At 37.1% G+C, this 250,046-nt stretch overlaps 3 long non-coding RNA genes across 8 annotated transcripts; 1 reads left to right on the forward strand and 2 right to left on the reverse strand.

Annotated features, from left to right (window-relative positions):
- Window positions 1-12,630: 12,630 nt before the first annotated feature.
- Window positions 12,631-44,993, reverse strand: LOC125753057 (uncharacterized). The gene is made up of 3 exons (XR_007403965.1): window positions 44,775-44,993; window positions 13,730-13,815; window positions 12,631-12,843 (listed from the first exon to the last, which is right to left on the reverse strand). It is a non-coding gene; the product is annotated as an uncharacterized LOC125753057 (long non-coding RNA).
- Window positions 44,994-45,058: 65 nt separating this feature from the next.
- On the forward strand, window positions 45,059-239,104 carry LOC118351516 (uncharacterized). Of its 6 annotated transcripts, XR_007403897.1 has the most exons (6): window positions 45,059-45,259; window positions 65,416-65,556; window positions 85,642-85,923; window positions 174,116-174,224; window positions 235,320-235,433; window positions 238,805-239,104. It is a non-coding gene; the product is annotated as an uncharacterized LOC118351516 (long non-coding RNA). The 6 variants fall into 6 exon arrangements; XR_004807064.2 differs by lacking the exons at window positions 235,320-235,433; window positions 238,805-239,104 and adding an exon at window positions 176,067-179,115; XR_007403896.1 differs by lacking the exons at window positions 235,320-235,433; window positions 238,805-239,104 and adding an exon at window positions 174,655-174,969.
- Window positions 120,493-166,776, reverse strand: LOC112649333 (uncharacterized). The gene is made up of 6 exons (XR_003129545.3): window positions 166,642-166,776; window positions 138,858-138,940; window positions 135,710-135,815; window positions 133,643-133,790; window positions 131,645-131,784; window positions 120,493-121,111 (listed from the first exon to the last, which is right to left on the reverse strand). It is a non-coding gene; the product is annotated as an uncharacterized LOC112649333 (long non-coding RNA).
- Window positions 239,105-250,046: the final 10,942 nt, after the last annotated feature.

Consider the following 250,046-nt stretch of genomic DNA (forward strand, 5'->3'; position numbering starts at 1 on the left):
CTTGTAAAGTAGATGGTGTTTTTATCCTCATTATACACATTAGGAAACGAAGCCACAGGTAGGTTAAGAAGGTCATGATGCAGAGCTAAAATGTGTACTCAGGTCACCTGGCTTCCGAGAGTATATCTCAATCACTACACTATCCTCCCTCTCATGTATAAAAAAGTTTTATTCTGGAGGGAATGTAGGTAACTTTGACTATTCAGAAAAGGCAGCATTTCCCCCGATGCATAATAGTATTCTGACACTGCTAAAGATATATAGGAGATGAAAATAACTCAACTTATTTGTTTATAGATTTCAAAAGTGAATAAGATTGCCTCTCCCTTGGCTCTTCCATTTCTTTTTCTGTAAGCAGAGAGTACTCACTGACTTGAACGCTCTTCACTCTTCCCTTCTCCTTATGTTAACGTGCGCTCTGACCCGCCACTAATTCCAAAGTCCAAGACCAAAGACACAACACTGCCTCTTCTTGCGTAAATAAGAATGGTAAGCTTGTTTTTGTGCTGGTCATCACTGACCTTGCTTTGTTAAGACTCTAACAATCTGTGTTGATATCAAAGGTCCTACAGAATGTTTAATCATCTCTGGATGATCTGCCTACCTCCAAACAGAAGACAGGGAGGCAGTACATTATAAATAAACCACAAGCCACGCCAGGCTCCATGCCCAGAAAAGAGCTACATATAAATAAGTGTTATAGATGAAGGAAGAAAGAGAGGGAGGGAGGGAAGATGGAAAAAAAGAAAGGAAGGCAAGAGGGAGGCAAGGAAGGAGAAAATGTCCACTTAACCTGCAGACACTGTGGAAAAATGGCTAAATAGCCATAAGATGAAAAATCCGATCTGTTCCTAGAGCCAGCCTCAAGCCTGTTAGAAAGCCTGAATAGGATTCTTATACATGGAGCTCTCAATGAAAGATAATCCTGCTTCTTGGCTGTATTCAAGGAGGAAGCAAAAGACAGGAGCCAGATGCTGTTTCCTTAGAAGGGTCCCTGGGGAAAGTCAATTCCCTAAGGGCCTCAGACGTAAATGATCATGGATATCCCAAGAAAATGATTTTCCACTGGCCTATTGGCAAACAGCGCAGATGGCAAATGATGAGTCTTTGTAATTGTCCTACCCACTGTAAGAGTTGTAGTTGGTCCTCCAAGTACATTTTAAAGGAACCCTAATTAGAATATACAACCCGCCTAAGGGTGGTAATTCTATCAATGGCCTGGGAGGAGTCTGTGTGAGGAAGGACCAGACTTTCTAAGTATTCTGATAAACATCATCAACAGTAAGGTGACAGCAGTGCTAAGGCTTGCCATTGTTAACACCCTTTTTCCTTTACAACCTTTTAGGTGCAAAGATTGCAAAAAAGAGGCCCATAAAAATCTCCTTAATAGGCCCCAGGTATATTGCATATCACCAACAGTAATTACTATAACTGCTGTAATCTGAGTTCACAGAAATGGCAGGAGCATTTTTAAAAAATTACTTTATTAAGGATTTCTGAGAGTTTATTCTAGTGCCGATACCAATTTCAATAGAGAGGAAGTTTCCATGCTTGCTAGATCTGCAAGACACAGCAACATCTGATGCAGCCGTCCAAAAATTATTCTCTCGTGCAGCCATGTTTAATAGGGAGAAATGTAGCCCAAAGAGTTAATGACATCACTGCTTATCAGGTTAATAACTGTGACTTCACCCAATTTAAACACACCGAAGACACTAGTTGTAGAGGAGAGGTGTTTTGTAGCACATCTAATTGTCTATTGACAGATTGAAGAGCTTGAAGTACTATTCTAACATGCCCTTAAATAAAGTGGGTAGAGCAGCTCTTCTCAAATTATTGTAATCCTGAAGAGTTCTGAACCTATCTGATACTTTCCTAGGGAGAAACACAGTCCACTTCCATTTTTAGCCTATTAACTGCTACAATGTTTCTTCCTATTGAAAGAGTGAAGATTGTTGTGTTTATCATATAAAAGATGAAATGGAAATATACACAACTCTTCTTCTTGAGTACTGCGTTTGCTGAGAAGGGTGATGTTCCTCTTGAATCTTTTATCATGAAGGTTTTAGTGTTACATTAACATTTCAAAGGGTAGGGGTATCAGGAGAAGAGGGAAAGGGTTGAGAGAAAGAGAAACTAGGCTTATGTGCATAATGATGAAACATGGAGTAATCAAAACTAATATTTTTGTGGTGTATGGTTGTGTATTTACTGAAATAATCTAACTCTGCTTAAGTACCTGACTGATTTCATCTAAAATTGTTGTCTGAACACTTCTGAAATTATAAGTATGCCTATATAATCAAAGCATAAATGGGAGATTACCTAACAGCACGATACACTCCATATCTATAATTAAATTTTACATATAGCTTTTATGAAATTCTAACTGTATCATCCTCATCATTCCCTATCATGACCAAGTAGAGAATAAACAAAGAGTTAGATGGAATTAAAACTGAAGATAACTTCAGTTACATTCAGAAAATGTTTAAGAAATAGTAGAAAAGAGAAAAAGAAAAGCAAATAGCAAAAACAGCACTTTCAAAAGATTTTGTAAAGCCATTTCTTCTTTGAGAATATATTGTATGGTATCAGAACACAAACAGAGAGCAAGCATTTCTTTTTTAATGTTTGCCCTAAGGAAAATATCATATAATATCTTTTTTTTTCACCAGTGTTTGTAAGATGTTTGAGATTGTTGGGTAGAAAACTGAGATATAATATAATTTTTTAACATCACATTTTTCATCTTTAATCTAATTTTCTTGAGCTTGGTCATGGTAGTCCCCTCTAGGATATAAATAAATAAATAAACAAACAAACAAACAAATAAATTCCTGAATCTCCTTAGAAATATTCCTGAACAGGAAATCATATGCCAGAAAAGCAATGCCTTCAGGGACATTAGACATAATGTTAAGAAGTCTCTTTACCATATTCTTTCTTGCAAGTTCACATCCAGTTAACATTTCAAGAAGGGAGAGCTAGGTATTGAGCATCCACAGATAATAGATCATGCATTCTAAGTTTCCTGAATTAGAACCAAGAACAATCAGGCAAATATAACTTATTCAATTTCTCTGGTTAAACAATTATTTTTCTAAATCTGTTAAGAAGATTTCTATGCATTGGTTACCTATAGAGCAAAGTAAAAAGAAAGCTATTTTTAAAAAGCGTATTTTATAATGAAGAAAAGAAAATGAGAAGACAAGCCACAGGCGACAATAAAATTTTTGCAAAGGACATATCTCATAAACAACCATTATCTAAAATATATAAAGAGCTCTTAGAAATCAACAATAAGAAAACATATAACCCAGTTTAAAAAAAAAATAGGCAAAGACCTCAACAGACACCTCATCAAGGAAAATATACATAACCAAAGTAAGCACATGAAAAAATGTTCAACATCTTATATAATTAGGGAATTGCAAGTTAATATGAGATATTACTACATAATGACCAATATCCAAAACACTGACAACACCAGCTACTGAAAAGGATGTGGAGCAACAGGAACTCTCATTCATTGCTGGCGTAAATGCAAAGTGGTACGGCCACTTTGGAAGACGAGATTAAGCATACTCTAACAGTGCAATCGAGCAGTTACATTCTTTGATTTACTGAAGTGAGTTGAAAACGTAAGACCAAACATAAACTTGCACACGGATGTGTATAACAACTTTGTCTCTCATTGTCTAAATTTGAAATCAACCAAGACGTCCTTCAGTAGTTACAAGACGTCCTTCAGTAGTTAAGCGGATAAATTGTGGTACATCCAGACAATGGAATATTATTTAATGCTAAAAAGAAATGAGCTATCAAGCCATGAAAAGACATAGAGGAAACTCAGATGCATATTACTCAAGTGAAAGAAGCCAACCTGAAAAGGCTACATAACTGTATGATGATTCCAACATTCTGAAAGAGGAAAAACTATAGAGACAGTAAGAGGATTAGAGCTTGATGAGGGTTGGGGGGGAGGGAAGGATGAATATGCGGAGCACTGAGGATTTTTAGCACAGTGAAAGTGTTCTGAACCATACCATAATGGTGAGTGTAGATGGACCTGCCAAAACCCATGCAACATGTAACCCTTAGAGTGAACTGGGATGTAAACTATGGACTTGGGGCATAATGATGTGTCGATGTAGCCTCATCAGTGCAAAAATGTACTTCTCTGGCGTTGTTGATTGGGGAAGAGGCTGTGGGTGTGAGGGCAAGAGTATATAGGAATTCTTTGGACTTTCTTCTCATTTTTGCTGTGACTCTAAAACTGCTCTAAAACAGAGTTTAATCAGAAAAAAGAAATGCATGTTCATGTTCTCTGCTCTTTTTATTATCCTATTTAAGTGTAAACAAATGCATTTCTTCAAGTCAGTTTTGATTTTGTAATGTTTTGTTTCTTGCCTTGAAGACAGAAGAAGAGTGAGGAGACCCCTCCCACATCAAGGCTGACCCTTTGCAGGAGCTAAAAACAGACCTGTCCATAGATTGTCCTTTCGGCTTGGGATATTATTCAACCTCACCAGCTTCTGTGAGCTAGAAGGGTTAGTAAGGAATAGGATAGCATCAGGGCTGGTGATCTTGAGCACTCCTTTGGCATGCAGTCTTGATTTCGAGCCCATTCCTTCAAGGAGCTGGAAAGCTCACAGAGAAGAGTATACACGACTTGACGTCATATGGCCAGAAAAGAGGCAAGATGGACAGATGAATTATTGACAAAAGCAAAATATATTTGGGGTAAAATGCTCCCCCAAATGCCTTCCTAAGAGAATAATTTTTATAAATGTAGTTGCTTCTCAAACATCTACAGTATCTTCTCTTACATTTTAATTAGGTATAAAATAATTCAGTCATGATGGTAACATATGAGATAAAAGAGACTGGAGAGAAATTCAGAGGTTATTGTGACTTAGTTGAAATTTATGGTCAAATAGTTTTGATCATCAAAAAGACAATTTATGATGTCCCAGGTACTAGGAATTTAGTAGCTGAGAATAACTTAACATTTCATTACCATTTTTATTGCCGTTTTGGAAAACACATCATGAACCCAAACAGACAGTCAACCTCATTTATTGAGCGTCACAGCATAAAGAGCCTAGCATTGTATGGTGTGGAGAGAATACAGGAGGAACTTCTGTTCATATATCCAAAATCTGCTTTGCAGATGCTTGTAATCTCGTAATGATTTGAGACCTCAACAAAGTTGTGAGGATGATCGCCTCCAAAAGGAGGCTGTCAGTATTCAAAAGGGCCGAAATAGCTAATGACATGTTGCTAAGAGGAAGAGCAAGCTATGGAACCATGCACGCAGAAAGATATAAATAACACATTCGGGTGACACCATAATGTTAATGGTAACTATCTGTTGTGGTTGAACTGTGAGTGATGTTTGCGCGCTCTCTGCCTTTCAGTTCCAAGTTCTCAATATTGAGCATGTACAACGTACGGATAAGGAAGACAGATTTCATGCTTAAAATTAAAGAGGAATAAGAGCTCCTATTGTTACAAATCTAAGACACACACATCTAACCAGTTTCAGGGATTTGATAAATCCAAGAAAAATACTTATTTAGTGAAAGAATAGTGGGAAAAAAAATAAGAACATGTGGAGAGAGTTGTAGGGGACAGAGAGGAGACAAAAGGGGAGAATTATCTTTCCTTCCCTCCAAGTTGGCAAGGATATAGGATTGACTTGGGGGTGGATCTCATGCCCAGGTTGGACTCTCAGCGCTTGGTCTGCAAACTGACGAGTCAATTACAATTGCAGCCAGAAGGGGGCAGCAAGGAGCTGTTCATGGGGAAAAAAAAAAAAATACAAACCCAAAAATACTCCAGAGGCCTGGAGGCTGCAAAGGTGAGGTAGTGGATCCAAACCGATGGAGGTGAGGCAAAGGGAAAGAGGGCCAGCTGGGAAATGCATGAGTGGAGGCCAGGCTAAGCACAGCCCCGAAAGAGACCTGATGAGGAAAAACATCATCCAGAAGGTTGAGGCCTGAGTAAGGCGAGGGCAGCAGAGGCCAAAGCTGAATTCTGTGGCAGGTTTAGGTACCAAGAGAGAAACGTCTAAAAAACAAAGAAAGAAAAGAAAAGAAAAGGAGAGGAGAGGAGAGGAGAGGAGAGGAGAGGAGAGGAGAGGAGAGGAGAAGGAAAGGAAAGGAAAGGAAAGGAAAGGAAAGGAAAGGAAAGGAAAGGAAAGGAAAGGAAAGGAAAGGGAAAGGAACATGTAAAAACATTGCTCCATGGAGTGGACTCTGGAAGGATTTCTAGAAATCTTTGTCGTTTTCAAGCGTCAGGAACCCATGGGGTCCCATCTAAACTGCAGGTCAACAGAGCTGGACTCAGACACAAGCCTCCAGTCCCCATCCTCTCTGGCCTGCACGCCCAGGGAACCACGTGATTTCCCTATAAGAGGAGAACCTGGGATCTGCAGGTCCATGTGATCAAATCTGAAGAGACCACCCATGCCCGGGCACACCCAGCCACACTCACAAATTAAACCTGCACCATGGGACAGATTTCTAAATCCGGTTTAATTCTATCCCTTTCTCTGATGCTTAATGGTTTTTTTTTTTTTTGGGAACTAGCAATACGACAGGCTGGGATTAGATAACGTGGGCACATTCATCCTCTGCTGCCCCTCCCTGGAGAGGAGTTGGCCTCTTTCTATTCCTTTCCCCTTCCGGCTGAGTCAAGAGGGAGGCTTGTCTGCAGGCCCGGAGCATAGAGCTAGGGCTTTCTTAGAAAACAAAATCCACCTGAGTGAATCTTAAAGATCTTATTGGGTTTATTCAACAAGTCATGAATTAGGCATCATCCCAGCAGAGAGAAAGGGTCTCTGGAGAACTGTACAAAATGACAGACTTTCGTAGGCAGGAGAGGGCAGCTCGAGGAAGTGACCAGCGATGAGTGGACAGTTGTAGGGAAGGTCCTTCTGGGGAACAGCAGGAGTCTGTCAACCAGGTACCTCACTAGTGCTGAGCGGGTAATTTGAGCCTGACCGGGTTAGGAGATTGAAACTGTGTTTAAGTTAGGCATTAAGGCTTGCTTTGGTGACAACTTAGCATGAGTGACTCTGTTTGGGGCCTGTTGCCTCTTTTTCAACCGAGTCAAGTCAAAGTATGTCCAGGGGCAAAGCCTGACCTTCCTGATGTCTAACCTCCCTGAGTCTCGGTTAGCCCGTCTTAAAAAAAATCCAGACATCAAGGATTCGTAATGGAAAAAATGGTATCATCGATTTATACAAAGCACTTTGTTTTTTTTTTTTTATTTTTATTTTTTATTTTTTATTTTTTTTGGGTATACAAAGCATTTTGTAAGATGCCCGGAACAGTGTGGGTGCTCGGTTTGTTTTTCATCCTTTGCTACATTCCCTAATAAACCTATAAAACCCCAAACACAGTGTCTTTCCATGGGGCTCATTAGATGACCGGCCACCACACATTCCTTTCACCCCTCTTCCCCCCCCCCCCCCCCGCCCGGGACATATTTTAAGTATTTATAATTGCTACTGAGATTGGTGACAATTTCCAGCTCACAAATTGGCTTCTCTTACATCTTATGTCTGAAGTCCTCTCTAAATGGTTCTCAAATATATTAATTATGCATAATTTCCCAACTGACATATGAAAAGGCTAAATTTCAAATGATTTCAGGATAAATGGAGTGCCAACTCTGGAAGACACAGCCTTCCCTCAACCATTGATAGCAGTGTGTTTGTTTGAAATCGGGTCACGAACTTGCCTAAAGAAGGGAGGGCCCTGAAGTGTCTCTGAGCAAGTGGGCAGGTGTTTCTGCATGCAGAAAGGCAAAGTCCACCGGGCTGAGTGGAAGACGGAGAAAGGCACCCTGAAACTGTATTTTCTCGCCTTTGAAAAAATTACTGACTTTACCCCTCGAGGTCCTTTGGCTATATGAATTTGACGCTGCTGACAAGAATATCAAGCCAGTTTGCATAGGGACTGTGAGTGTAGGATGATGTGGATATAGCACTTTGGAAATGAGAAGTGTTAACTCCCTCCAGTATGTTCTTCAATCAAGAATGAAAATGCCCCGTTTAAAAGCTCACTTAAGTTTTCCCCTGTGAAAATAAAGCCTCTGGGTCAATTTAATATTACCGACAAAACTACGACTGTAATATGAGTGCTTGAAAGAATAATTTGGGCCGACTCAAATTTGTGTCCTTAAAGGAAATAAATAACTTTATCATTCTGACAGGTAAGATCACCCGAAGTGCTTTGAACAGAAATGGGACTCCGTCTTTCGGAGTGAATGCTTTCATCTGAGGACTCCTCCTCATATACTCACAATACTGCCTTCAATTCAAATTACATTTATTTTCTTAAAATACGAATGAACTTCCATTTTCCTGCCGTTGCTTGCAGTGATGTCCAAGGAGTTTGTCCTACAAGAGGTGGCAGGACCAATTAGTCTCCATAAATTATCGCAACTGGGTAAGAAGCAAAAGTAGGGGCACGAACCTCAAATTCACCATCAAGATCCATCGAAAACTACAGTAATGCATTCACAGTTTTGCTAAGAAATGGAGACCTCTTTCCTCACCACTCCATCTTTTCAGCTTCATGAAGGCCGGCCCAAGGAGCACCACGCCAACATGACTTGAGGACGCCAGGAACCATAGAATGAACACAAAAGAGAACCACTGGCATTTCTGACCTGCTTTATATACCTTCCAAAGCAGTTTCACACGTATTATCACATCGAATGTTATTTTCCACTTTTGCAGTCGAGGAAACTGAGGGATACAGAAGTTAAATGTCTAGTTCTCAGTTACGATATCATGTTTTTTCGTGTAAACGCATGGATAGAAACAGCCACTCAATGGCCACAGGCGTCATGCATAAGTTATTTGCAGATTGGAAATAGAAAACTTGAAAATAATTGAAACTGGACGGTGTTCTCGTGCCTCCAGGGGTTCAGAGGGACCGTTATATTTAAGAGCAAGGCCAAAGATCGAATGACACTTAACTAGGCAACAATGTGTTTGTGAAACCTTGACCTGACTCTATTTCTGGATTTTCTGGGCTAGGACAGCTTTCTCCGTTTTTATTCCTCTGAGTTCTTCCTCTAGTAAAGTGGGCATGTTTGATGACAGCAAAATTGATGATTGAGAAAATAAGAAATGGACTCTACATGGTATTTTTGTAAATATTTATGTCACTTCATTCCTACCCAGAAATAACCCATGTCTTTTGCACAGAACCTCAAATTTGATACAGAAAACAGGTGGCCAAAAACAAGATGGTTAGGAGGATTCCAGGGGAACACCAGGCACCTAGAAATTCAGGAGCGTTAGCTGCCAGTGACCACAGTTGTGCCAAAATTAGTATTTTAAGTATTCGTTTCTCCCTCACACATGTCAAATATCTGACATGATTTGCATTGTGTGATGTTAGCTACTTAAATCGTAAGCTCAAAAGCATCATGACGACAAGAACTAAAAAGAGGCTTTGTAGGGCAACAATACGGTAAAACTTGCCACAGAGACAGTTCGCTCATGAACCCACTTTGACGGAGGCCTCTTTAGTCACAATCTATCAATCTAAATAAAAAGCTCTGAAAGGAGGCATTCCAGAAAATATTCAAATTGAATATTTATTTAGACGTGGTACCTCGAAGCTCCTTTAAAATAGTCTCTCAGATAATCTGTTAATGGCGTTTTTCTTGTACACAACACATAGCAACTTTAGGTTGAGTGTGGAAACAACTCTATTTAGTGCACTCACGGGCACGGAAATGCAAAGGGATGACGAGGTGTCATCTGTAATGATCGAGTGACGGGGCCGAGGGGAGGAAGTCACTTTAGAATTCTCGATGTGACGTGCGACACAGCTGTTGGAAAAAATCACTCATAGAAAAGCATCTTTGCTTAGGGTTGGTGTTCCACAGGACTAAGGCCTGCCAGAGAAGGCCTCGGAGTTTGCTCTCCCTTCCACCTGAAGTAAAGGTGTCTGTGGAGCAGATTCCTCCTTCTTTGGTCACCCATTAAATATCTGTCTTAACAAGTTCTGCTTTGTTTTTCTTTCTTGGATACCAATTCGTTGATCTCTGAAGGTTCCTCCAGGCCTACCCCACCCACCTGGACCTCTCCAGCCTCCAACCAAAACAAGTGGGGGTCTCGTAAGCTCCACAGGGGCCTTACTAAGGGGTGCACAAGGGGACGATCCCTGGAGGTGGAGGTCGAGGAGGAGGTTTATCACAAGGGCAGTCCTATCAGGGGCATACATTTACTTGTAAATCTCTTGGCTGTTATCTAGGGCAGTCGTGTGAGGGCCTGTGAGCTTCATAACCCCTTCCCCATTGGCCACTTGATCAAACAAATGGATGCATTTCCATTTGGATGCATCTCCAATGGATGCATCTCCAGGCTGGAGAGAGAACCTCTCCAGCTATCAGCCATGTGGTAGGGAGGGTCCCATTTTTCTCTCCACCAGAGAGAGACCTCACCTGAGAACTTCTGTCTCCGTATCTATCACAAGATGTGGCGACCTGAATGTTATTCATAAGTACCTCAAAATCTCACCGTAACAGTGAACTCACAACTTCCACTCTACTACTTCAATGTTTCTAGTATTCTCTAACTCAGTAAATGATACCACCGTCCACTCAGTTATTTTAGAAATCTGAAGGTCACCTTGACCCTTCTCTCTGCCTGGAGTCATTAATCTCTACCATTAGCTAGTTGAGATTCTGATGGATTTCTTTACCTATGACATTTTACCCCTGAGGTGCCTGCTTCACAGTCAACGGCATGCTCCTTGAAAAATGGAAATGATGACCAACTTACTCCTCTGCTTTAAAACCTTCAGTAGCTCACCAGCTCCTATATGATGCTGTCAAAGTCCCTCAAGTTTAATTATAAGCCTCCTGAAGCCCTGATGTATGTTGACCTCACCATCTAGCTTCATCTTCTGTTTCAGCTCCAAGACACGGGAAATCGTTGAGGCGCTTACACGTACCACACCACTGTTACTAGTCTGTCTGTGTTGAGAGTTTAGCTAAGCTACTCTATGATATTGTTGCTTTGACATCCATTTGTTTGATCTAGTGGCCAGAGGGGAGGGGGTTTCTGAAGCTCACAGGCCCTCACACAAGTGCCCTAGGTAACAGCCAAGAGATTTACAAGTAAATGTATACCCCTGATAGGACTTGCCTTGTGATAAACCTCCTCCTCTACCCCCCAGGATCTTCCCCTTGTGTACCCCTTAGATAAGACCCCTGTGGAACTTATGAGAACCTCACTTGTTTTGGTTTAAATTGACCAATCTGGCCTTAGCATTGAAACACCAACGCACTCCTTCTATGGACCCTAATAAAAGCATGTGCCCCAAGGCTTGCTGGTTTCTCCACCTGCACCCTGCCTTGACCTCCCTGTGGTGGCTGTGTACGTCCCCCTGCACCTATGAGTAATAATCTTTTCTATTTCAATTCCCTTGTGGTCTCTTTTTGAATGGTGGCTAACCATCTGACACCAGTCTCTACTTAACAAATGTTACTTTAACGAAATTATTCTTGTCTTAGCTAATCTGTTCTTTTTGCCAGAAAGGTCTTTTATCTGTTTTCTCCTGCATTCTTTATCTTCAGTAATAATGTTGCCTGAGAACAGTCTGAGATGGAGAGTTGTGAGAAAAGACATGTACTGGGAAGTATCCCTGCAGGGAAGTTGAGACAGTGGGGTTGGGCAGGGAGGGATAGAAATGCATAACAAAAGGCTCAGATGATCCCAAGGGGAGCTCAGCAGCTATGATGGACCCTCAATACTTTCCTGCCTTGAGGCTAGACAGCTGGGCTTTTAATTATCCTCCTTCCCCAATAACAAGTCACTGGATACCAATGTCTCCCTGAAGGGGCATGACCTTGACCAAGGCAGTTTTCTGCTGATGAAGACGATTCCTTCTAAGGCTCCTTGCATCTAAGGGCAAGAGTGTCTAAATCCTAAAGGCAAATCTACATGATTCACTATACCTGACAACTTATTACTTATCCTTTAAGGCTGTCAGCCATTGTCTCCTTCAAAAAATCAAGAAGGTTTTGCAGATATTCCCCAGGCCCTTGATAAGGCAAGTATCCCTGAGCAATCCTATAAACCTTCTTCCTATTTCCACCACTGATACTCTGCAGATTTCTCTGTCTCCCTTGCTAGAATGTGAGCTTTGAGATCCAGGACCTTTGCTTATTCATCTCAGTATCTCAGAGTCCCCAGCACAGAGCTTAACACAAAGCAAGAGCTCCAAACATGGTTGAATAAATGAACAAATATATGCTTGACCCCACTCTATAAATTCTTTGATTGTCTAATGAAATTGTAGTTTTGAGACACAAGTTGGTTATCCAGTGGGTTGTGAGATGCATTAAAATAGAATGCTAAGAAAAGTACTAAAATATGCCGATATTTACTCTTTTAAAAAACAAATCGAAACACATTCAAGGTGATCCCTATACTAACATGACTGTCAATCATTTGCATTTCAGTATGTTCATTTGAATGGGAGAAAAGGGGTGAGGTTACATCCACCTACAGAAGTGGGGTGCAGATAACACCGAATCTTAGCCCACCTATTATACAGCCATAAGGAACAACTTCTAATAGTTGTTGTGACAGCAATTTATTCGAGAAGCTTTAGTTTTTCATAAAATTCTATGGCAGTGAACTGTGCACATAAACATCAGCTTTCTCTCCTACCACAGTGAAAAATCCAGAAATGTGAAGAATGCTGCAAAAGCACTTTGATTCTAGCCAATAGTTTGAACATTCTGTTGTTTCAAGGCCTTCATGGAAACACAGAAGTTTTCATTCATTTTCCTTGCCACCACCTGATAGAAAGGTTATCAAGGAAGAAAACAATGTTAAGATGTGATCATAAGGGGAAGAGGGAGGAGCTATTCCAGGGCTCAATCATCTCATCCTTACCCATTTTTCCAAAGAAACATAGGCATGGCGGAGGAAGGATAAAACAAAGTTGTACTCTTGAGTCCAAAACAAATACTGAAAGCTATACTTCTTATAGGAAATGTAGCCCGGAGGGAAAATGAACTTTGAGGAAAAGAGTGCTTTTGTTTGAAATGTATTGCAAGCTCTCTCCTTGTCTGAGCCTCCCGCTGCTTCTGGGTCATTTGGCTAATGGCATATACCTCATCTCCCGCTAAGTGGGCAATGACAATCCTAGTTAGTTTTTCTTCAACTGACTAACCATGTTTAGAGCAAAGAAGAAACAGAATGATCTAATTATAAATGTTTAAAGGCATTATTAAGTACTTTGCTTTTCCAAGAAAACAAACGGAGTAGAGGGTTCTTCAGTGGGGCTAATGAAATCAGGGTTTTGTTTCTGCCTTTGTGGCTAACTTACTGTGGTCTACAAGCTCACTTTCATCTCTCTGAGCTTCAGGTAGAGGGCTGGACTGCTCGAAGCTTAACATGCCTTTCAGGTTCTATGACTCAAGAGGGATTTTTATGAAGCGGTGGCACTCTGAAGCCAAACTGCCTGAGCTCAAATCCAAAGGTAACCTTCAAGCTGTGTGAACTTGGGCAAGTCATCCCAACTGTGGGCCTAATCTTTACATTGCAAAATATGATAATACCTATCTTATTGATGTATTGAATACATTAATATATATAGAAAGAATATTCAATAGTCTTTAGCTTATTATAACTGCTGTGTAGTAGTTTGCCTATTATAATCTATAAAGAACATTGCAATACCTTGGATTTGGTTCCACTGTAGATCAAATCAGGATTTTTTTTTCCCCACTATAATCTAAAAAAGTCAGCAAATGGTATCCTTTTTCCTGTATACACAAATTGTGAAAGAGAAGTCACCAAATGCGGATTTTACCTATATTCTCTAATGAGTCTGCTTGGAATCTCCAAAATTATGTTAACTTATGGATTCCACAAACTTCCTCTTCTGACACATTCTAGGTTCTCCTTTCAGGTTGATAACTTAAGAAATTGCCTTCTCTGCTTGCCTTTTCTAAAAAATGGCACATTTCCACTCGAAACATTCCAAATCTGTTAATCAATTTTTATAGGTTGCTTGATTACTTGTAAAATATCAAACTATATATTTTTAACTCTTTTTTTAATCTAGTTCCCCCCCAAAAAAGATGGAGAATAGTCAAAAATTGCCAGAAGATGTCTCACATTCCTGGATTATATCCTTTAACTATAATAGACCCAGCATATAGAAAAATCTTATTACTGGAAGAATTGCACAATCTACAGTAGCCAATTGTTAGCAGGGCTGCCAGAAAGCAATGTGTTCCCTTCTGAAATTACATACTTATTGCTCATGTTGTTTTATTTGTTCTAAAGGTTAAACTTTTTGCTGCCCTTAAAATGTTATATGTCATTCTTTGAAAATCATATTTGAAAAATGCTGAATTCAGGGTTTTATTTCCATATAACTTACTAGTGGAAAAAGAGTCATTCTTTACATTCTGTTCTCTCTGTGAAAAGAGATCATTTAGAAACAATAGCATCTACTTTTCTAAACAAGGGAATTTTTTCCCAACCTGAGGCTTATATGTTTGAGAATAAGCCAGAAATTTCTTTTCTTTTCTTTTTATTGAGCCAAGAACCATTTAAAGTGTAGTCTAAAACCAAAGGACAGGAGAAAGGAGTAAAAGAGTTTCTGCAATTGACTTTAACCAGAAATAAAAAAATAAAAATGCTCACACTGTGGTCTTTTGAAAGTTATTTCAAATCTACCCAAACAACAAATGTTTTCCAGGTGACATGTAAGAACCTGTTGAATTCAGAATTTATCCAAATAGCCTTCTGGGCTGAAACAAACAGGTAGACTCGTTTCAACTCGTTCTTCTGGTGAGCATTTCTGAAAACATACCTTCAGAAATAATGACATATTTTAGCAAGCACCATCCTTTCCTTTTCTGAAACTATTAAGTTATTATAAGCTAAGTACATATTCTCTGAATTAATAATATGCTATTTTCAAAGTCAACAGTCTTGTTAATTTGCATGAGTTTCTGTTTCCCTTTGGAATAAACATATCCTGGATGTTTCCCAGCACTCTCTTGCAAACATATCTCCTTCTAATTACCCTTCCCATAGAACTGGTGGTTCAGCAGACTCAATGCAAGGAAAAGAAAGCTGCTATTATTCCAGAGGTGGGATGGTAGGGAACTATTGCAGTTGGCCTCAGGATATTTCTGTTTTGTGAATACTAATTTTCAGCTGGGGCACAGTTCTTTTATCTCCCTATCTCCTCTCCAGAAAACTAGGAATGACAATATTTTATATCAAGATTATGTAAGCCTCACCATTATAATATTGAATCATAGAATATTAATACTTGAAGGAATCTCTAATGGTCTAGTCAGTTTGTCTAATTTGACAAAAAAAAAGAAAGCTGATTTATAAATAGATTAAATATTTTATGGCTTACTAAAGAATAAGTATAGAACTTAGGTCTCCTGACTTTCTCTCCTATGTTGTCTTCATTGTGACATCTTGCCGCTCTTCCCATGGTATTTGATACACAGTTTAATTAGGTGTCATATCTAATTTTGGCTCCATTTTTCCAGGGACAACCAACTTTATATGCCTAATATCATTAATCCCTTAGTTACGGTTATCCTGTTTCCCTAATGGACAGAATGAGAGAAGAGAGAGTTGTACGATATATTTCAATTATTTAATTTAAATGTGACTCTACCAGTCGGTATCATGATCTGGCAATTCAGAATGTCAATAGAGGATTAACATCATTTTGGACAACTTTTAGCTTCAGGATTTGGTCAAGTGGACACAGGAACTATTTGGGGAGAGGGAGGGGTAAAACAGAACCTCCAGTAACCACAGGTTTATCAAAATGGAACAACCACATGAATCAGAAAATAGAGGTCCAGATGTGTATCAGAAACTGGCAACAGGCATCAAAATAATAAAGCAGATAAAAATGAAAGTACTGTTTTTCTCAATTCTTTTCTCCTTAGGAGGAAGATGCTGGCCAGTCCCTAGCTCCATGCAAGTCCCTGCTCTTATTCAGCTTTTCTCTCTTTTTTTCCTTAAGATTTTATTTATTTATTCATAAGAGACACAGAGAGAGGTGAGACACAGGCAGAGAGATAAGCAAGCTCCCTGAGGGGGGAGCCTGGTGTGAGACTTGATCCAGGACCATGGGATCAAGACCTGAGCCAAAGGCAGATGCTCAACCACTAACCCAGGTGCCCCCAGCTTTTCTTAATATAACATCCTCTGGTCATATATAGCACCCCCACCCCAAATTCAGAAATATTGGTCCAAGAAGGGTGTAAAGAGCTGTCAGGAGCTTCATAGATCAACTTGCTGGAGGTGAAAATAGCAATTGCATCTTAATAAAACACTCAGGTGATGAAATGGGAGCAGCAGGACTTAGATAGAGGAATCCAGCAGTCTGTCTCTCTCTTATGGCCAGGGCTACTGGGAACCTGGAAAATCTTGTTGCCGCTTAGGTGCCTGATACTTTAGTACCTGAAATTAAGAGGAGCCTTGTTTTCCTCTGTAAATGTGAATCTGAGACTTACTTTCTGCCATAAGTCTATCTCACCATCTTCCTTATATACCCATCCTCCCTGCTCTTATCATCTTGGAGACTGACATTTATGATGGACTTGACTTCGTGAACTCCTGTTATCCAGCTTCTACTTGTCCTTCAGTTGAACTAGAATGCCATTCTCTGTTTGAAATTGAGTTCCATGGGATCCCTGGGTGGCGCAGCGGTTTGGCGCCTGCCTTTGGCCCAGGGCGCGATCCTGGAGACCTGGGATCGAATCCCACATCGGGCTCCCGGTGCATGGAGCCTGCTTCTCCCTCTGCCTATGTCTCTGCCTCTCTCTCTCTCTCTGTGACTATCATAAATAAATAAATAAAAAATAATAATAATAAAAATATATAAAAAAAAAAGAAATTGAGTTCTAATAATCAAATTCCCCTTAAAACTGCTGTTCCCATGTCCACATTTACCCCAAACTCCTTCTCTCTCCATTATCTTTCACACTCAGCATGCTGTGGAGACAGTTAACACCTGGTGAGCGTCCAAGAATGGAAAACTGGCTTAACTTCAGCTTGTCCAGATGTGGTTTATACTCTTCAGAAATGATGATCATTAAAAAAGAAAGAAGAAAGAAAGAAAAGAAGAAAGAAAGAAAGAAAGAAAGAAAGAAAGAAAGAAAGAAAGAAAGAAAGAAAGAATCATAGCTTCCTTTGAAAAAGCTGGCCATCGTATATAACTCTACCTTTTTCAACCTGTTGAGAGCCATCCAATACCTTTAGAACAACGGTCTTCAAAATGAAGTGCAAAACCATAGCAGATGTGAAAGCTGATCCATTGGACCAGATGTGGAAGGAAATATCAAGACTGACATTTGTGTATCATTTTTATGTCTTCTTTTCTATTTTATACTCTTACAAACACAGAGAAATGTACATAAGATATTAGTATAATAGTTTTGATTTACTATGTATAAATAGATAGCATATATTAGAGGGAAAGGCAAAAAAATATTTTTATTGAAAGAAGTACATGACCAAAGCCTTGGCAGACTATTGCCTTACTATAAAAAGCCCTAGGAACCCAGAGTAAGTAGTCAATAAATCCTATTTGAGTAATTGGCTAATTTATTGATAAACAAAGCAAGTGAAACTATTACTGCATGCTATGGTGCACTCTTAGAGTCTTTCTTCATCATTGTGCCACTTGTCTCCAATTCAATTTTTAGTATCATTCATTCCTAAAAGTGTTCAGGAAAGAGGAATTTTCAAGAACAAGTTGTGTCAGTAGGTTGGCAACTCACAGGATTACAAAGTAACGTAGATGAAACTAACGAAAAAGTCAAGATTGGAAAAAAGTCTCAACCAAGGTCTGAGGTGAGCCTGAGAATGTATTTTCCTTGATTCCCCAGATTTTCTCATCAAAGAATTATCGAGAGAGCCAATATCTTAACACTCAGTCACCTCGTTGGTAAAGAAGAAAGCTCATCAGAATAGCTTATTCCCTGCCATGATATTTTGAAATATTCAGCTTGATTTAGAACTATCCATATGTATTCAGGGGTAAACAATGAAATTCTGAATCCAGAATTTAAATGAAGCCTAAAATGACAGATTGGTGTAGTTACAGGTTAGAATGTTTGAAGTTGTCATATGTGTGTTCTATACTCAGTGCAGATTATCATGAAACTCAAAAATGTAAATGACGATTTTGACAATTTATTATAAACCAAGGATAATGCAAAATAATTAATGTCATGTAAAATACCTTGTAAAATATAAATAATATAATATAAATGTAAAATAATTTGGAATTTGGCTGAGGACTATATTTGAAACACAAAGGCTATGGGACTGAGTGAAAAAACCCTAGATGATCAGCCAAGTCTCCTTACAACCATGTGAAACTGTTGCTTTCTTTTCACCATTTTAATAAGAATAACTCTAATTTTGTTTTGAGAAACAATCATCTAGTTAGAAATAAAACTTATTAAATTTTATCCACAGATACCTATAGAAAACTCATGCATTTTCATAGAAATCAGATTATGGAGAAACACAGGTTTCTGTGGCAATATACTGAACATGAGGATTTGGGAACCCATATAGGTCTCCGGAAATACCTCACTTTCAGAGCTAATAGCAATAATCTTAGTATGGAGTGCCTACTATGTGTTAGGCTTTGTACTAGGTACTTCAATTAATTTTCTCATTAAATCTTCACAATAATCCAATGGGATTGGAAACTTAGATTTTGAGAGATTAAGGGCTTGTTAAAAGTCACAAAACATGGAAATGGTGTTGCTAGGTTTTAAGGGTAGATTTATCTCATTCTAAATCATCTGTTCTTTAAAATTAAATTATGTTTACTGACAATTTTTAAATCATTGAACACCCAAGAACTACTACAGTAATGTATGTACTTTGTCCCATACGTCTGTCATAAATCTAGGCATTTCCAGAGGGGAAAAAGAGGAGGGGAGTGGGTTAAGCGTGAAGAGATGTAACACTGCACTAATATCCTCCTTCCATCTGTAGCATGAAATTGCTTCTTGACATAATAAAATATACAAAGTGAAGCTCTTTCCAAGGTATTTGGTGGTAACAGGACATTTAGAGGTAATGCCAAGAATTGAATGATAGATATGAAAACATCTAGGGAAATGAAAATAATCCTAAATCTCACATGAAGAGTGATCTTTGGGGGTAGGGACAGGAGGGGATTCTATGCCTTTATAATAGCAAGTGAAGGAGCCCAAGCTATCAGTGCCTGAGAAAAGAATCTAAGTAACCAAAGCTGTGGGAGAGAAGCTATTCCATGACTTCAAGTGAAGAGTAAAGGCCCAGAGAAGGTAAAAGGAAAGGAGTCCTTGTTGAGAAGGATGGTGAGGATTTGAGGAGAACAGCAAGCTCTGAGAAGATGGGACAAAAGTCCTCAAAACACAGTCAGTCTTCTAAAGAGAAGACCACCTGTTACTTGTGATCCTACTTAGTGAACATACAAAGATCCTTCCTATTTGAGGGAAATCTCATCCTAGGTGGGAGGTAAGGCTGATATCCTGTCCTCTGCCTGCTAGCCACCTCTGTATGGCTAGTCAGAAGCTCTTGCTGGACTTCAAACCTATAGAGAGTGAAAAAAAAGAGTGGAATCAGTTAGAGATTACTTACAGTAGTTGTGAGGTAATGCATTTTCCAAAGGCAATGAAACCATTGGTGGCTCCTTCAACAGACCAGCTTTGTGGCAGAGATAGATCTATAACTGCCTCCTTTGGCTCCTGCCAATCCTGGATCTATAGCCTTTCTGCTGATACCCTTCCAATAAATCCCTTAACCAGGATTTGTTTCTGTTTTTGTAACATGAACCACGATTATTACACACTGAAATGGTTGTTTATAGTGAAAAAGATGCCTAGGAGATATAAAATTAAAGCTTCTATTATTTCTAGAGAAATATTTGGAATAACTTGGATAAAGAATGAGTCATATCCCAAAGCACTATTTGGACAAAGGCTACCCAGGGTCTACAAAGGGGAAAAGAAATGGACAGGACAGGACCCAATCAAATGTCCCACTGAGGGGCACCTGGGTGGCTCAGTGGGTGAGCATCTGCCTTTGGCTCAGGTTGTGATCCCAGGGTCTTGGGATTGAGCCCCACATCAGGCTCCCCACAGAGACCTTCCTTCTCTCTCTGCCCATGTCTCTGCCTCTCTCTCTGTGTCTCTCCTGAATAAATAAATGAAATCTTTTAAATAAAAAAAAGTCCCACTGAAACTAAAAAAATATGGAGTAATTATTGTGTGTGCACAAGAGGTCTATACTGATGATATATATGGAAATCATAGGAGCCCCTTCTCTCTGTGGCTCCAAGTGAGCCTTTGGGGTCATCACTGGTGGCTCATTCAATACGTCATTGTACTCTTCTATTCTTTGATATGTGGACAGTCTCAAGCTCCTTAGAGTGACTGACGTCTACACAGATCTAGAGAGATGGAGACTGAAACAGACCCAAAGTCAATCCTGCTACTACTTTCTAAGCATCATTCACAACACGATCCAGCGAACACTGTCTTGGGAAATTACCATAGTCATATTGACTCTGTAGAAATCCATAACTCAGCTCCCCAAAATAAGAACACACAACTGAATTCTATAATTAATCCACGTTGTGGCAGTTTGTGAATTATAAGTTATAAACTCAATATTGAGTACAGTAGTCCTGCTGTTCTCAGAATGTTAATTTTCATGGCTCAATCCCTATAGCAACCTTTCCATTGCTAAATGCCCGTATTCCTCACAACCAAGCCTTGTTTGGCAGTGTAAAACTTTGCAAACCAGTATGTCATTTGATCCTCAGAATAACTCTGTGGGGTTAAAATGATTCTCGTTTGAAGATCAGGAAACTGGAGTTCAGGGTGACTAAGTGCCTTATTCAACCACGGAACTTATACATGGCAATTCCAGGAGAGAAATTCACCATGTTTTTAAACAGAATGTAATGATATTGTTAGATGATGTTTGCTTTTCTATGGATCCCTGTGTTAAGACTATTATCTTTTTAAGGCAAGTACGGGGCATTGTTTTGGTAGGTGGATTGTTAGAAAGTCGTGCTGTCTAAAAATACCTCTCTTACAGAGGACTACAAGACCACACTTAGAAATGCATTGCTTTGTGTTAAGCCTCCTTCTCTCTCTCTCTCTCTCTCTCTCTCTCTCTCTCTCTGCCTATCTTCTTTTAAAATGCAAAGGCCCCAGGAGGGTAGGGGCAGCTTTCAATGCTCTTTATCAGAATGTTCCTTCCAATGCCTTGTTAGTCAATAATAGCAAAAACAAAAGAACAAACAACAACCAAAAACAACAACAATGTCTAAGGCTGTAAGAGGATGCTTAAAAGATGGAAAAAGATCAGAAGACAAGCATCTGCTCTTCACAACTCCCAGGACCCTGAGGGGCTCTATACTCTCCGCTTCCTGACCGAAGTGCCTAGTCTCACGCCCAGAAATAGCAATGGAGATGCTAGGAACCTCCAGGTTCCAGAAGTCATCTTCACCCATAAAGCTACAAGTTCTGGGACAGATAAAAATAAAGGCAGATGATCAGGCCTATAAATGTTTGCCCCACACTGTTTTCCTTATATTGTTTACATAAAGGTATGGGGTGGTCCCATCCATCTCAGAATACATGGAAACCCCTAGAACTACCACAGAAGACCAGATGCTACTGACTCAAAGGTATTATTCTCAGAAAATTCTTCATGAATAACCTACCAAGACACAGTTCCCTGTTTTACAAAACAATGAATGCACAGAGCCTACAGGAGTCCTTACTCTCCTGCAAACCTGAAACCTAGAGGTGAAAGTATTTTCAAAGGAACTTTTAAAGATTTCAGCTTCTTAGTGGGATCTCGGAACATTAGTCTTTCTGAGTTCCACAATTGTATATTTCAAACATCCAAATGAATCCCCCTTTAGACAACCCACAACAAGTGCATAAAATGGGTTAAGACTTGTATGCTACTACGATAACTTTTCTGACATAGAGGTCTCAGGTATTAGTTTGTTAAAATATTAGATATTAGGACACTTCGTAAATTTTATAAATTCATCTATTTTTCTCTCTTTGTCTTGTATATTAAAGGGAATAAGGATTTTTGGTTTCAGGTTTTTAGGTAATCCTGAAAAAAAAGAATTTTTTTAAAAAGGAAAAAAAATCTGGACTTTGATTGAAATCATCAGAAAATGTAAATTTTACTTAACAGCATATTTTCAATTAAGTTAGGCAAAAATTATGAGCAAGGTACATTCCCAAATATAATTAATGAAAGTATAAAAAAAAACAGTCAAACAGACTGAGCAGCCAAAAAATAAAACACGTCTAATATTTTTTATTAAGGCAAATTAACAAACAATATCTTAGGTGGAAGTGTTTTTGTAAAATTGTTCAATCAAGAATCTGAGACTCTAGTGTTGTTGGCTAGTAGAATTAGACCACCACCTCCCAACATCTGTCTGCATTGTAGCTGGATCCTTGACTTATCCTGCTGAGTATTGATTTTCAACCACGGATTTACACAGAAGACTCAGAGCCCTCCTAAGGAGAAAGGACTCCATGGAGATATGTATGTGCAGAATTACATGTCTGATGAAGATGGCTGTCAACGGAGGTGAGAGTGCAGAAAAAAGTCATGAACTCCTAAAAAGAAGCAAACCTTAAAGGGGAAGGAATGGGAACTAGTGAATTAAAAATAGCCCCCCAGAATGAGGGAGGTGGAAGGGTAAAGGTTTTGAGTGCCGCCATGTGGCTTTAAAGGAACCCACCACAATGAATGAGAGAGAGGAGAGAGAGAGAACTGAAGAGCAGAAAAGCTATATAGCATATGTACTCCAGGCAAGGTTGCTAGGGGATACTCCTTAATAAAAAAAGGTAGAAATAAAAAATAGTCCCTTACTTTGTAAAAACATTAAAAAATCAGCAAGCTTTTGGAATATCTCTCATAAAACCTGTATCACAATGGCAAGAAATAATCCCAAGTGAATTACCGCTCTATCGAGCTGTCAGGAAGAGGCAGTCTTGGTTCCTACTAGGAGCAGAAGACTTTGATGGTTAACAGGTTTTGGCCATTCAAGTTCTGGCAACTCTACGTGGCTATCACAGTTCAGTCTTCAGGACTACAGTTCCACTTCCACTTGCCAGGTTTTTAGGTAAAGTGGAAAAAAGATAAGTGAGACAATAGAGAGCCATTTTGTAGACACAAGTTGAAAGTCCTAGAGTTTTTGAAAAATTTGCAGAGAAAAACTAACAAAATAGAACTGGAGATTTATTAGTAATGCAGGTGAGGGCTGAACCATTATCATTATTTAGAGATAAATATACATGTGGTCTCATTATACATGCACTCTTTTGGACCGACTACATAGTAGCTACTCAATATTACTTTCTACTAGCAAGTAGCCCTAATGCCATACTATAAGGAACGTCAAAGACTGAATGATACAACTGAGTCACACAAATTATCTGTTGTCCAAGACAGCTTGTCTTTTTCAATAACTATTCTCCACAAATGGGTCCTATTTTTTGCATTCTGAAAATGTTCCATTTGCTTTGCCAGTGTTTCTATGGAAAGGCTGTACCTCCTAGAAGTTCTTCGAGATCAGAATGTTTAATGTGACTGAGTATATATTAATAGTTCTTAACACTTTTGGATCATTAGACCCTTTGAAAATGTGATAAAAATATGGATATTCTCCCTAGAAAAAGGCAAATGGATGTGCAACCCTAAAATATCCCCATTTGTAATTGCTTCCAACACTTTCTCTCCTCCAACATCTCTCTCACACCTACGGTCTCTCACTTGAACCCTCAAAAGACCTTCTTGGCACTCAGCCTCCTCAGCTCTCTCTGTTTCTCACCAGAGCCCATCCTTCTCACGCTGCTCAGGCTTTCTGTAGCTTTCTACACTCCTCTTGAAGTGACCCTTCACCTGGATTCTCCATAACAATGAAGAGCCCAGCAACTGACTTAGCAAGCAAGAATCCTTCTTTTCCTTCAACCTGTTCAGCCTTGTCTTTCTCATTATATTTGTCTAATTCTGCATCCTAAGATAAAGTACCAGGGCGAAAAAGACCTCTCCTGAAAGAGTAGAAGAGGAAAAGAATCCAAGCAGGCAAATGCTCAATTCCCTTTTGGGAGTGGAGAAACACCTTGCCACTCCCAGATGTCAACACAGTATTCCTTGTTTTATTTCCATGCAAATAAAGCTTTATTTATTTATTTATTTATTTATTTATTTAGCAAATAAAGCTTTAAAACAAAATTGAAGATGATGTCCCTTCTGGGAGTATGGTTGGGGGAGAATTCAAGGAATTTGGACTAATGAACCCTCAGGTGAAGATTGAGATTTTGCTTGAGTCTTTAATTTTCTCTGATTGTCTGTCAGGCAAAAGATTGATCTTATTCAAGAAAAAAAATTAGAAAATTGTCCATAGTCAAACATCCCAAGTAATCACATCTGCAGTTTGCTTTGAAACTCTAGAAACACTGCAAAGTTATCTTCTAGACTCCTGGGATATGACCTGTGAATATTAAGAACGATCGATAATATAATAATCTGTATCTCAAAGGCCAATATAAAACCAGAAAATGCTCTACAGCCCTAGCAGTCTGGCCTGATGTCACAGAGAGCAAACGTTGAAGAACTAAAAGTGTCTTTCTAACAATGGAGCCAGATATCTTACATCTTCTCTTTGTTCTCTTCTCCCTGGTTGAAATTATTTAGCTGAATTAGGATTCCAGAGGAACATTTTCCCCTTGGAGGTTTAGATTGCCAACTGTTCTATTTGACTTAGAAATACTACATACTATTCATTATATATGTTTTCTTTAGCAGGTACTTATTAATCATCTTTAGGCACCATGGTAGCTATTCTAGCCATAAGTATAAACATGATTTGGTCTCTGTCCTCAAGTGGCATGATACTCTACTCAGAGTTATATCCAGTAAAAAGGCAATCATGTTAAACCTTAAGAGGTGCCCCTAACCCTACATTGAAATAGCAGAAAAGGCTTTCTGGAAGAAGTATATCTATGTTGAGATCTATAGGATGATTGGGAGTTAGTTGGCTGAAGGTTAGGAGAGTGAGGATGACAGACTTATTTTCTAGAAAGGTGAGTTTCAAGTGGAGAATATTGGATAAAAATGTGTAGCCTCAAATCTAGCCTGTGAAGCAAGACTATACAGGATGGCGAAGAGGAAAACAGAGCTGGATCAAATCAAGGTGCCTTAATCAGGGGCTAATATTTTGTATCTTAAATTTAAAGCTTGTTATGGTCATAAAATTGGCTCAGTGTGTGGGACAGATGATAGCATAGACATCTAGAACACCTTTGTTGAACTGATATAAGAAGGGATGCAGAAAGATTTCTTTTAGGATAGTTGGTTTCCAAGCAGTTTTGGGTAGTGTGCCGTAATGGGAAAATTACCAATTCTTATGGATTATCTTCTTTGTAAAGCATTATTATTTTGCTTGGAATATTATAAGTTCCATGATTCAAATTATAAGTATTAATTTAGATTCTGATGCCAAGGATAAGCTATATCTAAATTACATACAGCCTTGGGTTATCCATTCTGTTCTTTCAATCTCCTACCTCCATTAATGAGTATAATTAGAAGATGATAATGAGAGTCATCTGTAGGATTAAAAAGTCTCTTGGAGAAATAGATTCATTCCAAAAAAACCCTCAAAATATTAAACCACAGCATCTTCCAGAAAGATCATCAAGGGCATATTGCCTACTGGAGAACTTAATGTCCAGTATTCAAGACTCGGGTGATCTATGATTGTTTTGCTGCTTAGCCTCAAGAAAATTATCTGTATCTTATGGTTTGGAGAAAACACTTCTCTCTTCTATCAACTTATTTTCTCTTAATACTAAAAGAATTTACAGTCTTTAGAATTACGTAGCTTCCAAAACTGGAGTCTCTCAGCTATTGCCTTCTTTTTTATGCTGAGATCATTACGGGAAAACTAAGAAGACATGTAAGCTTTATTAATTTATTCCAAAGCTGGAATCTTTCTAAGCAGGTAAACACTAATATTGCAGGATTTCTTTTTCCCTATTCTCATAGGGTGGAGAATTATCGGTCTGAAAAAAACTTTGGTAAGTAAAAGGTCCCCATAGTAAGAATGAATGATGTTTCTCTATACTTGAGAAAGATGCTTGAATTATTTCACAACTTGTAATGTGAAGTGTGTCCCGACACAATCCAGACCTTTATTTCTTATATCATCATGCCAGCACAAAGCCTTTTCTCAAAGGCTATGTTCTGTTTTAAGAGCTCATTATGGGGAGTATTTACAGTCAATGTGTTGCCTAAATCAGAGTGGAATATACTGCTAAACCCTTAGATTGGGACCCAGAAGTACATAATTTTCCACTTTTCTTAAACTCGGTGTCCTTATCTAGAAAACATTGTGGAATTTCAGGGGGAAAAAAAAAACCCTTAAATTTAGAAAACTCATTTTGAGCCTTTGTTCTGCCACTTACCAACTGTGTATTCTTAAAAACTCATTTAAAATAAGTCTTATTATCCTGATTTTACTGATGGGGAAGCTAACACCTACCTCAGAGTTGTAGGAATTAATGAGATAAAATAAAACAGTCCTTCACAAAGTAGCCACATATAGTTTCATCAGATAGTTCCCTTTACCAAAGCTGGAACATATAAACACGCTTTCATTATGAGCAATGAGAGGCTTGACATTATTAAATTAGTTCTTTAATTTTCTAACACAGACATATTTTTATTCTTTCATTTAACAAATATGAATTAACTGTGTATTTCTAAACCTTAATCACCAGGGAGAGTTTTAGGTGTTGAGAATAGCGTAGCACTTAAGCCACAGAGACCACACATTACTGGGGATAAGCCGTGGCTCCTCAGATACAGAGTGAACCAATGTTATCAGGACATCGAGGCTCAATTTGTACATATAATGTTCATTAGTTTAAGCCTTTCAAACCACACATTGAGCTCAAATTCTGAATTAACTGAACTGTCAGAACTGTATGCCATCCTAAGAATGCTTTGTAGAGTAGCACTGTTCTGTAAAAATAACTTTGTCTTATATTAAAAAAAAAAAAAAAACCTGAAAGATTCTGGAATGCCATTTCTTTCCAAAAGAGTAGCCATATTTGAATTTTCTTAGCAGCTTGCTGAGAGAGTGCAAAGCTAACAAGAATCAAAACAGACTCTTTACATAGTTTGTTTGGGTCTAGAGGAAATCTGTCCATGAGCTTTTGTGAAGGGGCCAACATGTCAGCATATGCCTGACTACAGTGAGTTTATCTTTCAATTGATTTAGTCCATTCTGGGGAACCAAGATGATGCAAGAGTGTGGCACATAATCAAGCTCTTTCTCTTTTCATTGACAGAGATGATACAAATGTTCTTATTCTTTTAGATCACTTGATCAGAAATAATAGAGTAAGAGACTATGCTTAAATTCCTACTACAGTTATTTTGTTCATGCTTTAGGATGTTATTAACATGTGGTACAATTTTTGCAAAGTAATGGTGATCTTTAGTCAAGAGATGGGACAGATCCATAATTCTGCTGCCTTGGGGTTTATACACAATTTCCTGGAACCTATGTTCTATTAACAGTCTGAAATAAGGCTTTGGCCTTCTAGAAACGCTTGAAATTGAGCTGCAAACATGGTGGGCATACTTCTATGGCATTCTTACAAACAACTCTTAATCTTGGATATTCCAAGGAAATGTCATCCCCTATTCAACGCTCCCATTTCTTTGAAGTCAACTAGTACACATATATTGCAAGGATATGAACTGAGACTAAGTTGAAATTATGTCGCTGAGTAGAAGACACTTTAGTTTTTTTTTTCTCCAGGTTTTTTGGACATTTTCTCTAGGCAATTTGTACAAGCCACAGCCACAGAACTCTGGAGAATATAAGAGCAGGTGCCAGAGAGGTAGAGCTGACACCTGACAAAAGAGTGGCTGTGGCCAGCAGTGTCCTCATATGGAAACACGTGAAGTGCTGTCAGAACTATCAAAACACAAGGGTTTGGGGGAAAGGTGGAGGCAGCCAAGGTCTCGCAGGAACAGTAGAAACACGTTAAGTACTGAAATGCCAATGCAAGGTGGAATAATTGTCATTTGCAATGTTACTCCTATCCACAGGCTGGTGAAAACTGGTGGCATATAGAAAATCAACTAGTATTATTTGAAAAGCAAATATGCCAAGGTATGTGCGCACACGCACACACGCTATAGTGTAGAAGATACTTATATAACAAGGTTTAATGATAGAAAAAGAATTTTAAAATGAGAGGAGCTAAGGGTCTCATAAATTTATGCAGGCTAATCTTGTTTCTGAATGACGTGGGGTCTCGGAATAAAACCCATAAAAAACCCCGGTATTAATTCTGGCTTTTGAAAACTTTTCTTAGATATGATTGTTTTCCTATTCACATCTGATACATTCCTCAGCTATAGACTACAGGAAGGCTGGAAGATGAAGTCTGAAGGAAACCTGTCCAGCCTGATCCTGAATGTCAGGAAACAAAATATATGCCAGGCTCATCACTATCAACATAGTTCCCTTTGTGTCGCTCCTCTGTTGCCCCCAGCTGTTTCTCTTTAAACATCATGCCTGGTCTTAAAGACCAAGCAATTCAATGATCAATTGTCAGAATTTCCACTGACTGTTCTCCCTTTAGCTTTTGGAAATTCTGGTCTCTCCCCCATGTCCTTTGCTTACCTGCCCCCACAGGTGTTCCTCCCACATTTCCTTTATTCCTCAGCCACCTTTGCGCTCAGCCAGAGATGCCGCCCTCCCTAACTTCCCTCTGCTTCCTTCACCTTCATATCCCAGTGGTCTTTTCTTTTTCTGATACTCAAATGAGTAGAGTCTTGTGCCAAAGTTATGAGATGGAAAGCAACATTATGCGTTCAAAACCTCTAAGCAGCCAAATGTAGCTGGTGCATGGCCATGCAGAGATTTACACAGGATAAATTAGAGGAATAGGGTTCAGTTAGATAAAATCTTATAGTTCACTGTGAAAAAAAAATGTGAATTTTTATCCAAAGCACAATACCACTTCATTGTAAAATGAGAAGCATAAACAATATATGCTGAACATTTATGAAGGAAAGAGATCATTATGAGTTTTAGGGAAGATTTTGCAGAGAAAAGAGCCTTTAAGTGTGGGTAAAATATGCATTGCCAAAAAGGAGGCAGGAGTGTCATGAATGTAAAAGTCATGTTTGGATGATGCCAAATTAGTATTTCTGGCTGGAAAGATGTGTTTAGGGAGAGTAGTAAAGGATAGGTGTGGAAAACCAGAGTGGAGCCATACTATGAGAGGCTTCAAGCTCAGACTGATAAATTTGTACTTTATCCTTCAGAACCAGCCTTCTCCCATGCCTTTTACTTATTTGTCTCCCAGAATCAGCTTTGGGTTCTATTTGCTCTCTTTATCCATCTGCCTCATGGTGAAGGGGTGCCTGCATCTGTTCTGAGTCTCTTGTCAATTTCTCCATGAGGCAGATGGTCTATTTCTATTTCCAGACTTTGCCAGATCCCCCTGAGTTTTTCATCCTCTATCCCTGAGGATTTATTGCCAGTGCAGCAACAGATACCATGTGGCAGATGAGTTTAGAGGATAAGTTTTAATAGATGTATTCACCAAGGAGCTATTCCAGCACATTATCTAATGTCCTTTTCAATAGGAAGCATCTTCTGATCATAAGAAAAAATGGCAAAGAGGAAAGTCAACACCATTTAGGTTGGGATTAAGTTAAACTATTTTTATTGGTTTTCCTTTGAGTTTGTTTTTCTCCCCAGCAATGATTTTATTGTAACATTTATCCTATTGGATGAACCAAGAGACAAAGAAAGTTATTAGATATGTCCCATCTTTGAAATTGAGTCCTTTTACTTTGTTCCATATTCCCAACAGATCTGTATCAAATATCATTGACATCAGGCCCCAAATGTTCTGGTCTGCCTCAGCAATCCCTACCAAAGCAGTGTGAGAGTTCTTGGTTTTGGTTCAGCTAACCAGAATCTCCTCTTGCGTATCCACATTGTTAACTCTAACTAGATCTCCTCTATGTCTATGTGGCAGATTATGTCTTTTCTAAGAGTATCATATATTCATCATATAAACCAGTCATGGCATTTCCTTGAGTTCCATAGCAACGAACTGCTTCTGGGTCTCTTACCAGCCATCACAAACTGCATGCCAAGAGTCACCAGCCAAGGGGAACCAAACAAAACTGGACTGAATCAGTATAAATTCATTATTCATTTGAAAACCCTGAGTGCTTTCCCTAGAGATGATAAACCCATGAAAGTTCTATGTGCAAATGAGTTGTTGATGCAATTAGGACCCCAAAGTAGATATCTCCAGCTATAGGCAGCCACATGGCTTGACTGCCAAGCACAACATCAACCTCTCACTTTGCATTTCGATGTCTACCATTACCACAAATCACTTAATTACATGCATTCAGACCTGAAAGACTGAGCTCTCGCTGATGTGACATGATAGATTTCTCTGCAGGTGAAATGGGATTTTTACTGGCAACCAGGTACAGGGGGTTTTAAGAGTTGTAGCTGAATCAAGAACAAAAGATGTTCCTACTGTTTTTTTTCCAGGATACCCCAAACTTTGGCCTTTCCTTCACTAATGGGTTCAGTTGGAAAGCAGACCTAAGAAAGGCTAGAGGTAAAGTAGGGAATGGGGAGGAGAGGAGTATTATAGTTAGAAATCAAATCTGTTCTCATTTACAACAGAGAATATAATCTTTGGGGAAAGATGAAAACTTATTCTTTTCTTTCTTAAAGCTTAGAATCTTTTCTCTTTTCAGAGTTCGGCAAGATATCCACTAGTTTCTTCTAAAGCTTTTGAGAACTTTGCCTCAAACATAGCACTAAAGACCCAAATATTCTCTTTAAATATCATAATACTATTTTAAAACCTAAGAAAATTGTTTTTTATTTGAGGATAATATTTTTAAAGCAGATCAAAAGATTGGCCTAGAGCCCTGACAGCTCACCTTTATAATACTTATTTTTCAGAGCTGATCTTCATCTCATTTCACATTTATTATTAGAATCTTGCCTTTTTCATTTAAAAAAATATTGGTGGAATGCGTACAGACTTACAGTTAAAAGGGAAGGAAAAAAGGATGTCAAAACAGTGACATAGTTCTTCCTTTGTCATTTTAATATTTGTTTAAAAAGGGATCAGAGAGCTACACATGAGTGTGCACATGTGCACAGATCATGTACTTTGCCTTTTGTGTCCTCAACACTCATAATCTATGGAAGTTTATTTAACATTTACAGAGCTCAAGAGTTAATCTTTTCTCAGTATCTGGATTCTACTGAGAAGGACATAATGACAGAAGCTAAAGGACAAAGTGGAAAGACATAACTGCAAAAAAGGTGAATTAATAAACTCTAGTTTAAAAATGTACATGTGACTGTGAGTTTTGAATAAAAATGGTAGCTACATTTTGAATGACTTAGCTTAGCCAAATTTCTTGGTTACCCCAAATCTGGCAAAGTGTCTCCTAGAAATATTTCTAATCAGTTAATCATCCAGGACAACCTTTATCGGTGTCTAGACAAAACCTCTAGAGAGAGGAAAAAGAGGCCTTCTCTTACCAGAAGTGGAGAAATTTTGGTCTCACTTTTGCCAAACTCCAGTATTTCTCTCATGTGTCTCCATTCTGGCTTCAACCAGATTGTTTGAGAAGTGGATCCTGGTTTAATTCTGAAGTCTTATTTTTCTATTTTTTTTTTCTGAGACTGGAAATGAAGGGTATACTTTGGTTTGATATTTTTCTGTCCATGGAAAAGACAAAATCCACATTGGAAGAGTGGACTGAGGCTAGCATGAACTTCCACAGAAATGTGCTTTTGATTTAATCTTAACATATATGAGCCCAGGATATATTTGGAGGGAAGATGCCTTGGGCTTCCGGGCAACTGGCGTCTAAGTAGTTTATGATACTATTGCTTCGCAATGTCTTAGACTCTTTTATCTTAAAAGAATCCTTGCCCCTGCAGAATAGGTTACTGATACTGAGTACTGAAACCCAGAGTATTATAGCGCCCAAGAAACAAAACCAGCAGAGAGAAAATGTCCTTGCTCTTGTCACAGTACATTTTTAGAACTAAGCAGCTGATTTTATTTTCTAATGGAAAAATCTGTGAGTAAATTTTAATTGTGCTGTGAGGGAAAAAAAAAACCCATTTGCAATTGAATCCAATTACAACTCATTTGTGATTAAGATTTTGTATTTAATATTGATGGGCTTATATTGTTTGCTTATTACTGTCTATGGAGAATTCAATATGAACAATATATTGAACACAAAATACAGAAATGCCTATTGTTTCTTTATAAATATTGGATTGGATTTATAGTATATATATAAAAGGATCATTTGTTAAGAGTATTTTAAAATAAAAACGTACATATGCATAAATGAATAGCACCAGAGTTCTGGTCTAATGAAACTCTGTAAGAAGACGTTACACAATGTTTAACACAGACCCTGAATATGAAATATTGGGTTAAGTTCAGATAATAAACCTTTTCAATTCCCACATTTCCTTTTGGTAAAATATGTAAAGATGATTTTTCTCAGTGACGTATCAGACATTATTAGACTTGATTTAATAGCTAAGCAGTTCATTGTCCAACTTTGAACTATATCATGGACAGGCAAAAATTTGTTGTTCCAATTCCCCCTGAATCATTTTCATTCCAAGTTAATGACCTCACAGGATGGGAGAGTCTACCTTTAGATTTAGTAATTATACTTCATTTATTTGAGGAAGAGAAAATAAAGCATAATCTCAAATAATCACAACCACAGTGGGTAACAAAGGAGGATGGCGAAGTAAATTATGGTCTATTTATATAAGCAAAATCCTAAGGACATAGATACATTCAAAATATGCTCAAAAAGCATTTTTAAATGAATAAAAGAACATTTTAAATGAATTTTTAAATAGTAAAAGACAGGATGGCATGATTATAAATAATTAAAGATACATAAAGTACTGACAAGAAACATAGCAAAAAATTAACAATTGTTTTATCTAATTTGTGAATTATAATTTTCTTCTTTATACTTTTGAAATTTCCCAATTAGTATAATGGGCATATATTATTTTTAAAACTGAGAAAATACACAGTGTTAATATGATAATAAATGTGAGTTAATAATTAATCCTCTGCGCAAAAGAGGATGCCATCAAACCCTGAAGAGGAAAGAATGGTTTTCCGGTACTCATATGTTATAATCCTTTTCCTTGCAAATCTAAAAGACAGTGAAAGCCAAAGGGAGAGAATCATGTTAATTAAGATTTTGCTGCAACAAAGCTGAAGCCATAGATATTGCGGTCCCTCTGTCCAACATCAATGTGCTTTCCTGGCCAAGGCTCATTCCATAGGAATTGCTTCATTCTACTGACATGTTCTTAGCCAATCCCTAGTGCTCATGATTCAGCTGAGATAAATGGCCTTTTCTGGTTCTCTTGCCATCAACCCCTGCTACTTATGCCTTCAAACCAGATTGTTAACTCTTGGGAACAATGTTCCCATAATATTTTGGCATTTAAAATATATTAGAGTGAATGGATTTTATAAATCTAAAATTTGCTGAATTCCCAACATTGAACTGCCTAGGGTTCCTTGCACAAAACAAGATGACAGTTTTCCAAGCTTCATAATTTTTTTTTCATTCTATTAACAGGGTGGAACAAAAAAGCTCTTTCATGTGACTGTTTCTTAGTCCAGGAATAGTAGCTGGGTCTCACAGGGCTGAAGGTGGTGGGGAGGAGAATAGATTGGGCCTTAAAAAACTAGGAACAATTAAAAAAAAAAAAACTGGGGACATTTAGGATATAATGGGATAGGCTTGTATGGAGAAAATGAATATTTCAGATTCAAATGTTGAAGAACTTAATAACGCTGGGAAAAGGCAAAAACAGAACCTGAATTTAGGGTCAGTAGATCCAAGACTCTGGAAGAAGGTGAAGTTGAGATTAAAGCAAGGATATTTCATAGAGGGAATAGTGAATCATCATTACTAGGTCATAGTTTCAGAGAATATCTGGTGTGCTGAGCCTCATTTATGAGATAGCAAAAGTAAGAAGTCAGATAAGATTAAAGGACTAGAGTGTACAATGTGTCATTTATGGACCATTTAGAGAATTCTCAGTAGCTCGTACCTTGAAGATATCCATTTCTAAATATAATTTTGTTTTAAAATCTACTCAAATTTCTTAGTTAAGTATTAAAGAAGAAAGTTAACGATTTAATTTTATCTAAGCTTCTTAACTATCTAACCCCAATTCAGTATGCCACCGAGGAGGCAATAGTAAGTCTCACAAAATGGTCAACAAAGCATCAAAATTATTTTATCTGGTAAATATTAACTCATTATCTCTATACCTTATTGAGATTGCAGTGCATTGCCATCAGTGAATCCTAACTTCCATAAAGGAGAATTAATATCAATGTACAACAGATAAACTGCTGTTTGCAAATACGTTGTTAACCGTCTGAAATCCCAAAGATAATATTTATAATGAAACAAAAATAATTGGTATCTTACTCATGTATTTATTTGTCATTCATTTTTTGAAAACCTATTACATGTATGACTGGATGTTAAGGTAGACCAGAAGATTGCAAAGGAAAAGAGACATAGCTCTTGCTTTTAAGAAACTTGAAAAGTGACGGACAAGAAATGAATGTGAAATATTTTTGAAATATTTTAATAATGATAATAGTAGTGATCAGACTAGTCCCTTCAGCTGGAATTATCTCACCACCATCCTTTCTTCCTGCTTCACTGCTGATGAAGTTCTCCCTCCACCTCCATCCCACAAAACACCAGACACAGGTACACTATGCAAAAGGGAACGCACAGGAAGGAGATTCAACTCTTGCTAAGCTTTTTTGTCACCATAGAATCCCTACTTGCTTCTTATAAAGTAAAAAGGAGCATCTCTTCTGGCAGGCCCTGGAGGAGAATAATGATTATCTATGTTGTATATGCCCACTGCTGTGCTAAGTCCTTAACGTGCATTGTACTATGAGTGTTTCCTGAACTCAGGATCCAGTTGTGGAACAGAACAACTGACCAGTGGAGAGGCAGGTTAATACTGGCTACCAAGATGGGACATTTTGATCTATAAGATGCTAATCTGCTGTCAAAGGTACCGTTAGAAAGTATGTGGATTGGGCATTCACCTGCCCCAACACTGATAAAAGAAGTCCCTCCAGGCACTATGAGTCTATGAGAGAGGGAAAAAGACATTCTATTTAAAGGGACTTTGTCTTCAGAAATAATTCAAAATAGTGAGGTAGCAAGCAACAGAGTCTGGAAAGTAGAGGGTAAGGATTGAAAAACAAACAAACCCTCAAATCTAAAACATTTTTAGGGAGAAAACGTATCTTTGGTTGGGTTCATTCATTTTAACACCTCATATCTTTTATTGTTCTTTATATTCTCTACATGTTTGAATTTTAGTTAATTGCTAGTCACTTCCTTTACATTTTTTTGCCCAAGATATATAAAAGTATATTGATGATTACATGAAAACACCTTTCAAATGCTGAAATCCACTTTTCATTCATTTGTGTGTGCTTGTCTCCAATTCAAGGGCTGGGACTAATAGAAACTGTGGTTTGACAAAATTGGACAGCTGCCTTTTATCCCAGGACTGTACAGGCGACAGTCTGGCTATGGATGTAGTGCATTTTAGACTTAGATCTACTTGGCCAAGAATAATAGAAGGATTGTACAATATGTGTGATTTGATACTCTCCATCACCGTGTAGAGTTAAGACAAATCTATGCATATTAATTAAAATATAAGAGCACTTATTTCTCAAAGGATTTGCAACCCAAGTGATTCCGGTAACCGGGACTTATAACTATATTCTCATTATGTTACCTTGGATTATGGTAAACCAGCAACCACAAATGGTGGGTCTTAGTTCTAGGTCATATCTGGACCACAGATGCATTTGGTGTGAACAAGTGTTTAAAAACTAAGGAAATATACATAAGATTACAGATTTCTGACTTCTGTTGGACGTTGTCACTGGACGACAATCACCTGTTGCTGAGTAGCACTCATTCCCTTCAGAGAGTATGATTTCACTTTTCCAAGACCCCATACTTAACTGCACCATACCCTCTTCACTTTCTTCACTTTTAATTTAAATTACGTCCTTAGCTCTGTTTGCATTAGAGTTTACAATTCTTGGTGTAGACTCTGGCGTGCCATTCATGAAATTCACGGTTTTTGAAAGTGATAAACACCTTGAAAATTAAATGACATTGTACTTGTAGCATAGATGTGAAAAAGAAATACAGCACTAACTTGCAAATGAATGCTCTAAGAAAAAAAATAAAACCTGGAATCTTCTGGATCTTGGTTTGGCAAATCATGTGAGTTAAACCCCATTGTCTGCTATGAATGGATACAGTATATTTTAATTTGTTTGCATGTTGAAATCATACTACCCTGGGCAAGTTTGAATTGTGTACACTATAAAACTGAGGGCCAACACCCCCAAGCCATTACATTTAGCGGCTGGTATTTGATCTGTTAAGTTTCTATAGCTTCCATCTACTCTGTATTGATCTGTGCTGAAGAACTGGAGAGTATTGACCACCAAAGTAAGCTGCAGTTTGCATTGTTTCCATTAGATGGCGCAGAAGATTTTTGAGGTCCCAAACAAACCCGGAGCATGGGAGAGCTCCATGTATGATCAGCTATGGGGAAACACCAGCAATTTCAGTTCCACCACACCTCTGTAGCTTGTAGCAGGAATCTAATTTGAAGCGTTTCTAGGGAGGAGTTATTTGGTAACTGATGAACCATTTTTTTTTCCCCTAACTACACTAGTAAGGTGTAAAACCATTTCCTTTGAATTGAACTCTCTTGTTCCTTGGTTTATAGCCTTATTCCTTATCAAACTTGAGGAAAATAAATAGTTATACCAAGTATTGCAAAAGATATGGGAGAGAAAAAAAAAAAACGGACACTTTTAACGCATCAGGAAGCAAGTGTCAAAGCTAAAAAAGCCCATGAGATACCAATCAAAATTTCTAAAAACTTTGCAGCTCTGTATAATTACCAGAGCTTGCTATCATTCCATTTATAGTCATTTTTGTCCAAATGCCCTTTGAGTCTTTTCACTCCCACTAACACTGTTTTTTTTCCTTTTCATAATTTAGGATAGGAAATGGTTTTCAATATTTTGGATAAACTTGAACTTAGTCATATCCCAGTTCTTATTATCCTAAGCGTCAATCATTCCTGATCATTACACACCCTCATTTGTGACTTTCAGGGTTTCTCGGGGTTCTGGAGGACTTTCGGCATCTCTTTTAATTCAAAGCAAAGTGCCTTATGCAAATTTAATTGGAAATTTAAAAACTCAACTAAGCCCTGCACTTGGTTTTGGTCCATATGTTGATATGGAGAAGGAATTTGAGCCTGAACCACTAAAATGTCTGTTGACCTGGCTTGCATATCTCTAATTCTTCACTTTGCATGTGTTGAAAGACTTAGAGAAGTCCCACAAGACTTCATTTGCTGGCCAAAATGCAAGCTCAGTGTTTTAAATAAATAAGAAGAAACTTTTCTATCAGATAAGAGATCTCAGCATACTTGAACCAAAATCTATTGAGCTGGTAACACAAAGTACACAATATTGATAAATGGTCCTTTTTGACCTCTAATTAGTCCAATCTCTTCCTCAAGTGACTCATTCCCATTATCCTCTTCTATTCAGTAGACTACATGTTGATGTTTCGAAGGCAGGCCCTCTCATAGCTCAAACTTACACAGAGCCATGGTGATAGTACTGAAAGCTGGACTGCTTCAACCATCTCTCAATGGAGAAGTGAGCATACAAAGCAAAGGTTATGAGGAAATAATGGCAGAAAGGGTACATTTAATTCTGGGTCCTTTCCATCCTCCGTAATGTAGCTTGTCAGTAATGAAGGGTGTGAAATTATTATTTATATAATATGTAGTCCCATTTCAATAGAAATGAAATGGTTCTAAGGGGAATTAAGGACATAAAATCTGCAACTTTGGAAAAATAGTACAGTGAACAATGAGTCATTGTTTCAGAGGACGTCTTGGGTACAGAACAATTAGAACTAAGAGGATTGCAAGCTTAACTGAGGTGCCTCACTTAAAACTGGTAAAATAGAAGGAATGAATTCCATGAGGTCTTTATTAGTGTAAACCTGTGGATATTAGGACTTTTTTATAATGATGTTAATGGCACAATTAGCATAGATGACCAATTTGAAAGAACTAAAAATTTAACATTAAAGATATAAAAATAGAGATTAGGAGAACATTATGACTTTCTTCTTGAGCATGGAGACAAGGCATCAGAGAATCCAGGTGCAGGCTTTATTCTTACTTAGACTGAGTTACAATTCATCTCATAAGTCTTCCTTTTATTGATTCTGCTTATAGTCACATATAAAGCTTTAAGAATACAGGATGGTGCTTTTTATGTCCTTTAGGATGCAAGCAGGATTTTCTTTTCTTTTTTTTTTTTTTTTGTGGTCATATTGAATCCTTCAGATCCACCTCACACACACACAAACACACACACACACACACACACACACACATTTTTTTAATCCTAAGCTTTCTGAGAAACCATTCGTCTTGTATAGCATGATATTCTGGGTTCCTCTTCCTAAAATTCTTTGATCTTTTAATTTTTTATTTCATAGATGCTTGATCATTATAATTGCATACTTTTGACCACATGCATTTTTTTTCAAATCTGAATAAACATGTGCACTTAGAAATGCACATGTAATCTTGATGATATGACAATAGTATTAATATCATTCCAATACAATAATATCTAAAAAATAAAAATATGATTTTTAAAGAAGTGAGCAAGAGCAAAAAGACAGGAATATCAATACACTAAGATAAGAATGGGAAAGTTTGAAAATAAATGATTATTTGGCAATTGGAACCAACACTCTAATTTCACTTTTAGTAGTCTTGTTCTTCTTTGTTCAAACCTGAAAAGAAGGCATTTGGTTGTATCAACAACATCAGATATCATTACATGTCTTCCACTCTAAATTCTTTAGCAGATTCTGAGAAGAGAAAAAAATTGTGGAAGGAGAAATCTGGGAGAAGAGCTAACCTTTCTCTAGAATGGTAGAAGTCAGCCTTTTGAATGTAACAGGTACTGTTATTAACTTAAATTGAAATAGATTTATACTGTAGATTGTCTTCTCTAATACTAGGATAAGTTTGGACTAATGGTGATGGCACCATCACTTTCAACCTCACTTATGAGCCTGGTAGAAAGGTGGAAAGGAGGTAGACAAAAGCTCAAGTATTGAGGAAAAGCAAAATTAACTGGTCCAGATAAGGACTGAGAAACTGACCTTGGACTAATGATAACAGCACAGTTTTCCTTTTACATCTATCTATCTATCTATCTATCTATCTATCTATCTATCTATCTATCTAGGTTTTCTGAGAAATACTTGTGTCATATGAGGTATACATGGGTGTTCTGGAAGAAAACAAAAAGATACCATGAGATTGAAAATCGTTATCCCTCTTAGAAATTCAGAATGTACTTTAAAGTAGTAAAGATCCTGAGAAAAGATGCTCCAAAGAACCCTGGTTATGAGAATGTTTCAGATTTAATTGACCAATATCAACATGTAACATGAGGTTTTAGCAAACTGGCTTGAGGAAGAAATAGAAGATGTTAAAATGATAGTGTTAAAAGTTAATAATACAAAGAAAGATTTTCAGCCCCCAAATATAAACAATTCTAAAGAAAGTCCACTTTCTTTCCATCAGTTCTAATCTTCTATTAGGCAATACCTAAGGATATAGAGCAATTAAAACAAAATAGGGGAAGCTGATTTGGTTATTTTCTCAGGTCTTTGACAAATAATCTTAGTTAGGAAAAGTAGTCGCAGGTAAATTTGCTATCACAGGCTAAAGTTTAAAACATAATTTTATTATGAAAATTGCAATTTGTTTCCAACTTCTTAAACTCCTTTTTCCAACTTTTATACTTCTTTCTCTGGGTCTCTACTATTGTATCCACTATTAAACCTTTTCACAGGAAAGTTTAACTGACATTTAACTTTAGTATGAAAAAAATTATACTTGTACATTAAGCCTTTCACCAATTATTTTAAGATAACAAAAATTTTATCCATATTAAAGGAATTTTAGGCAGCCATTAAAACTTAGAGAAGAGTCTTGAAGTAGGAACTTGAAATATGCATGAGTTTCTTTAGAAGTAAAACTCACTATTTGCAGGTGATATGATAGTCTATATACAAAATCCAAGACTCTACCAAAATACTGCTAGAACTGATACATGAATTCAGTAAAATTGCAAGATATAAAATCAACTTACAGAAATGTGTTGCCTTTCTATACAGTAATAATAAAGCAGCAGAAAGAGAAATTGAGGAATCAATCTCACTTACAATTGCACCAAAAATAAGATAACCTAGGAATAAACCTAATCAAGAAGTGAAAGACATATACTCTGAAAACTCTAAAACACTGATAAAAGAAACTGAAGAGGACATAAAGAAATGGAAAGATACCATGCTCATGGATTTGAAGAACAATTATTGTTAAAAATGTCTATACTTACCCAAAACAACCTAGACATTTAATGCAATCCGTATCAAAATATCAACAGCATTTTTCACAGAACTAGAACAAACAATCCCAAAATTTGTATGGAAATACAGAAGACCCCAAATAGCCAAAGAAATCTTGAAAAAGCAAAGCAAAGCTGAGGCATTACAGTTCCAAACTTAAGTTATATTACAATGCTACAGTGATCAAAACAGCATGGTACTGGTACAAAAATAAACACACGATTAATAGAACAGAATAGAAAACCCAGACGTGAACTCATAACTATATGGTCAATTAATCTTTGGCAAAGCAGGAAAAAAATATCCAGTAGGAAAAAGAGAGTCTTTCCAACAAATATTGAAGGAAAAACTGGATGGCAACATGCAAAAGAATGAAACTGGTCCACTTTCTTACACTCAACACAAAAATAAATCTAAAATGGATTAAAGACCTAAATGTGAGACCTGAAGCCATAAAAAATCCTAGTGGAAAACACAGGCAGTAAGCTTTCTGACATCTGCCATACCCACTTTTTTCTACATATGTCTTCTGAGGCAAAGAAAACAAAAGCAAAAATAAACTATTGGGACTCCATCAAAATAAAAAGCTCTGCACAGTGAAGGAAACAATCAAGAAAACTAAAAGGCAACATACAGAATGGGAGAAGATATTTGCAAATGACATGCCTAATAAAGGGTTAATAGCCAAAATATACAAGAACTTATAAAACTCAACGTCCAAGGCAAAAGGACCCACAGTGACCACCGAGCTGAATGCAGACAGTCTCATTAAGGCACCCACCTTGAAATAGCCAAAAGCCGTAAGTGACAAATTACCACCAGGTACACTTCCTAAGATTACCAAAAAAGGGAAAATTCCATATGTCTCCATCTTCCCTTACTCCTCCCTATAACTATGGCCCCTCACCACTCCCTCAGCACAGACAGTCTCTCCTTTGCTGTCCTGGCCACTGCTCCTTTGTAGTGCATTTAATAAAGTTCTGTCACTTTAAAAAACAGCAACAAAGCTTAATACCCCCCAAACGAATAATCCAGTTAAAAAATAGGCAAAAGAGGGGTGCCTGGGTGGCTCAGTTGGTTGAGCATGAGTCTCTTGGTTTTGGCCCAGGTCATGATCTCACAAGTCATGAGATTAAGCCCCATGTCAGGCTCCACACTTAGTGCGGAGTCTGCTTGAAAATTCTCTATTCCTCTCCTCCTGCCCCTCCTCCCATTCACATGCTCTCTCAGGTGTGTCCCCCCAAAATAAAGAAATAGATCCTTAAAAAAATAAGCAGAAAACATGAATATACATTTTCCAAATAAGACATACAAATGACCAACAGACACATGAAAAAGATGCTCAACATTACTCAACATCAGGGAAATACAAATTAAAACTACAATGAGATATCGTCTCCTACCTGTCAGAATGGCTAAAATCAACAACACAAGAAACAACAGGTATTGGCAAGGATGTGAAAAAAGGGGAACCCTCTCGCACTCTCGGTGAGAATGCAAACTAGTGCAGCTATTCTGGAAAACAGTATGGAGATTCCCAGAAAGTTAAAAATAGAACAACCCTACAATCCAGCAATCTCACTACTAGATATTTACCCAAAGAATGCAAAAACACAAATTCAAAGGGATACATATGCCCCAATATTTACAGCAGCATTATCTTCAGTAGCCAAACTATGGAAACAACACAAATGTCCATCTACTGATGAACACAGCCATAAAAAAGAATGCAATCTTGCCATTTACAAAACCAGTGAGTTATTATGCTAAGCAAAATTATTCGGTCAGAGAAAGAAACAAAACAAAAAAGCAAAGGGGAAAAAGAGAGATAGGCAAACCAGGAAACAGATTAACTATAAAGAACAAACTAGTGGTTACCAGAGGGACATGGTGGGAAGATGAGTTAAATCAGGTGATGAGAATTAAGGAGTGCGCTTATGAGGAGACCCGGAAGATGTATGGAAGTGTTATAATATTGTATACCTGAAATGAGTAACACTGTATGATAAGTGGAATTAAAATAAAAACTTAAAAAAAAAAACCCATACCAAAATTGGACTAATACATGAAAAAAAAAAAAAACTATATATGGGTTTACTACTAATCTTACCTATTTTTCTTTTACAATTTTAAAAAAGATTTTATGTATTTCTTCATGAGAGACACAGAGGGGGCAGAGACACAGGCAGAGGGAGAAGCAGGCTCCCTGCGGGGAGCCCAATGCAGACCCGATCCCAGGATCCTGGGATTACGACCTAAGCTGAAGGCAGACGCTCAACCACTGAGCCACCCAGGTGGCCCTCTTTTACAATTTTCTCTTAGTATAAAGCTCAGCTAGATCTTCTTATAATTTATAACCTAAAAGAAATAGATTTATCTCATGATTAAGGATTTTCAGTATAGGGTATGTAATGTTCATATGTGTAAATATACATATTACCATAACGTAATATTGAAAATAAATGAATAAGGATTTGTCATAAATGGATTTTGCCTAGTGAGAAAACTTGTCTGGACAAGCTTTGGCAGTTCTGTTCAAATATGTGTATAAGTGACACAGATTTCTCAATTTGCCTCAATGGATTACTTCAGGGCAAATTGTCAGGTGGATAATGCAAAAGAGGCCAAGATTATCTTTTGTTTTTCCTTTCACTAGCACTAATATATTTTGAGATTTTTCACTCATCATTTTTGCAAAATCTGCTCAGAATGTGATGGGAAGAAATATATCGAGTGAAGAGATGGACGTAAGACAAATGCAAGGACAGTGGATGAATTAAATGGCCTGGAACACAAAAGTCCCCAAATAGAAATATAGCCCCCAAATAAGAAGTCTCCCAACAGTTCATTGCCTCTAATGATTATTTGCTTTCATCTTTCATCAACTTTTCCCGAATAATCACATGAGAACTCCCACGTAAAGAAAAAGGTAGGTTACTTAGAGAAAAAAATCACAACCAAAGGTGAAGGAATGTACTGAAGAGAATAAGCAAAAGAAACCTGTGAGATGCTTACTATCCCATGGCCTTGCGTATTCTGGGAGAGCTGCACTCAGGAAATTATGACCTAGACTCACACCTGAGAGAAGCAAGGTGGTCAAGGCTAACCGCAGGCCTAACTAGCCTTGAACAACATTGCGAGGTATGAGTTTGTCTTCTCTACTCTTCACTTTCCCTTCACTTTCTGCAATTTAGGGATGTTTTAACTGCAAGAAACAGAAAACCCAACCAAGACTGGCTCTATTTAAAAAAGGAAATTTACTGGCTCATCTAACTGGAGTCTAGGAGCAGAAGAGAATTCACTGGGGCCTAACAGCATTTGTGAGGCTATTTCTGTATTTTTGTTGTCTCTATTCCACTTCCTTAATGTTGGTTTTAATCTCAAGTAGGTTCTCATTTTGCAGCTCTAAGACTGCTTCCAGCAACAACTGGGGTTTCATGCTTTCTTGTTTGTGCCCGCCAAGGAAGGAAGGATTCTATGTCCTGGCATTCTTAGCAAAATCCTTTAGGTTCATTTTGATTGGCCTAACCTAGGCCACAAACCAATATCCTTGGACCAGGGGGATGTAACAAAATGAGCCGATTGGATTATGTCTGAATAAAGTACCCATTCTTAAACCATCTACCATGGTCATAAGGATGGTGAATTCAGATTAGCCTAATGCAATCAGGGTCCACCTCTGGAAGTTGAAGGGGGTTTAGTTCTACCCAAACGAGATGCTAACAGTGAGGGCAAGAGTGTGTGTGTGTGTGTGTGTGTGTTTGGGTGTTGTGCAGAGAAACATTGTCTCTGTACCATGAAGGAGGAGAAACAGTGTCAGGCAGCAAACCATAGATGCCCATTATAGCACTTCCTTCCTAGATCCATAGTCCTTGATCTCAAATATCTAGCCACAACCCTATTTAATAAGACCTTAAATGTATATATATTAGCCTCTTGATTCATGTAAATTAGTTCAATTAGAAAATAGCTTGTAATTCACTTGAAGACTTACCTGAAGAAACATTTTTGAGGGAGAAAACTTCTTTAGAAAGTGATCTGCGTAGATATGTGTATGTGTATATACAACATGTATATTGTATATTCAGTGGTGTTTATCAAGAATGTGTACAATATCTTTAAAAAAAGACAAATTATAACATTATCACTTAAATGTAAGACAATATCTTGGTTAACATCCAGACATGTTACTTTTCTATTGCTGCCTTGACAAATCATCACAATCTTAGCAACTTAGAACACTACCCACTTATTAGCTCATAGTCTCTGTAGGTCGGAATTCTTGCGCAGCTTGGCTGTATTATCTAGGATCCCACCATCATAAAATCAAAGTGTCAGTCAAGGTGATAGTTTTCACTTGGAACTTAGGATATTCTTTCAAGCTTACCTGTTGTTGACAGAATTCAGTTCCTTTCTGTTGTAGGACTGAAGTTCCCATTTCCTTGCCATGTGACCCCTTTCATCACGAAGCTAACAGAGGTATGTTGAATTCATCTTATGCTTTGAACGTCTGCGCTTTCCTTTTCTGATCTTAAGGGCTCATGATGATATTGGGTCCACCTGAATAATCTAGGATACTCTCCTTAAAGTATACTTAGTTGCATTTGCAAACTTCCTTTTGCCATGTAATATAACCAGATGGAACATCATGGAGTAAAAATCGGTGGGGCTGGGGTGCAAAACTCTGCTTCCCACAATGGATAGTTCATTTTCTACCCTGGTGAAAAGAAGTGGAAGTGAAGGAAGCACACATAGGGAAGAACCCAAGTGTGGGTTCTTCAGCTTTCACATCTTGGTGAATAACATCCTTATATCTATTGATATATGTATATACATATGTAAATTACAGAAAGATAAAAGATGCTGAGACTTTTCATTTGTTCTGATTTAGGCTTTAAAACGTCTGTTCTGCAGACTAGGAATCAGTAATAAGAAAAACTTTGAAAGAATCTGCCTGCATTTATCTTCTGTTTCTCTTTTGTCAGACAGTACAAAGAAAATTAAGGTTTTTCTTCTTTGCCATACATATAATACTCAGAAGTGAAAGCTTAATTAACTTGTCAGAATAGTGGCATCTCCTTTCTTGAACTGCTGTATCCACCTTCCCAAAAGATTTGAAAAGGAATGAACGTCCCCAACACCTTAGATGGAGGAACTGCACATCCACAGCAATCTTGCCCTCTAACACAGCTTCCTGTCATTCCACACGGTGTTTTCATCCGTCTGGGTGAGCACACGCTTTCACCATTTGTTAAGAAATGTCTACAGTGCGGAACGACGATTGTTTCATAAGGTAGGGCCCATCAGGTTGCAAAGAGGAAGCAAAGCAGAGCAGCTAATTACCATGTACCAAATTCATCTTTTTCAGGAAGACAAAAAAAATTAAAAGAAGTAGTTGACAATTCCAGTGTTGCTTCTAAGTTAATTTTCACTTTCTCACAGTTGACTTCTTAGTATTCTGCTGTTTCAGAAAGTGATGCTCTCAGAAGCATCTCGAATATCAGACCAGATCCTCTCAATGTGTACTCTTTCCTCTGGGTCTAAATTATTTGGAAGCCGCATAAACGCCTTCCACGGGCCAGAAGACTGAGCATAAATTGTTTTTTTAGGTTACTGTGGGTGATTCTAGGGATTTGAGTTAGTTTCATAGTGAAAAAGATTGACAACCTTGTTTTTAATCTTCGACTTTCATTTTCTTATGCCCTCCCTGGACTCACACCAGATCTTAGGTTTTCTAGAAACTGCTCCCTGATACCATCCCATACTGAAAATTCCTTTAATCTAGAATCTCACGGATTTGATTTTCTTAGGATTTACGTACTTGTGTTGCTGAGTTATTTAATCAAGTTTTTCATCTCACCTGTGCCAGTGGGTTCCATCTTCCCAACTGAATCACAATATGCACAGAAACAGAGACCACACTTTATATTCCTAATGACTGCTGATTAATATAATTGGCTTGATCATGATCCTACCATCTTTTTAAAAAATTCCCAGTCTGATAACTCCAACATCTTTGCCATGTCTCACTCCGGTTCTAATGCTTGCCCTATCTGTTCAAACTGTGTTTTTTGCCTTTTCGATTTGTCTTGTAATTTTTTTTCTTGATAGACAGACATGATGCACTGGATGAAAGGAAATGCTATAAATAGGCCCTTAGTAATGTGGTGGTAATGTGGTGGGAGGCAAAGTTTTCTATAGTCCTATGAGTAGCTTCAGTCTTTTAATGACTCTCTATCTCTGGAATGTGAACTTCACATGTGCTTCTCGGTCTGCCCACCCCCCGCCCCAAGATGGAGCAGGATGGCTGGAGTGAGCCAAAGTTGGGTATTTCCCTTCCCTGCAGTCAATTAGGCTCTGATAAAACTCCAGCACATTGCATATTGGGCTCTAATTAATTAGTTTCTCCTGAAGGCAGACCTTTTAAGAAGAACAGATGCACTGGAATATTTCAAAATGGCTTCTTTCACCTCAACCCTACAAGAAGCAGGATGGGTTTTTCCTCCAATGTATACTGTGAGAACTTGATGAAACTTCTAAAGGTAAAATTCACAAAAGTGTGAGAGCTCCCCCATTACTGAGTTCCCTGAAGCTTTTAGCTCTCAGATTTGTCTATTCCGAGCCCCTTGCAATTCGTTATTGCAGTTTCTGTTTTCCTGCCCTGCCACTGGTTCCCCTGGGGTGGTATGCTGCTGGATTTCTGCCCCCATAACTTGTGATTTTTCTGTATTCGCTTGTCTGTCTCTCCAATTTCGGGGACAGGCAGTGGTTTGCCCTCTGATCTCACTTCTCTGATGAACTTAAAAAGGATTGTTGATTTTTTTAATTTCAGCTTTTTATTTGTTAGGCTCAAGTGATGACTTCTAGCTAATTTGCCAGGTTAGAAACTGAAGTCTTCAGCTTCTAGTTTGTAATTTTTCATTTAACACATATTTGCCACATGTCAGGCACTGTTTTTACGAATATTCATTCACTTAATCCTCTTCCAACCCTGTGAGGCAGGTATTATTATCCCCATTTTACAGGTGAGGAAATTGAGTCAAGTAATAGTTCTAATAAAGTTGAACCTGGGATTTTGCATCCTTTATAAGACAAGATCATCAAATTATGATTTCCAGTGTTCTCTGCAATGACTTAGAGAACTCAAGAGAAGTACTTATTATGAACTCCTATCTTTCGAATTTCCACGAGATGTGAGTTATTCCTCTGCACTCCTTTGGCTTCTGCTTTTTCCAGGTGAACCATGGTCCAGTCCTGTTTGATTAGTTTCCTCACTTTCAGATTACTCAGTAAGACTTCACTTTCCTCTAGAAACCAAACTCTCCTATAAAAATGGCTTACTTGTTGTCTATCTGGCTTTGCAATAGAAAGAACCTTATGGTTTATCAGATGTATTAGATACCCCTTTCCAAAAGACAGTGCCTTAAAGCAAAGTTATATTCCAGATGTAGGCAGATAAAATATGCCTTAGAGAAAAAAAGTGAATGTCACAAAAACTGGACAGAGGAAACAGCAGGAAAAACATCAGCAAATTAGAAATTAACTTGGGTTACAGTTCAACCATGAAAAAAACGAACCTAAGAAAGACCGCCCCTCCTCAGCATGTGTGCTGCCGAAGCAAGCACAAGACCACCCCCTCTGCAGAAGGTTCTCCACTGACAAATTAGGCTGTGAAAGGCTACTTGTAAGTGCGTGTGTTGGTAGATCCAGAGACCTACCCATACCATCTTTTGGTAGAAAGCAAAGTTGATGCTTTTTTTTTTCTTTTTGAAAGTAGCATTTTGCTTAACCTGTACATTTTTAAGTGAAAGTTTCAGAACTAGAGGGGCTTTGGTATGATTGGAAGTGTCAAGGTAAGTAAATATTTACCAACTTTATCATTTATCTTTGCCACAACAATGTTGCATAATAAGCAAATCCAAAATTTGGGGGCATCCTACGGGATTCAGTTTGTTCAGGTGTTTGAGTTACCTGGGTGCTTCTAAATTGGCTTATCTGAGCTAAGTTTGTTCATGTGTCAGTAATCATCTGCAATTTGGCCAGGAGTTGGCCAGTCTACGAAGACCTTAGCTGGGTTAATTTAGCTTTGTTCCACTTGGTCTCTTGTCCTAAAACAGGCTGGACTGAGCTGACTTTTGTAGTGTATGCAAACGCCCAGGAGAAAGAACAGACACAAACAAGGCATTTTGAGACCTAAGAACAGAACTGGCACATAATTATCTATGCCATATCCTATTAGCCAAAGCAAATTTCCGGCCATCCCAGGTTCAAGGAGCAGAGGAAGAGATTACATCTTCTTCTGAAGGGAGGAGCTGTAGAGTCACATTGAAAAAGGTAAAGAGTTGTGGGTGAGGGGAACAGTTGAGGCCCCTTTTTGAAATCCATCTCTCACACCAATCTTGTGAGTGATAGTACAACACTCTTGAAGCAATTCAAACATATTTTTCTTTATCATATCAAATAAAGATTTAATTCAAACAAATTTGTGGAAACTAAAGAGAAAACACAATGACTATATCAGTGGGTCCTTTTTCATAGAAAATGCTAGCCCAATCTTCTCTCTTCTTCAAATATAAATATATCCCAAAAGCTCATGATGTTCAACTAAGTTAGATTTTTTCTTTTTTTTTCTTTTTGCTTAGGAGAAAAATACATCTATTTGTGGCTTGATTATTTGTTTTTGAAGCTATTGTAGCAATGTTGTCATGTAGGGATAAGAAAAATGTTTTCTTAGAAGGTATTTTTTTTCTGAGCAAATCTCACAATGCCTAAGCCCATCTCAGCTTTCAGTGAGCCCTGGAACTCACTACATAGTCCTATCTGCTTGTAAACTCTGTGGCTACTCTCTGTAATTGCTGGATCAAAGACCCCTACTCCTTCTTGTGCCCTACTGAGAAAGTCTATTCCCTATTCTCATTATGAAACGTGCATGAAAATCTTAAAATTACTGAGTCCTACATATGCAACTAATTAGATTTGGCTTTTTGGCTTTAAAAAAAAAACTATCAGGACAAAAGACTAGAAATATTTTATCCCTGACATTTGCTAAGCTGTATGAATATTTGGAATCAAGATAGTATTGAGAAAGCATCATTTGTTGCTAACAAACATGCTCCCTGACAAGAAAATCTTTCACTGGGGACTAGGAATAGAGTATCTCACTTACATTGTAATTGAGAAAGACCTATCTTTCAAATCATTGTGGCTCCTATTTAGTAAACTACAGAGTAACCTATGAAACACGTGTTGCCTTTAAAATGTCCACATGGTGCCATATGGGCTTACACAGATCCCTCTTCTTGTAAACAAGAATGAAATGTGATCTATCCACATTGGGTGTGTTCCTTAAGAATAGTGTTTTATCCCAGATTCCCAATAAAATATTCCTTTAGGGAAATAAGTGTTAACAGAAAGTACCTTTCTTTAAGATATACTATAGTAAAAAGCTTTTTTATGCATGGCAAGCAAATAGCTATGCCAGATAGACAAAGACTCTGATTGAGAGAGAGAATTCACAATGCCCCAGGTGGTCTCCTTCTTCCAGCTTCCCTACTTTTAACTCCTGAAACATATATGTGGGAAAAGGACAGTGATAAATCACCCACATTAGTGGAATCCCTCTAGGGAGAGTTCTAACTTTTTTTTTTTCTTCTAAAACTGCAGGAGGAATAAATAATAGCTCAAGCAGTGACCAGCATAGTCTAAACTGGTTTCTTCCTGTTGTTTTGATAACCATGTCAAATAGCTAACAATATGACAGGGTGGTCTGGTAGCAAAGCATAAGCACCAGTGAGAGGATCTTTCAATGACTGGTTTTGAGACTTTGAACAATGCACTAACTGCTTCAATTCAGGAATCTCTAAAAGGAGGCAATGAGGCCCCCTTGACCTACTTCAGGTGAATGATAAAAGCATGAAATAAGCGAACAGGTGTTTGAATGTTATTAAAGGTGCTACAGAATCTAAAAGATTACTGTAATCATTGGACGGGATGCAGAACAGAAAATCATTGGATTCAAAGTCAGGTGACCTCGTTCTGCTGTAATCAGCTCTGCTCCCAACTAGCTGGATATCTTTGGGAAAGCCATTTTAACCTTCTGGGCCATTGTGCCCTCATTGGGCAACCACATGAGATCGTGGCAAGAACAGACTGAGGTACTGGGATAAAAGAGTGAATAAGACAGTCTTTGCCCTGGAGGAGTCCACCTCCAGTGGGAGAGATGGAGGTGTAAAGAGATGAAGATGATGTAATGTGTTGGATGGTAAAGGACACTAGGCACTCTGCTTGGAGAGCATGGAGGAGGAGTGATTCATGTTGCCTAAGGGAGTAGGTGCATTCCACAGAGAAGGTGACATTTTAGCTGGGTCTTGAAGGATGTGTAGGTGTTTCCCAGACAGCAAGGAGGGAAGAGAAAGGAGATGGGACTGGGAAGGTTGAGCTGTGAAGAACATTTCATGTCCTGCTGAGGAGTTTGGACACAAAGGGATAGGTGACAGCACAGCTGTCTTGTGATTGCATGGCAGCCAGCTACAGATTTGATATTGTCCATGGATCCTTCCCAAGTTTGCCTTTCCATCAACACATGTGAAGGGTAGAGGCTGCCTTTTGGGGCCAGTCTGGCTATCAAGTTCTGGAGCTCTCTCCAGTGGCTCTCTCCAGTGGATCACCTGCCTTCTATTTGCAATGTCTCCATGTGCTGATAGCAAGTGTTCTAAGGCCAATAATTACCAACAGTCTGCATATGTGGAGGTTGGGGGAGGTGAGGAGAAAGACATGCTCTCAAAAGCTCCAACTGCATGTTCAGCGTCTTGTGGTTCGTCTTACTAAATCAGCTCTACTCTCAGTTCCAGTAATGTCTGTGATAAAATCTTATCCTCCCTGTCTTGACTCTTTGAATCTGATTTCTTCTGCCCAGATTCTCATTCTATCTGCCTGTAGTTTGCACTTCATAGCCCCTAGGAATTTGGGAGTCTTAGTGCTTAAGCCATTCAGACCCAAAAACTTGTTTTCTGCTAATCAATATCCTTGAAAATTGCCACTGAGTCATTTAATTAAGTGCCAAATATTGACCTAAGATTTCTGCTACTGATACTGATCATTACTATGTTCCACCAACTTACCAAAGCCATCTTGTACTTCCTGTTGGGCTTCTGTGATCTGGGCTGCTTACCGAGTCTTTTGCTAAGCATCTCAAATATTGTTCTACCCTCTAGACTTTATTCCAGTACCTTAAGGTGGGTTTATCCCCATAACTTGCTACACTCCATCAAGTAGGTCTAGTTCCAGGTCTTTGACTCTCTAGTGTCCCTTTCCTCTTTTTCAGCTGGTCATGCTGTGTGCCAGGGCACAAGATATGATACACACTCCAAGACAAATACAAACAAAAGTCTCTCAAAATGAATGAGAAATCTTCCAGACTCAGGCACTCAAGGTACCTAATAAAATTGAAAATATTTCCCAGCAGGAAAATTGGTATGAATAATTATTAATCAAAAATATATCTTCCAATATCTACATACCACTTTGGTTTTTCTGTTACACTTAGTCTATCACATACCAAGGCCTTGAGGGCAAGAAACACAAAATAATATCTATTGAGGGCCTCCAATAATCTTGCAAGATAAATAGCATTCTATCAATTTTACAAAGGTGGGTAAATTAGATTCTGTCTCCGTTCCCAAGTAAAACAACTAGTTAGTAAGTGAATAAGCCTTAATCCATCTTCCCTCCTTTCATTCTTTGTTTTGTGTGTCTAACAACTTTTAGTGATTGCGATGTGAATCATTGCTATAATGCAGAAAAATAAACAACTTCGTGTGAGACCTCGCTGTTACATGAAGAATGTCTTTCTGACCTTTCTGACCTTGTCCTTCCATTTCTAGTTCCCTGTTTCTTAGGCCGCCTTGTTCTCTAAACTCTTCCTCATGCAGTCTCCTTTTTTCAGAGTAGCTGACCCCTCAACCCAATGATATTTGATAAATATGTTGATTTCAGTAGCAATGTCAGAAGATGTGAGAAGAAACTGAGAAATGCCTACAGCATGGGGCATGCTGAGATGATAGGCCATGTAGGCATCCTCAGCTGTGAATACCTGTGCATTCTGAGGTTGGGGTAGAGGGAAAGGTAGAGTAAACAAACTGCACATGTTTCACGACAATGCTGAGAATCCGTGCCCTGCCATCGGTGGGTAGGTGGGTAATTGACTAACAAAACTGACTGTGAGAACCACACACAGGGAAGGACAGGGCTCTAAATTAGACACTCACTAGAATAATCTAGGTGAATAGAACTAGAGAATAGTGTCCTTGTCTTTCAGCGCATCTGCCTGGTTAACCCTAGATCAACCTAATTTCTGGCTTTTGAACTGTTCTTTGCCTGCCTGGTATCCCTGAAGAAAATTACTAGGTCAGCTTGGTTGGAGTTGTTAGGATTATGTGACTCTCCCCTTCAGTGGCTTCTTTTCCTTTCGCTCAGTCCTGCATTACTACACGCAGGCTTTACTGCCACTCCCCACCGGTGCCCTTCTGCACTCCTGCCTCATCAGCCTTGGCAGGTCTTGCTTCCTACAGCCAGTGGTGCAGTGTCATGCATGAGCTGTGTAGTAGTCCCTCCTATTCACCCCATGCCACTCATCTGCATATTTGCTGCTTCTAGCTCAGAGAAAGTCTTGTCTGCTGCTTTCCAAGGCTGATCCTTCTGTCTGTATTCAAGATTCCAAGCCCTGCATATCCTCTGAAAACTCAGGTTTCAATAATTCCCTTTTTTGTAGTTTCAATAGTTTCAATCTTTCCTTCTCCTCCGCCAACAAACATATTAAGGTATGTCTCACCCCCAGAACATTTATTCATTTGTTTCCCTTTAAGCAGTCAGGCTCTCCTTGAATCTTTTTTCTTTTCTTTTGAGTATTTTTTGAAGGGGTAATTTTATATTCTCAGGCTTTAATTCATTATTTTTCATTTATTCCTCAGCTTGGTTTCTGTTCCCACATTACTGCTATTAAAGTTGCTCTTGATAATATCAATAGTTTAAGACCAGCTGGGATCTCAGGCCCGCTTGGTCCTCAGAAATACAAAGCTGAAGAAGACCGGGAACCCCATTTCTGGGATTGTACTAGAAAGATTAACAAGGTAGCCCAGACAGAAATGTAGACACTGGGTAATAACTAGAAGAATACATATAGATATTTAAAATGTGACATATCTCTAAGGTGGGATATATTCAAATCTTAATTTTAAAAATACATGTGACCTGTTGAGTAAGAAAGATGCAGTATACACTACAGATGAAGTTTAAGCCTATATACTTATTTAATAGAAAAACTACACCTCTAGAATAAAGACTGAGAGATCATTCACCAAAATGTTAGCTCTGTCTTTTTGAATGTGAAACTATAGGTAACCTTGTTTGCAAGTTTTGTACTTCGACATTTTTATTATTTTTAAGTTACTTCAAGTATTTTCCAATTTATATTAAACTTATTTTCAGAAATACATTTTGTAAAGGAAATACAGTTCTTAAACTGTTCGACCTACTGTGTTTGTAAATAAGTTTCTATTGTACATTTCCTTGTTTTAAATCTGTGGCTTGCAAACAAGAATGTGCATGAGAATCATCATGTTGCTTATTTAAAAAAAAAAAAAAGTGGGGGGAACTGAGTCTGGACTTTACCCTCTAGAGATTGATTTTTTGGATCTTCCAGCCCAGGGATCTGCATTTTTTTGTCAAGCTGTCCTACTGGTTCTGATGCAGGACAGGACCCATGTATCAAACTAGGAACATCATGGGAGTTCAGTTATACTCAATATAGAGTAATAGCTTTTGTTTCCTTACAGGTAAAAGTCTAGCAAAAATGTGAGATAGGAGCAAGAAAATAGCTCTCCTGTTTTGTGGAAATTGGCGCCATTGAGCAGGTTCTAAGAACAGAAATTTAAGATCAAACAAGGTCCAATTTGGGTGGAGTGATGGGGGAGGGTTTACACTCAAAAGACTAGGTTTGTAAGTCCAAGAAGTAAGCAAAGAATTGCAACTAATACACCAAGTAGCTAATGCAAAAGCTGCTGTGCAGGTTCAGGATGGAAGATTATCATCCAGATATCTTCCATACGAAACTAGAGGCGCATGAGTAGCCGAGACAACTAATGAATAAAAAACGAAGGATGTCAGTAGTCAGCGTTGATCTAGTGAAATTCTGAAACTTCATAATGAGCCCTTACAGTGGTTTTATTAAGCTCCCATGGATGCCAGGAGAAATGTAAATGGAAAATTCCTGAACTCTTTCTCTGAGCTCTAGATCCGTATTTCCAACTGCCAATTAAACCCTGCCACTTGATTATCACCTAGGCATGGTGAACTCCAGTTTTGCAAATCTGAACTCCTTACCTTCCGTGCTCATCAGATATCTACTCTTGTAATCTCAGTCTCTGTTGAAAATAACAGTCTCCATCCATTTGCCCCAACAAGAAGCCTTAATCCTACAGTCCTTTGATTGTGTAGCCTCATGTCTGCCTTCACCATAATTAGGGTGACACGGGTTATATGATGCAGCAAATGGAAAAGCTCCAGTTTAATGCCTGGACAGAGTGTGTGTTCTAGTAAATGTTAGTGGTGGCTCCTCCACCCCACTCATCCTGAGCTACTAGCTCTCTCAGGTCCACATCCCTTTGCATTTATGGGTCTACTTGTCCAAGGATTTTTTCCTAATTGCCTTCTAGCTAACTTTTTTTGGAAGACCCAAGTCAAACACCGTATTCTCTGGTGTACATTCAAGGCCTCACAACATAATTCTGTTTTAGCAATTAAACTTGATTAAATTACAGCTTCTTTCTACCCTTTGGACCAAGCAAAACAGTATACTGTAAGGACCTAGGTGACCTTCATCTCTGTGAATAGGTACATAGAGACACTTTAGCTTGAGGCCATGTGCAAACAGTCCAATAATCACAAATCTAACTTTGTACCTCGAGTTCCCTGGAAACTTCAGGCCTTGTCCAAGTCACTCTGATTCTACTGTGAGCCCGTGATCTCAGAAGCAGCCCATACAAAGCAGACAATGACTATCTGGAGCCAGCTTCTTGGCCTGCCCGGCTGCTGAGGTATTGCCCAACGATGCCAGTGATGTTGCGTTTTCAGTGCTGCTGCTGCTGCTGCTGCCGCCCAGATGCCACGTTCATTGGTCTATCTTCTGCTGATGCTGCTTCTCAACCACTGCTTCACCGAAACCAACATCTGTTGTTAAATTGTCCAGAACCTTGTCTACTATTCTGGTAACAGAAACCTTTTTTTCCAGCTCAAAACTCATTCCTGTGGTGACCCAGATTTGGTAATCAAAATTCTCTAATCTCCTCTCATCTTCAGGAAGTGCTTCAGAAATGACTAACGAACCATACCAAACAAATCAGAGCCCTTGCTTTTAAACTGGAAGGCTAGGATTCTGGGGCTGGCCACCATCTTACATCAAGCATAGAAATAGTATGTTTGCAAAGTGAAGTTCCACAGATCAACAGAGCTTAGAGATCGAGCCCCTGGAAACTTAGAGCCAGTAAGTTTCCTTGTGGTTTAAATTTGAGTAGGATTTCTGTCACCTGTAACCATAAGAGTCTTAGTAACTTCCAATACAATTTTGGCATAGAACCTGGATTATTTGTCACTTGAGCCAGTGACATGCATGAATTGCCAGGACTGACCCCTTGGAATGCTTCATCTCCTCTCCTTCTATTGCCAGACTTGCCATTTCCCTTTCGTCCCTTCTTACCACCTAAACCCCAATCTACAACTCTTGAGCCTTAGCTACCAGTCATCTACCACATTCTGGTGCACTGTGCTGGTGGTTTCATTTCAGTTCCTAGAGAATGAATGGGAAATTCCACTGTCAAGCATTCTTCAGAGGCTAGAATCAGAAAATTTACACTACGAAGGGCAAGATAATATTTTAATGCTTAGCAGGTCACAACTGTCTGACACAGCTACCCTAGCGATATGGGTATAGGTGATATGCAATGAATGAGCTTCACTGTCTTCCAATAAAACTTTATTAACGGATTCTGAAATTTGAATTTAATATAATTTTCATGTCACAAAATGTTTTCGTCACTTTGATTTTTTTTTTTTCTTTTCCCCAGCAATTAAAAAATGCCAAACACTTCATTTTTCTATTACTGGAGTACAGTTGACATATACTATATCAGTTTCAGATGTACAACATAATGCAGCAGTTCTATACGTTACTCCGTACTCATCCCAATAAGACACCATCTGTCACCATATAGCCTTGTTACAATATTATTGACTGTATTCCCTATGCTGCACTTTTCATCCCCATGACTTCTTTATTTTATAGTTGAAAGTTCGTAACTCTTAATCACCTTCATCTATTTAGCCCATCCCCTCACCAGCCTGCCCTCTGGCAACTACCAGCTTGTTCTTTGTATTTATGAGTCTGTGTCTGTTTTTGTGTGTTCGTTTATTTTGTTTATAGATTCCACATACAAGTGAAATCATAGGGTATTTGTGTTTCTCTGAATTATTTCACCTAGCATAATACACCCTAGGTCCATCTGTATTATTAAAATGGCAAGATCTGATTTTTTATGGCTAAGTAATATTCCATTGTGTGTATATATACACCACATCTTTATCCATTCATCTATGGATGGACACTTAGCAACTTAGGTTGCTTCTGTATCTTGGCTATTGTAAGTAATGCTGCAATAAACCTAGATCTTCTCAAATTAATGTTTTCATTTTCTTTGGGTAAATACTCAGTAGTGGAATTACTGGATCCTATGCTATTTCTATTTTTAGTTTGCTGAGGAACCACATACTCTTTTCCACAGTGACTGCACCAATTCCTACACCCTGTGTCAGTGCATAAGCATTCTTATTTCTCCACATTCTCAGCAACAGTTGTTATTTCTTTTTGATTCTAGACATTTTGAGTAGTGTGAAGTGGTATTTCATTGTGGCTTTGATTTGCCTTTCTCTGATTAGTGATGCTGGGCATCTTTAAATGTGTCCATTGGCTATCTGTGTGACTCCTTTGACGAAATGTTTATTTCGTCTATGGTCCTCTGCCCATTTTTAAAGCCAGTGACTAGTTTTTTTGGTGGTGAGTTGTAGAAGTGTTTTATGTAGTTTGGATATTAACCCCTTATTGGATATATCATTTGCAAATATCTTCCCTCATTTGGTAGTTTGTCTTTTTGTTTTCCTGATGGTTTCCTTTGCTATGCAAAAGCTTTTTTTTTTTTTTTTTTTTTTTAGATTTATTTATTTGAGAGAGCACACAAGCAGGAGGGAAGGGGAGTGGGGACAGAGGGAGAAGCAGAATCTCACCTGGGAAGGGAGCCCGACGTGGGGCACAATCCCAGGACCATGGGATCATAGTCTGAGCCAAAGGTAGACACTTAAACACACAGGTGACAGGTGGCATAAAATGTTTTTATTTTGGTGCAGTCTCAATATTTTTGCTTTTGTTTTCCTTCCCTGAAGAGCTGTATCCATAAATTTGTTGCTAAGGGCAGTGTCTAAGAGTGTCTACTTCTTTTAGTAGTTTTATGGTTTTAAGTCTCACATTTAATTCTTCATCTTGAGTCTATTTTTGTGTATGATGTAAGCAAGTGGTAGAGTTTCACTCTTTTGCATGTAGCTGTCCAGTTTTCCCAACACCATTTTTGAAGAGCTTATTTTCCCCATTATATATTCTTTCCTCCTTTGTCATTGATTAATCGATCATGTAAGAATGGGTTTACTTCTGGCCTCTCTATACTGTTCTACTAATCTATGTATATTTTTGTGCCAATACCATGCTGTTTTCATTGCTATACTTTTGCAGGATATCTTGAAGTCTGAAATTGTGATGCTTATAGCCTTGTTCTTAAGATTGCTTTGGCTATTCAGGGTCTTTCCTGGTTCCACACAAATTTAGGATTATTCTAGTTCTGTGTTAAAAAAAAAAAAAAATTAGTACCTCAATAGGGATTGCATTGAATCTGTAGATTGCTTTGGATAATATGGACATTTTAGCAGTATCTTTTCAGTCCATGACTATGGTATATTTTTTCTTTTGATTATGTCATCTTCAATTCCTTTCCTCAGTGTTTTATCATCTTCAGAGTGCAGGTCTTTAACTTCCTTTGTTGAATTTATTCCTAAGTATTCTTTCTGGTGCAATTTTAAGCAAAATTGTTTTCTTAATTTCTCTGTTACTTCATTGTTAGTGTAGAGAAACACAATTCTGTGTATTTAGTATCCTTGAACTGTACTGAATTCATTTATTCTAATAGGTTTTAGGAGTCTTTAAGGCTTCCCATATATAGTATCATGTCACCCGCAGATAGCAAAAGTTTTACTTTTTCCTTGCCAGTTTGGATATATTTTCTTGTCTGAGAGCTGTGGCTAGGCTTTCCAGTAATATATTGAATAAAAGTGGTGAGAGTATGTCCCTGTCTTTAAAAACAAACAAACAAACAAAACCTGTTTTCTACCACTTAGTATGCTGTGGGTTTATCATATATGGCCTTTATTATGTTGAGGAGCATTCCCTCTAAACACACTTTGTTGAGAGTTTTATCATGAACAGATATTGAATTTCTGTCAAATGCTTTTTCCACATCAATTGGGATGATTGTATGGTTTTTATTCCTCTTTTTCATGTAATGTATCATGTTGATTGATTTGCAAATATTGACACATCCTTATCACTGAAATGAGTCACACTTGATCTTAGTGAATGAACTTTTAATGTGTAGCTGAATTGTTTGCTAATGTTCTGTTTAGGATTTTTGAATGTAGGTTTATCTGGGAGATTGGCCTACAGTCCATCCATCCTTCCTCCTTCCATCCCTCCCTCCCTCCCTCTCATATCTGATTTTGGCATCAGAGTAGCCCTGGCTTCAGAATAAATTTTGAATTTTTCTTTTTCATTTTTTTAGAATAGTTTGATAAGAATAGGTATTACTTTTTCTTTAGATGTCTGATAGAATTCACCTGTGAAACCATCTGATCCTGGACTTTAGTTGATTGAGAGTTTTTTGATTGCTGACTTTGATTACTAGTAATGGGTTGTTCATATTTTTTGTCCTTCTTGATTTAATTTTGGAAGATTGTAGGTTTCTAGGAATTTATCCATTTCTTCTAGATTGTTCAATTTGTTAGCATATAATTTTTATTTGTATTTATTTTTAAAGAATTGTATTTATTTATTCATGAGAGACACGGAGAAGAGAGGGCGGGGAGAGAGGCAGAGACATAGGCAGAGGGAGAAGCAGGCTCCATGCAGGGAGCCCGATGTGGGACTCGATCCCAGGACTCCAGGATCACACCCTGGGCCAAAGGCAGGCACTTAAACCACTGAGCCACCCAGGCATCCTAGTATATTATTTTTAAGAGTATTTTCTTATCCTTTATATTTCTGTGGTGTCCATTGTTATTTCTCCTCTATTTCTGATTTTATTTAATCCTTTGTTCTCTTGATCAGTCTAAAAGTTTATCAATTTTATATTTCTGAAGAACTAGTTCTTGATTTCATCAGTCTATTGCTTTTTATAATCTCAACTTTATTTCCACTTTAATCTTACTGTTTCCTTCCTTCTGTTAACTTTGGATTTTATTCTTTTTGTTTCCTTTAAGTATAAAATTGGATTGAGATTTTTCTAGCTTCTTGAGATATTCATATATACTGCCCCCATAGAATTGCTTTTGATGCTTTCCAGAGATTTTGGACTGTTCTCATTTTCATTGGTCTCCATATATTTTTAAATTTCCTCTTTGATTTCTTCATTGACCCATTGGTTGTTTAAGAGCATGTGTTTGTGGCTTTCTCCATGCTTTTTCCTATAACTGATTTCTAGTTTCATACTGTTGTGGTTGGAAAACATGATATGATTTCAATTTTCTAAAATTTTGAGACTTATTTTGTGGTTTAACGTGCTTTATTCTGGAGAATGTTCCACGTGCAGTTGAAAAGCATGCATATTCTGCTATTTTTGGATGGACTGTCCTATACATGTTAAGTCCATTTGGCCTAATATGTTGTTCAGGCCACTGTTTTTTGCTTTTTTGTTTTACTTTTTGCCTGGGTGATCTATCCGTTGATGTAAGTAGGATGTAATGTCCCCTACTATTACTGTAGTACAGACGATTTCTCCCCTTAATGTCTACTAGTGTTTTCTTTACGTATTTAGTTGTTCCTATGTTAGGTGCATGGATATTTACAACTGTTATATCTTCTTGTTGGATTGATCCCTTTGTCATTACATCCCTTGTATCTTGCTGCAGTCTTTGTTTTAAAGTCTATTATAAAAGTACAACTACCTTGTTTTTTATTGTTTTTAGTTCCATTTGTATGATTTTTTTTTAATCTCTTCACTTTAAGTCTGTAAATGACTTTAGGACTGAGATGAGTCTTTTATAGGCAGCATATATATTTTTTAATCCATTCTGCCATCCTACATCAAAATAATTATTGATGGATCTGAACATATTGCCATTTCAGTAATTGTTTTCTTGTTTTTGTTTTGTAGCTCTTTTTCTTTCTTCCTCTGCTCTCTTCCTTGGTTCGATGGCTTTTAGTATTCTTAAATTCCTTTTGTGTGTTATGTATTACAAGTTTTTGATTTGTGGTTTTCATGGAAATTCATATATAACTTCCTGCGTGTATAGCAGCTTAATATAAAGTTGATGGTCACCAAAGTTTGATGGTCACCAAAGTTTGAACACCTTCTAAAGGCACTAAATTTTTACACCCTTCCAATGTTTTATGTACATGATATATTTTACATCTCTTTATTTTGTGTATCTCTTGAACTAGTTTTTGTAGATAGGATTTTGCTACTTTTGTATTTTAACCTCCATACTGGATTATAAATGATTAATCTGGTACCTTTACTATGTTTACTTTTCCACAGAAATTTTTTTTTCATAATCTTCCTCTAGTTACGATCTTTTCAATTCCATGTGTGGAATCCCCTTTAACATTTCTTGTAAGGCTGCTTTAGTGGATGAACTCCTTTAGCTTTTGTCTAGAAAGCTCTTTATTTCTCCAATTGAAAATCTTTTTAAGAATATTCTCGTACGTTTTTTGTTTCTTTCAACACTTTAAATATATGCTGTTACTTTCTTCTCTGTAAAATTTCTACTAGAAAAGCAGCTTCTAGCCTTATGGGATTTCCTTTGTATGCACTGTTTGCTTTTCTCTTACTGCTCTTAGACTCTCTCTATATCTTTAATCCTTGTTATTTTAATGTATGTGTCTTAGTGTGGACTTCCTTGGATTTATCTTGTTTGGAGCTCTCTGTGCTTCCTAGACATAGCTATTTCCTTCTTCAGATTAGGGAATTTTTCAGATAGGTTTTTAAAAGTTTTCTGCCCCCTTCTCTCTCTTCTTCTAGGATCCCTATAATGTGAATGTTATGCTTGATGATGTCATAAAGGTCTCTTAATATAATATTTTTATTTTTTATCTTATTTTTAAAATATTTTTATTTATGAGAGAGAGAAACAGACATAGAGTGAGAAGCAGGCTTCTTGCCAGGAGTCTGATGTGGGACTTGATCCCCAGACCCGGGATCACACCCTGAGCTGAAGGCAGATGCTAAGCCACTGAGTCACCCAGGTGTCCCTATAATTTCATTTTAAAATTATTTTTTCTTTTAGCTATTTAGCTTGATTATTTTCCATTTTCCTTTCTTATAGATCACTTATCTGTTCTTTTTCATCCTGTAATATGCCATTGATTCCTTCTAGTTTATTTTTCATTTCACTTACTGTATTCTACAGCTCTAACTAGTTATTTTTATATTTTCTTTATTGTAATTCTTACTGAATTAATCCATTCTTATATCAAGATTAGTATCTTTATGACGATTACTTTGAAACCTTTATCAGGTATATTGCTTATCTTCATTTCATACAGGTCTTTTTTTGTATAATTTTTATCTTCCTTCATTTGGGACATACTCCTCTGTCTTCTCAGTTGTCTTTTGTTTCTATATATTAGAGAGGTCAGCTTTGTTTCCTGATCTTGAAAATAGTGGCCTTGCACAGAAGAGGTACTATGGCATCCTGTAACCCAATCCAATTCTGTCACCAGCGTACAGTGCTCCAGGTGTGTCCCCTGTATGAGCTATATGCATCCTCTTGTTGTGGCTAAGGCACAATTGCTGTGGACACACTGGGCAGTGTGGGTTGGAGCCAGCCCTCAACCTGGCTATCTGCATTTAACTACTGGGATAGCTTTGGACACATGAAAGCTAAGAAGCCCAGCTGCAAAAACTATAGGTGCTTTGGTGTGTGGAGTTATTTTCCCCACCCTTGCCCCTCAGGGAATGAATCACTTTGGAAGTCAGCCTAAGGCAGGTATGTTTTATTGGTAGGTCCACAGAGGAATACTGGGGTGAGACATGTAGTTCTAGCAAGGTAGATGAAAAATGTTGGCTTTCCTGAGCATGTGGCTATCTTGGTTGGGGAAGGGCAAGAAAATGGCACCTACCACTTTTGTTCCTGGAAAATTCTCTTGCAGATTTCTGTCCCTCTAGCACATGTTCTAAAATTAATTGATAAATCTCCATATATACCCCAGGCACTTTCAAACTGCTGCTTCTGCTTCTGTGCTTTGTCAAGTTACTTAGCATGCTGGCTCTTTAAAGACAGATTTGGTTTCCTATAGCCCTCTGGCTTTCCTAGCATTAAGCCTTGCTGATTTTCAAAGCCAGATGTTATGGGGACTTGTCTTCCCAGTGTGGGTACTCAGGGCTGGGGGTGCCCAGTGTGGAGTCTGATCCCCTTGCTCTTCCCTGAATGCAAGGTCTTTTTCATTTGGTTAGTCATGCTGAGGGTTTTGTTACCCACCATGTCTCCATGCCTCCTACCTTTTCTGATATGTCCTTCTCTCTGTGACCAGCTGTGGAAGATCACTTGTGCCAGTCTTCATGTCATTTTCAGAGTGAGTGCGATATCTCTAGTTGTTGCCTCAGAGCATCCACAGGACGAGTGAGCTCAGGATCCCCCTACTTTACCATCTTCCCAGATTCTCAATGCAAAACCCATTCCTAACTTGCAGCCTATATACAGGCTATAGTTTGCCCTCTCCTCCTGGAAGTCACAGAATTTCCCCCACTATCTCCCAAAATCATTCTTTCTCCCTCCCATACTCCACTAATTCTCCATCAGAATTCAGTCAATGAATTCAAACTATTTGAACCCATTCCCAATTCCTGCCTTTCTGATACATAGACCATGTCTATCATGTAAGAGAATATTCAACACAGGTTTGTTGTATGACTGAATGAGGAAGGGCTAGTAGAAGAAATGACAAAAGTAGAAGGAACATTTTTTATTCTTTAAGCGATTTTTTTTTTCTACCATAGTTTTTCTCCTGGCATAATTTCCTTGGAAAGTAAGAGGGCCATGCAGCATGGTACTTCTAAACAGCACCTAAAGCTGTCATCTCAGTCAGGGAAAGGATTCTACTAGTCAGCCAATTGAAAGAGCTAAGTATGGATAGTAAAGGAAAAGATTGGCCAGCTGGACCCCTATACTTTGAATGTGAACTCTGGGAGTTCACTCAGGGAAAAAAAAAAAAAATAGAAAAAGAAAAATTCTAAATTAGCAGCATATTCATGGTTGAGTGAAGCCAGACATAAGGCTGAAAAGTGACTAATTTATCATTCTTAATTAATCTAAACTTTTCTGATATTCAAACATTATCATAATTACCAAATCAATTTCCCTATGGAGTTTAAGCATTCATGTAGGAAATGAAGTAACTTCTCATATTTAAGTTCAAATATCTTATGTTTTAATATAATAAAGATAAAATGGTAATATGTTACTGCTAAGGAGAAAAAGCCATGAATTTCATCCCAAGCCTCCCAGTACCTGGCCACGCTTGTGGACTTGCTGCATCTACCAGAATTCCTATTACAGGCAGAATGTGTCTGTAGGTACAAGCAAACCTCTAAGGGTATCTGGTTTGTTAAACAATTACAGTTCTAAGAGCCTGGAAAAACACATCTGGCACACAAGAGTGAGAGTCTTAAAACTGACAATATTAACAAAGGTGAAAAATCTCTATTTTCCGTTTGTGTGAAACAGAAAAGTCAGAGGCTCCCATGCACATGGCCTTGGGCATTCTCTTATTCTGTCCCAACCTTGATCCTTTCAATTTACCATTTTTCCTCTCTCATTTCCTGATTTTTTTTTTCTTCCTCAAAGACCAAAACAAACATAAGTGATTTTTCACATTCCAATACATCCAAATTGGAAGGATTCAGAAGCTTTTCTTCCAAATGCAATAGGCAAAACTCAACTTTCTGCAAATAAGATCTCTAATTCAGGTGTCTGCTGCCACATAATCATTTATCTGTACTACATGCCAGGAAGGAATAGTTTTGGGTGCTTGGGTATTGTAGGCAGAATTTTGGCCATCACCTATATTCCCTATGGATTTCATGAATATGTTACATTACATGGTGAAAGGGACTTTACAGATCCATTTAAGATTACTAGTCAATTGACCTTAAAACGGGGATTATTTTAGATTGTTCCGCTGGGCTCGTGAGCTCTTAAAATCAGAGGCGAGGGCAGAGGGGAAGTCAGAGGGACTTGAAGTATAATAAGGATGCACTATGCCATTGCAGGTTAGAAGATTGAGGGCCATGTGTGAAAAAGATTTCAGGAGGTCTTTTGGATGTTTAGGAACTGAAAACAAGGATGCTGGCTGACAGCCAGTGAAGAATGGAGACCTCAGCTCTACAACTGCAAAGAATTCCGCCCACAAGGTGAATGAGCTTGGAAGTGAATTCTTCCCTAGGGCCTCCAGACAAGAGCCCAGTCTGGCTAGCACCTTAATGTCAGCCTTGTGAGACCCTAAGCAGAGAACTCAGCTAAACTGTGCCAGACTTCTGACCTATAGAGAACCGTGAGCTAATAAATTCACTGTTTTAAGTCGCTATATTTGTTAGTAATTTGTTACTCAGCAATACAGAACTAATAAAGGAAGTGTCAGGGAATAAGATGGAGAGAGGACTCTGCCTATAGATTGCAGTGGGTTTCATAGGTGGTCAGGGCCTTGTTGAGAAAGTAGTATTTCAGCAAAGAGCTGGAGGAGGTAAGACACTGAGTCAAAAACTACTTGGTGTGGGGCAGCCCGGGTGGCTCAGTGGCTGAGTGCCACCATCGGCCCAGGGTGTGATCCTGGGATCCCAGGATCGAGTCCCACCTCAGGCTTCCTGCATGCAGCCTGCTTCTCCCCCTGCCTGTGTCTCTGCCTCTCTCTCTCTCTCTCTCTCTGTGTGTGTGTGTGTGTGTGTGTGTGTGTGTGTGTGTGTGTGTGTGTCTTTCATGAATAAATAACATAAAAAAATACTTGGAGTAAGAACATGAAAGGCAGAAAGAATAGCACAAATACGTTCCTCAAGCAGGACAGGGCTGGTCAGGCTCCAGGAACGTCAAGGAAGCCATGCTCTTGAGCAGACTGGTCAAGTGGCCAGACAGGTGACAGGACGCCAAATCACATAAGGCCTTCTAGGCCACTCTGAGCCTTTGTTTTTGTTCTGAGAGAAATGAGACAGCAGTGTTTGGAGCAGAGCAATGACTTGAGGATTACCAATAATCTCAAGGTAAAAGAAGGATAAAAGACTTCAAGCCAGTAGAAGGCAAATACAATATCCAGATGAAAAATGATGACAGCTTGGACTCGAATAGTAATAATTAAGATAGGTGAGAAGTGATCTGTGTATATTATGAAGGTAGAGCCAACAGGATTTCACGTTGGACTGGATGTGTGGTTATGAAAGAAAAGATTTTAGAATGACTTCCAAGGTTTTTGGGCTGAGCAACTGAAAGGATGAGTTGCCATGAACTGAGTTGAGAAAGGCTATTTATAGATTTTTTTTTTTTTTATGGGAAAGAAGACAATTTCAGTCTTAGACATGTTAAGTTTGAGGGTATATTAGACCTAGAAGTAGAGATTTTGATTAAGCAGTTGTATAAATTCAGTCTTCTAGCTCATGTAAGAGTGCTCTGGGCTGAAGAGTTAATTGGGGAGTAACCAGCATATAGATCATTATTAATGACACTGGGATAAATGGGATCATCAAAGCTGTAATTCAGTTTTTTAAAAAAAGAGCTAGCATTAAAGTAGGAAATACCCCAACATTAATAGGCTCATGAGAAGAAGAACCCACAAGGGACCTAGAAGGAGCTACAAGTGTGGTCACCAACCTCATAGATTTCCCTCAAATCTTTGACATGAATTCTTCCTTTTAACTTTACTCCCCCCTTTATCCCTTCCCAGCACCCAAATGCAAATGATGGAAAAGCAACATTTCAAAATCCCCAATATGCAAATTGCATGAGTAAGGGACATCTGGAAAAGGTCTTTCTTAATTAAGCCCTATTGGCTAAATCAATCAATTTAGTGCTTGCCAGAACATATGTTTTTGACGATATTGTGTCCACGTTAACATTGATCCTGCTTTCTTGACCATCTTGATTTTCCATTTCCCAAACTCCAAAAGTGTTTTCTTATACAAACTTCACAGACATTTACAGATTCCCTGTACTCTTTACTCATCCAGGCTTTTCTTGCCACTAGATTAACTTTCCTTGAGAATGGAGACTGTTCTCTACTTGTGTTTGATAACAAGAATTTCATCATATTTACTGACAATATAAGTAAGATTTTTCTTTGTTTTTCCGCATATCTCATTTGTAGAAATTTATTGGATCAAAGGGTAAACTGCCAAGTGACAGGTTAGAATGATAAAAGTGATTGTGTTTTTCTTGCATTAGATTTGAAAACTGAGCTTCCATTTGAGCCAAGTGTTTTCTTTCTTTATTCAGGTATAATTAACATATGTTTGTTAGTTTCAGGTGTACAACATGATTCAAAACTTGTATACATTTCTCAGTGCTCATCAAGATAACTATTCTCTTAATCCTCTTTATTTTACCCATCCCTCTACCCCTGCCCACCTCCCTTCCGGAAAGCATGTTTGTTCTCTCTATTTAAGAATCTTTTTGATTGTCTCTTTTCTTTCTTTGTTCATTTGTTTTATTTTTTCCACATAGGAGTGAAATCATATGGTATTCGTCTTTTTCTGAATTATTTTTCACTTAGCATTGTGGTCCATCCATGTTATTGCAATGGCAAGATTTCGTTCTCTTATGGTTGAGTAGTATTCCATTGTGTGAGAGGTGTGTGTGTGTGTGTGTGTGTGTGTGTGTGTGTACCTTTATCCATTCATTATTGATGGACACTTGAGTTTCCATATCTTGGTTATTGTAAATAAAATAGGGGGGCATATATCTTTTCAAATTAGTGTTTCATATTCACCCAGTAGTGGAATTACTGGATCATATGGTAATTCTTTTTTTTTTTTTTTTTTTTTTTTTTTTTTTTTTTTACGGAAATTCCATACTCTTCTATAGTGGCTGTACCAACGTGCATTCCCACCAATAGTGCATGAGGGTTCCTTTTGCTCTAGATCCTCACCAACACTTGTTATTTCTTTGTGTGTGTGTGTGTGTGTGTGTGTGTGTGTGTGTGTGTGTGTTTGTTTTAGCCATTCTGACAGGTGTAAAGTATAGATCTCATTGTGGTTTGAATTTGCATTTCCCTGATGATTAGTGGTATTGAACATCTTTTCGTGTGTTTGTTGGCTTTCTTGGAAAAATGTTAACTCATGTATTCTACCCATGTTTAAAAATTGGATTGCTTAGCATATTTTTTGTGTTGTAGTTCTTGTTAAGTTGTAGAAGTTCTTCATATATTTTGGATATTAACCCCTTATTGGGTATATCATTGGCAAATGTCTTCTCCCATTCAGTAGGTTGTCATTTAATTTTGTTGATGGTTTTCTTCTCTGTGCAGAGAAGTATTTTAGAAGTATTTAGTGTCACCCTAATAGTTTATTTTTGCTTTTGTTTCCCTTGCCTCAGAGGACCTACATAGAAAATTATTTCTACAGCTGATGTTAAAGAAATTAATGCCTGTTTTCTTCTAGGAATTTCATGGTTTCAGGCCTCATATTTATGTCTTTAATGCATTTTGAGCTTAGTTTTGTTGATGGTGTAAGAAAGTGGTCCAGTTTTCCCAATACCATTTGTTGGAGACTTTTTCCCATTCTTTCCTCCTCAGTCATAGATTAATTTTAACCATGTAAGTGTGGATTTATTTCTGGACTCTGTTCTATTGATCCACATGTCTGTTTTTGTGCTAATAGTATACTATTTTGATTATTACAGCTTTGTGGTATATCTTGAAATCTCCACCTTTGTTCTTTATAAAGTGTTTTAAAGCCTGATTTAAAATTGTTTCATAAATCTTACATACCCTTAGCATGACAGAAAAGGAAGAAATTTTCAATCAGAAGGAAAGGTAAAAGGGAAAAAAAGTATTACTGTCCCCCACTTGCATCCCATCTAATGTATTCTCAGCCATTATGTTCACTCATCTAGATTTTTTTTAATTCGTATATCATAGATAAAATAAGCATCCCAATGTAACTATTCAGTCTTCATGAGATTAATTGCCATGAGAAAATTCTACCCAGAAAAGTTTGGAAATGACTAGAGATTTCCTACTAGATTTTTTGGAGTGGTGATGAAGACTGGATTCCCCCCAAAAGCAGACCCCAACATCAGGAGGTATGCATAAATAATGTAGAAGCTTATCTTAGGGAGAAGAAAAATGGAAAGGTGAGCCAGGGAAGGAAAAAGAAGCCAATAAATGGCATGTTACCAAATAGGTTACTACTAGGGCAACTAGTATCCAGTCTTACTAGGGAATTCTGAGAGATAGTGAAAACCATGCCTCCAAAATATCTTGACAGAGAAGAGAGGATGCTGAGGTCTATATCTACCCCCTCTTCCTGAGTCATTGGTTGAAGGATGTTCCCCTGGACAACCCCCCTCACTGCCTTCTTGCCCTGTAGGTTGGCCAGGCCAAAAGAAAAACCTTGGGTGGAGGTAAAGGTAAGGGCTACAAGATGCTGTTAGCATGTTTTTGGAACAGTGGACCCTGAAAGAATAGGAGTGAAGCACCAAGAATATGTGTCACACCAGTCCTAGAATGCTTGGGTTCATTCTAGATTTCTTTTCTTTGGACAGAGTATCATTGTTCCCCACCCCACCCCCATGTCTGTCCCATATCCATTCTCTTCTGGAACTGATGAGACTGTCGGCTGCTTCTACCAAACCCTGGGCCAGTAAGCAATTAGGGTGACCTAACATACTAGACACAGCTCTTTTTTTCTAGGGTGGGGCATGTAACTTAATAAAGGCCAGTAAGAACCTTTTAGCACTAAGGAATTGAGACATATGCTAATTGAGAAGCTCCCATCTTAAGGATATTAGTTAAAAAGGCAGGTAGGTCAGGTGCTGCTTATGAAGACAAACTGCCTAAGAATAAAGTTAACACGAGGGAAAGAGATGGAGAGAAACAGAGGTCTGGTGACGTTACCTATGCATCCTAAAGTGGGCTATGTCTGAACCAAATTCTAACCCTGGGACTTTGTAGTTTCTTGAGACCATAAATATTCATACTCTTTCTCTCAATTTTAGGATTTCTTTTTCTTATAGTAGTTTGAGTTGGTATTCAGTCGCATGCATCCAATCCAAAAATCCTAATATAAATTTTATGAGCTTTTGGGCAAATGGATACTTTGTTGAATATTATTTATCCGAATAATACCTGAATTATATGCAAGAGTATGTAACAATTAGAAGTCAAGCTTAAAATAATATGTCAGTCTTTTCTGCACATTTTTTTATTCGGAAAATATTGGAGGTAGAAACATAAAGCACTAATGTGTATTGACTCTCTGTAAGATACTATATTCATGTTAAATTCACAAGTTCTATAATCTTCAAAGAGGCTCAAATTTTGTTCTGTGTCCCAAAACTAGTGAGCAGGTGGTGGGATTTGAACCTAGTCTTTTTACTTATTTAATACCTTCTATTAGGTTCCTGTGTTTAAGTCAAGTGCTGTGGGGAAGAGAGCTATAAGGATAATAAGTGAGGAAGTCCCAGATAATGAGGTAAATAAAATGCAACAAACACATGAATAAATATCCCCCCAAAACATACTCCACTCAGTGCCACGTCACTGTATGGCTGCAGATCTTCAGAAGGTCAGGTCAGCTGAGGAATGTGTGTGAAGGGAATACATTTAAACAGGATATTAGCAAGGAGACCTAAGGCAAAGTGAACATTTTAGAGAAGGTAGCACAGAAGCACAGAGATCAAATTAATATTGTATGGAGATTCACAGAGAGTAGTTGGCAGAACTAGAAAGTATATAGTCATCTAGTATTTCCTTAACTTTATTTAGTTCATACCCACATCTGTAGGGTACCTGTACTATCCATTAATAATTTTTGTGAAAACAAATTTGAATCACCCCACTTGTTTTTGTTAAATTAAGCAATAGTATCTGTAAAATCATGTGTGTTGTACTCTATTTTAAATGTCTATTACAATGAATATATAATTACCAAAATATTTAAAAGCTTAACTATCACCTAAAATTACCTCATACTAGTTTGGTAGCAATGACAAAGCTTCAGAGGTAGCCTGACCTGGTCCATCTCTGAGCTATGCTGCTTAATTTTGGTGTTGGGTACTGAACCTTTATGATGCCCCATTTGGTGTGTTGTGAAGATTAGATGAAATATGCATGTGTGACTCACAGTGAAATAAATTGGTCTCACTACTCTTACCCCCATCTCCACCCAGCACAGATGCTGAGGCAGATGCTTTGTTTTGCTGAGCCAGAGTAAGAAGTGGGGATGCAATGGGAGAAGAGATAAAGTTTTGTAAATAAGGAGCAGATGAGGTGTAGTGCCTGGGAGAAGAGGAACTTCAGAAGAAGAGCAGACGTGTTTAGAGGGCATTTGGGGGCCATTTGACTATGTGTATACTCTAACTTTATACTCTCTCTCTCTCCATGAAAAGCTTCTGTAAAATCTGATTTGCTAATATTTTTAGAGTCAGTGTATGGGGTGAAGGAAGCATAAGAATCAGCTGATATTGGCCTAAGAACAAGAACAGACAACTGGAGGCTGCTGGTGGCATTTTCAAAGAAGATCAATATGGAAAGAAAAATACGTGGACAGGAGAAATGAGGATGGGTAGGAAGTACAAATACTGGAGGCAGGAAAGTATGAAATCTGTTAGTCTAGGCAGGGGAAATAGAATTTTAGCTATGGAGGAGGGAATAGGTTTTTTTTTTAAAAGGGGGCGGGCATGTGAGAACAAGTGAGAATAATAATTTGTTGCCAAGCTTTGTTTTGTTGATTATTTTCCTCCAGGCTTAGATCCAAAAAGGAAGAAGAAGAAAAAAAAAAAGACTTGCAGTGCTTTCCTGAAAGTTATGAACAGTATTGACCAAACAATCTACAAATTGAGTTTCTGTACTTTTTAAAAAGAGCTTATTTTATCTTACGCTTGAAAAGTTAAAACCAACCCCATAAGACCTTCCATTTCTTTCATCTGAACTATTATGGATCCATATTTCCTACTGGTGATATAGACATGCCTAGGGGCTAAATGAAAAATAAGAGTAAAAAATAAATAAACCAACATACACCAGCTTTCCATTCTTCCAGACCTATCCATACGAGGTGATGTAGCCAGTGCTACCCTTAGGATTATTCTTTGAAAAGTAGTTTAGATTGAGACAAGACACTTTGGAATCTGAGTTCCATTTGGCTCTCCTGTATGAATGAGCCAACTATAGTTAATTATAATAGAAATCTAGCAACATGTGTTAGTGAAACTTTGAAAAATTATTCCTAAAATCTTGGTGATTAATAACAAATGCTAAGCTTGACCAGCTCCTTTGACATGGTGTGACTCATTATGGATAATGCTAAAGTGAGGTATGTCATGTTAGGCCACAAGATAGATCAATGCTAGTCTGATTAAATTATTGTAAGTGATGACTAGACTTAACTAAGCTGTCTGACTCATAGATGCTAATGGGTGACATGGCTTCCCACACCAGTGGTCATCAAATACGTACTGCTTCCTCAGTTGCAGTGTGTATTCATTGGGCACATGGTAATCTACAGAGTCATGGGAGGAAAGTGATTTCCTCAGTCCTATCTTTCCACCATTATGAAGGAAGTGTTTAGCATTCAGCAGTTTACTAGCTGTTTACTTGCAGAGTCAAGTGGAGAGATTTTCGTATACTCTGAGCATTTATAACCATCCAGCTTTCAGATGTGAAAATGCTTTCATGTTCAGACTCCAGGCATTCACCTCACAGAGGACAAGGAACTGGCATTAGTCTGGAGTATTAGCTTGAATTTTTTGAAACTTGGTTGAGTGTAATGAATTGATTGCATATTCACATTTTCTTTGAAGAAAAAGACCATGAGAATAAAAGGAAACTCAGATACCACTGAAACTCAGGGATTCAAATAAATGCCTATAAGTAATGCATTTCAATAATTAGTGACGATTCTCTGGTTTCATGGCATAAAAATAGATGTTTTTATGCCAGATAATTGTTATACATAGTGGTAAAAACAGATAGGAACTCACAATAAGCCAGTGACCATTCCATGAGATCTAGAAATTTAGTTAGAAAGTAAAGCACTGTTAAGTGTGTACTGTACACCATGCCCTGTGCCATTCCCTTCATCATGTGATGTTGATCATTGCAACAACACTTTCATAAGGTATTTTTTATTCCCTTTTTCAAAATAGAGAAAACTGAGGTTCGGAAAACTAAGGATCTACTAGATTGTAGCAAAGCCAGGATTCAAGCTCAAGTCTCTCTAAAATTAATACTAATTCTAGAATTCTCAAACTAGAAAAAGCAAATCCCGTAATAAGCAAGACGAGGCAAGTTCATGGGCAAAATTATTTCAGTAGACAAACACTCCTTTACCACATACATTCTAATATACACGAAATACCTTCTAATTAATGTGTTTCTTCCAAGTATGCTTTTTAAAACCATTTCATTTTAAATGTGCAATTAGAAATTCAGATCACCAGTGAGCAAAGAATGACATCTTATGGATATGTATATCCGGTGTAATTGATGTTTGAGATGTCACAGAATGACATAATCCAGTCTAGAACATCTTTGTCTTAATTTTGGTTTTTCAAAGGCAAACCTCAATTTTTCTTAACCTCAAGTTTTATTTAAAGGACAATTAGCCTTTGATAATGTTCAGCTCCATGCTAAGTAGCATTTTTTTTAAGCGTCCATTCACAAGGAAGACTAAAATCCAAGTACTTCTGTGGAAGAGATGAATAACATTTCCCCTTTGGAGAAGGTTAAAAAAAATTATAATCCACGCAGAGTCTATGGAAAGACTTATTGTTTCTAACTGAAAACCTGGTCTGTTATGCACCTCAGGACAAATTCTAAAAGGCATATGAAGAACAGGTGAAGCTTTTTAAGTTCATTATTTACTATGAGCCCTTAAAGAAATGTGCAGTTCACAAGGGGTTATTGGAGCCAGTTACAGAAACGAAGCTCTACCAACAGCTTTCTAATTGAATCTCAAAAGACTGTAATTGTGTTCCACTCTGTAGTCAGCCTCCATTCCATGCGGCTACAGTCGGTTGTAGGTAATCAGATTACTCATGGGTTACTGCCTGCAGCCTGCAGGAGAGTGCCAAGAGTAAGAAGGCAACGTGTTGTAGGGTTAATGAAGCTTAATATGGTGCCAATATCACACTGAGCCATTGCCTACAGAGTGAGAAAGGATTATATCCCATGTTAATATGCCATTTGACCCGTGCCAGAGAAGCAGTCTAAATCACTGAATAAGTATGTAAGTCACCACTGAGAAGTGTTTGCCATGCCAGCTCTCATTGCTGTGAAAACAAGTTGTTCCTTAGCTTGTGAATTTTAACTTTGGTGCTCTTTAAAGTACAGTTTCAACATTGGCGCCTAACATCCCTGGAAAGGCCATATCGACAGGAGTCTCTAAATTGGAGCCAATGCGAAGAAACTCACGTGCTCTTCTTCAGTTTGATCAAAACTTCTCTGGAGAATAAATCCAAGGTCAACGTACTGCAATTTCTTAACATCCATCAATGATTTCAGTTCTCCAAACTTGCCTTTTACAAAGATGTTTAGGCTCTCTTAAACTTCGGGATTCTATTCTGCTACTTCAGTTTTTGGCCAAATGATGTCCCAAATTATACTTCCGCAAGATGTGAAGAGAGCTCAAAGAATTGATAGAAAAGCAAAAGTTATTACAGTTTGTACCAGAAAAGCTGTCTCGGAACAATAGAACAATAGAACCTACAGTCTCCCTATTTCCCTGCAATGTTCTTGACATTTTAGGATGAGAAAAAAGGAACTCAACGGCGTAATTAATTCATTGAGAAACAGTTCTATTTGAAAATCTTGATTATGTTCTTAAATTCATGAATATTGAGGATTAAAAGCCAGAATTTAGGATTCTAATTCTAAGCCAAATTCTGTACAATTTTCTGCATATATATATTTAGGTCACTTAAAAATATTTCTAGACATTGTTTCCCTAGGTTGTAGAACCAACACATTAATACGAGTTAAACAGACTCCAGAGCAGAAGCAAAATATTTTCTCAATGTTTTCTTCCACTACCTTTATTAATTGTTTAGAATAGGAAATACATGTAGAAGGTACAAATTCCAAAAGATACAAAATAATAGGAAAAGCAAGTATTGCTCCCATTCCTTACTGTGATTAGTTGCTTGTGTATCTTTTCAGAAATATTCTATTAGGGTGCCTGCGTGTATCCATCTATTTACTATCTACGAGTCTGTGGATGCTTTTTACATAAATATGTATCTAAATTGTTTTTGGTTTACATTTGTAAGGATTTACACTTAATCAGTTTTTTTAATACAACTTAAAGGGCAAAAAACGTGTACAATTTCATATTTTACATAACAGTCAAGTAACTAGATTATTTCCAGGACTTCAGAAGGTTCCTTTGGTAGCCTCCTAATGAGTTTTTTGTAGCCCTATTCCTTCATTCAACATTATGCCCATGGATTTATCCATGCTGTTGTGTAAACAGTAGTTCATTTTTTTAAACCTTTCTTAAGAGTTGTTTTAGGTTCACAACAAAATTGAAAGGAAGGTAGAGATTTCCCATATACCTCTGCCCCCCCCCCCCCACGCCCCGTAGCCTCCCTCCTTATCAACAGTTACACTGATAGGTCACTGTAGATATATCAGTTGTAACAACTATCAATCATAAACACCCCAAATTCATACCTAATGTTAGAGAATTCATTCATTTTTCTTATGGCCCGTGTCTTTCTGAAACTAATTGGTATTTAGTTATTTCCAAACTAGGGCTATAACTAATAAAATTATGAACATTACTTTACAGGTCTCTTGTTCGACATTAGCACTCATTTCTATTGCTTAATATTCCAGATTGATCAAGTGTACTCTTAATCCCCATCACCTATTTAGCCCACCTTGGTTTCCCTCTGGTAACCATCAGTTTGTTCTATATAGTTAAAAAGTCTATTTCTTGGTTTCTTTTTCTCTCTCTCTCCCTTCCTCAGATTTCTATACATTGATTTTTATATCCTTAGACTTTACAGAATTCATTTATCAGTTCTGGTAGCTTTCTGGTGGAGTCTTTAGGGTTTCTGATGTATAGTATCATGTCATCTGCAAATAGTAAAAGTTTTAGTTCTTCCTTACCAATTCTGATGCCTTTTATTTCATTTTATTGTCTTATTGCTGTGGAGAGGACTTCTAGTACTCTGTTGAATGAAAGTGAGACTGGACGCCTTGTCTCCTTCTTGATCTTAAGGGAAAAGCTCTCAGTTTTTCCTCATTGAGTATGTCGTTTTCTGTGGGTTTTTCATATAAGGCCTTTATTATGTTGAGGTGTGTTCCCTCTAATCCCACTTTCCTGAGGGCTTCTATCATGAATAGATTTTTGTATTCTGACAAATGATATTTTCTGCATCTACTGAAATGGTTACATGGCTTTTGCCCTTTCTCTTATTGACGTGATATAGGATGTTGATTAAGATTTTTGACCACCCTTGCATCCCAGGATAAATCCCACTTGATGGTGGTGAATGATTTTTTTAAATGTATTAAATTTGGTTTGTTTTCCTTGAGCATTTTTACATGTATGTTCATCAGAGATATTGGCGTGTAGTTCTTTTTTTGTGATGTCTTTTATCTGGCCTTGGTATCAGGGTAATACTGGCCTCATAGAATAAATTTGGAAATTTTCCTTCCTCTTCTAATTTTTGGAATCGTTTGAGAATAAGTGTTAACTCTTCTTTAAGTGTTTGGTAGAATGTGACTGTGAGCTGTCTGGTCCTGGACTTTTGTTTGCTGGGTTTTGTTTTATTTTTATTTTTTTAAAGATTTCATTTATTTATTCATGAGAGACACAGAGACAGAGAGGCAGAGACACAGGCAGAGGGAGAAGCAGGCTCCATGCAGAGAGCTTGAAGTGGGACTCGATTCCGGGTCTCCAGGATCATGCCTTGGGCTGAAGGTGGCACTAAACCACTGAGCCACCCGGGCTGCCCAACTGGATGTTTTTTAACTACTGATTCAATTTCATGGCTGATAATCCATCTGTTCAAATTTTCTATTCTTCCTGCTTCAGTTTTGGTAAGTTACATATTTCTAGGAATTTACCCATTTCTTCTTTATTGTCCAATTTTCATATAATTTTTCATAATCTCTTACAGTTGTTTGTATGTCTTTTGTGATTTTGAGCCTTCCTTTTCTTCTTTTTCTTTTTTTCTTTCGTGAGTCTGGTTAGTGGTTTATCAATTTTGTGGATCTTTTCAAAGGAACAGTTCCTGTCCTATTATTGATCCTGTCCTATTGATCCTGTCCTATTATTTTGTTTTTATGTCATTTATTTCTGCTCTAATCTTTATTGTTCCCTTTGATCTCCTGGTTTTGAGTTTCATTTGTCCATTTGTTCTAGCTCCTTTAGGTTTTTTATTTGAAATATTTCTTGCATCTTGTGGCTTCTATTACTGTAAATTGCCCTCTTTGAGCACCCTTTGCTATACCCTAGAGTTTGGATAGTTGTTTTCATTTTCATTTGTCTCTCTGTAATTTTGGGATTCTTTTTTGATTTCTTGGTTGATCCATTCATTGTTTAGTAGCATGTTATTTAATTTCCATGGACTCTTGCTCTTTATGGATATTTACTTGTAATTGATTTCTAGTTTCATAGCATTGTGGTCAGAAAAGATACAGGTATAACTTCAGTGGTTTTGAATTGTTGAGACTTGTTTTGTGGCCCAATGTGCGGCCTATTCTGGAGAATATTTCATGTGCACTTGAAAGTGTATTGTGCTGTTTTAAGATGTTCTGAATATCTGTTGAGTCCATCTGGTCCAGTATGTCATTCCAAGCCACTGTTTCTCATTGATTTTTCTGTTTGAATAATCTGCCCATTGATTTAAGTGGGATATTAAAGTCCCCTACTATTATTTTATTACTATGGATTAGTTCCTTTGTGTTTACTATTAACTGTTTTATTTATTTGGGTGATCCCATGTTGGGTGCATAAATATTTACAATTTTTATCTTGTTGGGTTGTCCTTTCATTATTATATAGTTTTCTCCTTTGTCTCTTATTATAGTCTTTGTTTTAAATATTTTATTTACATATTCATGAGAGAGAGAGAGGCAGCAACAAGGGCAGAGGAAGAAGCAGGCTCCTTACAGGGAGACCGATGTGGGACTCAATCCTGGGACTCTGGGACCACGACCTCTGAGCCAAAGGCAAATGCTCAACTACCGAGCCACCCAGGCATCCCTACAGTCTTTGTTTTAAAGTCCATTTTGTCTGATATAAGTACTGCTACCTTAGCTTTCTTTTAATATCCATTTGTATGATAAATATTTCTTCATCCCCTAATTTATATTCTGTAGGTGTCTTTAGGTCTGAAACAAATCTCTCATAGGCAGCATATAGATGGCTCTTGGGTTTTTGGGTCTACTCTGTCACCTTATGTCTTTTGATTGGAGGGTTTGGTCTGTTCACATTCGAAGTATTAATATGTATTATCCATGTATTCATTGCCATTTTTTTTTTTACTTGTAGTTGTTTCTGTAGTTTTTCTCTGGTACTTCTCTTGCTCTTTCATAGGTTGTTTGCTTTCTTTAGTGATATACTTGGATTCTTTTCTCTTTATTCCCTAAGTTCTTTGCTCTTATCCCCACCCCATAGTTTAGGCATATGGTATCCTATTTTACATCCTTTTATTTTGTGAATCCCTTAACTGATCTTTACAGATAAACTTATTTTTATGGTTTTTGTGCTTATAGATTTTTATACTCTCACTTTTGGTCATTCCTCTGCACTCAAAAAGTCCCCTTTAATATTTCTTATATGGCTGGATTAGTGGTCATAAACTCCTTTAGTTTTTGTTTGCCTGAGACCCTCTTTATCACTCGTTTTCTGAATGATAGCCCTGCTGGATATTCTTGGTTGCAGACTTCTCCCTTTCAGCATTTCGAATATGTCTTGGAATACCCTGCAAAGTTTCTCCTGAATAATATGTTTGTAGCCTTATGGGCTTTCCCTTGTATGTAACTGTCTTCTTTTCCCTTGCTTTCAATTTTTTTTTCTCTTTTTTTCCTAGGTTATAGAAGTATTCAGCTATTTCTTCAAATTTTTCAGCTGCTTTCTCTCTCTTCTTCTGAGATCCATGTAATGTAAATGTTATTACACTTGTTGGAGTCACTGAGTTCCCTAAGTCTATTCTCATTTTGCATAATTCTTTTTTCTCTCATTTGGTCAGCTTGATTACTTTCTATTACTCCATTTTTCAGGCCATTAATTCATTTTCCTGCTTCTTCTAGTCTGCTGTTTATCAAGTGTATTTTTAATTTCATTTATTGTATTCTTCATCTGATTGGCTCTTTTTTAAAAAAAAATCTCTTTAAGGGTCTCATTAGTGTCTTCCACTCTTGTCTCAAGTCTAGTGGGTATCTTTATGATCATTACTTTAAAATCTCCATCTGACATTATTACTTACATTAATTTCACTCGGTCTCTTGCTGCATGTATTCCTCTGTCTCCTCAGTTTGTCTGTTTCTCTGTGTTAGGAAAGCCAGCCATGTCTCCTGCTCTCAAAAGTGTAATAGCTTTATGAAGAAGAGGTTCTATAGTGCCCTGCAGTGCAGTGTCTCCTGTTTTGTGTGTTGCATGTGCCCTGCTGTCAAGTCCTGGCTGCTGCTGTTTTCAGCCCAGTTGTTTGCAGAGGTTCTCTTTGCCTGTTGTGGGCAGTATTGATCCCCTACTATGTGGGGCACTTTTTAACAAGGTGTAAGCTGGTCTATTTGCAAAACATTACCTGCCACCACTGCCACTGGAACCAGGGCCCCACCAAAGTTGTGGGTACAGATGCAGCATTGGTAAGGTTTGTGTTGGTCTTCTGGGGATGGAAGGCCACAGCACTGGAACTGAGGCAAACATGACTGGGAAGGTGGATCTACCAAAGCATAGGGATTCAGAACTTGGTATAATCAAGTCAGATCACCAGTGTTGGTACTATACTGGTTCCTGCAGGTGCTGTGTGTTTATGCTGAGACATAGGTGAGAGAAATGGTGCTCCTTTATTTCTGGAGGGGTCTCCCTGTGATCTCTACCTCTCTGGACCATGCTCTGAGATGAGTAAGTCACTTTCTCCTGTCTGCTTCTGGTGTTTTCCAACTGATACTTGCATGCTGTATCTCTGCTGGCTGTTTGTCATGTTGTCTCCTCAAGAGAGTGAGGAGTCTGATTCCTAATGTCTTCTGGCTTTGCCCAGAGCTGAGGCTGCCAATTTTCAAAATTCCAAGCTTTAAGTTCCACTGATTGCAAGAACTCATGAGATTCAGCCCCTTTTGCTTTCAAAGCCAAACATTATGGGGCTTCATCTTCCCTTTGCAGGCTCCCGAGGTGATAATCTGCTTTTTGCCCTTCTCCATAGCACCACTAGATCCTGCCTGGCTACAGATGGCCAAGGTCTGTTTTGCTCTCAAATAGTCTTCACTCTTCTACCTCCTTCAATGTAGAGTTTCTTCTGCCAGTCTTTGGGCCACTTTTTTTTTTTTTTTTCAAGATTTTATTTATTTATTCATGAGAGACACAGAGAGAGGGACAGACAGAGACATAGGAAGACAGAGAAGCAGACTCCTCACAGGAAGCCCCATGTGGGACTCAGTCCTGGGGCTTTGGGATCATGCCCTGAGCCAAAGACAGATGCTCAACTGCTGAGCCACCCTAGAGTCCCTTTGGGCCACTTTCCAGGTTATTTTTGCTGATGCAACTAGATAACACTCCTATCAGTGGGACAATATGGGCACAGAGTCCTCCTACACTGCCATTTCCCAGCCAGTTAGTTCCCCACAACAGTAGCATTAGAAGAGTGTAAGCCTTCTCCTTCTGAAGAGCAATTTCTTGATTTTATTCTTTAATTGTTCATACTTTAAAGGTCTTATTTAAGAAACCCTTGCCAAATCCAAAGTTTCTAAGATAACACCCAATGTTTTCTACTAGAAATTTTATAAACTTAGCTCTTGAATTTAGGCATACGATCCATTTCAAAGTAATCACAATTATGGTATATCATGTAATGTAAGTAAAGGTCAAGGTTTTATTTATGTAAGTATTTGTTATTCTTACCAAATTGTTCCAGTTTGTTGAAAATAGTAATTTCCCCAATTAAATTACCTTGACATTTTTGTAAAAAAAAAAAAAAAATCAATTGACTGTATATATGTCTATTTTGGCCATCCTACACAGTTCCATAGTTAGTTACTATAGCTTATAAATCTTGAAATTAGATAGTATAAATTATCTTACTTCATTCTTCAAAGTTTTTTTTTATTTTGAGTCTTTTGTGTTTATATTCATGTTTTATCATTTTTCTGCTTTCTACAAAAAAGACTTGTATTTTCACTGTATTTGTATTGAATCTGCAGATTAGTTTGGGTAAAATTGCCATGTTAACAGTATTGAGTCCTCTCATCAATGAAGTTATATCTCCTTACTAATTTAAAACATCTTTAAACTCAAACATTTTGTACTCCTTAGTGTAGAAATTTTTCACATCTTTGTCAAATTTATACCTAATTATTTCCTATTCTTAATGCTACTATCAGTTTTTTTATAATGTCAATTTATAATTGCTTGTCACTACTATACAGAAAAATGATAGATTTATCTATAGTGGCCTAATTTTGTGTTTTTAACTTTATTCTATTAGCATTTTTGGTACATTATGGAGATTTTCTTTGTAGACTATTATGTAATCCAAGAATAAAGATGGCTTTATTCCTTTTCAATCTGGATTTTTTTTTTCTTGCCTTATTACATTGAATAAATCCTCCATCACAGTATTGAAAAGAAGTGTTGAGAGTGGGTATCCTGCCTTGGTCCTGACCTTAGGGGAAAAACATTTATGTTTCAACACCATGATGTTACTATGGAGTTTTCATAAATAACGTTTGTCAGATTGAGGGAGTTCCTTACTGTTCTTACTTTTAGGACTTTTTTCATGAGTGTATGCTGCGTTTTCTGAAATGCTTTTCTGCAACATTTAGATGACTATTTTTCCTTTTTAGTCTATTAATATGAATTACACTGATTTTTTTTTTCAAATATTAAATGAACCTTGCATTCATGGAATAAACCCCATTTGGTCATGATGTATTCTCATATTTATATACTGTTGGATTTGATTTGCTAAAATTTTGTTGAGAATACATTCATTGGGAGTGCCTGGATGACTCAGTCGGTTAAGTGTCTGATTCTTGATTTCCACTCAGGTCGTGATCTCAGGGTGGTGGGATAGAGAGTCACATCAGGCTCCGTGCTCAGCAAGGAATCTTCTTGCAATTCTCTCCCTCTCCCTTTGCCCCTCCTGCCACTCATGATAGTGCTCTAGCGCTCTCTCAAAATAATTTATTTATTACCTTAAAAATTTTTTTAAAGATTTTATTTATTCATGAGAGACACAGATATTGGCAGAGACCTAGGCAGAGGAAGAAGCAGGCTCCATGCAGGAAGCCTGATGTGGGACTTGATCCTGGGACTCCAGGTTGACGTGCTGAGCCACCCAGGCATCCCTTATTATTCTTAAAAGATTTCATTTGAAAGAGAGATAGTGAGAGAGCACAAGCAGGAGGGATGAGCACACTCCCCCACTGAGCAGGGAGCCTGATGTGGGACTGGATCCCAGGACCTTGGGATTAAGACCCTCTGAGCCAAAGGCAGTCACTTAACTGACTGAGCCACCAGGTGCCTAAAATATTTTTTTAAAAATTTATTCATCTGTGCTTATAAAGTATATTCTGTACTTATATGTTATTTTTGTTTTTTTTTTTTTGTTTTTTAAGTCAAGATAATGCTAGACTCATAGCTAGGAAGAATTTCTTCCTCTTCAGTTTTCTAAAGTGTTTATATAGAATTGGTATTATTTCTAAAAAAAAAAAAAAAAAAAAAAAAAAAAAAAAAAAAAAAAAAAGAATTGGTATTATTTCTTAAGTGTTTAGTATTATTCACTAATGAAGTCATCTAGGCGTGGAATACTATTTGCAGAAATATTTTTACCAAAAATTTAATTTTAATAGGTATAGGGCTATTCAGATTTCCTGTTTCATTCTAAGTGAGCTTTGGTGATATGTGACCTTCAAAATACATGTCTATTCATCTAAGTTACCAAATTTATGAGCATAAAGTTGTCTCCGATATTTTTTAAATTTCTGTAGAATGTATAGAGACTCACTATCACTATCTGATTTCCTTTCTTATTAATTCCTTTTTATTTCCTGTTAGTCTGGGTAGGGGGCTTATTAATTTTTAGGTTCTCTCAGAAAACTAGCTTGTGATATTATTTTGTTTTTGTTTTCCATTTTCCTGATTTGTCACATAAAAATTCCCTTTATTATATTTACTTAGGGTCATATTAATTTTTCTAGTTTCTTTTGGTATAAGCTTAGGTTTTTGAGTTAACAAGTTTCTTCTTTTCTAATGTAGGCATATAATGCTATAAAAATTTCCTCTACTGTTTTATATACAACCTATACATTTTTGTATGTCATATTTTCACTTTTAGTTTAAAATAGTTTCTGATTTTACTTTCATTGCTTCTTCTCTATTTTGAGGGCTTATTTAGAAGTGTGGTGTTTAGTTCCCAAACACTTAGAGAGTTTTCTAGATGTCTCTCACTGATTTATAATTCTATTGTGACCAGAAAGTATACTGTGGACTATTTTAATGCATTTTTTAAACCTTTACCTTTACTTTAAAGCTATTTTAAAGCATTTGTTTTATGGCCCAAAACATGGCATATCTATTTAAAAAAAAAAAAAAAGGAATTGCATTTGGAAAAAAAAAAAAAAAGTGTATTCTGCTACTGGGTGGAGTGTCCTATAAATGTCAATTAGATCAGGTTGATAGTGCTGCACATATTTTCAATATCTTTACATATTTCCTGTCTATATATTCTATCAAATGTTCAGAGAAAGATTCCTATATCTCCAACTGTAATTGCAGATTTGCCTATTTTTCTTTATAGTTCTATCAGGTTTTCATATATTTTGGAACTCTGTTATACACATAACCTATTAGGATTTTTATGCACTCTTGATAAATTGACTCTCTTATCATTATTAAATGATCCTTCTTGTCCTTGGCAGTATTCTTTGGAAACATACTTTGTCTGATATTAATACAGCCATTCAAGTTTTCTTTTTGTTACTGTTGGCAGAGTTATATCAATTTTTTGACCGAATCTCACAACCTTTTTCTGTTAAGGACCAATAATAAATATTTGGGGCTCTTACTGTTTCTCCAGTTTCAGTGGCTAAGTCCTCTGTATGGGAAACGCATTTGCCAATGGTGTTTTTGGGGTGTGTGTGTGTGCACGCACATGTTGGGGGACATAGGTTGCATGTTCTACAAGTAGAACTGGCAATATTTCACCACTTTCACAATGTGGATATTGCCTCAATATGAATTTTTACATATTTCCTTTACTACTCATCTTACACTATATCGTATTATATCTCATTTGTTTAGTACTGGAGTTCCTGCCTTCAGTGATGGGGATACAACAAGATGGTTAAACCTCCCTCGTGTCCATATAACCCGCAGGATATTTACACATCCTTGCCAAAATAAAGATTGATATACTGTCCTCTCTTTTCCCTGTCCTCTGCTCCTCTCTAAAATGCTTACATTCTTGTTGAACTAGGTAAAGAAGAAAGGTCATAAACTCCATTGCAAAAGCAGATTGCCCAGTTTGAGGAAAAATGCCAGTTGTCCCTTCTTGCTAGCCACTCACCATTTACAAGTAAATCTCTTTGAGCCCTTCTTACTTGGATTGGGAAAGAGATTTGAGAAGAGACCCTCTCAATTCTCCTCTAAGCAGGGAGGAAAAAGGTCCAATATTCCATTTCTAACTTTATGATCTAGGACTCAGATAACTTTTGGATACCTGCCCAAATCCTCCCAATCACTGACATATAAGGAAGAGGTGGCTAGCTTAGCAGAGCCATCAGCTGTTCCTACATAAGCCCTAGAAGGGTATGACACCCCAGTTGTTTTCAGCTCTATTCTGAATGTGAAATAATTAAATCCCCTTTTTGTTCTTCAGCTTTATATCCTAGTCACCAAATCTGAAACAAAAATCCCCAACAACATACTTAGAAAATAAAAGACAACAATAGTTACATACTATGCATTCCTGCTGTTTTTATTTTTAATACGCATTGGAGACTGTTATAGATAAGTGTGTGTGTGTATGTGTGTGTCCTCCTGTCCAGTTACTTAAAGCCACAAGAAAGTTACACTACACTTAATGGCGTAAAAAAACAGTAATTTTATTACTTTTATCTCATTCAGTTCTGGAAGTTGACCGAGATTAGCTCTTTGGTCCTCCTATGTTGCTGTCACGTAGTAACCATGAGTCACCTTGAAAGCTTCTCACACGTGTAGTGGTTGATACTGATTGTTACCTGAGATCTTAGGTGTGGCGGTCAGCTTAAACACCTACAACTGACTTCTGTTGGCTTTGGATCACCTCACAGCCTGGCAGCTGGATTCCAAAAGCTGAGAGTTGGAACTAAGAAGTGACTTATCCTTGGAAATCATCCAGCTCACCCTGCCAGATTCTATTTGCTAAAGGTGAGTCATCAAGGCTACAACTATTTAAGGACGGGAATTAGGTTACACCTCTTGATAGAAGGATTTTAGGTTCATTCTTTGGGCCTAAATTATTTACTTTTCACGTGCAACACAAACTTGCTCACTTCTGCAGAACCTCCTAAAATCTTACCTAGTAGACCTTCAGTCTCAGGTTGAATATCTAGGATACTATCATCTAAATGAAATCCAATTGATTTTGGGTATGTTTTCCAGGAATAGCATCTTGAGTGCTCTCTAGATCTGAATACATGGGACTTAAAGAAGTGAAGGATCTACCTCCCATCCAAAATACAGTGATTGGAGAAACATAAGTTAGATATTCTTACAGAAGAGAGAGGGGGGGAAAAAGGAAAGAACAGAAAATAAAAATAGGAGATATAGAAGGTAACTAATCTGTTATAAATCTGAAATCCACACAAGCATATGTTAACATTTCTTTGACTAGGGCACACTTCTATGACAATTGTCCATGGTTCTTATTCTTCTCTTTGAATTTTATTTCCTTTGCCTAAAATGTAACCCACATCTATAGCTGAATACTCTTCTCTGCTTACTTTCTTCCTGTAGAAGTTTGGGTATATCAAGGATACTTTTCTTTTCACACCATTGCTATTCCTTTTAGTCCAATCTGGTAGTGTTTCTGTTAGTATGATTATCTTAAAATTTTTATGGATTTCTTTCAAGAAATCTTTTTTGGGTTTCACTCTGTTACAGAAAAGCCACTCCCATAAAGAGTTTGAGGTGAAGTCTTTACCTTCAGCTCCCACTAAAGTTTGCCCTAAAACATTATTAGAAGCCCTATTTTTTAAAATATTTCATTTATTTATCTGAGAGACCTCACAAACGGGGGGAGGGGGGGAGCAGCAGGCAGAGGCAGAGGGAGAAACAGGCTCTCAGCTGAGCAGGGAAGCCCGGTGCAGGGCTCAACCCCAGGACCCTGAGCCCAAGGTAGATGCATAACTGACTGAGCCACCTAGTGCACCAGAAGCCCTAATTTTTTATTGAGAGATAATGTGAAGTATGCTCTTAAGATTCCTAGATAGCTTTCTATCTGCTTGAAAAGGTATATGAGGCACAACCGTAAACCCTTCTGACGTCGTACATACTGCTTTAAAGGTCATTTTTAGACCACGTTTTCCTGGCAGTGTCCCGGATCTGATCTTTGCCTGAAAGCTATTTCCTGATTTGACCATAGATTACCATCTAGGAATTGGGTTCAAAAATAAAATGTTTTCTCATTTCCAAGTCCTGAATTCTTTATTTAATTACTTTTTAAGAATTCTGATTTCCTTAGTTCTTCTCTCCTATTATTACAAGCAGCTAGAGAAATCGGGTGGAATGTTGAGAACTATGCCTGGAAACTTCCTTAGGCAGATTATCCGGTTCATTAAGTATATTTATTTTCCAAATTTCAATGGCTGATGGTGTTTTGCTAAACTTCACACAACTGCATAACAAGGGTTTCATTTCCTCCAACTTCTGACAACTATTTACTCCCTTTTATTTGAGTTCTCATTTACCAACTCATCATGACCACAAACTATCTTACTTTCTTACTTTCTTTTTTTCCTTTATTCCCTTCTTTCCTAATAAACTAGCCTCGTGCACTACTGCTCACATCTTAGTTCTAGAGTGACAGACCTACACTTTAGGTTTGGCTATGGCATCAAATATTTTCTCATTCTCTATGTGGCATTAAAATATTTTTAGGTCCACAGTATCAAATCGTCTCAGATTTAGCACAAATAAATTGCTTTTCTATGATACTCTCTGGGTTCTGAGGATTGACTGGTCTCAGCTAGTTTGTTTTCACCCAGATGTTTCTCAAAAGGTTGCAGTCAAATGGTGCCCAGAGTTGGTACCATCTAGAGTATGGTATGTCTTGTGGTTAATTTTGGTTGCTGCCTAGCACCTCAATTGGCAACGATGTCTCAGAACCCCCTACATGACACTTCAGTGTATAGGGTCAGGAATGCAACAGCTAATGTCCCAAGAGAAAGCTAAGTTGAAGTACCGCTGCCTTTTTTAGGACCTGGTCTCAGACTTTGTGGAGGTTCACTTCCACTGCATTCTACGTCCATTCAAAGAAACGGAAATTAGATGCCACATCTTAATGAGAACGGTATCAAAGACTTTGTGGAAGTGCTTTGAAACTTCCACAGTCCTCTTTTCTTTAATGGGTGTGTAGATGTATCACAATCCTAGCACTACATTTAAACTTTTTATTAATTTAATAAAATGGAACAAAAAGAGGAAAACTGGAATGTTTTCCTTTAAATATTTTAGAATAATCTTCTCAGCAAAGCATTATTAAAACACCAAGGGAATGTGTCTACATTTACACAACTGCAACAGAACACTAATTAGGAGATAGGATGTCACTGACCTAAAAATGTGAAAACACAAGAAAATGTCATTTCATATTACTATATATAAAAAGATCCAAACAGGGTGATGATATTTTATGAAATTTCAGAGACCAAGAAGGGGGTTATCACTTGGTTCTCTGCCATGCTTACCGTAGCAAGTTACATATTATTCTTAACGTTTTTAGAAGGAAATAAAAAAAAAAAAAGTATGCTGCATTTGCATGACTTCAGAGAGGAAGACAAGGTGTGCAGACTACAGAGAGACCAATTTGGGCTCCAAAAAGCTGATTAATGTTAAAACGGCTTTTCCATCACTTAAAGTGTTCTGAATCTAGAGAAAGCGATCAGGAGAGGTTCATTCATTGGGGAAACTTTATTTCTAATTCAGAGATTCCATAATAATGTTATATTAGGACAAAGGGAAAAGGCAAGGAATTCACATGTTTTTAATTGAAGTAGGTTGACATACAATATTGGTTATAGCGTGTGTTATTAGTTATATTAGTTTCAGGTTTGCACTATAGTGATTCGACAATTCTGTACATTATCCTATGCTTACCACAATGAATGTAGTCACCCTCTGTCACCATAAAAAGTTGTTACAATAGTATTGACTATATTCCCTCTGCTGAACTTTTCATCCCTGTGAATTATTTTATAACCGGAATCTTGCAGCTCTTAATCACCTTCACCTGTCTTGCCCTCCCCCCCACCCCAACCACCTCCCCTCTGGGAACCACAGATTTATTCTCTGTATTTATGATTTTGTTTCTGTTCTGTTATTTGCTCATTTGTTTGACTTCCCATATAAGTGAAATCCTGTAGTATTTGTCTTTCTCTGATCTTTCACTTAGCCTAATACCCTCTATGTTCAGATCTCCTCCTTTTTTATAGCTGAGTAATACTGCAGCATGTGTGTGCATCTACTATATCCTTTTTCTTTAAAATTCTGAGTAGACAACATTTTTAAGACCCACAATGTCATGTTATTTTTAGGTGTACAGCATAGTGGTTCAACATCTCTATATATTTTACTATGGGCACCATAAGTGTAGCTGCTTCCATATGACACTATTACAGTACCATTGACCATATTCCCTATTCTGTACCTTTTATTTCTGCGACTTACTCCCTAATTGGAAGTCTGTATCTCCCACTCCCCTTCCCCCATTTTGCATTTTGCCAATCCCTCATTCTGCTTCCCTCTGGCAACTGTCCGTTCACTGTACTTATAGGTCTGATTCAGCATTTTATCTATACATATTTTTTTAGTTTGTGTATAGGAGTTCAAATCACATGGTGTTTGCCATTCTGTCTGTTATTTCACTTAGCATGATACCTTCTAGGTCCATCCATGTTGTCATAAATGGGCAAAATCTCATCTTTTTTTATGACTGTGTTATATTCCATTGTATATATGTACCACATCTTTTTACAGTCCTCTCAGTGGACACTTGGGCTGCTTCCGTATCTTGGCTACTGTAAATAACGCTGCAATAAATATAGGGGTGCACAGATCTTTTCAAATTAGTGTTCTTATTTTCTTTGGGTGAACATTAGTAGTGGAAAAATTGGATCATATGCTATTGCTATTGTTGCTTATTTAAGGTAACTCCATACTGTTTTCCACAGTGGCTGCAATAATTTATATTCTCCCTGCATCCACACTAACACTTGTTATTTCTTGTCTTTTTAATACTAGTCTTCCTGCCGGATATAAGGTGATATCTCACCGTGTTTTTTTGTTTTTTAAGATTTTATTCATGAGAGACAGAGGGAGGCAGAGACACAGGTAGAGAGAGGAGCAGGCTCCATGCAGGGAGCCCGACGTGGAACTCGATCCCAGGACCCCGGGGTCACACCTTGGGCCAAAGGCAGGCACTGAACCACCCAGAGATCCCTATTACCGTGTTTTTGATTTACATTTCTCTGATTAGTGATATTGGGCATCTTTCCATGTGTCTGTTGGCCATCGGGATGTCTTTTCTGGTAAAAATGTCTATGTCCTCTGCTTATATGTTAATCAGATTACTTAAGAGGTCTTTTGTTGTTTTTGGTGTTCAGTTATAGAAGTTTTTTTAAATAATTTATTTATTGAATATCACTTGCTAATATCTTCTCCCGTTCAGTAGATTATGTTCTCATTTTGTGATGGTCGTATTTTCTGTGCAAAAGCATTTTATATAGTCTCAATAATTTATTTTTGCTTTTGCTCCCCTTGACTGAAGAGACCTATCTATGAATACGTTGCTAAGGCCAATGTGCAAGAGGTTACTGCCTATGTTTCCTTTAGGAGTTGTGTAGTTTCGTGTCTTACATTCAGGTCTAATCCGTTTTGAGGTTACTTTTTGTGTGATGTAAGACAGTGGTCCAGTTTCATTCTTTGGCATGAAGCTGTCCAATTTTCCCGACACCATCTGTTGAAGAGACTGTCTTTCCCTGATGTATATGCTTCCTTCCTTCTGAACATAGAAGTATGGCCTCATTCTGGTCTCTGTCCTTTCCATCGTTCTATGTGTCTGTTTTTATGCCAGAACCATACTACTTTGATTATTCTAGCTTTGTAGTATATTTTGAAATCTGGGATTATAATACCTCAAGCTTTGTTTTTCTTTCTCAAGATTTCATTGGCTACTCAGGCTCTTTTCTGATTGCATACAATTTTAGGACTATTTGTTCTAGTTCTGTGAAAAATACTATTGTATTTAGATAGGGATTGTATTGAATCTATAGATTGCCTTGCGTAGTGTGGGCATCTTAACAGTATTCTTCCAATATATGACCAAGGTATATTTTTCCATTGGTTTGTGCCACCTTCAATTTTTTTCATTAATGCCTTATAATATTCAGAGTACAGTTCTTTACCCTCGGTTGAAATTTTTCCTAAGTATTTTCTTTTTGACAAAATTGTGAGTAGCATTTTTTATTTCTTTTTTGCTATTTTGTCATTAGTGCATAGAATGCAACAGATTTCTATATTGTTTGTGTCCTGAAACTTAATCCACGTATCAATTCTAATAGTATTTTTGGTGAAGTGTTTAGGGTTTCCTATAATAGTATCACGTAATCTGCAAACAGTGACATTTTTACTTTTTTACCAATTTGGTTTTTTTTAAGACTTTATTTATTCATGAGAGACAGAGAGTGGCAGAGACACAAGCAGAGGGAGAAGCAGGCTCCTCACAGGGAGCCCGATGCAGGTCTCCATCCTGGAACTCCGGGATCACACCCCGAGTTGAAGGCAGATGCTCAACCACTGAGCCACTCAGGCATCTGAACTTTATCAATTTGGATGCTAAAATTTTTCTTTTTCTTTTTCTTTTCTGATTACTGCAGATAGGATTTGCAGCTGTTGAATAAAAAGGCAAAAGTGGACATCTTTGTTTCTGATCTTAGAGGAAAAAAATAAGGTTTTTACCATTTAGTATGTTAGCTGTGGATTTGTCCTATATGGCCCTTATATGTTGAGGCATATTCCCCCTAAACACACTTCCTTGAGAGTTTTTATCATGCATCAATGTTATAATTTTTCAAATGTCTTTTCTGCTGCATTGAGATGATCATATGGCTTTTATCCTTCCTCTTTTAAGGTGTTATGTGGGGGGAGGGGCAAGATGGCGGAAGAGGAGGGTCCCCAAATCACCTGTCTCCACCAAATTACCTAGACAACCTTCAAATTACCCTGAACATCTATGAATTCAGCCTGAGATTTAAAGAGAGACCAGCTGGAATGCTACAGTGAGAAGAGTTCGCGCTTCTATCAAGGTAGGAAGACGGGGAGAAAGAAAGAAAGACACAAAAGGCCTCCAAGGAGGAGGGGCCCCGCGAGGAGCCGAGCTGAGGCCGGGGCGAGTGTCCCCAGGACAGGAGAGCCCCGTCCCGGAGACGCAGGAGCTGCACCGACCTTCCCGGGGGAAAGGGGCTCGCAGGGAGGTGGAGCAGGACCCAGGAGGGCGGAGATGCCCTCGGGCTCCCGGGGACACTAACAGACACCTGCGACCCGGGACAGTGCGCCGAGCTCCCTAAGGGCTGCAGCGCGCACGGGGGACCCGGAGCAGCTCGGGGGGCTCGGGGGCGGCTCCGCGGAGGGGGCTGCGGGGCGGGAGCAGCGCGGGCGGGCTCGGGCGGAGGAAGAGGCTCTGCAGAGGGGGCTGCGGGGCGGGAGCAGCTCGGGGAGGCTCGGGGGCGGCTCCGTGGAGGGGGCTGCGGGGCGGGAGCAGCGCGGGGGGGGGGCTCGGGCGGAGGAAGAGGCTCTGCAGAGGGGGCTGCGGGGCGGGAGCAGCTCGGGGAGGCTCGGGGGCGGCTCCGTGGAGGGGGCTGCGGGGCGGGAGCAGCGCGGGGGGGGGGGGCTCGGGCGGAGGAAGAGGCTCCGCGGAGGGGGCTGCGGGGCAGGAGCCGAATCGAACAGCGCAGGCCCCAGAGCACAGGGCGCCGGGACACAGCCCAGGATCCCGCCTCCCCCGGGACAGGCAGAGGCCGGGAAGGCCCAGGACAGCGAGGACGCTCCTGCCCCAGCTGAGCAGATCAGCGGCCCCGCCCGGAGCCTCCAGGCCCTGCAGACAGAGAGCTCCGGAGCTACTGAGGGGGCTGACTCCAGGGCTGCAGAGCTGGCCCCGCCACTGGGGCTGTTGCTCCTGGGGCCTCGCGGGGTAAACACCCCCCACTGAGCCCTGCACCAGGCAGGGGCAGAGCAGCTCCCCCAAGGGCTAACACCTGAGAATCAGCACAACAGGCCCCTCCCCCAGAACACCAGCTGGACGGACAAGTTCCAGGGGAAGTCAAGGGACTTAAAGTACACAGAAGCAGAAGATACTCCCCCGTGGTTCTTTTTTGTTTTGTTTTGTTTTGTTTTGTTTTTGTTTTGCTTTTTGATTTGTTTCCTTACCCACCCCTTTTTTTCCTTTTTCTTTCTTTTTCTTCTTTTTTTTCTTTTTTTCCTTCCTTTTTTTTTCTTTCTCTTTTCTTTCCTTCTTTCTCTCCTCTCTTTTTCTCCTTTTCCCAGTACAACTTGCTTTTGGCCACTCTGCACTGAGCAAAATGACTAGAAGGAAAACCTCACCTCAAAAGAAAGAATCAGAAACAGTCTTCTCTCCCACAGACTTAGAAAATCTGGATTACACTTCAATGTCAGAAAGCCAATTCAGAAGCACTATTATACAGCTACTGGTGGCTCTAGAAAAAAGCATAAAGGACTCAAGAGACTTCATGACTGCAGAATTTAGAGCTAATCAGGCAGAAATTAATAATCAATTGAATGAGATGCAATCCAAACTAGAAGTCCTAACGACGAGGGTTAACAAGGTGGAAGAATGAGTGAGTGACATAGAAGACAAGTTGATACCAAAGAGGGAAACTGAGGAAAAAAGAGACAAACAATTAAAAGACCATGAAGATAGATTAAGGGAAATAAATGACAGCCTGAGGAAGAAAAACCTACGTTTAATTGGTGTTCCCAAGGGTGCCGAAAGGGCCAGAGGGCCAGAATATGTATTTGAACAAATTCTCGCTGAACTTTCCTAATCTGGGAAGGGAAACAGGCATTCAGATCCAGGAAATAGAGAGATCCCCCCCCCAAAAAATCAATAAAAACCATTCAATACCTCGACATTTAATAGTGAAGCTTGCAAATTCCAAAGATAAAGAGAAGATCCTTAAAGCAGCAAGAGACAAGAAATCCCTGACTTTTATGGGGAGGAGTATTAGGGTAACAGCAGACCTCTCCACAGAGACCTGGCAGGCCAGAAAGGGCTGGCAGGATATATTCAGGGTCCTAAATGAGAAGAACATGCAACCAAGAATACTTTATCCAGCAAGGCTCTCATTCAGAATGGAAGGAGAGAGAAAGAGCTTCCAAGACAGGCAGCAACTAAAAGAATATGTGACCTCCAAACCAGCTCTGCAAGAAATTTTAAGGGGGACTCTTAAAATTCCCCTTTAAGAAGAAGTTTAGTGGAACAATCCACAAAAACAAGGACTGAATAGATATCATGATGACACTAAACTCATATCTCTCAATAGTAACTCTGAACGTGAACTGGCTTAATGACCCCATCAAAAGGCGCAGGGTGTCAGACTGGATAAAAAAGCAGGACCCATCTATTTGCTGTCTACAAGAGACTCATTTTAGACAGAAGGACTCCTACAGCCTGAAAATAAAAGGTTGGAGAACCATTTACCATTCGAATGGTCCTCAAAAGAAAGCAGGGGTAGCCATCCTTATATCAGATAAACTAAAATTTACCCCAAAGACTGTAGTGAGAGATGAAGAGGGACACTATATCATACTTAAAGGATCTATTCAACAAGAGGACTTAACAATCCTCAATATATATGCCCCGAATGTGGGAGCTGCTAAATATATCAATCAATTATTAACCAAAGTGAAGAAATACTTAGATAATAATACACTTAGTGACTTCAATCTAGCTCTTTCTATACTCGATAGGTCTTCTAAGCACAACATCTCCAAAGAAACGAGAACTTTAAATGATACACTGGACCAGATGGATTTCACAGATATCTACAGAACTTTACATCCAAACTCAACTGAATACACATTCTTCTCAAGTGCACATGGAACTTTCTCCAGAATAGACCACATACTGGATCACAAATCGGGTCTGAACCGATACCAAAAGATTGGGATCGTCCCCTGCATATTCTCAGACCATAATGCCTTGAAATTAGAACTAAATCACAACAAGAAGTTTGGAAGGACCTCAAACACGTGGAGGTTAAGGACCATCCTGCTAAAAGATGAAAGGGTCAACCAGGAAATTAAGGAAGAATTAAAAAGATTCATGGAAACTAATGAGAATGAAGATACAACCGTTCAAAATCTTTGGGATGCAGCAAAAGCAGTCCTAAGGGGGAAATACATCGCAATACAAGCATCCATTCAAAAACTGGAAAGAACTCAAATACAAAAGCTAACCTTACACATAAAGGAGCTAGAGAAAAAACAGCAAATAGATCCTACACCCAGCAGAAGAAGAGAGTTAATAAAGATTCGAGCAGAACTCAATGAAATCGAGACCAGAAGAACTGTGGAACAGATCAACAGAACCAGGAGTTGGTTCTTTGAAAGAATTAATAAGATAGATAAACCATTAACCAGCCTTATTAAAAAGAAGAGAGAGAAGACTCAAATTAATAAAATCCTGAATGAGAAAGGAGAGATCACTACCAACACCAAGGAAATACAAACGACTTTAAAAACATATTATGAACAGCTATACGCCAATAAATTAGGCAATCTAGAAGAAATGGACGCATTCCTGGAAAGCCCCAAACTACCAAAACTGGAACAGGAAGAAATAGAAAACCTGAACAGGCCAATAACCAGGGAGGAAATTGAAGCAGTCATCAAAAACCTCCCAAGACCCAAGAGTCCAGGGCCAGATGGCTTCCCAGGGGAATTCTATCAAATGTTTAAAGAAGAAACCATACCTATTCTCCTAAAGCTGTTTGGAAAGCTAGAAAGAGATGGAGTACTTCCAAATTTGTTCTATGAGGCCAGCATCACCTTAATTCCAAAACCAAAGACCCCACCAAAAAGGAGAATTACAGACCAATATCCCTGATGAACATGGATGCAAAAATTCTCAACAAGATACTGGCCAATAGGATCCAACAATACATTAAGAAAATTATTTACCACGACCAAATAGGATTTATCCCTGGGACACAAGGCTGGTTCAACACCCGTAAAACAATCAATGTGATTCATCATATCAGCAAGAGAAAAACCAAGAACCATATGATCCTCTCATTAGATGCAGAGAAAGCATTTGACAAAATACAGCATCCATTCCTGATCAAAACTCTTCAGAGTGTAGGGATAGAGGGAACATTCCTCGACATCTTAAAAGCCATCTATGAAAAGCCCACAGCAAATATCATTCTCAAAGGGGAAGCACTGGGAGCCTTTCCCCTAAGATCAAGAACAAGACAGGGATGTCCACTCTCACCACTGCTGTTCAACATAGTACTGGAAGTCCTAGGCTCAGCAATCAGACAACAAAAAGACATTAAAGGCATTCAAATTGGCAAAGAAGAAGTCAAACTCTCCCTCTTCACCAATGACATGATACTCTACATAGAAAACCCAAAAGTCTCCACCCCAAGATTGCTAGAACTCATACAACAATTTGGCAGCATGGCAGGATACAAAATCAATGTCCAGAAGTCAGTGGCATTTCTATACACTAACAATGAGACTGAAGAAAGAGAAATTAAGGAGTCGATCCCATTTACAATTGCACCCAAAACCATAAGATACCTAGGAATAAACCTAACCAAAGAGATAAAGGATCTATACCCTCAAAACTATAGAACACTTCTGAAAGAAATTGAGGAAGACACAAAGAGATGGAAAAATATTCCATGCTCATGGATTGGCAGAATTAATATTGTGAAAATGTCAATGTTACCCAGGGCAATGTACACGTTTAATGCAATCCCTATCAAAATACCATGGACTTTCTTCAGAGAGTTAGAACAAATTATTTTAAGATTTGTGTGGAATCAGAAAAGACACCGAATATCCAGGGGAATTTTAAAAGAGAAAACCTTATCTGGGGGCATCACAATGCCAGATTTCAGGTTGTACTACAAAGCTGTGGTCATCAAGACAGTGTGGTACTGGCACAAACAGACACATAGATCAGTGGAACAGAATAGAGAACCCAGAAGTGGACCCTGAACTTTATGGGCAACTAATATTCGATAAAGGAGGAAAGACTATCCATTGGAAGAAAGACAGTCTCTTCAATAAATGGTGCTGGGAAAATTGGACATCCACATGCAGAAGAATGAAACTAGACCACTCTCTTTCACCAGACACAAAGATAAACTCAAAATGGATGAAAGATCTAAATGTGAGACAAGATTCCATCAAAATCCTAGAGGAGAACACAGGCAACACCCTTTTTGAACTCGGCCACAGTAACTTCTTGCAAGATACATCCACGAAGACAAAAGAAACAAAAGCAAAAAGGAACTATTGGGACTTCATCACGATAAGAAGCTTTTGCACAGCAAAGGATACAGTCAACAAAACTCAAAGACAACCTACAGAATGGGAGAAGATATTTGCAAATGACGTATCAGATAAAGGGCTAGTTTCCAAGATCTATAAAGAACTTATTAAACTCCACACCAAAGAAACAAACAATCCAATCATGAAATGGGCAAAAGACATGAACAGAAATCTCACAGAGGAAGACATAGACATGGCCAACAAGCACATGAGAAAATGCTCTGCATCACTTGCCATCAGGGAAATACAAATCAAAACCACAATGAGATACCACCTCACACCAGTGAGAATGGGGCAAATTAACAAGGCAGGAAACAACAAATGTTGGAGAGGATGCGGAGAAAAGGGAACCCTCTTGCACTGTTGGTGGGAATGTGAACTGTGGCAGCCACTCTGGAAAACTGTGTGGTGGTTCCTCAAAGAGTTAAAAATAGACCTGCCCTACGACCCAGCAATCGCACTGTTGGGGATTTACCCCAAAGATTCAGATGCAATGAAAGGCCGGGACACCTGCACCCCGATGTTTCTAGCAGCAATGTCCACAATAGCTAAACTGTGGAAGGAGCCTTGGTGTCCATCGAAAGATGATGGATAAAGAAGATGTGGTTTATGTATACAATGGAATATTCCTCAGCTGTTAGAAACCACAAATACCCACCATTTGCTTCAACGTGGATGGAACTGGAGGGTATGATGCTGAGTGAAGTAAGTCAATCGGAGAAGGACAAACATTATATGTTCTCATTCATTTGGGGAATATAAATAATAGTGAAAGGGAATATACGGGAAGGGAGAAGAAATGGGTAGGAAATATCAGAAAGGGAGACAGAACATAAAGACTGCTAACTCTGGGAAACAAACTAGGGGTGGTAGAAGGGGAGGAGGGCGGGGGGTGGGAGTGAATGGGTGACGGGCACTGGGGATTATTCTGTATGTTGGTAAATTGAACACCAATAAAAAATAAATAAAAAAAATAAGGTGTTATGTTGATTGATATGTGGATATTGACCCATTCTTACATCCCTGGAATAAATCCTAATTGATTGTAATGAATGATCCTTTTAATATATTGTTAAATTCAGCTTTCTATATTTTGTTGAAAAGTTTTGCAGCTGTGTTCATCAGGGATATTTACCTATAGTATTCTTCTTTTGTTGTGACTGTGGTTTTGGTATTAGGGTAATGCTGGCCTCAAAGAATATATTTAGAAGCTTTCTTCCATCTTCTATTTGGTGGAATATTTAGAAAAGAATAGACACTAATCTTTAAAAGTTTGGTGGAATTCACCTATGAAGCCATTTGATGCTGGACTTTTGGGGGAGTTTTTTTGATTACTGGTTCAACTTTATTACTAGGAATGAGTTCAGATTTTCTGTTTCTTCCTGATTCAGTTTGGAGTATTGTATGTTTCTAGGTTGTCCAATTTTTTTAGTATAAATTTTCATAAGTTTTTTATAGTCCCTTATATTTCTGTGGTCTTGGTTCTCTTTCATTTCTGCTTTTATATGACTCAGTTCTCTTTTTTTCTTGAAGAATTTGGCTAAAAGTTTTTCAATTTTGTTATCTTCTCAAAGAACCAGGTGTTGACTTCATTGATCTTTTCTATTTTGTTTTTTGTTTTTGTTTTTGTTTGTTTGATTGTTTTAGTCTTGACTTTATTTCCACTGTGATCTTTATTTCTTTCCTTCTAACTTTGGGCTTTGTTCTTTTTCTTCTTCCTTTGGGTATAACGTTAAATTGGGATTTTTCTTGTTGCCTGAAGTAGACCTGTAATTCTGTAAACTTTCCACTTAGAACTCTTTTGCTGCCTCCCAAAGATTTAGGATTGATCATTTTTCATTTGTTTCCATGTTTTTAAAAAATTATTTCTTCAACGATCCAATGGCTACTTAATATCTTATTGTTTAGCCTCCAAGTGTTTGTGTTTTTTTTTTTGTTTTTGTTTGTTTGTTTTTTTTTTTTGGTTGCTGCTGTAATTTTTACTTTCTTTTTTTTTTTTTTTTTTTTTTTTTTTTAATTTTTACTTTCATATCATTGTCAGATGCTTGACAATTTCACTCTTCTTAATATATATGTATATATGTATATATATGTGTGTATATATATAGTCAATCTTTCCCTTTATGTCTGCTAATATTTGCTTTTGTATTTAGGTGTTCCTATGTTAGGTACATAGATATTTGCTATTGTTAGTCTCTTGCTAGATCGATCCTTTTATCACTACATAATACCTTTCTTTCTCTCTTGTTACAGTCTTTAAGATCTAGTTTGTCTGATACATGTATTACTATCTGGCTTTTTGTTTGTGTTTTTTTTGCTTTCATTTGCATGGGATATTTTTTTTCCATCCCTTTAAGTCTCTTTGTGTCTTTAGATCTGAAGTGAGTCTCTTGTAGGCAGCATATAGATGGGTTGTGTAAGTTTATCCATTCAGCAATCCTGTGCATTTTAATTGGAGCATTTGGTCCATGACATTTAAAGTAATTATGGGGCAGCTCTAGTTGCTCAGTGGTTTAGCGCCACCTGGGGCCCAGATCATGACCCTGGGGTCCCGGGATCGAGTCCTGCCTTGGGCTCCCTGCATGGAGCCTGCGGCCTGTGTCTCTGCGCGCCTCTCTCTCTCTCTCTCTCTCTGTGTGTCTTGTGAATAAAATAAAAATCTTTAAGAAAAAAAAAAAGAAGGATAAGTGTGTACCTGTTGCCATTTTGTTCATTGTTTTTTTTCATTGTTTTTACGGTTCTCTGCTCCTCTTATGCATCTTTGTGATTAATGCCTTTCTTTAGTTTTGTGCTTGTATTCTTCTAACTTTTCTGCTGATCCAACTTGTATTTTGGCTTGTGGTTACCAGGAGATTCCTATATAACATCCAAGTATTTGATATTTTATACTTAGTTAATGGTTGCTTAAATTTAAACATATTCTAAAAACACAAAATTTTTACTTTGCTGCTCCATAGTTTATTTGATGTCATAGCTTATTTTTAAATTTGGTGAGTCTCCCAATTTTTTAGATATAATCAATTGTACCATTTTTATCCGTTAACTCTCATTTTAGCTTTATAATCTATCTTTGCTTTTATTCATGAATTTTTTTTTATTTCCTAGTTGTGACTTTTCCTTTTCTACTTATATAAATCCCATTAATATTTCCTGAAAAGCCTCTTCAGTGGTGATGAACTACTTTAGCTTTTTCTGGGGGAAATCTATCCTTTATTTAGTTCCGAATGATAACTTTACTAGGTAGGCTATCTTGGTTGTAGATATTTTCCTTTTAGCACCTTGAATATATCCTGTCACTACCTTTTGGGCCTGCAACAGTTTTGCTGAAAATCAGCTGATAACCTTATGAGGTTTCCTTTGTTCATAACTAGTTGTTTGTCTCCTATTGCTTTTAGGATTCTCTTTGTCTCTAATCTTTGTTACTTTATTATCATGTGCTGTGGTATGGACCTTCTTGAATTCATCTTATTTGGGGCTTTCTTTCTGTGCTTCCTGGACGTGGATGTCTGTTTCCTTCCCCAAATTAAAGTTTTTAGCTATTATTTCTTCAAATAAAGTTTCTCCCCTTTCTCTCTCTTCTTCTGGAACCCCAATAATGTAAATGTTAATATGCTTGCTATCCTAGGGATCCCTTAACTTATCTTCATTTGTAAAATTCTTTTTTCTTTTTGCTGTTCAGCTTGGTTGCTTTCCATTATTGTCTTCCAGACTGCTGATCCAACCTTCTGTATCTTGTAATATGCTGTTGATTCACTCTACTGTGTTTTTTTTTTAATTTCAGTTATTGCATTTTTCAACTCTCATTGGTTCTTTTTAATATCTTTGTTGAAGTTCTCACTGAGCTTGTCTATTCTTCAGTCATGTGAGCATTTTTTTGAACATGACTTTTTGAACTCTCTATAAGGTAGATTGCTCATTTCTCTTATACTTAATTCTTAGGTTTTGCCTTTCTGTTTTGTTTCTATCTCCTCATTTTGTCTGACATTTTGTCTGTGTTTGTCTCGAAGAATTAGGAAGAACAGTTAATTCTTCTAGACTTTAAGAAATGGCCTTGTGTAGAAACATATACTGTGTCCACTGTGTGCCTGGTAGTATTGGCTGGCTGGAGCTATAGCAGCCATGGGCTGGTTTGTGGGTCCCGGGGCACTCTGAGCTGGTATTACTCTGATGGAATGACCAGAGCTGAAATGGGCAGGTACCAGGCAGTCCTGAGGCTCTATGCATACAGGCCATCTATGTGGGACAGCAGAAGCTGAGGTAGGTACAGGGTGGGTGTCCTAGGACGCTCTGTGGTGGGATAGCTGGACCTGAAGCAAATGCAAGCCAAGGGTCGGTGGGGCGCTCCTTGTAGGGAGGTACCCTGGTGGGACCACTGGAGCCAAAGCTGGCATAAGCAGAGGTGTTTCTGGAGTGCCTCATGCAGGAAGGACCTGGGCAAGATATCAAGAGCTAAAGCAGGCATGGTCTGGGTGGGCTCTGGGCTGTTCCATGCAATGTGAGTCCTTTGGGTGGAACCCCCAAAGTAGGTATGGGCTAAGTGATCCTGAGGTGCTCTACAAAGAGGATTCCCTGACAAGTCAGGTATAATTAAAATCAGTATGGGCCTGGCATTTCTCAGGGTTTTTTGCATCTGTTGCCATAGCAAGATGGCTGAGCTGATAGTAAGCACTATCCAGAAGTGATCCATTGTGTGTCAGATTCATGGCACTTTGGGGGGATAGCTGGGGCTGCTATGAGCCAGGTACTTGCTGAGATGGCAAGCTGGCTAGGGCATCTAGCTCTGCTTATGTCTGTGCTATCAAAGTTGAAGGGAAACAATAAATAATACTCATGGGACTCTCCAATCCCAGAGATTGTTCCAGCAACCCCTCAGTAGTTTAGTAAAATTTAAGGGCTGGTTCCTTTATTCTACTTGGTCTTTTACTGTGGTTTTTGTTTTTGTTTTCTGTGCTCCAGGTTATCTGGGGCTGGTGTGGGATGGGGTCCTGTGGCTCAGTAAGGTAACAGGCTACTAGGGCACCCAGATCCTGCTCCCATCATTATCAAGGTGGAGGGGAAACATGAACCACAGCACTTGCCTATCCCTCTAACCCCAGAGAGCATTGCAGAAGGCTCCCTGTCACTTGGCAGAGAGTTCCTTTATATTCTAATTGACCTTTCAAACTGGCTTTTTTTGTGCCCTTTGTCAAACCAGTCTGCTTATGGTCCATCAGTACTATCTCCCCTCACTGCAGTTAACAGCATTAGGGGCGAGTTTTTTGTCATTACTGTGTCCCCATCTATCCTGCCATTCTCTAGTGGTCCCCCTATCCTGTGTTGTGCAGCAACTGTTCAATCGGCCCTCAGTTCTTTTTCAGGAGGAATTGCTCTGTATGTAGGTACAGATTCAGTGTGTCAGTAGAGGAAGTGAGTTCAGGGTCTTCCTACATCACCCTCTTGATCTGTCCCCTGGTCAAAATTATGTAAGCTTGTGACAAAATATGTGTGCTTTTACTCTACATGGACTGTCTTCAAAATATGTCTGATAAGGATTCAAAAAAGCCTAGAAATTCCTACTACCCACCTTTTGTTTTTGAAGATTTATTTATTTATCGAAGAGCAAGAGAGAGAGAGAGAGCACAGAGGGAGGAGGAGAAAAGACTCCCTGCTGAGCAGAGAGCCCGATGCAAGGCTTGATCTCAGGACCCTAAGATCAGGACACCAGCCAAAGGCACACATTTTCACCAGCTGAGTCACCCAGGCACCTCCCCCCACCACATACACACACACTACCCACTTTGAAGCCAATTTAGGAATTTAATTTTGTAGTTAAAAATGACATAAGTACTATGGTCCAAAGGTACAGAAATTCTAGAATTAAGTTTGAGGAAAGAGATAAAGACAGAAGTGTCAATGATTTAAATGAACTTGCTTTGCCAATCCTGTAGTATATATCTCTATCAGAAATATAGCCAGGAAATCGAAGAGAAAGATGGGCCTATTGAATACATTCTGGAATAGTTTATCTTTTATACTAATAAATTGACATGACAGTTTTAAACACTATGATGAACTTGATTTCAAAATGCTACATTTTTCATCTTCCTCAGTGTTAGACCTTGGCTAGTTCTTTGGCTAGTCCTCCATTTTTCAACACAAATTTACTAAATATGTAAATGACTTTTTGGATCACCTCATCTGAATTTCAGACAATTGTTCCCATTTGCAAAGAGGAGTACGAGAAGTTAGAGAATATGAAATGCAAAATATGTATATTGACAACAAACTATGATACAAAGTAGAAAAGTAGTGTCATCTGACATAAGTAACTATGTTGTTATAATACAGGTTATAAAGTGACATTATGATGGGCAACACTTCCAATTTTTTAATAGTGGTTTTTGTAGTTTATTTTAGTAGGTTTTTTTTAGTTTATTTTCTCTACTATTGTAGCTTATTTACATACTTTCTCTAACTAAAATCAAGTACCACAATCCCCCAAATGCATTTTTTTAGGAGAGAGTTGCAAGAGCTTCTAGAAGTTAGAGTTTAGATGCTCATAGAATGGAATTGTTATGATGGTCTGTTATCTTAGCAGAAAATGAGAATGGCTATTCAAAAATGGGAACAATTGTCTGAAATTCAGATGAAGTGATCCAAAAAGTCTAATATCCTATAGTACCCACAACCAGATAAATGAAGTATATTAGAGAAGATATTCATATTGAGGGTACAAACATCCTTTATTGAATGTCTAAAAGGTGCTAGGAGCTATACTACTTTCTATCGCATTATACAAATTAGCTTTCACAATAGTGTGAGGCAGGTCTTATAAATGGAACCAAGAATTTGGAAAAAAAAATCATTTCTTAGGACTAACTTTTAAACTATTTTAGAGTAAAAATAGGCAAAACCATGTTTTTAAAAAAGGAAGAAATGGTTTGAAAATGACTAAAATTCGAATAAATGCTTTATCACAGCAAAACAGTCAAGTTAAAGAGGATGGGAAGCCATTGAATTTTGAAACTGAAGATTCACATGGCGTATCAGACTTATTACCGAGAGAGGATAACCTAAAACCCAGCCATAGCTCTGTCCTACTGATGAAGCCATCCTTAATATAGAAGTAACCAGCAATGGATTGTGACCAGTGTATCTGAAACATTTCTGTCCTAATGATAAAGCAATCAATATTTTGAGATGGATTTATCAGGTCGTCTTACAGTTATGCCATTAAATTTTCACATCATTCAATTCTCCTTACTTCGATCTTAATCTCCTTAAGCAATTTTCTTATAATAAGTTCCCTCTATTACTCTTGAACTTCAGGGAAAAAAATGGATGGCAGGTATTCCTATTCTTGTAACAGTTTTTCTCATTAGGAATCAACATCCCTAATACACATACATCAACGTTCCTTATTCATAGAATACATGGGTTTCGGTTAACTGCCACTCAGAGAGATGGACACGCTTTCCCTTTGTCAAAACCAATCAGACTCCTGGGCCTCATACAGCAAACCCTGCATTGTGTGTTTGCGTGTTGACTGGCTTGTCCCTGGGTGAACACATAACCCAGTGTCTTATGACAAGAGTATGTAGATGCAAGCATGAATTGTCCTGTGTTGCACTTCTGTGATAACCACCATTATTGCCATTTTACAAATGAGAAATGGAGGTTTATTTATTTATTTTTTCTTGTAGAAATGGAGGTTTAGAGAGATTGCATTGCTTTTGAAGGTCACATAGCAAGTAGAAGCAAAAGATTTGAAAATTTCTACAAGAACATTCAAAGGATTCCTTCCATCCAGCTAGTAGTATCACAGATGTTTCGAATAGAAGTCCTAAATTTCCTAGAAACCACTACATTTACTAGTAACTAATAGTTCACTAGCGACACCTGGGTGGCTCAGCAGTTGGGCAGCTGCCTTTGGCTCAGGTCATGATCCCAGGATCCAGTCCTGCATTGGACACCTGAGAAGAGCCTGCTTATCCCTCTGCCTGTCTCTACCCCCTCACCCCCTGTGTCATGAATAAATAAATAAATCTTTAAAAAAAAAAACAGTTCACTAAACGTTCATAATTATAGTTAAATTAAGGGTATGACTCCTTTTTCACAACTCCTCATCAAAAGAAAATATTCCATAAGTGATGACCGGGTTAATTCAGGAAGGACCCAAAGTGGAAACTATATCATGTAGTTTGTTACATTTTTTAAATTGAAGTAGAGTTGACAACAGTGCTGTATTTGTTCAGAGGTACAACATCATGATGGACAATTCTATACATCAGACGGTGCTTACCATGATAACTACAGGTACCATCTGTCGTCATAGTGACTATATTGTGTGTGCTGTACTTTTCACCTCCCCAATCTACAGACTTAATAAGTTTCTACCTCTTCATCCCTTAGACAATGTTGTCCATGCTCCCACTCTCCTCCCTTCTTGAAAACACCATTTTGTTCTCCGTATTTGAGTCTGCTTCTGTTTGTTAGATGTCACATGCAAGTGAAATCTTACAGTGTTTTTCCTTCTCTGTTTGACTAATTTCACTTAGCATAATACCATCTAGGTCCATCCATGTTGTTGTAAATGGCAAGATCTCCATTTTTTTGTGGATGAATAATATTACACTGTGTGTACATACCACTACTTCTTTATCCATTCGTTTATTGGTGGACACTTAGGTTACTTCCACATTTGGCTACTATAAATAATACTGTCATAAACATAGGAGTGCTTTTAGCTTCTTGAATTAATGTTTTCAATTTCTGGGGTTAAAATTCAGTAGTGATATTACTGGATCATATGGTATTTCTATTTAAACTTTTTAAGGAATGCCCATATTCATTTCCACAGTCGTTGTACCAATTTACGTTTCCACCAACAGCATATGAGGGTTCCCTTTACTGTACATGGTTGCCAACACTTGTTATTTCTTGTCTTTTTTGATACTAGCCATTCTGACTGGTGAGAAGTGGTATCTAATTGTGTGGATTGTTTTTTTCTTGCATTAGATTTTAATATTTCCATGATGATTAGTGATGCCAAGCATCACTTCATATGTCTGTTGGCCATTGCATGTCTTAGGAAAAATGTTAACTCGGGTCTTCTACCCATTTTTACATTGGATCGTTTTATTGATGTTGAGTCATCTAAGTTCTTTATATATTTTGGATATCAACCCCTTCTTGGATATAACATTTGCAAATACCTTTTGTTCTGTAGGCTGCCTTTTTTCCTGCTGTTTAAAAGCTTTTGTGTGTATATGTGTATATGTAGTCCCAGTGGTTTATTTTGCCCACCATCACCACCACCTTTCCTGAGGAGACCTATCCATAAACATATTACTTAGACTCTTGCCCAAAGACTCATATTCATGTTCTCTTTAAGAAATCTAATAGTGTGGGGTCTCAATTTAGGTCTTTAATTCATTTTGAGTTTTTGTGTATATTGAAAAAGTGGTCCAGTTTTCCCAATACTATTTGTTGAAGTACTATTTATCTTTTCCCCATTGTATGTTTGTGCTTCCTTTGTTGTAGACTGAGCATATAAGTATGGGTTGATTTTTGGGCTCTCTATCCTGTTCTATTGATTTATATGTTCATTTTTGTGCCAGTAACATACTGTTTCACTAACAGCTTTTTACTATATCCTGTAACCTGAGATTATGATACCAGAGATTTGTTGTTCTTTCTTAAGGTTATTTTGGTTCTTTGGGGTCTTTTGTGGTTACATACAAATTTTAGGATTAGTCCGGATTCAAGAAAATGCAATTGATATTTTGATAGGTTTGTACTGAATCTGTAAATTGCTTAGGTAGAATGGACATTTTAACTATTTTTCCAATCTATGAGCAGGGTATATTTTTCTATTCATTTGTGTTGTCCTCAATTTCTTTTATCCAGTATCTTTTAGTTTTTAGAGTACCGGTCTTTTACTTCCTTGGTTAAATTTATTCCCAGGTGTTTTATACTTATTGGTATAATTGTAAATGGAATTGTTTCCATAATTTCTTTTTTTGCTACTTTGTTATTAGTATATAGTAATGCAACAGACTACTCTGTATTAATTTTGTGTCTTGCAAGTTTACTGAATTCATTTATTCTATTACTTTTTTTGGTGGAGTGTTTAGTCTCCTATATTATCATGTCATCTGCAAATAGTGGCAATTTTACTTTACCAATTTAGATGCATTTCAGTTCTTTTTATTTTCTAAATTCTGTGGCTTTGACTTCAGTACTACTTCAAATAATAATGATGAGTGGATATATTTGTTCATGATCTTACAGGTAAAGCTCTCTATTTTTCCCCATCGAGTGAGATGTTAGATCTGGAATTTTCATATGCAACCTTTATTTTGTTGAGAGATATTCCCCCTAAACCCACTGTATTGAGAATTTTTATCATGAATAGATGGGAAAAAAAGCATTTAACAAAATTCAACATTTATTGAAATGATCATATGTTTTTTTCCTTTCTCTTGTTAACACCATGTGTCATGTTGATTTATTTGCTTATATTGAAATATCTTTGCATCTGTACAATAAATCCCACTTGACTATGCTGAATGATTCTTTTGATGTATTGTCAAAATCAGTTTGCTAATAGTTTGTTAAAGATCTTGAACTTTTGATCATTAAGGATACATTGGTCTGTAGTTTTCTTTGCATGTTTATTTTTCTGGTTTGGTATTAAAATAATGCTGGACTCAAAGAATAAATTTGAAAGCTTTCTTTCCTCTTCTATTTATTGGGATAGTTTGAGGAGGGTAGGTATTAAATCTTCTTAAAATAAGTACTTGGTAAAATTCACCTATGAATCTATATGGTCCTGGATTTTACTTGTTGAGAATTTTTTGCTTACTGATTCAATTCTGTGGCTAGTAATCTCTTCAGATTTTCTGTCTTTCTGAGTCTATTTTGGAACATTGTGTATTTCTAGGAATTTTACATATCTTCTAGCTTGTCTAATTTATTGCCCTATAATTTTTCATATTTTATAATCTTTATTTCTGTGGTATGGGTTGTTACTTCTTACATTTCTAATTTTATTTGGTCCTCTCATTTTTTTATGAGTCTGGTTAAGGGTTTATCAATTTTGTTTATCATTTCAAAGAACCAGTTTTTGGTTACATTATTTTTTTTTCATTTAGTATCATTTAGTTCCACTGTGATCTTTATTTCCTTCTTTCTAGAAGTTTAGGCTTTCTTTGTTATTCTTTTTCTAGTCTCTTTAGGTGTAAAATTAGATTGAGATTTTTTTATTGTTTCTTGAGATAGGTCTGTAATGCATTAAGTTTCTCTCATAGAGCTTCTTTAACTACATTCCTCTTTGGGTTCACAGATAATTACAATTTTTAGACCCTCCTGTTGGATCAGTCATTATCCTTATGTAATGCCCTCCCTGTATCTTGTTACAACCTTTGTTTTCAAGTCTACCTTGTATGATGTAAATATTGCTACAATGCCTTTTTTACTTCCATTCAAGTGGAATATCTTTTTCCATCCCTCCATTTTCAGTGTATAGATGTTTCTAGGTCTGAATTGAATCTCTTGTAGGCAGCATATAGGTGGATACTATTTTTATCCCTTTCAGCAATGCTAGGTCTTTTAACTCAAGTATCTACTCCATATACATTTAATTATTGATTGGTATATCCTTATAACCATATTACTAATGTTGTCTAGTTGTTTTTATAGTTTTCCTCTGTTCCTTTTTTTTTTTTTAATCTCTCATTCTCCTTATTTTCTGTGGTGATTCTCTTTAGTGTTATGCTTGGCTTCCTTTGTCTGTATTTTTCCAAGTTTTTATTTAAACTACCAAAACTAAAACAGGAAGAAATAGAAAACTTGAACAAATTGATAACCAGCAAATAAATTGAATTAGTAATCAAAAATCTAACAAACAGAAGTCTAGGGCCAGATGGTTTCACAGGGGGAATTCTACTAAACATTTGAGAAAGAATTAATACCTATTCTCAAACTGTTCTAAAAAATAGAAATGGAAGGAAAACTTCTAGATTCGTTCCATGAGGCCAACAGTATTCTGATATCAAAACCAAAGACTGCACTAAGAAAGAGAACTATAGGCCATATCCCAGAGGAACATGGATACAAAAATTCTCAATAAAATACTAGCAAATTGAATCCAACAGAACATTAAAAGAATCATTCACCACATCAGGTGGTATTTATTTCTGGGCTCCTGGGAGGTTTAATATTCACAAATCAATCAATGTGATACTCTACATTAATAAAAGAATGGATAAGATCCATAGGATTCTTTTGATCGATCCTTTAGTATACCAGCTATTTAGCATGACAGCTAAAGTAGTTATAAACCTGGGCTTCTTGAAGGTTTATGGGGGTGACCTGACAAGAGGGCTAGAGCTGAAGTGGGCATGAGTTAGAAGGAGCCTGGGCTCTTCCATGGAGTGGTTGCCCTCATGGGATGGCTGGAGATAAAAGGGGTACTGGCTGGGAGGTCTGAGGGTACCCTCACAAGGGGAAGACCTGGGACACAACTGGAGATAAAGCAAGTGTGGACTGGAAGATCCAGAGATACATCATCCAGAGGTGAAGCTGTGCAGGCTATCGTATTTCAGGTTGCTTTATGCCTGTGTCACCTTGGCCAGGTGGCTGTAACTGTAGGGGATGCTGTCCAGGTATGTCCCAGTGTATGTTCCACTAGGGCTGCCTCGGGTGGATGACTGGTGCTTGCTGAGGCAGAATTTGAACTAAGGCACCTGGATCTTGTTCCATCTGCACTATCAAGGTAAAAGGGAGATGGCTCTAGCCAGCACCTCCAACTCTGAAGAATGTTCTATGGCTCTTCCACCATTTGGTAGAGTCCTAAAGCTATTCCTTTATATTCTAATTGATCTTTTAAAATACAATTTTCTTTTTCCCTATGTCCCAGAGCACCTGACATTGGTATGGATTAAGGGCCCAGTGGTGCTGAAGAGGCAGGCCAGTGTACTTCATCCCTGCCCTCGTGTGTGCTATCAAAGTGGAGAGGGAATGTAAACTGTGGTGTTTGCCAGCCCCTCTGACACCAGAAAGAGTTCCAGCAGGCCCCCCACTGTTTGGCAGAGGGATACTTTGTTATGGTTGTCCTTTCAAGCCACAACTTTTATCCGTGACTAAAAATATGGATGAATTTGCTCACAGTCACACGGTACTATCCCTCCCCACTGCAGTTCAGAATGTTGGGAAGGGGATTCACGGTCATTACTGTATTTCCATTTCTCTTACGGACTATGTGGTACCTCTATCTTCATGGTATAGAAGTTGTTTAGTCAACCCCCAGGGTTTTGTGTGTGTGTGTGTGTGTGTGTGTGTGTGTGTGTGTTTCGTTTCCAAGAGGAATTCTTATTGGAGATTTGGTATGTCCATGGAGGAGGTATGTTCAGGGTCTTCCTATGTCACTATCTTGGGCACTCTTTCTCTACGCCCTTATTTTTTCTTTTATGTCTAATTTTATTGATTTGAATCTTTTTTTTTTTTTTTGGTCATTCTGACAAAAAGTTTATCAATTTTACTTTTCCAAAGAACAAGCTCTTGGTTTCATTTTTTTCTATTATTAGTCTCTATTTCATTCATTTCTACCTTGATCTTACTATTTCCTTCATTCTACTGACTTTAGGCTTTGTTTCTCCTTTTTCTACTTCCTCTTAGTATAAAGTTAGATTATTAGAGAGTTCTCATCTTTCGAGGTAGCCCTGTTTTGATATAAATGTCCTTCATCTGCTTTTGCTGCACTCCAAAGACTTTAAACAGTTGAATTTCCATTTTCATTGGTCTTTTTATTTTTGGATTTCCCCTTCCATTTTTTGGGTGACCCATTGGTTGGTAAAGTAATTACGTTCTTTAGCTTCCATGTGTTTGTGTTTTGTCCAAAATCATTTCTAGTTTCATACCATTGGTCAGAAAAGTTGCTCAATAGGACTTCAATCTTCTTAAACTTGAGAGCTATTGGGATCCCTGGGTGGCTCAGTGGTTTAGCACCTGCCTTCAACCCACGGCATGATCCTGGGATGGAGTTCCACGTCGGGCTCCCTACATGGGGTCTGCTTCTCCTTCTGCCTGTGTCTCTGCCCCTCTCTCTCAATCTCTCATGAATAAATAAAATCTTAACTCAATTTTTTTTTGTTTGTTTGATCACTAAAATGTGATCTATCCTGGAGAATATCCATGTGCACTTGAAAAGACTGTGTATTCTGTTTCTGGACGGAGTGTTCTGTGCTTACCTATTAAATCCATCTGTTCTAATGTGTTGTTCAAAGTCACTGTTTCCTTATAGACTTTTAAATTTGTCTAGATGATCTATTCACTGATATGAGTGAGTGTTAAGGTTCCCCACTACTATTGTTTTACTGACCATTTCTCCATTTATGTCTGTTGGTATTTGCTTTATGTATTTAGGTGCTCATATGTTGGGTACATAGATATTTATAATTTTATATCCTTTTGTCGGATTGATCTCTTTATCATTATGTAATGACCTTTATGTCTCTTGTTACAGTTTTTGTTTTCAAGTCTATTTTGTCTGGAAAAAAAGTATTACTTCTCCAGCTTTCTTTTTTAACCTCTCATTTGCATGGCATATCTTTTCTCATCCCTTCACTTTCAGTCTGTATGTGTCTTTAGGTCTGAAGTGAGTCTCTTGCAGGCAGCGTATGATGTTCATGTTTATCTATGCAGTTATCCTATGTCTTTTGATAACATTTGGTTGATTTACATTTAAAGTAATTATTAACAGGTATGTATTTTTTGCCATTGTGTATATTGTTTTGTGTGTGTGTGTGTGTGTGTGTGTGTGTGTGTGTGTGTTATGCTTGGGTAACTCTATTCTTTTGTGTATCAACCACAAATCAAAAACCACTAGGTTCATGTAAAACATCCTATGTGTACATCAATCTATACTTAGTTGATGGTCACTTAAGTGTAGACACATTCTAAAAGTATCAAAAATTATTCTCTCTTCCGTGTTTTATGTATAAACATAAAATGTCCTATTTCACATCTTTTTATTTTATGTATCCTTGACTAATTATAGATATATTTGATTCTACTACTTTTATGTTATAATTTCCATACTGGCTTTATAATGATTAATTTACTTTTTTGTGTTTGTTTTTAACAGTGAAATACTTCTTGCAGAATTTTATTCTTTCTAGTTATGTCCTATTCTTTCCACTTAAAGCATTCCTTTTAACTTTTTATTATTTTATTATTATTTTTTATATGGTAAGGCTTGCTTGTGATGATGAACTCCTGTATTTTTTTTCAATTCTGAATGATTACTTTGGCAGGTAGATCATTCATGGTTGTGGATTTTCTCCTTTCAGCAATTTGTATTTCTCTAAACTGAAATATAATGAACATATAGATATATATTAGTTTTAGTTGTACAACATATTGATTCAACAATTCTCAGTGCTCACTATGATAATTACCATCTGTGACCCAAGATATTACAAAATATTGTAATATTATACTTATATTACTATATTACTTATATTGTACTTTTCATCTGTGTTTTATAACTGGAAATTTGTACCTTTTACTCCCCTTTGTTAATTTCACCAGTCACCCCATCCACTTCCCCTCTGGCAACCACCAATTTGTTTGTTGTATTTAAGAATCTGTTTTTTGCTTTTTAATTTTCCACATATATGTGACAACATATGGCATTTGTCTTTAACTTATTCTACTTAGCATAATATACTTTACATCCATAGATGATGTGACAAATGGGAAAAAATCTTTTTAGGGCTGAGTAATATTCCATTAAAAATCTTCTTAGGGCTGAGTAATATTCCATTTTGTGTGTGTGTGTGTGTGTGTGTGTGTGTGTATATATATATATATACACACACACACACATATACATATATACATTTAAAAATTAAAAAAATATTTCAATAAAACTGCCTGGCTGGCTCTGGGCTGCCCTTATCCACTCAGTCCATGTGTCTTCCTCCACCCTCCCTGCAAGTCCACAATGGGAAATTCCTTGGGAGGCCAAAATCTCTTCTGGAGACTTGTTCACCCAGTCTCCAAAGCACTCCAGTTTCTGGGATGGGATTTCTTTCTTTTTTTTTTTTTTTAAAAGATTTTATTTATTTATTCATGATAGACACAGAGAGAGAGAGAGAGAGAGGCAGAGACACAGGCAGAGGGAGAAGCAGGCTCCATTCAGGGAGCCTGATGTGGGACTCGATCCCTGGTCTCCAGGATCGTGCCCTGGGCCAAAGGCAGACGCTAAACCACTGCGCTACCCAGGGATCCCCTGGGATGGGATTTCAAGCAAACAGCAGGCTGGCTAGGAGTGTTGGGCATGGATCAGCCCTTGGCTGGGCACTGTCAGGCAGAGTGGGGGCACGCTGGAGGGAGATGATCTTAGGGTGTGCAGATGGCAGTTGGGTGAGGACCACAGGCTCTTGTTGGCATAAGTACCTGTAAGAGTAAAGCATCAGTGAGCTCCACGGTTGTTGCTAAGGACACTCATCCAGCTCATCCCACCTCCCTGGACAGCCACATTGGAAGCCTCCCAGTGGTTCTAAACCTTCTCTGCCCAACCTCCCCCCGCCCCCCACCACCAAACAGACCAAGATTCTGAAGGCTGTAGAGGTGACCAGCTCTCTTGGGCATAAATCTTACCCCTGCTCTGAGTCCCTTTCCCTGCCTGCTCCCCAACTCCCATGACTCAGTGGATCCCTCATGCTTACCCAACTCAGGTCAAAATGTGGTCCTCATCTGGATGCTTGAAAGCTGTCATCTCACAGATGCAGGAAAGAAGAGAAGTACAGACCTCTGGCTGTATTTTTAGCCAACTACTTTGTACCTTGTAACATCTTGAGACTTGACCATAATACCTAAAGAGTGGTGAGGTAGAACTGGGATAAACTCTGCCCACCCCCCCAGCCCACCCTCCCTTTTCTCCCCTTGCCCTGCGTTAAACACCACAAAGTCCTAACGCCTTGCCTGCCTAAGGCCTCATTTGAGTGTAAAAAAAATAAATAAAATAAATAAATAAAATAAATAAATAAAACAAGTCACGATCCCAGGGGCCTGGGATTGAACCCTGAGTTGGGGTCTCTGATATATATATATAAATATATATAAAAATACACACACACGCCACATCTTTGTCCACTCATCTATCAATGGACATTTGGGTTGCTTCCATATTTTGACTATTGCAAATAATGCTACAATAAACATAGTGCACATGTCTTTTTGAATTAGTGTTTTGATTTTTATTTGGTAAATACTAGTGGTAGAATTACTGGATCATGTATTTATAAATTAATTTTTTGGAGGAATATCCATACTGTTTTTTGCAGTGGCTAATACCAATTTATATTCCTAGTAACAGTGCATTAGGGTTCCATTTTCTCACTGACTGGTAAAAGTGATACCTCACTGTAGTTTTGATTTCCATTTTCCTGATTAGTAATGTTGAGCATCTTCTCATATGTCTGTAGGCTGTCTTCTTTGGAAAAAATGTCTATGTGGGTTGTTTGCACATCATTAAATTAGATTTTTGTTGTATGTTAATTGTATACTTAGGATATTAACCTCTTACCAGATGTATCATTCTCCCATTCACTAGGCTGCCTTTTTGTTTCAATGTTGGTATCCAGTGCTTTGCAAAGCTTTTTGTTTTGTTATAGTCCAAATACTTTATTTTTGCTTTTGTTCCTCTTGTTTAAGGAGACATATCTGTAAATAAGTTGCTAATGGTGATGCCCAAGAAATTATGCTATGTTTTCTCTTGGGAATTTTGTAGTTTCAGGGCTAACATTTACATCTTTAATCTATTTTGTGGTTTTTTTTTGTGTGTGTGTATGGTCTAAGAAAGTAGTATAGTTTTATTCTTTTACATGCAGCTGTTAATTTTCCCCAACATTAGTTATTGAAAAGATTTTTTCCCCACTGTATATTCTTGCCTTTTTTATTGTAGATCAATTAACCTTGTGGAGTTTATCTCTCAGCTTTCTATCATGTTCTATTGATCTACATGTCTATGCTAGTACCTTATTGTTTTTATTACTATAGCTTTGTAGTATATCTTGCAATCTGGGATTGTATTAATTCAAGCTTTGCTCTTCTTTCTCAAGATTACTTTGGCTCTTTGAAGTCTTTAGTTCCATACAAATTTTAGTATTTTTTCTAGTTCTGTGAAAAAATGTTATGGTATTTTCACAGGGATTGAACTGAATCTGTAGATTACTTTGCATATTATGAACATTTTAATGACCTGAAATCTTCCAATCCATGAGTAGGGTATATTTTTCCATTTGTTTGTGCCACCCTTCATCCTCTATTTCTTTCATTAATTTTAAGAATATAAATCTTTTACCTGCCTGATTAAATTTATTCCATGGTATTTTACACTTTTTGGTGCAATTATAAATCAGACGTTCTTAATTTCTTGGATCATTTGTATCGTGTAGAAGAAATGCAACATTTCTGTATATTAGTTTTGCATTCTGAAACTATACTGAATTCTAAGCTTTTTTGTGAAGTCGTTAGGGTTTTGTATATTGTAGTATACATACAATATACTGTGTCATCTGGAAATTATGACAGTTTACTTCTTCTTACCAATTTGGATGCCTTTTATTTCTTTTACGTGTAGGATTGTTGCAGTTAGGAATTCCAGTGCTAATGTTGAATAAAAGAAGTCAATGGTGGACATTACTCTTAGTCTTGATCTAGAGGAAAAGCTCTGTTTTTGATCTGTTTATGATGTGTTAGCTGTGAGTTTGTCACAAATGGCCTTTATTATGTAAGGTTTGTTTCCTCTAAGCCCACTTTGTTTTTTATCATGAATGGATGTTTTAGTTTGTGAAATGCTCTTTTTGCATCTATTGAGATGATCATATAGGTTTTATCCTTCCTTTTGTTAATGTGATATATATAGCACATTGATTTTTGTGAATATTGAACCACCTTTGCATCTCTGGAATAAGTCCTACTTGATAATGATGAAAAATTGCTTTAATGTTTGCTCATATTTTGTTGAGGATTTCTGCATGTGTGTTAATCAGAGATATTGGCCTGTAGGTTTCTCTGTAGTATTTTTGTCTGGTTTTGGTATCAGGGTACTATAGGCCTCATTGAATGAATTTGGGAGTTTTCTTTCCTCTTCTACTTTTTGGAATAGTTTGAGAAAAAGAAGTATTAACTCTTCTTTAAGTGTTTCATAAAATTCACCTCTGAACCCATCTGCTCTGTACTTTTGTCTGTTGGGAATTTTTTTTCTTACTAATTCAAATTCATTACCAGTAGTCAGTCTATTCAAGGTTTCTATTTCTTCCTGATTCAGATTTGGAAGATTGTATATTTCTAGGAATTTATCTGTTTCTTCTAGGTTGTTTCATCTCTTTCACTTCTAATTTTATTTATTTTTGTCCTCTATCTTTTCAAAGAGCCAGTTCTTAGTTTTATTGGTCTTTTATATTTTTCTAGTCTCAATTTCATTTATTTCTGCTCTGGTCTTTATTCCTTCCTTTTGCTCACTTTTAAATAAACCTCTTTTGGGTGTTAATTAGGTGGAGATTTTTTTTCTCCCTTTTGAGGTAGCCCTTTAATACTATAAACATCCCTCTTAGAATTGTTTTTGCTTCATTCCAAACATTTTGGACCATTGTGATTTCATTTTAATTTGTCTCCATGTTTTCTTAAAAATTTCACTTATTTCTTGGATGACCCATTTGTTTAGTAGTATGTTATTTAGTCTCAATATATTTTTGTTGTTTTCCAGATTTTTTTTCTTGTCATTTCTAATTTCATAGTGTTATTTTCAGAAAAGTTGCTTAATAGGATTTTAATCTTCTATTTAGTGAGAATTGTTTTGTGTCTTAACATGTGATCTATCCTGGAGAGTATCCATGTGCATATGAAAATATGTATTCTGTTTTTGGATGGAATGTTCTACCTAAATGTACATATCTATTAGGTCCTTCTGGTCCAATGTGTCATTCAAAGCCAGTTTTCTTATTGATTTTCTGCCTAAACCAGCCGTTGAAGTAAGTAGGGTGTTAATGTCCCCTACTGTTACTGTGAGTTTGTCACTGTTTATGTTAATATTTGCTTTACATATTTAAGTCTTCATAGGTTGGGAGCACAGATATTTACAATAGTTATATCCTCTAGTTGGATTGATCCTTGAAGGATATTGTGTCCTTCATTGTCTTTTTTTTTTTTTTTTTTAAGATTTTAATATTCATGAGAGACACACACACACACACACACACACACACACACACACACACACAGAGAGGCAGAGACACAGGCAGAGGGAGAAGCAGGCTCCATACAGGGAGTCCGACGGGGGATTCGATCCTAGGACCCCAGGGTCGTGCCCTGGGCTGAAGGAGGTGCTAAACTGCTGAACCACCCAGGCTGCCCTCTTCTTTGTCTTTTGCTATAGCTTTTGAAGTCTATTTTGTCTGATCAAAATATTGCTACCCTGATTGTTTTTAAATGTTTGCATAGTATATTTTTTTCTTCCCTTTACTCTCAGTCTGTATCTTTAGATGTGTAGATTCTCTTACATAGAAGCACATAGATGGGTCTTTAAAAAATCCATTTAGTTATTAGCCTATGTCTTTTGATTAGAGCTTTTAGTCCATTTATATTTAAAGGAATTATTGATAGGAACATACTACTTGCCATTTTGTTCTTTTTGTTTTTGTAGTTCTTTTGTTCTTGCAGCTTTTTTTAAGATTTTATTTATTTGAGAGAGAGAGAGAGAGAGAGAGAGAATGAGAGAGCACAAGCAAGGGGAGAAGGAGAAGCAGACTACCTGCTGAGCAGGGAGCCCTACGGCAGGTTCAATCCCAGGACTCCAGGAACATGATCCAAGTTGAAGGCAAATGATTAACTGACTGAGCCACCCAGGCATCCTTCTTCTTGCAGTTTGATAGTTTCTTTAGAATTATGCTTGGATTCCTTTCTCTTGTGTTTCAAAAATTTTTGATTTATAGTTACCATACTAGCTTTATATTTTGCTTACTACTTTGACTATGTTTTTATGTGTGAACTTTTTTTTTCCTTTCATAATTTTCTTCTAGCTATTGGCTTTACTTTCCATTTAAATCACCTTAACATTTCCTGTGAGGCCAATTTAGTGGTGATGAACTCATTTTTGTATGTTTGGGAAAGTTTCTCCATCTATTCTGAATGATAGTCTTGCTTGGTAATCTTGGTTGTAGGCTTTTTTCTTCCCGTACTTTATGTAATGCTGCTTCCTTTGGACTGTAATGTTTCTGCTGGAATATCAGCTGATATACCATAGGGCTTCCCTTCTGTGTAACTGTTTTCTTTTCCCTTGGTGCTTTAAAAGCTCTCTTTATCAGTACTTTGCCATGTCAATTCTTATGTATCTTGGTGTGGTTCTCCTTGGGTTCATCTTGTTTGGGGCTGTTTGTGAATCTGGGACATGTAGGTCTATTTCTTCCCCAGATTAGGGAAATTTCTGGCTGTTCTGTCTTCAACTAAATTTTCTGCCCTCTTTTCTCTCTTCCTTTTAACATCCCTATAATGTGAATGTTATTATGCTTGATACTGTAGAGGCCCCTGAACTTTTTTTTTCTTTTTTCTTTCCATTCCATAGATTCTTGATCACTGATCCAATATTCTGCATCTTCCAATTGGCTGTTGATTCCCTCTAGTGTATTTTTCAGCTCTGAAGCTTTTTTTATATTTTTAATCTCTTGAAGTTCTTACTGAGTTGACCCAGTATTCTCTCAAATCTGGTGAGAATCTTTATTATCATTACTTTGAACTGTTTATTAGGCATATTGCTCATTTCCTTTAGGCTCTTATTTGTATGATTTTTATTAGGTTATAATTCCTGTCTCTTCATTTAGTCTCTTTATATTATCCTACGTATTAGGTAGATCAGCTACATCTACTGATCTTGAAAGTAGTGGAAATTGTAGAAATTGTCCTCTAGTGCATTCCCCCCTTTTCACCAGAACCAGGTGCTCCAGGGGATATCTCCTGTGTGGGCTACATGTACCCTCCTTTTGTGGTTAAGCTGTGTGATTGCTCTGGGCGGTAGGGCTGGCCCTTAGCCTTGCTGGCTACAATGAGCCAGTATGCTAGCTATGGCTGCACCAAAAAGCAGGATTTATTATCTGTGCAGCCAGCTGACAGTCCCTGCATAGGAACTGCAGGTATGCTGATGTGTGGAGTTAGCCTTCCTAATTTCCACTTTGGAGGGGCACCTATAAGAGTTTGTGAAGTCTATCTGTGAGAAAATATTGAGGTAGGACAGTTGGTGCTAGCACGGTAGATGGGGAGAGGGTTAGTGCTGGCTCTCCAAGCATCCATTTCTAGAGAAATCTCCTGAAGGTCCCTGACCCTCTAGCATATATAATAAAATTAATAATCTCCTTTATGTATACCCCAGGCACATTTCACAGTGTTCTTCTATGCTAGGTCTCAGGCTGAGTTATTAAGTGTGCTGGTTCATTAAGGGTGCAGTCTCCATTTCCTATAGCTCTCCCTGAATTAAATTGTACCAACTTTTGAAGCCAGACATTGGGGGGGGGGGGCTCCTGTTCCCTGTATTCATCCCCTTGGCTAGGAGGTGCCAAGGGTGAGATCTGATCTGTGATGTCTGATCCTGTCCACAAAGGATTTGTTTTCTGTGTTTCTACCTCTCTTCCCTTTATAATACAGTCGAATATCTGTTGTGCTGGTCTTCAGGGAGTTTTCAGAGTTAGTTGCAGTACATGTAGCTATTCCTTCAGTGTGTCTGTTGGATAAGCAGAACTCAAGATCCTGACACTCTGCTATCTTCCCTCTCCACAGCAGGCTCCTAACTCATGGTTCCAAGCCTTAATTTTGGCTGAGTCTTCCTCAAATTTAGTAAGGTTCAAAGCAGGAACTGGTGGGTTATATAGAAAGTGGAGACAAAGGAAAAGTAGGCAAAGGAGGGTAATAGTACCTCATTTTCTATTTCTTAAGTAATCAAGGCTTAGAAGAATTCCATTTGAGCTAGAGAAGGGACACTTTTGAGGCAACCCGTGCTATAATGCACTAGTAAAGAGCATGCTTAAAGGCAGCAGCATTGGAGCCAGACACTGAGTTCAGATTCTTGATTTAACACATTATCTTTGTGACCATGGGGAATTTACTTAACCTAAATTTTATTTTTCTAAATAAAGTTTGTAAAAACACCTAGGACATTAAAAGTATCCAATAATTGTAGCTACTGCATTACCATTATTAATTCTCCTCTTCCTCAGAGAGATCCATAAGAGATCCAGGAGGCAATGTGCCCTAAGTTCTTATTCTAGCCAGGGAATTTCTCAGTCTCTTAGAAGAATAAAATTTCCCATAAAATTTAGGAAGAAAACGTTTTTAGCTACCACTAAAATTATTTTTTAAAATGCTCTTCCTGAAGACTAATCTCTTATTTTAGATTTTTTTTTGTCCCTTTCCTTCTATTCCTCATTAAAAAGAGACACTGATCTTATTTGAAAATCAGAAGGTCCACATACAAATCCATGAGAAAAAAATCTAGATTACCATGTACAATCTAAGAAAAATGGCTCTTGTAGTGTTCCTGCCTCCTGCAGAGTTCCAGGTCAGGCTAGAGTTTAAGTCCCATATTAGAAAATTTCAGTCTTGACATCCTCTCCATGCCATGTGTCTGTATGGGATATTTTAAATGTAAGCAGTAGAAGAGTTTTCATACCAACTGCTGTTTTCCAAATAAAACTTCAGCCATCCGCATCATTGACAACAGCTGTTTGTTAAGAAAAAAAAAAGTAATTTTTTGCATGAATTCATGAATCTTATAATTCTATTCAATCTAGTTGATCAATCATGGCCTTCAGAGTTAAAAAACAAAATAAAATAAATGGAGTCAATCCTGTGGTCTGTAAAACTTGACCATCCACAAGAAACATTTACACACAGCCTGAGGAAGCCTCAAGGTATTTTGTAAAACTAGGTGAACCAAAGAGTAATCAATCAAAACATATTTAAGAAGCACTGATAGGCCCCGGGGGAAAACAAAAAGTGTCTACAAGCAGATTCCCTGTGTGAATAGTTTATAATTAACATTTACTTGTCTTTTTTGTTGTTGTTGGCAAATATGCCATGTTATTGTGGGAAACACTCAGTCTCCCCACAAAACCCATTTTAACCAATTCCATATCTGAATTAGAAAACCGATAATATAAAAGGAACGAATACTGACATAGCAAAATGTTTCTATGTAGAAACTGATTCCCACCATGACCTAAGAATGGCAGAACCAGCTCCACAAATTAGTGACTCCCACATACTTCCCGTCCCTTCTTCCTCAACCATTCAACAGGAGCTGAGCCCACCTTGCCCCAACACAGCAGGCTCATGAATTTTGGGGATTTGAGGGCTATCAGGTACTAAGAACATAGCACCAAATCCAGAGGAGAAAAGGCTTCAGGAAGATCCAGAAGTTCCTAGCTATCTTGTTGCATGTAGAAGTGACCCACCACCAAGTTCATATGGATAGGTCCTATTCCAATATGCCTAATGTCCTTACAAAAAAAGATTAGGATGTAAACAGACCAACAAATGGCCATATGAGTTTACAGTGAGAAGATGGCCATCTGCAAACCAAGGAGAGAGGTCGTAAAAGAAACAAAACCTGTGAACACTTTGGTTTTAGTCTTGTCATCTCCAGAACAGGGGAAAAAATAAATTTTTGTTATTTAAGCCACCCCAGCCTGAGTATTTTGTTATGGCAGCTCTAGCAAAATATACCTGGCTACCTGTCACCTCTTTCCGTTCCTCCAAAGCTTGAAAAACTAGTAAATTCCCAGTGATTATTTTAAGTACAATTTCTCCATTCCCTGGGCATGAAATGCACTTAGACCTTTTCCTAATGACTTACCTGGATGAAGCAAAGCCATTTTTTTGATGAAGAGGTTTGAGGAGTAGGAATAAGAGGGAGAGCTTATATAATGTCTAAGATAATTTTCTTCCTCTTAATTCAGTAATTTTTTGGAAGAATAGGAATTCCTTTTTTATAACAATTTCCCAAACTCCCACGTGGCATCTGCCACTTAATAAAATACAAAATGTCAAAAAGACTATGTATTCAGTAAAGCATTTGAATATTGGGTGTCCATATACAAGTAGTATTACACACTTTATATATAGTGAACTCTGATTTTTTCAATTAGCATCAAATTTCTATAGGCTTCTATTTGGAAAACTCTCCTGAACCTTACTAAATAATCCTGGGGCTCACTTGGAAAAAAAAGATACCAATTCAGTCTTCTAAACACCAGGTAGAGAAATGTAAAATCCTATCAGTTCAGGCTACTGCCATATTGCTATTAAGTGGCTGCTGTTGAACAATGACACTTTAATACAAGGAACACTAACGCACTGTGCAGTGATGGCCTGTTTCTTGTCTCAGAGGGTCCAGTACCTACAGATACATCCTCGCTCAGAAACCAGTTCTGCCAGTGCTAATCTCATAAAAACACCTGTATCTGTATTGCAATTCAGTCGGCAGCCGTTTCTCTCAGAGTGAAAATTCCTCTAGGGCTTTTGGTATCCTTTATCATAAACTAGCTTTGGATTCTGCTAGAGACTGAACATAAATGTCCTCTAAAATGCCTGTGTTAAAATCTAATCCCCAAAATTATAGTATTTGAAGGTGGGGCCTTGGGAGGTCATTAATTGATGAGAGCTGCCATTAAAAACGATTAGTGCTGAGAGAGAGGGTCCCAGCTAGTGACACAGGAAGGCCCTGAACTCAGTACCTCCTTGGACATACAGAATCTACCTATTTATAGAGCAATTCTTCTGGAATTAAAACTGAGGGTTGAATAGCTTCTGCACAACAAAAGATCACCTAGAGAACAGTGAGAGAGGGAGCCAAGGTAACAAAGGGAATCCCCACACCAGCACTGCTAACTGCAGTTGGGACAATGAACAGATTTGTCTGCCCTGGGGCACTAGAAAAAAAGCCATAGTTTTTTAAGGCAACTAGAATATAAAAGAATTAGCCCTAGAATCCAAATGGCTATAGAGCTATTGGAACTCCCTCTGGGTCAGAAGGCCAGGTAAGCCCCACTATTTATGTTGCCCCTCCACCTTGATAGTGCAGAAAGAAGCAGGATCCTGATACCAGGCTGCCCTGTTGTCTCGGTGAGCCCCAGGCCTCTAGGCCGCACCAACCTTGGGTGTCCTGGAGCATAAGAAGAAAACAGTTTAAAACAGCAACTGGAACATTAATCCCAGCCCTAGAATTCTGCCAAATGGCTAGGAGACTGCTGAAGCTTTCTCTGGGTTGAAGGGACTACAGTTTATACTCCCCTTCCACTTGGATAGCATGGACAGGAGCACCGTCTGGCCTACCCAAGCGCTGGCCTATTCCTGCTGTGAAATTTCTAGTCCTCAGTAACCCCAGCCATTCCTCCTAGGCTGTTGCAGTGTGGCATACATTTGGCCACCCCTCATCAGTGCTCGCTGTAGCTCCAGCGCCTTGTGGTGGTGGTGGGGGGGAGGGGGGACATAGATCTAGAGTAATCTAGAATCCTCCAGACTCATGCCACTTTGACTCCAGACAACTTGCCAGTGAACCCTTGGGGAAGAGCACCCTAGGAGCTTTTTGCCCACACACATTTCACCTCTAGACTATTAACCTGGGTGACCCAGTCCAGAGTACCCTGAGGACCCCTGGCCTGTACCCAGTGTGCTCCAGCCTCTCCCTAGGGGCATCCCCTAAACAAAGTACCCTAGGAACCTCCAACTCATGTTGCCAGGGTACTCCTTGCACAGAGGACTCCAGGACCACCCGGTGCATACCCACATAAGCATCAGCAGACCTGCCAGGGCATCCTCTGGATGGAGAGCCCCTGGACTCTCCCCAGCTTGTGTCTACTTTAGTATCAGCTGTCCTGCCAGGTCTACTATATACAGAGAGCTATAGGACTACCCCAGCCTGTGACCACTTAAGCCTCAGCTATTATGCTAATGGGACTTTTGTACCAAGAGCCCTGGGACTTCCCTGGCCCAGGCTCCCTTCAGCTTTGGCTCATGACAGGTGGATGTCCAGTCAGCTGAAGTCACCAGGCCCAAGAAAGTCACACATACACAAGTGATGACTATGCATAAGATTATTACTTCACTTTTAAGAGAAGTAGCTGTTAACATAATTCATAGAACCAAGCACAGACAGTCAAATATGGGAGACAGGGAAATATGCTCAAATGAAAGAACAGAATGAAATGGATATAATCTATCTGGAAAAAATGTCAAAGTAATGGTCATAAAGATCTTCACCAGAATGCAGAGAAAAGTAGATGAACCCAGAACTTCAATAAGAAGAAAGAAAATACATAAAAGAACCAATCAGAATTGAAGATTACAATAAATTAAAAAAGCACTAAAGGGAATAAATAATGCATTTGAGTATGCCAAAGAATGGATCAGCAGTCTAGAAGAGTAATGTAAAATATCCAAGCTGAACAAGAAAAAAAATTAAAAAGTGAGGATATATTAAGGGATTTCTTGAACATCAAGTGAACAAATATTTACATTATAGCATTCCCAGAAGAATAGAGAGAATGAAGCAGAAAGCATATTTTAAGAAATAATAGTTAAAAACTTTCCTAACCTGGGAAAGGAAATGAACATTCAGGTTCAATTCCTTGAACATTCAAGTACAAGGAATTCCCAGTAACATAAACCCAAGGAGTTCTTCACCAAGATACATAATAATTAAAATAACAAAAATTAGAGACTCTTAAAGGCAGCAAGAAAGAAATAACTAGTTATAAACAACCCTTTAAGTTTATCAGCTGGTTTTCAGCAGAAACTTTTCTGGCTAGAAGAAGGTGGCAGGATGTATTTGAAGTGCTGAAAGGGAAAAAAATCTACAACCAAGAATACTCTAGCGAGCAAGGTTATTGCTCAGTCTGGGGAAACTATCTCTCCTTTAATTCTAACAAAAATAATAGAGTTCATCACCAACATAAAGCAAAGGTACAGATCAATCACTTATAAAACTAGTAACAAAGTTAAGACAAAAATAGTAATAGCAATTATATCTAAAATATTATGTAAAGGGACTTAGAAAATATGTAAAATAGGACAACACATACATAAAATGTGGAGGAGGTAGTAAAAATGAAGTACCTTTAGCATGTGTTCAATCTTAAGTGATCATCAACTTACCTAGAATGTTATATATGCACCTGATGGTGACGGCAAATGAAAACTATACTAGATACACAAAAAGCAAAGAGAAAGCTAAGTGTAACACTGAAGAAAGATATCACAAGGAAAGAGAGCAAAAGGAGAGAAATAACAACTGACAAAATGGCAATAAATCTACACATATGAATAATGGCTTTAAATGTAATTGAGCCAAATGCTCCAATAAAAAGACATAAAGACATTCACTTCAGACCTAAAGATAATATAGACTGAAGAGATGGAAACAGATATTCCATGCAAATGGAAACAAACAAGAAAGCAGGATAGCAATACTTACATCAGACAAAAGACTTTAAAACAAAGACTGTATCATTAATAATGATAAAGGGATCAAATTAACATGAGGCTATTACAATAGTAAACATCTATGTACCTAACCTTGGAACACCTAAACATATAAAGCAATTATTAACAGACATAAAGGAAGAAATTAACAGTGATACAATAATTGAAGACTTTAACACCTTACTGACATCAATGAATAGATCATACAGGCAGAAAATCAATAAGGAAATAGTGGCTTTAAATGACACATTAGACCAGATGGACTTAATAGATACAAAACATTCCATCTAAAAATTATAAAATACATATTCTCTTCAAGAGCACGTGAAAATTTCTCTAGGACGGATGACTTGCTAAGCCATAAAACCAATCTCAATAAATTTTAAGAGAACTGGAATCAAATCAAGCATTTTTTTCCAATCCTAAGGGTATAAAACTAGGAATTGTTCACAAGAAAAAAATAAACATGGAGGTTAAACAACGTGCAACTAAACCAATAGGTTAATGAAGAAATAAAAAATACATGAGAACATGTGAAAATTAAAACAATGGTCTGAACTATTTCAGATGAAGCTAAAATAGTTCTAAGAGGGAAATATACAGCAATACAGGCCTATTTAAAGAAACAAGAAAACTCTCAAACAATGTAATCTTCAAAAGAACCAAAGAAAGAGCAAAACTCAGGAGAAGGAAGGAAATAATAAAGATCAGACCAAAAATAAATTGAGACTAAACAGACTAAAAACTAACCAAACTAACCAAAAAAAAAAAAAAAAGAAAAGAAAAGAAAAAGAAAAAAAAAAAAGAAACTAAGAGACTGGTTCTTTGAAAAGATAAATGATATTAATAAAGCTTTACTGTAACTCATCAAGAAAAGAGAAGAACCAAATAAAATCTGAGAATGAAATAGGCAACAACCGATACCACTGAACTACAAAGGATTATAAGTACCATCAAAACTTATATGCCAAAATTGGAAATTAATGAAATAGACAAATTTCTGAAACATACAATCTTCCAAAATGGAATTCAGAGGAAAAAGAAATCTGAGAAGATCGATAAGTAGAAATGAAATTAAATTGGTAATCAAAAAACCCAACAAAAGTCCACAACCAAATGGGTTCACTGGTAAATTTTACCAAATTTGAATTTTAGCAAACTGAATTTAATACATTGTAAGAATCATTTATCACAATCAACTGGGATTTATTCTGGGTATACAAGCATGACTCAATCAATATTCATAAATCAATCAACATGACCCACCACATTAACAAAAGGATAAAAACCATATTTCAATAGATGCAAAAAAAGCATTTGATGAAATTCAGTCTTTTCATGAGGAAAACTCCCAACAATGTGGGTTTAGAGGAAACAATACTTCACAATAATGAAGGTCATATATGACAAACCCATAGTTAAGACCATACTCAAAAGCTTTTTTCATAAGATCATAGAGAAGACCAGGATATACATACTCTTGCCACTTTTATTCAACATAGTCCTGGAAGTCTTAGCCACATCAATTAGGCAAGGAATTAAATAAAAGGCATCCAAATTTGGAGGGGAAATGTAGAATTTTCACTATTTGTGATGTCATGATACTATACATAGAAGCCCTCAAAACTCTACAAAAAAAAAAAACTATTAGAAATAATAGGAATCAGTAAAGTTGCAGGATAATAATATACAGAAATCTATTGCATTCCTCTACAATAATAAAATAGCAGAAAGAGATATTAGGAAAACCATTCCTTTTACCTAGCAATAAATCTAACCAAGAAGGTGAAAGATCTATACTCTGAACACTGTAAGACATTGATGAAAAAAATTGAAGATAACACAAATAAAAGCATATATCATGTTCATGAATTGGGAGAATTAATATTGTTAAATATTAATATTGTTAAGTTTTTTATCCAAAACAATCTAGGGATTCAATGCAATTCCTATAAATATTCCAATATAGTATTTTTCACAGAACTAGAATAATCCTTAAATTGCTATGGAATTACAAAAGACCATGAATAGCAAAAGCAATCTTAACAAAGCTCAAGGTACCCCAATCCCAGATTTTCAAGATATGCTAAAAGCTATAGTAATCAAGGCTGTATGATAGGGGCGCAAACATAGGCACATATATCAATAGAATACAATAAGGAGCCCAGAAATAAACTCACATTTATATGGTAAACTAATCTATGAGAAAGGAGGTAATAATATACAATGGGGAAAAGGCAGCCCTTTCAACAAAGAATGTTAGGAAAACTGGACTATTTTCTTATGCCACACACAAAAAATAAGCTCAAAATGGATTAAGTATCTAAATGGGAGACCTGAAACCATAGAACCCCTAGAAGAAAACATAGGCAGCAATTTCTTTGACATTGGCTGTAGAAACTTTTTTTTAGACATGTTTCCTCAGGCAAGAGAAATAGAAGCAAAATTAAACTGTGGAGATTACATCAAAATAAAAAGCTTCTGCACAGCAAAGGAAACATTTACAAATGACATATTTGACAAGGGGTTAATATCCAAAATATATAAATAAAACACCACCAAAAATTTAAAAAAAACCTATTACAAAATGGTCAGAGGACCTTAGTAGACCTTTTCCCAAGGCCAACAAACATATGAAAATAGTTCAATCAAATCAAAACCCCAATGAGATTCACCTCACACCTGTTAGAATGGTTAGGATCAAAAAGAGAAGAAATAAGTGCTGACAAGTTTGTGGAGAGAAAGGAGCCCTTGTGCACTATTGATGGGAATAGAAATTGGTACAACTGCTGTGGAAAACAGTGTGGAGTAAAAATAGAAATGCCATATGATCCAGTAAGTCCACTACTGGATATTTACTCAAAACAAAAACTAATTCAAAGAGATATTTGCACCCCTGTATCTATGGCAGCTTTACTTACAATTGCCAAAATACAGAAGCAACCTAAGTGTCCATTGATAGATGAATGGATAAAGAAGACATGGACTATATATACAATGCAATATTATTTAATTATAAAAGGGAAAGAAATCTTGCCATTTGTGATAACATGGATGGACCTAGAGAGTATTGTCGTAGGTGAAATAACTTGTGTTGAACACAGCTTAATGGATAAAGTTGTGGAATCACTTCATTGTACACCTGAAACCGATGTAACATTATCTATAGACTAAAAAAAAATGGGTCAGAGAAAGACAAATACCATGATTTTACTTGTATGTGGAATCTAAAAAAACAAAAAGCAGAAACAGACTCAAATACAGAGAACTGGTGGTGGTTATAGGGAGGGGGCTGGAGAGGATGAGCAAAAAGTGGTGAAGGAGAGTGGTAGAGGCTTCCAGTTACGGAATAAATAAGACATGGGGATGAAGAGTACAGCGTGGGGAATATAGCCAATGGTATTGTAATCGTGTTGTACGGTGACAGAAGGTAGCTACACTTGGGGTGAGCACAGCATAACCTATGGAGTTCACTCTTTTGTACACCTGAAACTAATGTAACATTGTGTGTCAACTATATTTTAAATCATTTTTTAAAAAGATTATTTTCCTTCTAAAGGAGACCCAGAGTGCTCCTTCAACCCCTTATGTGAGGATACAATGAAAAGAGAGCAGTCTATGAACCAGTAAGCAGTCTCTTCCTAGACCCCTAACCTATAGGGACTTGATCTTAGATTTCCTAATCTTCATAACTGAGAACTAAATTTCTATCCTCTATAAACCACCCACTCTGTAGTATTCTATTCTAGCAGCCCAAAGAGACTAAGACAGACTGAGTCACCTTTTTCCACCCGGATATGTTTCTTTAATTTCTAATCTCAAGGATAAGAGTTGGGTTCTTAGATTCATCCTTAGCAGACCATATTCTGGTTTCTGGTCATCTTTCTCTCAAAAGACAACTCCGAAAACCAACAGTCAGGTGCCAAAAATGCTTCCATTACATGATTCCCCCAGAACAATAGAACTTTCTTACCTTATAACTGCTTAATGAAAAAGAATCACTGAAGTACATCCCCCCCCCATAATGGGAGAACTCTCCTTGGGATCCCTGGGTGGCGCAGTGGTTTGGCGTCTGCCTTTGGCCCAGGGCCTGATCCTGGAGACCCAGGATCAAATCCTATGTCGGGCTCCCGGTGCATGGAGCCTGCTTCTCCCTCTGCCTATGTCTCTGCCTCTCTCTCTGTGAGACTATCATAAATAAATAAATAAATAATAAATAAATAAATAAATAAATAAATAAATAGGAAAAAAAAAGAACTCTCCTGAGATGAACGGCAATTCCTACCACTGAACAAAGAAGCTATTAACTTGTTATACATTACCTTATCTACTGCAATCATATACTCAAAAGTAATAATTTTACAACCTATGTATAAACATACATAATATATATTGTGAGATGTTTTATTTATTCAGTTTTCACACGCTGCTTAGTGCACAGGTGCTATCCCCTAGTTGGCAACCATGGAATTGGATCCTGTAGGTTAAAGACAGGTGACAAAGATAAACATTTGAGTCTGCACTTCAGAGGGAAGCTCAGTCTGAGTCTTCTGCATATTTGACTAAAATAACAGGATGAGGAGGATAAGTACAAAGAGGATTTCTGAAAATATGAGACTGATGGGGCCAGCTACCAGTAATGTAGAGTAAGGGACTGGGAGTAGTGTTAGGGGGGAAAGAAGGGATACTCACTGACCTTTCCCCATTTCTGCCATTTTGGACCCTCTGGCTCTAGAGACCAGTAGGGTCTACCAAAAAAAAAAAAAAAAAAAAAGAGGGGAAAAGATGATAGAATGTGAAGAAAATCCAAAGAGAGCCCACCGGTGTGGTAACTGTTTATCTGTCTCTCCAGAATAACAAAAACACACTGAAAACAAAATTAAGTGCTACACTTAGTTCTTATCAAAAGTTTAATGGAGAATGGAGCAGTGTGTTGTTACTTCTCTCCCGTAATTTTTGTTTCCCTCAGGTATTTCTTCTTGCAAGTTTCCCAGTATTTTACAGGATAAGGTGGCATTTTATCTGAAAGCATTTGGTAAATGTTCTTTGAGTCTAGAAGGCTGCAATTTAACAAATGGTTTCCTCACACAAGCTATAAGCATGATACAGAATGATTGACAGCCATGCCAGCATTTGAAAAGCAGCTAAGAGCTTTAAAGCATACAGTAGCTGAGACCAGGATGGAGTTTATCATCAGCCTTGAAGATTGTGGTTTAGGTTGGCAATATAAAATATCTGTCATTTTAGTACAGCTCTTACAAAGACTTTTAAACATGTCATTAAACAAACATACGAGAAAGATGGGCCCGGAGAAAACCAGTTTTAAGATAACAACAATAGAATCAAAATACATTATCACCAGATAATAGTCTCCTACTGTTTGATAAAGGACTCAGCTTCCAAAGCCAAAATAAACACAGTGGCACAGCAAAGTTGTTTGTTTTAGAAGAAAAAGACATTGATCTTATGACACATTTCTATTACGGTGGTTTTATTTCTCTCACAGAGCAGGCTAAACTTTCAATTATTCTAAATTAAGAAGTGTTCAGAGAGAGTCAGGGCATCTTAGCATAGTTACCGCCTGTATCCAGACTTCGTGAAACCCTCCCTCAGCTCCACCACCCATCATCCCTTCCTACTGCCCAAAACATGAACTGAACCATAAAGAGACTAAAACAATAGGCACGTGAGTCAGTAATTACAGGAGATGTATAAGGGGTGGGATCATGTTCAGAAGTGGTATTTTTAACTTAACAGCATTTTGAAAACTCACATTTGAAGCTAGAATCCAACATGTTTCTGTTCCACAGAGCTCAGGACTTGCTTGGAGAGGTCATGACAAGTTACTTGAAGCCATCTTCAATCTCATTGCTTTAATATTTAAGTGTATTTACAGTTTGGAAGAGACCTGGCCTGTGTCGTTAGGAGACAGGAATAAGAATAATGTATGAATAACGCCCTGGCCCCTGAAGTTACCTTCTTGCTGTAATCTTGGAATACGTCTTCTGTCTCATCCCTATACTTTACCCAATGTTGTGATGGAAATGCGACTCCTTTTCAACCAGACCTCAGTGAGGTTTGCTTCTTTGCATCTTCCTAATTTGTGTAACCAGAGACCACCTAAAGAGTGGATGAGTCGCCCTTGTGGTAGAAGGCACCTGCTTAAATTATCTCCCTTGTCTAACATTCCCACCACCTACCAAGCTTTTGTATTTATTTCATTCATTCCTCCTCTGTGATCAGCACTAAGCCTCCCAAAGCATCCAGTCTTCGGGCAGAAATCAGATATTACATCTATTTTCAGTGTTATCATGGGCTAAGTAGAGACAACAATGATAAACAGATGAATGGACCGGAGATTCAGACCTAAAGAAGCTCAGCATTAAGTTGGGGAGACCGATAAATAGACAAAAACTATGACAGATGCTAACACCAGTCTCCTAGAGAATACTGGATTAAATTGGAGAAAAAAAAAAGGTCCCTCACCATCAGTTGGGCCTTAATGATGGCAACCTTAAAGAGAAGAGTTTCAGGAGAGAAGGCGAAAACCAGATTAGTTTGGAGTTGTACTGCCTGGGAGGTTAGTAGAAGGGACAACTGTTCTATTGTAAACTTTGCTTAAAAATTGATCAGTGGTTGGTGGCTAACGGGAACTCAGGTGTCCAGAGAGCATTTGTTTATTTGCTTTAAAGATGAGAGAGCTGTAGTGTGAACTGGCTGTGCGTCAAATCTCAGAAGTTTAGGTGGCTTTTTTTGTTTGTTTTTTTAGTCTTTAAGTCAACTTTTAAAATGCAAATACTACTGAGAAGAGTAGGCTTTCAGTAAAATCTGTCAGTTGTCAGTTAGCACCTTAGCAGGGCACAGGATGCTAGGGGGTGCCAAGAGCAGACAGGAGAAGCGCTGCTCCTGACGAGGTGGGAGAGCACCCAATATCCGCTTCTTCACAGTTGAGCCTGGGAGTCAGCCAGAGAATCCCAGCTGGTCCCGGCTTGACAAACAATCCTCATTCTCATTCAATTGCCCAGAATATAGGAATACAAACAGGACTCAAATAAATGCTTTTGCAAATTGCTCTTCCTTGCTGGGATTAGTTGTTAAGTCAATGAAGATATAGAGTACAGGGAAGCTATAAGGGATTATAGAAGTCTAATTCTGATTACTTCAAATAATATTAAAATGCTCATGTTTATGGAAAGTTAAAAATACAAAAGTTAGGATAAAAATGAAATCTGCTTTTATCTCCTCCCTACTTCATTATCCCCCTGTGGTAATCACAGTTACCCGCTTGGTGAAGGGCCTTCTACACTCGTGCTGTGCACTTATATCCACCCGTGTACACATTTTATATAGATCTTCTGGTTGTCCGGTCCTCTTTCCAAGCAGTTTTCCCTTGCCTGATTCATACCTGTCAGCAGGACTCTGATTTGGGAAGTTCTCACCTATCCTTAGGATAATAACTCTAAGCATTTACTAAACTCTCTATTTCAGATATGATACCAAGCACTTTATTATTTTTTAGTCTTACACATACTAATTATTCTCATAATATTCTCATAAGTAGCCAAAAACAAAAAAACACAAAGCAAAAGTCCCCATAGTTAATCCTCTTAATCCTAGATACCCTTCCTCTGACAAAACTGCTGTTGCCAGCTGGGTATGTATCCTAGACATTTTAAAAATGTATATACATACCTATCTGTATATGCAGAAATATAATTTGTTTGCTTTTTCGGTAACTATCATCATCCTATAAATATTGTGCACAACTTACATTTTCCATTTTACTTCTGCAGATCTTTCCAGTTCAAACCATGTAAATACAATCCATCTTTTTAACACTTGAATAGAAGGCATGCTAATCCATCCTGCGGTTTCATCACAGATGAGCCAGACATTGAGGTTGATCCCACTTTTTCACCCTAAGAAAGAATGGCCTAATGAAAAGCTCATACAGGTCTTTTACACACACACACACGTCACTATTTCCTCTTGTTAGTGAGAAGAGGAGTTGCAGGATGAAAAGCAGAAAAGCCATTTGCCTGGTATACGCTCCTTGCTCCTTTATTTGCAATAGTCCTTATATTCCATTCAAGCTCTCTCGGTGCCGGGGCATCAGAGTGCAAAAGAAGTGGAGCTTAGGACTTTGGGCTAAGGCAAGGAGCCCATTTAATAACTCCGGTCACAATGATGAACAGAGAGGATGGCACATGTCTTCGAACTGTTCTAATCAAAATGAAACTCAAGGATTTGGATAGGAATTCTAACATACTTATTCTTTCTTCCTTTGCATATACAGGAATTATACAGACCTGGGAGATGCTGATGTCATAACAAATTATTTTTGCTAGGGCTGCCACAACAAAGTGCCACAAACTGGATGGCTTCAATAGCAGAAATTTATTTTCACACCAGTCCGAAGGCTAGAAATCTAATAGCAAGGTGCCAGCAAAGTTGGTTCCTTGTGAAAATGTGAAGGAAGAACCTGTCCCAGGCCTTTCTCCTGTGTTTATAGACAGCTCTCCTCTCCCTGGGTCTTTACATTGTTTTCCTTCCGGGAATGTTGTGTCCACATTTTCACTTATAAGGTTCCCAGTCATCCTGGATTAGGGCCTACACTGAAGACTGCATGTTAACTAATTCTCCAAAGAACCTATCTTCATGTACGGTTACACTCTGAGATGCTTAGGATTAGGGCTTCCACGTGTAAATTTTGAAGACATAATTCAGTTTATAAGACCATCTCGGGATCACAGGGGAAGTAACCATAGGAAGGGAGGGAGAGCTGAGGATCAGCAGGAAATGGGTGCTTCCTGATTGAGCTGCAGTTAACGCTAATATTTCCTTCCTGAATTCCTTTCAACTGAAATTTTCAGTTGAATCAATAATTTATTTGAATTGCATATGCAAGTTTAGGATTTGTTTCTTGCAACAAAAGGAATCCAGGCTTAAAAAAAAAAAAATGTAAGTCTGAGAGATCCTGCTCCTGGAACCTCCTAAAGGCATTGTAAACTACTTTCTAATCAATAGTACACAAAAGTTCTAGATCCTTTCACGGTCATCAACAAGAATTGTTCATAAGCTTCTTGAAAAACCATCATTCTTTTGAATGAGAAGTGCTATCTTATCATTTTCATCCCCCCCACCCCCCGATTGTTAGGAAGTTGAATATCTTATCCTTTGTTTCTTGGCCATTTCAGTTCTGAACATTGTCAATTTATATCTTTTGCCAATAATTTTATTTGGCTAATTAGTAATTTTCTTATTAATTTTTGGAGTTCTATAGAAAAAGCTAACAGAAGAAAATCTTTTCTCCTGTACTGTGCCTGTTTTTAAAACTCCATTTATGGTGTTTTATGTTATACAGACATTTCTAAAATATTAGTTGTTCAGAATTTTCAGTCTTTTTCTTTGTATTGTCAGGTTTTGTGTCTTCCTTAGAAACACTGTTTTTATGCCAAGATTAGAAAAACATTCTCCTATGATTTTATACATGTAATACCTTTATTGTTTCCTTTATATATAGATCTTCAGTATATTTGCATCTATCTATTGTTGTGAATGTTATATAGAAAACATAATTTATTCTAACGGATAGCCAGTTGTCTCTAAATCTTTAGTAAACCATGTGTGTCTCTAGTAATTTGAATTATCTTCTTTATCATATATTATCATATTTATAGTCTGTTTCTGAAAAATCAATTCTGTTCCATTGATCTGCTGTCCTTATTTCGCTACCAAAATCACACTGTTTCATTGATGGTAGCTATATAACATAATAAAATCTTATTTAAAACATAATAAGGTAACTTTTAATATAATGTTTGAAGGAAACTCTTACCTTATTGTCCTTTTTAAACATTTTCTTGGCTAATCTCTTTCATTTATGGGAAATCAGGTATACTGGTTTTCCTTAAAGATCTTAGTGGGGTAATTCCAGCTTCCACCTGAGACACAGAAATGAAAGGAGATCACACCGACGCTTGCTACAATAAAGAACCAGATTAATTTCAAATTCGTTACTTTTTTTGAGGCCATGAGAGAGCTGAAGTCCAATGAATAGTCCAAACATCTAAGGAGAGATGGTGCCTGCAGGGAGAGAGGAGAGCAACATTCCTTCACCTTGGATAGACAAGAACCAGATACGGTAATAAAAGTTGAGCTAGAATATTTGAAAAATTGGTAAAGGTGAATGTTGGCTTGCATAACAGTGTGAAACCCATAGAGACGATAGAAATTGTCTATGTGCTCTTAGAGATTGCCTCCACATGAACCTCGGGGTGTACTCACAGAAAGGACTGAACCAAGTCCTAAGAAGTTTGTATTATAGGAAAAAGCAGTTTTTTGCGAAGGCAAGAAACTCTGAGCATCTTCTCTAACTCCACTGGGAATCAAAAATCAACAATCACCACAAAATCTCCATGACATTAGGTCAGGCAAAGAGGTTTTGTTTATAACTTCAAAATTATGACCCACAAAAGAAACAAATTGAACTTTAAAATTAATTTTTTGGGGGCATCTGAGTAGCTCAACAGTTAAGCATCTGCCTTCGGCACAGAGTGTGATCTCGGGTGCAGGGATTAAGTCCTATATCATGTTCCCTGTGAGGAGCCTGTTTCTCCTTCTGCCTCTCTCTTTCTGTCTCCTTTGAATAAATAAAATCTTAAAAGAATAATAATAGGGATGCTTGGGTGGCTCAGAGGTTTGGCTCCTGCTTTTCAGCCCAAGGCCTGATCCTGAAGACCCGGCAGGGAGTCCCGCATTGGGCTCCCTGCATGGAGCCTGCTTCTTCTTCTGCCTGTGTCTCTGCCTTTCTCTCTATGTCTCTCGTGAATAAATAAATAAAATCTTAAAAAAAAATACATGAAATGACAAGCCATAGATTGGGAGCATATATCACAATTCTGAAAAGGGCTTGTGTACAGAATATATAAAAACTCTGAAAACTTAATGAAAAAATGGACAATCTAATTAAAAAATGAGTAAAAGACCTAAACAAATCCTTCAGTAAGATAACTGAGAGGATGTTCGACATTAGTAAAGAGGGAAATGCAAATTAACACTACAATGTGGGAATACTATATTACAATGTCTAAAAAAAGGAAAACAACAAAAACTTGTCATACCATGTGCTGAGAAGAAAGTGGAGCAATTGGAACGCTCCAATAAGTTAATGGGAATTCAAAATGCTAGAGTCAATTTTGTAATGTCAATTTCTTAGGAACTTAATATGCAACTTCCACCTCAAGTTTTCTCCCATGAAGAAATAAATACCATTTTCACACAAAAAGCTGTATACAAATACTTATAGGAACTTCACTCATAATCACCAAAAACTGAGGGGAAAACCCATATCTCTTTTGACTGGTAAATAATGTGTAGATATCCATAGAATAGAATATTACTCAGTAATAAAAATAGCAAACTATCAGTTCACACAACATGCATGAGTCATAAAATATATCTTGCTAAATTAAAGAAAAACCCAAAAAGCTACATAGTAAATAATTCCATTTATGTGATACTTTCAAGAAGGCAAACATCGTTACTGGGTTAGACATTAGGAAGAGGAGTTATCTACATAAGAAAATTTTGAGGGAACTGTGGTGGTTGGTTACATGATTATATACATTTGTCAGAGAAATACAACAAAGTGTAAAACTCTCTGCATATTAACTTTTTAAAAATAATTCAACCAGAATGTATGTGGGACTGGGTGGAGGAGAACGATGGAATAAAAACTAATGAATCTAACTGCATTGAAAACAAATCACATGATCATATTGAAAGGAATGGGAAGAAACAATTTTATAAAATAGTATAATGCTAAAGATTAAAAAAAATTGTACTTAAATACTGTACTATAGTTACTCCATTGTTTTTCCCAGAGCTACTAGTTAGAAATTCTAATCCAATTTCCTCTTTATACTTGAAAAAACAAGTTAAATGTATTATAGACAATAAGAGCCAGAGTAAGTAACTACAATTAAGGAAAGAAGATTGTAGAATGAAGCCTGTAGAGCTAAGTAAAAGGCAAAGGCATCAATACAGTTGTATGGTTAAAACATACACAGATAGTTGGGGGGTAGGGGGTGTGCATGCTAGTTCTATCTACTGACAGGCCTAGAAGTAGTTACACTCCAGTACCAATGAGTTTACTTGATCCTTAAATCTTGATTTTTAAAAACTATTGTCTAGAAAGGAAACTCTTTGGAGAATTGCTTTAGTCCAAAGCCAAGACAGGCAAAATACAAGCTGAACCCAGAGCATTTTGTGGTGCCAGGAAATGAGGAAGTGCTAAAAAGGAGGAAAAAATGTATCAAAAGCCCACAGGTCCAACCTGAAAACTGTCAATGGTCAAACATCTTAAGCAACAAAATAAATTATAATATTGTATTATACCCCAAATAATAAAATATTCATTAGTCCATACTATATGGATATAAATGAAAGTTTATAGGGATCCCTGGGTGGCTCAGCAGTTTAGCGTCTGCCTTCGGCCCCGGGCATGGTCCTGGAGTCCAGGACCCATGTTGGGCTCCCTGCATGGAGCCTGCTTCTCCCTCTGCCTGTGTCTCTGCCTCTCTCTCTCTCTCTGTGTCTCTCATGAATAAATAAATAAAATCTTTTTTAAAAAAAGTTTATAAACAGACAAAATGATAGCTCGTCCATATGGAAAAATACCAATTGACAAATGCAGAAGAAATGAAGGCAACTGAAAAATCACTGTTAGAATACCTCAGTAATTATGGTAGGCAAAATCCACCAAAAGATTTCAAATCAATGGATCAAAGTTTAAGCAGAGACTAAGTGTCCTGAGGGAGAAAAAATAAATCACATGATCATAATTAGGTAGCTTTTAACAACTGATTAAGTAATTTTGGAAAACAATGTTTTTAGTAGATACTGTAAAGCTTACATAATACTCAAACACTATATAAATTTTTAATTACAAAGGGATAAATAGAGTGTAGAATTCTGGAAGATACCTCTTAATCAGATGATCAATCTAAGACGATGCACTGAAAATGGTATAGCTGTGGTATCCTTCCCAATAATGCAGAACCATAATCTAATGAAGAAAAAAAATTTAGACCCAGATTAAGGGACAGTCTACAAAATAATTGACTTTTCAAAGTGTCAAGGTCATGAAGGAAAAGGAAAAAGATGAGGGTCTTTCACAGGCTAGAGGAGACTAAGGAGAAATGATAATTAAATTCAGTGTAGTATCCTGTATTGATCCCTGGAAGAGGAAACATCATTAATGAAAAAAATCAGAGAAATCTAAGAAATTCTCTACAAGTTAATAGTATATACTAAAGTTAATGTCTTACTTTTTTGGGGGGACAGGGGTAGAGGGAGAAGAAAAGAGAGAATCCCAAGCAAGCTCTAATGCCCAGCCCGATGTAGGGCTTGCTCTTGCAACCCTGAAATTATGACCAGAGCTAAAATCAAGAGTCGACACTTAGCTGAGCCATTCAGCTGCCCCTCATTTCTTACTATTGATGAAGATTCTAACTTTATGTAAGATAATGGGGCAGCTGAGTGAAAAGTATATGAGAATTCTGTATTATATTTGTAAACTCTTACACAAGTTTAAAATTATCTCAACATAAAGTTAATTAAAAAAAAAACTCCATTGCCAATGGGATATTAATTAAGGCTAACTTGAAGTCACAGATTAATTTGAGAATTGATATTTTTATCATAGTCTTACCTCCAGATATCATGTTTCTTTCCATTTAAAAGTATTTTCTGTTTTGTGTTTTTATCAAGTACTACGAGTGATTTTAATATATAACTTCTAATAGTTTTTTTTTTTTTTTTTTGCTGGAGTCTTTAGGGTTCTCTATAATATGTCTTCTGCAGATAGTGAAAGTTTTACATCTTCCTTACCAATTTGAAGTCTTTTGTTTCTTTTTCTTATCTGATTGCTGTAGATAGTACTATGTTGAATGAAAGTGGTGAGAGTGGACATCTTTTTCTTATTTCTGATCTTAGAGGAAAAGTTTTCAGTTTTTCACCATTGAGTATGATGTTAGCTGTGGGTTTTTCATATATGGCCCTTATTAAGATGAGGTATATTCCCTCTAATCCCACTTTGTTTTTTCATCATGAACAGAGGTTGAATTTTGTCAAATGATTTTTCTTATTGAAAAGATCATATGGTTTTTATCTCTAATTTTGTCAATGTGGTGTCTTACATTGATTGTGATATGTTGCATATATTGACCCATTCTTGCATCCTTGGAATAAACCCCACTTGATTGTGGTGAATAATTCTTTTAATGTATTGTTGGATTCACTTTGCTAATGTTTTGTTAAGGATTTCTAATCTATATTACCATTGTTCCTCTAGGAACAAAGGAGTGACAGACACCATTTCCCTCCCGTGCCTCAGCATAAATGTATGGCCATCTGTAGGAACTATTGTAGTGCCAACACTTGCTACCCAACTTGCTTACACCAAACCCTACTCTCCTGTGCTTCAGTGGATCTGCCCTTACCAGTTACCCTTGCCTCAGTCCCCAAACTTGGGGTGCCCTCCCCCAGAAGATTTGCCCAAACTTCACTAACACCTCATCTCACAACCAGTGTGTTTTGTGGGACCTCAGTTCTGGCAGCAGCAAGAGGTCCCATTTCATAAGCAGACCAGTGCACACCTTGTTAAAATGAGGCTCACCCACCCAGGGACCAAACACTACCCACAACAAGCAGAGGTGTTCTGCAGACAACTGGACTGAAAGAAAAAACGTTCAAGAATCAACAGCAGGGCACATACCACAACGTAGGAGACACTCTGAAGCTCCATGTCCTAGAGAACCAGAGACACTGTTCTATAGGGCCCTATAGGAGCTCTTATTCATAAGGCCATTACTGGCAAGAGCAGGAGACATAGCTGACCTTTCTCATATGGAAGCAGACAGAGTTAGACAAAATGAGGAGACAGAGGAATATATGCAAAATGAAAGAAGAGGCCAAAGCCACAGCAATAGACATAAGCAGTTATAAGTAATATGCTGGGTAGAGAATTTAAAGTAATGATTATAAGGACACTCATTGGACTTGAGAAAGAAATATCAGTGAGACAGTAGTGAGACCATTAAAAACAAGATATAAAAAATCAGAGGTGAAGAACACAATAAATGAAATTTAAAACAAACCTATTAGAATAAATAGCAAGACAGAGGTGACAGAGGAATGAATTAATGGCCTGAAAGATGAAGTAATGGAAAGTAATTGAGCTAATCAAATGAGAGAAAAAAGAATTAGGCAAAATGAGAATAGACTTAAGGAAATCACTGACTCCATCAAGCAAAATAACATTCACATTATGGGAATCCCAAAAAAAGAAGAAAGAGAAAAGGTGACAAGGAATTTATTTGAGAAAATAATAGCTGAAAACTTCCCTAATCTGAGGAAGGAAATAGATACCCAGATCCAGGAGGCACAAAAATCCCTCAACAAAATCAACCCAAGGAAGTCCATACCAAGACACATAGTAACTAAAATCCCAAAAGTAGAGATTAAAAAAATAATAATAAAAGCAATTACAAAGAAGATATTTAGATATAAGGGAAAGGCCATAAGTCTGTGAGATTTTCAGCAGAAATTTTGCAGGCCAGAAGAAAGTGGCATGATATATCCAAAGGGCTAAAGAAATCTAGAACCAAAACACACTATCTGACAAAGCTATCATTTAGAGTAGAAGGAGAAATAAAGAGTTTCTCAGACAAACAAAAATGAAAGGAGTTCATGACCACTAAACCAACCCTAAAAGAAATATTAATGGGGGCTCTGGGTGGAGAGGAAAGACCATATATGAAAGTATTAAAAGTTGGAACACAAAAACCTATGTATATCTGTAAAAATTAGTCAAGGGATTCACAAAATAAAAGGATGTAAATATACCTAAAACATGTCAGGGGAGAGGAGTAAAGAATAGTTTCAAACTTAAGTGACTATCAACTTAATATAGATTGCTATGTGCAGAAGATGTTTGTAAAAACTGAAAAAAAAAGTTATATATAAATTGAACATCCATCATAAATCAAAACCCAATAATAAATATGCAAAGAATAAAGAGAAAGGAATCCAAATATATTAGTGAATAAAGCTAACAAACCATGAAAGACAGTGAGACAAGAAAGGATTAGAGAAAAACTTCAAAAAACAACCACAAAACCGGTAACAAAATGGCAACACATACATATCTATCAATAATTACCTTGAATGCACATGCACTAAACACTCCCATCAAAAGACATAGGGTGACAGAGTAGATTAAAAAAAAAAAAAAAAAAAAAAGACACATTTGTATGCCCCCTACAAGAGACTCAATTCAGACCTAAGGGCACCTGCAAATGGAAGGTGAGGGGATAAAAAAAAAAAAAAAAAAAAAAAAGGAAGGTGAGGGGATGAAGAAACATTTAACATACAAATTCATATCAAAGGAAAGCTGAGGTAGTAATAATTATATTGAACAAAATAGACTTTAAAACAAAGACTGTAACAGGCAACAAAAAAGGACATTATAATTAAATGGAACAGCTCAACAAGAAGATAGAACAATTGTAAATATTTATGCACCCAACATGGGAGCGCCTTAATATGTAAAGCAGCTAGTAACAAACATAAGGGAATTAATCAATAGTAATACAAAAATAATAGGGAACTTTAACATCCTATTTACATCAATGGACAGATCATCCAAACAGAAGCAGTGGTTCTGAATGACAGATGGATTTACCAGATATATTCAGAACATTCCATCCTAGAGCAGAATACACATTCTTTTCAAGTGCATGTGCAATGTTCTCCAGAAGAGATCACATTTTGGGCCACAAAGCAACTCAACAAATTTAAAAAGATCAAAATCATACTATACATCTTTTTTTTACAATGGTGTGTAACTAAAACCCAACCACATGAAAAAATCCAGAAAGAACACAAATACATGGAGCTTAAATCACATGCTACTAAACAATGAATGATTCTACTAAGAAATCAAGAAGAAATTTAAAAAACTACATGGAAACAAGTGAAAATGAAAACCACAACCTCAAATCTTTGGGATGCAGGAAAAGTTGTTCTAAGAGGGAAATTTATGCAATACACACCTCCCTTCAGAAGCAAGAAAATCTCAAATAAATGACCAAATCCAGCAACCTAAAAGAGCTAGGAAAAGAAGAACAAAACACAAAACTAGCACAAACTGGTATAAGGAAAGAAATAATAACAATTAGAACAAAAATAAATGGTACAGAAATGAAAAAACAATAGAACAGATCAAAAAAACAGGAAGCTACTTCATTTGTAAAAATGGACAAAAGTGATAAACCTCTAGCCAGACTCATTAGAAAAAAAGAGAGGATTCAAACAAAATCATAAATGAAAGAGGAGAAATAAGCACCAACACCACAAAGTATCATAAGAGAATATTATGAAGAAATATATGCCCACAAATTGGAAGGACTAGAAGAAATGGATAAATTTCTAGAAAATATAACCTACCCAAATTGAAGCATGAAAAAGTAGAAAACTTGAACAGATTACCACCTTTGATATTGAATCAGTAATCAAAAACTTCCCAAAAACCAAAAGCACAGGACCAGACAGCTTCACAAGTTAATTATATCAAACATTTAAACAAGAGTTAATACCTGCTTTCAAACTTTTCCAAAAAATAGTAGAGAAGGAAAGCTTCCAAATTCATTCTATGAGACCAACATTACCCTGATACCAAAACCAGATAAAGACCCTAGAGAAAAGGAAAAGAAAACATACCTCAACATAATAAAGACCATATATGATAAACCCAATGCTGAAAAACTGACATTTTTCTCCTAAGGTCAAGAACAACATATGGATGTCTACTTTCATCAATTTTATTCCACATAGTGCTAGAAGTTCTAGCCTAGCAAACAGACAACAAAATAAATAAAAAGCATCCAAATTAGGAAGAGGTAAATCTTACTATTTGCAGATATGTTACCATACATAGAAAACCCTTAAGACTCCACCAAGAAACTATGAGAACTGATAAATTAATTTAGTAAAGTTGCAGGATACAAAATCAATGTGTGGAAATTTTTAAAATTTCTATGCACTAATAATGAAGTAGCAAAAACAGAAATTAAGAGTAAATTATCTTAAATCCTTTATGACTAAGCATAAGTTTTCCTTGGCCTCTTCTCTCAAACGTTAGTTTAACTTAATCATTAATTTCTTGTCCTTTACCACCTCTACTGTAGATGAGAAGTCTGTTAGTCTGAGGATTATCCTTCACTAAATTTTTTTGTTTTGTTTTAAGGATAGGATTTTCTATCATGGTATTCTGAAATTTCACCAGTGAGAATCTAGGCATTCCATTTTTGTTTTTTTGTATGTTTTTGATATCCAAAAAATTCTTTAAATCTTAAGGCAAATCTACCTTCAGTTCAAGAATAGTTTCTTCTATAACTTTTTCAATAATTACTTCCTCTCTATCTCTTCTAAAACCTTTCTTTGGGGCAGCCTGGGTGGCTCAGCGGTTTAGCGCCACCTTCAGCCCAGGGCATGATCCTGGAGACCCGGGATCGAGTCCCACGTCGGGCTCCCTGCATGGAGCCTGCTTCTCCCTCTGCCTGTGTCTCTGCTTCTCTCTGTGTGTGTCTCATGAATAAATAAAATCTTAAAAAAAAAAAAACAAAAACTTTCTTTCACTCATAATGAAGCTACTGTATTTTCTAAGTCTTTTAATGTTTGTTACATCTTTTCTTTTACCTTTTTAAAATATTTGAGAATAGTTTATTGGTTTTATTTTTATTTCATCAATTAATACATTGGTTATGTATATTCTGGTATTCAGCTTACCTAATACATCTTATTTTTTTATCTCTATTTTATTTTTTAAAGATATTTTATTTATTTATTCATAAGAGACACACAGAGAGAGGCAGAGACCCAGGCAGAGGGAGAAGCAAGCTCCATACAGGGAGCCCGATGTGGGACTCGATTCCAGAACTCCAGGATCACTCCCTGGGCTCACGGCAGATGCTCAACCACTGAGCCACCCAGACATCCCTACATCTTTTCAATCAATGGCTGTGTCTTTAAGTTTCATGAATTTAGAGTACTTCCTTTTTTATAGCAATCTGTTATTGTTTTTCAGTAGATTAAGTGCACTTTCTCATGTCTCTAAAAATTTATTTAGGGGTAATAATTACATTTATATTAATTTAACCGTTTGTTCCCGTCACTAACAGTTACCCTTAATATTTTAGTTTCACTTGCTGCATATGGTGTGGCCTCCTTCATGCTCTTAGCTTTCCTAACTTATTTGTGTATTAGGAAATCAGGTATATGTTATAATTCCAGTGAAAATCACTCCTCCAATAGCAGAGAATGAAGATTCTGAATCCAAGAACCTGAGCCACGCTGTGCTTATGCAGGAGGTGAAAGGGAGTACACAAATTTACTGGGGCTTCTTTAACAAGTGTTGGCAACTGTTCTTCTGGTTATCAGCTCATTTTTCCTCTTAGCAGCTCTGAGTGGGATAGAGAACTGCCTGTTTAGATAGCCCTCGGTACTCATTCTTGGCATCTCTTACATCAGGACTACCAAATGTACTTGGCAAGTGAGGTGTACTCCAGTTTATACTTGACAAATAATGGAACCAGCTCATCTTAGCAAGAGGTGCTGATAAAGCCATTATACAGCCAACACTTTATAGCCATCTCTTTTTCCCAGCCTACACTTTCTTGACCTTGGATAACTTTAGAGATCTATTTTAAAAGTTTAAAAACATATTTTTGGAACTGATTCCATCTGCTTATTATCTTACAGACATCACTCAATTGTTTTGGTCTGAGAATAACACCCCATCTAGTTCTGTGATGCCAATGAAGTATTATTTTTATATTGCTGCATGTTATTTTATTAAAACTTAGATATGAACAAAAGGTAACATGTGGTAAGACAACTATTTTGTCCTGAAAAATCTTCATTTGTTTGTTTGTTTTTGGAAAAAGTAAAGACATACTGTACTTCAGCTCTATGACCTCGTGATCAGTAGAAAGAACAAAAAGATGGTATGAAAGAGATGGGCAAAGAGAGTATAAAATCAAAGAGCTATTGTTAACGCAAGAGAGAAATGTAGAGGAAAGGGATTTAAAATAATAATTCATAAATATAAATAGACCCTTAACTTCACAAGGAAAAAGATAGCTAGAGAAAAATAGAAAAAAAAAAGGAAGGGCAAATATAGAGGAGAAAATTGAAAAGATGTCTTTAGATACAAATGAAAGGACAACGATGAAAGACACACACATGCAAACACAAATACACACGTGAAAGCACATGGCATGCAACCAGCTACGTGGAATGATTTAGCAGCACATCAGGCATTTCCAGGGTGAGAAGTTCATTTCAGACTTACTCAGGTTCATGGGTGCTAAAAAGTTTAATACCAGCTGTTGTTTTGATTTTTTATTAAAAACAACAACAACAACAACTGAATTCCAGTAGGGTTTAACATACGGTGTTATTCGTGTCAGGAGTACAATATAGTGACTCAACAGTTCTATACATTACTCAGTGCTCTTCATGATAAATGTACTCTTAATCCATTTCACCTATTTCACCCATCACCCCACCCAGCTCCTTTTCTGGTAACCAACAATTTGTTCTCTATAGTTAAGGGTCTCTTTTTTGTTTGTCTCCTATTTTTTTCTTGGTTTATTTCTTAAATTCTACATAAGAATGGACTCATATTACTTAGCATCTTACTATCTAGGTCCATTCATGTTGTTGCAAATGGCAGAGCTCATTATTTAATGGGTAATATTCCATTGTGTATATCCATCTATCTTCTTCCTCATCTAATCATCTATCAGCGGGTGCTTGGGCTGCTTTCATAATTTGGCTCTTATAAATAATGTCACAATAAACATAGGGGTGCACATATCTTTTCAAATTAGTGTTTTTGTATCCCTTGGGTAAATACCCAGTAATGAAATTGCTGGATCATATGGCAGCTATTTTTAACTCTTAGAGGAACCTCCATACTGTTTCCACAGTGGCCGCACCAATTTACATTCCTACCAACAGTGCACAAGTGTTCCTTTTTCTCCACATACTCACCTATGTTTTGATTCCACAGGTGTGAGATGACATCTCATTGTGGTTTTTATTTGCATTTCTCTGATGTTGAGTGATGTTGAGCATCTTTCCGTTGTCTGTTGGCCATCTATCTGTATGCCTTGTTTGGAGAAATTCTGTTCAGGTCTTCTGCCCATTTTTTAAATTGAATTATTTGGTTTTGGGTTGTTGAATTGTATCAGTTTTTTAAAATATATTTTGGATACTAACCCTTTACTGGATATGTCATTTGCAGCTATTTTCTCCTGGTCAGTAGGCTGCCTTTTAGTTTGTTTCCTTTGCTGTGCGGAAGCTTTTTATTTTGATGTAGTTCCAATAGTTTATTTTTTGCCTTTGTTTCCCTTCCATTAGGAAACATATCTAGAAAAATGTTATGGTCAATGTCAGAGAATTGCTACCTGTGCTCTCTTCTACAACTGTTATGGTTTCAGGTCTCCTATTTAGATCTTTGGCCCATTTTGAGTTTATTTTTGTGTGTGTTGCAAAAAAAAATAGTGGTCCAGTTTCATTCTTTTGTATGTACATATTTTTCCAACACCATTTGTAGAGGAGACTTTTTCAATGATTATTCTTACCTCTTTTGTGGAATATAATTGACTACATAATTGTGGATTTATTGCTGGACTTTTATTTTATCCTGTAACTTATGTGTCTATTTTTGTGCAAGTGTCATATTGTTTACTACAGCTCTAGTATATTTTGAAATCTGAAGCTGTGATACTTCCATATTTGTTTTTCTTTTTTTAAGATTTTTTCACATTCAGGTTCTTTTGTGGTTCCACAGAAATTTTAGGATTGTTTGTTCTTGTTCTTTGAAAAATGCTGTTGGTATTTTGATAGGGATTACACTAAATCTGTAGATGGCTTGGATAGTATGAACATTTTAACAATATTGAGTCTTCTGATCTGTGAACGTGACATGTATCTCCATTTGTTTGGGTTGTCTTCAGTTTCTTTCATCAATATCTTATAGTTTAAAGTGCATAGGCCTTTCACCTCCTTGGGGTAGTTTATTCTAGGTATCTTATTATTTTCTTTTGGTGCAATTGTAAATGGGATTGTTTTCTTAATTTCTTTCTACTTCTTGATTAGTGAATACAAATGCTACAGATTTGTGTACATTGATTTTGTATCTTGTGACTAATGAATTCATCTATCAGTTCTAGTGGTTTCTTGCTGGAGTCTGAGGGTGTTCTATGCATAGTAACATGTGATCTGCAAATAGTGAACATTTTACTTCTTCCTTCCCAATTTGGGTGCTATTTATTTCTTTTTGTTTTCTGTTTGCTACAGCTAGGACTTCTAGTACAATGTAGAGCAAAAGTGGTAGGAGTGGACATCCATTTGTTGTTCTTGACCTGAGGGGAAAAGTGGTCAGTGTTTCAGCATTGAGTATGATGTGAGTTTGTAATAAATGGTCTTTATTATGTTGAGGTATGTCCCAGGTAAACCTACTTTATTGGCGTGTGTGTGTGTGTGTATGTGTGTGTATGGATGTTATTCTTTGTAAAATGCATTTTATGCATCTATTGAAATGATCATGTGGTTATTTTTTCTCATTGATACGATGTATCACATTGATTGATTTGTAAATATTGAACTACCCTTGCATTTGAGGAGTAATTCCTACTTTGGTGAATGATTTTTGAATGTGCTCATATTTTATAGAAGATTTTTGTATCTATGTTCATCAGAGGTATTGGCCTGCATTTTTTTTTTCTAGGCTCTTTATCTGGTTTTGGTATCAGAGTAATGCTGGCTTCATAGAATGAATTTGGAAGCTTTCCTTCTACTATTTTTTGAAATAGCTTGAGAGAAAGAAGTATTAACTCTTCTTTAAGTGCTTGGTAGAAATCACCTATGAAGCTGTCTGGTCTTGTACTTTTTTGGGAATTTTTTGATTGCTGATTCAATTTCTTTGCTGGTGGTCAATCCATTTAAATTTCTATTTTCCATTCAGTTTTTTAAAAAATTTTATTTATTCATGAGAGATGGGGTGGGGGCGGGTGGTGAATGCAGAGACACAGGCAAATGGAGAAGCAGGCTCCATGCAGGGAGCCTGACGTAGGACTCAATCCCGGGACTCTGGGGTCATGCTCTGGGCTGAAGGTGGTGCTAAACCACTGAGCCACCCGGGCTGTCCTCCTTCATTCAATTATGAGAGGTTATAGATTTCTTGGAATTTATCAATTTCTTATAAGTCTTCTGATTTGTTGGCATGTAATTTTTCATAATATTCTCCTATAATCCTTTGTATGTCTATGGTATTGGTTCTTATTTCTTCTCCTTCATTTCTGATTTGAGTTTCTTTCTTTTTTTTTTTTTTTTTAAGTGAGCCTGGCTAAAGGTTTATTGGAGGGTTTTTTTTTTAATGTCTTCAAAGAAGTAGCTCTTTGTTTCATTTATCTGTTTTATTGTTTTGTAGTTTTTAAACTTTATTTATTTTTGCTCTAATCTTTTTTTTTATTTCCCTCCTTTATTGGTTTTGGGTCTTGTTTGTTCTTTTTCTAGTTCCTTTAGGTGTAAAGTTAGGTTGACATTTTTCTTGTTTCTGGAGGTAGGCCTGTATTGCTATAAACTTCCCTTTTAGAGCTTTTCCTTTTTAGAGTTTTTAAGACAGCTTTTGCTGCATTCTAAAGACTTTACATCATTCTGTTTTCATTTTCATTTGCTTGTCTTCTTTCTTTCTTTCTTTCTTTCTTTCTTTCTTTCTTTCTTTCTTTCTTATTTTTTTGCTTGTCTTCTTTAAAATTGCCTCTTTGGTTTGCACATTCAGGTTAGTAGCATGTTATTTAACTTCCATGTATTTGTGATCTTTGCAGATATTTTTCTTGTGGTTGACTTCTAGTTGGATATCATTGTGGTCAGAAAAGATGCATAGTATGACTTCAATCTTTTTTAATTTGTTAAGACTTGCTTTGTGGCCTAAAATATGATCTCTTCTGAAGAATGTTCCATGAGCAGTTGAAAAGAATGTGTATTATGCTGTTTTAGGATGGAATGTTCTGAATATATCTGGTAAATCCATCTGGCCCAGTGTGTCACTTTTTTTTTTTTTTTTTTTTTACTTTTCTGTTTGGATGATCTGTCCATTGATTTAAATGGGGGTGTTAAAGTTCCCTACTATTATTGTATTACTATCAATTATTTCCTTTAGGCTTGTTAGTAGCCACTATATGTATTTGGGTGCTCCCATGTTGGGTACATAAATATTAACAATTGTTATATCTTCTTGTTGGGATGTCCCCTTCAATTATAATATAATGTCCTTTGCCTCTTGTTACAGTATTTGTTTTACCATCTATTTTGCCCAATAGAAATAATGTGCCTCACCTTTCTTTTCACTTCCATTTGCATGATCAATGGCTTTCCATCACCCCACTTTCAATCTGCATGTATCTTTAGGTCTGAAATGAGTCTCTTGTAGACAGACTATAGATGAGTCTTGCTTTTTGTCCATTCTCTAACCCTATGTCTTTTGATTAGAGCATTTAGTCCATTGACATTCAAAGTAACTGTTGACTGGTATGTACTTCTATTATTTTTTAAACTTGTTTTATGGTTGTTTTTGTACTTCTCTGTTCCTTTGCTCTCTTAACTCATGGTTTGCTGGATTTCTTTAGTGATACACAGGATTCCTTTCTCTTTGTTTTTTGCACTGGCTTTTGGCATGTGGCTACCAGCAGGTTTATATATAACTTCTAATACCAATAGTAGTCTATGTTAAGTTTTTGGTTGCCTAAATTTAACCCGTTCTTTTCTCTCTCCCACCCCATGTTTTAGGAATATGCTGTCATATATTACATCCTTTTATTTTATGAAGCCCTTCACTAACTTTTATAAATATACTTAATTTTACTGCTTTTGTGCTTCCTACTTTTCTTATTCCTTTTTGTGGTCTTTACTTTCCACTCGAAGAGTCTCTTTAATATTTCTTGTAGGGCTGGTTTAGTGGTCATGAATTCCTTTAAATTTGTTTGTTTGGCAAACTCTTTACCTCTCCTATTCTGAATGATAGCCTTGCTGGATAGAGTATTCTTGTCTGCAGTTTTTTCTTTCAGCACTTTGAATATGACCTGCAAAATTTCTTGTGACCTAGAAAATTTCTCCTGAAAAATAAGCCTTATGGCTTTTCCCTTGCATGTGTTTTCTTTTCTCTTACCAATTAATTTTTTTTCTCTATCATTACTTTTTGCCATTTTAATTACTTTGTTTCTTAATGTGGACCTTCCTGGGTTGATGTTGGGAGCTGTCTGTGACTTATGGATCTGGATTTCTGTTTCCTTCCCTAGATTAAGGAAGCTTTCAGCTATTATTTCTTCATATAATTAATTTTATGCCTCCTTTTCTCTCTCTTTTCCTTCTGGGATTCTATAATGCAAATTTTATTACCTTTGTGATGTCAGTGAGTTCTCTAAGTCTATCCTAACTTTTTGTTATTTTTTCTCTCTTGTGTAGCTTAATTGCTCTTCATTACCCTTTCTTCTAGGTATCTGATCCATTCTTCTGTTTCCTCTAGGCTACTATTTATTCACTCTAGTGTATTTTAAATTTCAGTTATTGGGGCACTTATGTAGCTCAGTCAGTTGAGCATCTGACTCTTGGTTTTGGCTCAGATCTTGATCTCATGGGTCATGGGATTGACCCCCCAAGTCAGACACTGTACTTAGTGGTGAAGTCTGCTTGAAGATTCTGTCTGCCCCTCCCTTCATTTGTGTGCATTCTCTCTCTCTAAAATAAATAAATCTTTAAAAAATAAATTTCAGTTATTGAATTCTTCATCTCTGATAGGTTCTTTTGTATGTCTTCTGTCTCTTTGTTGAGGGTCCCATTGAGATCCTCTACTCTTTTTCTCAAGTTCAGTGAGTATCTTTATGATCAATATTTTAAATGTTCTATTGGACATATTACTTACCTCTGTTTCATTTAGGTCTCTTGCTATGATTTTGTACAGTTCTTTCATTTGGGACATTTTCCTCTTCTCATTTTGTCTAACTCTCTCTGTGTCTGTTTCTATATGCTAGGAAATTAACTACATTTCCAGCTCTTAAAAGCAGTATACTGCCTTATGAAAAAGAGATCTTGTAATGCCTGGCAGTACAGTGTCACCATTCACCGGAACCTGGGCCTTCAGTGGTATCTCCTATGTGTGCTGTATGTGCCCTACTATAGTGGCTGTACCACATTTGCCTTTAGTCCAGCTGTCTGCAGTGGCTCTCTTTGCCTATTATGGGTACAATTCCATCTTTCTTGTTAGTGGGTCAGCCCAGGGTTTTCTTGGTCTTGATTTGAAACAGACTATGTTTACCAGAGATGCAATAGCACCGAACTTCAGGACACTTTCCTTGTATTGTTTCCTGAGATGCTTTCATTGGTGTGCAGAGCCCACTGCTATGGTGACAGTTGGAAGGGTGTGAATGGTTATCTTCCCCTCTCTCCAGGGCAGGAGTCACTTTTGAGTACTATGGCCCCTGTCAGGGCTGCTTGCACACTGACAGGCTTGTGACACCATGTTGGATGAGCTCCAGACAAAGGGTAATGGCAGGGGGCAGGTCTTCAGAATAATGATGCCAGTGAGAATTGCACTGGTCACTGCTATTGGGGACCTGTAGCCACCCAAACTCCTGCTAGGCTGGCATGTTGGAGGGTGTAGATCTACAGAGGATCATGGGAAAGTGTGTGCTGGTAGCAAGTTAGTTGAAAAATCTTGATCCTGTACTAGTTCCCACAGGTGTCTGTGTGACTAGGCTGGGGATTGAGGGTGGGAAGAGAATAGGTTCTTGCCAGCTTCTTTGTTCCTGAAGAAGTCTCCAATGATCTCTGCCCCATAAGTCATGCTCTGAGATTAGTAAACAAATTTCCCTCCTATTTGCCACAAGAGATCTTCCAAAATGCTGCTTCTGTGCTGTATCTCAGTAAGGCTAGTTGTTAGGCTCTCTCTTTAACAGTGGGGACTCAGTTTCCTCTTGTCCTCTTGGCTCTACCAGAGCCAAGCCTGCTGATTTTTGAAATTCCACATATTGAGACACACTGATTATACAATGCAAAATTATGCTCTTTAATTTTCAAAGCCAAATATTTTGGTGGTTTGTATTCCCCTGTGCCTGGGGAGTGTGATGTATTTGTTTCTTTCCCCTCTCAATGCCTGTGGTGTTACATTTAGCTCCTGATCATGTCTCTGCCCTTCCTATCCTCTTTGATGGGGCCTCTTCTCTATATTTATAGCTGTAGAGAATCTGTTCTGCCTTCTTCAGGCTGTTTTCTGGGTTATTTACACTGATGTGGGTATTATCTTGTTTTATCTATGGGACGAGGTGAGCTTAGGATCATCCTACTCCACTATCTTCCCTGGAAATCCTAGGCTATTGTTTTACTTTTATTCTCCATGTTAAACTGTAGAGCTTTTTAACTTCAGGTTGTCAATATGAAAGAAAATGCAAAAGGAGACAGAAGTTGTTAAAATCATTGAAAATAACAGAGTAGTAGAGATAAGGAATCACTAAGGCATTTTCCCAGCGGTTTTTCCAGATGTTCCTTGTGCATCCAACAGTGATCCATCCAGTCCCTAGTGCACTCCCCACTGGTGATAGGCAATTCCCTCAGGATCTGATACATGGTTCCATCTGTAGCATAGCCACATGATAAGGAAGATGCTGGGCCTCTGATGGTTAGGCAAATTATGTGCCACTGTCACCAGCAATACACATGTATAACCCCAGTGTTTTTTGTGGATCAGTTTTTGTACTTTATAGGAGGTGGGGGGAATTACTGTGTTCATCAAAGGCTGGTTACCTGGCCAGTGTCAAAAGTGAGTAATAAATCAATTATTGGCTGCAGCTGTTTTCTTGGAAAGTACTGCACATGGAAATTAGATAAGAGAAATGGGAGAAGATTAATGTAGAAAGTAGATATTATTGTTGGTTGTGCTAGATATTCCAAAGGTAATCAAAATATCCCCAGGGACTGTGAAAGTAGAGCCATACATTAAAACCTCAACTAAAAAAGCAACCTTTCTCTCATATTTGGTGCTAAGACACTAAATCCATTTTCTTAGTCAGGAGTGTGTATATTTACAGTCCAGGAGTGTGTATATTTAATATAGGAACAGTAAGGGGAAGATTCTACCATCTCCTGGACTAAATACATTTCTATCTTTTGGCTACCTTGTTTCTGTTTACAATAACAAAATGAGAAAGTTTCATGTAAAGGAAAACCTAAAAACAGCATACAGGTATAGATTTATTTCTTCCTCACATAAAAGAACTCTGGAGCTGGGCAGTCCAGAGTCAGTTATCACCTCTGTAGTTCTCAGAGACATAGGCTTGGGTTTTACTCAAATCATCTTCAGTATGTGACTTTTTTTTAAAATTTTTATTTACTTATGATAGTCACACAGAGAGAGAGAGAGAGAGAGAGGCAGAGACAAAGGCAGAGGGAGAAGCAGGCTCCATGCACCAGGAGCCCAACGTGGGACTCGATCCTGGGTCTCCAGGATCGCGCCTGGGCCAAAGGCAGGCGCTCAACCGCTGCGCCACCCAGGGATCCCCAGTATGTGACTTTCAATCTCATTGATATTCTAGAATGACTGCTGGAGCTCCATCCATTGCATATACATTCCAGGCCATAGGCATGAATTATAGAGGCTATGCGTGCAAACGCTTGCCTTTGACTTTTCTTAACCTTCCTGGAAGCCATAATTAATTAATTAATTGATTGATTGATTAATTTTATTTTTCTTTTCAATGGTCAGATTTAGTTATATGGCTACTGCTTCTTGTAAAACTGAGAATTATAGCCCAAAAGGCCCAAGTAGCACTCCAAACTATATGGTAGATTTGTTACTAAAATGCAAAAGGAGATGAAAGTCACTGTTATCTGATTCAAAAACATGAAATCAGGTTTAAATTTGATCCTAGGTTGAACAATGCAACTTCCTTAAATATAAAATCTGCATTTCAGGTGAATTTGAGCTTGGAAAAGAAAAAAAAAGACTGTTCATATAGTAGATTCTTGATTTATTTAGAAAGTATTCTAGTAGCTTAATTCAAACAAGGAGACCATTAATATATGAAATGTATCAGTGCAGCGCTCTCGGGTGTGCCACATTCAACCTAATGGAAGGGACATGGTAACCATCTATGCGGAGTGGTGTGGCAAGACTTAATTTTGTGATTTGTCACAGTCCTTTTACACCTTGGGCTTATATTTCTATTCAGAAAGAATTTATATAATCTATGCCCTAGACACTTGCATTTAAGGTTAATAGGCATGACATTTGCTTGGTCCTGTAACCAAACTTATAGTGCTTGGGTATCACACCCTTATGAGAGCAAGGGGGTGGAAAAGTCATCATCCCATTGTCCCTGATCTCATTCTCAGCCTCCAGTTATCTTCCTCCTGGAAAGCATACCAATTCAAATAATCCAAACACTACTCCTAGCTTTAATGGCCTTGGAAGTAAGTAAAATGTGAAGACAGGGTATTGGGTATCTTATGATTCTACTTCTACTAACTCATCATTCTGCCAACCCTAGGATTCACTATATAAGAAGTCAGACCAAATTAATGACATACATAATGGCTTTTGACAGAATCTGATAAATGTTTTATGTTAAAGTTCATATACTTCTTCATTAAGCAATGAAACAGTTGCACAATGATGGGAAATGGAGAGTATAACTTAGTAATGACCATCTCTTACAGGTTTCAGTCCAGAGATTTGAGTATATAAGATTAAAAAATATAAATGGAACACTTAAATAAGATAGCCACATGAGAAATGGTGAACTGACCATTAAAATATTATATTAATATATGCAAATAACAATATATTAATGTTTGAATGCATAATACCATTTTTTTCTTTCTAAAGATATTTCATTCTCTAAGAGCTTCAAATTTTGTTATAAATCATTTTTCACACCATCTCTGAAAGACATGCCCTCTCAGGATTAATAGACTCTGGGCTTTTCCTAAAGTTCTTTTAGACAAATGACAGAAGATCCCCAAATTATGCCACTAGCACAATTAGTATGTTAAGCACAGAAACTGATACTGAGACAGAGTTAGAGCTATGCATTTGTAGATCATTTGTTCTGAATGTGTATTATTTAGCTGGTTGTTATGGAAATGTTAGTGGTAATCACAGCTTGGATAATTTTGATATTGTTTGTATCAGAGATTATTCTATCAATTAAACCTAATAAAGATAACAAGTCAAGAGGAGGAAAAATCCTGAAAGAAACTATTTAAAAGGCATACAATAAAGGATTAATAAATGCAAAACATAAAGAATTCCTAAAAATTAAAAAAAATACATTTGCAATATTATTCATTTGAGCATTGTTTATGGTCGTAAAAATTGGAAACAGTCCAAATATTTATCAACAGAAAATAAGTTTAAAAAATAAAGAATGGTCATTCATACTATGTAACATGTAAACAGTAAGGATTTATGGGGTTTTCTCTCAATATTTTAGTTTAAATAAAATTCAAGTTCATTTATTTATCACTTTATAGAATAGTTAGTCTCTAGAATAAATAGCTATCATGAGCCCACACTGATTCATAAATGCTAATTTCCTGATATGCAAACAACATGGAACCAAAAAATATGACCTTGATCACAAAGTAAAGGGCATAAGGTATGAAGTTGTTTTTTTCAGTCTTGATGAGAAATAAATCTCTTCAAGTATAAAACATGATAAACTTAGCAATGATGAATCCTCAAGTGGAAATTTTAAGAAATAAAATAAAATCTTAAGAACTGCCCTGATAACTGCCAAGACTACTGAAGACTTTTGTTCAAGCATTCCCAATTACCTGACTACCAGCCCAGTTGCCACCTCTTAATGTTCATCGCAGTTGAAAGGACTGATCAGAAATGTTGACTGAAAGTACAATAACTTAAGAACCCCCAATTGGGTAAATTGGCATCTCATGAAAGAAAAAAAAAAACAACAAAACAACTGATCTTTCTCCCACTGAGTTTGTAATCTGGTGGAGACCCTATAAACATATAGGACACCACTTCTCTAAATTTAAATCCATTTATTAAGAATAGCTTTCATCCTGACATTAGTAAAGTATCCAATCAATGACCCACAAGGGCCATTTATCACAATGATGAAGACATAATCAAATCCTCAAATAGCAACTGTCTTCCTAAACTGTGTCTGCTCTTATGTTAGCATATATGTATAGCAGTTTTCCACTCTCTAGGTCTTTATTCCTTACTTTAGGGACCACGGTCATAAGCACTAGTTTTAGATGCTTATTTTTTCCCTCAGTTTCCTCTTCCACTAATAGACTCAAGGCTCTTCCAAATTTTTATTCTCCTGATCCTTCAGTGCCCTGACAGCAAACTCCAGCTTCTGATATTAGTCTCATAGGCTACAGAGCAGTCCTCAAACTTATTTAGAGGACCAGTTAGGCTCCATTTTCTGGAAAAATTATTTTCACTCCCTCACTCAATCAGAGAAACACTGACATGAACGGGTTGTTGCCTTTCCATCAGATCAGTTTCTACAATCACCATAATATGATAAACTCAGAACACAACATCTCCATTCAGTATGGAATAGTAACATAGGGTACAACTATACTGTGACTTCTTCAATGGTGGTTAAAAGAGGGTAAAAAAAAAAAAAAAAAAAGGGAACACGCTCGTCCAATCTGTACAAGTGTCAGGATTATGTGTCATAATGAACTGATCACACAATCAGGGTCAAACTCCCACTCTCACATACAAGTTCCCCCATCTCTGTGGAAATATACAGCCTTGTAATTCCAGTAGTATATCTCTTCCCCCTTGCCTTAGTGCCTCCAAATATTCTCCTTCCCCTTAAATCTACTCCAGTTAGATCTTTGATTCCCAATGAATCCCACATATCAAACAGTTCCTTTCAAGATCACCAATATACTGTATGTAATTAAGCAAAATACTTAACTGTCACTCCTCATCTTGATCTATAGCAACGTTTTCACACAGTGAAATATCTCCCTTCTCTTTAACATACTTTTGAACTTTCTTCCAGCCCACCATAATCTTTTTTTTTTTTTTTTCCTCCCTCTTATCCATTTGGCCATTCTTTCTCATTCAGCACTGTGGAGTTATCCCCTTTCCCCCAGTTTCTAAGAGGTGTTGCCCAAGGCGCTGTCTTTGGTCCTCTTCTCTTTTCTATCCATACTCACTCACTAAGGTAATATCCTGAAGGCTTGTATCTTTAAAAATATCTATGTGCCAGTCTTAAATTTCTTTCTCCTCCCAAGACCACTTCTGACTTTCAGATGGTTTACTTGACATCTCCATTTGGATGTTTAATATACATCTCTAACTTAACAAGTTCCAAACAAGTTGGATAAATATCTCCAACTTAACAAGTTCCTTCTCTCTAAAGTCACATCCCCTGCAGCTTTTCCCATCCAATTGTGGCAATTTCAACTGTCTGCTTCCTCAAAACAACATATTTTGATTCTCTCTTGATTCCCTACCTTCTCCCCTTAACCACACACCCATTCTGTCAGGAATTCCTGTTAGTTCTACCTTCAGAATGTATCCAATATCTGACAGTTTCTCACCATCTCCACTGTTTCCACCTTAGTCTAAGCTATAATCTTATCTAGGGCTGCTGTAGCCTCCTAACTGGTTCCACTGATTTCATTCTTGTTCCCTACTTGTTTCAGAATGATCCTTTTCAACCTAAGTCAGTACACATAGTATCTTGTAGCAAATACTATAATCTTTCTGAGGAGTACATGGACCATATGAAAAATCTGAGTAAAAGAAGATTCCACCATCCATAGCTTTGCAGATGCCAACCTAACCTCTGGTCCTACTTGTAATCAGGGAGATCAAGACAATAACCTTTGAGGTTTTAGAACTGGATACTAACAGAACTGTGAGTACAATTGGATTAATGCTTTTTCCTAGAAAAGGAAGAGCCAGCCTGTTTTATATGCACAGCAATAATCATTATAGGTAACACTTCTGTAGCACTTACTATGTTTTAGAAATGGTTTTTAGTACACATATTAACTCATCTAATCCATATAAGCATTCTATGAGGATGAGGAACTTGAGGTTCAGAGGGATTAATTAACTTGTCTTAGGTCACATTCAGAGTAAATGATAGTTCTGGGATTAGAACTTGAAAAATCTGCTTTAGTGTTTTTGCTCTTAACCACTATACCATGCCATATAAAGCCTCATAAGAATAGGGTAGCTAATAGAATGTTACCTCACAATTAAAGTGCATCGTTTATATACTAAGAAATTTAGAGAATGGGAGCAAATTAATTAATTCAGTGTTGGAAATGACTGGAGTTAGTGTCCTATACCTAACAAGTTTCACAGTTGGGAAACTAAGACACAGTAGCCAAAACTTCAGAAAGTTGATAAATAAAATCCTAACACCAATATCAGTAAGCACTTAAAGCAACTTAAGATAAATTCAAATGGCAAGAAAGAAGGTCCTTTATAGTGGTATACATGACGTGTGGTAACACGCATTTCCAAGCCGGACAGACATCTGTGGGTGTACCTGTTAAGTCATTCAAACCAAATTAAGGCAGAGAGAGTGGGCAACACCACATTTTACAATGAGGCACTGGCACCAGCTATGATGAGGTTAAAAGTTAATGCTTCAATAAGGCCTTGTTTCCCTAGCTCATTTGCCAATGTTGGACTAGTATTTGCCAGGAAGCAAGCCCTCGTTCAATGTTTCTTTGCAGGTTCCTATCAATCAAAAACTCTATAAAAGCCTGGATAAGACTAAGAAGGCGGACAGGTGGGCCCTGGGTAAGACAATACTCTCCACATGGAATTTTATTACAAACTACTATTTACTGAGCAATCACCATAGCAGGGACTGCCCTTGATACTTCACTTCACTGCATTTAATCCTCACAAGAAACATGCAGAGGACGTTTGATTATCCTTGCTACATGTGAAGAAATGCAGGCTCTTACCCTTAAGCCAAGACCTCACAGCTAGTAAATATTCAAGTTTGGATTGAAACCTAGTTTTTTTATTACACAAAAACTTATGCTCTTTACCACAAAGCTATTGAGAAATAAATGATTGTTGATATTAAGCGTAATTCTTTTGCCTTATTTGTTCAGAATGTTGAGGCAGAGGGGTTGAAATTTCTTTTTAAAGCATCCATTCCATTATCTTCATTGACTACCACTTAGCAATATTTGCATACAACCTTTAAAAATAACCACATATTTTTATCTCTACCCCAGTCCCTTTACTTTCCTCTGTAATATATAAGCTGTGTAGGTTAGATGGATCTGAAAAGGATTTGTAGAATTGAAATACTTCCTGAAATGTCATTGACTTAAGCTACTGAGAACTGCCTTTATATGACTCTTGCTAAAACAGCTGTAGGCTGTGTTCTTTCATGCCATTGATATGTTTCCTAACAGAGTAGAGAACAGGAAGATTGACTGGTCTAGCATAACCAGGGCTTAGGGACAAAGGAGAGTCTTGACCTTTAGGCAGTCTGTGACTTTACACTGACGTCATGCCTCCCACCCAAATGCACCCTGAAAAATACTTTCCCAGGCAAGGTACCGTGGGAAGAAACTAAATTCTGATAGGTGACATTTCGAAGTATCCTGAAAACTATGTAGAAAGAAAATGGCTCCTCAGACAGCTCCGGTGGCTCTGTACAGAGCCGTCACAAAGTGCACGAAAGCCCAAGGCTATGGCAAGCTTATTGTATTGCTTGGAACAATGCCGTGATTGTGTGGGTATCACTCCCTTAGGATTCATATCACAAGCAGGATATGAATGGTTCCCAAGCAGGGTTTGACAGTTGTTTTTGAGCTTTTCAGATCAGAGGCAGAAACAGATATGATCTGCACAGCCTTCTTTTTGCATTCCATTTCCAGATGAGGAGGTTGCCTTTCATGTTACACAACCAATCCCAACAAGTTACCCACACGCCCACCTCATTCACACTTCCCCAGCCCCACCTTGCTAGTCACTGCCATCTTTTCATAACCATTTTCCAAGATACTCAGGATCGTGTCAACACCCTGAAGTCCTGCGAGGCTCCGTGTTGTGTAGCAGAATCACTAACACAAGTATCTGTTATGGATTAACAGAGGAAGAAAGTCGGGCTCCTAGAAATTGTCTTAACAAATTCAAATAATTCTCTGCCTATCCTGGAGGCCATCTCTTCATTTAAATAATATTTGCCTAAAGATGTCCAACAAGCTAGCTAGCTAGATGCCTAGGATACACATTAAGCAATCATAATCCCATTCCTTAGAGAGTTGCAGTCTAATGATGGCTACGCTCTTCACAGAAGCAAACTCAGTAGAATGCAATGATAGTTAAGCAAGAAGTAGAGCCAAGAAGTAGCTACAGGACTAGAAATAACAAGTCAAGAACATGTGTAAAAATATTCCTTCTGCAGGGGCTAAAACAGACAAGAGAGATAAATACTGAATGGGTCTACCAAAAGCAAGGGCTGGCCAAAGGCTGTCTCATTCTATATCCATATGACTTTTATAGCACAGATGTCTACCTCCTAGGCAGTAGGTTGTATCAGGGGAGTGGGCATCTTACAGATATCTTCGTGGTCCTAATACACTAAAAAGAATAATGTTTTGGGCAGCCCCGGTGGCTCAGTGGTTTAGCACCACCTTCAGCCCAGGGCGTGATCCTGGAGACCTGGGATCCAGTCCCAAGTCAGGCTCCCTGCATGGAGCCTGCTTCTCCCTCTGCCTGTGTCTTTACCTCTCTCTCTCTCTTTCTTTCTCTCGTGAATAAATAAAATCTTTTAAAAAATCCCTTGATGTGACACCTTATAAAAAGGTGTCACATCAAGAGATTATCTTGATGAATCCACTTCTTTCTCCCTCTTAAGAATTATGCTGAGTGAAATAAGTCAATCAGAAGGACAAACATTATATGGTCTCATTCATTTGGGGAATATAAAAAATAGTGAAAGGGAATAAAGGGGAAAGGAGAAAAATGAGTGGGAAATATCAGAAAGGGAGATAGAACATGAGAGACTCCTAACCCCGGGAAACGAACAAGGAGTGGTAGAAAGGGAGGTGGGCGGGGGGTGGGTGGGACTGGGTGATGGGCACTGAGGGGGGCACTTGATGGGATGAGCACTGGGTGTTATGCTATATGTTGGCAAATTGAACTCCAATAAAAAAATAAAAATAAATTCAAAAAGAATTTTAACTGAGAAAACTGGAAAGGATTTGTGACTTGGTAGTGGGACAGTTATGGAAGATATCACAGGGAGTATGGCTCTAGTGCTAAAAGTGAGCACAAGAATGAGGCTCATGCAGTTTTTCTGAAGTTCTGAAAGTCTTCTTGAATCCAGAGTTCACCCACTGGGTGAAGTTCCTGGGAAGCCAGGCTGTACTTGGGCTATTGTCCCTGGGTCTTCTGCAGTCAGGGCTCACTTATTGCAAATTTCATATACATATGCTAGTCGGAGTCATTTATGTTCCTTATAATAAAGGAACAGAATATATGGGCCTGAATGAGAATAAAGTGTTCAATAGTCGAATTCATCAATAAAGATTAAATTTTTAAATTTAAAAAAAAAAATTTTTTTTAATTTTTAATTTTTTTTTAATTTTTAAAAGATTTTATTTATTTATTCAGGAGAGACACAGAGAGAGGGAGAGAGAGAGAGGCAGAGAGAGGAGTGGGCTCCATGCAGGGATCCCGACATGGGACTCAATCCTGGGTCTCCAGGATCATGCCCTGGACTGAAGGCGGCGCTAAACTGCTGAGCCACGGGGGCTGCCCAAATTTTTCGATTGATTTTTGTGGAAAACCACACATATATAAATAAAATCAATAACCTCTAATTGAAATTTCTTCTAATCCCACCATTATCTCTCCAAAGCAGACAACATAGAATGATCATCTATATCTTTTTCCATACTTGTAAAACATATATAAAATTATTTATTTATATACATACACGCATAAGGTCTTTTTGGTCTGGTTGTAGACATTGCTTTTTAAAGCATTTATGTTCATAGCATTTATATTCATAACATATTTGTTTTAAGCTCTTTTTTAAAAAAGATTTTATTTATTTATTCATAAGAGACAGAGGCAGAGACACAGGCAGAGGGAGAAGCAGGCTCCATGCAGGGAGCCCGACGTGGGACTCAAACCCAGGACTCCAGGATCACGCCCTGGGCCAAAGGCAGTCACTAAACCACTGAGCCACCCAGGGATCCCATTTAAACTCTTTTCGAGACTATTCAGGGTATTGTTCAACATGGTTAGAGCTTAAAGAAAAACAAACAAAAAACACTGCTAGGAGCGCCTGGGTGGCTCAGTCAGTTGATCATCTGACTCTTGATTTTGGGTCAGGTCATGATCTCAGGGTCATGGGATTGAGCCCTTCATCAGACTCTGTGTTCAGGGCAGAGTCTGCTTGTCTCTCTTCCTTTGCTTGCCCAACCCCAGCACTGTATCTCTAAAATAGATAAAAATGTTAAAAAAGAAAAACCCTAAATTTTAATTCCAACTTTGTCACTGGTTCTCTAAAACAAACAAAAACCCAGAATCTTAAACATGGAGAACAAATAGTTGGTTGCCAGGAGATGGGTAGAGTGATAGGTGAAATAGGTGAAGGGGATTAGGAAGTAATTTCATAACTTCTAGTTATAAAATAAGTCACAGAGATGCTTTGAAGTACAGCATAAGGAATATTGTCAATAATGTTGTAATGTTGTAGGGTGACGGATGACGACTACACTACTGTTGTGAGCACTGAGTAATGTATAGAATCGTTGAATTCTACGTTGCATACATGAAACTATTATAACATTGTATGTCAACTATGCTTCAATAATAAATTTTTAAAAAGATTGTATAAAAATCAATTCAGTTCCTCCTGAATTAGGGTCCTGATCTTTTAATCAAAGACAAAAGGCAATAAAATAGCCCTGTGCTCGATGCTGTGCTAAGTAAATTTTAACATTTTCATCCTTGTCCGTGGGCGCCAACACAGCAGAAAAACAACAATGAAGAATAACCTGAGAGTGATAACAAAACAGCATGCTCAGAAGAGCGTGGTTAGAAAGTTATACCCCTCACTTACCTCATGGAAAGAGACAGAGAGAAATACTTAACCCGGAAGAGGGTCATAGCATTATAAATTGTAAGTAGTTCGAGAACTCTTTCTGGGTACTTGCAATGAATCCACATGTGACTTAGGCAAATTGCTTATTATCTTAGAACTAAGTCATGTAAGAAATTCAATTCACTAAATTTTGTGAACTACCCATCCCTCCGTGTTAGGTAATAGGTATTGAGAAAAAAAGGGTTTAAGACAGAATTTCTGCCTTAGATAGCTTGTAACCCCAGTAATGGTGGGAAAGGTGACAGAGCTGTGAACTATAATGCATAATAAAATACAACCACTACCCTCAAGGCCATAGTGAAAATGGGAAGCTCCAAAGGAGGAGGTCTTGCTGGGAGCCCTGGAGTTGGGAAAGGCTGGCAGATGTTTCTATTGGGACGGAATAGAGTTTGGAAGTCATTTACCAGAGTAGAGAGCTGGGCAGAGTCTCCAAGGACCCTTCCAGCTCTGACTCTAAGCTCAGAAGACAGTGACAGAAGTTATATATGTTTCTCCATCTCTACATACACAGAATCAGAATACAGGTGTATGGGTAGCTTCTTAAGTTAGGTCCAAAATCTACTAAGACAAGCTCTGCTCACCCATTATAGTCCAGCAGTCTTCCTTATCCATGGGGGGATACATTCTAAGACCCCCAGGGAATGCCTGAAACCAGATAATACCAAACCCGGTATACACAATAGAGTTTTCTTCCCCCCATATATAATACTTATGACAAAGTTGAACTTTTAAATTAGGCCCAGTAAGAGATGAACAACAATAAAAATAAAATAGAGCAATTATAACAATATACAATAAAAGTTATGTAATGTGGTCTGTCTCAAAATATCGTATCAGACTGTACTCACACTTCTTGTGATGACAGGAGATGAAAAAATACCTACATGTTGTGATAAAGTAAGGTGAGCGACCTATGACCTGTGAGATAGTGTTAGGCTACTATTGACCCTCTGGCGATATGTCCGAAGGGGGATTATCTGCTTCTGGACCATGGTTGTCTACAAGTAACTGAAACCACAGATAAGGGGGGGGACTACTATATGTCAATCCCCTCCCCATGTCCTCCTACCCATTTATCTATAAACCAGAATCATGACTATTTGAGACAAGGATAAGGTTAGCTCCTTTTAGGTTCTATGCAACTCCCACTGCATTTTATTGTCTCTCATATGAATGGAGAAGAGAAGCAACAGAGACAGTGTCTGGTTTTTGAGGACACAGATCGTAGACTAGGCTTTGAGTGACAGCTTCATCATTTACTACCTACTTACCTTTGACCAAGTTATCTAACTATGGTGAGCTTTAGTTTTATATCAAAGTGAGAAAAAATTAAAAAGCATAGGACTATTAATATATGTGTGTGTATAAACATACACATACACATATGTTTATGTTTTTAGTTTCTGGAATGTAAATGAGGTACCAATAAATGATGAAAACTGTGATGATGGTGGTGCTGGTGATGACAGCCCCAATTCCTTCATGCACTCTCATATTTCTCCACAATCCTCAGGAAAGCAGGGATAGATAGATCTCAGCGAGCATAGCCAATGGTCCCTCTACCTTATCTGCTTCCAGTCTTTGCTGACTTTTACCAATCACATCTAGATTTTGATCCAAACCTACCTGCAGTTAACTCCTGATTATTATACTTTGTGTCTTCACCTCCATTTCTCAGCCCTGAGTCTATTTTCCACTAGCCCTGCTGCATAGGGTTCCTTCTGGGTTTCTGTTAGTCAATTCAGGCTTCTATCCTAAGCTCTCTCTCCTTATGGATCTCTGACTTACCCAAGATCGTTTTTAATTTAGCTTCAGTTCTTCCTCTTGGACACCTTCCTGACCAACACTCATTCACGTGTGCTTCTGTTCTGGTGGTTTCTTTACCAACTGCTCTTGGTTTGTGAAATCAGGCTTTAAGACCTTATATTTACATAGTATTCCCTTCAAGACCTCTAGTAGTAGTAACTGTGGAAGTGGAAATCTAAGGCTTAGCCTTTTAAATTCTCACTATAATTATCTCCCTCTAGCACTTTACATCATTGTCTCCATAGAAGAAGTTGTTAACAATCTCACAGGAAAGGCAAAATTTTTATCACAGTGCTGAACCAGTACATAGAACCTCCACAGCGATTGGACTACCCAGCCATCTAAACTTAAATGTCAATTTTATATTTTAGAGATGCAGAAAACATTAATTATCCTATTATGTTATTGGGCATAAAAAGTTTTCAAATTGATACCTATCTTCTATTATATATATATATATACACACACACACACAATATATGCATATATGTGTGCATATGTTACATGTAGTCTGATAATTTGATACTATATACATTTATCATCTGTATTATAGTCTATCAATATTATACATTCATTTCACTATTTTCAAACCCATGGATCAATAACAAAAAAACTAGAACAAGTTTTTTAGAAAAATTTTTATATAAATTCACTTAAAAAAGTTAAAAAGCAAACATGCACTTACAGGAAAACCACATCAAGATAGTGTCCGAATGAACTTTCAAACAAACTTGTATTTTCATGCTGATGACTGTGCTTGGGAAGCACAGCGTCAGTAAAGCAGAAAGCCAGGGAAGTGTGTGGTTCACTTCTAGGCTGGTGGCAAAGAGGACTACATTTGGTTTTTAGCTTATCTTCCTTTCACTGAACCCCACCCCGGAGTCCATCATCATACTTGCAAATTTTCTTGCCAAGACGTTTTTTTCCCCCTCAATACCAAAAAATTTGTTAGGAATTGGCACATACAGTTTTAACTACCAAGATAAGAATCATACTAAGATGCCAGGAGAAGAAAAGAGAACTTTAGATACTTTCTCTGGGCAGGAAGAACTTGGCCTGGTTCTCCTTATTGGGCCTGGTTCATAGAATTCTCTCTCAACTCTTTGAAAATATCTATTGAGAAATGGGTGTGTGGGAAAACAGATACCAAACTAGGCGTGTATCTGGCTCAGGCTTGTGATTCACCAAGATAAGCCTGTACCTTCATTTCTGCCCCGGACAAGCCTTGTTCCAGATATGGTTGAAAGGGTTTACATTGTGTAATTAATGCAAATCTACACTCACTTATGCAGTAAGAACCATCAGTGAAACACAATCTGGGCGCAGAAAGGAGAAACTATTTTAATACCTTATGTAATTACTCTATTGAAATTATAATCATTTTCCTAATGAAAAATAAATACCACTACTGACTCTTACTAACATCACTTGTTTGTTTCATCAGCCAAGGTTTCCTGTACAAGAGCTAACAGTGAAAATCTCAGTCTCATGTGAATCTTTTTAATAACACTTTACTGAGAGAGAATTCACATACCATAAAATTCACACTGTTAGAGTGTAAAACTAAGCATTTTTTGGTATATTCACAGAGTAGTGCAACAATCACCTCTAACTTCAGAATATTTTCATCACTACAAAAAGAAACCCCATACCTACTAGAATGACATTTCTTCTTTCCTCAAGCCCTTCACAACCAATAGTCTAGTCTACTTTCTACTTTTTTAAGATTTTATTATTGTAGGTATTTCAGATACATAAAATAATAAAGTCAGTCTTTTGTGCCTGGCTTATTTCATGTAACATAGTGCTTTCAAGGTTCATACCTATGTTTCCGTATTTCATCCTTTTTTATGGCTGAATATTCTGTTTTATGAATATACCACTGTGGTTTATCCATTTCATCAGTTGATATGAATTTGATATAAAATTGTTTCCCAATTACATGACTATAATGAATAATGCTGATAACAATTATGTATAGGTTTTTGTGTGGACCTATACTGTCGATTCTCTTGATTATATAACTAAAAATTGTGGTATTTCTCAGTCATATGGCAACTATAGGTTTAACATTTTGAGGAACTGCTGAGCTTATCTTTTCCAAAATGGCTGAACCATTTTATGATCCCATCAAGAGGGGAGGGAAGGGGTTTAATTTCTCTAAACCTTCATCAATACTTGTTATTAAGTTTTAGTCATCATTGCATTTATGAAGTAGTATCTCAGTGCATTTTTCAAATCATTTTTTTTGTAAATTGTGATAAAATATACATAACATCGAATTTACCATTTTAAGTGTGTAGTTCACTGGACATTATGTTTTGTACAACCATCACCACCATCCATCCCCAGACAACCGTTCAGTTTGCAAAACTAAAACTCTGTATTCATTAAACAATGACTCCCCAATCCCCTCAGTCTCTGGCAATCACATTATACTTTTTATCTTTATAAGTTTGAGTTCTACAGCTGGTGTGTGTGTGTGTGTGTGTGTGTGTGGTTACTATGGGGATTACATTTAATATCCTAAAGTTATAAGACTTTAATATCAGGGGATCCCTGGGTGGCTCAGTGGTTTAGCACCTGCCTTTGGCCCAGGGCGTGATCCTGGAGTCCCGGGATCGAGTCCCACATTGGGCCCCTGCATGGAGCCTGCTTCTCCCTCTGCCTGTGTCTTTGCCTCTCATGAATAAATAAATAAATAAATCTTAAAAAAAGACTTTAATATCAGTTTATACCATCTTAGTGTCAATATGAAAAAACTCTGCTCCTATACAGCTATCTCCTGACTCCTTTCATTGATGTAACAAAATTACATCTGTATGACTAAGACTAATAATGTGTTTTTTTATGCATTAGTCTCTTAAACTATGTGGAAAACAAAAAGTGGACTTACAAACAAAAGATTACAATAAAACCAACTTTTATAATCTTAGTCCATCCTGGCTGCTGTAACAAAATACCACTGATTGGGTACTTGTAAATAAAATGAATTTATTTCTCACAGTTCTGGAGGCTAGAAATCTAAGATCAAGGTGCCAGGATGGTCAGGTCCTGATAAAGGCTTTATTCCTGGGTCATATCTAGTATCTTCTTACTGTGTCCTCACATGGTGGAAAGAGCAAGGGATCTCTCTCATCCCTCTTTTATAATCTCATTCATGAGGGCTTTGCCCTGATGACCTAGTATCTCCCATAGGCCTTATCTCCTAACAACATCATATTGGGCATTAGGATTTCAACATTTGAACTGGGGAGATGGGCACAAGCATTCAAGCCATAGCATAGTTAGTTGTTCATCTATTTACTTTGGCCAGACCTTTATTTCTTCCTAGGGCTTCAAGTTATTGTCTAGCGTCCTTACATTTCAATCTGAAGAACTCCCTTTGGAACTTCTTCTTATAGGGCAGGTCTAGTGGTAATAAACTGCCTCAGCTTTTGCTTATCTGGAAATGTCTTAATTTCTCCCTCATTTTTGAAGGACAGTTTTGCTTTATACAGAATTCTTGGCTAATGATATTTTCCCTTCAGCTCTTTGAATATGACAACCCATTTTCTTCTACCCTCCAAGTCTTCCGATGAGAAATCTGACATTCTTATTGGGAATCACTTTATGTGGCAAGTAGCTTCTCTCTTGCTGATTCAAAATTCTCTTTGTCTTTCAACAGTTTGATTATAATGTGCCTTGGTATGAGTCCCTTTGAGTTAATCATGCTTGGAGTTTGTTTTACCTCTTCTATGTCTGTATCAATGTATTTCATCAAATTTGGGGAGTTTTCCACAATTATTTCTTCAAATAATTGTTTTGTCCTTCTCTCTTTTCTCCTCTTGGGACTTTAAAAATACATATGTTGGTCTGGTGTATGGTATTCCACAGATCCCTCAGGCTCTGTTCACTTTATTTCTTCTGCATATTCAAATATGTTTTTGAATCTCTCTAGTGATTTTTCATTTCAGTTTTGAACTTTTTCAGCTCCAGAATTTCTTTTTTTAAATGTTTTCTCTCTTTTTAGTTGATTTTCTGATTTCTTCATACATAATTTTATTGACTTTCTCCATGTTTTCTTTTAGGTCTTCAAGCATCTTTAAAGCAGTTGTGTTAAATTCCTTGCCTCCTAATTCTACCATTTGTTTTTTTCTTAGGGCAGTTTCTGTTGATTTTTTTTTCCCTTTAAATGAGCCATGCTTTATTTCTTTGTATAGCTTGTGATTTTTTGTTGTTGTTGAAAACTAGACATTTGCATTTTATAACATGGTAACTAGAGATCCATTTTTCCCCTTCCCCAGGGTTTACCATTTTGTTTTTGTGTTTGCTTATTGTTGTAGAGTGGTTGTGCCATGGACCAGTTTGATGTATAAACTTAAGGTCTTCTCAGGTCTTCTCTGAGACCATACCTTTCCTTAGGCAAGCATGGTGACTTTCTAAATTCCCTCATATATGTGGTTGCTTTTGAATGTCTTAATCCTTAAATATCAGGAACACAAAAGAAGAAAAAGAGAAAGATGAAGGGAGAAACAAACACACCAATTCTTTATATCCCCTATAATTTCACTATAGCTGAAGGAGGGACCCTTAACAATGGCTGCCCAACACTCTTATCTGCACCCCCATAGCCAGAAGCAAATGTTTAGTGATAAGAACACAAATCTTCAATATTTAGAGGACAAAGTCCTTATTGCCCACCCAGGCTCCATAACCTGTGGACAAGCTGCTCCAGAAACATGTGCATAAGTTGCCTACCATACACCTGGGAATGGGAGACATATGGTCACTACCATGTTAAGAGCTGCAAATGACCAAAATTAATGACAGGTTATTATTCAAGTTTTCTCCTAGAAATTGCAAGACTTCAGTAGATTACAGAGTTCCAAAATAGTTATATCAGTCAGATTGTGCCAATACAATTATTTTCTAGGTGGGGAGACTCATTTCTGGTGCCTCCTACTTAGCAGTCTTCCCAGAACCTTCCTTCAATGTGGCTTTGATTTTTATTTGCCTAATAACTAATGATATTGAGCACCATTATATTTGATCTTTAGTTAGTCTTTACTGAAAGTGAAATACTGAAGTCTTCAGAAATTATGTCTGAATGATAACTTTTCTTTCAGCTCTATTAGTTTTTGTTTCATGTCTTTTGAGGCTCTGTTGTTAGGTCATATATTTTTATATTTGTGATTATTCCCAAATGGATTGACACTTTCTTTATAGTAAAATGTCTTTTTGTCTCAACTAATTTTTTGTCTTAGATTTTATTTTGTCCTATCTTAATTAGCCTCTCCAGCTCTTTTTGCATTGTATATCTTTTTTCCTTTTAAACCCATTTGTATCTTTGAATCTCAAGTGTGATTCTTATAGGTAGCATGTAGTTAAGTAATGTGTTTTTACTCATTCTTCCTATCTCTGATTTGTAATTACAATGTTTAAAGTAATTATATTTCATATAATTACTTTTAAGGAAGGATTTACAGACATTTTTGTATTTTCTATATCTCATATATATTTTTATTTCTTCATTAGTACCTACTTTTATGTTAAATAGTGCTTTTGAGTATACTTTATAATGTATCTCCATGTGGATCTTATCAAGTGTATCCTACTTGGAGTTCATTGAGCTTCTTGGATGTGCAGATTAATGTTTTTCATCTAATTTTGGAAAGTTTTCAGTTCAAAACACTGGTGAGAACCTCCAGTGAATTTTTTTCTTTCACTTATTGTACACCTTTCAACTGCTGAATTTTTTAAAAAATAATTTCTTTTTTAATTCTCCCTTGGCAAGGTGTCCTTCTCATACTCTTCTACTTTTATTTAGTTATATAGACATGACTTTCTTTAGTTCTCTGAACTTTGGGGAGCTCCAAACTAGTTTTGCCTTTTCCTGTGAATCTTAGGCTACTATTTTCATGGCTATCATGATTTCAAGGCTGTTGTCTTTCAAGATTACCGTGGAACTAGGAAAAGAGCTATTAAAATAGGACATGTTAAAATTCCAGAAAGCTCACTGTATTTACCAAGATTCAATGGGTTTCTTGGATAAGCTCTCTGTAGATTATTCCAAGACTTTTGTTAATTTCCAGAGTTCTGAAAAATTTGATTTTGATAATTTTTGGAATCATATTCCTTTTATGGGGCAGTGAATTTTTGTAGGTCTTTACTCCACCATTCTGGAAGTCTGATCACCTTCACTTGAATTTTGATAAGATCACAGCCTTCATTAACTTGATGCGAAATATCACCCATGCTTAATCCCGCATATGGCTAGGTAAAACCTTGAATATTGTTTTTTTGTACTTTAAGTTACAGCATCCTTTCCTAAGCCTTGTCATATTTAGGGGTCAAAAAGATAAAGAAATCCCCATTTGAGTTTGCACAAGTCTGTCCCATGTTTTCCAGTATTATACCATTTGTTTCTGTCCTAATAGTAGCTCCACAATTTCTTTGTAGATTGGCAGCAAGCAGGTTGGTACTGAAGCACTGGAGAATGTGTCTTGAAATCAAGTCTACATAGCTATGACACTTTTTTTTTTTATTTATATAGAATGTTTATTTGGGGTGACGTAAGAGAGGCTTTGACCAGAAGCTGTACTTATATTGAAAATTTATTTTACTGAGGATGCCTTTTTATTGAAGGCCTTTATATGAGTGCAATTGATGATTTCCCAGGAACCACCCATTGGCATAGCTACTGCCTCTATTTACCCACATTATTACTATAAGGATGAAAGAGAGAGCAAGGCCTATTTTATAATAATAAAGCTACCCAAAATATAGTGTAGCTGGAGACTGTAATTATGTAATGGCTTTTGCAGCTCCCATAAATATAACAACTGAAACTAGACATTCACTGTTGCAAGGGGCATGGCCTACCTGGAGACTATGCTGCATTCATTATATAGACTGTTTCTGAGTTAGAGCAGCCATCCAAGGACCCATCACTTTTGTGCTGAGTTCTTAATGGGCATTGTTAGCACATGATTTCCTAAAGATAATCTCGATTGACATTACTCTATCAACAGCTGAACAGACTGCCTTCAAAAGTACATGAATAAACATGGTCAATCAGTAAAACATTAACTTTTTCTTTCATGTATTATCATGTATTCAGAAAATGAAAGAACTTATAAAACATGAAAATACAGTGAGCAAGATGAGGGGATCCTAAAGATGGACACAAAGTCTTCTCATCTTTTATCCCATCATTCCCAAGGATTCTGATGTTCTGTGAGAAATTGGTGTGGCCCTGTGATCACTCCTAAGAAACCAGCATGACTGAATTGTGTAACTTGGCTGAGGAAAGTCCTACAGTGCTTAAGCTAGGTTAAGTGTTTTGGTGATCAGTTAAGTGGTTCAATTGTTCCTTTAATTTACATTCAATGCAGTAATAGATCTTTCGAGTTGAATATTACGGAGGGGTCGAAAAATTATTTTGAGGGTTAATAGTTCAATACTGCTTTACTTGGAGCTTTCAGATTTCCATTAGAAAATGATTTCCTTGAATAAATCTTTTCTGATTACAGCCAGCTACTCTGATTTGTTAATAATTGTCAACCTCAACACTGTTAGTTTATATGACTCTTTTGCCCTTGTTTCTTATTGAATCTATGTCAGATCTGTATCTAAATGTCTGTGTTCTCAATAATATGGTGAAGTACATGATAAAAGGGGCCAGATTTGCTCAGTATCCACTTTAAGGATTCAAGACAGTGTTGTGCTTTTATTGAGTCCCTAGAACAAGTCATTGACCCAATCACATTGAATTTTCACTGTGCTCTGTCATTTCAAAAACATTTTCATCTCCACCATTTGCCTTGATTAGATTCCAAGTGATCCCAATATTGCAGAGAACCTTAGCTAATTGTATAAATTACTAAGATTATTGGCATCCTTTACTTTGCCTTCTGAGAGACATCCAAATTACTCCCTTTTGGTTATTGGTCCTAGTGGTTTAACTGGGAAAGGATCTTATCTAAGTCTCTAAAGAAGGCATATGACCCAGGGATATCCAATTAATGTAGTCTATCCTCTGGCCACAGTAAAAAAAAAAAGCTCAGGGATAGTATTTAACAATAATGACCGTTAAAACTTAAAATGTGCTTGGCACATATGGCATAAACTCCCAACAAGCTCAAAAAGTAAAAATTATTATTATATTCAATTTGCAGATGTGGAAACTGAAGCACAGTGGGTCAATTTCCTTCCAGATGTCAAGTCTGACCTGGTACTGAGAGTCTAGTCCTTTGCTAGAATCACTGGAAAGAAAGTACTGCAAAGGTAAATTGAAGCAGGAGCTGCTTGACACCATTATGTAGAAATACTTGCCTCGGGGCACCTCGGTGGCTCAGCGGTTGAGTTTCTGCCTTTGGCTCAGGACATGATCCCAGGATCCTGGGCTGGAGTCCCGTGTTGGCTCCCTACTCGGTGGGAAGCCTGCTGCTTTCTCTCTCCTCCCTGCTTGTGCTCTCTCTCTCCTCGCTCTCTATCACATAAATAAATAAAATCTTTTTTAAAAACCAACCAGCCAAATAAAAAACCAGCTGCCTGAAGAAAAGTCTTGATAGAGGAAAGCAAAGGAAAGAATAGACCAAGTTCCAATGATATTGATGGAGGCCTTGACTCTTAGTTTCAGAAGCCTTTAACCTGGGACTTGACAGTTGTGTTAGCTAATAAATTTCCCTTTTCTTTGTAACTTGATTTCTGCTAGATTCTTCTCACAACCCAAATGTACTCGCTAATAAAACCAAGAAATGGCAAGCCCAAAGCCTAAAGAAAACTAAGAAATTTTAAATTAAATGTGCACAAACAGCTATCACTCAGAAGAATCATCACAGAACTAGTAAGTGTGGGAAGAAAATTATATATATATATGTATATATATAATTTTATATGTATGGAAGTGTGGGAAGAATATATATTACACACACATATATATGTACACATATATATAAAGAGATATTCGATATATATATTCGATATATATTTTAATTCTATAAATATTTCTTTAGGCAAAGGGACTGGGACCTGGGAGATGCATGGTCTATCTTATGAATTAGGTAGAAAAAACTTAAACCTTGTTAGGAGCTAGAGAGGGGATGATTCTTAGCAATCAAAAAAAGCCACATTCTTTGAAAGGAAAAAATTTTTTTAAGATTTTATGTATTATTAATGAGAGACACAGAGAGAGAGAGGCCAAGACAAGGCAGAGGGAGAAGCAGGCTCCATGCAGGGAGCCCGACGTGGGACTTGATCTCGGGACTCCAGGGTCACGCCCTGGGCTGAAGGCATGTTAAACCACTGAGCCACCGAGGGATCCCCTGAAAGGAAAATTTAAAAAAAGAAAACCTAGTGGATCGATATGAAATACCAAGTTAGAATAGAACACAACGACACTGCAGTCCAATAGGAAAGCTTTGTGCAAAACGGGTGCATGCTAAGGGCAGAGGTATGGGAAAAGATTCTTTTTTTTTTTTTTTCCCCTTTATGATGTGTAAGTCTCTAAAAATGAGTAGTAAATTGTCGGAGAGTTTTCTGAGTAGAAATAAACGTTCTGAGTTGGATGTGCAACATGGGATACTGTATTTTGATCCTTGGTGTAAAGGATAGATTCCTGTCCACAAAGACCCTATCATAAAAATATGAACTCCTTGCTGCTTTAACCTCGATGATCTCTGTCCACCCTCCAGGAGGGCAAAGGGTGCCCAACCAATAATAGAAGTAGCCAGAAACAATCTTAATATTATCAGGGCATCATTCCCTCCTGCTGCCCAGCAATGTCCCTTGGTACCTGCTACCTGAAAGTGCCCCTCTTATAATCTGCCTTTCCGATATGCTTGTGCTGCCAAAGACAGTGCCCTTAAAGGCACTTAAGGGGCTTGAGGGCTATATGATTACAGAATCAGTTTCATATTTGAAGGATTCCTATCTACCATTATGACAGTGTTTGAGGAGGGGGGATATACCCAATATAATTGCTTTTATGAAAACTAGAGAAAGGCCGCCTCCTCCCCTTTCTCGCCCGATCCTAAGCAATTTGTGCAGTATTAATGCCTGCAACCTGCTTTCTGATTTCATTTATCACTTCTTTTTTTCCCTTTCTGATTGGACAATTTTATCTAGACTAGTTATAACAGCCAGCACAGCATCGGGTCCTCTAATTTATGTGTTAATGTGGTGCTCTGGAAGCTTGATGTTAAAATGATGAATATCACCTGGGAAGAAGATTGGACGAGAGCAAAAGAACTGGCAAGTTGCCTTGTGGAAATAGCTTTCGACTTTATCAAACCATGGGGTAACATGTCAGATTATATTACGTATAATTAATTATTAATGCAGGCCGGGCCTTAGTTTGAAAAGCACAAACATGCACTTCGAATAATTTCCTTCCCATGGAAAATCTGTTGTGTCCCTCAAATTGAGCAGCAAAATACCCCTCACAAAATACCTTAAAGCTTTCGTTTCTCCAGATTTAGCATGCATCTGAGACAAGAAAGCTTTCACAAGCCTCCTTGCCATGGACAAAACAGAGATGTGTTTTTGCTTAATTAAAATTCTTTTTTGGCAACAGATGTCCTTGCAAAAATAGCTCAGAGCTCGGTGAAGCATTTTTATAGGCTGGAGTTCAGCGACTAGGAGCCCGTCATCTGCCTTCTCCGCTCTGAGAGCAACACAAGAGACCAGGTGGCTGGTCACAGTTTGAAAAGTGAACAAATGTATTTATTCACTCTGAGCAATTTGCAACCCACTGGGAGAGCAGGAGCCCTCTCCCAGCCCTTAGCTCCTGAGAACTAGGACTGTGGGAGAAAGGGGCTGTTTAATTGCTTGCACAGTCTCTCTCACTAAAGCAATTAGCACCCAGAGGAAAGTCCGGGAGAAGAACACAGCCAGGCCTCACACCCATATGGTGGCCTGAAATCAGCCTGCCTGCTGTCCAGGCACACGGATGATTCAATCAGCGATGCAGCCACAGGCCCCAGAGCTCTCCTTCCTAGTTTCTGCTGGGGAAATCTTGTCTTCCTATTCCTGAGCTTCGGATAGGCTGACGAACTAGTGTATAGTGGGTAGCAGCTCCTCAGCTTCACACCTAGTTAACTCTACTTGGAAAAAGAAAAAAAAAAAAATTAAGCTTGAAAACTAAAAAAAGACCACCTAGATCTGTGCTCAGGACTAAACGATTGCTGCCTGGCAGGTGAGAAGTCAGACCAACAGTGGTCAGCTGGCCAAGTGTCTGAATGGAATCAGAACCTGGGTCTTAAATAAATCAGAAAGAGGACATAGACTTTTAAAAATAAAAAAGAGACACTTGCTAAGGATTCTGTGGTTAGGACACAAAGCTGCTATGCATAACAACATCCACTGGAAATTATGTGAATCAGTTTTGTGTACATTTGGTTTTTAACCTAGTTGCAAGGCTAGGTTAGAGCAGAGGCATACTGCTTATTTTTAGTATGTCCTATCAGAGACCCAACCAGATAATTCAATAGAGAACAACTCATACATTAACCAACTTCATTACATAAAGTTATATTTCATGTTGGTAAATTTTACTGATAACTGAAACTTTTCCTAAAGATTTAGGGATTTCTAAAAATATTTAACCACTTCTGTTGGAAATTATTCTGAAATGTATTATACACGTCTCTGTATTGTCACCCAAGATCCAGAGAACAATTATCATCCACAAAGGGACAGATTAATTATTCTTTCTTTTGTACAAACTGTATAAATTTATGTTATCTTTGTGGTTAAGCTACTTATTTTTCATTTTTAAAGAATATAATAAAAAAAATTACTTCCTCGAATGGGGAACAGCACTGGCACCATGTGTTCCAAAAGACTGATGAGGTGGGTGGGGTTACTGAGCAGTGTTATTCATACTTTAACAGCTACTTAGGGATCACTTACTCTGTCAGATACTATTCCAAGGGCTGGGGATTCAACAGTGAACACATAAACAGTGAATACATAAAGTTCTGGGCACCGGGAAGCTTGCATTTTAATAAGGCAGATAGCTAATACAACATTAAATTCATATGCAATACAACATCAGAGCCAAGTGCTACAAAGAAAAATAAAGAGGATGAGAGAGAGATACAGTGGTCAGGGAAGGCATCCCTAGTTAGGTGACATTCGAACAATGATCTGATTGAAATAAAGGAGAAGCCATGTAGGTATGTAGGAGAGGAGAACTCCAGATGGAAGGAGTATTGATAGGGAAACAAATGTCCATGATGCTTCTACATGTCTTGTGACAACTTTGTTGGAAAGGATTTTCAAGGACATTTGTATAGCAAACAGCCTTGGAAGCTAGAGATAGTGTCTCCCTCTGGGGCAAAGGGCAAACTTATTTACAGACTAGGACAATAAAGATCATCTCTCCCTATTGGACAAAGGTTGGGCAGGTTTGCCAGTAGCTACTTTTAAAGATGGGGGTTTTCTGAGCTCAAAGTCTTGAAGCTGGGACACAGACAATTATGCATACACTACTCAGGTTTACCTTTGCAACAACCCCAAGGAACATGGAGGACAAGAAAAACTAATGCAAATAAAAAGCTCATAGTGCCTGCAGTGCCAGGAATAACAAATTGTCTGGATCCTTTTGGGTGCACTGTGAGGGGGGAAAAAAGTATTGAAGAAAGAGGAAATAATCAACTGGGTCAAAGGTTGAGTATGAGTTAATGAGGATTGAGGACTGATGAGTTGATTTGACAATGTGGGTATCACATTGCCAAATAAGAAAGTTTTTCTGCACAAAATCTTTACTGTAGTAGGTTATAGAGAGAATGAAATGAGATAAAGTGGAAATAGTAAATATAGAAAATCCCTTCAAGAAGTTTTGCTGTAAACCAGAGTAGAGAAAAGGAGAAAAGGCTGGAAGAAAATATGGGAGACAAAAAAGAGATTTTTGTTTTTCTTCTTTTTTAAATATAAGAATAGTATAATATGTTTGTATGCTAGGAAATTATCTAGTAGACAGTGAAAAATTAATGACATAAGAGAGAGCTAGCATCATTGCAGGAACAGTCTGAAGCAGAAAGGGAAGGGTTTCACCACGCCAGGTGCAACATTGGCCTGACACCAGAGTATGGGCAACTGATTTAATAACAAGAAAGACGACAGCATTTAAGGCACAGGTGCAAGTCATGTACTAAATTTGACTAAATTTGTGATGGAGAATATAGAAGCTTTCTTCTGATTGCTTCTGTTTACTCAGTGAGGGGACCCTTGCGGGGCTTAGCAGTTTAGCACCTGCCTTTGGCCCAGGGTGCAATCCTGGAGTCCCGGGATCGAGTCCCGTGTTGGGCTCCCGGCATGGAGCCTGCTTCTCCCTCTGCCTGTGTCTCTGCCTTTCTCTCTATGTCTACCATGAATAAATAAAATATTTATATATATTTTCTCAGTGAGTGAAGTGAGAATCAAGTCACTAGTACAGAGTGAGAGTGGAAGGGCTACTGCAGGTTTGAAGGAGAGACAATGGAGGGAAACCATCACCTAAGAAGATGAGAGAGGGCATTGATTTGGAAAAGTAGTGGTACTGCAGGATGACCCCATAAAGCATTAAATTCATGTTTTCTCATCTGTGGTCTAGAGAATAATAAAATATATTAAAAGGTATTTCTATTGGGGGGAAAAGATTATTCAATGAATTGAATTCAATTCAATTATTCAATATCCCAATTAGGTTGGGATATACTTGATATAAAAACTAATCAGATATCTTTACTGAAGGACTTCACAGGGCCTTCAATGAGTTATATAAATGTTGACTTTCCCTAAAGGACTATAGTATGCAATGTATCACAAATTTATTTGATTGTGGGATGTTAGTAAGATTTTAGGAAACAATTTGAAAAATAGTTGTACTAAATCACTTGCTGATTTCCAGCTACATTTGCTCACGTGGCCTGGTAAAGTACGCCTCTGTCCCTCTGAAGTAGAAATAGAAGAATCAGGCATGGCCTATCAAAGAACAGGACTCTAAAAGTAGTAATTAATGAACCTAATGAGACACACTAGTCATTGTGAGATGTGTCATGGCCAGCCTTCTGGGAATTCCATGTCTTCTAATGAGGCTAAGATTAGATGTGGATTTTTTAAGTAAGTGAAAAAAACCTAAGCAATGTGGAAAGACTAAAACAGCTTCAACAATCCACTGGTGTAATTACACTTGACAGAAAGATCCAGGCCAAGGGAGATCTCTACTGGGGTTTTCAGGTGACTGCAGGACAGACTGAAACTCAGGGGAGGGATCTTTAGACCAGATAGGAAAGAGCTTTCCCACCTTGAGGGATCTCCAAGGGAAGTGATTATAGAATACATAGGATCCCTGAAAGGAGAGTCCTTAGTACAAGGGTAAAAAGACATTTTCCTCATCAGGAACCGTAAGGGGTCAACAAAAGGGGTTCTAGCACAGGAGCAAGATTAGTAAATGGGGTTTATCAGAAGTGGGAGTCTTCCACGGAGGCAGCAGCAGTTCTAATCTGATTCTACTTTGGGCTGAAGGCTACATAGCTTAGTTTAACAAGATCTAAAATAAAATCCTTGTTATGTTATTAAAAGTTTCAATTCTATGTAAGAAGGGGATTTCTGGAAAAAATGAAAAATCTGACTAGGATTTCAATAAAATTTTAATTTATTCAAGTATTGTGACTAATTTTGTCATTATCCCCCATATTAGAGGTTGGAAATGCATACACACACACACACACACACGTCCACAAATTGAGAATGTTCTGTAGTCTGAAAGACAGCAAGACCAAGCTAATGAGGAAGACTCTCCTCAAGCAGACAGAGTGGATGAAAATAACCTCAGAAACATTTAGTGGCCACTGCTTTAGATAAGAAAAATGTCTATGGAAAAAAAAAAAAGTATGGTAAGACATGATCTTGTCCAACCCAGAAAGGTGGGTAATAACAACAGGTCCCAAAGATCTTTGCAAATAAAAAGTAAGTTGGCATTCATTCCTTTTATGAAATACTTCTTGGAATCATCTCTATAGAGGTCTTCCTTTTCTTCTGAATCCCATAATGCTATTTAATACAGGGATGAAAATTCAAAAGCCTTCAAAGTCCTGGAGTGTAATTTAAATAAGGAAAATTCTCTGCCTGGTATTACAACAGTAAGGGCAATAAAACTGGAAAGGCATTAAATTCAAATCACTTAAGAACATTGTAATTGGGCCTGCAAGACAACAGTTGACCTCTGCTTTAATGCCTGCCTACCTCCTTTTCAAAAGTTAGATGTGCAACCTCCTAAGGAGCCATCGTAGCTCCCAATCTTTCCACTGCGTTGCTTCCAATGGGTTACCTTACCTAATACATGATTGTCTGGAAGATGAAAATTATTTTTCTTTCTAAGAGTACAGAGGTTTTTTTTGTTGTTGTTCTTGTTTTTAAAGATTTTATTGATTTATTCATGAGAGAACAGAGAGATGCAGAGGGAGAAGCAGCTTCCATGCTGGGAGCCCAACGTGGGACTCGATCCGGGCCTCCAGGATCAGGCCCTGGGCTGAAGGCAGAGCTAAACCGCTGAGCCACCTGGGCTGCCCAAGTACAGAGGTTTTATGACAGTTTTTAAATTCTTATTCCCAAGTTGACAATTATATTCTAAATGCTTGTATTGCCAAATGCCTGATTTCCAAATAAAGGAGATGGTGGGGGGAATAATTGTAGATTTCATGCCACTTATAAATATATAATTAGCTATTACATGTGATCGTTCTTATACAATATGTGCAATTATATTATGACATATACACATGTACACGTTTAATATTTGTAATACATGGGATCCCTGGGTGGCGCAGCGGTTTGGTGCCTGCCTTTGGCCCAGGGCGAGATCCTGGAGACCCGGGATCGAATCCCACATCAGGCTCCCGGTGCATGGAGCCTGCTTCTCCCTCTGCCTGTGTCTCTGCCTCTCTCTCTCTCTCACTGTGTGCCTATCATAAATAAATTAAAAAAAAATATTTGTAATACATATGTAATAGAATATAGAACCACATTATGATTAACTGGCATGATGAAATTCTTTGTTATTATTTTAATAAAGCAAAAAGGAAGTAAGATAGAAGAAAAGACAAAGGAAGGAATAGTTTTGAGAATGATTAGGACATTTCTTCAAAAGAAATTTTTGGTACATTCATTTAATTATCATCACATTTTATCTCACTTTATAGAACATGTTAAAGAGAAGATCATGAACCCAATCCAATTTCCAAAATTTGGTCCATGTCTTTTAAAAGATGTTTGATTAGAAAACTTTATTTCTAAACTGGAACGTTTCACATAAATTCATATTTTTCCTGCTCCCTTCTGACATGGTTCCTACAGCTCATCTATCTGACCACCACAAGGATATAAAACACCCACTTATATAATCTAAAGCGATCCGGTTAGGCGTTTGAGTTTATAGACCCTACATCCAGAGTATATGTAGAGACTTATCAGCTCTCAAAAAGACACATCTTGCAGATAACGTCCAGAGAGTTAGTTAGGCATAGACGCTTAGAAACTTGGAGCAACATCTTCAAGTAACTGAGAGGCCCATGAGGCACTGTCACTGACTTTACACAATAAGACACGGACTTCTGGGAAAGATGGCAGAGCAGGAAGACACTAAGCTCACCTCATCCTTCAGATACAACTAGATAACATCCACATCAGTGTAAATAACCCAGAAAATGATCCAAAGCCTTGTAAAACAGATTCTCTATAGCTAAATGTAGAAATGAGTCTATATGGAAGAGTGTAGGAAAGGGCACAGATGTGGTCAGGAGCTAAAGGACCTGTGGTACTGTCTGTGGGAGGTAAGGATGCCATGGGAGCAAAGAGGGAAAAGGAGAGGATCCCACACTGGGCATCCTAGCCTTGAGGGGCACACCCTGGGAGAGCAAATCCCTGTAACACTTGGCTCTGAAGGCCAGAGGAACCTAGCTTCACAAGGTTTTACAATCAGTGGGTCTTAATACCTGGGACTTTAAAAAATCAGTAGGCTCAGCTCTGGAAAAACAGAGAGCAATAGGAAACTGAGTCCCTGCCCTTAAAGAGACAGCACAACAAGGAGCATCACTGGGATACAGCATGGAAGCAGCAGTTTGAAAAACACCTGGATAATATATATTTAATAATTTCAGAGCATGTACTAGAAGGCATAGTAACTTTGGGAAACTTCTCTAATTGCAAAAGAGCTGGTAGTTGCTATTTTTCTCCCCTGACTCCTGCCTACACAGGCACCTGTGGGAGCCAGTATAGCACCAACACTCTCCACATAGCTTACTGACAGCATGTCCCACCCCTGCACACTTCTGTGGATCCACCCCACTCAACCTGGCCAATATAAGCAGGAGTTTTTCCTGAGTGGCTGAAGATCCTCTCTCACAGCAGACCAGCATGGATCTTGCTGGGACCAAGCATCCTGGCTCTTGCATCCTGCAAATCTCCTGTGCAGTTGCCCCCTCCAATATGACCTTGGCCAGAGAACATCCAAAGTGGTCCCATAAACCTAGCAGTATGTAAGCAGTCTGACAGGGGTCACATAATTCAAAAGTGATTCTTGCCCTGGGGAATAGGGAATATAATAACATACACCAGTTTATGCCCCAGCAGTGCAATGGGAGCAGACATCTGGTCTGACTGCAGGCCTCACCCATTAATGAAATCTTCCCAGGGGACATCATAGGGAGAGCATCCTGAAGGTCAATGCAACGCACCTCTGGCTAACAGCTGGTCTGACTCAACTCAAGCCCAAGGTCGCCCCATAGAGACACACTAAAAACACAAGGACCAAACTATTACAGATGACTAGACTGAAGGCAAACATGGCTCAGCAACAACAATAGGGCACATGCAACATACATACTAGATTCTGGTGAATGTGGGACATTGTACTACAGGACCTCTCTTCATAAGGCCACTACTTTTAAGAGCAGGAGATGTAGCTGACTTTCCTAACACATAGAAATAGACACAGAGTTAGACAATGTGAGGAACCAGAGGAATATGTCCCAAATGAAAGAATAGGATAAGTCACAGTAGGAGAGCTTAATGTAACAGAGATAAGTAATAGTCTGATGGAGAAGTTAAAGGAATGATCAGAAAAATACTTAATGGATTTGAGAAAAAAGGAGAATACCACAGTGACACGCTCAACAAAGAGATAGAAAACATAAAAAAAGAACAAGGATTAAGAACTCAAAAACAGAAACTAAAAATACACTGTAGTGAATACACAGTAGACTAGAGGAAGCAGAAGAATGGACCAGTGACCTGTGAGACAGAATAATGAAAAACAAGATGAACAGGAGAGAGAAAAAAATAATAAGAAATTAAAATAGACTTTAGGAACACTATCAATGGTAATAGCATTTGCATTATAGGGATTCCAAAGGGAGGAGAGAGACAAAAGTGGGGAAAAACACTTAGTGGAGGAAATATAGATGAAAATGTCCCAAATCTAGAGAAGGGAACAGAAATCTGAATCCAAGAGGCACAGAGAGCACCCCTCCCAAAAGTCAACACAATGAGGTCCACACCAAGACACATAGTAATTAAAAGAGCAAAAAGTAGTATTTAAGAAAAATTTAAAAGCAGCAAGAGAAAGGTAGACACTTATATACAAGGGAAAGCCCATAAGGCTATCAGCTCATTTTTTAGCAGAAACTTTGCAGGCCACAAGAATATATAGCATAATATATTCAAAGTGCTGAAAGGAAAAAAAAGAAAGAAAAGAAAAAGAAAAACCCACAGCCAAGAATGCTCTATCTAGCAGGATATTCATCAGAATAAAAGAAATGAAGAGTTTCCTAAACAAAGTTTAAGAAAATCAGCTGTACAAGAAATATTAAAGGGGACTCTTTGAATGGAAAGACTCTAAGGAGACATGAGAAAGGTAGGAAGCACATAAATAGTAAAATTGAGTATACCTATATAAATCAGTCAAGGAATTCACAAAAATAAAAGAATGTAAAGTATTACACCATATATCTAAAATGTGGGGGGGGGAGGATAGAGGTGTAAAGAATGGGTTCAAACTTAAGCAACCATCAACTTAATATGTTCTACTGTATACATAAGATGTTATAATCAAACCTAATGGTAAACACAAATCAAAACCAGTAATAAATATGCAAAAAATAGAGAGAGAATTCAAATATATTGCAAAAGAAAGCCTACAAAGCATAAGAGAACAAAAGAAAGAAATAAAGAACTGCAAAAATAACCATAAAACAAGCAACAAAGTGGTAGTAAATACATACCTATCAATAATTACTTTGAATATAAATGGACTAAACACTCTAATCAAAAGACAATGTGATGGAATAGATATAAAAGCAAGACCCATCTATATGTTGCCTATAAGAGACCTATTTTAGACTTGAAGTCACAAGAAGATTGAAAGTGAAAGGATGGGAAAACATCTATCGATAATGGTGCTAAGAAAGCCAGGGTAGCAATACTTATAATGGACAAAATAGACTTTTTAAAAAATATTTTATTTATTTATTCATGAGAGAGAGAGGCAGAGACACAGGTAGAGGGAGAAGCAGGCTGATGTGGGACTCGATCCCAGACCCTGGGATCACACCCTGAGCCAAAGGCAGATGCTCAACTGCTGAGCCACCCAGGCATCCCCGGACAAAATACACTTTAAAATAAAGTCTGAGGAGGTCCAAGATGGTGGAGAAGTGTGAGACCTTAGTTTTATCTGGTCCCAGGAATTTAGCTAGATAGCTATCAAATCATTCTGAACACCTGCAAACTCAACCAGAGATCTAGAAAATAATAGAGACAATTCTACAAATAGAAAAGCAATCACTTACTGCAAGGTAGGAAGTGTGGAAAAGTGAATTCAATATGTAGGAAGATAAACTTCTGAGGGAAGGAGCCTCCATCAGCTGGCTACCAGGAAGTGATATAGCAGCAAAGTGTAAAATCAGAACTTTAAAAGTCTGCTCTGGTGAGTGATGTCCCAGCTGGAAAGGTGCTCAGGTGGCTCAGTGGGACAGATTCCTAGGTGGGACAGTGCTCTCAGGAACCTTAGGGTCACAGGAAGACCAGGGGTGCCTGACAGCAGCAGAGTTCCCAGGCATCAAAGCAGGGAAACTGGCTGCAATCAGTAGGCCCAGGAGTGGGCTCTCAGCTTGGGGTTGCCATAAACTACCAACGACTACATGGTCACTGCTCTCTGACCACGGGCCTAACAAAGGGCAGAACCATCCTGAGACCTTCCACCTTCTAGGCACCCCCACTCCATCTCCCCGGGAGGAGCAGTGCAGCCACAGGAGTCTGCAGGGTTTGGAGAATGGAAACAGGGTTGCGTGCCTGAGACAGAAATGCTCAGTCACAGGCTGGATGAGCAGATGGAGATGAAAGAGAGAGGAGTCATTGACTGCTTTTCCCTGAGGGCGCACTGAGAAGGGATCCCAGATCTTTCAGCTCCAGGGCTGGACATTGGGAGGCCACCATTTCCACTCTCATCCTCTAATGCTGCGCAGAATGCCTTCAGGGAACAAAAGCCAGGTAGAGCAATTTGGAACCGATTACTTAGCCTGGCCCCCAGGCAAGGGTGGTGCAGTTCTGCTTAGAGAAAAGACACCTGACAACACAACAGTACTGTCCCCCAGAAGATCAGCAAGATCATTGGCTGAGACCAGGTTTACTGATCATAGGGAACTACAAAGCTTCAGGAGAGGGGAAAACAGCATGTAGAATTCACGGGGTTTTTTTTGTTTTGTTTTGTTTTCCCCACCATCCTTTAGTCTTTCAATTTTAATTTTTTTCTTTCTTTTTTCAATGAATTTCTTATTTTATCAACTATTTTTAAAAATATTTTTAAATTTTCAGGGTTCCTGGATGGCTCAGATGATTATGTATCTACTTTTGTCTCAGGTCATAATCCCAGGGTCCTGGGATAGAGCCCCACATTGGGCTCCCTGCTCAGTGGGAAGTCTGCTTCTCTCTCTCCCTCTGCCCCTCCCCCTGCTTATGTTCTCTCAGTCTCTGTCTCAAATGAATAATTTCTCTCTCAGTATCTATTTCAAATGAATAAATATATTTTTTAAAAATCTTTTTTTATTTTTACAGTTACATTCTATCCTTTCACTATATTTAATTTTATTTTTGTATAATTTTTTTCTTTGTTTACAATTTTTGGATACAGTTTCTCATAACAAATAGACCAAAATACACCCAGAATCTAGTATATGGCTCTGTTCTCTGCAGTACGTGATCATATTCTCTCCCTTTCCTTTTTTTTTTTTTTTGTGGAAGTCTTTTTTAACTTTATACTTATATCCTTTCAATGTATTTAATGTTATTTTTTTGAATATATATATAATTTTGAGATGTAATTTCTTTTAACAAACTGACCAAAATACACTCAGGATATAGTGTATTGCTCTGTTCAATCCACCTGTCTGTTTATATTCTCTCTTTATTTAATCTTTTGTTGTTGCTTTGGGTCTCTTTTGATTTGTTTAATATATTTTTCTCTAGGGTCATTGTTGCCATTTTAGTATTTTGTTCTCTCATTCATCTATTCTCTGGACAGAATGACAAAACAGAAAAGCTCATCTCAAAAAAGAAAACAAGAGGCAGTACTGACTGCCTGGGACCTAATCAGTATGGACATAAATTGTAGGAAGTAGTTCAGAATAATGATTATAAAGATACTAAGAGGGCTTTAAAAAAATCACAGAAGACACTAGAGAATCCCTTTCTGGAAAAATAAAGATCTAATCAAGTTGAAATAAAAAAGACTATTAATGAGATGCAATAAAAAATGGAGGTTCTAACTGCTTGGATAAATGAGGGAGAGTAGAGATTTAGTGATCTAGAGGACAAAATGATGGAGAATAAAGAAGCTGAGAAACAGAGATAAATAACTACTAGATCACCAGGGGAAAATTAGAGAGATATGTGATACCGCAAAGTAAAACAAAATTAGAATGATTGTGATCCCAGAAGAAGAGGAAAGAGAGAGGTTGGAGCAGAAGGTATATCAGAGCAAATTATAGCAGGGAACTTCCCTAATCTGGGGAAGGAAATAGGCATCCAAGTTCAGGAGGCAAAGAGAACCTCCCAAAATCAATAAAAATAGGCCTACAACCCGACATATATAGTGAAGCTTGCAAATCTCAGACACAAAGAGAAAATCCTGAAAGCAGCTTGAGACAAGAGGTTTGTAACCTACAAGGGTAGAAATATTAGACTGGCAGCAGATCTATCCACAGAGACCTTGCTGGTCAGGAAGGACTGGCATCATATATTCAGGGTGCTAAATGAGAAAAGAGCCAAGAATACTTTATCCAGCTAGGATGTCATTAAAAATAGGAGGAGAGAGAAAAGGTTTCCAGGACAAACAGAAACTAAAAGAATTTGTGATCACTAAACCTGTCCTGCAAGAAATATTAAAAGGGATCCTTTCAGTGAAGAGAGAGCCCGAAAGTAACATAGACCAGTAAGGAACAAAGACAATATACAGAAACAGTAACTTTACAGGTAATACAATGGCACTAAATTCATATCCTTCAATAATTACTCTGAATGTTAATGGGCTAAATGCCCCAATTAAAAGACACAGTGTATCAGATTGCATAAAAAAAACCCAGACCCATCAATATTCTGTCTGCAAGAGACTCATTTTAGACCCAAAGACATCTCCAGATTTTAAGTGAGGGGGTAGGAAACCATTTATCATGTTAATGGACATCAAAAGAAAGCTGGGTTCACAGTTTCTTATATCAGACAAATTAGATTTTAAACCAAGGACTGTAATAAGAGATGAGGAAGAACACAATATCATAATTAAAGGATATATCCAACAAGATCTAACAATTGTAAATATTTATGCCCTTAAGATGGGAGCAGCCAATTATATGAACAAGTTAATAACAAAATTAAAGAAACACATTGACAATAATACAATAATTGTAGAAGACCATAACACCCCACTTACTGCAATGGACAGATTTCTAGGCAGAAGATCAACAAGGCAACAAGGACTTTGACACACTGGACCAGGTGGACTTCACAGACATATTCAGAGCATTCCACCTAAACCAACATACTATATATTCTTCTCACGTGCACATGGAATATTCTCCAGAATAGATCACATACGGGGTCACATAGATGGTCTCAGCCAGGACCAAAAGATTGGGATCATTCCCTGAATATTTTCAGATCACAATGCTTTGAAACTTGAATCATAAGAGGAAATTTGGAAAGAACTCAAATACATGGAGGCTAAAGAGCATCCTCCTAAAGAAAGAGGGGTCAATCAGGAAATTAAAAAAGAATTTAAAAAATTCATGGAAACAAATGAAAATGAACACACAACTGTTAAAAACCTTCAGGATACAACAAACATGATCCTAAGAGGGATGTATATAGCAAAATAAGGCTTTCTCAGGAAACAAGAAAGGTCTCAAATATACAAGCTAATCTTACACCTAAAGGAGCTAGAGAAAGAATAGCAAATAAAGCCTAAATCCAGCAAGAGAAGAGAATTAATAAAGTTTAGAGCAGAAATCAATGAAATAGAAACCAAAGAACAGAATAACAGATCAATGAGACTAGGAGCTGGTTCTTTGAAAGAATTAATAAGATCAATAAACCACTGGCCAGACTTATCAGAAAGAAAAGAAAAAGGACAGAAATTAATAAAATCATGAACAAAAGAGGAAATATCACAACCAAAACTGAAGAAATACAAACAATTATAAGAACATATTATGAGCAACTATATGCCAACAAATTAGGCAATCTAGAAGAAACAGACACATTCCTAGAGATGTAGGAACTACCAAAAATGAAACAAAGTAGAAACAAAAAATCTGAACAGACCCATAACCTGCAAGAAAATTGAAGGAGTAATCAAAAATCTCCCAAAAAATGAGATTCTAGGTCTAGCTGGCTTCCTAGGGGAATTCTACCAAACATTTAAAGAAGAATTAATACCTATTCTTCTGAAGCTGTTTCAAGAAATAGAAATGGAGGTACAACTTCCAAGCTTTTTCTATGAGGCCAGCATTACTTTGATCCTAGAACCAAAGACCCACCAAAAAGGAGAATTACAGATCAATATCCCTGATGAACATGGATGCCAAAAATCTCACCAAGATGCTAGCCAATAGGATCCAACAGTATATTAAAAGGATGATTCACCATGACCAAGTGGAATTTATTCCTGGGCTGCAAGCATGGTTCAATATCCATAAATCAACCAATGTGATATACAACATTAACAAAAGAAAGTAGAAGAACCATATGATCCTCTCAGTAGATGCAAGAAAAAAAAAAAAAGCGTTTCACAAAGTACAGCATCATTCCTTGATTAAAACTCCTCATAATGTAGAGATAGAGGGTACATACCTCAATATCATAAACCCTCTATACGAAAAGCCTACAGCAAATATTATTTTCAATGGGGGAAAAACTGAGCTTTTCCTCTAAGGTTAGGAATATGGCAGGGATGTCCACTATCACTATTGTTCAACATAGTACTAGAAGTCCTAGCCTCAGCAATCTGACAACAAAAAGAAACATAAGGCATCCGAATCAAATATAAGGCATCCAAATCGACAAAGAAGTCAGACTCTCAATTTTCACAGATGACATGATACTCTATGTGGAAAACCCAAAAGACTCCAGCCCCAAATTTCTAGAACTCATACAGGAATTCAGCAACATGGCAGGATATAAAATCAATGCACAGAAATCAGTTGCATTTCTATACACTAACACTGAGACAGAAGAAAGAGAAATTAAGGAGTTTATCCCATTTACAACTGCACCGAAACCCATAAGATACCTAGGGATAAACCTAACTAAAGAGGCAAAGGATCTGTACTCAGAAAACTATAGACTACTCATGAAAGAAATTAAGGAAGACACAAAGAAATGGAAAAATATTCCATTCTTATGGATTAGAAGAACAAATGTTAAAATATCTATGTTACCTAGAGAAATCTATACATTTAATTCAATCCTTATCAAATTACCATAAACTTTTTTCACAGACCTGGAACAAGTACTCCTAAAATTTGTATGGAACTGCAAAAGACCCCAAATACCCAAAGGAATGTTGAAGAGGAAAACCAAAGCTGGGTATATCACAATCCAAGACCTCAATCTCTATTACAAAGCTGTAATCCTCAGACAGTGTGGTACTGGCACAAAACCATAGATCAGTGGAACAAATAGAGAACCCAGAAATGGGCCCTCAACTCTATGGTCAATTAATTTTCAACAAAGCAGCAAAGAATATCCAGTGGAAAAAAGGCAGTCACTTCAACAAATAGTGTTGGGAAAATTAGACAGCCACATGCAGAAAAATGAAACTGGACAATTTCCTTACAGAATACACAAAAATAGACTCAAAATTGATGAAAAACCTAAATATGAGACAGGAGCCCAACAAAATTCTAGAGGAGAATACAGGCAGCAAACTTTATGATCTTGGCCACAGAAACTTCTTGCTAGAAATGTCTCCAAAGGCAAGGGAAACAAAGGAAAAATGAACTATTGGGACTTCATCAAGATACAAAGCTCTTTTTTTTTCTTTAAAGATTTTATTTATTTGTGTATTCATGACAGACACAGAGAGAGAGAGAGGCAGAGACACAGGCAGAGGGAGAAGCAGGCTCCATGCAGGGAGCCTGAAGTGGGACTCGTTCCTGGATCTCCAGGGTCACACCCTGGGCCAAAGGCATGCTAAACCGCTGAGTTACTGGGGCTGCCCAAGATACAAAGCTTTTGCACAGCAAAGGAAACAGTTGACAAAACCAAAAGACAACTGACAGAATGGGAGAAGATATTTGCAAGTGTCTTATCGGATAAAGGGCTAGTATCCAAAATCTCTAAAGAATTTATCAAACTCAACACCTAAAGGACAAATAATCCAATCAAGAAACGGGCAGAAGACATGAACAGACGTTTCTCCAAAGATGACATCCAGATGGCCAACAAACACATGAGAAAATGCTAAACATCACTCAGCATCAGGAAATATAAATCAAAACCACAATGAGATACCATCTCACATCAGTCAGAATGGCTAAAATTCACAAGATAGGAAACAACAAATGTTGGTGAGGATGTGGTGGAAGGGGAACCCTCTTGCACTGTTGGTGGGAATGTGAACTGGTGCAGCCATTCTGGAAAACAGCATGAATGTTCCTCAAAAAGTTGAAAATAGAGCTACCCTATGGCCCAGCAATTGCCCTAGTAGAGATTACCTTAAAGATATGAATGTACTGATCCAAAGGGGCACCTGCACCCCAATGTTTATAGCAGCAAAGTCCATGATAGCCAAACTATGGAAAAAGCCCAGCAATCCATCAACAGAGGAATGGATAAAGAAGATGTGGTATATATATACACACACACACACCATGGAATGGTATACCATGGTATACCATGGATGTGGTGTGTGTGTGTGTATATATATATATATATATATATACACACACACACCATGGAATATTATTCATCCATCAAAAAAATAAATCTTGCCATTTGCAATGACATAGATGGAACTAAAGGGTTTTATACTATGTGAAATAAATCGATCAGAGAAATATAATTATCATATGATCTCACTCATATGTGAACTTTAAGAAACAAAACAGAGGATCATAAGGAAGGGAGGAAAAAAATAATAAAACAAGACAAAATCAGAAAAGGGACAAACCATAAAAGACTCTTAATCATAGGAAACATCAGAGTTGCTGGAGGGGAGGGAGGGATGGGTGGGGTTACTGGGTGATAGACATTAAGGAGGGCACGTGATGTAATGAGCCCTGGGCATTATATAAGACTGATGAATTGCTGACCTCTACCTCTGAAACTAACAATATATTATATGTTAATCAATTGAATTTAAATAAAAAACAAAGACTGTAACAAGATATAAAGAAGGACACTATATAAACATAAATGGAACAGTCCAACAAGAAATATTTATAAATAATTGTATGTATCCTCCCAACATAGGAACACCCAAACACATGAAGCAGTTAATAATAAGCTTAAAGGAAATAATGGGTAGTAATACAATTAATAGTAGGGGACTTTAACACCCCACTTACAATGTACATGTCATCCGAACAGAAAATCAACAACAAAAGAGTGGCTTTGAATGACAACTTGAACCAGACGGACTTACCAGATATATATTAAGTTCAATCCTACAACAGTAGAATATACATTTTTTTCAAGTGTACATGGAGTATTCTTCAGTAGAGATACCGGTTTAGGCCACAAAAGAAGTCTCAAGAAACTCAAAAAGATTAGTCATATCATGCACCTTTTCTGACCACAATGCTATGAAACTGGAAATCAACCACAAGAAAAATCTGGAAAGAACACAAATCTAAGGAGGTTAGATAACATGCTACTAAACAATAAATGGGTCAACCAAAAATCAAGGAGGAAATGAAGAAATATGCAGAGACAAATATAAATGACAAATAAAAACAATCTAAAATCTTTGGTATGTAGCCAAAGCAATTCTAATGGGGAAGTTTATAGCAATGTTGTCTCAACTTAAGACACAAGAAAAATCTTACACAACCTAATGTTGCACCTAGAGAAGCTAGAAAAAGAACAAAACCCCAATTAGCAGAAGGAAGGAATTGCTAAAGATCAGAGCAGAAATAAATGAAATATAAACGAAAAAAAAGAGAAAAAACATTAAATCAATGAAACCAGGAGCTGGTTCTTTGAAAAGAGGAGCAAAATTGATAAACCTTTAGCTTAAAAAGGGAGAGAAAATTTTAAATTATAAATGAGAGAGAAGAAATAACCAATACCACAGAAATACAATTTAAGGGAGTATGAAAAATTATATGCCAACTAATTGGACAACCTAGAAGAAATGGATCAATTCCTATACATATAACCTCCCCAGACTGATTGCCAGCAATGAATTTGAAACACTTATCAAAACTCTCTCAACGAAGAGAAGTCCAGGACCAGAAGCCGTCATGTGTGAACTCTACCAAGCATTTAAAGGAGTTAATACTTATTCTTCTCAAACCATTCCAAAAAATAAAAGAGGAAGTAAAGCATCCAAATTCATTCTATGAGGCTTCGTTACCCTGATACCAAGACCAGATAAAGACATTGCAAAAAAAAAAAGATGTAAAAATCCTCAACAAAATATTAAAAAAAGAATCTAGGGGCTCCTGGGTGGCTCAGTTGATTGAGTGACTGACTTTTGGTTTCAGTCAGGTCATGATCTCAGGGTCATAAGCCCTGTTGGGCTCTGTGCTGAGTGTGGAACCTGCTTAAGATCATTTCTCTCCCTCTCCCTCTCCCTCTCCTCTCCACCCCTAGCCCCCTGCTCACAGGTGTAATGTCTCTCTCTCTCTCTCCAAAAAAACAAAACAAAACAACGATAAAAACAACCAATGGAAACCAACGATACATCACAGCATTATTCACCATGACCAAGTAGATTTATTCCTGGGATACAGGGTTGGTTCAATATTCACAAATCAGTCAATGTGACATAACACATCAATAAAAGATTTTAAAAAAGTGATTATTTGATAGATGCAGAAAAGGCATTTGACATAGTACAACATCCATTCTTGTTAAAAGCCCTTAATGAAGTAGGTTTAGATGGAACATACCTCAACATAATAAAGGGCATATATGACAAACCCACAGATAATATGCTCAATGCTGAAAAACTGACAGATTTTCCCCTAAGATCAGGAACAAGACAAGAATGTACACTCACACCTCTTTTATTCAACACAGTAGTGGAAGTCTTAACTGCCACAATCAGACAGGAAATAAAAAGCATCCAAACTGGTAAGGAAGAAATAAAACGTTGACCGTTTGCAGATGACATGATGCTATATAGAGAAAACCCTAAAGACTCCACCAAAAACTACTAAAATTGATAAATGAATTCAGTAAGTTTGCAGGATATAAAACCAAAATACAGAACTCCATTGCATTTCTATACACTAATAATAAAGTAGCAAAAAGAGAAATTAATAAAACAGTCCCATTTATAATTGCATCAAAAATAATAAAATATTTAGGAATAAACTTATCTAAGGAGGTGAAAGACCTATACTCTGAAAACTACAAAACAATGATGAAAGAAATTGAAAATGACACAAATGGCAGGATATTTTATGCTTGTCGATTGGAAGAGTATTGTTAAAATGTTTATATTACCCAAAGCGATCTATAGATTTAATGCAATACCTATCAAAATACCAATAGAATTTTTCACAGAACCATAGAAAATAATCATAAAATTTGTAGCCAAAGCAATCTTGAAAAGAACAAAAAAACTGGAGGTACCACAATCCCAGATTTCCAAATATCCTATAAAGCTGTATTAATCAAAACAACATAGTACTGGCACAAAAATAGACACATAGATCAATGCAACAGAATTGAGAGCCCAGAAATAAAACTATAATTATATGGTCAGTTAATCTTTGACAAAGGAGGCAAGAATATGCAATGGGAGAAAAGACCATCTCTTCAACAACTGGATTTTGGGAAAACTGGACAGCAACATGCAAAGGAATGAAACTGGACCACTTTCTTATTCTATATACAAAAATAAACTCAAAATGGATTAAAGACTTCAATGTAAGACCTAAAACCATAAAAAGCCTAGAAGAGGGCAATGATTTCTCCGACATTGGCCTAGCAACAGTTTTCTAGCTATATCTCCTGAGGTAAGGGAAACAAAAGCAAAAATAAACTACTGGAACTACATCAAAATAACAAACTTCTGCACAGCAATGGTAACAATCAGCAAAACCAAAAGACAACCTACCGAATGTGAGAAAATATTTGCAAATGCTAAATCTGATAAAGGATAACTATCCAAAATATGTAAGAAACTTATATAACTCAACAGCGAAACCCCCCAAATGATCAAATTAAAAAATGGGCAGAGGACATGAACAGGCATTTCTCCAAAGAAGATACACAGATGGCCAACAGACACTGAAAATATGCTCACTATCACTCATCATCAGGGAAATGCAAATCAAAATCATGATGAGATATCACCTCACACCTGTCAGATGGCTAAAATCAAAAACATAAGAAACAAGTGTTGGCAAGCATGTGGAGGAAACGGAATGCTTCTGCACTGTTGGTCAGAATGCAAATTGGTGCAGCCACTATGGAAAACAGTATAGAAGTTCCTCAAAAACTTAAAAATAGAATTACCATATGATCCAGTAATTCTACTACTGGGTACTTACCCAAAGAATACAAAAACACTAATTTGAAATGATAATGATATATGCACTCCTATGTTTATTGCAGCATTATTTACAAAAGCTAAATTACGGAAGCAGCCCAAGTGTCCATGGATAGATGAATGGATAAAGAAAATGGAGTATATACACAATGAAATATTACTCAGCCATAAAAAATAAACGAAATATTGCCATTGATAGGGCTAGAAAATATAATGCTAAGCAAAATAAGTCTGTCAGAGAAAGAAAAGTACCATCTGGTTTTACTCATATGTGGAATTTAAGAAACAAATGGACAAAAGGGAAAAAAGAGACAAACCAAAAAACAGACTCTCTTAACTATAGAAAACAAACTGATGACTATCAGAGAGGAGATAGGTAGGTAGAGAGGGGAAATAACGAAGGTTAAGAGAAAAGTTGTTAAGATGAGCACTGAGTAATGTATAGAGCTGTTGAAACACTGTATCATATACCTAAAATTATTATAACACTGTATGCTAACTATACTTGGGTTAAAATAAAAATAAGATAAAAATATAAGATCTTTTAAAAAGCATGAAAAGTTAAAACTAACAGAAACATGAAATATTCAAGCATTAGAAGATGCTATCTCCTGTCTGGAGAGCAAGGGATCATTCTTAAATGAGAAATCGTGAGAAGCATTTCTGGTGCTGGTCGATCTGGTCCATGCGGCCAAAGGAGGAGCTTCCAAAGAATTCTATCTCCAGCTCAGAGGTGTTGAGTGTTGAATTGAATTTAACCACCTTTTGATAATCAGATTCCAATTTCTTTTCTGCAAGTGCTATGTGCCTTATTACAATCCCAACAAATTCCTTGCTAGAGAACCCAGTACATGTCAGAGTCCCGCAAAGGATCAATGTTCCTTCAAGAATGGGTTGTAGTTTTTACTTTGGCATTCTTCTATTTAGTCAAAATACAGAAAAACACGATTAGAGGGAAGGTAGGAGGACTGAAGCATGTCATTTCCTTTTTTCCAATACTGTTTCATGAGATTGAAAAATCTGCCTTGGAGCATGTTATCTAAGTCAAAACAAATTAGAAATTGACAAAGAAATACTTTCTATAAGACTTTCTTTAAAAATACCTCAATTTATTCCCATTTCTAACCATTTTACATTTGAATTATTTAGGAATGTCAAAACTATAAGAGGCTTAAATACACATATTTCAGGGTGAAGATGAGGGATAAATAGAAAAAGAAGAGACTATCCAGGGAAAATAAAAATTCACTCCTGAATAGGCCATTTTTAGGTGTAAGAAATTTAGGGGCTGCTCCTCACATACGTTTGAAAGTTCCCTTGCATATATTTTAGGCAAGTTCAAACTACTATAATCTTGATTTGAGTTGTCTCGGTTCTTGAATTAATGCCAGGTGGGAGAGGTGATAGGGAGCTGTGCAACATTCAGACTCTCCTCCCTCTGTCTAGGCTTCCCGAAATTCACTTCTAAAGCTCCATTGCTAAGCAAGTTTCCAGAAGCATACCACAACAGGACAGGTTTTTTTGGGGGTGCTTTATTAGTGAGAATTTTCCAAAGAAACAGAACCAATAGGAAATATATATATTTGTTATATTATTTATATATTGTAAATATATTAATATATATTTTATATTTACATATATTTAATACATAATATATAAAGTATATTTCAGATAGATATTAAATGCAGTATATGTGTATATATATACACAATATATATTCATATATATATATAAATGTAAAATAAAGAGTTGGCTCATGTGTTAAGGAAGCTGAAAATACCAAGATCTGCAGTCAGCAAGTTGGATACCCAAGAAAGCCAGTGGTGTAGTTACAATTCTAGCTGGCAGTCTTCAAGATCCAGGAGCAGCTGATGTTTCAGTTTGAGTCTGAAAGCAGGTCAAGAGCAATGTGGATGTCCCAGATTAAACAATTAGGCAGGCAGAGTTCTCTCTTAGTCATGGGATGGTCAGTTTGTTGTTGTTGTTGTTGTTGTTGTTGTTTTTCTATTCAGGCCTTCAACTAATTAAACGAAGGCCACCCATGTGGGGAGGACAATCTGCTTTACTCAGTCTACTGATTCAAATGTTAATTTCCCCAAACCCTCATATATACCCAGAATAATGTTTGACCAAATATCTGGACACCTTGTGGCCCAGACAAGTTGACACATAAAATTAACCGTCACAGTTGCTATCAACTTTGATTCACTCCATGACAATTCCCAACTTTTGACAGTTCCAAGCATGGCCAGATGCAAGAATGCAAGTCAGACCTATACCTGCCTAACTCCAATGAGGTCATAGGATGAGGGAGAGACTTTTGCTAACTTGCAGTGCAAACATGCATATACAGTGCAACAAATAAACACACAGGATACATCTATACCAGATATACACTGAAATACATATGAACACAGAATCAGAGTTATAGAACTCCAGACCTCGACGTGGCCTCACAATTCACTTGGATGAACCTACTTGTTCTTCAGCTAAATATGTAAAAACACCATAGACACATAATAATACACAGACAGGAAGACACAAATGCAGAAACATATGCCAGAGGTAAAAGACATTCAGGCATGAATGAAGCACAGAGTTTTGCCATAGCCCTCCTTTACTCTGCACAGAATCAACTAAGTATCTGGTTATACACTCGGACTTCCTCTCATTTTTGCTTCTTATTTTTATTAGGGTGTTTTTATTCTGTGGCAAATCCAGCCATAGTTAATAGCCTCTCCTCAACCTCCCAAACACGAATCCCTCCCATTCATCTGCAAATGAGCATCAAAGGCCAAGTTGATGGTAAACCTAGTACCTTCAGAGGAGGATCCAAATTCAATACTTGACAGCCCAAAGTCTGTGTACTGACCTAAAATAACTGCTTTTCTCTGGAATGTAATATATAAGAGAAAAAAATGCTACAGAGATAGGGTATATATAAGAACCAAAATCTTAAAGGAATTGATACCATAATTAACTGAAATAAATAATGCATGCATATGTACATACAAAGTAAAGCCGTTGATGATTTTGAATCAGTACAGCAACCCTTTGGAATGAATTCAAAGTAAATCTATGCTACTAATTGGAGTCCCTTTTCTATCTCAAGAATATTGGTAACCCCTTCCAAGTGTTCCAGACTCTTCAACCTGCCAATAAATCTGTCTTCTTTCAGTCAGTTCCAGCCCACTTCCATGTCTCTACACCTGCTTCGGAAAACTTCCTTTTCCCCAGAATTGCTTCCTCCTCTTAAAATTCAAATGCTAACGGGTTGGCAAGTTGCACTCATCTAATTTAGTTAAACATATAAAAACAAAAGAACTGTTTATTTCTCAGATCATGATAAGCCCTGAAATAATGTATTTAATTGTGTTCTTTAAGATCTCACTGCTGTGTCATTTAAAAATTTGGAGATGAAAAAAAATAAATAAATAAATAAATAAAAATTTGGAGATGACATGAGGGGGAGTAAAGAGATTGGATCATTTTCTAAGGGTTATACTTCAAAATGGAAACAGAGTTCATAGTCTATTCTGTCTTGGGGACAAGACAAATATTGTCCAGGAGGCTACCTTCAATGTCACCTTTTAATAAAAGTCAAATGCCAAAAGAATAAAAAATCAGAAACAAAACCTTGTCCATCTCACTGTTTAAGACTCTTTAGTTAATAAATCAGCCCTCAGCTTCCTGATTTGCTCCTTTGCCACATATTAAACTCCACATTAAAGTAGCATCTGGATGAAGTCACTGGTAATCATCTGCCTTGGTAGGGCTCTGAGGTGGAGATTTCCATTACTACTTCCAATAATATAAAATGATTTTACTAGTTAAAAATTGCAGTCATTAAAGGGAATGAAAGAATGAATTGGGTCTGTATGGTCTAACATGAAAGAAATTGATTATATTATATATATTTCTAAAATAATCAGAATCCTGTAGATGATCCCCCTTTTACATTTCATATGTTTGTATATGTGTGTTTATTTATATCCAAATATTTGTCTGAATATGTATGGTATGCATATGGATACATATATGTGTAACATGTGTATACATGTGTGAGTGTGGATATAGATACAGAGATACAGATGTGTGTGTGTATATATATATATGTAGACATTTTGACATGAATAAATAATGTAAACATTTAAGCAAACTCAAAATTGTGATTTCCTCTTTTCTCTGGGGAGAGACTTTAAAAAAATGGAATTATTTTTATTGTTTAAAAATCTAATAAAAATTTAAATGGTAATTGAAAAATATTCCAGGTTTCAGCTCTTGCATGATCAAAATCAATCAAACCAATCAACAAATGTGCATATAAGTAGTTTTTAAAACTATAGAATGGATTTAAAAATGTGTAGGCTAAAATAGCAGGCATGGCTGAGTCAGGAGTAAATTTAGATTTTATTGGGCTTATATAATTATCCTCTTCAAGGATAATTGTGAATATTTATTGATATAAAATTAGGTACATTAGAATGATAAATTAATTACAATAACTTACAGATGTAAAAAGGAGGATAAATACTACCAGCATCACAAAATCTGGAGAAACTGTGTTAAGATTTACAAGTTTTAACTGTCTGATCCAATGTTAGATGCTCATTTCTCCTATTTTTGTTTGCATCTTCCGATTGCCTTTTCATAATGCAAAGGTCTTGTAATACTAATTTTCACTGGAAGAATAAAAAATTGGGGCTTTCCTGTAGTATTTTTTTTTCCTCCACTACCCACAGACATCCAATGCCAGAGCCACATGTATTTCACAGTGCTACCTTTGCCCTGCACTCTCATGTCACAAGAGCAAATGAGTTGGCTACTGGGACAACTGGCGACAAACTTACTAACCAGACATGACTATGAGCTATATAAATGTAACCCACTAAATCCAAAGGAAACAGGTCTTCCACACAATTTTCCTTTAAGCAGATTCCAAAAGTGCTCATAGGTAATCCAATACTGCTGAACATGATGGCAAGTGTGATGGGGAAGTTAGGATGGAAAGAGACTATTGCCTCAACTCTTGTGGTTAAAATAATTTACCTTTGCAAATTTTGCAAAAACCTATAACCATGTGAGCCCTTTGTCTGGGGATTTGGAAAGAGGCCATGTGATGGAGGAGTTCTGAAGCTTAGATTTCCCCAGCCTCTAGTTCAACTAAAGGAAACTATAAAGGAGACTGAAGAGGAGTTGTCAGAAATAGGGTAGAAAAATCAAGAAAGTGAGATAGCTTAGAAACCAAGGGATCAGGGATGCCTGGGTGGCTCAGCGATTGGGTGGCTGCTCAGGTCCATGATCCCCCGGGATCTGGGATGTGGGCTCCCCGCAGGGAGCCTGCTTCTCCCTCTGCCTATGTCTCTGCCTCTCTCTCCCTCTGTGTCTCTCATGAATAAATAATAATCACTCAATTTGGCAACATGATGGTCACTGTTGACATTAACAAAGCTATTTAAATGGAATAGTAAGGATGAAAACGACGTTAGAGATAGTTATGGAATGTATGAACAATGGAAAAAGCTGAAACAAATTCATCCAGCTACTTTTAAGGCAAGACTTTCTGTTCATGTCTGGAAAACTTTGATTACACTAGTATGGGAGTAACTTTTTGGTGCTCTTATCTACCATAGTAAAATTATCTCTGTATGTTTTGCCTCTTTTATAGAGAGAGCTCCTTATGAATAAGGACAAGGACTGCATGGAAGATCCTGCGCGAATATTTGTTGAATGAATGAATGCCTTTCAGATATGATTTAGTCTTCCTCTTGTTCTCTAGGAATTTTTTTTTAATATCCTCCAAATTGAAGGAAAAAAGTTTACTCTTTTAAAAGAAGAATAAATAAGATCTCACATCATTGCTTATCTCTCTCCTAAGTGATATAAAAAAAGAGAAAAAAGGGGATTAAAAAATTCATTCTGATGAAACTCAATTTAGCTAACAGCTATTAAACACTACTTTGTTCACCCCCAAAAAATAAAAATAAAAAATATATTCTCCAGATGAGAAATGAAAACTGTTTAACAGGGGCACCTGGATGGCTCAGTCAATTAAGCATCTGCTTTCGGTTCAGGTCATGATCCCAGCATCCTGGGATTGAGCTCCGCATTGGGCTCCCTGCTCTCTGAGGAATATGCCTCTCCCTCTCCCCTGCTTGTTCTTTCTCTCAAATAAATAAAATCTTAAAAAAATAAAACAGTTCAACATAAATTGAGAAACAGTCAGATAGATGCCCAAAAATCCCATTTGCAGGCGGGGCAGAGGGTGTGGTATGAAGACTCTCTGGAGAGATGTAACCTGAGCTGAAGTTATTTTTAAAAAGTAGAAATTTTCTATCCAAGTGAAGGAAATTTTGTTTCAAGGAAATTGTACATGTTTCAGGAATTCAAGAAGGTGGGTAACAGGAGAGGCAAGAAATAGCAGGATGAATCTCAAAAAGTTTCAGGAGCCTGGGACACCTGGGTGGCTCAGTGGTTGAGCCTCTGCTTTTGGCTCAGATCATGATCCTGGGGTCCTGGGATCGAGTCCTGCATCAGGCCCTCCTGCTTCTCCCTCTGCCTATGTCTAGAATGAATGAATGAATGAATGAATGAATGAATGAATGAATGAAATCTTTCAAAAAAAAAAAAAAGCTTCAGGAGCTAGATTGTGAAATGGATTGCAAAGGATTCAAAGAAACTTGGAAATTAGCCTGAAGATGACAGGAAAACACTGAAAAAGGTAAACAAGTCAGAATTGTATGGGAAGCAGAAGTTTGGCTCCCAAGTCTCTCTTGAAAAAAGTCTACTTATTCACTAGGGATCTTGCCTGGTATATCCTGTTCCCAAGAGATGAAAAGATTCTTTGCTCTCCTTTTAGAAATTAGCCTGTCCAGGTAACCACTGCTATTTACTGCTCCATAGTCCTGAGAAGTTATGGAAGTAAATCAGCCACTGTGTTCCTGCTGACTACTGGGGAATGAAAACAAACAGCATCCACGTGCTGGCCACACATTCCAGTGGGGATCCTGCCATCTGTCTTTGTGTTCACACAGCCACTCACATTTCCAGTTCATACCAACGTGATGTCACTTCCAAGCAGAACATTGAACAGTTAGAACAGAGAGAAGGCTCGTGGACAACATCAAGCTCCCCGAAGAGTGGACACACCCAAACAGAAGCAGCACTGCTAAGGCAATATTGTGTCATAAATTACAAGAATGATGATACTGATTTTCCCAGATTAACAAGTGGACTTGAGCTGTGGTAGCAGAGCTGTGGTGTGAATAAAGGCCACAATCTCTCTTTATTACAAAGCTACGCGTGATGGATTTGGGGAGCCCGTAAGCTGTTTCTTTCATGGACACAAACCTGTTCTCCAGGGGTCTTTGCATCATTAATTTATTTAATCCTTCTCTTACTGCTTTGAGGAAGGTATTTGATTATTATCCAGTGTTATGGTTGAATTTGTGTGAATTCATTGTGAATGTGAACTTACTTGGTAATAAGCCTTGTGAATGTGAACTTATTTGGTAATACAGAGATTGCAAATGTAATCAGGTTAAGGTTAGGTCATCAGGGTGGACGTTAGTTCAACATAACTGGTGTCCTTATAGAAAGGGGAAATTCAGAAAATGTACATTGGGCAAATGTCATGTGAAGAGAGTGAGAGATTAGGGATGCACCCGCAGCCAAGGAACGCCAATGACTGTCAAGTCCTCGCCAGAAGCTAGGAAGGACACATGGAACAGATTTTCCATAGAGCCCTCTAAGGGAACCCACCTGCTGATACCTTGATTTTGGACTTCTAGCCTCCAGAATGGAGATGATAAATTTCTGTAGTTTTAAACCAGCCTGTTGATGGCACTTTGTTACGGCAGCCCTAGTGAATCTTTACATCACTTGTAACAGATGAGGAAATAATATTCAGGGTGCCAAGTACTTGCTTAGGGTGATGGTTAATGAAGAAACAGGTCTGGAACGCTGCCTGACTGTAGGGCTGAAGTTTCCTTTGGCTCACAATGTTGTCTTCTAATGGGGGTACTGCTCTTAGGAAAAAAGATATTCAGGTTCCCAGTATCCTCTTTTAAATACATGTATGTTTTGATTTTTTTTTTACCACCTACAATATCAAATATTGGTGCAGTGATTTTAAAGACAATGGGAAAGAATGTTACATATATTTTCATTTTCTTCATATGAGACTGAATATCAAGATTAAATATCGTCTTAATACTTTTATCAATTATTAACAATTTTTAATCCTTAAGTTTTTCCATCTTCTTAAAAAGAAGAAACCCTGATTTTGAATACATGTAACTCAGTATAATCATACACAACTATGAAAATGCAATTGTATGGTATCAACTTCCAGTGAGAAGCACCTAAAAATAACCATTAACCATATACTCTGATCTGGTTTTATATTTAGGACTTATTGGTCTAATGGCATAAACTGGGCTTGGGGAAAAAAAACTCTTTTCCAAGCTTTGTCTTGAATTTTTCCCTAATGATGTTCCTCTCTCCAATGTGATTTGCAAAATGCTGGCTTCTGCTTTCCTAGCTGAGTCAGAAATGGCTTTTCTCTGTTTAATCAGACTGTTGTGTTTCTCCGCATTCTCAGAGTTCTTTAGCACTCTCTCTTCCTCTTGGAGGAAGAGGGATAGCGTGTGTTGAACTCCGCTGCTGGAAAAAGAGCCCCCTTGGTAAGAATCTGAGATGAAACCATTTCCTCTGCCCAGTGTCAGACTTCTGTGTCCCATCATTAAACCTCCTGCTGTAAATAAGAGCTCATGTTGTATGTTTGTAATTGCTGAATGCTCACTAGAATTTGTGGTATGATGCTTCACCTCTCATCTACTAGAGTTTCTAATAGTGATCATCATCACAAGCAACAATTAAACCTGAACATTCAGGTCCCTCTGTCCTGAAGGTTCAGAGACACAAAATTCTAAGATTGAAGGGTGATTCTAAACACTTTGTTTATTCTCACAGTCATTCCTTCTCTGTTAGGAAGAGAGGAGAGACTGGCAGATGGGCTACTAAACCCGTAACAATGCTGTTTGAATTTCTTGTTTCTATTTCACACAAATTGGAATTTAATGAAAACATTTAAACATAAAATGTACACAAATAGATGAACCTTGGGAAAACCTTTTCTCTGAGTAAAATGGAAGATAGACTACAAAAAAAAAAAAAATTAGAGTCTCAAGACCTTTGGTGGAAACTGAGAGCCCAAAAGTCTTTACATAATTAAACTATATTTAGTCATAGTTTGCCACTACCGTCAACACTCCTCAATATTTCCTTGTACTGAGTGAAATGTTTTCTAGATTGCTGAAATCATGGATCTTAGAAAGCTAGAGATTTTAAAATGCCAAACATATATCTAGTCATGCATTCTTTCTGAATGTAAAACTTGCAAATGAGTGTGTGTGAGTGTGTCCGTGTGTGTATATGCATGGGTGTACGTGAGTGTATGTATGCGGTGCTTGCTGTGAAGCTGCCAACTCTCATTCTTTCAGAATGAGGTGCTTCCATTTATTGTCTCAATTTCAATCTGCCTGGGGCCTAAAATAAAGAGAGTCACAATTGATTTTGGTTGGATATTTAGAAACTCATTCAGATTCTTTCTGAGTCAATTAGATGATCTTAAGTTGGCAGCTCAGTAAATTTCCTGCTGGGAACTAGATTGCAAGGGGGAAGAAAACAAATAAAGATATTATGTGCAATTGTCCATCAAGTATCAAGAGTTCTGGATAAGACCATAATTGAAACACCTGTTCTCGTACTTGCCGAGGCCCATTTTTGAGTACAAAGATGAGGAAAATATATTGATATTATATTCATAAATGTATCTTTTATACACAAAGTGGGCATGGGTAGTAGTGGTGTTTATGTAACAGTATTTATTACATCATAAGGCACATGGTGAAATTGAAGCAAAAGCATCTTACTATCTTTTTTTGTGCTTGCTCCACACTGCGGTGGATAAAAGGTCCTGTATGAAGTTTTGAAGATATTCAGAAGCACTGTCAAATATAAGCTACCATGCCATATGCCATACTTGATAATCGAACAAGACAATGACCTCTAAACAATTTCATATGATTCTATCATCTTCACAGCTACGACTCTTGCCGTGGGAATAATTTTGGCATGCCTCTTATCCTTTATAAAACTACTGGCAAAAAAAAAAAAAAAAACTTAAACATGGGATGATGATTTGAAAATTACTGATTCAATAGCTTCCAAGAGATTTTCAGTCAGGTTATTATTTTAGGTAAAGAAAAACTACATTTGGTTATCTAAACCAAGGTCAGCAAACTTTTCGGTAAAGGGCCAGAGATTTTTACATCTTGCAGTCTCCGCCTCAACTACTCAATGTGCCATTACATTGTGAAAGCAGCTATGGACATGTAATGGATGAGCGTGGTTTGCATTCTAATAAAACTTTGCTTATGGACATTGAAATTTGAATTTCATATCACTTTTGCATGTTACAAAATTAATTTTTGATTTGACAAAAATATAAAACCATTCTTAGACCACAGGCCATATAAAACCAGGCAGGATTTGCCCCATGGGCCATAGTAAACCATCCACTGATCTAAAGAAATAACGCTGGTTTGGAATATATCAATTCCCTGTATTGCCTAAAACTCAATTCTAAATGTCATAGAAATAAAAGGCCATGGCTGTCAGAAAAACAACACTGCTTTGCATGCCAGAAAGTGTTAAAAATTCCTTTCCTTCCCTTCCTCCAAATCACATAATTTATTGACTATCCCTTTGTCAATGATTGAAGGATCTAAGGAAGAAAATTAATACCTCAATTATTTGACAAGTTCAAGGTGAGATATGTTCAGACTAATGAAGTATTCTAATCAAGTAAAGGTTGTCCCATTTATGTATGAAATCACTATGAGGACTTCAGGGACGTGTAGAGGTCTCTTAAACATGAAAACAAATATTTAACCAGCCATAAACCTTCCATCTAGAAATCTGATTATTTATCGATGATTTTACCAACTTACTTTATAAGAAGACTTGAATTAATATCTAAGAAAGCTAAACCTAAAAATATATGAACTGTATTCTATGTAAGGGAACACTTGTGTGCTCTTGGTAGGAATGTAAACTGGTGCTGCCACTGTGGAAAACAGTATGGAGGTTCCTCAGAATGTTAAAAATAGAAATACCATATGATCCAGCAACTTCACTTCTGGGAATTTATCCAAAGAAAATGAAAACATCAATTTGGAAAGATACATGACTCCCTATCTTCATTGCAGCATTATTTACAATAGCCAAGATATGGAAACAACCTAAGTGTTTGTTGATTGTTGAATGAATAAAGAAGACATAGTGTATATAGACACATGATGGAATACTACTCAGCCAGAAAAAAGAGTGAAATCTTGCCCTTTGTGACATGGGTAGACCTTGAGGAATTGTGCTAAGTGAAATAAGTCAGGTAGAGAAAGACAAATACTATATTATTTCATTTACTTGTGGAAACCAAAATACAAATGAACAAAACAAAATTCATAGTTAGAAACAGATTTGTGGTTGCTGAAGGGGACAGAGTTTGGGGATGTGAGCCAAATAGATATAGGGGATCAAAAGATTCAAATTTTCCAGGTATAAAGTAAGACATGGGGATTTAATGTACAGCATGGTGACTTTAGTCAATCATATTCTATTGCATATTTGAAAGTTGGTAAAAAAAAGAGTAAATCTTAAAAGTTTTTATCACAAGAAAAAAGTTTTTTCATAAGTTTCTATGGTCACAGATGGTAACTACACTTATTGTCGTGATCATTCCACAGGGTATACAAATATCAAATCATTATGTGATATACCTGGAACTAGCATGTTATACATCAATTATACTTTAATAAAGAAGAAAATTAAAATTAAAAGGAATAGACTATATTCTATGTAAGTGTGTTAATATAAATATAACATATACAATACTTAAATATAATGTATAATATAAATAAATATATAAGTAAAATCTGTTTCAAATTTCTCTCCAAACAAGTAGTTAGTAGTGGCTTCTGATATTCATGGAAAAGAAAAGGTATTTTCATAATTGAATCTGATTTAAAATGCAAAAGACAAACAGTGACTTAAAAAATCATGAGATATGTCAGAAGAAGCATTTAAATATTGTACAAATTAGAGAGTTTTTGCTAGAAAACTTTAATGTGCAAAGTTGTCCCTGCTGTTAACTAACAAATCCAAAATGTGACATATTTTTCCATGTAAATGGGAGGAGACGATAGTGTCTCCTCTCACCCCTAAATTATATGGAGAGAGAGATAATTGCTTTATTACAATCAGTGAATGGGGAGCAGATGGTTAGTGTCCATGTCACTGTAGGCTTTCTCAAGTCAAGATGCTATTTTAGTTGTGTCTGTCCTGGGTGTGAGGTGGTTAAATAGTTCCATCCTGAGGTGGTCTTGCCAGAAGGATAGTGATGTTACAAGAGAAATCTTCCAGAGATTTGTAATGGGGGAGCTGTTTTCATCGCAGATCCCAGCAAAGAAAAGATGTTCTGAAGTAAACAGAATAAAAAATCTTCCTCTCATCGCCAACATCACCAGCAGTCCCTGGAATGCTGTTCATGGCAGAGAATTCAGCAGGCAAACCATGATAGCAATTATAGTTAGAGAATTTAAAGCAAACAGCAAACAAAATCTATGTTGTAAGAGAAAGGAGAACCTAAAGAATATCCTCTGAATACCTTCAACAGATTTTAAAAACATAAATTAAGGCCCTGGCAGAAACAAAAATGGCACCCTCAAGCTGCATAATCAAAGAGCATCTAAGAAAGTGGTTATTCATTATAGTGTGGGAAGAGCTTAGGAAAAGCAACCAGGGAGACGAAATATCTGAGGGTTCACATCCATGCTTACAAATCTCAGACCAGGAGGAGAAGGGAAAGAGTCAGTTACTAGAAACTTAGAGGGAAACTTCATGGTATAGGCTTTAGGCCCAGGAGCTCTACAATTCAACAGAGGAACATGGACATCCTATAACTACCTGGCAGGGAGGATGCTGGGGAATAAATATACCAACCCCACATCCCCCTTCTCTCCAACTTCCTGGAGCTTCCCATTGGCTAAACCAAATTATAAGCTAACAGGCAAGAAAGCTCTTTGTTGAAGTCCTTGCTTCCTGGGGCAAGAGCAGCGTGAAGAAAGATGAAGGGACTATGTCTGCAAGGGCAAGTGGAAGACATCAGCATCTACAGTGTATAAAATGGAATGTGAACTGGTGCAGCCCCTCTGGAAAACAGTCTGGAATTTCCTCAAAAAGTTAAAAATAGAACTACCCTGAAATCCAGTAATTTTACTACTAATATTTACCCAAAGAATAAAAATATACTGATTCTAAGGGATACCTACCCCTGATGTTTATAGCAGCATTATTTACAATAGCCAAATTATGGAAAGAGCCCAAATGTCCACTGACTGATGAATAAAGATGTGGTATACATACACATTGGGATATTACTCAGCCACAAAACGACAACAATGAAATCTTACCATCTGCAAGGATGTAGATGGAACTAGAGAGTACCAGGCTAAGTGAAATAAGTCACTCAGAGAAAGACAAAAACCAAATGATTTTACTCATATGTGGAACTGAAGAAATGAAACGTACATAGCAGAAAAAAAAAGAACAAGAATCAAACCAGGAGACAAACTCTTAACTAGAGGACAAACAAGGTTATGGAAGGGAAGGTGGGCAGGGATGGGTTAAACAGGTGATGAGTATTAAGGAGTGCACTTGTGGTGAGTCCTGGGTGTTGTACGTAAGTGATGCATTCTACACCTGGAACTAACATTGCACTATGTGTTAACTAACTGGAATTTAAATAAAAACTTGTAACTATAAAGTGAATGAATGAGTAAATGAATCAATGAATGAATGATTTCCCAACCGCCAAATGGAAATTTGTCTGAAAATTACATGGCCAAAAGAGGTCATATATGAAATCTTTAGATAATAGTTATTAAACACATATTTTGAAATGCAAGTACACACCATTAGGGTCACAGAGATCTTAGATTTATAAAATGGAGATACACACAGATGAATTTAAAAAGTTGTTTCTAAGAAAGGAGACATAGCATATTTATATGCACAATCCCCCATGTCCTTAAACTTGAAGACACATTAAAAGAACCAAATAAGAAGAAACAAACAAGTAAACTAGAAAAAAATCTCAAGAATAAAATTTGAGAGTCAGCTGAATTTACAGGAAAAACCCTTTGAAAGGGAACTTAAAAATTAAGAAAATTTTAAAAGTAGTGTCATAACAGGTGAAGGACAAAAAAAAGTTTCAGAGTGAAGGAGAAATCCAAAGTTTTGAAAACAGCAGAGAAAAGGAAAAGAAGGATGAAGACCATTGCCTTTGAAGAAATATAAATGGTAGAATTAGAGAGACATCCCAAACTGCCTCCCTGTACTCTTAGCTATTATTTGAGAGTTTTTTTTCCAAAAACATGTTTTAGGGATCCCTGGGTGGCGCAGTGGTTTGGCGCCTGCCTTTGGCCCAGGGCGCGATCCTGGAGACCCGGGATCGAATCCCACATCGGGCTCCCGGTGCATGGAGCCTGCTTCTCCCTCTGTCTGTGTCTCTGCCTCTCTCTCTCTCTCTCTCTGTGATTATCATAAATAAATAAAAATTAAAAAAAAATGCTTGGATTTAAAAAAAAAACATGTTTTATTTTCATAATGAAAGACCCAACAAAACAACAACAACAAAAAAATAACTGAGCTCTAATTTTAATCCCAAAATTTCAGAGTACCTGCTCTTAGAATCTGTAGGCAATAAGGGAGCACATGGCAAAGCTTCTGGAACAAAGGAGGCCTTCAACAAGCGTCTGCTAAATTCATTGCATGAACGAAAGTGGTCACAGGTAAAATAACTCCCCAGGAAGCTGCGTAGATGGGTTAGTGGGAGGAATAGCAGAGTGGAACCTGAGCTCTAACTTGGTTTGCATTGCCACAAAGAAGAATAAAATTATTTTCCAGGATATAGGATTTACTCATAATGGTCTACTTTTGGGGCCTGCATATCTTGCCAGCAGTCAGAGTAACCAGTAGACTCCTCAGTGAGGCATGTTGGATGACTCTGAAAGGGAAGAAAGAAAATCAGGCTTAAGAGGGACTTCTATAGGATCGACCTTATTGGAAAATAATCTGGTGGCACAAATACCGAGCTGATATGACCCAAGTGTACACCGGGCCTGTGTCAATATCCCATAGGGTCATACTTAGGGACTGAGCGAGGCACTGAAGGTTCTTAGCAAGCAGCAGTGCTTGGAATTAGGTAGCAGGGCCATGGTTGTAGGTGATCATTTTCAGTAAAGATACATCACCAGTTGGTAGCTGATGCTCTGGGTAGAATTCCATGTAAAATGCTTTGCAGGGTATGAGCAGGGTCTAGGCATCATCGAAGAGAAAGGCTACAGTTTAAATGATAGAACAAAGAAAAATGTATTTGGTCAAATAAATGATGGCAGGACATACTTATTCATTAGGCACAGTGTCCGGGGCCCATAATACTTCTATGGGCTCCTAACTTTTTTTTTTTTTTTCATTTTAAAATTAGAAGACAGACATCTGGGTGGCTCAGTGGTTGAGCATCTGCCTTTGGCTCAGGGCTTGATCTCAGAGTCCTGGGATTGAGGCCCACATCGGGCTCCCCCACAGGGACCCTGCTTCTCCCTCTGCCTGTGTCCCTGCCTCTTTCTCTCTCTGTGTCTCTCATGAATAAGTAAATAAAATCTTAAAAAAAATAAAATAAAATTAGAAGAAAAATGAACATAATAGTAGTAAATATACACAAATGAATTTAGCCTGGATTATATTTGTCTTTATACCAATATAGTTGTAAAAAGTTGTTATTTTTTTTTTTTTTTTTTTTTTAGTGGAAGAAGGGACCATGAAGGCAAAAGTGCCTAGGACCCACCAAAGTCTAATGAGGTTATAGACAGAAGACTAAAAGTTAGTAACCTTGTGGGTTCCTGGGGCTCACCCAGGGAAACTGGATCCCAGTTTTTGGTAGGGTTAAAGTCTCAGCTGACCGCCTTTGCAACTTCAGAAGTGGCTCCAGAGAGAGTGGCACACAATCCTTCACCCCTTCAGGACTTAGGAGGCTAGGGCTGTTGCTCCAGATTCCTAATGGACAATTTAAATACATGGAGCAGACTGACCGTAAGACATAGATCCGAGTAACCACCAACCACCGTGTGACTTTATAAAACACATATTGATCTTCACAGACCTTCCTACCCATGTGAACTAATTTGCAAAATCAAAGGTAATAATAAAATCTCAAGTGTGATCTCTCTCACATCTCTGGTTTTCAAAAGTGAGAGTAGTTAATCATCTAAGAACTCTGGAACAGAAAGTGAGGGTCTGATGAGGAAGTAACAAGAAAGATTAGAGGAGAGGACAGTTTTCTGATTGAAAGATTTCCACGGTTTTCTAACTTGCTCCCTGAACCTCTTCCCACCCGTGAAAATACAAAACGGAGTAGCAAGTAAGGCAGTGTTAGCCTCATCAGTCATAAAACCTATCAACAAGTAGCCTCCTGTGTTCCATATCTGTGGGAAGGAAAACATTCTGACTGCTCTGAAAACATGTGAAGGAGAAACTGAATCCCCCTTACAGGAATCACTTTTCAGCTCGGTGTACACTCAAATTGCATGATGCTCCAAGTGGGAAATGAGGATGTCAAAGTCCCTCAAGACAAAGAAAGATCACATTACAACAGACACCTGCACCAAAGCCCAGAATGGATATATCATGACCATTTTGAACCACTGGGTAACCTTTTGAATGAGAAACTAAGTACTCAAATTCAGTGGCTTAATGGCATGTATCATTCATTCAAAAGAGTCAGTGGAACCCAAGAACAGTTTCCTTAATGAAACCCATGCCTCAAGGTATTGTAATTACATATAGCAAGAAGTATATTACAGGTATAGCAAGAAGGTTTCATATTAAACCTGTGTTTGTATATGCTTTTATTAGCTGACTAAAATACAAAATCAAAATAAGTAATCTTTTGTATCCTTCAAAAAAATCACGATACGATAAAATATCCAAGTATTTTAACATTGAGAGTTTAATGGGGTTCCACCAAGAAACCAAAGCATCTCTATCTATATTTGTAAACTTTCAATTGTCTTTTCACCTAACAGCATCAGACTGCACAGAAATGGAGTTAAAATTCCCTTCAGATGGTCAGTGTTAGAAAAGTAAATACTGTTTGATCTCTAGACAGCCGAATAACAACCCAGGTTGTCAGGGTGGCAGCTGATCTGTCAATGATGTTTTTTCTCAATGAAAACTCTCTAGTGTAATGAAACTTTTTCTAGGGCAAAGCAGATCCATGAGTCATCCTACTAGAAACAAAATCAAAGAGGATGGCAGAGAATGCCATTTACTGGGATCTTGTCACTCACAGTAAGCCTATATTTAGATAAGTTAAAGCTGAAATCTGAGCTGTGTTTGATGACGGATCCATGGGCACAACTGGGCTGCATTTGCTTGAAATGAAAACGGATAGCATCGTGTCCATTTTGGCAAAAAAAAACAACTCAGCACCTAGAATTCCAAGTCATCAGACTCTATCCATCAAACTTTTTGATGAACCTAGTCTGGTAACTTCAAACTAAACAGCTTAATTTGGGGAAGTCCTAAGATAAAATTGATCTGGGATGGCCTATCTTTTGACATTAAAAAATTCTCCTCTAGAAGCTAGAGGAGAAGAAAAGAGTCTTACCAAGTCTTTAAAAATTGCATGTGGATCATTAATCACCACTTAATGATAAATGCATGTAAAATATTTTGAAATTATATTTGAAGAAAGTTAATTATAAATAACAGAGAATATATAATGGGATACTCTTTGAAGGAAGAAGCTAGAAATTAAAATTAAATTTGCACAACTGAACATACTTACTCTACTAAAACACACAACACTTAACTAACATTAGCTATATCTATACCATGAAAAAGACTAGGTTAAAAATTAATCAGAGAAAGGGACAGAGTCCAAGACGGCGATGTAAGAAGTCTCTGAACTCACCTTCTCCATGGACACACTGCATCTGTACCTACATATAGAGCATTCCTCCTGGACAAAACTGAGGGCTGACTTAACAGCTTTCTGCACATTTGGGGGACCACACAGAGAACAGTGAGGGATACAGAGACACAGTAACCTCTGGAACTGTTTCCACGGCTGCAATATTCAGTGGGGAGGGATAATGAAGGACTGGGAGCAGATTCACCTACCCTGAGGTGCAGGAAAAACACTTCAGTTTGAAATGGTGATGAGAATTTAAGGGAACCAGCATTTGAATGTCTGCATGGAGGGCCTATAAAATATTCTTTGGAACTGGAGAAGCTGGCAAACATCATTATTTATGCTTCTACTCCATCTTGATAGCACAAACAGCATGGTCTAGGCACTCCAGCTGGCCTAATCACACCAGCCCCAGCTACTCTGGAGCACAGGAAAACAAAACAAAACAAAACAAAACTGTGGTTTCAAAGAACAACTAGAAAATAAAGGAAAGAACCCTAGAGAGATGAGGTAATGCTCTCCAGAGTTGGAGGGGCTAGTGAAAGCCATTGTATGTGCTCTTCCACCAATGTTACAGTGACGATGGGAGCAAAGGATGAGCACCACGGCCAGGTAGCAACCTCAGGGAGCCCCAGATACAGCCATCCTCCCAAGGCAGCCACCTGCACCTACCCAAGCTGCAGCTGTCCCACCAAGGCACTCCAGCATGGCATGCACACCATGACTCCCAAGGACAATGCCTGTAATAGCTCCAGCCATCTCACCAAGGCAACACGAGAACAAAGTACACCAGGACACATGAGCCCTGCACCTGCATTGGCTCCAGCCATCCCACTAGGGTGCCTGTGATGCAGACAACCCCAGAATACCCCACCCATGCCTACTGCAGCTCCAGTCAGCTAGACAAACCAACAGGCACAAGCAGGCTACACAGAAAATGTCCTATTTAAGGCCATTATTTTAAGACTGGAAGAAGTAGCTGTTCTAATTCAAAGAAACATAGGAAGTAAATCAAAATGAGAGAGGAAAATGCTCCTGATGAAAATACAAGATATAACCAGAAAAAAAAAAAAAAAAAAAAACTCAACAAAATGGAGATAAGCAATCTACCTGATAAAGAATTCAAAGTAGTGGTCATAAAGATGTTCACTGGACTGGATAAAGAGAAGAGTAGATAAACTTAGAACTTCAACAAAAAGAAATAAAATATTTTTTAAAAAATCTAATCAAAATTGAAGACTACAAAACTGAAATAAAAATGCACTAGAAGAAATCAACAGCAAATCAGAAGATGAAGATGAATGGATCAATGACCTCAAAGAGAGGACACAAGAAAGCATCTAAGGTGAAGAACAAAAAGAAAAAAGGATTTTAAAAATGAGGATATGTTAAAGGCTCTCTAAAACAACATTGAGCATACTAACATTTGCATTATAGAAGTTCTAGAAGGAGGAGAGAGTGTGAAAGAGGCGCGCACACACACACACACACACACACACACACACAATTCAAGAAATAACAGCAAGAATGCCCCCAACTTGGGGAAGGAAACAGACATCCAGGTCTAGAAAGCACAAGAAACACCAATCAAGATAAACCTAAGGAGTTCTACACAAAGACGTATTATTTAAGTGTCAAAGATTAAATAAAAAGAAAGAATCTGGAAAGCAAGAGAGAGAAGTTGCATTCAAAGGAAACAGCATAAGGATATCAGATAATTCAGATCTTTCAGAAGAAACTTTGCCAGCCAGAAGAAAATGACATGGTATATTCAAATTGTTGAAAAGCAGGCTCAGTGGGTGATCATCTGTCTTTCATTAAGTTCATGATACTGGGGTCCTGGGATCAAGTCCCACATCAGGCTCTCCAGAGGGAGCCTGCTTCTCTCTCTGCCTATGTCTCCCATGAATAAATAAATAAAATATTTTTTAAAAAAGTGCTGAAAATAAAAAACCTACAACCAAGAATATCCTACACAGCAAGGTTAGCATTCAGGATTGAAGAAGAGATAGTTTCACAAACAAAAGTTAAAGGAGTTTATCACCATTAAACCAGCCTAACAATAAAGATTAAAGAAATTATTTAAACAAAAAAGAAAATGTCATAACTATAATTATGAAAGGAAAAAATTTCAGTGGTAAAATCAAACCTATAGTAAACAGTAGACTAATCATTTATAAAGCCAGTATGGTGGTTAAAACACAAAAGTATCAAAATAAGTTATATTTACAAAAATTAATCTAGAGATCCACAAAATAAAAAGAAAATTAAAACATGAACCATATACTTAAAATGTGGAGGAGGGAATAAAAAACAGATCTTTTAGAATTGTTCAAACTTAGGTGACCATCAAGTTAATATAGACTGCTATATATTTAGGATGTTATATATGAAACTGATGATAACCACGGATAAAAACCTAAATAGATGAGAGAGACAGAGAGAGAGAGAGAGAGGAATCCCAGCATTATACTAATGAAAGTCATCAATCACAAGGGAAGAGAGCAAGAGAAGAAGAAAGGAACAGAGAACTATAAAAACAACCAAAAAGATATAACAAAAATGGCGGTATATCCACACCTGTCAATAACTGCTTTAAGTCTAGATGGACTAAATGTTCCAATCAAAAAACATCAGTTGGTCGACCAATTGGATGAAAAGCAAGACCCATCTATATACTGCCTAGAAGAGACTCACTTCAAACTTATAAACACACATAGATGATTGAAAGTGAAGGAATGGAAAAGATATTCTATTCAAATGTAAATGGGGGGCGGAGAAGCCATAGTAGCAATATTTACATCAGACAGAAAAAAGGTTATAAACCAAAACTGTAACAAGAGACAAAGCAAGGCATTACATAATGATAAAAGGATCAATTCAACAAGAAGATATAATAAATATCTATGCACCCAACATAGGATCACCTAAATACATAAAGCAAATATTAACAGACATAAAGGGAGAAAGTGATAGTAAGACAATAATAGTTGGAGACAGTAACTTACATCAACAGATCATGCTGAGATAAGAAATCAATAAGGAAACAATGGCTTTGAATGACACTTTAGACCAGATAAATTTAACAGATACATATAGAATGTTCTATACCAAAATAGCAGAATACACATTGTTTTCTAGTGCACAGGGAACATTTTCCAGGATAGATCACATGTTAGACCACAAACAAGTCTCAATATATTTAGAAAGATTGAAATAACATCAAGCATCTTTTCTTACCACAATGGTATAAGACAACAAATCAATTATAAGAAGAAAAAAAAAAAGACCACAAATATGTGTGAATAATATGCAACTAAATAACAAGGCAATAAAGAAATCAAAGAATAAATTAAAAATTTATGAAGACAAATGAAAATGAAAGCATAATGGTCACAAATCCTTGGGATATATCAAAAACAATTCTAAGAAGTTCATTTGTAGTAATACAGATATACCTCAAGAAACAAGAATAATCTCAAATAAACAATCTACCTTACACCTAAAGGAACTAGAAAAAGAACAAAGCCTAAAGCTAGTATAAGAAAAATTAATAAAGATCAGAGTTGAGGGGATTCCCTGGGTGGCTCTGCAATTTAGCGCCGCCTTCAGCCCAGGTTGTGATCCTGGAGACCCGGGATCGAGTCCCACATCAGGCTCCCTGCATGGAGCCTGCTTCTCCCTCTGCCTGTGTCTCTGCTTCTCCCTCTGTGTCTCATGAATAAATAAATAAAAATCCTAAAAAAAATCAGAGTTGAAATAAATGAAATAGAGATCTAAAAAACAATGGAAAAGACCAATAAAATAGAGAGCTTGTTCTTTGAAAAAAAGAAAATTAATAAATCTTCAGGTTCATCAAAAAAGAGAAAATTCAAATAAAACAGAAATGAAAGAAGAGAAATAACTGACATCACAGAAATAAAGGATTAAAATAATACTATGAAAAATTATATGCCAGTAAATTGGACAACCTAGAAGAAATGGATAAATTCCTAGAACATACAATCTTCCAAAACTGCAAGAGAAAGAAGTAGAAAATTTGAACAGACCCATTATTAGTAACCAAATTGAACCAATAATCAAAAAACTCCTAAGAAATAAAAGTCTGGGATAATGGCCTCATAAGTGAATTCTACCAAACGTTTAAAGAACAGTGAATACCTACTCTTTTCAAACTATTCCAAAAAAACAGAAGAGGAAGTACAGCTTCCAAACTCATTCTACAAAGACAGTAGTACCTGCTACCAAGATCAGATAAAGACACTACAAACAAAAGAAAACCACAGGGCAACGTCTCTGATGAAAAGAGATGCAAAAATCCTCAACAAAATATGAGCAAACCAAATCCAATAATACATTAAAAAATCATTCACCATGATCAAGTGGATTTATTCCAGGGATGCAAGTGTGGTTCAATATTCACAAATCAATCATCATGCTATATTACAAATAAGAGAAAGGATAAAAAGCATATTATCATTTCAATAGATGCAGAAAAAGCATTTGACAAACTGCAACAACATTCATGATGAAAACTCTCAACAAACTAGTTTTAGAGGGAACATACCACAACATAACAAAGGCCACATGTGAAAAACCCATAGCTAACACCATACTCAATGCTGGAAAAGTCAGTGCCTTTTCTCCAAGATCAAGAACAAAACAGGGATGTCCACCCTCACCAATTTTATTTCATACAGTATTGGAAGTCCCAGTAAAGGAAATTTCTTAGACAAGAAAAAGAAAAGCCATCCAAACTGGTAAGGAAGAAGTAAAATATTCACTATTTGCAGATGGCATAATACTATAGACAGAAAACCCTAAAGACTCTACCAAAACCTACAAAGTACTGATAAATTAATTCAGTAAAGTCACAGAATACAGGATCAGTATACAAAAATTCACTGCATTTCATTTCTGTATACTTATGAAGTAGCAGAAAGAGAAATTAATAATCCCATTTACAGTTGTACCAAATATATAGGAATTAGCTTGGCCAAGGAGGTGAAAGACTTCTATTCTGAAAACTACAAAGCATTGATGAAAGACATTGAAAATAACACGCATAGAAAGATATTTCATGCTCACAGATTGGAAGAACCAATACTGTTAAAATGTCCATACTACCTAAAGAAATCTATAGATTTAATGCAATCCTTATCAAAATACCAACATTTTCCACAAAACTAGAACAAATAATCCTAAAATTTGCATAGAACCACAAAAGACCTCAAAGGGCTAAAGACATCTTGAGAACAAACTAGAAGTATCCCAATTCCGGATTTCAAGATATACTACAAGATGTAGTAATCAAAACAGTATAGTACTGGCACAAAAATAGACCAGAGATCAATAGAACTGAATAGAGTCTATAAATAAACCATATTTATACAGTCAGTTTATGACAAAGGAGACAGGAATATACAATGGGAAAAATACAGTCTCTTCCACAGTGTTGGGAAAACTGGACAGCTGCATGCAAAAGAATAAAACTGGACCACTTATTTACACCATACATTAAAATAAACTCAAGTCCTAAAGCTAAGACCCAAAACCACAAAATTCCTAAAAGAAAACATATGTAGTAATTTCTCTGACACCAGCTATAGAAATATTTTTCAAGGTATGTCTCCTCAGGCAAGGAAAACAAAAGAAAATATAAACTATTGGGACTACACCAAAAGAAAAAGCTTTTTCACAGCAAAGGAAACCATCAACAAAAGAATGATACAACCTACTGAATGGGAGAAGATATCTGCATAAGATACCTGATAAGGCTTTAATATAAAAGTATATAAAGAACTTATACAACTCAATACCATAACACCCCAAATAGCCTGAATAAAATAGGCAGAGAACCTGAACAGACATTTTTCCAAAGACATGCCGATGGTCAGCAGACAGATGAAAAAATGCTCAACACATCACTAATCATTGGGGAAATGCAAATCAAAATCCAATGACCTAACCTTACATCAGTCAGAATGGCTCGTATCAAAAAGACAAGAAATAGCATGTGTTAGTGAGGATGTGAAGGAAAAGAAACCTCATAAACGATTGGTAGGAATTGGTGAAGCCCTGTAGAAAACAGTATGGAGATTCCTCAAAAAATTCGAAATACCATATGGTCCATTAATTCTACTACTTAATATTTAGTCAAAGAGAATGAAAACATTAATTTAAAAAGATATATGCACACTTACGTTTAATGCAGTATTATTTACAATACCCAAGATATGGAAGCAACCTAAGCTTCCATCAACAGATGCATGGGTAAAGAAGACATGAAACACACACACAATTTACTCAGCCATAAATAAGAATGAACTTGCCATTTGTGACAACATGGATGGACCTTAGGGTAGGGGAACTGTGCTAAGTGAAATAAATCAGAGAAAGACAAATACTATATGACTTCACCTTTATGAGGAATCTAAAATGGAAAACAAAAAAAGAAGCAGACTCAAAAACACAGAGACCTTGTAGTTGCCAAAGGGAAGGGGTTGGGAGGAATGGGTAAAATTGGTAAAAGAGTTTAGGAGGTACAAATTCCTAGTTATAAAATAAGTTATGGGGATGGAAAGCATAGCATTTCTGGCGAGACTTTTAATGTATGGAACTATCACCTTGTACACCAAAATTAATATAACATGGTGTGTCAATTATACTTTGACAATTTTAATAATTAAAAATTTTTAAACAATTGTAAGTGTTCTTTATGGTTAAAAGCAATTAAAAAGAAAATTTATACACTTGACTATATATGTATTTCATAAAACAATATGAAACCAATTTATAAAATCAATCGGAACATTTTTACCAAATAGTCCATGATCTATGTCAATTTGTACATGTTTTTAATTAATCTAAATTATATGTACATAAAAAATATTGAAAGCATAAATGGGGGAATGGCATAAATATATATTTCACAAAACTGAAAATACAAATGACTGGCAAATTTTTAGCAAATAAATAAATGTAAACTAAAATGAGAATACACAAATGCCATTTTAAAATGTTGATTTATCCAAATTTCTAAAGAAATCATAATATCTAGTATCGGTTAGAATGGTGAGAGTATAAATTGAAGCAACATTTCTAGAAATAAGTTGGTTATAGTTTTCAGAAGCCTGAAAAAAAAAATCTTCGAATCATACAAATGGATCTTGGAACTTGTTGATAAGTTCCAGTAAAGGAGCACAACTATTCCAATAACCCTGAAGGAAAAATGGTCATCTTCTTCAACTTTTAGGGAAGTGTCATTAGAATTGATGAGAGAATAAAGAAAAAGCCAGCTCCTTGAACCAGCAAAATCCTGGAAATAATTTAGGAGATGGAAGCTACAGCTAGATCATTTATACAACCCCTTTTTGAACTGTTGATTCTGCTTCTCTGAATAAACTTCTAGGAAATAATCAGAATATACCCCCATATATTTATTTGCAAAGATGTTGGTTGCACTTTAGAAGAGAAAAAAATAAAAACAAAATTGTCCAGTAGAAGGAACAAGTGTGTTCACATTAATACACATTCAAGGTCTACTGTAGTCTTTCTTTTCTTTTTTCTTTTCTTTTCTCTTCTTTTTTTTATTCTTTTCTTTTCTTTTTCTTTTCTTTCTTTTTCTTTCTTTTCTTTTCTTTTCTTTTCTTCTTGTTTCTTTTTTTTTTCTTTCCAGTAGCCTCCACACCCAGGGCAGAACCCAACTTGGGGCTCACACTCACAACCATGAAATTAAGATCTAAGCTGAGATCAAGAGTCGAATGTCTGACTGAACTACCCAAGTACCAATACCAAAGTGTATTTTTAAAGATGTAACATTAAATAAAATCTGTTGATAAAAGTATATGATCTTAGAACAACATATCTAGGCAGGAAAACTACAAGGCTTTAGATACTACTCACTGAATTGTAGAATTACTGGATTTCTAATGTTTTTACCATGACTATAAGGTTTACTCAAGTCACAAGAGTCTGTTACACTACTTATTGGAAACTGTAAATACACTACCAAAATTTCATTAGATAAAAATGATTTTTGCCAACTTATCATAATAACCAAAGTTAGTCTTCCTTTAAATGACATTGTAAAGGCCTTACATTTTCATAAAATCTTTTCTAGATTCTTTTAAAACTGAACCTAAATTGCCTAATTATGCTTTATTCAGTTTTCTGTTCTACAACATGGAAAGTACTCAATAGAAAAGTACCCTTCACGAATTCAATATCATATCATCTCTTGATGTTATAAACAACCTGTGTGCAAGGGGCAGATGAAGAACTAGCAAATGCTGTTTTCCCTCTTGGCTTCCCATGAATTTGTACTATCTAATGTTCTGAGAAGAGTTTTGGACACCTCTAAATAACAGCTGAGAGAAGGAACTGCGGTACTTCAATCCTTGTTTTTGGCAGTATTTGTTTTTAATGTGAAAGCAAACAATAAAAGAAAACCTTTCCCATCTGCTTTTATCAGCCAGAAAGTCAAACCAAAGTCATAGTATCCTCAGCAAATAGCACTTGACTTTAGTACACAAACTCATCCTTCATTTATAGATACAACCTCCTAACATGTTAAGTCAACATTAGAATGATAAATAGGGCCCAAGTTGCTTAGGAATATTTCAGGTGATTTTGAGTAGGGCTCTCCTATATTTTCATTTAGGATTTGTCTATAGAGTTGAATCTCTAGGTAAAGACTCTGAAACATCAATCCTATTTCCTGCAAAGACAAACATGTTGAAGTAATTTTTTTTCCTTTTCAAAACTGCTTGTACCTCAGAGATCAATCTATTGTCTACCTTTGTGAACTTGTCAAATATCCTACTTTACAAATAGCAAGAGTGCAGGTCAATAGATCATTATACAGGGCCACATAAATGTGATAATGAGAGTGACAAAGGTACACCAGTATGTAAAATAGCAACAAAGCTGCTAATTAAAAGTGACTTCAGGAATTGGATCAAGATGGCAAACAGAGCAAATGTGTTTGTTTCTAAGTCCCAATCCAAATCTCCACAAATGACAGAAAACACACCCATTTCCCTTAATTGTAAGTTCATTACAGCACTGGAAAAGCATAAGGGAGTTAATTTGGGCCAGAAATTTTAGGAAATCTGCACCACATGGAAAGCAGTTAAAATCAATATGCATGAAGAAAACTGCCACAGAAGGTAGAAGGAGCTTCAAGGTTGTTTCACACCCAGAGAGCTGAGCAACCGTCAGGGTGATTTGGTGTGTAAACACATTTGAAGTAGTTTAGCAGATTAACCAATCACTCTCTGCCCCCAACAAATAAGCACACCCAGACACACACACACACACACACCCAGACACACACACACACAGCAAAAACAGAAATCCTTTGGAAGAATGCAGCATTGACTGTGTGCATGCGGGCCAAAAAGTCAGTGAGGAATCCCCACTGTCATGGGAACAAGAGAGTTTCAATGTCGAGAAATGAGCTGCTAGTGTATACTATAAATTGCATGTCATACCATTGCCCTACAACTAGGCAGGCAGTAGTTAACAGAACCACACATACACATAGGTAAATAAAGACTCTCTGATACAAAGATGACATCCAAACGCAAATCCTGAGAGATTTTAAGAAAATCAACTCCATGAAATAAAAGTACCAAATTAAGAATAACAAGAATTAACATCTGAAGAAACAAACTTAATAGAGCGGAGTATGAATTTTGATAATTATGTATATTCGTGTAACACCCCAAAACAAGATTTAAAACATTTATATCATTTCAGAAAGGTCTCTTGCTCCTTTCAATCTCCCCATTGTGAGCAATAACTTTCTGATTTAAATCACCATAGGAAAAAAAATAATAAATCACCATAGAATAACTTCGTCTGTTCTTGATGTGATATAAATGAAATCATAAAGTATATAATCTTTCAACCAAATGCTTTTGACATTCACCTATACTGCATACTTCTTAGTCAAAAATAGTATTCTATTGTATAATTATACCATATATTACTGATCCATTCTCCTGCTGTAGGACATTTGACTAGTTTCCAACTTGAGGCTATTGTGACTAGAGCTGCTATGAACATTCTCGTAGAAGTATTTTTTATTAAGAATGGAATTTCAAGGCCATAGGGTAGATAGAAGTTTAACCCTATTTTAAAAAATGCCAACCAGTTCTCAAAATGTCTGTCCCATTTTACACTCCAACCTACACTGTAGTAGACATCTGTTTTCCCTACATCCTAACCAACATTTGGTATTGTCAATCATTTTTATGTTAGCAGTTCTAGTGGGCATGGGTATATATTTCGTCTGGTACCTTGTTCAATAATCAATTATGTATATATGGATTCATTTCTTGACTCTACCTACATATATAGAAGTAGCCAATATCACACTGCCTTTATGATTGTGGCTTTCCAGTAATATAGTAAGTCTTAAAAACAGATAATGTAAAGTTTGCCATTTTTTTCCCAAGATTGCTTGGTGTAGTCTAGATTCTTTATATGTCCATATAAATTTAGAAATAGATTGTTAATTTTCAAGGGGAAATTGTCTACTGGGATTTTGAATGAGCTTGCTTTGAATCAAAAGATCAATTTGAAGAAAATTGATATCTTAACAATATTGAGTTATTGAAACCATAATCATGATCTAGGTCTCCATTTACTTAGGTTTTCTTTTCTTTCTGCCATTAATGTTGTATAATTTTCAGTGTAGAGGTCGTGCACCTTTCACTAAACTTATTAATATGTATATTTTTTCTAGCACTGTTATAAATATTGATCATTTTAATTTTCTATTTGTTCATTGCCAGTATACAAAAATAAAATTGTCTATATTCAATACTATGTCAATACCTCAAAACTATGACCATGCTACATTTAGCTATTAGCAACAGCTTTTGGTTGGTTCCTTTAGATTTTTCTATGTTAACAATCATACTGCCTGCAAATAACACCGCTTTTACTTCTCTTCTGACTCTTGTGTCTTTTATTTTTCTTACCTTATTACAGTGGCTAGGAGTTATAATTAAATGTTAATGGAAGTAGTGAAAATATTTTTTACTTTGATCCCAATCTTAGGAGGCAAAATTGACTATTCTGTTATTAAGAATGAAATTATCTGCAAGATTTTTTTGATAGGTGTTCTTTATCTGATTTAGGATGTTTCCTTATATTCCTTATTTGCTAACACTGTGTTATGAAGGAGTGCTGGATTTGGTCAAAAAATTTTTTGCATCTTTTGAGATAATAACATCATTCTGATTTATTCCAATAATTTTGTGAATTAAATTTACTGAAAACCAAATTAATTAAAATAAAATGTAGTTAAAATGAACATTAAAAATGTTAAATCAGATTTGTATTTCTGATGTAATACTTTAGCATAATATATCGTTAGATTCGATTTGCTAATATTTTATTAAGCATTTTTACATTTGTAATCATGAAGGTTATTGGACTTACATTTTCTTTTGTCATAGCTTCATCAGGTTCTGATATCAGAGTAATGCTGGCCTCATGAGAAAAGGAAGAAAGTGCTCACTTACTCTATTTTCTGAGAGTTTAAGTTTGGGGTTACATATTAAGTATCTGACAAAATTAACCAATGAAGCCTTTGGTCTTGGGGTTTTCTTTGTGGGAAGCTTTTGAATTACTAATTCAAGTTCTTTAACAGATTTTCAACTATTCATATTTTCTATTTCCTCTTGATTTCATTGTAATAAATTGTAGAAACTATAGTGATGTCTCCTTTCTCCTTTTTTCTCAAATAGGTTTTTTTCCCTTTTTTTCTTAATCTTGCCACAGCTTTATCAATTCTATTAATGACTACAAAGAACCAAATTTGTCCTATTTCAATAATTTCTGCTCTTATTTTTTATACTGCCTTTTTCTACTTACTCTGGGTTTGGGGTTTGTTTGTTTAGTGTTGTAAGGTTGAGTGTTGTAAATGTTAACTTTATACCTTTATTCCTTTAGAACATTTAAATCTATAAATATTTCTTTAAGTTTGGTTTAACAGTAGCAGCATCCCGCAAATTTTTGTGTTGGATTTTCATTATAAGTCAGTTTGAAATATTTTCTATATCCCACTATATTTTCTTCTTTAATTCATAAATTATTTGAATGTAAACTTTCTAAATTGAAGTTATTTGGCATTTTCAGATAATTCACCATTACTGATACCTAACTTAGCTTTGTATTGGTCAAAAAATAACTAAATATGATTTTAATCCTTTAATACATATTAAAACTTGTTTTGTAACTCAGCATATGTTCAATCTTAGTGAATGTTACATTTGCAATTGTAAAGAATGGGTAATCAAATTGTTGGCTATGATACTATACAAATATTAATCAAATTGGTTGAAATGGTTTATAATATATAAACTTATTTTAAAAAAATTTTAATGCTCATTCTGGCTATTACTGATAAAGAGGTGTTAAAATCTCTAATTATATAGATTTGTTCTATTTGTCTTTTTTACTTTTATCATGTTTGGTGACCTGAATGTAGGAGGGAAAATACTGCTCCTGTTTCTCCTTTACACTGACACTCTACTCACTACTTACAAAACACTTTAATTCTGATACCTCTGGTCCCCAAATGTGTAAGTGGGAGTTCCACACACTGAGTAATTCTCACACAAGAGCTAGATACCCTACAATTTAATCCAATACTGACACTATTTACCTGGAGATAGTGTCAGATCCCACAGGTTAAGAGTCAGTCCCACAAGACTGCTTCTCTTTGGCTTCAATGCCAAGCATAAATCTCTTTTTACCAATGCTTCTGAAGGATAAGCTGTAAATCAGAGGCTCTCATATCTTTTATTGTATAATTTTCTAGAGTGGCACAAAGAAGTCAGGGAAATATTTTACTTACCAGGTTACCTGTTTATTATAAAAAAAATATAACTCAGGGACAGTCAGATGGGAGAAATGTATAAGGCAAGGTATATGGGAAGTGGGATAGAGATTATATGTCCTCTCCAGATGCACTACTCTCTCAGCACTTCCATGTGTTCATCAACCTGGAAGGTTTGATGGGAGTGAAACAACACCATTGTTTTGGTTTTTTTATGAAAGCTTTAATAAATAGAGACAACTGATTAAATCATTAGCTATTGGCAATTGATTTAAGCTCCAAGTCCTCTCCTTTTCTCAGATATTGAGGGGTGGGACTGAAAGTTTCAACCCCTTAATCATGGTTGGTTCCTGTGGCAATGAGCCCTCATCCTTAGACTCTTTCCAAAAGTCACCCCATTAACATAAACTCAAGTGTGATTGAAAGCAGTTTATTATGAATAACAAGATGATGCTTTTATCTCTATGGAGCTATTTTATTTTAAAGAGGTTTTTTATTTATTTGAGAGAGGGAGAGAGAGAGAGAGAGAGAGAGTGTGTGCACAAAAGTAGGAGAAGCAGCAGAGGGAGAGGGAGAAGCAGGTTCCCTGCTGAGCAGGAAACTGGCTGTGAAGCTGGATCCCAGAACCCTGGGATCACAACCCGAGTCAACAGCAGACTCTTAACCAACTGAGCCAACTAGGTGCCCCTTTGGAGCTATTTTAGGACAAAAAGCCAAATATTTTAACACAAGACACTCCCATTGCTTTTTTCACTTAGGAAATTTAAAGTGTTTTAGGAGCTCTCTGGCGGAAATAGCAAAGAAGACCACATATTTCTTACCGTATGCCACAATATCACAATGTTAAAGTTCTGTTATTAGGTTTATAATACACATTTAGGATTATTATGTCTTCTTGATAAAACTGACCCTGCTATAAATGTTTTACCTTTATTTCTATTAAGACACTCTATCTTGTAGTTTCCTTTATCTGAACTTTCCTATTTTTGGTGTACTTTTCAAATACTTGACTTTCACTGTGAAGGTACCTTTATACGTAAAGTGTATTTCTTATACACAGCATAGAGTTGATCTCACCTTAAAAAGTCTGACAGAAAAAAAAAAACAAAAAAAAAAACAAACAAACAAAAAAAAAAAGTCTGACAGAATTTGTCTTATTTGCATGGGGCATAATTATCGATAGTTTTGTGCCTTTTATCATATTTATTTTATATTTGCATCATCTGATATTTCTTTCATTGTATTTCCTTTCTTCCCTTTTTCTGATGAATCAGCATTTTTAAAAACATTTTTTTATCTCCTTTATTGACTTTTAAGCTATACTTCTTTGTACTACTTTTTCAATGTTGCTTTAATGACAATATATTTATCTTTTCATAATCAGCTTTCAAATAATATAAAGAAATGTAAAAACATTACAGTATTATTATTGCTTCCCACTTTGAATTTCTTTCTGTCATATATTTTACTTTTACATGTGCTATGTATTCTAAAAGTTATTATTTGCCTTAATCCATAATAAAGTAAATTAAAATATGCAAGAATTTAAAAAAAGCAAAACTACATTTTTTATTTAGCCACATATTTACCATTTCCATACTTTTCATTTCCTCCCACATTTATATGGGCTTCCATTCTCACATCATTTCCTTACAGCTAGAACAACTTTTCTTTACTATTTCTTATAGAAAATATCTGTGGAGAGACTTCTTTCAGCTTTTGTCTATCTGAAAAATCTATTTCTCCCATCTTCACTTTTGAAGGATATTTCTGCTGAATGTAGAATTTTGTGCTGACAGTTATTTTTTTAACACTTTAAGCATGTTATTTCATTTTATTTTGGTCTCCATTGTTTATGATAAGAAACCAGCTGTCATTGGTATCATTTCTCTACTGTATATATATTTTTTCTTCTCTAGCTGCTCTTTAAATTTCCCTTTTATGTTTGGTTTTCAGCAGTTTGACTATAGTGAGACTACATATGGTTTTCTCTGTTTTTATTATGCTTGGGATTTGTTAAACTTCTCAGATCTCCAAGTTGGTCTTTTATTAATTATGGAAAATTCTTAGCCATTATATCTTAAAATATTTCTTCTGCCCCATTATTAATCTCCCCTTCTGGGACTCTAAGTACATATTTCTGGGATTCCAAATACAGGTACCAGATGCTCTGTTCTTTTTTTTATGTTTTTAATGTTTATTTGGAAATTTTCTAGTGATCTATCTTTAAATTCACTGAATCTTTTCTCTTTTGTGTTCAACCTACTGTTAATCCCTCAGTGTATGCTTCATTTCTGAGAAGTATGTATATTTCATTTTTATACCTTTATTCCCTCGTGAAATAAATCACTCATCCCTTATCACAGGATGTTCAAATTTTTCACTGGACTGTAATATCTACACGCATAGCTTAACGTTTCTGTCTAATCATTACAATAGCTGGTCTATCTCTGGGCATGCTGCTATTGACTATTTCCTCTCTTTCATGGGTCACATGTTTCTACTTCTTTGTGCATCTTATAGCTTTTGATTTATACAAACCATTTTATGGTAAAAATAAAGAGTAGAAATTAAAGAACTAAGATTTACTCCCAATATAATAAAGCATGTCCCTGCTTCTGTTAGTCATTATTGATAAGCTTGATGGGTGTCCTGTTTGTCTTTATTGCTTAGGTGTAAACATTTCAAACCAGGAGAGGTCTCTCTTTATATTTTGTGAGAGCTCTCAGCTCTACTGCCCTCCTCCCAGTTTTCAGCCTTTAGTAAAGATGTGAATTACTTTGGAGAGATTTGTCTCAGCTCAGTTGTTTTACACCCACCCTCCGAGAGGCCACTGTGTGCACTTGGTAAAGCTTCCATATGCCTCAAATATACCCTGCCTCCAGCCTTCACTGTATGACCTACACACTTATTGAAGGTTCATAGAAAAAAAGTCAGTAGAACAGTACAGATTCATCTATGGCTGTGGATAGTTATTATCCATAATTCAAGCCCACACATGACTAATAATAGTTACCTAAAACTTTAGCCAGTTTCTCCTTACACCCATCTATCACAGTATTCTCTCCTACAGCTTCAGTAAGGCTGAAAGAAACCATCCTTCTCTACTCTGCCAAGGAATATTCACTTTAAGAAATTTCACTTATTTACTTTTCTTTACATTCTCACTCCATTGTGATTAAAGCAAAACCGAACAAAAACCATGATTCTATAGATTATCTGGCTTTAGTTGCTAGGGTGGGAGCAATTATCTCTTCCTAATTGTAAAATCCAAAGAATACTAATTATAGAATACTAATGCTACTTTTAAAAAGTAACCAATTTTATTCTCTGGAAATGAAGAATGTGATTGCCAAAATGTGACTGCCAAAAATAAAATAAAATAAACCCCTCCATAGATGACATCTGTAGAATGACAGAAAAGCCACAGCTGAAGAATAAATATATTAAGTGGGAAAATTTCATTGTGCTATACTTCCAAAATATTGCACATAGAATAATATAGAAATTGTGGCAGAAAAGTTTAGAGAAATGAAGCATAAATTCAGAAATTTAATATATTTAAGCATTTGAACTAATCATATTGAATTATTGAAAAAAGTGGAAAGAAGAAACAGAAGAAAGGAAATAGTCAATTAAGTGATATAGAAAAATTCCCTGAGCTTAAAAAGAGACATATCTTCAATCAATCTGAAAGGATCTATCAAGTGTACAGTAGGACCTTGGATGAAGAAAAACATGCTACAATGCTCTAGATATGATATTCACTCTTACAATTGAAGCAATAAAAATCAAGGTAACATCAGACTTCTCATTGCCAGTCCTGTGAGTGAAGACAAAGGAGTAACATCAAAGTTCTAAGAAAAAACAATTTTGAATTTAGAATTGTATGCCCAAACTTTGAAGGATATATATATATATATATTTATTTATTAATTTTATGCATTTACATATTTATTTTGGATTACCAAAATCTATTGTCTATTCATTTGATACTAATTCTCCAAAATTCCTCTTGAATATCACTCTTTCCCCCTAATTAAAAAATTTGGCTTAGTAAAACAGATTCTAATCCCTCGACCAGGTATGGGTACTTTTTTTTTTTATTCTCAGGCAATGAAATACATGGTATACTCTTACCCATAATGTGTACTTCAGAAGTAGACTCATGGCAGAACTTAAGCCAATTAGAGTAAGGACAAGGATTTTTATTTTAACTTTGGAAAGAGCAAACATCTCTTCTCCGTTGATCTTAAATTAAGGGAAAATTAGACCAGGAACAAAGAGCACTCATCTTGCCACTATATGAAGTCCAGAAATTAAGTTAACATGGAGGAAAGCAGAACCAAGAGATAGGAAGTTTGAGAGCTAACCCCACTGGAGTCATTGTATCAAGTAATGCCTAAAACTGGATATCCCTGGGCTTTTCATGTAAATGAGCCAATAAATCTTTCTTTGGTTTAAGCTGGTTTCAATTAGATAATCTGTTATATGCCAGTGCAAAATCCTAACTGATCCAAAACCAAGTATTAAAAGGGAAAGCAATGTGTGTAAAGAGGCATAATAATAGATTGTACTTTGTATTGTCTCTCTTCCAGATTTTTCCTTCTATCATTTTTTTTTAGAATCAAAGCCACTTACCTGAATAATTTCTCTGGTTTCTCTTTACTATGTGTGGCCAACTAGGAGCATGGTAGAGAAACTAGGATGATTACCTTTCTCTTGTCTCACAGTTAGCTAACTCCATCAAGATGCCTCAAAGGTGACTAAAATCACAGGCAATCATTCCTATTATTTTTTGAGCTCTGATTCTCAACAAATGTGAACCAGGGCAGCCCTGGTGGCTTAGCAGTTTAGCACTGCCTTCAGCCCAGGGCGTGATCCTGGAGCCCTGGATCGAGTCCCACATCAGGCTCCCTGCATGGAGCCTGCTTCTCCCTCTGCCTGTGTCTCTGCCTCTCTCTCTCTCTCTCTCAAATACATAAAATCTTTAAAAAAAATGTGAACCAGCAGAAGCCATACATTTCACATTTTTAGACCACAATGTAATGTCTATAGAAACAAATAATAAAACTGTAAGTTAAAAAATATTCTTGGGAACTCTTAACATACTGTAACAAGCACATGTAAAAAGTGGACCAGAAAAGAATTGCAGTTATGTGTGTGGGGTGGGGGGCACCATGAGTTCAACAAAGGAAATATGCTTCTGATGATTCTTTGGCTGCATATAATAGGATCTGACATATCCTAGTCAAATAAATAAAGGAAATACTTCACAGAGTGTATCTTCAAATAGCTACTCTAAAAAAGAAAATTAACTTATTAAGAAATAGATAATGATAGAAAAATTGCCGAATTTTATGACACTGAATGTTTGTAGAGTGGTCATTCACAAACTTCAGCTTCATGAAAATCACCAGGAGTTCTAGCTAAAGTACAGATTACAGGATTGGACCCCCAGAGTTTCTGATTCAGCAGATCTGGGGTAGGAACCACAGAATTGCTTTTCAAACATGTTTCCAGATAAGGCTGACGTTGCTGGTCTCAAAACACCATTTTATAAGCCACTGTGTTCGACAAGGTTAAGAACATGTGAACAAAAAAGGCAATTGTTATTTTAAAAATCTGAGCATCAAAACAAGAAAGGTAAAATCGCCACTCTTAGGGAACCTATTTCCTAGCAGTAGGAGATGAGTAAGAGACATATAAACTAATAAAACATAATATCAGATAATAATAAGTACCTGTGGACATTAAAAAGATGTGTACAGAAAATGACTAACATGGGATAGAAAGAGTACATAATGCAGACAAGGAATATCTTTCTGGGGTGATATGTGAACTGAGAGGTGAAGGATGAGAAGGGGTTGCCCTTTTGAAGATCCCAGGAAGAATGGAACAAGCAGAGAAAGCAACCAGCCAAAGAATTTAAGATGAAAAGATATTTAATGTATTCAAGGAAGGAGCGTGGAAGTAGTAAACAAGGAAAGTGTTTTTAAAATAATGAGATTTAAATGGTAGGTAGGAAGCATGCCATGTAGGCTTGTAATGAGCATGGAAAAAAATTCATTTTATTCTATACAATGGAGATGCTTTGGAAGGTTTGAACTGTCAGAGTAACCTATTGTGAATTTTGAGAATATCACTGCAACTATTATTTGGAGAATAGACTGTGGGTGGGAGAGGGGAGGAATGGCAAAAAGAAAAAAAGAGAGAGAGATAGGAATAAATGTTACAAGAGTATTGCAGGATTTAGGTAAGAAGTGTTTATGACTTTATGTAGATAGAAACAGTAGATATACAAAAAGGTAGAAAAAATAGACTACTAATTGCTCAAATTGGCTAGATCTGAATCAGTTCCGCCTTGGACCTAAGGGATCACATACTCTAAGTTGTATCCCCACATGGTTCTGAGGAGCAGCCAGGTTTAGGGTATACTTTATTATATAGATTACTATCATAGATAGGCTGCATGAAACCAACCTAAGTTTCTAAGTAGGGAACGTCCTAATGAAAGAAGAATTTAAAGATGATGAGTCTGGTATCATACAAGACGACAAACGTCCTGCCGATGAGAGTAGCAGTCAACAGGCTATCACAGTAATTAAGGCATAAGCATTTGGACTGTACCAAATATGGTAACCCCTAGCTATGTGTGTATTTAATTTTAAATTAAATTAAAAATTCAGTTCCCTAATTATACCAGCCACACTTCAAGTGCTTAATAGCCACATGTGGCTATTGTTTACTACATTGGACAGTGCAGATATAAAGCATTTCCATCACAGAAAGCGTTTTGGGCAGCGGTGGCCCGGGTTATGAAGTTGGTAGTGGGTAGAGAATCTAAGGGGCAATACTGCGCAGACGGTGGGGTGAGAAGGAGGATTAGCAGGGCACAGTGATACGTGAAGCAGCATTACTGTATAATCATGTGGCTTTTGATCGAAAAAATGAAAAATCTGTATAAAAATACACTGAAGTCAAGGGCACTGTAAAATCAGTACTTGCTGTGTTACACAATTCACCACAATATTTTTTTCAATATAGGAAAATACCATAACTGATAAGATAAATATTATGATAGCAAGTTTTTTTTCCTCCCTCCTCTCCTTCTCTGTGGGTAATTACCAATGTCTGTAATTGACAACAGTTGATCAAATCAAAATAGGAAAACTAATAATGAGCCAGATTCTCCCACCACATTGCACCCGTTGAAGTCAGTGAAAGCTCTGTGCACACAGGGAGACACATGGCGAGCTAATCTGGCCCAGTATTTACACAGCACTTTCAATTTGAGGATCTTAAAATGTTGAACAAATATGCACTTTTATAGGCCATCCCAGGAGATAGAACCATCATTTGTACATCCGACTATATTGGGTTTTAAAAGTTTGAGCTAAAGACTTTATGCTACCTAAAATAGTGGTATTTAAAAGTGTGTTTCCTTCTTTCCATATATGTATGTGTCAGAATTCACAAGATCTGAACCTTCTGTTTTAAATTAAGTTTGGATAAACTTCATGGCTTCACTCAGCTTAGCCTTTCAAATACCATCTTCTTCCTGCTACCCATCTGACTTCAGATAAGAAAGTCAATCACTCACTCATATTAACCCAAATTAAGTAACTTCACTCACTTAGGAACATATTCGTGCACCATGCATCAGAGTAGCATACTCTCGTCACGATTTTACATTTCTTGGAATTTTTCAGATGAACAGTGTACAAATGTGTTAATTGAATCTTGTTCTCAATTAACCACAAGTGGATTATCCAATTGATAGGTCATTCAGACATCCTGGGCCTCTTCTCTACCCCTTACCAGTAATTTGCAGACAGCTGTCTCCATCACTCTGCAGCTGGCCCTTGTGCCATTAATAGCAAGACAGGCTGGGGAGGGAGGAATGGAGAGAGCTGTTTGGCATTAGGTCACTTGGTTAATTAGAGAAAGAGATAATGCTGCCAATTTGTCCGCTAATTCAACGAATATGTATTCAAGGCCTGCAATATACATGGGGAACATCAAGATATAGTTGTAGGCAGAGTATCTGCCCTAGAGAAATAGAAAGATAAAGAAAAGATAGGACTTTTCCTAGTTCTCACAGGTCTAATTCTGCACATACACATTGGATTGGCCTTTCCAATTCCTCTCCACCATTGTTCCCTGCAGGTCTCAGAAGTTTTCACATCCCCAAACTACCTGTGGATGACAAAATTTGAGACAACGTCTATGGTACAGGAGGCGCACAGCAACCCAGAACTTTAGTTAAATACTATGGGGCAGGTGAGAATGTCACAATTTTGACTTTATAGGTCCCTGGAAAGCACTGACGTAAACAGAGTAGTAATGATTAATTACATGATTTTGTCGTTTCCAAAGTTCAGTTATAATCATAAAATGAAGGTGTTTTGAGGTGTAAGAGGCAGTATTATAGAGCATCAAGAACACTGCCCTGAGAGTTACAAAGACCTGAATTCCAGTCTTATTTGCTTCTGATCACATAAGCTTTCTGACCTCATCTACATAGTGGGGATAATGAGCATCTAGGAACTGATGGAATTGATGTGGAGGGTTGGATGCTTTAAGCCATGCCAAGTGCTAAGAAAAGTGCCTACTTTAGGTTAACCCATTACTCAATATGTGTTAGCGATCAGCACTTATAATCAGCTAGGTTCGAGCAGGTATTTAATAAAATTGGGCCTCAGATCTTTCACATTATGAGGAGTGGGATATGTTTTTCTAAAGTTTAGGTTTTTTTTTTGTTTGTTTTTTTTTTTTTTAAAGTTTAGGTTTTATTGAAAGTTCCTCAGCAGCTACTCCTGAGAAAGAAAACGGGACAGTGCAAGGGAAGAATGATGGCTGGGGTACCACAACCCCTAATTTCTTTAAGCAATAGTAGCTCTACTTTTGTACATTATCTATATTTGAAGTCAATTTTATTCAGTTGAAATATAAATGGGGGAGGGCAAATAGGCTGATTTTTTTTAAGTTTGAAAAACACTGGGCCAGATATTCCCAAAGTTTCTGAACTCTAAAGCCACTTGATATTTCAACACATACATTAATTCACTTGTACCAAATGGAAGATGTTAATATAAAAAAATAAGCTTTATATGATCAAAATGACAAAATTATGCCTTCTCTTCCCAAAACACAGACACAGGAGAGCCTTTAGATGGTTATCTAATTAAATCTGTTATAGAAATTCCTAAATTTTTATTCCATTTCTTCTTCTTTTTTTCTAAGGGTTAAGGTATTAACATATATTTGGTTTAGCAAAAGCCAAATTTCTTATTCTTAAACTAAAAGAACATAATACATAGAGACAGGTAAAAATGGAAAAGATGGGATAAGTAAAAAAGTCATTTCACATGAAAATATAAAATAATTCTGTTCTGAAAAAAGACCCTCGTCAATTACAGAGAATGTCAGGAAAATATTTCTTCCTCCTTATAATTTTAAATTGTATTGTCTCAGGGAATTAATGTATGCCTTGGAGAAGTGTGTGTATATTTCTGTATAAATATTTACCTACTGGGCAATCAGAAGGATTAAAAGATAAGTTTATAATTCATGACCTGATCTGAATGAATCACTCAAACTTGATAAAATATACTTTCAGAAAGCCAGAGATGGGAGGCGTGGGGATGGAGGAAACTTCTAGGTGGTCTTTAGTTTTAAATTCCCAGAAGGACAAACATTATATGGTTTCATTTATTCGGGGAGTATAAAAATACTGAGAGGCATTATAGGGGAAAAGAGAGAAAATGAGTTGGAAATATCAGAGAGGGTGAAGGAACATGAGAGACTCCTAACTCTGGGAAACGAACGAGGGGTAGTGGAAGGGGAGGCGGGTGGGGGGTGGGGGTGACTGGGTGACGGGCACTGAGGAGGGCACTTGATGGGATGAGCACTAGGTGTTATACTATATGTTGGCACATCGAACTCCAATAAAAAAATATACAAAAAAAATTCCCAGAAGATAAAATGGTATATGTGTGAATTTAAAAGACCCCTATCTTCTTGAGCCTCCTTACATCCAGAAATGAGGTCTATAATTCCTTATCTTGGCTTCTGGGAAGACCCTGTGACTTATATGGCCAATGGTATACAGCAAAAGTCATATCAGTGTCCTAGTCAAAGTCTTAAGAGATAGTAGTTTCTACTTCCTTTCCCTTAGACCCTAGCTCTGGGGAAAGCAGCTGAATAACCTGAGACTGACATACTGTACAGAAGCCTAAGGAAGCCACATGGCAAGTCCCAGAAAATGAACTGCATGTAGAAAGAGAGAGAATAAGGAGTACAGAGGCACCAGACATGTGAATGAAGAAGACAACTTTGAAGTGAATCCTAAAAGGATAAATGATGAACCTTGAGAATTTAGTTTCTTGGTTCTCTTTCCCATGAATTATGGAGGGAAAATATTTAACATACACTTATCAATGTTCTTCTTTTTTTTTTTTTTTTTCAATTTTCTCTTCTACATGGAAATTACTTTGGTTATCCCAAGTTTTGGAATCTCTGATAAACTAATCACATGTTCCCTGGATTAAAGTACTGTGAAAAATAAAAGGACAGGGTCAATAGAAAGAAGAGGTAATAGCCCTACATTTGCTCTTTTGTTGAGGCTAAATCTTAGAATCCAGTCTTCTTCAAAAGGAATTATGCCCAGACAGCCACCAACCTGCTGGTCTACCCCAAAAGTGGAGCAGTGTGCAGAAGTACATGATGCTGACAAAAGTCCCTCTGGGACGAATTAGCCATGCAAATACCTTAGTCTTCTTTGTTTTCAAATATACTGAAGAGAAGTAGCCCATAAGGAAAGAGAAGCAGACATTTAGATTGTTGAAGAGTTTGTTTTGTTGTTATGCACACACTTTAATCCCTGGGAAACCCAGACTTTCACATGAATGTACTCAATGCAATCAATTTTTGGCTCAGAAAGCACAAGTTGTTCTTTGCCCTTGGTCTTCCCGTGTGTTACATGTACTCCTCCCAGCAGCAAAATGAGTCCCACAATCATTCTGTGGCTTCCACTTCAGTGCTTCTGCACTTTACTTTTAGTTGCTACATCACCTCTTCCAACTCTCTCAACAACTGCCCTGATGGTCCTCCAGTTTTTTGTTTGTTTTGTTTTTTGGTTTTTTTGTTTTTTTTTTGTTTTTTTTTTTTTTGGTCCTCCAGTGTTTTAAAGTCTCTCAGGCAAAGAACTTAGCTTTCTTATGTATTCTCTCATTTAGTCACTTACTGAGTTTTATTAAGCTCTACAATGTTAAAGCTGCAAACACTAATAAAGGATAGACTTCTTTTCCAAAATATCTTGGTTGGACAGAAGTGGTAAGAAAAGCACATGAGTAGCTCAAATAAAAGGCAATTAGTATCAAAAGACAGAATCTTTTTAATAAAAGTACAGATTCCTTCAAAAAGGATAAAACTAACATTTCTTGAGTATCTCTACGGGTCATTTGTTTGAAATATATTATCTCATTTATACTTTTCCACCACCTTTATAAGGTGGGAACTATTATGTTAGTCTTTAGTTTACATATGAAAAAACTTAGATTCAAAAATGTTAAGTAATTGAAGGTTATAAGTATTTAAAAATTTATAACTATTCTTTGTCTGACATAAAAATCCTATATTCTTTCCATTAGCTGCCAACCTTCCATTATACTATGATTTCCAAACTGAAGACTTTTTCTACAAAACCATCTCACTTGACTTTCTCAACAACATTGTGAAGGTTGATCCTCCTCTTTCACTTTACACCAAGGAAAGCAAAGGCTGGAGAGATCAATTGACTTCTAGTCTATGAGCGAAATTCAAATCATACCCTGATCTCACTACTCCAAGATGGCTTTTCTTTCCCACTCTCCCATGCTGTCTTCATCAGATTGGATAATTATAAGTTTTATGACAAAGGATGCATTTAATAACTGAGCCTCATAGAATGGTAAGATTTGGACAGGTGACTACTGGGGTGAAAGGAGGTGCTATAGGTAGAAGATTTCCATGGGGAAGAAACAATGTGTTAATATTAAGAACAAGGTAGCTTAGTTATAGCCCAAGATGATTTGCTGCATACAATCTATTACAACCAGATGAAAAAAACATTACAGCACGTGCAATATATCCAGATATTAAAGTGGTTGCAATACATGGAATTGTTTTTGCAACAATGTCTATCATATATGTAACTCAAATATTCCCAGAGAACATAACCTGGGAATTCAGATGGATGTACATTTTCTGTAACACCCAAATTTGATGATTCTTCTCTTCACAAGTTAAACCCCTTACTTCAAAGTCTTCCTATCAAATATTTCTGAGAATATACAAGTGTTGTTCATCACATGCTCACAGCAATAATGTTTATGCTGAGCATTACTTCTGTCTGGTCTCAGAGCTTCTGGTCTTGAGCCTCCTTTCATACTCACTGGGTATTGTCACTAATTTGGTGGAACCTGCCTCAGATGAAAGGGTAGAAATGGAAGTTGCCTCTTGCTTTTGAGATATGCACTGTTAGAAGGGTCCCAAGCACTGCTACCTGCTTCCCATCCTCCACCTCTGCCCCAACACATATTAGGGCTTGAAAAATTCTTCCTGAAATTGTTCTTCAAGTTTTTGACTTTATACTCCTGCTTGGGCCATCAGTTCAAGGGAGACAAATGCAAATAATACAGACTTTTGCATATTTATAATTCCTTAAATCCCATCCCAGATAGCTAAGTCTTTGTTGGCATGTCAATCTCAGTTCAGGGATCTTTCTACCTTCAGAATGAGTTTCCTGAAGAAACTCCTCAGAGCTCATCTAAATGGACATCTCTGGTGGTCATTCTTGCCACTTTGCTGAGTAAATACACATCAGTTGTCAAAAATGTATCAGGCAGTTACTCAACAAACTTGGCTTTAAATATTTAATTTTCAAGTATGGGACCCTCATTCCTACTTTATGTTGTGTTTTTTTCTTTGTAAAAGTGTTTGGGATAATAAGTATTGTGTATTCCTGAAATATTTCCTATCATATGTCCCCAAATTATACATCTGAGTCACTAATAAGAAACCTTTTAAAGATCTGACCAGCAGGATAGTGCGTGGGAAGAGTCAAAACACACGGGTTTCAGGTTTAAAGTCTGAAGAAAGGGCTTTGTTTGAATCTAGGCAATGTCATTTAGAAACTATGTAGCTTCGCACAATATTTTTTTTACTACACTAAATCCTGGCATCTATACTGTAAAATGTGGATAACCATAATACTGTCTATTTTGCCTAACCAACAGCATTACTGCGTTATGTAGTATTAGTCCTCCCAATAGGTAGACAAACCAAGAGCCTAGTAAGATAGGTCTAAGGACAGCGATTCCCTTTTACCTTGTGTGCCACTATTCTAGGCCCTAGGCATCCATTACTGATCATCCTCATTTGTATCCTGTAAGGGAAGCATTATTATGTGTTGAGGCTTATTCTTTGTCCAAGTACATCAGCCAATATGTACATGGAAGAGTATTTAACTATTTAAGCCAGATTTGCCTGACACTACAATCATCTTCTTTTTCCTATATGTTGCTGCTTCCATACAAATATTTTTTGCTTGTTTTTGTTGTTTGCTGGACTAAGGGATTTTTGAAAACAGTATCTGGGCTACAGTATCTTGAAGCTTTTGAAACCACCATCAGTACCTAAGTACTTAGAAGCATAAAGGCTGGCCAAAATAATTAATAACTATCAGTTGACTTTACAAACAAATGAACAAACAATAAATTGTTTCTACTCTATTTTGAACTCTAGGTTACATGAATAATATGATACCATCATCGGTACCTCGAAATGTGAAAAGGACATCTTCAACATAAAGAAATTAAAGTAACCATAGATGCACTGTTTAAAACATAGCAACTCTGACACTCATTGCCAACTCCAGCCAATTCCATTAATCAGAAGGAGAACAAACAAAAACTCTTTTACATCTGCTGCCTGAGAAACAAAATTGATTTAATACCTTTTCAAAATTTTAAAGCTATCTTAAAATCTCAGGTAAAAACAAAAAAACCATGCACTGGCATTTTAAACTACTGTAAGAAATAATGCATATGTTCGTGTGGTGTCAAGGCTGTGATTTTCCAATAGTTTTGCATTCCTCCAAGTAAATGCTACCTACATCTCACAACTGGTGGGTGTAAAGATTGTGAAACAAAGTTGGGCATAATCCATCTCACAATCCATGCCAACTTTAGCTACTTAACTCTCAGGGATACAAGAACTAGGTAAAATTTATGGGAAAAGGTTTAAATCAAAACTGACTGCTACTGATGTATATCTTCCAGAAGAGTTAGCTTTTCCCTGTGAGTTAAGTCCCCATGTAACATTAAGGCATTTCTATTCATCTTCCCTATCAGGACAAAGCAAATGTTAGTGTCTTTGAGTAGCTGCTATACGTAGGCATGGAGTGACTTATTTCCTCTGATAATCACAAGACCCATAAGAAACAGATGATCCAGTCCCATTTTAAAGATGATAACACTGAAACTGGGAGAACCAAAGTAATCTGATCAAGCTCATGCATTCAGTGAATGATGGAACCGGGACTTAAACCCAGTCTGACTGATTCCAAAGCTACAGCTGCTCCTCCAGAAGGAAGAGGAATGGCTTAGCAGTACTAGAGATTTTTAAAACATTGATTTAAAAGTAAAACATAAGGTGGAAAAAGAGAAATCAGTTGTTTAAATATTGTTTCAGGTTAAGAAATTTAAGGGAGAGAATGAGAACTGGAGGGTGGCTATGATTATTCTTAAGGTATTTGAAATTGGTTCTACTGATTTCTGATATTCTGTGTGAACTTTGAGAGGAGACAAGGAATTTTAAAGCTTTAAAAATGCTTTTCCTGGGCACCTGTGTGGTGCAGTTGGTTGGACGGTTGACTTGTGGTTGTGGCTCAGGTCATGATCTCAGGGTCCTGGGATTGAGTCCACTTCAGTTCCACACTCTGCATGGGGTCTGCTTAAGACTCTTTCTCCTTCTCTGTCCCTCATCCCTGCTTGCTCTCTCTCTCTCCTGCTCTCAAATGCACAAATAAATATTTAAAAGATTTATACAGCAAATATAAGTGCATTCCTTGCTCTATACACTTTACAATAACACAATCTTTTAGTCTTCTAAAGCTCAGGCCATTACCAGTGGCATCCCATCTGCCTATAACTTTGTTGCTTGTACAACATGCAATAGAAATATTGGATAAGTGAAACTGCACTCACAGTCTAGTGCTGAACTCAGTCCTAAGACTCTCCCCTACATATTCTTCACACCTAACTATTCATTGGCCTCAATCTTGCTTACCCAGCTTGCTTCTCTTCTTCCATTTTTGCCCTGTTAATTCTTAGATAGTTTCACGCTTTAACTACAAGCTTGGTTTCTCTTGATAGTACCTATAGGTTCTTATTTTCTAAACTAGTTATGCTACTTCAAGGTATCCTCCCCTCCCTTCCTCAGATGCAAGAATCTTCTTAGAGTCACCTGTTCAGGCAACTATCCAACTTTGTTCACATTAGACACCTGAACAAGATGCACTTGAGTGTTAATGACTTAGATCAATAGTTCTCAAACCTGGCTAGACAATCATGCAGGGAACTTAAGAAAATATTGGTACCTGGGACCTACCTAGGACCAATTAAACCACAATCTCTAAAGATGGTGTTCAGGCAGAGATACAGTTAAATCTTTCAATTACAGAGCAATGCTTATATTATGATGAATCTCTTGAAAAGCTCATTGAAGCTGGCTGGCATCCTAAAGAAAACTCTCCCAAATCATGAGCCCACATTCCCATCTGAAATGCCAAGCTATTTCTCTGGCATGCCAACACAGTGAATGGCAAGGTCAGTCAATAACATGAAAACTTCATGGCAGCTGTCGTATATCATTCAAAACAACCAGTAAGGTGAATGACGCATTTTACTGTTACTGGGTGGTTGGTGGCCCATTGGTAGAGATGCATAACCTACTTGGTTATCCACTTATTAAGAGCCCAAGCAGCCTTTGAGGATCATTTGTCATCTGCAGAACTAAGTGACATGAGTGCCAAATCCTACAACTCTTCAGGACACGACAAGACAGGAGTTGCAAACTCAAATACCAAGAGGTGTCAAGCGGGCAATGTAAATGACTAAGAGGCTAAATGTAAATGACCCCAGTTACCTAAAGAGCGCACGCTCCACAATGTGGTCTGGTAACACCTGCCTCCCAATAATTGTTATGAAGCATGAATGTGGGCTTAAGTTGCCTCTGGATTCACTTTACTATTTTTTGCATAGTTATATATACAGATTCTTCCAATAGCAACTCTGGTAACCATATCACCTATTCAATAATCTGAGTTTTAATATCTAGAATTCAAAGCCCTCCATCATTAATCTCTAACTTCACATATTTTTACTCTAATTTGGATTTTTCCCCCCAATGCACCTCTTTCTGATTGTGCACATGACTTGATTTCCATCTCATCACTTGTGTCGGTTTTCCAACTGAAATGAACTCTCCATTCCCTTTTAGTCCTCTGATCCTGGACTTCACCTCTTCTCTAGTTTCCTTTGTGTTGCTATTCCTCCCACTACCCACTCTTTTGTCACTTTCCCTCAAGACCTTCCAAATGTTCTGTTCCCTTTGCTCAAATCTAAAGTTCCATTCCCTTGAAAAGCTACCACCTAAAACTACCAAAAGGACACCTCCACCCTCTGACTTGGTGCAGAATATCATTAACATTGTTATGTAAAGAAAATTTACTGGAATAAACACAGCAAAGCTCTGCTGCAACCTGCTCTTTATTTAATAATGCCACAAATTTAGTCAAATCCTTCATATATCTGTGATGTATACCACATTTTTATGTGATGCAAAGGTCATCCATCATGCATTTATACCGTCATCCCCAAACAACAGTGACCCAGCAAAAACTGGCTGTGTCTCCCTCTGCTTTAACACACAGCTCAGATTAAAAACAAAAACAAACACCACAGCCAAGAGTGTCACCGAGGTATCAAAACATTGTTTTCATGCTTCTTGCACCTTAAATCTCTGGGAATATCTTCCTTTAGTAAGGCTTGTGAAAAGACGTCAAGAGAAAAAAAGTTTCTAAATACCACCTAAGCAAAATTAAAATTAAGTGATGATATTTGGATTTCTTCGAATCATAAGTCATCATTAAAATTGCTATAGTTTGCCTAGATACACACCAAAGAAATATGGCCTCTCAATCTAGATGCTAAATCAAATAAAATTTAATATCCTTTGAAATCACAATTTCAGAGTAAATATAAATGGGAAAACCATAAGTCACATTGATTAATTTGAACATGTGTAATTTTTATAGGAAGTTCTGCTTAGACAAAAAATTACCTTAAAGTCATGAATTGATATACATAGCATTCAGCTGACTTTCTTAAAACAATGGAAATCTAAAAATTGAATTCTGTCTTTAAAGTATAACATTACAGGAATGTATATCTATATCAGGTAAAACACAAAATAAACATGGAAATTTTCTTTTTGTCTTAAGGACACTATTAAAGCTCATATAACGTCTCTTTTCACTTGCTCATTTTCTGTAGGTATTTTTAAATCTCTCACATTTTCAGGCCAAATTCTGCCCAGGCTTTGAAGCAAGAACACTGGACTTTTCTTAGGTTTTTCTCTGCTAAGAAATAAGATATGTTCAGTAAAATAATATTGTTCTTAAAAGACAGAAATTAATTTAACAATATGTTAAGGGATTCCCAAATTATTTGTCAAAATATTTCACCTCTATTTTTCAGACTGGTAGATCAAGCTATGAAATTAATTATTTAACTTTTTTTTTTTAAGATTTCAAATAACTTTTGTATACTTTCTATGGTGCATTAAAATGTCTTTTCTTTACAAGCAGGAAAAAGCATGAATAACCCAGAATACTGTAATGTGTCTTTTGAAGAAAGGAGCTTATCTGTTTGTCACAAGCAAGTGGCAAGTCTAGGGTATAAATATTTTACTCAAAGGCACCTCGGTGGTTCAGTGGTTGAGCGTCTGCCTTCAACTCAGGTCATGATCTCAGGGTCCTGGGGTTGAGGCCTGCATCAGGCTCCCCATGGGGAGCCTGCTTCTCCCTCTGCCTGTCTTTGCCTCTCTCTGTGGGTCTCTCATGAATAAATAAATAGAATCTTTAAAAAAATAAATTTTTACTCAAATACTTTAAGTACACTTCAGATCACTGGGGATTTCCAAGATAGTGAACAGTGATACTCAAAATACTGTAAGCTAAGGTCTGTGGTATAAGCAATAGGTCTACAGAAGAGAAAGAAAAAAGAAGGATTCAGGAGTTGTGTTAACAAAAGCCAATGCAACACCACAGAACAGACTGAAGCTAATGCTTCTGGGTCTCATTAGATGCAGTTTGGGAAGAAAAACATGCCCTACTCCAACACATGTCTCTACACAATTGGATACAATTGAAAGACCCCATAGAGCAGTATTTCTAAGGCTGGCTGTCTAACCATCTGAATTAGAATCATCCATGCCACTTGTCCCAAACCTATTAAACCAGAATTTCTTTGCACAAAACCCAGGAATCAGCATTTTCAAAATATTCCGTTGGAGATTTGTAAGTACATCAAACTTTGAAAAGCACTATGGATGCATATCACTCAACAGCACTAAACACCAGGGAGGGGGGTGATACCAAAACTAAATATCACTTCACACTTGTTAGAATGTGTATCAACAAAAAGACAGGAGATAAGTGTTGATAGGATGAAGAGAAACAGGAACATGTCTGCACTTCTGGTGGGAATATAATTTGCTGCAACTACTATGGAAAAAATACAGAGGTCCCTCAAAAAATGAAAAAGAGAACTGCCATATGATCCCAATGCTTCCTTGGTATATATACAAGACAGGTTATTAAAGAGATATCTGCTCCCCCGTGTTTATTGCAACATTATTCACAAGAGCTATGATGTGGAAACAACCCAAGTGTCCATCAATGAGCAAATGGATAAGGAAGATGCGAAATATTACAATGGAATATTATTTAGCCATGAAAAAAAATGAAATCCTGCCATTTGCCACAATATGGATGGGCCTTGAGGGCATTATACTACATGAAATTAGGCAGATAGAGAAAGACAAATACTGCATGGTATCATTTATTTGTAGAACCCTCCCGCCCACCCCCCGCCCCAGAAAAAATCAAAGTCACAGAAACAACAAGTAGAAAAGCAGTGGCTAGGGATTCTGAGAAGAGGTTGTAAAAGGCTACAAACTTTCAGCTGTAGGATAAATTAATGTCTGAGGAACTAATGAAAAACATGGTGACTGTAGTCAACCCTGTATTGTATAGTATCGTATAACTGAAATTTACTGGAAGAGAACTTAAATGCTCTCAGCACATAAACAAACAAACAAATAAAAATTGAGGTAATTGGTGAGTTAATTAACTAGATGGGGGAATCCTTTCATAAAGCATAGGAGTCAAACTACTACAATGTACATTTTAAATTCTTACTATTTTGTATGTCAATTGTGTCTCAATTGAGCTGAATTTAAATTATATATATATAAATTATATATATTTAAATTATATATATAGTAATTATATATTATAATTATATATTAAAATATATATATAAAATAAGCTTTAGCATTTGGGAAACCTGGTTTGAACCTCAGCAGCCTGAGACAAAAATGGGAATAACAATAATACCTGCTTCACAGAACCACTGTGAGGATTAATTTAAATGAGATGATGTCTGTGAGGCACAAAGAGTAGGTTCTCCATAAACCGTGCTGTTAATATCCCACATCGGCCTCCTCAACGCACAAATACACTCACAGACTGGCAGTTCCTGAGCCGCCAGTGGAATGAGAACCAGAGTTCTGAGAAGGGTGTTAAAACACCTGGGGTTTCTGCTTGCTGCTGTAGGTACTGACGCACGGCCAGAGCAGTACCATTTAGTGTTGTCTTTGCAAACTAAGGTTCCATTTGACAAGAATCAGGGCACTAATACATTTACAGATGTACTGCAAGTGATGGACCTCTGTGCTTCTGTGAATTAGAAATCAAGGCTGATTTACATAATGTTTAGAAAGCTCACAAACTTTGTATTTTGTTTAAAATAATTGTGATTCTCCAAGGTTTTCCCAACTGTGCCAATTTGGCTGGAGCCATAGCTTGGATTGCCAGCCTGCATCCAGATTTCTCAGTCTAATCTTTGGCAGGATCCTACTCACTCCAGTTTCAGGACCAAGTGACTGGCAGCAGCCCAGCAGCCCAAGTGTACACTCCTGCCAAATCATCGCTGGCCAGGAAAAGCCTTCAAGAATGTGACACAAAAGAGACTTTAGTCCTTCCCCTCAGTGTAGAACTTGACTGCGTTGGCCACCCGGCAGCTGGTTAGAGGGTCATCCCCAGTCTTACAGTCCACGAGAGGTCATAACGAAAGATGCTTGTACAGGCAAGTTGGAGGCATAGTGGAAAATGTGTCATCATGTCCTGTAACACTCAGATATCCAAAAGGAAGAGCAAAGAGCTGGGTCATGTCATATAAAGGGATTCATGTCACGTAAAAATAACATTCCCATGACTGGTCTGTCTTTTATGTGTCTCCATCATATACGTGCAGGGATTATGTAAATGGAAGGAAGTGAAGTGATTATCTGAATAATTGATCAGATAGTTACAGTCCAACTATTCATTTCACTTTAAGTCCTAAATTATCTTTCTGTGCTATCTACCTTGATCAACAGACCATAAAATTGCCAAATCCCCACTTCACTTTATAATCTATGTTAATGAATGTAACAGTGGCAGCATAGCCAGTAAACTTTACAGTTCTGAGTGTAATCATTTTATATTGCCACTTCCAACATCAAAATACTAAAGATACATATGCTTAGCCAAAGGCATTATGTTAAGAAATCATCTTGATTCAGCTACTAGTAATATATTCTGGAAAAGTGAAATCCAGAATAAGCAGCACCAAACCTGGAACTTTGCTATAACTAGAATGCACAAATCATTCTTTGCCCTTCTTTATAAAATATATCAGTTATTTAATCATAAACAGGGAAAATGATATTATTTCTTTCTGCTTCATCACCATTCGAGTAAATTGGCAAATTACTAACAACTCCTCTCCAAAGGTTTTGTTCCAGGACTATTTTTCAACACATTCCCTGAAAGGTAACATTTGATCTGTCATCTCCAATAGTCTCAGATTTGACAAATTAGGTTATCTTGTTACAGGCCTAATAATGTTTTCTCCTGCATCTATTCTAAGATCCCTGATACGCAGGAAAAGTTTTCTGAAACTCAACAAGGAAGTCAGTATGAATAAATGGTATTTGATATCCATATGGCAAATTAAATACACAAATAGAGCATGCATAAATATTAGAGGATAGATAACGCATGCTTAGAAATGCATGCGGATTAATTAAAAGAGAAGAGCTGTAGAAGTTACCAATGTTTGTTTCACGTCTTTGGGATTCAGGGCATGGAGTGCCCTCTACCCTATATAGTCAGAAAAGCAAATTGTGTCAAGCCAGACAGAAAACAAAGGGCTGTTGAAACACCTGAAACTAATTATTCTAGGGGCCATCAGTAGAACTACTTGGAAAATACAAAACGTAGTCAACTTTTAGTTTGCCACCGTGCCAAGTAACCACCTAGACTCATCTTAGCACAGTTTTGGCCAAATGACATGCACTGAACACCTGAGGTGCCCAAGGTAACTAGTTGCCCAGTTGCTTTGACATCATCTTAACTCAAACACAATATGTATATTTTCAATCAATTTACTTTGGATTCATTTTTATATATGAAACATGGTCAGTGTTCCATGAACACATTTTCAGAGGAAAGACTGCTATAAATATGATGTGATAATGACTGGAATGTTTCAGGAAGGACAGGAGGAGAGAAGAAGACAAGTGCAAACTCTCATAAAATTTAAAATAAACTGTGAACTAAGACTTGGCATTTCATCATTTTTAAACCAAAATCTAATTTGTAAGTTCTGTCCTTTAAAAGAATGTTGCAAGCTTTTTTCTTAAATAAATATTCAATTTGAGCTTTGAAAGAGTAATGCTAAAGACTTGCTATGACAAGAAGTTCAGCTTTCAAAATATGAAAAATAATAAGATAGGGTAGGAACAATACAGGTAATAGATGAGAGAGATTTGAGAACTCTCATTTTGAAAATATGGGTTTTGCTTCTGAATCTATATTGTTTATAATTTAAACCTCTTCTTAAAAAAATTTCAGACTTAGAATAAAAGAAGAATGCCTATCTGAAAAATTTTTAAGCAATGAAGAAGAAAATGCATCAACCTCCTAACCTACTACAATAATTTCTATGTTTAGTCTTTAAATTTAGTCTAGAGTTTCCTGGAAGCAAAGCAAGGGAAGCAAGCAAGCAATCAAGAAAGCAAGCAAACAACAAATAAAACCTATGTACTTCTATTAATTATAATAAAACATTAGTTCTTTAAGAAATAATGCTTTTTCCTCCCACTAAATATGGAAGTCATTTATTTTATTAGTTCCCACATAAGGCACAGATAGGAAAACTTTCAATGATGATTTTACAGAGAATTAAGAAATATTCTATTACTGTCCTTATATTGAGCCTCAATAAAACAAAGAACATAACAATTAGTCCTAATTCATTGTTTTATGTCAATATAACATACTATGCCAAAGCAAGACTTGGGTATTAAGAATATACATATTTAAAGTCTGTGTCCATTAATTGCTAGCCGAATGACATTGTAAAAATGTCCCTAAATTCTCAAGGCCTGTTCGCCACTTGTGGAATGAATGGCACAATGATATCTACAATATGAATATAATGATTGTTTTTTGATTAAATG

This window comes from Canis lupus, chromosome 19, assembly GCF_003254725.2.
Source record: "Canis lupus dingo isolate Sandy chromosome 19, ASM325472v2, whole genome shotgun sequence".
Lineage (NCBI taxonomy): Eukaryota > Metazoa > Chordata > Mammalia > Carnivora > Canidae > Canis > Canis lupus.